The following is a 285,378-nucleotide window of genomic DNA, read 5'->3' as shown; positions in this document are numbered from 1 at the left end:
GTAAACGCTTGGTAATCCGCCCCCCATGGTTCCCAATGACAAGCCGCACTGTCAATGCCCATGCTGCGGATTTTTCCGCAGCGTTTATGCTGCGCTCAAAAATCCGCAGCATGTCCATTAATTTTGCCACTGACTTGCATTGAGACCAGGGGCGGAACTACCGACCGTGCAGCCGGTTCATTGAACGGGGGCCCCGAGGGAGAGGGGGCCCCTCCAGCCTCCAGCAGGGCCGCCATCAGGGCATGACTGCCCTGACTCCAGTATGGGGCCCGGCCGGTAGGGGCCCCCTCGGAGCCCCCCCTCTTGTGCGTCTCTCTCCTCATGGGGCCCCCGGCCCCATGCTAAGCGCCGGGTCCGGGACATCAGCGCTGCGCTGCTCTGCTGCGGCAGCGCCTTTATGATTCCCCTGACTTCCGGTCATGTGACCGCGCCGTCACATGACCGGAAGTCAGGAGAACCTGGTGTCAGCGATTTGGACGAGCGCCAGGATTCTGCAGGGATCGCATGGGGGTAAGTATAACAAGTTTTATTTATTTTTTTTAAATACAATTAACTAGGAGTGGGGGGGAAGGGGAATGGGAGATGCACATGGGGGGGAAGGGGAATGGGAGATGCACATATGGGGGGGGGGAAATGGGAGATGCACATATGGGGGGGGGAAATGGGAGATGCACATATGGGGGGGGGGAAATGGGAGATGCACATATGGGGGGGGGAAATGGGAGATGCACATATGGAGGGGGGGGGGAAATGGGAGATGCACATATGGGGGGGGATGGGAGATGCACATGGGGGTAGGGGGATGAGAGAGGTGCACATGGGGGGGAATGGGAGATGCACATGGGGGGAGGGGGATGAGAGGTGCACATGTGGGGGAGGGGGATGAGAGAGGTGCACATGTGGGGGAGGGGGATGAGAGAGGTGCACATGTGGGGGATGAGAGAGCTGCACATGGGGGGGGTGGTGAGAGCTGCACATGTGGGGGGATGAGAGATGCACATGGGGAGGGGGATGAGAGATGTGCACATGGGGGGGATGAGAGCTGCACATGGGGGAATTGGGAGAAAATGAGCTGCACATGGGGGAATTGGGAGTAGGGGGATAATGAGCTGCACATAATGAATGTGGGGTGGGGGAGAGTAAATGATGATGGGGTGGGGAGAGCACGGACATGATATAATGAATTGGGGCAGGGGGTGCATGTAAATAATGAATGCGGGGAGCAGGAAGTATAGAGTAGGGGGCGTTGCGGATGCAGGAGTGTAACTGGTAACAAATTGGTGGAAAGAGTAGAGGTTCTAATTAAATTATATATTAAGTGCCTATTTACAGTTAATGGAGGCACCGTGGTGGATTACAATTTATATTTGGAATGGTGGGTGGCATAATAACTATATATTAATGGTGGGTGCACGTCTGTATTCAGCTGCGTAATGTAGAAGTTGGGGAATGTGCTCTAGATAACTGTGTTATTTTATGCAGAGACGAGTCCTGGCTGGAAGACGTGATGGCGGTCTGTGCTGGATGAAGGAGAAAAGCGTAGCTGAAGGACTTCACCTAGAGACGTCACCAGTGAGTCAGTGTATTACATGTACACTTACACTATATACTATGTACCGGGCTCCTGTGTATAATGTCACTGGTGATCACTGTATTACCTGTACACTGACACTATATACAGAGCTCCTGTGTATAATGTCACTGGTGATCACTGTATTACCTGTACACTGACACTATATACAGAGCTCCTGTGTATAATGTCACTGGTGATCACTAGATTACCTGGACACTTAAATTATACATACCATGTATAGAGCTCCCGTGTATAATGACACTTATGGTAATATTAGTAATGTGGTGGTAATATGTGGTCTGGTCATGGTGTGGCAGTTTTTCTTCCTTCTGTGTGGTATTATTCGGTCACTATGTTGTGGTAATATGTGGTCTGGTCATGGTGTGGCGGTATTCCCTGTATGTGGTATTATTGGTCATTTAAAAAAAAATGTATATGACACATTCCCTTAAAGAAAACGAAATAAAAATATATCTAAAAAGAGTATTGGATGTTTTAAGAAAATTTTAATAGGTTAGAGTAGGGCCCGGCCAGAAGAGTCTACCTTATCGTGGTGGCGGCTTTAAAAATCTTTTGGCCAAAACAAAGCTGCTGGCTATGTATGTGCCGCCGTCACATGGCCGAACGTCAGGAGAACCTGGTGGCAGCGACGTGGACGAGTGCCAGGATTCTGCAGGGATCGCATGGGGGTAAGTATAACAAGTTTTATTTTTTTTAAATACAATTAATTAACTAGGAACGGGGGGGATGAGATGCACGGGGGGGATGAGAGATGCACATGGGGGGGGGGTGAGAGATGCACATGGGGGGGGGTGAGAGATGCACATGGGGGGGGATGAGAGATGCACATGGGGGGGATGAGAGATGCACATGGGGGGCGATGAAAGATGCACATGGGGGGCGATGAAAGATGCACATGGGGGGGGATGAGAGATGCACATGGGGGGGTTATGTTTACATAACTTTGTTGCCTTATGAAGGGCAGGGGGGGGCCCCAAAAATTTCTTGCACAGGGGCCCACTACAGTCTGTGTCCGCCCCTGATTGAGACGCACATAATCCGTGTCTGTACATTTGTACTCACGGATTATATGCGCTTCAATGTGCGGATGGTACCCAGTTCTGGAGGAGAGGAGACTCTCATCCAGACCTGGATAACATTGTACCTGTAAAAAAAAGAATAAAATAAAAAATAAAGATTATACTTACCGTCCGACGGCCCCCGGTCACCTTCCCTGTGCTTGCCAGCAGACTGAAGGACCTTCGGTGACGTCACAGTCATGTGACCGCAGGCCCTTCAGTGCAGTGTCCCGCGATATCCCGGCAGCCAGGAACGAGCGCAGCTACACACCCCGGGCCATCGGAAGGTAAGTATATAGGTTTATTTTTTTATTTTTAAACATTCTTTCAGTCACACTATATAAATCCATGCCGTTTGCATGGATTTATATAGTGTGACCTAGTTGTCAAGCACTTTCCAAGTGATGCTAAAATCGCCTGGAAAGCGCTTGTCAATCCACATGTGGAAACGCATGTGAATAACGCTTCAAATCCGTATGTATTTGGCAGGCAAAACGCATGCACAATCTGCATGTACAATCTGCATGCGTTTTTTCTGCCAGGGAGATGCAGAAATGCTGCAGAAATTTTCTGCTTCATTTCCACATCGTGGGCACATAGCCTAAGTGGCAAATTTTTTTTTTCTCGAAATTTGTAAAAAAAAAATTTTTTTTTTTTGCGTTTGGCACCATTTTCTGAGACTCATAACGTCTTAAATTTTCGGGAATTGGGGCTGGGTGATGGCTTATTTTTATGTCCTTTACTGATACCATTTTGGGGTACATAGGATGTTTTGATCGCATTTTATTGCAATATTGCGGCTGTCAAAAAAAAAAAGTCTGGCATGTCGATTTTTTTTTCTCATTATGCCATTTACCGAATAGATTATTTTATATATTGATCTGACTTTTACGAATGCAGCAATACTAAATATGTGTATTTTTTAAAAATTGCTTTATTGTTAACCCTTTGACGACAACCGCAGTATCTATATGGCACATGTCGGAAGCGGGTGTATGGAGCAGGATCACACAGCGAGCCCACCCCATACCCGGCATGTGATGGCTGTATATTACAGCCAAGACCTGCCCATAACAATCGCGCAATTGTTAAATGCCGCTGTCAATCTCTGACAGCAGCATTTAACATGCCCACATGTGCGCGTATCATTGACTCCGCCCATTGTGATGGTGGGTCGCCGATGGGTTGTCATGACAGCCAGGGGTCAGCTGATAACCTGTCTGCCTGTGTTTACAGAGCTGCATTGAAATACTGCCTACGGCCAGGCTTCAGAGGAGACCTTAATTTCTGCTATATGCAGCAATACTGTGGCATCGCTGTATACAGCACAAGCGACGGGACGATCACAGCTACATGTCCCCTATGGGGACTTACAAGAATAGTAAAAAAAAAAAAATCTGAAAAAACAAGAAACCTAAAAGTTCAAATAACCCACCTTTTCCCCCATTGAAAATAAAGATCGCCATCGATGCATTCGGAAAAGTCAGATTTATCAAAATATAACAACAATTAACCTGATTGGTAAACTCCATAAAAAGAAAAAAATTCAAGAATTCCAAAATTATGTTTTTTTTGGTCGCTGCAGTTCCCCAAAAAATGCTGTAACAAGCGATCAAAAAGTCACATCTATCCCAAAATGGTATTATTAAAAAACGTCGCCTCGCCCCACAATCAATAAGTCATCACACCACACAGCTCCATCGGCCGAAAAATAAAACTGTTACAGGTCTCGGAATATGGCAACACAACCCCCAAAATTTTTTTCTTGCAAACTTCTAATTATATTTTCATCACTAAAATAATAAAAAAAACTGGACATGTTGGGTATCGCCGTAATCTTATTGATGAGGAGAATCATATTGCGAGGTCATTTTTACCACAAAATGTACACCATAAAAATAATTCCTAAAAAACAATGTCAGAATTCTTTTTATTTTCACAATTTCACCGCACCGTACACTATGTGGTAAAATTAATGGTGTCATTCAAAAGTACAACTCATCCTGTAATAAAAACAAGCCCTCATATGTCTATGTGGACAGAAAAATAAAAGAGTTCTGGCTCTGGTAAGAAGAGGAGGCAAAAATGGAAATTGGCTGCGGCGTGAAGGAGTTAGCCCGTTCATGACCTATGACGTATAGGTACATCATAGGTCATGTATCTCCTTTGATGCGGGCTCCGGCGCTGGGCTCCCATTTTTTCCGGCACATCACAGCTGATCTGATCAGCTCTCATGTGCCCCTCTGACAGCGACATTTAACATGATCGAGCTAGGAGCGTGTCACAAACCCCGCCCATCGGCACCCCTGTCACATGATCGCGAGGCGCCGATTGGTTGGCATGACAACCGGGGGTCTGCAGAAGACCCCCGTAGTTGTCATTGCTGATTTGCTATGGATGCTAGCATGAGCACTGCTACGTATGTATAGCAAAAATCACTGTCTCCTATGAATACCAGCTACAGGCAGACCCGCGGCTGTCATGGCAACCCATTGTTGCCCCACGATCACATGATGGACGCGCCAAAGGGCTCGTGGAATAACGTGCCCCCCTGCCAATGCACGTTAAATATTGCAGTCGGTGCGGCAAAGCAGAAATGGAAATATTGATGCTTCATTTTTTAACTATATGTATTAATTTTATATTTTCATTGGTCTTTTACAGGCTCCACAGTACTAAATATGCTTATCTTTATTTTTAACTGGGGAATACCAGGGTAATTGGAATTTTAAAGGGAACCTGTCATTAGATTCATGCTGCCTAATCATGAGCAGCATGAATTAGAGCCTACTGCACAATTGTAGCCAGGTATGTCATTCTCTAAAATGCTGGGGTTTTTAAGAGAAATCATAGTTTGAAAAGCCGACCGGCACTATAGGGAGAGATCCGACTAATCCAATGTCCTCTCCAGCCGGATTCTCCCTGCACCGCTCGAGTTGATTGACAGGTATGTGTCCAAAGAGGCAGACCTGTCAATCAACACACTAGTCAGGTATCTCCATATAATCCTTGTATGGCTTCTCAAACTATATTTTCTCTGAAACATTGAAGCAGATAAGAGAAAATATACCATGGTGCAATTCTGCAGCCAGACTCTGATTCATGCTGCCTGTGGTTTGGGCGGCATAAATCAACTACCAGGTCCCCTTTAAGGTTTTTTTAATTTGTTTTTTATTCCCCGGCCTCTCCTCTCTGTCAATCCCTTCACTGGCTCCCCATTACTCAGAGACTCAAGTTCAAGACCCTAACATTGACATACAAAGCCATCCACAATCTGTCTCCTCCATACATCTGTGACCTAGTCTCCCAGTACTTACCTGCACGCAACCTCCAATCCTCACAAGATCTCCTTCCTTACTCCCCTCTTATCTCCTCCTCCCATAATCGCATACAAGATTTTTCCTGTGCATCCCCCCTACTCTGGATCTCTGTACCCCAACACATCAGACTCTCGCCTACCATGGAAACCTTCAAAAGGAACCTGAAGACCCACCTCTTCAGACAAGTCTACAACCTGCAGTAACCCTCGCTCCACCAAACCGCTGCACAACCAGCTCTACCCTCACCTACTGTATCCTCACCCATCCCTTGTAGATTGTGAGCCCTCGCGGGCAGGGTCCTCGCTCCTCCTGTACCAGTCGCTGACTCGTTTTGTTCAAGATTATTGTAAGTGTATTTGCTATGTATACCCCTTTTCACATGTAAAGCGCCATGGAATAAATGGCACTATAATAATAAATAATAACATTACACTTTATTTTTTAGTCTTCTTATGGGATTTGAACCTGTGATTGCTTGATAGCTACTATATAGTCTCCTACTTCAGTTTCACAGTGAATATAGGACTAATCATCTCCCATGAAGTTCCATCTATGGCAGGTGTACCAAGTGTGCAACAACTTGATTCTTCAACTGGCACCCCACGATCACATCGCAGCATATGGGCTCTCGAACTGGTGTGCCACCAGGATGGCACAACTTAAATACTGCTGTTAATAATTGACAGTGGCATTAAAGGAGTTAAAAATTAGTGATTGGCGCTAGCTCCAGTCACTGTTGTTAGAGGCACATGCCAACTGCATAACACAGCTGGCACCTGATATGTGTTGGGTAGGGTCAGCTGATGAGGCTCCTCCACACACCCCAACATGCTCCATGGGGGAGTTATTCTATATATCATGACGTGTGAAGGGGTCAATGACTAGACAATTTTTTTGTTTTAGCCTCTCCATATTTCAGAAGCTATAACTTTATTTTTATTTTTTTTCCCTGTCATGACTGTTGTGAAATCTTGTTTTATATAGGAGAAATTTTATTTTTTAGCGCTGTTGAAGTTTACATGTACTGTAAACTGTAATTTATGTTATTATTTTTTTTTGTTACTTAAAAAATAACCGCTGTTTTAATTTTTATTTCAGAATTTTGATAATAACTGATCTATTTTGACAGAGAAAAAAGCAGATTTCTTTGATAAGATACATTACAAAGTTGGTTATTCTCACGTGTACTATTGATTTATGACATAAAAATTAAAACGACGGTTACACTTTAATAAATCCAATAGATATGTCACCATTCATTAAATGGATTGTCCACTACTATTAATAACTTGACAATCTATTTTAATGTTGAAAAGAAGTATCTTTGTAATTACCTTGCGTTGCTGTTACTGCCTGTGAGCGGAGCTATGGCTAGCCGCCCACAGGCATCTTGTGACCCCCTGCTGATGTCACATCAACTGAGGCGTGACATCAGTGAAGTGATGTTGTCCCCGCGGTGGATGGTGTACTGTAGGCGGCGTTACCCCGCACGTCACACCCAGCATCCACCGCACGCTTTCCCAATGAATGAGGAGAGGGAGAGCGCGCTGTGGATGCTGGCTGTGACGCGTCGGGTAAACCCGCCCACAGCCCAGCATCCACTGTGGAACGCAGCAGTGAGTCACCCCCGGCTACATCCGGAGCTTGATGTGACATCAGCGGATGTCAGAGCCGGCTGTAGCCTGATGCCTGTGAGAGGCCAGTGAAAGCGCCGCTCACAGGCAGTAACAGCAACGCAAGGTATTTACAGATACTTCTTTTCAACATAAAAATAGATTGGCCAATTATTAATAGTAGTGGACAACCCCTTTAAGTCCTGGCAAACTCCTTAACATGTCGATCTCAACTATGGGCAAGCTGTAGGTCTCAAAATGGGGAGCTTTGGCTTTGAGGGCATGGATTGTTCTTTGGGAGCCATGTTAGTTTTCTGGTACATGTATTTTTTCATTGACAGAGAAGAGTTTTGATTTTTGCAGGATGAATTGAAGTTTTTATTTGTTCTACAAGAGACAAAGCCACCACGAGAGATGTCTGGCAACAGCTCTCACATAGAACACAAAAATTCATGTCAGAGCAAGCGCTTCTGTGTAAGTCGGGCAAGATAGCTTTTGGTCGATCGATTGGCTGAACCATTGTCTAACAACTGTCTAAAGTGTATGTGGGGATCAAGTTTGCACTTCCTAAAAGCTAGAGAGCCTTTATTACTGCAAAATACAAAATACACCAGCTTTAGATATAATCAGTGAAGCTATATAGCAAGTTGTATGACTATGCTACAGGTCCTACATGACCAATATTTTATAAGCCTTGTATAGAGTGTCATGCCCCTAGATTCGAACCCTTGAGCATGTTCTTTGTCGTCAGCTTCTCTGTCCCCCGAGCTACAGCAGATACACTGTTTCTCCAGGTGTTTAGTTTCTGTTATCCTTGCTTCAGTCATTTTAGGGTAACAGGTGTTTTCATTTACTCATTTGTCTACCCTATCACCTTTCGAGTGCGGATTTATATTCTTTCCCCCTGCTGGTATTTCCTGCTGGTGATAGTCTCATTGTATGTCCAGTCATACTGCTTTAGTTTGAGCCAGTCAGTGAAAGACCAGCTTGAGTTTATCTCTTTGCTCCACCTATCTTCTGTTTCTTTTTAGGAAGTAGGCTGCATATTCTCTATCAGTACGTACTTAATCCTTTATTTTGTATTTCATGGTTTGTTTTACTCACTCTGGAATCTCTTTCTATTTGAGTACACTTCCCTTCTATAGGTAATTTTCACTCTGCTCTGCCCTCTGGTTCTTTAGGAGGAACGTGAAGCAGTCAACGGCATTTCAGGCAGCATAGGTTTGAGTTGCCATCATCTAGTCTGTGGTTAGGGTTATCTCTGTTCACGCAGTAACCACTAGGGACTGTGGGATCAGGATGTTTAGTCTGTACAGGAACCATCAGGGTCAGTTGCAGTTTTTAGTGAGTTACCTATTTTCCTGAGTGAGTTGCTACACTATCATAAAATAGAGATGAAACTTCTAATATATGTAACATAATAGAAACAAACTGTTATTATCAGTGTTGTGGTTCCTGTCGTAAATGGAAGCCATTAGGCGGAGAAGGATCTGTTGCATCATCGATGACCTATGGATCCATGGATTGCACACAGTGCTGTTCCTCTTGTCAAAAATGTTGCCATTTGCTGTGGAGAAGCTGATGTAAACATAGCCTTAGGCTAAGTGCCCACGTTGCGGAACTGAAGTATATTTTTTATGCTTCTCCCTGGAGGGAAAATCGCATGCGGATATTACATGCGGTTTTCCCGCCAGGTAGAAGCGTTTGTGAGGCGTCTTTGCAGCGTCTTTGCATGCATTTCCGCATGCGGGTTATCAAGCACTTCTGATGCTTAAATCACTTGGAAAAGTGCTTGACAACTTGTTCATACTATGTAAATCCATGCAACCGGCATGGATTTATATAGTGTGACCAAGTAATAGTTAAAAAAAAGAATCAGAATGGTAAAAAATAAAAAAATAAAGTTTATACTCACCTACCGATGCATTCTCTGCCCCCTCTTGAGTGGCTCACGCTGTTGTGTGCAGGACCTGTGGTGATGTCATTGAGTCATGTGATGGGTCACATGACTCAATGACGTGGCAGGTCCTTCAGACAACAGCGCGACGGAGGGAAAACATCAGAAGATAAGTATAAACTTTATTTTATTCTTTTTTTTACAGGTTCTTTGGTACCCAGGTCTGGATGAGAGTCTCCTCTCCTCCAGACTTGGGTACCATCCGCACATTGATTCCGCATGCGGAAACGCGAAATTAATGAACATGCTGCGGATTTTTGACCGCAGCATATACGCTGCGGAAAAATCCGCAGCATGGGCATTGACATTGCGGAATGCCATTGGGGACCATGGGGTGCGGATATACATGCGTTTTACAACCGTTTACGCTGCGGAAATTCCGCAGCTTGTAATACGCAATCTGGGCACGCAGCCTTAAAGTATGGCATGAGGTGAAAAGTGTGCTAGCAAATATTTTCAATTTTAACAGCGTTGTATTTATTTTCGAGCTATCTTGTGTTGGAGATGTGCCAGCCTGGCACATAAGACACAATTGTTTCACATTGAATAGTCTGATGTCACTATTAATCAATAAAAATACTTACCAGGATATATTTAGCTTTCAGAAGTTAAATGTGAAATCTCATTGTTGTTTGAATGTAAAAGAATGTTTCATTATACAGGTTGTACAATCGAGACTCTGTTAGGAACTTCCATGGTAGATTCTGTAAAATAAAAAAATACCAGAAAAAACTAGAACAGAATGCTGCACTACTTTTACTAGTAAAATAATGGAAACTTGATGGACCCCATTAAAGTAAATGTGGTTTGTCTGGAACCGTTGTTGTCCAACATGTGATGCATCCAGGATGGGTCTAAAAGGGCATGTTGTCCAGGTCCCGATGCAGCAAATGATGCCACTACTACTTATTTGACTGTATGGTGGACATTTTTATTCTGCTATGTTATGCTAGGGACTTTTTTGAACCCCTTTAAAGTGTGTGGGTGTAGAAACACAATAAAGTATGCAATTATTAAAAAAAATAAATGTATAGGTGTGAGGAATATTCAAGATGTAATCCCATGTCAATCATTGTGCCCTGTTTGGCGGGGGATTATAGAGGTCTACAATGTACAGCTGTAATCGGACACTTCTGCAGCTAAAGAAGAAGGGAGGGAGCTGAGGGACAGTGAGTGACAAAACCCCCACCTTCTGCTGTGGAGCTGCCACAGGAAGACCCCCTGTGGACCCGAGCCATGTGGCATGTCCCCTTGTGTCAGACAAGTATAATTCATCACCGAGTTATGGGAATACGATACATCCAAGTAATACACCAAATAGATTTTTGGAATCGCACGAACATGAGGAATGTCACCCTGGCTTCCAGCACAGTCTAGCGCATAGGGATAGGGAGATACATGGCACAGCCTTTCGGAAGCCCCTAGGGCCACTGTGTTTGTTTTCCATGCGTAGCAGGGGCCCGGCTGGATCCGATGACACCAGAACCGGCTCCCTAGGACCGTCCATTAAGAAAGTATAGCCCATTTTAGTTTTTGGAATTTTTAGCTGAGAGAGACCAGGGGTGGCGATTTAGATCCAGCCAGGGGGCAGGAGGGGGAGTGACCCAGAGGGGTTAAGAGCTCCAGCAACTATAGCCCAGTGTCTTTTTCCCTGGGAGGTCGCGACGACACATCATGTGGGAGAAGTCATGCAACAAAGGGGACCACCAGCCTCCCATGTGGCAGTCCCTCCCCCGCAAGCCAGGCCTTCCATCTGACTGTTATTTGACTCTCAATAACTGCTTATATCTTTTGTACCATTACTATTGTGTTTGCATCTCTCACCATTATGTATGTATAACCCTTATGTATATAGTGTATTGTCTAGTGTGTCCTTAAGGCAATTAAATATATAATTTAACCTTGGGCTGCTCTTTTATCTCGATCCACGAACACTCACGTCCATTGTTAGTTCCAACGAACATGCTACCGGGCTGGTTTCTGGCCCGATATAATCCCCCTGTCCTAGTGGGAATTATATCTACTAGAAACTGGTGACAGCTCTACCAGGTCGACAAGGTTGTGCTTCACTGGGGCTAGTGAAGGGACCTCTTAGCCTGTCAGGGGTGTGAGCGAGTGTGGTGCCATGACTGTGACTGAGTGGGCCACCTTTTCTCACTCCCGGTGCCTTCCTGTACCCGTGTGGACAGGGGGTGTCTGTGTAGAAAGGTAGCAATCTGACCTTACGCGTCCTCGAGGGGGTGCGGAACGTCACGTTGGTGCAAAGGGCAGATCCGTATCACGTGATCCGTCTGACGTAATTGTGACGTCAGGCGGGTGGCGAGGTGTGGATCTGTCACAAGTGGTGGCAGCGGTGGGATTCTGCGGGATCTCTCTGCTGCCATTCTTCACAAGTAGGTTTAAATAATAAAGGGCTCATAATTTCTGAATATTACGGCTCTAGCCAATGGGGCTCTGTGCTCTGTGCCTGTAGCTAAAAGGATGCTGTGTCTCCAAACCCCCCTCCTTGTTAAACAAGTTATAGTTTGTCGTGAATACTTTATTATTTGCATAAGTGTGCCCTAACAACCTGCAAAATGAAAATGAAATAAACGCAACATTTCCTTTTTTTGTAGTTTAACTGAAGTTCCTAAGACTAAAAATCATTTGTATGACTTTGAAGTAGCACTTTCTAAACTTTTTATGATTTGGTGGATTGCAGAATAATCTGCTACATAAATTTCGGTGAAAGAAAATTAGTTCAATTAATCTGAATTGGATTGCTTTGGTAGAAGCAACACATGGATTTCTGAAAGTTCCATTCAGATAAATGGGACAGTAACAGAAATTTCTGCGACAAAATGTGCAGCGTGCGAATCCACCTTTAGTGTATGTGCACGTTTAGGATTTGCAGCAGAAAATTCTGCTCCAAATCTTGATGTGTTGCCAAGGAAAACACTACATAAAATAAAAATTTTTGTTACGTTATTTTTAAATGCTTTTTTTATTCAGATTTTCCCCACTCATTAGTATGGGTGAAATCTGTAGCAAAAATGCTAAAAGAATTGAAATTCTGCAGATTTAATTTTGCAAGTAAAAAATAAGCAGTGTGTGTGTAAGACTTCAGGAATCTAATTCACTTTGCTGGTTCTGGATAATCCTTCAGGTTTTGTGACAAAAATGCCAGGTTTTTGCATTTAAAAAATTATAGCAAAAAGAGTTTTTCTTAATCTTTACAAATCCATTAGGAAACAAAGTGAAATCATTCTGAGGGGGAAAATAAAACTAGAATAATGTGGATTCATAAGTGTGAACAATTGGGTATGTGATTGTGCTGATAATTAGAAAATCACATTTAAACTCATGTAAAACGTTTAACCTCTACCAAGGGCAAAATCTTTGAGTTTTTTTAAAAAGATGCCTGGAGTATCTCAGTAAGAATGACCTCATGATCCAGCATCAACATGGGTTTATGAGGGATCAGTCCTGTTAGACTCTGATCTATCTTCTATGAGGAGATAAGTTCCAGACTGGACCAGAGAAACACTGTTGATATCCTCTGCCTAGACTTTTCAAAGCAGTAGTTATCCTTGGCAGGAGAAGATAAAAGGAGGAAAAAGAACAGAGAGCTCTGCCTGAGCATAGTAATTAATTGTAACACTGGAGAGGTGACGTGTAAGTAATGAACTCACCTAAAATGGTTGTGCTGGACAGGCACAACACTGGCAGAAAATTTAGAGGAGGACTGGAGTTTCTCCTATGGTATGCTGCTAATTCAATGCCATGGTAGTGTGCTTTTCCCGGCCCTGAAGCTACTCCACGTGGAGGTATACAAGGAAAGAAGAACTTGGGATGGCGCTTCCGTTTAAATGTGGAGATCAGACAGTCCATATATCCATATTAAATTTATTGGTTTTAAAAACAGATTTTACTGTCAAACCACATTTACCATAAAAAAAACTTTTTTAAGAACACAACGTGTTTCAACTTCTATGAGTCTTCATCTGGGAACATTTGATACAGTGGTACCTAAAATGTTGGTGTAGAAAAGAAGAATGAATTTGTAGCACTCATCCGTGTATAAAAATTCAGCAGACTTTATTTCAAAAATATAAAACTACGGCGTAGAAGACTTCAATTATGAACAACAGCCATTTCTTACCAAGCAGGTACGGTGTCCCCAGGTCTCATGCTGTAATTTTATATTTTTGTAATAAAGTCTGCTGAATTTTTATGAACGGGTGAGTGCCTCAATTTCATTCTACCTTTCTACATATATATCTTTGTACTTTTATAGTTGCTGAGCAGCATTCAAGTGTATGGGGAAATTATTTTCTTGAGTGCCAATTTTAATGCTTCAATACTGACATAAAAGTTTGGCACATAAAATGAGAGAAATGGAACTGGGGGAAAATATGTGTAACTGTGTAAACAACTGACACAGTGATAGAAAACAGAGGGTGGTTATTAATGGAACACACTCGGAATGGGTCACAGTAAACAGTGCTGTACCACAGGGGTCAGTATTGGGCCCTCTTATAGAATTTTTATATTTGCAGATTATGCTACACTTTGAAACTTAATCAACACAGAGGAGGATAATGTAATATTGGGATTTATCTAAGACTAGATGGTGGCCCGATTCTAACGCATCGGGTATTCTAGAATAGGTATGCGGCCGACCGGGCGCAAGCAGCAGAGCGGTGTTTACATTTGGCGCCAAAATCGCTGATTGGTCGAGGCCGGCAACCGCGACCAATCAGCAAAGCGGTGTTAAAATTTGGCGCCTATATCACAGATTGGTCACGGCCGGCGGTCGCGACTAATCAGCAGAGCGGGGTTTAAATTTGGCGCCAATAATGCTGATTGGTCGCGACCAGCGAACGCGACCCATCAGCAGAGCGGCATTTAAATTTGGCGCCAATAATGGTGATTGGTCACGGCCGCGACCAATCAGCAGAGCGGTGTTTAAATTTGTCGCCAATAATGCTGGTTATTCGTGACCGGTAACCACGACCAATGAGCAGAGCGGTGTTTAAATATGGCGCCAATATCGCTGATTGGTCGCGGCCGGCCACAGCGACCAATCAGCGAAGCGGTGTTTAAATTTGGCGCCAATATCGCTGATTGGTCACGGCCGGTGGTTGCGACTAATCAGCAGAGCGAGGTTTAAATTTGGCGCCAATACTGCTGATTGGTTGCGGCCGGCGACCGTGACCAATCAGCAGAGCGTTGTTTAAATTTGGCACCAAAATTGCTGATTGGTCGCGGCCGGCCACCGCGACCAATCAGCAGAGCGGGGTTTACATTTGGAGCCAAAATCGCTGATTAGTCACGCGACCAATCAGCAGAGCGGGGTTTAAATTTTGCGCCAATACTGCTGATTGATCGCGGCCGGCGACCGCGACCAATTAGCAGAGCATTGTTTAAATTTGGCGCCAATCTCGCTGATTGGTCGCGTCTGCTGTCCGCGACCAATCAGCAGAGCGTTGTTTAAATTTGGCGCCAATCTCGCTGATTGGTCGCGGCTGGCGGTAGCGACCAATCAGCAGAGCGGTGTTTCAATTTGCCACCAAAATCGCTGATTGGTCGGGGCCGGCGGCCGCAACCAATCAGCGTTGTATTAGTGAGGACCGGGGAGCAGTGCTGCCTGTGCGGGTACTTCCGCTGCGAGCAGCTGGGAGATGAGTGGCTGCTCGCAGCAGAAGCATCCCGACCGGCGGCGCCGCTCCTCGGTCCTCCGTTCACATTTGCCGTCGGGAGATCATAGCGCTGTTTAAATTAGGCGCCAATCTCGCTGATTGGTCGCGGTTGGCTGACGGCCGCAACCAATCAGCAGAGCGTTGTTTAAATTTGGCGCCAATCTCGCTGATTGGTCGCGGCTGGCGGCCGCGACCAATCAATAAGGTGTTGTTTAAATTTTGCGCTAATCTCGCTGATTGGTCGCGGTCGGCTGTCATCCGCGACCAATCAGCAGAGCGTTGTTTAAATTTGGCGCCAATCTCGCTGATTGGTCGCGTCTGGCGTCCGCGACCAATCAGCAGAGCGTTGTTTAAATTTGGCGCCAATCTCGCTGATTGGTCGCGGCTGGAGTCCGCGACCAATCAGCAGAGCGTTGTTTAAATTTGGCGCCAATCTCGCTGATTGGTCGCGTCTGGCGTCCGCCACCAATCAGCAGAGCGTTGTTTAAATTTGGCACCAAGCTTGCTGATTGGTCGCGGCTGGCGTCCACGACCAATCAGCACAGCAGTGTTTAAATGTGGCGGCAAGATCGGTGATTGGTCGCGGCCGCTATTTAAATGTGGCGCCCAAATCGATGATTGGTCGCGGGCAGCGGCCTCGACCAGTCAGCAGAGTGGTGTTTAACTTTAGCGCCAAGATCACTGATTGGTCGCGGGCGGAGAGCGCGACCAATCAGCGAATCGTATTGGTGAGGACCGGGGAGTGGAATCGTATTGGTGAGGATCGGGGAGCGCCGCTGCCTGTGCGGATACTTCCGCTGCGAGAACCCGGGACATGAGCGACTGCTCGCAGCAGAAGTATCCGGATCCGCAGCGCCGCTCCCCGGTCCTCCCTTGACACGCTAGCCGCTGATGTCCCCACAGTATCCGCATGGTGTTACAAAGGTCCGGACATTTGTGTTAAAAATCGCTGATTGGTCGCTGGCGCTGCCCGCGACCAATCACTGATTTGGGCGCCAAATTTAAATAGCGTCCGCGACCAATCAGTACAGCGGTGTTTAAATGTGGAGCCAAGATCGGTGATTGGTCGCGGCCGATATTTAAATTTGGCGCCCAAATCGGTGATTGGTCGTGGGCAGCATCTGCGACCAATCAGCGCAGTAGTGTTTAACTTTTGCGGCAAGATCAGTGATTGGTCGCGGGCCAAGACCGCGACCAATCACCCATTTGTGCGGCACATTTAAATAGCGTCCGCGACCAATCAGCACAGCGGTGTTTAAATGTGGCGCCAAGATCAGTGATTGGTCGCGGCCGATATTTAAATGTGGCGGCCAAATCGGTGATTGGTCGCGGGCAGCGCCAGCGACCAATCAGCGATTTTTAACACAAATGTCCGGACCTTTGTAACACCATGCGGATACTGTGTGGACATCACCGGCTAGGGTGTCGAGGGAGGACCGGGGAGCGGCGCTGCAGGTCGGGATACTTCTGCTGCGAGCGCCCGCTCATGTCCCGGGTTCTCGCAGCGGAAGTATCCGCACAGGCAGCGCCGCTGACATCCATGCGCCTAGGGTGTGAAAGGAGGACCGGGGAGCGGCGCTGCCTGTGTGGCTACTTCCGCTGCGAGAACCCGGGATATGAGCGGGCGCTCGCAGCAGAAGTATCCCCGGTCCTCCCTTCCGCATGGAGGTCAGCGGCGCCGGCGGTCGGGGTCCTTCCGCTGCTACCGGCCGGGAGATGAGCGCCTCGCGCCGCTCATCTCCCGGCTGTATCTCCGTCCCGCAGATGGGTCCGGCGGTCGAGGTCCTTCTGCTGGTACCGGCCGGGAGATGAGCCCCTCGAGCCGGTCATCTCCCGGCTGCATCGCCACTGAGCTCCGTCCCGCAGATGAGCCGCTAACGGCCGCCATCTTTTTTTCAGAAATCCCACGGCGCTGATTGGCCGCTGCCGGACCAATGAGCGACGCGGGATTTCCAGGACAGACAGACAGACAGAAAGACAGACAGACAGACGGGATAAGACGATTATATATATAGATGGAGGCTTCAGCTGAGAAATGGCAATTGAAGTTTAAAGGGATTATCTTGTACTGTGCTTATTTTTTTGCTTTGAGGCTAAGATCTTACAGACAAGTAGTTACTAACTACTTGACTATTCTACCTGGCGCTGATCTGTGTGCTTTGGATTGTTGCCATCAGTGGGACGGCTGGTGTTTCAGCCGGTTGGACGATTTCACTACCATGCATAGTCGGCCTTCCTTGGAATCTTTTGTTGTCCACCCATGTGTCCACCCATATCAACTTGGAGTGTCCACTTATTGGGATCCTTGATGTTCACCAACCACGTTCGGTTAGTCGTGTTGAATGTTCTTGTTCAACATCTCGGCCTGGTGTGGGCTTGTGTGGGTCCGCTATGTCCTGGATTCGATGCTTTCTTGGGTCTGGCTGAGTGTAGGCTGCATGTGGCTTTGCGTCTTTGCCCATTTGTGCGCCTGGTACGTTTCGGGTTGTTGCCATTGGTGGGACGGCTGGTGTTTCAGCCGGTTGGACATCTTCACTACTATGCATAGTCGGCCTTCCTTGGAATCTTTTGTTGTCCACCCATATCAACTTGGAGTGTCCAATTATTGGGATCCTTGATGACCACCATCCACGTCTGGTTATTTGTGTTGAGTGTTCTTGTTCAACATATCAGCCTGGTGTGGGCTTGTGTGGGTCCGCTGTGTCTTGGATTCAGTGCTTTCTTGGGTCTGGCTGGGTGTGGACTGCGTGTAGCTTCGCGTCTTTGCCCATTTGTGTGCCTGGTGCATCTCGGGTTGTAGAAATCAGTGGGACGGCTGGTGTTTCAGCCGGTTGGACGTCTTCACTACCATACATAGTCAGCCTTTCTTGGAATCTTTTGTTGTCCACCCATGTGTCCACCTATGTCAACTTGGAGTGTTCACTTATTGGGATCCTTGATTCCACCATCCAAGCCCGGTTATTTGTGTTGAGTGTTCTTGTTTAACATCTCAGCCTGGTGTGGGCTTGTTTGGGTTCGCTGTGTCCTGGATTTGGTGCTTCCTTGGGTGTGGCTGGGTGTGGGCTGCGTGTGGTTTCATGTCTTTGCCCATTTATGTTCCTGGTGCATTTCGGGTTGTAGAAATCAGTGGGACGGCTGATGTTTCAGCCGGTGGGACGTCTTCACTACCATGCATAGTCGGCCTTCCTTGGAATCTTTTATTGTCCACCCATGTCAACTTAGAGTGTTCACTTATTGGGATCCTTGATGTCCACCATCCACGCCTGGTTATTTGTGTTGAGTGTTCTTGTTTAACATCTCAGCCTGGTGTGGGCTTGTTTGGGTTCGCTGTGTCCTGGATTTGGTGCTTCCTTGGGTGTGGCTGGGTGTGGGCTGCGTGTGGTTTCAAGTCTTTACCCATTTATGTTCCTGGTGCATTTCGGGTTGTAGAAATCAGTGGGACGGCTGGTGTTTCAGCCGGTGGGACGTCTTCACTACCATGCATAGTCGGCCTTCCTTGGAATCTTTTATTGTCCACCCCTGTCAACTTGGAGTGTTCACTTATTGGGATCCATGATGTCCACCATCCACGTCCGGTTATTTGTGTTGAGTGTTCTTGTTCAACATCTCAGCCTGGTGTGGGCTTGTGTGGGCCCGCTGTGTCCTGGATTCGGTGCGTCTTTGGGTCTGGCTGGGTGTGGGCTGTGTGTGGCTTCACGTCTTTGCCCATTTGTATGCCTGGTGCATTTCAGGTTGTTGCCATCGGTGGGACGGATGGTGTTTCACACGGTTGGACATCTTCACTACCATGCATAATCGGCCTTCCTTGGAATCTTTTGTTGTCCAGCCATGTCAACTTGGGTGTCCACTTATTGGGATCCTTGATATCCACCATCCACGTCCAGTTATTCGTGTTGAGTATATATGTTCAACATCTTGGCCTGGTGTGGGCTTGTGTGGGTCCGCTGTGTCCTGAATTTGGTGCTTCTTTGGGTCTGGCTGGGTGTGGGCTGCATGTGGCTTCATGTCTTTGCCCATTTATGTTCCTGGTGAGTTTTGGTTGTAGAAATCCGTGGGACGGCTGATGTTTCAGCCGGTTAGACATCTTCACTACCATGCATAGTTGGCCTTCCTTGTAATCTTTTGTTGTCCACCCATGTGTCCACCCATGTCAACTTGGATTGTCCACTTATTGGGATCCTTTATGTTCACCATCAACATCCAGTTATTCGTGTTGAGTGTTCTTGTTCAACATCTCTGCCTGGTGTGGGCTTGTGTGGGTCCACTGTGTCTTGGATTCGGTGCTTCCTTGGGTCTGGCTGGGTGTGGGATGCGTGTGGCTTCGCATCCTTGCCCATTTGTATGCCTGGTGCGTTTCGGGTTGTTTCCATCGGTGGGACGGCTGGTGTTTCAGCAGGTTGGATGTCTTCACTACCATGCAGTCAGCCTTTCTAGGCATCTTTTGTTGTCCACCCATGTGTCCACCCATGTCAACTTGAAGTGTCCGCTTATTGGGATCCTTGATGTCCACCATCCACGTCCGGTTATTCGTGTTGAGTGTATTTGTTCAACATCTCGGCCTGGTGTGGGCTTGTGTGGGTCCGCTGTGTCCTGGATCTGTCCCTGGCAGTCCATGTTTGCTCTGACCTGGTGCCGATCTGTGCCAGGTCAGAGCAGACATGGACTGCTCCTGCCGGGGATTCTGATGCTTCATTTGACCTCATGTCAACTGAGCAGCTCTGTCAATGGGGCGTCACTGCCGACATCATGCTGATTGACAGACAGCTCACCATAGTTAGGCTATGTGCCCACAATGCAGAAATGCTCCAGATTTTTCCTGAGCGTTTCTGCATCTCCCTGGCAGAAAAAACGCATGCGGATTTTACATGCGTTTTTTCTGCCAGGTAGAAGCGTAAGTGAAGCGTTTTTAACATGCGATTTCGCATGCGGGTTGTCAAGTGCTTTTCCAAGCGATTTTAGCATCACTTGGAAAAGTACTTGACAACTTGGTCACACTATATAAATCCATGCAACCAGCATGGATTTATATAGTGTGACCAAGTTACGATGCTGCAAATGCAGCATCAATAGTAAAAAAAAGCAAAAAAAAACATTATACTCACCTTCAGATGGCCCCCGGTCTCCTTAGCGATGTGTCCGGTATCTTCGGCGGCTCCCGGTGCGCTAAAAAGGACCGTCCATGACGTCATTTAGTCATGTGATGGTCACACGACCATCGCCTGACCGCTGACGTCAGCGGCTGCGTGACCGTCACATGACTAAATCACGTCACTGAAGGTCCTTGCAGACCACCACCGGAAGCCAAGGAGACAGCAGAACCGCTCAGAGGAGACCAGGGGGCGCCAGAAAGGTGAGTATAAGGTTTTTTTTTATTTTAATTCTTTTTTAACTACAGGTACTATGGTATCCGGGTCTGGAGGAGAGTCTCTTCTTCTCCAGACCCGGGTACCATCCGCACATTTAACCGCATGATATCCGCATGTGCACGTGTAGTCATGCGGATGTCAATGCGGTCCAATGCAAGTCAATGGCAGCTAAAACGCCGCGATTCCTCAAAAGAAATGGTAGTGCTGTGGATTTTTCCGCAATGATAATCCGCAGCGGAAATTTCTGCAGCATGTGGATTATCATTGGGGAACATTTCAGACCTTCTACCAAGCGTTTTTTAAGCGTTTCCGCAGCGGCAATTCCTCCGCAGAAACGCTTAAAAATCGCCTAGTGGGCACACAGCCTTAGACAACACAGAGCTGGCTGTCAATCAGCATGACATTGGCATAGACACCCCTACAACAGACCAGAGCGGAAAGCAAAGTTTATGATAACCGCTTTAATGTAGATAAATACTGTATAAGGTCGTGCACTTGGGCAGAGGAAATTAAGTGTATAATTTGTAAGGTGGCTAATGGTCTTGTAATCGATGGGAGGTATGTATCCCAGAGATGGCAGGTCTCTGGGAGGTAACCCAGCGCGTTTTCTCTAGTGCACGCATGCACTAAGAGGATTAATTGGTGCAGCTGGGAGTCGGGGTATGGGCTGCTAGGAGAGATGGGCAGGTCCAGCAAACCACATACCTCACCTCTGGGTGTGGTTAACAGCCTATAAAATGAAGGCTGTTTGTTTGGCAAATGGTCTGTGTTTGGAGGGAGACGGCCTCTAGTGTGTTTCCAGATGGAGCTGTGTGCTGTGTGCTGTGTGCTGTGTGCTGTGTGCTGTGTGCTGTGTGCTGTGTGCTGTGTGCTGTGTGCTGTACGCTCACCATCCTGTGTGACCACAGGTGTGGTGTACCAGAGACTTTGATCAAAGTACTGTTCTCCATTGTTGTGTCTGCACTAAACGCTGTTTACTTGCACTTTTTAGGGTATGTGCACACGATGCAGAAATGCTCAGGATTTTTTCCTGAGCGTTTCTGCATCTCTCTGGCAGGAAAAAACGCATGCGGATTGTACATGCGGTTTCCTGCCAGGGACATGCGGATGTGAAGCGTTCTTCACTTTCATTTCCGCATGCGGGTTGACAAGCGCTTCCCAAGCGATTTTAGCATCACTTGGAAAGTGCTTGTCAACTTTACACTATATAAATCCATGCAACCGGCATGGATTTATATAGTGTGTAAAAATGTCAAAAAATAAAAAATAAATCTATACTTTACCCTCTGATGGCCCCCGGTGTCCTGCTTCATCGGTCCCGGCTGCCGGCAGTGAAGACTGTAGGACCTTCCGACGTCAGCGTCACGTGACCCGTCACATGACTCTGACGTCAGCGAAGGTCCTTCATTCAACCGCGAAGTGCGCGGGAAGCCGGCAGGACGCAGCGCGGGCCGTCAGAAGGTGAGAATAATATGTATTTTTTATTTTATTCTTTTTTTTTTTAATGGTACCTGGGTCTGGAGGAGAGTCCTCTCCTCCACACCCGGGTACCATCCGCACATTAGACCGCATGAAAAGCGCATCAACATATACAGTGATGCGGATTCCATGCGGTCTAATGCAAGTCAATGGCGGCAAAAGAGCAGCGTTTCCGCAAAATTAATTGACATGCTGCGGATTTTTGACCGCAGCGTTTACGCTGCAGAAAAATCCGCATCATGGGCACAGCACATACGGATTTCCATTGGGGAACATTGCTGCCCTTCTACCATGCGTTTTTCATGCGTTTCCGCGGCGTTTACGCAACTGCAAAAACGCCGCGGAAATGCATGAAAAACGCATCGTGTGAACTCAGCCTTACTTTTGCTGGTTTATGAAGTGAATAAACTGCTGTGGACATTTAAAGGAACATGCCTCTCAACGCACCTGAGTGAGTACAATCCCTACAAATTATATAGAAAATAGTTTTACCATCACTGAAAGACTTTGGTGTAAGGGTGGACAGCAAACTCAGCTTTAGTTACAAGTGATAGGTAGCTGCTGCCAAGGCAAATAAAATGATGGGATTAAAAGAGGCCTCGATGCTCATGACAAAAACACAGTTTTGCCTCTATAAAAGTCGTTAGTGCAACCAGACTTAGAATACTGTGTACAATATTGGTGTACAGTGTATAATAAGGACGTAGCTGAACTAGAGTGGGTGCAGAGAAGAACGACCAAGGTTATTAAGGGAATGGGTTGTCTGCAATACCAAGGCAGATTATCAAATTTAGGGTTATTCAGTTTGGAAAAACGAAGTCTTAGAGGTGACCTTATTACAATGTACAAAAATCTTTCGACTGGTCTTTTTATAACTAGGCATGCAACGGTGACAAGGGGGCATCCTCTACGTCTAGTAAAAAAGATTTAATCATCACAAACAAAGATTCATTTCTGTAAGAGCAGTGAGACTATGAAACTCTCTGTAACATGATGTTTTTATTGTGAATGGACTAAAAATGTTCAAGGAGGGTCTGGATGCCTTTTTTTGAAAGACATATTACAGGCTATGGGTACAAGATTCTGTGATGGGACATTCATCCAGGAAACTAGTCTTATTGGCATATGTGGAGTTGGAAATTCATTTTTCCTGTAAGGCTATGTGCGCACGTTAAGGCTTTAAACCAGAAATTTCTGCAGCGTTTCTGCATCTCCTTGGCAGGAAAAAACGCTGCAAAAGAACTGTGTTTTGACACTTTTTTTATGCGTTTTATGAAGTATTTTTTAATGCATTTTTACATTTTGTTTTTGTACATCAGTGAATGCTTTTTGGAGCTAAATACAATTATTTCAAAAAAGAAACGTGGGACATTGCTTTAACCCTTGGATTACCGTCAGAACTGGGGTGAGTATATTGGTTAATTTAAGAATGTGTCTGTTGTATTTCAAATATAGTGTTTGCTCTTTGTCTGTGTTTATTTAACTCTTTACTTTTAATTAGGTTTGGTATTGAAAGGGTCTGACACCTTGTCATCACCAACCAAAAGAGCTAGGTGTCAGCTAATCCCATATACCCTAGCTTCATTAGCATTTCCATTCATGTAATTTCTGGGGCAGCTGAGAGCTGCTATTTTTAGCCTAGGAAGGTGCCATTAGGCAAACATGGTCCCTGGCTATTAACAACTCACAGCTGTTTCATTGGCCGCTACGTCCCCACAAACAGCAACAAGCAGCGCGTTGGACGCAGCGTATTTTTGCTGCGTCCAAAACGCTGTGTTCTAATGCCACACTTTTGTCAATACTTGCGGATCTACCACATATAATGACACTTCAATCTGTCAAAATCTGCAGCGGAGACTAGCGTGTCCGCTACAGAAATTGACATGCTTCGGGTGAGTTTAGGTAGGTTGCACGATCAGGAGCCGCTGCAGGTTTGAAGCTGTGTTTATACAGAGTCAAACCTGCAGCGTCCAGATGTTACAGCATAGTGGATGGGATCTCTAAAAATCCCATGTTCACTATGCGTGCATCTGAACCTGCGAATCACCCACGGACACTGAAATGCGGCGCGTCTTTCAGGACCGCAGCATGTAAAATTCTCTGGCAGAGCTAGTCTCCGCAACAGAAATTTGACCACTAGAATGTATAGAATGCAGTAAATCCGCATGGTTCAGTGAACACGCATGTATTTACCTGCATTAAATAGAATGCAACATTTTGAATGCAGCAAAAAAATATGCGTCCAAAGCGCTGCTAAGTGTGAATCATGGGCAAAGAGCATAAAATTTAAAATGGCATGGGCTCCCGCTTCATTTTCATAACCAGCAGAGGGAACCGACCGCTGGGGGCAGATATTAGTAGCTGGCAAAGGGGCCATTAGCCAAAAAATGTTCCCTGGCTATTAATAACAGCACACAGATGTTTGCTTAGCTTTTACTGGCTAGATTACAGGGGAACCCCAGAAAAAAATTGACGTAGGGTCCCCCTATAAAAATCTAACCAGAAAAGGCTAAACTAGACAGCTGTGGGCTGACATTAATAGCCAGGGAAGGGGCCATGGATACTAGCCCTTCCGCAGCTAATATCACCCCTCAGCAGTCCCAGAAATGGTGCATCCATAAGATGTGCCAAATATGCTGCTTAGCCTCCACGCTTCCCACTGCTGTGTAGCGATGGGGTTGGGGTTCATGTCAGCCTTGTATTGGCGGCTGACGTGAAGCCCCCATTATTAACCCCGTAGTAAAGTTTTCGCCACTTTTTCAATAGACACTGCCAGAAAAAAAGTATCTTATTGAAATAAAATGACACACTGTTTTAATTTTTTATTACACGCCCAGTTTGGAATCTCTTGATCTTCTGTGTGTGTGGAAAAAAAACAAAAAACCCTCACCTGTCCGCCATCACGACGTAATCCAGATTGTCCCTCGGTGATCCGGGTCACTTCTACAGCAGTGACATCAGCAATCACTGATGTCATTGCTGTAGAAGACAGCAATGTATACATTGACAGGAGTGTAAACTCACTCCTGTCAGTGCACATTGCGCTGCTGCAGAAGTGAGGTCACTTGGGTTCATCAACTGAAGATAAGCTGTTCAGCCCCGGTGACCTCAGCATCAGTGGTACATGGGAACATTCTTGAGAATGTTCCCACGCAGCACTGGTTCTGTACAGTGAGGTCCTGGAGCTCTCAGCTGATCTTTAGCTGAGAGCTCACGTGACCTCAGGTCCTGGCAGCACAACGATGTACACTGCGTCAGTGTACTGCCAGCCGCCAAGGGATCAGGACGCCGGGGGACATCGCGAGGAAACCGAGAGACGCTGGACAGGTGAGGACAGGTTTTTTTTTTTTTTTTTTTTTTTTTTTACTTTTACACAGGAAGCAGCCCTAGCTCGGCTGAGGACACTGCTATTAGCTGGAGGGGCAGTAAGATGATGGGAGAAGTAGTCTTCCCCAGCCGACCCGGGTACCGTTGTATGTGCGTTTTTGCAGCGTATTTGACCCATTGACTAGTCAAATACGCAACAAAGAACCGCAGCAAATCTGCAAATATATTTATACCTGCGGGTTTGCTGTGGGTCAATTAAAGTCAATGGGTGGGAAACGCTGCAGAAGCGCTACATACAATGGACCTGCTGTGTATTTAAATGCAATGACAATCCTGAGCGGAAAATTCTGCATCATGTGCACAGCATGTCAGGATTGTCATTGCATTAGCTGGCAGACACATTACATAGCGTTTTTGATGCATTTCCGAGAGGAAAAAACTCAGCGAAAATGCATAAACGCTACGTGTGCACTTAACCTTATATAGGGCAAATAGCCTCTTGAGGTTTTTGTCTTCCACTGAATCAATATGTTGGTTATAGGTTGAAATCAAAGGCCTTCTGTCTACCTTTGACCTTAAATCCTATGAAGTAGTCAATACACAGCTGCCATCATTTATTGTGTGGGATGTACTTATGAGTGGTTCCAAAAATCAATCAATTTTGCAACAAAGCTTCAGACCTCTCTAAACAGCTGAAGATGAAAGTGAATTTCTTCTTTCGGCATAATGATGACTCAAAGTCAGTGTCTCCCAAATCCCATCCTCACTGCCCCTCACAGGGCAATACTAAGGAGATCCTGAAAACATGACCTGTGGGGGGCCGTGAGGATGGGGTTTGGGAAACACTGCTCTAAGTATACCTTCAAATAAAAAAATAAAAAAAAATTACTTCTCCAGAGAAATAGTAAAGTTTTGGAATGGTCCAGCCAAAAACCACATCTAAACCTCATTGAAAATCTGTAGGTTGACCTTAAGAGGGTGCTGTTCACAGGAGATGCCCAGTAATCTGACAGATTTGGAGCACTACTGCAAGGAGAGGGCAAAGATTGCCAATTCTAGAAGTGCCACGCTGATAGACACCTAGCCAAAAAGACTGAATGCTATCATAAATTCATCAGGGAGTATCAACAATTTATGGGTGTGCATATTTATGCAACCACATTATTTTAGTTTTTTCTTTTTCAACCTAAAAAGATTTCCTTTTAGTTAAGTTGAATTGTACAGGTTATGGGTGACATTAAAGGTGGAAAGTTCTGAAATGATTCTTCTTGGTTTGATTTTTTTACATGGAAAAAACCTGACTCTCTATATCCACTGTATGGATGCTGTATTTATGATATACAGTATATATACAGGGTGGGCCATTTATATGGATACACCTAAATTTAAATGGGAATGGTTGGTGGTATCAACTTCCTGTTTGTGGCACATTAGTATATGGGAGGGTGAAAACTTTTCCAGATGGGTGGTGACCATGATGCATTTAAACCAAAGTTTAGCCAATTCGTATATAATGGAAATCACATATGTATACAAAGTGAAAAATCTAATAAAAAAACAAAAAAAGATTTAACATTTACAAAAAATCTGAAAGAGAAATTAATTTATCAATAATGAAACATTATTTCCCTACTCATATTGAGGTTCCAAGTTGGAAATCCAAAAATGCCTCTCGTGTATCTTTATATCTTAATGATAACAAATATAATCTCAGATTTAATTTGGTATTTCATTCTTAAGAGATTTCTTTTTTGGATTTGCATCTGAGTGGCACTTGCACATTTTTTTTCTTACATCATGGTATTTATTTTTTTAATCTATATTCAAATAAAGTTTTACATTTTACAAGCAGCTGAAACAAACTTTTTAAAATGTCTCTAGTATATGCAGTCCCATTCTGCAGTACATAGCTTCTCTCAGCCCCGCTACACACAGCTCCATTTGCAGTACATCACTCATCAACTCCTCTGTATACAGTCCCATCCTGCAATACATCACTCTTCTCAGCCCTTCTATATACAGTCTCATCCTGCAGTACATTAAACCTTTCTTATACAGGGCCAACTCATGCAACCCACCTTTTTTCTCAGCCCCAATACACTGAGCCTCTTCCTGCAGTGCATCAATCATCTCTATGCAGCTCCATCCTGCAGTATGTCACTCATCTCAACCTCCTCCTTATACAGCCCCATCCTGAACATATCGCTCTTCTTAGCCCCTGTATGTACAGTCGCCCCATCCTGAACATATCGCTCTTCTTAGCCCCCATATGTACAGTCCCACGCTGTTAAATATCACTCTTCTCAGCCCCATCCTGAAGTACATCATTCCTCTCAGTCCCACTATTTGCCGCCCCCTCCTGCAGTACATCACTCCTCTCAGCACCTTTATATGTAACACTCTCCTGAGGTACATGACAGCTATCAGCACCTTTATACTTAGCCTCCTCCTGTAGTCAAATAAAAAAAAAAAAAAAGGCCCACACACCTTTAGCATTAAATTATATTACACTATTAATTATATTAAATTATACAAATACATACACTATATATCAGTACACTGCCATAAATATATGCATGAACTCTACTATTGCTGGAAACATTAAAAATGTAGGGTACTTACTTAACTTAGTTAATTTAATACTGAAGGTGTGCGGGCCTTTTTTTTTCTGTTTCGTAGTATACATTGAAGGGAGGGTGGCCCCTTCCAGGGTTTATCACCGCTATTTACACCATCCTTTCAAGACTAAGTTTTAATTGCGAGCTGTGCCTGGTTTTCTTTCAGTACCACAGTCCAGATGATTGATTTGGCACATGGAGAGGTAGGTCATTAGTGTTTAAGGACCCTCTATATTAAAGGTAAACCTTGACAGAATTGGATGGCTTTTTCACTCTTTGATCAAAAAACTTTAACTAAGTACCTTACATTTGTAATGTTTACAGCCAGGGTCATAACTGTAATAGGTGTAGTGGTTGCAATTGACGCGCCCCCTGGGTCGTGGGGTACTCGGTGCCGGGCCGGTCGTTGCTTGGGGAGATGTCACAGTGGTGGTGACCCGGACCGTGACCCAGGGTGGTCATTCAAATGGGGGAATTATTTACAGGGCATTTATAGTTTTTATATATAGTGTTCGTGACGCCACCTGTGGTATGCGGCTATGTGGAGCCGCCGCTGCTGTGCAGAACCTCTGGAGCTGGTGTTAGTGCAGCCGGGTTGGTTCAGCTCTCCACAGGTAGAGCTTCGCTCCAGGGCAGTGTAGATGTTGTAATGAAGTAGATGATGCTGGGCGTTGTAGTGCAGGGGTGATGGTGCAGCTAATAATCACAGACAGTGGGTGCAGTCCTCAAGGTCTTTACTCACGGTTGTTGCAGTCCAAGTTACAGGTACTAGTGTAACTTCCCTCGTCGTGCTGCTCTTACTCAGAGAGGGGTTCAGTCCACCCTCAGATATCTCCGGAGTACTTAGCGGGACCCCCTTCTGTATGTTCTCTCTCTGGCCATCTCCCTGCACCTCATACCAAGTGTCCCAATCTGGTACCCGTGGGCCTTGTCGGGCAATGTCTGTTCCGTCCCCTGGGTCCTATATAGCTACCTTCTTGGTGAGACTGATATGGACTGTTGGCTGCAGGACTTGAAATACTGCAGCCTCCGGTTTCTAGTTGAGTCATAAAGTCCTCCGCTAGTTGAGGGACCGGTCCACTTTGTGTGGCCTGACTCCTCCACCTCCTGGTAGATTCAGGCGTACGGGTGGCCTCCAGCACTGCCCGTACCCCTGGGGTCCCTTCCTCGTTCCTGGAGCCCTTCCTCCTCCTCCTCTCCTTTTCCTTCAGTCCTGGGCCTCTCCTCAGGCCCTCTTCCTGAGCAGAGCTCCTATAGAGCTCCTGCTCCTAACTCCTCTCACTGTAGACTGTTCTCTCTCACTGCTACTACTTTTCCACTCAAACAAGATGGCTTCTGTATTTATACTTTCCTCCATGTGCTCCCCTAAGCTACTTCCTCCACCCACACCCACTACATAGCTCCTCCCCTCAGCTAGGGACCAGGGACTGTGCTCTCCCTTAGGAGCAATCTCGCCCTGCCCTCACTGCTGGTATGTGTTGGATGCAAGTGTTAGGGTCCCGAGCTGTACTCCTTCCTTACCTGAGAGTGAGATGCAGTACCTCTGTGGCGACCGAACCCCAGGGGCGCCACACAATCACACTCGGACCCTGGAGCTTACGTGGCCTGAAAGGTCTCTTTGGCCTATATGAAAAGACCATTGCTAATAAAGATCTGTGATAGTTGGGGGTCTTGTTGGAGGTTTGCATTGGGGCCCACAAGCTTTAAGTTACACCACCGTTTACAGCATTTTTGAAGTTAATGTATTCACTAATCGCAGTGTGCGGATACATCGTGTATATGCAGCGGGTGAAATAAGTATTGAACATGTCGTCAATTTTCTAAGTAAATATATTTCTAAAGGTGCTACTGACATCAAATTCTCACCAGATGTCGATAATAACCCACCCAATCCACACAGGCAATGAAATCAAACCATAGATATCCATAAGTTATGTATAAAAATGATAAATGACACCGGGAAAAAGTATTGAGCACACGAAGAAAGAAGTTAAAAAAGCCATGGAACGTTATGACACCAGCTTAATTATATCAATAATTAGAAAGCAATCCTGCCACTTAGTGAAAAATAATATCACCTGGTTCAACTGATGGCCTATAAAAAGGTGTCTCTTTACCAAGGTGCCACACAAGAAACCTCTCATGATGAGTAAAATGAGGGAGCTGTCTCAAGACTTTCACAACCTTATTGTTGTAAAGCATACTAATGGCATTGGTTACAGAAGAATTTCTAAACTAGTGAAAGTTCCAGTGAGCACTGTTGGGGCCATAATCCAGAAATGTAAAGAACATAATTTCACCATAGACTGGCCGTGACCAGGTGCTCCCTGCAAAATTTCAGACAGAGGAGTAAAAAGAATTATCAGAAGAGTTTCCTAGAGCCAAGGATCACCTGTGGAGACCTGGAATCAGCAGGTATTGTTGTTTCAAAGAAAATTATAAGTAATGCACTCAACCTCCATGGCCTGTATGATCGCTCACCACTAGTGTTGAGCGATACCTTCCGATATCAGGAAATATTGGATCGGGCCGATACCCAAAAAGTATCGGATATTGCCGATTCCGATACCGGAAACCAATGCAAGTCAATGGGACACAAATATCGGAATGAAAATAAACCCTTTCTTTCCTTGTAGGTTAATTCTACATGAAGGAAAACAACGAAGAATAATGTAGAATGTATTGGGGGAGGTGGTTGCCCAAATCGATGGGAACAGTGCTCACAGTGAAACATGAAAAGCCGGCAATTCAGCAGTGGCATATACCGGTACCCGACAATTTAGAACAGAAAGAATAGAGCTTCACACATAGATTAGATAGATAGAAACATGTCAGTCACATATATAAGAAGTACAGTGACAGTGTTGGTTACTGTACTTGTCATTTAGTGTTAAAATAAAGGATTTATTAAAAAAAAAAAATTGGCGTGGGGTTCCCCGTAATTTTAGTCTCTAGCGGAGGTTAAGCAGACGGCTGGGGCAGATGTTTGAAGCCTGGGAAGGGGGTAATACCCACGGAGCTTCCCAGACTACTAATATCAGCCCCCAGCTGAATACCTAGCCTTTACTAGCTATTAAAATGGGGGACCCCCCCAAAAAATGATGTGGGGTCCCCCCTATTTTAATAGCTAGCAAAGGCTAGGCAGACAGCTGGGGGCTGATATTAATAGCCCAGGAAGGGTGCCATGAATATTGGCCCCCTCCCAGGCTAGAAACACCAGCCGCCCCAGAAATTTTTTTTGGGGGGGTCCCCATTTTAATAGCTAGTAAAGGCTAGGTATTCAGCTGGGGGCTGATATTAGTAGCCTGGGAAGCTCCGTGGGTATTACCCCGTTCCCAGGCTTCAAACATCTGCCCCAGCCGTCTGCTTAACCTCCGCTAGAGACTAAAATTACGGGGAACCCCACGCCAATTTTTTTTTTAATAAATCCTTTATTTTAACACTAAATGACAAGTACAGTAACCAACACTGTCACTGTACTTCTTATATATGTGACTGACATGTTTCTATCTATGTGTGAAGCTCTATTCTTTCTGTTCTAAATTGTCGGGTACCGGTATATGCCGCTGATGAATTGCCGGCTTTTCATGTTTCACTGTGAGCACTGTTCCCATCGATTTGGGCAACCACTGTAATGCCACAACCACCATGGCTGTGGCATTAACGTTTTTAAAAAAATATTAATTCCAGCTATTCCATTTAATTGTAATGTAAGGGAGATAATGTAATGTCAGCGCTTGAGCAGGAGAATTCTCCCACGCTGGGATGGCATTCTGATGACAGGCTGGATCGCAGCTGAGAGCTGCCATCCAGCTTGTCATCCTTCAGAGACACTGCAGAGCGCAGACATTATGTGAACTTCCGATTCCGGTATTCGATATTGTAAAAGTATCGAAACTCAGTATCGGAACTCCGATACCGCGAATATCGGTCAATACCCGATATTACAGTATCGGAATGCTCAACACTAGTCACCACACAAGACTCCATTGCTGAACAAAAAGCCTGTTCAAACTCGTTTAAAGTTTGCTCAACTACCTTTAGACAATCCTGTGAAATACTGGGAGAATATAGTCTGGTCAGATGAGACCAAAATTGAACTCTTTGGATGCCAAAAGGAACTGCATATCACCCCAAAAACACCATAACAGTGAAGTTTGGAGGTGGGAATATCATGGTGTGTGGCATTTCTCATTATTACACATAACTTAATTTAGGGACATCTATGGTATGATTTCTTTGCCGGTGTGGATTGGATGAGTTGTTACCGACATCTGGTGAGAATTTCATGTCAATAGCAATATATTTACTTAGAAAATTAGTGACGTGTTCAATACTTATTTCACCCACTGTATATTCTACTGTATTACATTGCTCCTCCCACCTCCTGGATAAACAGCTTCATTCTGCAGCACATTGCTCCTCAGTGTGAGTAGATCAAACTCCACTCCCTCTCCTTATCTGCACGGGACCCCAGATAGATAGATAGATATAGATATTAGGTAATCAGGAGCTCCGTGTACAGCAGCAGAGGTAGATGGGACAGCTTTCCTCACTCATTCATGCTTGATTCCCCCAACTCCACCTGGGACAGAGCAGTGATCACACATGCACAATCCATCTTCTTATGCACCGCTGAAAATCCAAGAGAGGACTCACGGATCAGTCATGTATAATCCTAGAACTTCAGCACTATCCATATTTTAATGACCGCATCGACATTATATATAATGGACAATGCAGTTATTATTTATTATTATAGCTCCATATATTCCATGGTGCTTTACATGTGAAGAGGGGTATACATGGCAAAAACAATTACAATAATCTTGAAAAAAAACAAGTCAGTGACTGGTACAGGAGGAAAGAAGACCCTGCCCGAGAGAGCTCACAATCTACAAGCTCAGCTGAAAACCACATGGGTCGTGTATGCAATGTCACTAGAGTAATATCACAGACCACATTAGACAGGTACAGAATTTTTAATATAAGTATATTAAAAGTTTTTTTTAACATTGCTGAGGTTTAGCTTAGAGAAAAATAAAACCTAATTCTAGAACAACCTCTTTAAGATGCAAAATATGTCCTTCAGAACTTAATAGGCTTGCTATCCTAAATCACAGCCAGCACATGTATGGGGACAATAGGTGTGTGGGAGGCTGTAATCTTAAATTTACTGGCTGGATCGAAGAAAAATTGAATAATAAAAAGGTACCATTTTGAATTTCACCCCTGCCTATGATCTGTGCTGTCAAATGAGTTGCATAAGGGGATAATGGGACTTTTTTAAGTTCTCCCTGTTAGCTAAACTTTCTAGATTGACCCTGATGCTCAGTATTGCTGTATAATATCGTCCCAACTGCTGCTCCTTTGTCTTAACATGTACTACATAGAGACAAGAGAACAGTAATCCCTCATGTCTGTTCCGCTCATGCCCGTACTGACTGGCGTGAGCGTGGTTAGTGATCCCATTGGACCATGAACCGAGGAGTGCCTGGAGGGGCGTGACTAAGTATCAACTCGGTCCGACCAAGGTCGCACTGCAGCTCAGTCGACTCCATGAAGCAGGGAGGAATCGAGCAGAGGGACCAGGTGCTACTCCAGGTCAGAACCCAGTCACAGCTGTTGACCCACACCGGGGAATGCAGGCATGGCTGGTATGCAGACAGGTGGGTCCTGGCAGGCACGGCTGGTATGCAGACAGGTGGGTCCTGGCAGGCACGGCTGGTATGCAGACAGGTGGGTCCTGGCAGGCACGGCTGGTATGCAGACAGGCGGGTCCTGGCAGGCACGGCTGGTATGCAGACAGGCGGGTACTGGCAGGCACGGCTGGTATGCAGACAGGCGGGTACTGGCAGGTATGAACGCAGGCTGGATATGGACCAGTACAGATTGGGATACAGGAACAGAGCCGCGGGTGCGGTGTACTAACAGAGCAGAACCGCAGGCGCGGAGGACAAGCGGGGCAGAGCAGAGCAAAACCGCAGGTGCGGTGGACAAGCAGAGCGGAGTGAAACCGCAGGTGCGGTGGACAAGCAGAGCGGAGCGAAACCGCAGGTGCGGTGGACAAGCAAAGCAGAAGGTGCAGGCAGACAGGACAGGGCTCTGTTCACATGGAACAGACTGGAAAATACAGGAATATAGTTAGAACACAGGAGGTAGATACGGAGGCAGGGAAACTGGGCAAGCAGAACCAGATACACACAAGGTACTTACAATGAAGTAGCGAGTGGACACAAAACTCACAAACAGAAGTACAGAGACAAGTTGGAGTTAGGTGCAGGTTCAGACACTGCAGGAAATTGGAAGGTTTGGACGTAGAGGCAAACAGGTAATGGGCTAGGACACAGTTCAGACAGGAACTTAACCAGGAACAAGATACAGGAACGAGCCTGGGAACTCAGCCCCCAGGGAGGCAGAAACAGACAAGATACAGGACAGGACCTGGCAACTCAGTTGCACAGAACACACTGAATGAAAGTGTTGCTCAGGCACCCCCTACTGGGTGGAGGAGGTTTAAGTATCCAGTGACTCACAGCAATAGGCTGGGGAGGCATTAGGAGTGCGCACACAGTAACTATAAGAATCAGGCAGTAACCGCGCCGCCACCCTAAGCAATCAGACAAGAGACACAGCAGGTACTGGAGCAAAGTGTGCAGCCTGGACTGATGGGTAAGATGGCAGTCTTGCATGGTGGGAGGTGGTAAGCCATGCCAGCACGCCGCCAGGGATGTTACAATGTCCCTGTGTGCTGTGCATGGGAGACATCATGGTAGATCATCTCAACCCACTAGCTCAGACAACTGAATATCAGAGAGAAAGCCTGTAGAGGGGAAAACTTGTGAAAAATACAAAACACAAGTTCTATGATGGCCAGAAAGTGTTATACCTCAAGTAAACACATATGCAAGATTGTTCTGTAAAGTTACCTGAAACAACAAACACTTTAACATCTCTTGATCAATTTCATGACGTATGATATTAAGTGAAAGTAATTGGTTCAAAACAAGTGAATATAATGTAATTTTACTCATTTACCATGATCTATAAAAATGAAGTATCACCTAAATATCGTCATTAATGTTTGTTACTTTTTTCCTTACAGACTGTCAGAAATTTCAATGAGATCGCCGTATATATTTGTTCAGTGTAGCGCCTTCAGTTCATTTATGTGCCTTTGTCTAAAATATAACTCAAATATCTTCATTTATTATTTAAAGAGTGAGGACAAATGTATAAGATGAACTACTGTGTTGTAGCCTCTCTAAGAACAGATCCGCTCTCCCTTACTACTGGTATAGCTCCAGATTGTATAGAGCTTGAGAACTGTTCTGGTAATGGCAGCATATTAGGGAACCTTTGTGTAGCACCGGCGTCACTGCCTCCTGCTGGGCAGAGACGCCGTCCTCCTCACCACCGCGGTCCAGGTCTGGTGTCCTCCCGCTCCCCCTGCTGCTGTGGCGCGCACTGCACGCAGCTTCCTGTAAGAGGGAGGGAGCGCACGTGCGCGCTGTCCAGTAGAGTCCCCAGCCAATGGCTGAAGGACTGCCCCTATATTAGGCACCACCTCCAATATGGAGGTGCCTGTGCAATGGTTGTTGTTCTGTGTGCTAACACTTGCTTCAGCCCTCAGGTCCCGCTGCCTGTCAGTCCTGCCTGCCAGTTACCTGCCGTGCTCACCAGCCTGCTTACCTGGAAGAACCTGCCTGTTACCTGTTGTGCCAGCCTGCTTACCAGGAGCACCTGCCTGTTACCTGTTGTGCCCGCCAGCCTGCATTCCTGGAGCACCCATCTGGCTATCTGCCGAACCCGCCTGCTTATCTACCCGGTCCACCCGGCAGCCTTCCTGCCGTGCTCGTCAGTTCCTGCCATCTGACCCATGGGAGTCACCTGATCTCACTCAAGGTTGGTCCCAGAGTGGCACCTGGTCCCCCTGCTTGGTTCCTGCCTGGTTCACGGAGTCAATTGAGCCGCCGTGCGACCTTGGTCAGGCCGAGTAGGTACTTAGTCATGCCCTTCTGGCCCCTCCTTGCACAGAGGTTCCACCACCCGGACCCATAACAGTTTGCACAGGCCATGGAACCCAGTGGCCCCCAGGCTCCTTTGCTTTCTGACCTGTACCAGGAGGTCTCACGTCAGAGGTCCCAACAGGAGACTATCTTGTCCTATCTGCGGACTGTCAACTCCCGCCTGGACACGCTGTCCACCCCGTCTGTGTTCGTCTCCAGCCGGCGGCACCTCCGGCGGCACCTCAACCCACTGGCGCTCTGGACCCCGGCTCTCTGCGCCCCCACATTTTGGTGGTGACCCCGTCTTATGTTGGGGCTTACTGAACCAGTGCACACTGCACTTTGAACTCCTGGCACATCAGTTCCCCTCCGACCAGGCCAAGGTGGCGTTCATCATGTCTCACCTCACCGGGGAGGCCTTGGCATGGCTTAACCCTCTGTGGGAAAGAGGGGACCCCCTGGTGTCCGATCTTCTGGCCTTCCTCGCTGCCTTCCGGAAGGTCTTTGAGCCTGGACAAAAATCTTCTACTGCCTCCTCACATCTCCGCCTCGGCCAAGAGAGTCTCACCGTGGGCCAGTATGCCATACGTTTCCGAACCCTCGCATCTAAGCTTCCCTGCAACAACAAGGCCCTGGTGTCCACCTTCTGGGAGGGTCTTTCCAGATGTATCAAGGAAGAGCTAGCCGGTCGTGACATTCCTACCACCCTGGATGATCTGGTGTCTGTAGCTACCCGGATTGACATCCGTTTTTCAGAACGTGCTAAGGAGACTACCAGAGAAGACTTCCGCGTCTCGCTCCCGTATTTCAAAGCCAATCCTCGCAACCAGCAGCACCTCGGTCATGTTCCTCAGAGCCTATGCAAATTGACCAAGCCAAGATGGTCAAGTCTCGCCTGGAGACGTGCCAAGCTGAGGGGAGTTGCTTCTACTGTGGCAGTAAAGAGCATCTGATCTGTTCCTGCCCGGTGAAGTCCGGAAACTCCAGTGTCTTGGTCCACTCGGAGAGGTCATCCTAGGCAAGAGTAAATCCTCTCCGTCCTTGACTCTATCTGATTCTATTTCCAGTGGCGAGACCCGCTTCTTTGAGACTGCCCACCTGGATTCCGGAGCATCTGGGAACCTCATTTCACAGACTGTAGTGGAGCGGTATCAGATTCCTACCATACGTGTGGCTGAACTGTTGGCGGTCGCCTCTGTGGATGGGAGGCTTCTTCCAGAGAACATCCTGCTCGTCACAGAGCCTGTAACCCTTCAGGTGGGAATGCTGCACTCGGAGAAGATCTCCTTTCATGTGCTGTCCGGTCTCTCACTCCCTCCTGCTTGGTCTACCCTGGTTACAAAGACATGAGCCTGTCCTGAATTGGAGATCTGGTTCCGGTCCGTCCAGCTCGACCTCCGTCTACTCCGACTAATCTACCTGGTCTGCCGGCAACTTACTGGTCCAATGCAGACGTCTTTGACAAAAAGGAGGCAGAGACACTACCACCTCATAGGCCGTATGATTGCCCCATCGACCTGGTACCTGGTGCTTCTCCACCCCGCGGGCGAATCTACGCCTTGTCGCTGGCCGAGACTCGGGCCATGTCTGAGTACATTGAAGAAAATCTTGCTAGAGGATTCATCCAGAAATCTACCTCCCCGGCTGGAACAGGATTCTTCTTCGTGAAGAAGATGGCTCACTACATCCCTGTATCGATTACAGAGGCCTTAACCAGATTACCATAAAAAATAAGTACCCCCTGCCGCTCATCTCTCAGCTGTTCGACTGCCTTAAAGGCGCGAAGATCTTCACCAAGCTCAAACTTCGTGGGGCGTACAATTTTTGGTCCGGATCCACCAGGGACGGTCACTATGAATACTGTGTGATGCCTTTGGTCTCTGTAATGCTCCAGCCGTCTTCCAGGATCTGGTTAACGACATCTTCCATGATCTCCTGTATTCTTGCATGGTGGTGTACCTGGACGACATCTTGGTCTTCTCTCCGGATCTGCTCACACACCGGAGGGATGTTCGTCAGGTTCTGCTTGGGCTCCGGCAGAATCGCCTATACGCAAAATTTGAGAAATGCCTCTTCGAGCAGTCCTCCCTTCCATTCCTGGGCTATATTTCTGAGACTGGTCTGCGGATGGACCCCCCCCCAGAAGGTCTCTGCCATCTTAAAGTGGCTCCGACCGGAGGGGTTGAAGGCGGATTCAGCGATTCCTGGGCTTCGCAAATTACCGCCTCTTCATCCCTCATTTCTCCTCCCGGGCCGCTCCCATCTCCGCGCTCACTCGTATGGGAGCAAATCCAAGGGAATGGACTTCCGAAGCAGAGGAGGCCTTTGTCTCCCTAAAACAAGCTTTCTCCTCCACTCCTGTGCTGCACGGTGTGGATTGCAACAAGCAGTTCTTCCTGGAGGCTGATGCATCTTCCGCCGAAGCGGTGCTCACCCAGAAATCTCCGTCCAGGAGAATGGTAACCTGCAGCTTCTTCTCCAAGCTCTTCTCCTCGTCCGAGCACAACTACTCCATTGGAGATCTTGAGCTGCTAGCCATCAAATTGGCGCTGGAGGAGTGGCGCTACTTGCTGGAGGGGGCTCTGCACCCGGTGGTCATCTACACTCATCACAAAAACCTTGCCTATCTGCAGAACGCCCAAAGACTTAATCTGCGTCAGGCCAGGTGGTCTTTATTCTTTGCCCGATTCTGCTTCACTCTACATTAAAGCTGATGCCTTGTCCCGCTAGTTTCTGTCCACCAACCAAGAGGAGGAACCGCTGCATATCATCGACCCCCCCCCCCTCCAAAGTGATGACTGTGGCTCCGTTTGATCTGTCTCAGCTTCCACCCGGTAAGACATTTTGTAGCGGTTCCGGATCGCAAGAAGATTCTACTCTGGGGCCACTCATCCAAACTTGCCGATCATGCTGGCCAGAGGAAGACCTTTCTGCTCATCGCCCGACATTACTGGTGGCCTTCCCTATGCAAGGATGTGGCAGATTTCGTCACGGCTTGTTCCTCCTGTGCCCATAACAAGGTTCCCAGGCACCTTCCAGCCGGCCGTCTTCTTCCTCTTCCCGTGCCTTCCGCTCCGTGGCAACACATTGCAATGGACTCCATTACGGATCTTCTTGTCTCAGCCGGTTGCACTGTCATTTGGGTGGTCGCCGACCTCTTTTCTACAATGGCCCACTTCATCCCTCTGCTTGGTCTCCCGTCTGCATCTGTGCTGGCTAAGGACTTTATTCATCACATCTTCCGTCTCCATGGCCTACCCCTCCACATTGTGTCTGATCGCAGGGTTCACTTCGCGCTTCTGGAGAGCTATGTGTAAGCTGCTGGATGTCTCCTTGGATTTCTCCTCCGCCTATCATCCTCAGTCCAATGGTCAAGTGGAATGTATCAAACAGGTCCTTACCAGCTTTCTTCGGCACTTTGTCAACGCTCACCATGACGATTGGGTTGAGCTCCTGCCCTGAGCCGAATTCTCCTAGAATAACCATGAGAGCGAGTCTTCTTCTAAATCCACCGTTCTTTGTGGTCTACGGTCAACACCCCCAGATTCTGTTTCCCGTCTCCTCTTCTATGGACAATCCTGCTGCGGAGTCTCTGGTCAGCGAATTTTCTGCTATTTGAGAATACTCCAGATCCGCACTTCTTCAGTCCTCTGAGCGGATGAAGAAACATGCTGATAAGAGATGTCTGGATCCGCCTCAATTCCGTCCAGGAGACAAGGTCTTGCTTTCCTCCAAATATGTTTGTCTCAAGATACCTTCCTATAAGTTGGGTCCGGTGTTCATCGGTCCGTTCGAGGTTCTGAACCAAATCAATCCCGTGGCCTACAAGCTGAAACTCCCGGTCACCTTACGGATTCCCACCTCCTTTCATGTATCCCTCCTCAAACCTGTTGTCCTTAATTCTTTCTCTGACGATCCATGTACCGCTCCAGCTCCAGTTTCCGCTGAGGACGTCTTTGAGGTAGAAAACATTTTGGCCACCAAGAGGGTAAGAGGAAAGACCTTCTTTCTTGTGGATTGGAAGGGGTTTGGTCCTGAGGAGAGTGTCAGGACTTTGAATATTTTTGATGCCATTTTTGCCCTCTTTCAAGATGGTGTCTTTTGTCTCATGTGCCCCTTGTCTTCCTGCTTTATAACTCCACCCCAGCCTCTAGTCAGTGCTAGAGTATTCTGCCTGTGACCTGTTCCTGGTGGTTTCCTAGTTTCCTGCTCTCCCCTGCAAACCTGTGTGGATCTCCTGTTAGCTGCTCTCAGAGATTCTGCTGCATTCACTTGTTACCAGCATTCCTCCTTTTCCTGGCTGCTCCTGCTGCTTCCTCTGAGCCTCAGTCCTCACCTGCATTTTGCTAACAAGTAAGCTGGTTTCTGCTCTGACTCACCTTCATTAGATAGTGCAGCACAGACTCGTGCTCTGCAATTATCAGGGACTTCCTACCCAGGCCTCCCTGGATTATCTGATATATATTGTATGGACTTCCTTGCATCTTCAGGTAGTCCTCGGGTTATGACAGTCTCGAGTTGCGTCGTTTCGTGGTTACGACGCTTTATACGACGCTCATTCCTAGGTGTTACAAGGAGATCTTGGAGGAGAAGAAGATGGTCTCCTTCCAAACTAACCTGCAGCAGTACTTCAAGAAGGTAGAGAGGCCTGCAACAGATACTGTACCCTCTACCTCAGCTGTCCCTCTTGACTCAGCTGCCCCTCTTGACTCAGCTGCCCCAGTATCTCCAGCACCTTCTGCAGCTTCCTCCCAATAAGTAAGCCTGTTCTCTTTGGAATTGTTATCTTTGTTTATTATAGTACTGTATACTGTTTATTACTGTTACAGCAGTACAGTATTTTATTAAATGTACTGTACTGCACAATATTTTACTGTACCTATGTTTATTGATAATTATGTAGGGTACTGTGTTAGGATAGGTGTTTGGATAGGCTAAGTGTTTGCAGTACTGTACTATTATTATGGTAAAGTACTGTATGAACCTATGATCCGACTTGCGTCGAAATTCGGTTTACGACGCCGCGCAAGAACGGATCAACGTCGTAAGTCGAGGACTACCTATATATGTGTATATGTATATGTGTATATATATATATATATATATATATGTGTGTATGGACTTGATAAAGACTGACTTGTTTTCTAGCATCCTCTAGTGTGAACTGTACTTTACAGACTGCTCTGCTGATTGCTTTTTCCCCTGAGTGTTTATGGCCTGAGTTTTAGTCTGCACTTGTTTGAAACACCGTGTGTTTATAATATAAATTTTTGACACCTATAAACTGTGTTCTGTAGTATCTTTGTTCCACGCAAAGAGACTCCTGTGGTATCCATTATAATTATTACAGAGAGATCTTGGGAACCCTGGGAGAACATTCATGCCCCTCATCTTCTTACAAAAAATTATTGCGGGCCTTAAGAGGGGGCGTAAAGGGGGGGTACTGTAGCACCGGTGTCTCTGCCTCCTGCTGGGCAGAGACGCCGTCCCCCTCACTGCCGCGGTCCAGGTCTGGCGTCCTCCCGCTCCCCTGCTGCTGTGGCGCACACTGCGTGCAGCTTCCCAGGCTCTGTGCTTGGAGCGCGCACGCGCGCTCCTTCCCTCTTTAAAGGGGCCGCGCGCGCCATCCAATAGAGTCCCCGGCCAATGGCCGGAGGACTGCCCCTATGTTAGGCATCTCCTCCAATATGGAGGTGCCTGTGCAATGGTTGTTCCGTGTGCTAACACTTGCTTCAGCCCTCAGGTCCCACTGCCTGTCAGTTCTGCCCGCCAGTTACCTGCCGTGCCCACCAGCCTGCTTACCTGGAAGCACCTGCATGTTACCTGTTGTGCCCACCAGCCTGCTTACCTGGAAGCACCTGCCTGTTACCTGTTGTGCCCGCCAGCCTGCATTCCCGGAGCACCCATCTGGCTATCTGCCGAACCCACCTGCTTATCTACCCGGTCCACCCGTCAGCCTTCCTGCCGTGCTCGTCCGCTGTACTGATCAGTTCCTGCCATCTGACCCGTGGGAGTCACCTGCTCTCACACAAGGTTGGTCCCAGAGTGGCACCTGGTCCCCCTGCTCAGTCCCTCCCTGGTTCACTGAGTCGATTGAGCCGCCGTGCGACCTTGGTCAGGCCGAGTAGGTGCTTAGTCACGCCCCTCTGGCCCCTCCTTGCACCGAAGCACAGAGGTTCCACCACCCAGACCCGTAACACTTTGTAAATGATAATGAACAGTCATTTTGAGTCCAGGTAAGATTTTAGCATTTAAAGCTATTGCAACGAAGTAAATATGTAAAAAAAAAAAAAACATTAACACTAGGTGGCAATACAGTATAAGCTGAAATAAAGAGCAAAACAATTTAAAACCAAACAGAAAATAGTTTATTAACAAGGACATGTTAGTTGAAGAAGTGGATAACCTGCTAAGCTGCTGCAAGGAGGAAAATATTCGACCTTCATTCTTTTTATTAAATAAACCAAACGACAACAGAAAGACAAGTAACCTGTACATTTGTGTTGCTTTCTCATCCTCTTCCTGGATTGTATCCGCAGTGTCCTTTAAACCAGTTGTGGGTATTTTTTTTCATAATGTTTCACTGAATTTAAAAATGTACATGCACATACAATTATGAAATTTTGAAAACTTCAGTGCAACATTAACAACCTGTATTTACCACTTTGGGTTCTGGGAAACCTTGCTGTTCCTATGTTTGAGTTTGAATCTATTAGATGCTCTCAATGTGGTCAGTAACTGGGTAATTACCCATGCCGCTCATCCCCAAGAGTGTCCCCAGCAGTAGTTGCACAGAGGGCCCACACACACAGAGCCAAAACAAATACCCTGAAATAAAGACTATTTAAAATGTAATTTTTAATTAGAACTATTAAAGGAATAAAGTGTAAAAATTGTCAGTATGTGTTACAGAACACTCAAGTATAATGACTAGTGATGAGCGAGCGCGCTTGTTTTAACCCTTTCATCGAGCGCGCTCGGGTGATTTCCGAGTATCTTCGGCGTGCTCGTATATTAAGTTAGAGTCCCTGCGTCTGCATGATTTATGACTGTTTGCCTGTGAAATCCTCACATGTGTTGAGGCTATCTCTGCATGTGTTGAGGCTGACTAACAGCTATAAATCATGCAGACGCAGGGACTCTAACTTAATATATGAGCATGCCGAAGATACTCGGTAAGTACCCGAGCGCACTCAGCAAAAGGGTTAAACGAGCACGCTCGCTCATCACTAATAATGACCATTACTCTCATTTCCACTTTACATCTTTGTGATAAAAAGAAAGTCCCATTAATAATCTCCCTTTTCTGGTACCAGGATAGCTTGGTGCAGTCACAACTACACTATTCTAAATAACTGTATTCAACATACACATCTGACTACATTATAGCCTTGATCCCCTGATGACGCCAGTCTGGTGAAACATGTTGGGGAGGCTTAGTATTGCATTTTAAAAGCATTTAGTTAGATGTGTATGGTGAATATAGTTATTTAGGATACTGTAGTTGCGACTGCACCAAGCTATCCTGATGCAAGGATAGTGCAGTGGGCAGTGGTGAGCGGACGAGGGAGTTTAAAGTGTTAAATAACTGTTTGGGGTTGTGGGATAAGGAAGAAATGAGGGTTGGAAAAAAGTCCTGTTTAGTTGAGGCGAGGGCCAACTTGAATTTGAAAGTTACTTGTTTGAATGCGGTGAAGTTGTCTAGCCAGTGCGTTTTCTTTCAGCACTGTTCTGAAACTCTGAACACTTGCAGAAACTTTTTAGTAAGATTGTTGTGCCAGGGTTGTCTATTGATTCTGCACACTACCATGCACGAGAGGGGTTACCGTGTCAATAGCTGATGTGAGTGTGGCACTGTTTGTGAGTAAAGATATGAAGGACAGTAATAGAATAGAAGAGTCAAGGAATGTGTGAATGTTGAAGTGTGCAAGGTTTCTTCGGGGGTGTGCTAGTTGTTGGGCATGGGGGGCAGGCGAGGAGGACAGCCATGAGAAAGTGAGTAGTTCGTGGTCAAATAGGAGGAGAGGTGATGTTGAAGGTTAGATAGGGAGCGGAAGTGGGGGACCATTGAGTAAGACCAAAGGCTGAAGTGAGCAACAATAGCGTTTGCAGGCTGCCGACTAGCGGGTGTCATTGGGATGGAGAAATCATCCATGATGGTGGAATGTCAGCAGAAAGAAAGTGTAGAAGCCAGGTGGAGAAGTGATCATTAAAAGGCAGTGGATGTGTGACATGCAGAAGTAGTGCTGTTGCTTTAAAAGCATTCAGCAACTATTAGAAGTAACACAAGCACAGGAGACAGCAAGTGTTGTGCTCAAGAAGCATCCAGCAACTAGAGGGGTGAACACAGTCACAGGAGAAAGGGAGTGTTTTAGAAGAGCCCCAGGGGGATTGTGGGGAAGTTGTTTACTGTCTGTCCGGAGCCGAAGAGGAAGGTGGCGTATGATCTGTATCTCACAGAAGGCAAGGGAACAGAATTCAGGTCAGGAGGGAAGCTAAACAAAGGTCAGTTAGACTCCCGGAGCTAACAGTGTGTAGTATTATCGACCAGGAAGATAAGGACTGGAAGGAAGCCTGTCCTACAGATTATCTCCCTCATCACACCCCTTCCCCTCCATCTCCATGCAGGATAATGAATGCTGTGTATTATTGAGTCCTTGTGAAGGAAAAGCCTGTGGTTGTGTATGCATTAAAACTGTGCTGTACTGTGATACCGTATAATAGATTGTGTACTGCTGTGCTGCAAAGGAGATTGTACTGTTATTACTGGAGCCTGTTGCTCAAAGAGACATTTACATTACACTGGCCATGCCTCATTAAATGTTACTGTTCTACCTTTTATGAAGACCCTTGTCAGATGTGTCTGGTCAGCAACTGAATCTATCATGTGCCTGAGAGAAAAACTTAGGCGGCATACATGTAACAGATGGACCTGGGGGTCAGTAAATGAAGGACACTTGGAGGTTGGAGGGAGAGGACATATGGACAGAGTGCCCTTCAAAAGAAGGGTAGAGTTGGATTGCATTGAATGTGCGGCTGTTAGAAAGGAGAAGACGCACTCCTACTATGTATATTGCCAGGGTGAGGAGTGTGCGTGAAATGAAGGTCACTGTAACACAGCTCAGTTGGTGAGGCCATGTCAGAGGATGTCAGCCATGTTTCGGTGAGACCCAGGAAGGATAGACTGCGAGAGGTTAAGAGACTGTGAATAAAGTGAAGCTTAGTGCAGATGTAACAGGCATTCCAAAGTGCTTCAGAGAAAGGGAGCAGCAGAATGGGGGTCAGGGAATGGGTTTTGTTAGTGAGATTATCGTAGCTTCTAGTAGGTGGGGGGACATCAGCTGTGGAGGTCCAGGATTGGGAGATATATCGCCAGCAGTAGGAGTCACCTTGTAAATATTGTGTCTCCTTACAGTCTGATACTGTCAGCACTTACTGGATTCGGGGTATAGGGACACACCCCATTGTCAATAAATGTATACATTTCCAGGAGGAATAATAGAAACAGTACAATGCATTCTTAAAACTGTAAGACTTTTTGTCTCCGTTATATCTAATATTACTTCTGAGTTTAGTGAATGCAATGTTTTATTTATACAGTTTGCTGATCTATGTGGTTTTATTCTGGATGTCCTTAGTGTTACCTCTGAGTGTAAGCGGAACAATATCATCTTTTTTGTGCAGTGTGTGGTACCCACTTACTGTTTCCTTTTGCATCTTTAAAACCAAAACTTCATTTTTATGTTTTTCTCCTTTCTTTGCAATAATAATTCCCAAATCTCTTGGCACATCATTTTGGTCTGTGGCTTTTATGTAAATCATGTCTCAATCAGTATGAAATATTTACATATATTTTCTTTTTCTTGTACTGTAAGAAAAATGTTGCTTTCTTCCATTGCATCGTAAATTCTGCACATTTATTGTGCCTGTTTCATCAAAATATAACCTAAAAGCATAAGCTTGTATTCCAGTGCTTCATATTATTTGCTGTCTGGTTTTTGGAGCACATACCTTGCTCTGTCAAAGTGCATAGGGCAGGGCGGAGCCCGCTCGGTGAATTCATCATAAGGAACGCCACCGTGTCTTACGCCACAATTGTTATTCCAGTTCCTGTCTGGAGTAGCATCTCTGGCAAGGTGCATAGAGGTTCATGCCACTTAATGAATTTGGTGCATCTTACCCCACCACAACCCTTCATTGATATTGGCATTTACCACGCCTGTCTTAATGAATTGGCCCCCTAATGCCCTGCACTTTAGGACATTTTTACAGGGGTGAGACCAAATTTTTTGTAAATGACGTAATTTACAATTTTGCTATCAAAAGGAGATAAGTTTATTGAAATGACAGAGACCATTTAGGGCCTGTGCATACGTTGCATTTCTGTCGCTTTTTTTTTCTGCGCAGATTTGTCACAAAACCTGAAGGATTTCCTAGTGCCAGTAAAGTGAATAAGAATCCTGAAGTCTCATGCACACATTGCTTATTTTTGGATGCAGATTTTGGTTCAGATTTAAGTCATTTTGGAAACTAGACCCCCCCCCAGGGAACTTATCTAGATGTGTGGGGAGCACCTTGAACCCCCAGGTGCTTCACAGAAGTTTATAACATTGAGCCGTAAAAATTTAAATTTTCACATTTTTCCAACAAAAATGTTTTTCAGTCACTAATTTTGCATTTTTATAAGGGTAACAGGAGAAATTGCACCATGCAACTTGTTGTGCAATTTCTCCTGAGCACGCCCCATATGGTGGGAAAACCACTGTTTGGGCGCACGGCAGCGTTCGGAAGGGAAGGAGCGCCATTTGACTTGAATAATGAGCGGACACCATGTCGCGTTTGGGGAGCCCTTGATGTGCCTAAATAGTGGAAACCCCCCACAAGTGACACCATTTTGGAAACTACACCCCTCAAGGATTTTATCAAGGGGTATAGTGAACATTTTGAACCCAGAGGTACAACACTGAATTTGATAACATTAGGACATCATATTGTATAAGTTGTCATTAGTCCTGAGCGCAAGTGCTCACTACTTGAATTTGCATCGGGTACTCGGGTATGCACCAAGTATCGCGGGTGCTCGAGTGACATGCTCGTGTCCCCACCCACATGTTTCACGGTTATTAGACACCCAAAAGAAAACATGTGGGGATCGCTCTTGCATGGCAGACAATCCCCCGCTAGTTTTTTTTTTGGCAGTCTAACAGCTGCAAAACATACAGTACAGACCAAAAGTTTGGGCACACCTTCTCATTTAAAGATTTTTCTGTATTTTCATGACTATGAAAATTGTACATTCAGACTGAAGGCATCAAAACTATGAATTAACACATGTGGAATTATATACTTAACAAAAAAGTGTGAAACAACTGGAAATATGTCTTATATTCTTCAAAGTAGCCACCTTTTGCTTTGATGACTGCTTTGCACACTCTTGGCATTCTCTTGATGAGCACTGCATATATTTATAGCTGTTACCGGGGTACGGTGTCTAATTGCGGTGTGTATGTGACTGTGATAATGGCAAATAACGCTAATATTATATACAATGACCTATTTTATTAGCCAGTATAAAGATCAAATAAGATCTGTTAATTATTATACTTACCTTCACGGACTGGCATTATACAACAGGGTTAATAGATATCTACAAATGGGTATCTGTACGTTTTCATCTATAATCCAATCGGTGACAAGCAGATAATTTAAGTGTCCCACGTGGTTCAAATAATTTGGGATTCTATATAAACATAATATGGGGATTAAATCATCTGACTAATAATTTATAAGGGACAACAGTCAGGAATCCCATTTTGATTGATATGATAATTCTACACCTAGCCTTAATACAGATCAAGCATAACTGTAATCCAATATACATCCCTAAGTGAATGTATGTGGATTTAATGTTTTTAAAATTATATATATATATATATATATATATATATATATATATATTTGAATTTTAATTACACATTCTTTTTTTCTCTCCCTTCCCTTGTTAATCTACAGTCTACTGGTGGTGTACACCTGTGTGTAATCATTTCCAATGAGATTTGATGATATAAATATTGGACATTGTATCACATCATGCAAAGAAAATTTACTTAAATTGGGAGTACTTTTATATTGAGGGGTTTCCAGGGTAATGATAGTGAACATTATATTGTTCATTTAGGTCACCTTTTTCTTTGGAGTTGACAGTAGCAGACACAACAAAAATGATGTATGTAGTCCAAAGGATGAGGTCTAAATAAATGAATAAGATATGTTTTGCCTCTATCTATCCTCAAGGCGATCTGCAGCCAGGGACGAGTGCACCCTCCAAATCTAAATTTGTGTTCTACATGAAAGATAAATTCCCTTTACTATGGCAATGGCTAGTGTGATTGGGACTGTGCAGTGACAATGGCTGCTTTAATAAATATTAATGGATCCAGAATGCGTCAGTCATAGGCTCAGATTATTTATCAGAGTTCAGCCATTCAATGTTACTTTCATGTATACATTCCAGTTTTCCTACATAGAAAATACACAAGAGACTATGTCTACATGTGGCTTTTCATTTCTATATTGAATTCAGTTTGACTTGTCATTAATAAAATGTTATGTGTTTGATCATTACGATTTACATTGGTCTAAAATTCGAATGTTATTCTGGATTTTATCTTGACTATTAAAAAGTTACAAAAGTATTGACTCATCTTTTTGAGAAATTGGCGAATTTAGTGAATAATGCATCAAATGTGTTCAGGTGACAGGATGTTTTCTTGCAGTGGTTATATATTAATATTTTATACTGGTACTGAATTCTACTTTCATAATAATAAGTACTTTCAGCCTGTAAAAACTATGACAAATACAGAACAGTTTAAGTTAACTTTTGACGTGCTTTCATCCAATATATTGTTGACGTGTAGAGAAAATTTATGACTTTACTTTCCTTTTACCAGAATGACTGCAAAATCGCATGAAATACCACATGAGGATGGGGGAGGCAATAATATACGGCATCTCAATGGTAAATTGAGTTTCCTGCTCAGATTTGCAGTATTTTACATTGTTTCGCCATCTAGTCAACTCACTTATCTATAGAACACAATGGGCAAATCGATTTACCAATGTTACTCATTAATTCACCAAAAGAGAATTATATCACCAATATATCTCAACAAGATGCACATCAGGCAAAGATTTACCTCACTTCCAAGAGCCTGAACTTTATTTCATACAAAATCCTGTCCTTTATCAGATGTGTATATGTCCCTGTGTTTTATTTAGCTCAAACAGGATACAGCTGCTTCTAAAGGGTTCTTCTGTAAAAGGTGGACATATCTGCTTGTAAAGGGTTCATCTGCAAAAGAATAAATCAACTGCCAGTAAAGGGTTAAAGGAATTGTCAGGGCTAAAATGAAAAGTCTGCAGTCACTCAATGTTACCATATAGAAAAATATCCAGCTTCATCAAATTTGCAAAAATTTATTTAGAAAAATGCATTAAAAACAGCATGGTCTTTGCATCCAGAGCAACGCATTTCGAACGCATACAGCATTCTTAATCAGAGCTCTGTTATAAGTGGTCCTTTGGAATCCGTGCTTTCAACACGCCAGGAGCCTGGGTAAGCTGGTAACTACCTCACGTTACTCTGTGACTGCAGACTGCCGAATCATAAGTGTTCAATCTGTTTGGAGGATTGGAGTGAATCTGTGTCTTCAGTGCTCCTTTGTATGTTGAAGTACAGGCGGTGCAGCGTAATGCTGGAAGATGTCCTAGCAAGCAATGAGACCAGGGCGCTCCGACCGGTAGCGTCCCTGGTAACCACGCGGCTGTGAGGGTAAGCGGCGTGTGACGTTAGTGCTGTGGAGTACGGAGTCCTGTCGTGTCCAAATAGAAAAAACAAATGCATTTCGGGGAATCACAGTTCCCCTTCCTCTGCTTCTAAAGGGTTATTCTGTAAGAGGTGGACATAGCTGCTTGTAAAGGGTTCATCTGCAAAAGAATAAATCAACTGCCAGTAAAGGGTTAAAGAAATTGTCAGGGCTAAAATGAAAGGTTTGCAGTCACTCTCTGACTGCAGACTGCAAAATTGTAACAGTGTTCGATCAGCACACTGTCTTAATTCCTCACATGACTGCATGTATATTTGCATACTTGCCGAATAATCTTATCTCAATTCTCTTCTATTGAGGGACGTGCAGGAGTCTACGCTGCACAGGACCATAAGCATACATATTGAACACATGCACACTGTCATGTTTCAGCAGTCTGCAGTCACATAGCGTGGCCCAGACTGAATGTAGTTTATTTCAGCTGACATGAAACAATTTTACAAATTTGTATATTTTGGGCAGTAAACATTTTTGTTGTAAAATTTTTCAACATTTTTAGCCCAATGCGCAAAGACTATATGGCGTGAAAACATGCGATGTCTTTTAACAAACTGTCCAAAAAAATTGCCATTTTTTTTAGGATGATCTACAGGTTTGTTGTTATATTTAGCATAACCAACAAGAAGGACATATTGGAGAGGGAGGCTTGTACGTGGAGGGGAAGAAACCGCTAAGTAAGAGTAAATACCTCAGTATACCTATAAGTAATCTCCAAGATAACACGAAAGGGATTTTAATCATAAAAATATATACTTTATTGAGAAAAATTCATATAGTGCACAATATTAGTCAAATATAAATAGTAGAGAAGAGGTATGGGGGGGGGGGGACAACTAAAGAGAGGAGCAGGGTAAGGTGAAAAAAACCCTGCAAAGAGACTTACATCCCATATACAGCATTCAATAAATAGCAGATGTAAGTATATGCTGCCGACCAGAAAATGGATTAAATGAAACATCCTAACATAGGCCAAACCCAATAATGTTTAATCAAAAGCCATCCAGGGCAAAACTATCGATGAAATAGGGTAGTATAACATATGGTACCTCTCCCTGTATGAAGTGTATAATCCAGTGTTGGAGATTTGAGAGCATAACAATGGACATAGGCTCAATTACTGCGCTCTATAAATGAATTGATACAGCTGAAAGTTATCTGCGCAGTAAGAGCCCCTGCATAATCAATTCGAGGTAAATAACAAATTTCTGTTACCTTGGGTCATGCTGGTAAGGTCTGAAGCAGCATTGGAAGGAGTGCTGGGGATGTGTGGCAGCCTTGACGCGCGTTTCACCAGGAAGTGGCTTCGTTGTTATATTTAGCCAATGAAAGGTATGGTTCCCAGCTGCCGTACAGTATAGCTATGTGGACAGGCAAGAGAGGTGTGTGGCTGTCTATTGGCAGTAGCTGTGGTAGCAACAGCTTTGTATAGTATATCCTGGGCAAGCAATGAGATGTTCAGCTGTTTAGGGTCAGCACTGGCAACCCCGGCAGGAGCAGCACAGTATAGAGCATGATGTGCAGGAACGCAATGCAAATTTGTATGGGCATTGGCACTGGCAGCAGCACAACAGTATAGAACCTAATAAACTGAAGGTAGATGTCACTGTTAATCTAATCACTGGCATCAATCATAGGTGACTGAAAATCCTCACTGATCCATGCCTAATTTATTTGACAAATGTAAGGTTTTACACTCAGAGGACAAACTTGTCCATTTGGGAGTTACAAAGCCAACTACCAGGATGAATACCCTCTGTCAGTGCACTAGAGGTTGGACAAGATAATCCACTTACGGAAAACTGGGCTAGCTTTTGCCACTGGTCAATTCTGCTGACTATGAAGTCCATGGGGTTAGGGCTCAAGGTATCTACAAGATCAAGGACATTAATAGGTACAACTGAACCTGGTTGTTCAGGCAGTGCATCTGTTTGCTGACGTGCGTCAGGTTGGAAAAGTGGCTGATAAAACTTCAGCTACCTCTTGTAGTGGTAGCTCTGGTACAGGTGGGGGAGCTTTGACTCAGACATGCGGTAAGAAGCAAGTGCTCATCAAAAGCTTCCATGAGCGGGGAACACGGGTATTCCTGGAAATTTGTTAAATTTGACTTCCTTTCAGAAATTTTTTTTTGCAGAGCATGGCTATGCATTTTTGGCCAGGGGAAAGTCATGAGAACTATCCCAAAAATTTGTAAATACATTTTTGCAGTAAATTGAGACATTTAACTGTGCATGTCTGTTTTGCCACACCTGTTTGAATTCTCAAACTGGAGACACATACATGGACACTGATATTACTTGCAGGCTGTTGTTGAATTATCCATTTTGTCCAGCATGTGAACCCTGCCACCAGTGCCTAGTATTTGTCTTTGATGTCATATTTTTGAATGAATTAAAAATTATTCTTGTGTCCAAAATGTATGCTAAGCCTAAAGTTGGCAAGGTCAACGGACTTGGAAACGCAATAGAAAAATAACTAATACTTGTGTTAAAAATGTGTTAGCCGCTAACAGCAGCACCACAAGCACTGCTTGCAACATACGTTGCAGCAGTAGTACTACTAAACATAGGTCATACATGGCTTCATTTGCCTCTGGCAAGCATATTAGTGGGAGGAAGCGGAGGGTGTAATGGAGTATATGTCCTACATTCATCTTATTCACAACAGGGTTATGTAGCCTCTGACAGCGACACCATCAACTGAAGTCAGCGTTTTGCTCAGTCCACCTGCTCCACAGCAATAACACTTAAGGTGTATAGCAGAATTTCCAATATCAATGACACCTGTTTTTTTTCTGACCCATACCCCCCTAAACTACAGCTTCCTGGGGACTAAGGAACATATTCACCAGAACAACTTCTTCCAGTTGATTTTTTGGAAGAGATGAACAGTCAGTCAGCCTTTGTTATTAGAAGAAGTGCCAAAAAAGATGGAGAACACCATTCTAACATCAAGCTGCAATCCGTGCAGGCTCTGTAACTCGTGGTGGTAACTACACTGTCAGGGGTAGTTGCATTCTGAGCAGCGGCAATTATAAGGCGCTGGCCATTTTCCACACTAAGGCACCTGTCAGCCGAATCGGGGATGAAGATGATGATGATTCTCTGGTGGAAAAATCATCATGATGATAATTCTCTGGGAACTAGAAAGGGGTGATGGAGAGGTGAGATCATCAGATGAGGAGATTGCTGGCATCAGCGATACACAGCGCAGTTGACTTGCGTCAAAAAGATCCTCTGTGGCCAAATTAGATTTTTCTGCTGTCAGCTCTGGAGCAGGTGATGCCTGACATGCTGTTGAGGCTTTACAGTACCTGAAAGGTCTGGTCAGGGTGATGGCGAGTCATATGTGTGGAAATTTTGTGCATGTGAGTCCTTTTGCACGTTGCCGCTAGACAATTCTATGGCACTCTGCAAGAGCAAAACAAGCCATGGATATTTTGGCTCATTTAGATTAGGATCTACAATTCTCCATCAGCACATGAAGCAACATCACCTACTCATTTGGCAAAGTCAAGTCAGCCAGCAATCAGAGCATGCCTCAAGTTGACCTCCCCCTTCTCACCACGATTTGTCAGCCAAGCTGCACCTTTCGGTAGCACCTGGTCAGTGTCATCATCATTATCATTTTTCTCTATTGCGTGCCACACATAAAGTACCCCTTCTCCATCGCAATGACAAATATCCTTCGCTAACTGTGTGTAGAGGAAACAAGTGAAGACTCTCATGATTCTGATGGTTTACCAACTAAACTCACACCTTGTCAAATTGTTGGTGGTGCAATCGCTACCTTACCAGCTTGTGGGTTCTCTTGCCGTTCAAGAGATGATCAATTGATCATTTCAACAAATGTCACACATATACTTGTTTTTTTTTAAATTTTATTTGATGTCCTTTTTAGTGAATTGCTTTTAATGCTTAATGTATGTTCTCCCCGTGTTTGTGTGGGTTTCCTCTGGGTTCTTCAGTTTCCTCCCACACTCCAAAGACCTACTGAGAGGGAATGTAGACTGTGAGCCCCAATGGGGACAGTGATGATAATGTCTTTAAATTGTCTGAATTGTAAAGCGCTGCAGAATATGTTGGCGCTATATAAATAAAAAGATTATTATATTATTATTAATTTTAGTGTAGGGAATCGCTAGACAATGAAAACCCTTGACATAAAATGCAAGCTTGCGTATTTTAGCCAAAATACCAACCATTATCTCGTACTTTCATCTTTTGCATGATGCAGAAAATCTCAGCCTGCCTGATCTAATAGTAGGGGGGTGACCAATAGTTGTAAGCCAGCATGGTGCACTACATATATGTGACTGGTACCCTATACAAGCCTTATCTGTGTGCATTTAGAATACTACAACCCCTGGCAAAAATTATGGAATCCCCGGGCTTGGAGGATGTTCATTCAGTTGTTTAATGTTTTTGAAAAAAAGCAGATCACAGACATGGCACAAAACTAAAGTCATTTCAAATGGCAGCTTTATGGCTTTAAGAAACACTAAAAGAAATCAAGATAAAAAATGTGGTACTCAGTAAGGGTAATTTTTTTTCAGACCAAGCTGAGGGAAAAAATTATGGAATCACTCAATTCTGAGGAAAAAATTATGGAATCATGAAAAACAAACACACAAAAGAACACTCCAATACATCACTAGTATTTTGTTGCACCACCTCTGGCTTTAATAACAACTTGCAGTTTCTGAGGCATGGACTTAATGAGTGACAAACAGTACTCTTCATCAATCTGGCTCCAACTTTCTCTGATTGCTGTTGCCAGATCAGCTTTGCAGGTTGGAGCCTTGTCATGGACCATTTTCTTCAACTTCCATCAAAGATTTTCAATTGGATTGAGATCCGGATTATTTGCAGGCCATGACATTGACCTTATGTGTCTTTTTTTCAAGGAATGTTTTCACAGTTTTTGCTCTATGGCAGGATTCATTATCATCTTGAAAAATGATGTCATCATCAACTTTCAATTGATGGGATAAGAAAACTGTCCAAAATATCAATGTAAACTTGGGCATTTATTGAAGATGTAATGACAGCCATCTCCTCAGTGCCTTTACCTGACATGCTGCCCCATATCATCAATGACTGTGGAAATGTGCATGTTCTCTTCATGCAGTCATCTTTATAAATCTCATTGGAACGGTACCAAACAAAGTTCCAGCCTCATCACCTTGCCCAATGCAGATTCGGGATTCATCACTGAATATGACTTTCATCCAGTCATCCACAGTCCACAACTGCTTTTCCTTAGCCCATTGTAACCTTGTTTTTTTCTGTTTAGGTGTTAATAATGGCTTTGGTTTAGCTTTTCTGTATGTAAATCCCATTTCCTTTAGGTGGTTTCTTACAGTTCGGTCACAGACATTGACTCCAGTTTCCTCCCATTCATTCCTCATTTGTTTTGTTGTGCATTTCCTGTTTTGGAGACATATTGCTTTAAGTTTACGGTCTTGACGCTTTGATGTCTTCCTTGGTCTACCAGTATGTTTGCCTTTAACAACCTTCCCATGTTTGTATTTGGTCCAGATTTTAGACACAGCTGACGGGTGAACAACCAACATCTTTTGCAACATTGCGTGATGATTTACCTTCTTTTAAGAGTTTGATAATCCTCTCCTTTGTTTCAATTGACATCTCTCATGTTGGAGCCATGATTCATGTCAGTCTACTTGGTGCAACAGCTCTCCAAGGTGTGATCACTCCTTTTTAGATGCAGATCTAATTTGATGCAGTTGTTAGTTTTGGAAATGAAAAGTTACAGGGTGATTCCATAGTTTTTTCCTCAGAATTGAGTGATTCCATAATTTTTTCCCTCTGCTTGGTCTGATAAAAATTACCCTTACTGAGTACCACATTTTTTTTCTTGAATTCTTTTAGTGTTTCTTAAAGCCATAAAGTTGCCATTTGAAATGACTTTAGTTTTGTGCATGTCTGTGATCTGCTTTTTTTTCAACAAAATTAAACAACTAAATGAACATCCTACAAGCATGGTGATTCCATAATTTTTGCCGGGGGTTGTAAGCAACTACCCCCCCATGATTTGTAGATGTGTGCGTGGTTTATCAGTATTTTGCACCTGTGGTCCTGCCTTATATCATTGGTTTTCATGTTCTTAATTTTCAATATTGTTTTACTTATTATTAAATGAATCACTCAAAGTATTAATGTTGCATCATTTATTACATTTACATTGAGCCCTATTGGTTTTGTCTGGAGTGTTTTGGCAATGAACAAGAAGGGAAAATCCGCAGCATTTTTACAGTGGAGTCAAGGATGCAAATAAAATAATTAGTAGTTCTTAAAGGGAACCTGTCACCATAAAAATACAGTCCAGTCTGCAGGCATCATGTTCTAGAGCAGAAAGTTGAGTAGATTGATATATAGTTTTGTGAGAAAAGATTCAGTATAAATGATGTTTTCATCATTTAAACCTCTTTTCTTTCTGGGATTTTGGGTCCAGTGGGCGGTCCTGTGGGCGGTCCTATCAGTGACTGACAGCTTATTATGCATAAGTGTGCATACAGAGATGACTGTCAATCACTGATATGACCACACACTGGACCCAAAATCCCAGAAAGAGCAGAGGTATGAATGATGAAATCATAGGTTATACTGAATCTTTTTTCACAAAACTATATATCAATCTACTCGGCTCTCCCTGCTCTATAATATGATGCCTTCAGATTGGACTGCATTTTCATGGTGACAGGTTCCCTTTAAGCGAAAAAATACATAGAAACATAGAAAACAGCAAAAACAAGATATCAAAAGATTTTGAACATATCAAAACGGCTATAAACAAGACAAATAATCAAAATACAAAAAATACAAATAGTATATCAATAAGGTACAGAACAACAAATATACATTATGCTCAGCTTCGAAGGGTCTAAAGAGTAGAGGAAGGCCTGGGCACAGATAGCTTGTGCTGTAGCTTTGAAGTAAGGGCTTCATTGTGCCCTGTCACTATGATAAAACAGTCCAATCTGCAGGCACCATGTGATGGAGCAGGGGGAGCTGAGCGAGCAGAGTGATATATAGTTTTGTAGAAAAAAAAGATTCAGTATAGCTTGTGTTTTAATCATTTACACCTCTGCTCTTTCTGGGGTTTTCGGTCCAGTGGGCAGTCCTATCAGTGACTTACAGATGTCTCTGTATAAGTGTGCATACAGTGATAGCTGTCAGTCACTTATAGGACCGCCCACTGGACCGAAAACCCCAGAAAGAGCAGAGGTCTAAATGATTAATACAAATACTGAATCTTTTCTCACAAATCTACATATCAAATCTACAGTTTCCCCTGTTCTATAACATGGTGCCTGCAGATTGGACTGCATTTTCATGGTGACAGTTTCTCTTTAATGCAGTGCCAGACAGTGCATGACCGAATCTGAACCCCAGAAACTGTTTAGAATAGGACATGTTCTGAGTTTAATGGAATAAACAAACAAGACCCACATGTGAACAGTGGCATTAAACAACGTAGGTGCATATGCTGTTTTTTATTTAAGGAACAGCAAATGGGTGATAAAACTAATGTGTGATTGTGCCCTAAGTGTTTACCTCAACCAGATAGCAGGTTTCACAGCTACAATGCTCAGCACTGCTGTATAATGTCTGTCTGTGCGCTATACAGAGAGAAGAGAGCAGTAACCCATAATGTCTGTGTGTGCTGTGAATATGGGACATTATAGCAGCTAGCATCACCCACTAGCTCCAAGACAACTGAATATTAGAAATACAGCTTGCAGACGGGAAAACGGTTGAAGAATGACGCATACAGGTCACCTGACAGTTTCTTCTGAAAAGTTACCTGAAATGACAGGTTTACTTCAACCTTCTGCATCTGGCGTTCAATCTGAGCTCTGTTGTTCTTTTTCTAAACCTACATACTTCTGAAGATGCTTTGTGTTCTTGATGATCTCTGTCCTTTGTCTAAACAGTGGTCTGGTTTTATCATTCTCCACAGGTCCAGAGCCAAGCACTTTGGAATGTCCCTATCCTGAATTATCTTTGTGTGTCTAATTAAATAGTTGAAATCAGGGATGAATTCTACAGTGACATGTTGACTTCAAGCATGTAATTATACTGTATGTACCAATATAATCCAGAACAAGGAACTTTTGAAATGATTAACTCTTAAGGAACCTAGATTGAAATGTAGATGCAGAAAGTTAAGCCTACTCTCAGGAAGAAGTCTGGATTCTAGTTGTACAACTTGGGCTCCACCAGATGACATCATGGAGGTTAATAGAGTATAATGCATTTTTATTAGCCCTTATTTTTGTTAATGTACTATATATATATTTTATGTATTGTCTCTTGTATGTAGCTGTTGATTAAATATTTTGATATGTAGTATATCTTTTGATAAATTGTATATTTTGCCGTTTCTATATGCTTTTTCTGCTTCGCTTAATGGGAATCTGTCATAAGAAAATTGCCCATTATTTAAGCCAAGTTTTTATGTTAAGTGTATTTTTAAAAATTTTTTTTGAAATGTTTTATTCCCAATATGTATTAAAAAAAAATTGAAATCTTGCATACTGGCCACTGAGGCTATTCCAGACTCGTACTTCCTGTTCTATTCCAGACTCGTACTTCCTGTTCTATTCCAGACTCGTACTTCCTACTCTTCTATTGTAAAGGAAGTAGGAGGAGTTCAGCTGTGATATTAATTGTTATGAATGGTAGATCCTGTGCTATTAGCTGTGTATAGAGGTGTTACCAAGCACTGTAATCCTGTGTGTGATGATAAAGAGACGGCTAAAGAGTCTTCTAGAAAGAACCTTAGGTGTGAGTCTAAAATAGCTTTAGTGGCCAGTTGAAAATTGAAAACTGTCATATTTTTTAATACAGATTGTGTAAACAAATTGGTAAAAATACAAAAATGTAATTTAAATAATAGGTCATTTTCTGATGAGGCATTACCTTTAAAGAAGCACTCCCATCTTTATTTTTTATATTAAATGTGTGTATATATGCATGTAATATAGTGTGACTATATTAGTATACTACCCACCGCTACTCTCTCCAGTGTTCAGTGCTGATCTGCTTCGCTTCTCAGTGATTCTCTGGGTCACGCTGCACTCTGTATGACCCAAAAGTGGTTTACAATGTAAGTCTATGGAGTGTCAGAACGACGCTCAGAGCAAGACTCCATAGACTTACATTGTAAAAGACACTTCCGGCTCACACAAAGTATAAAGTGAGCTGGAAAGTTGGAACTGCGGTGACGTCACTGAGAAGCAGAGTTGCGCTGGATCCAGGAGATCCAGGTAGGTGACTATATTAATACACTCACAGTACATTACATGCACACATGTAATAAAAAATAATATAATCTAGATGGGAGTGCTTCTTTAAGTAAACTGTTATTTTATGTATGTGAACCAATTTATTCTTGTATTTTTGAATCCACAGTAAAACACTGTGACGTGTAAACATACCCTAATAGTTATAAATTCATGGATTGAGGATAAACTGATTATTAGATATATTTACCTTGCTAGAGAGCAACTTATATTTACCTTGCAAGAGAGCAACTTTTTGTGAATTTGTTAAAATAAAAGGTAACTTTATTTAGCGTAACTTTTCACTACAATAAGGCAAAAACAAAGTACATGAGTTGCATTCATCTGGTTGATAGTGACACATGTAATATAACAGCTGTGTAAATAAATGAAACATTCAGTCTAACAGATACAAAATGTTTTAAAACAGTGATCGGAGAAGTGCATTTATTTACAAGACATTATAGACGCATCCAGCAACTTTCGGCGTGGCAGCATTCTGCATGCAGAGTTCTTCAGCTGCACCTGTCATTAGTCATTCTCATTATACACCATAGTAATACACAGTAGAGCACTGAAAAACAATGTTTTAATATGCTTTTAATAGAAGTAAGAAATTAAGGAAAATTTGGCAGTTGTGGCCAAAAATAATTTGATAATATCCTTTACATTCTATTGTGAAAGATTGTTACAAGTTTACAATATGGGGTGTCCAAGTCTGTGTACTTAAGCCTTCATCAGCTATCTGAAAGAAAGAAATGATAAGGTTAAAGACATGTATGTCCATTATTGTAAAATAGTAATCAAATGCCAACTACTGCAATATAGAACTTGCTAAAATGAAATTTTACAAAGCTTGCATTTGGCAAACCTGTCTGTTCAAAGGGAATGTGTCGTCAGAAATTGATCTATTGTTTAAATGGTTGTTCCACAACTTTTTTTTTTATTGTTGAGCTTTCCTTAGGATAGATCATCAATAATAGATTGGTGAGGGTTCAATAACCCCCAGCGGTCATTGCACATTTAATGGGGCTGTGCTGTTTAGCTGATTGCTGGCTGTACTGTGTGTTGGACCTTCATCGATCTGAAATTGGATACAATTTTTTTTGTTTAAAAAAAAAAAAAAATTCCTAACATCTTCAATTTGCCACATCTCAGTAGTCAACTCATTATCATCACAGACCGGATTACACATATTACATGTATAGATAACATAGGATTCTCCATTTACAATAGGTATTTTTATAGCTCCTCCCAAAACTGTATATCAGACAATTAAACAGATTAGTAATAAAAAAATGTCTCAGTACCTGGTTTTAATTAGTCAAATATATAGTTGACACATTCCCTTTTAAGAAGGTTGTCTCCTACTTTAAACATTATTAATGGGCGTAGGATGGTGTAAAAAATAAAATTTATATTCACCTCCCACCAGTGTCGGTCCTTTGCACTAGATACTGTGTCCCACACCAATCTTTTGTCATCTGAACAAGAAGAAACCTCTTTCTTAATGTTTGGTGGAAATATCAAGGCTGCAACCGATCATTGGCCACAGATTGGCTGCAGCTATCATATGATCCCTCCTCCAGATGTTGATGTCTGGAGACTTGTGGGGACACAATACCTAGTGTGGTGAAATGGCACTGGTGCAGAAGATAATTTTATTTTGTTACACCACCCTGGTGTCTTCACTATGCATTTTAAAAACAGTAGAATTTTCAGGTCTTCTTTCTTAGGAATCACTGAGACTCTACCTTTGAAGCTGCTTTAAGGTCTTATTCACACAAATTTTGCTTTTTAATGTTTTTAAATGCTGATAAAAACCTATGAATTGTCTGTATTTTTAATACTGTATTTTCCATGTGCTTTGAGGGTGCTTTTTGTAGCAATTGAAGGCCTTTCTTCAAACAATCTTTTTTGTATATTTTTTTCCTAGTACAAAAACTTCATGAATTTTACACATTTTTCTTTCCAGTTTTTAAAAGTGCCTTTGGTGTTGCATTTTAATTCATTAGGGCATGATCACACAGAAGTTTTTTTTATTCTGTGTTTTTTTTTCCAGATGATTAGAAAAACTATGGGCCTAATTCCTTATTAGATTTTTGCCATTTTTTTGTGTCAATAACTATCTATAAGTATTATAACTACTAGTAATTGTTTTATTTTCAACAAAAAAAATTGCTCCTTTTAAAACTTGTCTTTTCTTGTTTAGTTAATTTTCTGATTTTTACATCAATATTTCTTTTACAGATGTTTTAGATTCATTTATAAAAGTTGCAAAATTTCTGCGTAAATATCCTCTGTTTCCACCCCCCCCCCAACTGTGTGAATTTTTTGGATGCCAAAAATTTCTACACAAAATTGGCAACATTTTGCAGAACATGCTCTAAAAAGGTGTAAAAGAAGTTAAAGGCAAAAGTAACTCTCTCTATCACCCACTCACACTGCCTCTATTACCGTCCCCTGGTGACAATTCATTTCAAGGGAAAGATACTTCAATGTTAGAAGCAGTGATTGTGACAGCGGCGGTGACTGAAGGTGTGGTCACTTCTCAATCACTTTTACTGTACCAGGATATCATCAGGGTATGGCGGGGACAGTAGCTGCTGTGCTAAGTGACCACAGCGCCGCCCCCTGATGAGCGCCTTTTTCAGTAGGTATGATAAACGCTGCTGCAGAAAAGCGAGTGCAGCCCCAGCCTCCTGTGACATTCTGGTTAAGACTCCTCTCAAACGATACATCAGAGAAAGTAAAGTAAAAAAAAAACACATATAGGAAACAGCAGGATGAGGAAAAGTGTAGGGAATTTACTAATAACATAAATTACCCAAGTGGTTAGGGCTTAAGAAATGTGCTTTGTAGGCATTGCACCACCCCTTTAAAGTCTTTCCTGGTATTTCTATATTGTATGGGCACCATGCTCTTTCCTAAAGTATCCAGTCTACACTACATTTGCATTGGTTGAACTGTATGCTCCATTGTATTATACCTTTGTTAATAATATATAACCCAAATATATGCTAAAAGAAATGATCGTGCCATATAAATAGTACTAATGGGAAATAAGGCTTCTCATTCTTCTTGGTAAATTAAAATGGTGAACTGGCTGATTCATTAAAAGGAGATTATACAGTTGAAACATAATTTTAGGGTACCAGACAAAGGGAGCCTGATGTCAATAAATAGTCAAACAGAATAGCACTATCAGGCACGGTATAGACAGAGAGTCTGGATTCCTGCCCTGTTGTACACTAATCTAAATAAGAAGCTTAAATTGCCCAATGCATTAAATGTAATGATACCCAACATCCTGTAAATGTAGACAGGCTGCAAAGTCAAGACCCATCAATTTTGCCATTTTTCATCAATTAATTTTTAACACAGTAGTAGACACGACAAACAAGAATAAGACAGTGAAGGTACAGGATCAATATCTACTGAAACATTTTATGTAATGCATTTACTCTTTGCTGATTGTATAGAGAAATACCAGTATTTTACCAATAAAGCTATTTAAAGTGGTTGTCCGGTCTAAATCGATAAGTCTGCCGTCACTCTGAGTGACTGAAGACTTAGGAATCCCCCCAGCGTATGCACTGTGCCCTGCGGGAATTCGCCGGTTTCTGAGCTGGGATCAGCGGGTACATATGCGTTATGCATAATCCGGACATGAGCCTGTCTAGTGGGCGCAGCCTTGCTCCATACACTTGTATAGAACAAGGCTGGGGCCCGAATAGTGACATGGCTATCCAGTGGGTGTGGCCTCGCTCAATACAAGTGTATGGAGCAAGGCTGTGCCTACTAGTCGGATTCTGCCCGGCAGTATGCATAACGCATACATACCCGCCGGTCCCGGCTCGGAAACCGGTGAATCCTCGCAGTGCACAGTGCCTGCGCTGGGGTTATTCATAGGTCTGCAGTCACACACCGAACACACACCGAACAACCCCTTTAAGGTGAACGTGTGCAAGTCTTTGCCTTGCAGTCTCTGTTAATATCCAATATTTAGACATATTGAAGTTGGTCATACACATAATATAGCAGTTGGCAGAGTGACAGCCATCTTTCTCGACTCCCCACACACAAGAGCACTTGGCCACTACCAGATTGTCTCTGAAAATAAAAGGATCAAGTGTTGAAATGCTAACCGTCTGACCCATAATCTGTAGGGAGAGAGTTAGGAGACCCCCATGCACATCAGATTCTTGGCTGATCCCACCAAACTATCAGATGATTAAACTCTATCCTTCTTTTCTTGCACTTGGACATAAAATAAGATACCCTAGTAGCCTAAGCATAGATACATTTATATGAAAAAGTTTGGGCACCCCTATTAATTTTAAGCTAATGTTTTCTTAAAATTGGTGTTTTTGCAACAGCTATTTCAGTTTGATATATGTAATAACTGTTGGACACAGTAATGTTTCTGCCTTGAAATGAGGTTTATTGTACTAACAGAAAATGTGCAATCTGCATTCAAACAAAATTTGACAGGTGCATAAGTATGGGCACCCTTATCATTTTCTTGTTTTAAATACTCCTACCTACTTTTTACTGACTTACTAAAGCACTTTTTTTGGTTTTGTAACCTCATTGAGCTTTGAACTTCATAGCCAGGTGTATGCAATCAAGAGAAAAGCTACTTAAAGTGGCCACTTGCAAGTTGTTCTCCTGTTTGAATCTCCTCTGAAGAGTGGCATCATGGGCTCCTCAAAACAGCTGTCAAATGATCTGAAAACAAAGATTATTCAACATAGTTGTTCAGGGGAAGGATACAAAAAGCTGTCTCAGAGATTTAACCTGTCAGTTTCCACTGTGAGCAACATAGTAAGGAAATGGAAGAACACAGGGACAGTTCTTGTTAAGGCCAGAAGTGGCAGGCCAAGAAAAATATCAGAAAGGCAGAGAAGAAGAATGGTGAGATCAGTCAAGGACAATCCTCAGACCCCCTCCAGAGAGCTGCAACATCAACTTGCTGCAGATGGTGTCACTGTGCATCGGTCAACTATACAATGCACTTTGCACAAGGAGAAGCTGTATGGGAGAGTGATGCGAAAGAAGCCGTTTCTGCAAGCACGCCACAAACAGAGTTGGCTGAGGTATGCAAAAGCACATTTGGAGAAGCCAATTTCTTTTTGGAAGAAGGTCCTGTGGACTGATGAAACCAAGATTGAGTTGTTTGGTCATACAAAAAGGCGTTATGCATGGCGGCAAAAAAACACAGCATACCAAGAAAAACACTTGCTACCCACAGTAAAATTTGGTGGAGGTTCCATCATGCTTTGGGGCTGTGTGGCCAATGCCGGCACCGGGAATCTTGTTAAAGTTGAGGGACGCATGGATTCCACTCAGTATCAGCAGATTCTTGACAATAATGATCAAGAATCAGTGATAAAGTTGAAGTTACGCAGGGGATGGATCTTTAAGCAAGACAATGATCCAAAACACCACTCCAAATCTACTCAGGCATTCATGCAAAGGAACAATTACAATGTTCTGGAATGGCCATCCCAGTCCCCAGACCTGAATATCATTGAACATCTGTGGGATCATTTAAAGAGGGCTGTCCATGCTCGGCGACCATCAAACTTAACTGAACTGGAATTGTTTTGTAAAGAGGAATGGTCAAAAATACGTTCATCCAGGATCCAGGAAATCATTAAAAGCTACAGGAAGCGACTAGAGGCTGTTATTTTTGCAAAAGGAGGATCTACTAAATATTAATGTCACTTTTCTGGTGAGGTGCCCATACTTATGCACCTGTCAAATTTTGTTTGAATGCAGATTGCACATTTTCTGTTAGCACAATAAACCTCATTTCAAAGCAGAAACATTACTGTGTCCAACAGTTATTACATATATCAAACTGAAATAGCTGTTGCAAAAACACCAATTTTTAGAAAACATTAAGCTTAAGATTAATAGGGGTGCCCAAACTTTTTCATATAACTGTAGATGTTTAAAATTGTCAAAATTATTTACATGCATTAATGAGATTGGAATTTAGATCTTCTGGAATATTTCTAGAATGTATAGGATGCAATTAAAAGGGGTTCAATACTTTCAGCGGAGCTCAGTTAGCTAATTGCTACAATTGCAAAAAACTTGCAATGTTTTTGCTAGTACTTCTACCATTTCTTCCCCTTTAATAATATCTCTAAAATCACATCAAAGGAGTTCCTATAGATTTGGAATTACATATTTTCAGGAATTTCCATTAATAGTTGATACTATGCACCAATCAGAAGACCAAGTGGGTTGTTGGACTCTCTACAGAGCTATAACCACTTCAACATGGCAGTTCCTTTTGATAAACATTGAATGGTACATGGTCCTCTGTTCTGATCATTGCTGATGGTCCTAAGGATAACCTATTCACTAATTACACATTATTAGCCTGTCCTAAGTATAGATCTACAATGAAAATTCTTTAATTACCCGTGAAATTACTTTTATCAAAGTGCTGGTCAATTGTGGAAGCAACAGAAGCAAAGTGGGCAAGTTCTAAACACAAGTGCAGAAATTTTGCTTCCCCTTGCAAACTTGTCTTTTGATACTGCTACTAATAGAACCAATCCTGATATCACCACTATATAAGAGTATATATAAGGGGATTTCTCTGTGTGCAATTGTCTAATATAATCTTTAGGGTATACTGTACTCACATGAGAGTATCAGATCAATTATGCTAATTGATAAAACTGAGATCAGAGTTTGACCAGTGTCAGCTTAGTGTGAGAGAATCATAGCACAGATGAGAAGATGGAGAACAAAATTTCTCCATCTTCTACATTGTATTAGTTTGCTGAAATCAGACTGCACTCAGTTGTCATCCGAGTGCATTCCGATGATTTCCATGCACCCGTAGACTTGAATGTATGAGTGCGATCCGATTTGCGCTGCAAATCGCAGCATGCTGCACTTTCTTCATCATGCCGAATTGGCATGAAAAAAAACCTGAATGCAGCAGGAATATGTATCTGGTTCTCTCTGAAGCTGCTTAGTCCACTTCTGGGTGTATCAGTTTAGTCAGCAGTGTCTAATTTCATGAGGCAATGAAGAAAGGTGGCGCACCCGAGTACTGTGTCCACACAGCTGATTCCTTTACGGTCAGTGTGCAGTGACTGCAGTTGGGGCTCAGGCAGCACTTGCTCTGGCTGTCAGAGTCAAGGAAATGCTCAGTATGCAAATCGACAAGAGTATAACGGTGCACCAACCTCTTGGCCACGCCAAGGGTACACCAAAGCTTCCTCATTTACAAATGGGATATAGTGTGTTTTCAAACTAATTACAACAATAAAATACCATATTTTTCGAACTATAAGACGCACTTTTTTCCTCCAAAATTTTGGAGGATAGTGGGGGGTGCGTCTTATAGTCCGAATGTAATTTATGTTGCTGTGGCTGTGGATGGGGGAGGGGAGCAACAGCGGTGGAGGTGCAGGTCACAATGGCAGCAGCCGCCTGCTGCGGATAACACTGTGCACGCTACTAAAGAGAATGAATATTCACTGCTCCCTACTCCTGTGGGCGTGGGGAGCAGTGAATATTCATTTTAAGGGCTCTTTCACTCGTTAGTATTTCCGGTACGTGTGGTGACAGTTTCCACACGTACTGGAGACACTGACACACGTAATAAGCATCCAGCGCCTTTTTGGACAAATGATCCCAGGAAATCCAAGGTTTGTTAAAACATCCGTTTTTTTTCTTCATATTAAAAACAGGTAACAAGACGGTCAGGCAATTGGGATACACTCATGATTGCAAACAAGGCATAGAAACTATGCCTATGTTTCTATGCCTTGTTTGCAATCATGAGTGTATCCCAATTGCCTGACCGTCTTGTTACCTGTTTTTAATATTAAGAAATAAACGGATGTTTTAAGAAACCTTGGATTTCCTGGGATAATTCGTCAAAAAAGGCGCTGGATGCTTATTATTTTGTGCATATTGAATTTCACCCAGTGGATCCGTGCAGCCCGGAGGACGCGGTAACCAAAGGAGAAAGTGAGCTGACAATCTCATGTTATATATACTGACACACGTAGACCCATTCAAATCTATGGGTCTGCGCACACATCAGTGTGTTTCCACAGACCATGTGTCCGTGTGCTCCATACGTAGACATGTCAGTTTTTGGCAGGCAGCACGGATCACACGGACCCATTCAAGTCAATGGGTCAGTGTAAACACGTGCCGCACACGGATGCCATCCGTGTGACATGTACCGGCGCTTGGCAATCAGCGGTACAGTTAGCGCTGTTCCCAAGCGCCGGGTGCTGAATGCTGCCCTCATCATAGTACCCTTCTGGCGCTGCGATCAGCACCAGCAGGGAATAATGATGAGAGTTGTAATGTCTGCTCCTGGTGTCTTCACCTGTAAAAATAAGAATAAAATAAAAAAATCCTCATCCTCCTAAGCATCCCATGCTGTAATCCATGCGACCGCTCAGCAGAGTAGCCGGGGAGAATGACTCCCGCAGCAATTGGGCCCCGGACCTCCGCTGATCTCAGTGAGTGACAGCACACCATTCGCTGAGCGCAGCTCTGGGGCCGCTCGCTGCACAGTTGCACATGGACACACGGACACTGATATCTCCATTATGGGTTTTTCCGTTACCGGAAATATCTGGACGTGTGAAACTGGCCTAACAGCGGGCACACATGTTTACCGAGCAGCTGCAGGAAGTTGACGGCAGCAGCTACAGTTTGTCCACTATTAAAGAAAATGAATATTCACTGCTCCACACGCCCATAGTCCCGGTGTGGGGAGCAGTGAATATTCCGGCAGGTGACCTCAGCGTGTGAGGGTGCATGGCAGTTATGTCATGCACTGCTTACACGCCGAAATCAGCTGCTGGCATCAGAACAGGACGCAGCGCTTGAGCAGAGGGGAGTAGAACCCTTTATTTTTTTTACATATCCAGCGTTATGGATGTCATATACACCAGGATGGGGGGACCATGGATACTAGGATGGAGATGAGGGGGTCATGTATACCAGGATGGGGGATCATGCATACCAGAATGTAGATGGGGGGTCATGCATACCAGGATGTGGATGAGAGGGCCATGTATACCAGGATGGGGATGAGTAGGCTGAGCATACCAGGATGGGGATGAAGGGGCAATGCATACCAGGATGGGGATGAGGGGGTCATGTATACCAGGATGGGGATGAGGGGGTCATGTATACCAGGATGCGGGGGCCATGTATACCAGAATGGGTATGGGGAGCCATGTATAGCAAGATGGAGATGGGGGGGGGGGTCATGCATACCAGGATGGGGATGAGGGGGCCATGCATACCAGGATGAGGATGAGGGGGCCATGCATACATGCATACCAGGATGAGGATGAGGGGGCCATGTATACCAGGATGAGGATGAGGGGGCCATGAATACCAGGATGAGGATGACTGGGCCATGCATACCAGGATGGGGATGAGGGGGTCATGTATACCAGGATGGGGATGAGGGGGCCAATCACCAATCATACCAGGATGAGGATGACGGGGCCATGCATACCAGAAAGGGGATGGGGGGTCATGTATACCAGGATGGGCAGGGGCATGTATACCAGAATGGGTATGAGGGGCCATGTATACCAGGATGGGGATGATGGGGCCATGTATACCAGGATGGGGATGAGGGGCAATGTATACCAGGATGGGGATGAGAGGGTCATGTATACCAGGATGGGGATAAGGGGGAGAGGCATACCAGGATGGGGATGAGGGGGACATGCATACCAGGATGGGGATGAGGGGGCCATGTATACCAGGATGGGGATGAGTGGGTCATGTATACCAGGATGAGGGGACAATGTATACCAGGATGGGGATGAGGGGGCCATGTATACCAGGATGGGGATGAGGGGGACATGTATACCAGGATGGGGATGGGGGAGCCATGTATACCAGGATGAGGATGAGGGGGCCATGTATACCAGGATGAGGATGAGGGGGCCATGTATACGAGGATGGGGATGAGAAAACCATGTATATCTGGATTAGAATGGGGGCCATGTTTACGAGGATGGGGGGCCATGTTTACGAGGATGGGGGGACCATGTATACCAGAATGGGGGACCATGTATACAAGGATGGAGGGCCATATATATTTATGGCGGGGCACATTTAACTTTTCAGACGTGCTGGATTCATTAAGAGACATGAGCCTCTACACGACACAGGTGACTCTGACTCCAACAAGTCCCCTTGTTCATGCTAGTTTTTAAAATATCGGGGCCATAAAGCTTTATTCTTTGTATAATTAAAAGGGGTATTCCCATCTCCAAGATCCTATCCCAATATGTAGTAGGTGTAATGATAATATTAGAAAAAAACTCCAGTTAGAAATGTAATACTGTTCTTCTGATTCGCTATGTCACTTACCCCATGTGCAGGGCATTGCAATAGTTTAGGTATTCATGTTTATGACCACTAACAGTTAACTAACTGTCATTTTATGAGTGGTCGTAACCATGGATACCTAAGCTACTACAGAAAGCTGTCAATCAGTGATGTGGGTGGGGTTACACAGAGCTCAACATTCAGAGAACTGTTACATCTTCAGCAGAGAAAAGAGGGATGTTATCAAAACTGCATCAAGGAGCCCAGCAAGTCATGCATCGTTGGAATCAGGGTCTCTGCCCATACATAATGTTGCTCTCAGGTGAATTTAGTGACATTCATATTAATAGAACTTTTTTTAATATCATAATCTACAAATATATGTCAGATTTTTTTTGCATTCTAAAAAAATTATAAATAACATACCCTGAACAAAAAGTATCCTCTGCTTAAAACTCCTCCTGGTCCCTGCACCCCTGCATATATATATATATATATATATATATATATATATATATATATATATATATATACAGTGGTGGCCAAAAGTATTGGCACCCCTGCAATTCTGTCAGATAATACTCAGTTTCTTCCTGAAAATGATTGCAATCACAAATTCTTTGCTTGCAAGGAAAAAACACAAAAGAGAATGAAGCAAAAATCAAATCATTGATCATTTCACACAAAACTCCAAAAATGGGCCAGACAAAAGTATTGGCACCCTCAGCCTAATACTTGGTTGCACAACCTTTAGCCAAAATAACTGCGAACAACCGCTTCCGGTAACCATCAATGAGTTTCTTACAATGCTCTGCTGGAATTGTAGACCATTCTTCTTTGGCAAACTGCTCCAGGTCCCTGATATTTGAAGGGTGCCTTCTCCAAACTGCCATTTTGAGATCTCTCCACAGGTGTTCTATGGGACTCAGGTCTGGACTCATTTCTAGCCACCTTAGAAGTCTCCAGTGCTTTCTCTCAAACCATTTTATAGTGCTTTTGGAAGTGTGTTTTGGGTCATTGTCCTGCTGGAAGACCCATGACCTCTGAGGGAGACCCAGCTTTCTCACACTGGGCCCTACATTATGCTGCAAAATTTGTTGGTAGTCTTCAGACTTCATAATGCCATGCAGACGGTCAAGCAGTCCAGTGCCAGAGGCAGCAAAGCAACCCCAAAACATCAGGGAACCTCCGCCATGTTTGACTGTAGGGACCGTGTTCTTTTCTTTGAATGCCTCTTTTTTTTTCCTGTACACTCTATGTTGATGCTTTTTCCCAAAAAGCTCTACTTTTGTCTCATCTGACCAGAGAACATTCTTCCAAAACGTTTTAGGCTTTCTCAGGTAAGTTTTGGCAAACTCCAGCCTGGCTTTTTTATGTCTCGAGGTAAGAAGTGGGGTCTTCCTGGGTATCCTACCATACAGTCCCTTTTCATTCAGACGCCAACGGATAGTACAGGTTGACACTGTTGTACCCTCGGACTGCAGGACAGCTTGAACTTGTTTGGATGTTAGTCGAGGTTCTTTATCCACCATCCGCACAATCTTGCGTTGAAATCTCTCGTCAATTTTTCTTTTCCGTCCACATCTGGGGAGGTTAGCCACAGTGCCATGGGCTTTAAACTTCTTGATGACACTGCGCACGGATGACACAGGAACATTCAGGTCTTTGGAGATGGACTTGTAGCCTTGAGATTGCTCATGCTTCCTCACAATTTGGTTTCTCAAGTCCTCAGACAGTTCTTTGGTCTTCTTTCTTTTCTCCATGCTCAATGTGGTACACACAAGGACACAGGACAGAGGTTGAGTCAACTTTAATCCATGTTAACTGGCTGCAAGTGTGATTTAGTTATTGCCAACACCTGTTAGGTGCCACAGGTAAGTTACAGGTGCTGTTAATTACACGAATTAGAGAAGCATCACATGATTTTTCAAACAGTGCCAGTACTTTTGTCCACCACCTTTTTTGGGTTTGGTGTGGAATTATATCCAATTTGGCTTTAGGACAGTTCTTTTTGTGTTTTTTCATTGAAGACAAATTAAATGAAGATAATAATACCAAAGAATTTGTGATTGCAATAATTTTCAGGAAGAAACTGAGTATTATCTGACAGAATGGCAGGGGTGCCAATACTTTTGGCCACCACTGTGTGTGTGTGTATATGTATGTGTATATATATATATATATATATATATATATATATATATATATCAGGATGAGGGGTGGCATATATACCAGAATGGGGGATATTAGAACAGAATTGGGGGTACATTACCCCTATAACAGTGTCAGCAGCAGACCCCCTCCCCCATTACAGTGCATCATGACCACATTTTTTGCTTTAGTTTTTTTCTATTTTCCTTCTCTAAAACCTGGCTGCGTCTTATGGTCCAGTGCATCTTATACTCTGAAAAATACGGTATATACTGCGAATGTGAACTTTATAGGGGCTAAGTCCCCGATATAAGTTTTTTTTTTTAGTTTCCTATGACAGATTCCCTTAATGTATTCTTTACATCGTGTATGTACAGAACTTATGTAATAACCAGGTATGTATTTTTTTTATTTTTGAAGCTGATCATTTTGCTTTGTGAAATGCTCTAAATGCAGGAAGTCAAGAAATAATATACATATATTTAGATCCATATACCTCTTAGCGGAAACCTGCTGATCTCCTTCCATTACGTGGCTGGAAAAGAAAAACAAATTACATAATGAGTTCTACAGATTATCAAGTTTTCTTTTTAATTAGGCAGGTAATATACCCATGATCTAGCTTTTCTTAATGAGCAATTTATATTTTTAGAACCTTACGCCACCGGCCATTACATGGTGTAGGAAAGAGATGAGCTTATTGTATGTGGTCAGGAAAAGGTGTTTTGGATCTTACAGGGTTACACTAGGGTGTTTGGGGCACACTATTAACCTAGAGAAGTGCAAAGGGGCATTAGGGTTTGGGGCATACAGATTTTCCATTACAATACACCTTCATGCTTGCCCAAGCAAAGCATTCATGTTAATGGGGGACCTGACATCTACCTTATAGCAATCATAAGGATTAGGATGTAGGTATATAGTATGTGGCCCACCGTGGTAAGTTACTACACTCGGTCCTCAACACCATTCTGGAGCTAGGGTGTCTCACATCTTTTATTTAGTAATATCTGTAGCCATATTGTCACTTCTAGTTTTAAAGTAAAAAAAAAAAGCCATAAACCTTCAGATATGGGGTTGCGTTCTACAGCCATGTGGCCACCACACTGAAAGCCCGGCTACCGGAAGGAAATGAACTTTATTCCTCCTGACAGCCTCAGGGGTGGCTTCAGTCACCGCTCAGTTAATAGTGAACGGCTGCTGTAACCACACCCCGGCTCTGACTGACAGCCGGCTCTATAGTGCATCTGTACACAGCAGACAGTCAGTGCCGGTGAGTGATTACAGCTGCCGCTCAGTGTGACGCCACAGCTTATGACGAGCTGCGGTGTACCTTATTCCAGAAATCTTACTCCAGTCCCCGACTGGAATAAGATTTATGACGGGGCACATGTAACTTTTTAGACGTGCTGGATTCATTAAGAGACATGAGCCTCTACACGACTCGGGTGACTCTGACTCCAACAAGTCCCCTTGTTCATGCCAGTTTTAAAATATCGGGGCCATAAAGCTTTATGGTTTGTATAATTAAAGGGGTATTCTCATCTCCAAGATCCTATCCCAATATGTAGTAGGTGTAATGATTATAATATTAGAAAAAACCTCCAGTTAGAAATGTAATATAGTTCTTCTGATTCTCTATGTCACTTACCCCATGTGCAGGGCATTGCATTAGTTTAGGTATTCATGTTTATGACCACTAACAGTTAATTAACTGTCACTTTATGAGTGGTCATAACCATGGATACCTAAGCTACTACAGAAAGCTGTCAATCAGTGATGTGGGTGGGGTTACACAGAGCTCAACATTCAGAGAACTGTTACATCTTCAGCAGAGAAAAGAGGGATGTTATCAAAACTGCATCAAGGAGCCCAGCAAGTGATGCATCGTTGGAATCAGGGTCTCTGCCCATACATAATGTTGCCCTCAGGTGAATTTAGTGACAGATTCATATTAATAGAACTTTTTTTTAATATCATAATCTACAAATATTTGTCAGATTTTTTTTTGCATTCTAAAAAAATTATAAATAACATACCCTGAACAAAAAGTATCCTCTGCTTAAAACTCCTCCTGGTCCCTGCACCTCTTCCTGGAATTAAAAAGCAAAAATCGCAATAAATGAAATGCACATATTTCTGTACACTTTAAAGGTATCAGGTTGTATTTGATTTATTTCCATGCATATGAGCTGTCAGATCCCTTGGTATACTGTGCAATTCATAAATTCAATGGGCAGGAAAAACAGTCATGTGTTATTTGTATTGCCAATACTATAGAACCTGAGAAGATACAAAAGCATCATTTAGATGCATGGAAACACAATGCACATGAGCAACACAAACCCATGATTATGGCAACTATAATAGACATGATATCAAATATTGAAAGGATAATATTTGTATTCGGTCGTATTTCTGTTTTTGGAATATATAGACACATATGCAGGTTTAAAGGGGGTGTTCTTAAATTGCTTTAATTCGTTAGACAGCATGAAAATAAGCAAGTGTGCAATTGACTTGCTTTTTCTATCTGCTGTCATTCTCCTGCAATGAGAGATTTTATCTTTAAGGCTATGTTCACATGTCCAGTAATCATCCATTAGAACGGATCCAACAGCAATCCCTGCAGAAACAACTTTTTAGTCTGTTTTAAAAAAACGGATCTCTGCTGGATCCGTTTTTTTTTAACATTGAAGTCTATGGAAAACGGATCCGTTAATTAGCCATCCGTTATTCTTTCATTTGTAAAGGATCCATTTTTTGCTTACTGGATCCTGGATCCATTACAAATGGGAGAAAATGGATGGCTAATTCATGGATCCATTTTCCATAGAAAGATCAGTTTTTTAAAGATAGACTAAGAGGCTGTGTCTGCACAGCTTTTTTGCCAATGCATTGCCGCTGGATCCATTCTGAAGGATAATTACTGGACATGTGAAATAGCCATATGATGTTTCCATGGAGCCCAGCGGGAGTTCCATTCCAGGAGAAGGGTTAACTCTTAACATCCCAGTCAAATCTCTCAAGTCCATTGATATACAGCAGTCAGCTGCTTACCTCCCTCCACACCCTCTCATTTTCTGAAGAGATACAGTTATAAATCATCAGCCCCTCAGCTGTCACAGCAGGTCTCCTACTAATGGCTCTCACTGTGCTGACCTGTGTGCTTGTTGAAATGTTATTTGTATATGTAAATCTAGTGATAACAGTGTAGACTCAGAAAAAAAAATCACTGATTGCAAAATGTGTTATAGCAGAACTTGTGCTGAGCTTTATAGTACTACTAATACTACACTTCTATTCACCAGAGCTATCACTCAAGAAGGAGAACCCACCCTGCTATCAACCTAGATGTAAAGAAACTGTAAGGAGAAGCACAGCTCTGAAATGCTCAAAAGACAACTTGAGAATACCCCTTTACCTGAATATGTGAAGTAGCCATGGATATAGGATGTCTGTCAGTTTAAAAGGGTTGTCTGTGATTTTAACATTGATGATCTATCCTTAGGATAGGTCATCAATGACTAATTGTTTGGGGCGTGACACCCGGCAACCCCGCTGATCAACCGAGCGGCTGAAACTAAGGATAACATCAATGTTAAAGTCCCGGACAACCCCTTTAACAATCCCAATCCTGGCTCAGTTACAGTCAATGTTACCTCAAGCAAAAGAAATGGAGGGAAATCAATCCTTCCAGATCCTTTGTTGGCACATATTAAACAGCTATATATGTTCAATATTAGTGTACATACTATACAATATGCAAAGAACTTTTTGTGAAGTAAAAGGTCTTTTAGTTATACTTATACACAGCACTGTCATTAGTATTCAAGATAAGATATCCAGGTTTACACGCTATGGCTATAATGGAGTACAACCTACTGTTTTTTTCTCTGTAGACTTATATTTGGAGCCTGAGAAAAAAAGTAAAAAAAAATAATTGCATTTTAAAGAAGCACTCCTCCCCCCATCAAAGTTTTTATCCTCTTAGTATATTGCAGTCATCATATTATATAACACTGTACTTACAATTGCTCACTTTGTCCTTCTACCCAGCTAATTCCTCTCTTTTCCATTAGGTCTATGACATCACATGATTAATAACTGACTAGCTAAATCCTTCTAAGCTCTATGTGGAAATAGGAAGTCTCTTTTCCCTGCATGACTCATGAGTCACAGCAAAAGTCCCTGGCAGAGGGGAGGAGGAGCAGCTGGGTTAGTAGATGAAGAGAGGAATGATAAATGCAGGGACAAGAGACTTCCTGTCGCTACATAGAGAAAAGATAAGAATTATCTGGGTAGAAAGGCAAAATGAGCAATTGTCAGTACACAGTGTATGATGATTGCAATATATTAAGATGGTAAAAACGTTGATGTGAGGAGGAGGAGTGCTTCTTTAAGTGCAGAATCAAAGCTTTTCAGTAGATAAAAAAACAAAAAACAAATTAAAAATGCTGCTTCAAATTTGCACTGAAAATGCATCAAATAAAAGGAAAAATGCAATAGTTAGAGAAGATTGTTATTGTGTATTTTGTTACAGAAAATGTGGCTTAAGGGCAGCAGAAAAAAAGCGGCAAATAAAGCAGCATTAACACTACGTGTGAACATGGTCTTGGCATGCTGCAATGTGATGTGTGAGCCTAGCCTGAAGACTCATGCAAGTTAAAGAAATGTTTTCATTATGCTGTTGAAATCGGCAAATTCCCTTTCTTACACCTATCTTTTTTTACACTTTTTTTGTGTTGTTGAAAACACATTGTCTAGGTGTTAACTAGAAGTGAATTGGAATCAATATATATCATGTAAGAAGGCTATTAAGGGGTTGCTTTGCTGATTAAGTACACTCAACAGTTTAGACAACTCACATACAAACTTTCCTTTAGGATCTGTTCACATGTCCGTTCATCCGTTCCATTTATCTGTCCCATCCACAACAGACAACAGATAAACAGAATTAGCGTCCTGTGCCCCTTTTAATTTCTACAAGGTCCGGCCCATCTAGTTTTCATTAGGTGTCAGTTTTCAGAAATTCCTGTATACATAACTTTTTCTTCCATTCTAAAAATAAACAATTGGAAACCATTTCAATTAATGGAGCCCCTCTGCTCTTCTTTGAAGTAGAAATGCAGCGGAAAGTATAAACAGACATGTGAACATAGCCCTACTGTGGTCATTCATGTGAGGTAGGTTTGGGACTGGGGTGCCATGTTCTTGTGATTACCGGGAATTCCAGTGGTCCCACCAATCTAAAGTTCAACACCTTAGACTATAGGGGAGAGCGGATATCATCAAGATTAGTGTTTCCTACATGAATCTTGAACCAAAGCCACAAAAATAGCAAGTGTAGGGCAGCACCTAAACACAAATTAATTAATATGTATGTTAAGGTTGCAAGTATCCCAATCCTCCATAAGATCCAAAAGTGAAGAGAGCAATAACAGCATTCACGGTAGCAAAAAAGTATTTTCTTTATTAATACTTCAGGGAGATAGCAACGTTTCGACCTGTGAAGATAGATCTCTCTATCTTTTAGGGTCAAAACTTTGCTGTTTCACTGTAGTATGTGACGTATTAACAAAGTAGATACTTTTTGCTACCACCAAATTTATTTAGATGGGCATCTTAGTAGAATAAAGCCCAGTTGATACCATTTCTGTCTCGGTGTACATCGTAGTACATAATGGTTGTCTTATCAGAAAATGACTTCCATTTGCACTTGGATACATCAGATTTACAATATAAATTGCAGATGGGTATTCTCAGTCAATCTAAAGTAAAAAAGTATGACCATGACTTCCTTATCGGACAGATGAGAATACTAGACACTTAAAAGGTTCAAGGTGTCACTGTGACACAAGACAAATAATGGCAAACAATGTAAAAAAGCAAAAAAAAAAAAATCATGTTACATACTTCAGATTTGAATCTCTTCATCCTCCTGTCATGAAGCTGAGGAACGAGTTGCAGCAAAGGATGCAGGACAGACGACTGAGAGGACATTAAGACAGACAAATGAGCAACAATGGACACCTGGATGCACAGGATGTCTTCATCACCATTACGTGGACAGACGCTAAACAAAAACACTCAACATGTCCCTTTATACCAGAAAACTCAAAAACCAGATGAAAGCTTGTGTTACCTACTTTTCTGGCATTCCTAGACAAAATAATAATTGGATAAAGATAGTATTAGTCATTAACCAGTCATGATGCTGCTTTCATGATAATCTGCATGCAGAGGTGTAACTTCAAGGTTCCAATGCTACAGCTCGTAAAAGTCTCCCAATATAATACTTGTGACTTTTTATATGGTAGAGGCACCTTCGGGTCTCCTTAGGCAACATGGCCAGGGGGCAGCTGATACCCCCTATAGCTATGCCCATGATTACATAGTAGTTTCATTTATAGTGAACCTACATGAGTATATTATGCATTTGTATACTTAATTGTAATGGTTGGAGAATATGGTGCTGATTTTGCAGTGAAGATCAGAAGCTTAAAAGAGGACCTATGAGGTGAGTTATATGAGGTAAAATTATAAAACCTCTCTCAAATGTACAGTACTGTGCAAAAGTTTTAGGCATGTGTGGAAAAATTCCTGAAAAATAATACTTTCAATAATAGAAGTTTACTTTTATCAATAAACAAAAGAAAATCAAATTGATCTGATTTAAATCAGTTTTTTAATAAATCATTTAAATCAATGTTTGGTGTGACCGCCCTTTGCCTTCAAAATAGCATCAATTCTTCTAAGCACACTTGCACAAATTCAGGGATCTTGCAGGATTCTAGTCAGTTGTATGAATAACCAATAATAACAATAAAAGATAATGATCATCATTTTTATATATAGGTTGAAACAGAGTTCTAAACAGAAAAAGAAACAGCTGTGTAGGAAGCTTAAGACCAGGCGAGTAACAGCCAAGCTTGCATACATAGTTGAGGTTATGTAAGACATCATATAATTGGCCATGCACCTTTGCCAGACCAAGAACAGCAACAAGACACACGGTATTTATACTGCATCAGCAAGGTCTCTTACAGGGATTTCAAAGAAGACTCTGATTTCAAGATGTGCGGTTCAAGCAATTTAAAAGATGCGCCAAGAAATGGGCAATGTTGAGGACTGTACATGGAGTGGTCGGCCAAGGAAACTTTGTGCCTTGATGATGTCCAGCAGTGCCATCAGCTCAGAACTGGCAGCAGCTAGTGGGACCCAGCTACACTCGTCTAATGTTCGAAGAAGTCTAGCCACAAGGGCTCTTCATGGAAGAGTTGCGGCCAAAGAACCATACATTTGACATGGAAGAAAGGTCAAGTGACTCAACTATGTACAAAAACATAGAAACGGATGTGCAGAAATATGGCAGCAGATACTTTGGAATGATGTCATGTCTTAATCTCATTAAGAACGATCTTCAACATAAAGAGGAACAAGGAGTCCTGGAAACGGCCGTCTTCCGACAGGTGCTCCACACACTCTCCCACAATAAATTTTAATGTAGTGATATAAAGAATTGCCTTTTTACAGACCGGTGAGTGCTACCACTTTTTCTCTTATGCATATGGACTATTGATGACTTGTTTAATTATGGTAAGCATCTGGTCAAGCTGGGGCTAGGTGTTCTTTTCGATCCTTTGTGACTTTGTGATGAGGTACAGGGGTGCCGGTGTTTTACTCTGCTATTTCAACAACATTAGACAGTGTGTGTTAGAAATGGCCTATCTTGCATGAAGTTATACAGTTGAGCCTATAATAAATAAAGATGCTCTTCTAGATCTCCAAAGCAACTTTCCTCTTTTCCCATTTGTGCATATTATCCATATTTTCCAAAACTATACTTATAATACCTCTATCTATCTATCTCTCTATCTATCTATCTATCTATCTATCTATCTATCTATCTATCTATCTATCTATCTATATTGTTGTGCTCAAAAGTTTACATACCCTGGTAGAATTTTTCCTTTCTTGTCCTTGTTTCAGAGAATATGATTGATATGATTGATAACAAAAAACTTTTTCTCAACTCATGGTTATTGGTTGGGTGAAGCCATTTATTGTCAAACTACTGTTTTCTCTTTTAAATCTTAAAGACAACCAAAAACATCCAAATGACCCTGATCAAAAGTTCACATACCCAGGTGATTTTGGCCTGATAACATGCACATGTAATCAGTATGTGTGCATAAAAGCTGAGTGAGTTTCTGTGATCCAGACACTCTTGCATCTTTCATCCAGTCACTGACGTTTCTGGATTGTGAGTCAGAGGGAAAGCAAAAGAATTGTCAACGGATCTATGGGAAAAGGTAGTTGAACTGTATAACACAGGAAAGGGATATAAAAAAAATATCCAAGGAATTGATAATGCCAGTCAGCAGCGTTCAAACTGTGATTAACAAATGGAAAATCAGGGGCTCTGTAAAAACCAAACCACGGTCAGGTAGACCAACAAAAATTTCGGCCACAACTGCCAGGAAAATTGTTCGAGATGCAAAGAAAAACCCACAAATTACATCAGCTGAAATTCAGGACTTTCTGAAAACTAGCGGTGTGACAGTTTCAAGATGCACAATAAGGAGGCACTTGAAAAAAAATGGGCTGCATGGTCGAGTCGCCAGAAGAAAGCCATTACTGCGCAAATGCCAAAAAGTATCTAGCCTACAATACGCCAAACAGCACAGAGACAAGCCTCAAAACTTCTGGAACAAGATAATTTGGAGTGATGAGACCTAAATTGAACTTTGGCCACAACCATAAACGTTACATTTGGAGAGAGGTCAACAAGGCCTATGATGAAAGGAAAACCATTCCTACAGTAAAGCATGGAGGTGGATCGCCGATGTTTTGGGGATGTGTGAGCTACAAAGGCTCAGGAAACTTGGTAAAAGTTGAAGGAAAGATGAATGCAGCACGTTATCACAAATACTGGAGGCAAATTTGCGCTCATTAGCCCTGAAGTTGCGCATGGGACATACTTGGATGTTCCAACATGACAATGATCCAAAACACAAGGCCAAGTCGACCTGGCATTAGTTACAGCAGAACAAAGTGAAGGTTCTGGAGTGGCCATCTCAGTCTCCTGACCTCAATATCATTGAGCCACTCTGGGGAGATCTCAAGCGCGCAGTTCATGCTAGACAGCCCAGGAATTTACAGGAACTGGAGGCTTTTTGCCAAGAAGAATGGGCAGCTTTACCATCTGAGAAAATAAAGAACCTCATCCACAACTACCACAAAAGACATCAAGCTGTCATTGATGTTAGAGGGGGCAATACACGATATTAAGAACTGGGGTATGTGAACTTTTGATCAGGGTCATTTGGATGTTTTGGTTGTCATTAAGATCTAAAAAGAGAAAACACAGTAGTTTGACAACAAATGGCTTCACCCAACCAATAACCATGAGTGGAGAAAAAGTTTTTTTGTTATCACTCATATTCTCTGAAACAAGGCCAAGAAAGGAAAAATTCTGCTGGGGTATGTAAACTTTTGAGCACAACTGTATACGCATATATATACATTTTTCAATGTATTATAATATTACATTACACTACATTTTTTGCAGTAACTAAGAAGAGCAATTAATCAGACAGATATCAAAATAATTCAAATGCATTACAGTGAATTTTTACTAATGAGTACGATCCTGTAGTTAGAAATACTCTATATTAAAGACCAGAGTTCATAAGACACTTTTGAAAATTGGAAACAAGAGACCTGCAAATTAAGCTCTTGTGAAGTGTTGAGCAAAATATAATAAAAAAAGCATATTTCATAATAAAAATCTTAAATGCTTTTTAGCAAAAGCATTTGCTAATAATAAAGCACAGTCCTATGGTAATTACAGAACGTCAGTTCAGCAAACCAGATATTCATGTGAATAGAGACTATATATTTTTTCTCTACATAAATATTTATTTTTCCCAGTAAGCTTTGTCACATTGTTAGCGCTGCTCCACACATACAGAAATTCTACAAATGGTTGTAACTTTAGGCAGTATTAATATTTAGCATTGTTTGCACCCAGCAGGTATCCACGAGAACAAATACTAACAAAGATGCCTTCAGATATCTGCAAACAGCAGTGTGTTACACAGATAAAATGTGAAGGAAAGAATACAGCTGTGTAATAAGGAAAGCAAGCTTTGAGTTAGTGATAAAATTCCAGGTTTCTTCCTTTTCGCAGTAGCTTATTTCCCCACAGATCCGCTGCGCTTTACCTTATTTTCTTTTCTTCCAGCACAACCATCAGTAGACATTTTCGATGCACCATTATTGGAGTAGTAGCAAAGATGCATTAGCATACATATTATTTGTTGGACAACCCTCCCTTATCAAAAGAGGAGAACTTTAGTCCGAAGTTGCCCCCACTATATCTGGCTTTTATATGACTTGTATCCTACATTTTCATCAGTTTCTTCTGCAGGCTCCATCTCTGCCTTTAATGCAGGCTCAAGAGCTGAGCCCGCATTTTTCCCTGCACATGACAGCTGATCTGACCACTCACGGTTGTTAAGTTAAATGTCACTGTCAGTCTCTGACAGCGGCATTTAACACGCGCAGAGCGAAAGCGCGTCACAAGACCCGCCCATCGGAGCCCTTGTCACGTGATCGCAGAGCGTCGATGGATTGTAATGACAGCCAGGGGTCTGCAGAAGACCCCTGTGTCTGTCATTGTAAATGTCATATGAACAGCAGCCTGTGGCCTGCGTACATAGGAGATCATGATTTTTGCTACACATAGCATAGCTGGAGCCCTGCTATATGTAGCACAGACGATCAGGTGATCGCAGCTTTAAGTCTCCTAAGGGGACTATTAAAGCAAGTAAAAAGTAAAAAAGTTTTTTACAAATATTAAAAAAATAAAAAAACACAAAAGTTCAAATCCCCCCCTTTTACATCATTCAAAATAAAACAATAAAAAACAATTACAAATATTTGGTATCGCTGCATTCAGAAATCAAAATGTAAAATAAATTAATCAGATCGGTAAACAAGAAAAAAAACTACCGTATATTCCGGCGTATAAGATGACTTTTGAAGACTGAAAAATCTTCTGTCTAGTCTGGGGTCGTCTTATATGCCGGTAATGTTTTTGAACTTTCAGAAATTGACATGCGGGGATACTCTGGGGGTGTTAATAAGCTGCCGTGGCCGTATCCCTGCCATGTGGGAGTTAATATAAGGTGGAGGGAGTTAAAATACGGCGGCGGTAGGTCCCGACAGTCAGCGCTTCTGTGCTGAAACTGACACATCGCTGCGCTGTGTCTTCTCAGGCCTAGGACACAGCGCAGCGTATTCCCAGCAGCGGAGACAGACAGAACCTAGCGAACTTTTCTGACACATCGCAGTGTCTTCCCAGCTCCGGACACAGCGCAGGGCTTCTGTGCCGACAGCTTTCACTTGTCACAGAAGCGCTGCGCTGTGTCCGGAGCTGGGAAGTTTTAAACAATCACACAGCCCCATACTGCTTCCCCGCAGCCTCCCACCCCGCAGCCTCCGCTCCCCTCGCCACCTCCCATCCCGATCGTAAGTTAGGACCGGGCAGGGAGCGCAGCACCAAGGAGCGGGGAGCGAAGGACGCGGGCGGGGAAGCCGGCAGTGAAAAGACTTCACCGCCGGCTTTCCCGTTCTGTGCTGTGCTTTCCCGCCAGTTATTTCAAATGAACAGCTGAGGTATCAGGTGATGCCGATCAGCTGTTCATTTGAAGTCGCCGCGGTGCCCTCAGAGGGTTCATGTGAGTTCATGCTTGACTGCATTGCATGAACTCACATGAACTTTCCCACGGTCTCACAGGTCAGCCTCACCTCCCAGACCCGTCATGATTGGTGTGTGCAGGTGTCTGTGCGTGTGTCTGCGAGTGTGTGTGGGGTGTCTGTGCGATGTCTGCGGGTGTGTGCGGTGTCTGTGAGATGTCTGCGGGTGTGTGCGGTGTCTGTGAGATGTCTGCGAGTGTGTGCGGGTGTGCGCGGTGTCTGTGCGATGTGTCTGTGCGATGTCTGCGAGTGTGTGCGGGTGTGCGCGGTGTCTGTGCGATGTCTGGGTGTGTGTGCGGTGTCTGTGCGATGTGTGCGGTGTCTGTGCGATGTCTGCGGGTGTGCGCGGTGTCTGTGCGATGTGTGCGGGTGTGTGCGTGCAGGCAGACATAGGCCGATGTGACACTACTACTCCCATCGGCCTATGTCTGTCCCCCGTCCACTCCTGCCAGCTGGATCAGCTCGATGGGAGCAGTAGTTCCCATCAGCCTGATCCTGCTATATAAATTGCCCTACTGTGTCCCCAATAAATGTTAAATACATGTCATTGGTGGCCAGTGGTTACCTACAATAAATTAGTTCATACATTACCTGTCCCCGCCGATCGCCATCTAAAATAAAGTAAAAAATAAAAAACTACACCTATACTCACCTAGACACCTAATTCCCCGAAGCCATCGACGTGTTCCCGGCAGCGTGAGCTTACAGCAGCCATGCACAGCTGTCACCATCTCCAGATGTGACAGCTGTGCATGGGAGATCAGCGCAGGAACGTGGACAGGTAACTATTTTTTTTTTAGTAAACTAAGAATTAAATAAAATGGTGTGGTTTATTTCAAATAAATTATTTTTTTCTTGGTGTAGTGTGTTTTTTCTTTTTTACACTTTGTAGGTTAGTAATGGGGGTGTCTTATAGACGCCCATCATTACTAACCTGGGCTTCATGGCAGCTGGCGCTGACATGAACCCCAGCCCTATTACCCCCTGCCACCGCACTAGGGCAGCGTGGAAGAGCGAGGCTAAGTGCCAGAATTGGCGCATCCTATGGATGCGCCATTTCTGGGGCGGCTGACGGCTGGTGTTTCTAGCCTGGGAGGGGGCCAATATTCATGGCACCCTTCCTGGGCTATTAATATCAGCCCCCAGCTGTCTGCCTAGCCTTTGCTAGCTATTAAAATAGGGGGGACCCCACGTCATTTTTTTGGGGGGGTCCCCCATTTTAATAGCTAGTAAAGGCTAGGTATTCAGCTGGGGGCTGATATTAGTAGTCTGGGAAGCTCCGTGGGTATTACCCCCTTCCCAGGCTTCAAACATCTGCCCCAGCTGTCTGCTTAACCTCCGCTAGAGACTAAAATTAAGGGGAACCCCACGCCAATTTTTTTTAAAATAAATCCTTTATTTTAACACTAAATGACAAGTACAGTAATCAACACTGTCACTGTACTTCATATATATGTGACTGACATGTTTCTATCTATCTAATCTATGTATGATTCTCTATTCCTTCTATTCTAAATTGTCGGGTACAGATGCTGAATTGCCGGCCGGCTTTTTTAAAGAGACGGTGCATGAAAACACTATTATTTTTTTAAATAAATCCTTTACACTAAATGACAAGTACAGTAAGCAACACTATCACTGTACTTCATATATATGTGACTGACATGTTTCTATCTATCTAATCTATGTGTGAAGCTCTATTCTTTCTGTTGTAAATTGTCGGGTACCGGTGTATGCCGCTGATGAAAATGGATGATAGTAATGTTGTTGTTGTATGCCTTATGTTTATGAGTGACAGTTTTCCTGCTATATACCTGCATGTCATAAGAATTTAAATTAAAAAAGGACCATGTTAAATTCAAATCTGTTTTTTTTTAATTTTTACCGGTGTTTGGTATGCGTTGGAAAAGGGGTAGTCTTATACGGTGAATATATCCTAAACTCTATATTTTAACAGGAAAGTAGGGGGGTCGTCTTATACACCAGGTCGTCTTATACGCCGGAATATACGGTAAATGCCAGAATTACGTTTTTGCAATAACAGGCAATCAAAACATCATTATCTACCCCAAAATGGTATCAATAAAAATGTCAGCTCGACAAGCAAAAAAATAAGCCCTCACCCAGGCCCAGATCATGAAAAATGGAGACGCTATGGGTCTTGAAAAATGGCGACTTTTTTTTTCATGCAAATTTTGGACTTTTTTTTTCACTACTTAAATAAAAAATAACCTATGCATGTTTGGTATCTTTGTATCCGTACTGACCTGGAGAATCATAATGGCAGGTCAGTTGTAGCATTTAATGAACATGGTAAATAAAAAACCCCAAAAACTTTTTTTTTTTTTTTGACGCACTTGAATTTTTTTTCCCGTTTTCCAGTACACTATATTGTAAAATCAACGGTGTCATTCGAAAGTACAATGTGTCCTGCAACAAAACAAGCCCTCACACGGCCATATTGACGGAAAAATAAAAAAAAGTTATGGCTCTGGGAAGAAGGGGAGCAAAAAACGAAAATGAATATATTTATCAGACCATAGTGTAGTGTGGTCTATCTCAGCTGTGAGGCAGCTGTAAGATCAATACACTTTGCTCTCCTCTTGCTGAACAGCCTGTATTGCTGTCCAGCTGATTATAGTTTTAATTAGGTATATTAGATGTTACAGACCAGCCAACAGGCTGAACACAGCACCTTGTATAAATCTTCCCCTCTGACTCAATTCTTGGCATTAATAATTATTAATACTGACTTTAGTACAATACTCATTATTATTATTCCTCATACCTGACTCAGATTAATACCTCTCTTCCTGATGGCTTGACTCCTTAGATTGCTAAATGGAGTCACTTGTGCCAATACTGTTCATGGAAGCCATAACACACACAGAGAAGGAAATCCTGCTCCACTATCTTTCTGTATGACACCCTTAGAAGCAGCAGCATGGATCACATTATACAAAAAAAACTGTGCAGAGTAGCTGTGAATCCAGCACTGGGGTAAGATAAAACACTTAATAGCTGTAGTTTTCTGCATCAGCTTACTTCTCCCCCTCCTCTTCCCTCTCTATATATGTCTATGGACTGCATGTAATCAGATCCCTCAGTGAACTGAAAGTCTGTCTTGTCCATAAGGATTTGAGGAGAGGATTCTCTTTTTCGTTAATAACATTTATTATGTGTTTGTACTATTGACCTATGCAAAGTTTGTTAAAAAAGCAGAGCCATCTTTTTTTCTATGTATAAAAAGACATTTTTTTCAGCGCAGAAAGCTGCAATAAATAGGGCTCTAGGTTTAAGCTTATACATGGGTTCCAGTTTGTTACATGCTGCAAATGTCAAAATCGAGTACATGACCAAGGGGATGTCTAATATCAGGCTGCTTTACGAGGTAGCTGTGCACAAGAGGAGGTTGGAATAGGAAAGTGTGAAGTCTGCTGGAGCTATTACCTTCACAGATATATAAAATTGAGTTTAGCATACCGTTAACTCATTTTCCTTAGTTTATGAAAAAACTAAAAGGATGTAGTAAACTGCATTAGACAAATGTTTGCTCTATCCACATGAAAGATGAAAAGATGAAAGATGAAAAGTGAGTAAATAGCTGTTTCATCACCTATTTTTTTTTATCCTTTTCTTTCAGTTTATTCTTAAAGTATCACTATATCACAGAGATCTGCAACTGCGGTAAGGTAGTTGGTATATAGCATCCACATGAACACCGAAATTAGAGGTTGATCTTAGAGCCTTATTTGTTCTCTATTGTTTCAGGTTTTTTAAATTAAAATTAGAAGTGACAATTCTAGACCTTATTAGAGGTCATTCAAATGTTGCCGACTCTATAGGGCGGTTCACAAGACCAATATTTTTTTTGCAGTCCGCGAAAAATCTAGGAGATGTCTGATACTGATCCGAGTGTCTAAGTGTATAAGGTAAGCATTAAGTCTTTGTTTCATGGATGGCAATGGTTAAAGCTGGCTAAATACATAAGATCTGTCAGCTGACGCTCGCTCTTCAGCCAACTAGCCCTTCTGACTTCGCCATACACATGCACACTCGCTGGTTTCTGTGCAGACAGATGGGAGAAAGCCTCTCCTAGACACCCCAGATGACCGCTTAAGAACGAAAGGATTGGGCAGGTTGAAATCCAGGTGCTCAATCCTTCTGTCTCCTCACATCTGCAGTCAAGGAAGAGGTCCTAATACACATTAGATGGTCCCGCCGAAATTAGAAGATTTGGCCAGTATTAATCCAGTGAACATAACCATCTTAAATCTGAAGATATCCCTGCTGAGTAATCCTGCATGCCATTAGGGGTCTTCAGGGCACTCACTGTACAGCTTTTATTTAACACAGTATAGGATGTGAATCTGATGTGAGCTATAGTTTGGAGGTATTTTTCCCCAAAACTGCAACTTACCGTGATGTCTGAGTTTCCTGAGTCATGACTCTTAGAATAATGAAATAAGAACTGTGCAGAAAAGAAATTAAGATGCTATTTTACTTCACAAAAAGTTCACTGGATAAGGACATCTTCAAAATTTTAGTGCAGTTTAGCAAAACTCACCCTTTTAGAGTCATCTTTTTCCTCTAATCCCTGCAAAAGAGAAGCAATAATTCAATCTAAACAAAAAAAAATGGCCCATTTGTCATAAACCCTTTTAAATATATTTCCTAAACCAACCAGTATTTATCAGGAGGGTACAAAATCCCAAAATACATTTGTTTTTACAAATATTTTTTTAATGTTGCAATAAGACATGGGGGAAAGCGTATCCTTTATACAGTACAGACCAAAAGTTTGGACACACCTTCTCATTTAAAGATTTTTCTGTATTTTCATGACTTTGAATATTGTACATTCACACTGAAGGCATCAAAACTATGAATTAACACATGTGGAATCATATAGTTAACAAAAAAGTGTGCTTTGATGACTACTTTGCACACTCTTGGCATTCTCTCGATGAGCTTCAAGAGGTAGTCACCGGAAATGGTTTTCACTTCACAGGTGTGCTCTGTCAGGTTTAATAAGTGGGATTTCTTGCCTTATAAATGGGGTTGGGACCATCAGTTGTGTTGTGCAGAAGTCTCGTGGATAACAGTAGATAGTCCTACTGAATAGACTGTTAGAATTTGTATTATGGCAAGAAAAAAGCAGCTTAGTAAAGAAAAACGAGTGGCCATCATTACTTTAAGAAATGAAGGTCAGTCAGGCGAAAAAATTGGGCACACTTTGAATGTGTCCCCAAGTGCAGTTGCAAAAATCATCAAGCGCTACAAAGAAACTGGCTCACATGAGGACCGCCCCAGGAAAGGAAGACCAAAAGTCACCTCTGCTTCTGAGGATAAGTTTATCTGAGTCACCAGCCTCAGAAATCGCAGGTTAACAGCAGCTCAGATTAGAGACCAGGTCAATGCCACGCAGAGTTCTAGCTGCAGACACATCTCTACAACAACTGTTAAGAGGAGACTTTGTGCAGCAGAGCTTCATAGTAAAATAGCTGCTAGGAAACCCCTGCTAAGGACAGGCAACAAGCAGAAGAGACTTGTTTAGGCTAAAGAACACAAGGAATGGATATTAGACCAGTGGAAATCTGTGCTTTGGTCTTATGAGTTCAAATTTGAGATCTTAAGTTCCAACCACCGTGTCTTTGTGCGACGCAGAAAAGGTGAATGGATGGACTCTACATGCCTGGTTCCCACCGTGAAGCATGGAGGAGGAGGTGTGATGGTGTGGGGGTGCTTTGCTGGTGACACTGTTGGGGATTTATTCAAAATTGAAGGCATACTGAACCAGCATGGCTACCACAGCATCTTGCAGCGGCATGCTATTCCATCTGGTTTACGTTTAGTTGGACCATCATTTATTTTTCAACAGGACAATGACCCCAAACACACCTCCAGGCTGTGTAAGGGCTATTTGACCAAGAGGGAGAGTGATGGGGTGCTACGCCAGATGACCTGGCCTCCACAGTCACCAGACCTGAACTCAATCGAGATGGTTTGGAGTGAGCTGGACAGCAGAGTGAAGGAAAAGGGCCAAGAAGTGCTAAGCATCTCTGGGAACTTCTTCAAGATTGTTTCCGGTGACTACCTCTTGAAGCTCATCAAGAGAATGCCAAGAGTGTGCAAAGCAGTCATCAAAGCAAAAGGTGGCTACTTTGAAGAACCTAGAATATAAAACATATTTTCAGTTGTTTCACACTTTTTTGTTAAGTATATAATTCCACATGTGTTAATTCATAGTTTTGATGCCTTCAGTGTGAATATACAATTTTCAAAGTCATGAAAATACAGAAAAATCTTTAAATGAGAAGGTGTGTCCAAACTTTTGGTCTGTACTGTACATCTTGTGATCTAAGTACACATTAAAGTCTTAAAGGGGTTGTTCCAACTGATTGATTAGATGATTGCTACAGGTTCAACTCTTGAAACTCTTGGCCCGAGCTCTAATTAGTTATCGGATATACCATATAAACACAGTATGGCCAAATATAAAATTCATAAGGGGCACTTCAACAACGGTGGAACCTACAAACAGACCCCAGAGTGCATAAATTCTATAAAAATACACATGATTTACTTTATTACAATTAAAATCATGAATATATGAATAAAATGAAAGTAACCAGATTGAGAAAACATTAACGATACACAAAGTTTACCTTATAATTAAGGATTTCCTACCTAAAATGCTTACAGACAGTACAAGTTCCTATGATGGTATATAGGAAATATTGAAAAGAGAATAATATCGAAAGATATAGGGGCAAATAAAAATGAAGGAGTGAGCTGACGAATTGACCCGACACCGCAATTTGTGTTTTACCCTGCTTCTTCAGGGGAAAATACAACAAGCGTTTCACCCGGCTTCTTCAAAAGATACCCGCGCCCCCAACATATGGGATTCATGACAATCTGTGTGCAATGCTGCAGAAAATGTTTCTGCTATATATCAGCAAAAAATAAAATGAGTTCTTATAGGGTGTCCCTTCCATCTTTGCTGATGAAGCCATTCTTTGATGCCTCTCTTCGTTCGAGCTAAAGGAGGAGGTCACCAGCTAGAGATCCCTTTATGTCAGGCATATGCCCTAATAGGAAACTTCATCAATTATATTCGTAGGGTGTGATCTAAGGTCACTGTGATACCAGACAATAGATAGATAACCTAAAATAATTTGAAAGTTGTCCTAATGACTTTCAGGATGTCACAAAAGACACATCAATATACTGTATATTAAGGGACTTTTACAACTCCTATTCATTGCAATGGCAGATGACCACACATGTGCAGCCATCTCCTATTGATGTATGGCACCAGCATTGTTAAGTGCTCGTTCACAAGACCGTATTTTCAGTCCAAGTCGTATGAAAAAAATGGCCCTCACTCAGACCAATGTTATTCAAAGGGGTAAATCTACAGTGGGTACAGAAAGTATTCAGACCCCTTTAAATGTTTCACTCTTTGTTTCATTGCAGCCATTTGGTAAATTCTAAAAAGTTCATTTTTTTCACATTAAAGTACACTCTGCACCACATCTTGACTGAAAAAAAACAGAAATGTAGAAATTTTTGCAAATTTATTAAAAAAGAAAAACTGAAATATCACATGGTCGTAAGTATTCAGACCCTTTGCTCAGACACTCATATTTAAATCACATGCTGTCCGTTTCCTTGTGATCCTCCTTGAGATGGTTCTACTCCTTCATTGGAGTCCAGCTGTGTTTAATTAAACTGATAGGACTTGATTTGAAAAGGCACACATCTGTCTATATAAGACCTCACAGCTCACAGTGCATGTCAGACCAAATGAGAATCATGCGCTCAAAGGAACTGCACAAGGAGCTCAGAGACAGAATTGTGGCAAGGCACAGATCTGGCCAAGGTTACAAAAGAATTTCTGCAGTACTCAAGGTTCCTAAGAGCACAGTGGCCTCCATAATCCTTAAAGGGAAGAAGTTTGGGACCACCAGAAGTCTTCCTAGACCTGGCCGTCTAGCCAAACTGAGCAATCGTGGGAGAAGAGCCTTGGTGAGAGAGGTAAAGAAGAACCCCAAGATCACTGTGGCTGATCTCCAGAGATGCAGTAGGGAGATGGGAGAAAGTTCCACAAAGTCAACTATCACTGCAGCCCTCCACCAGTCGGGCCTTTATGGCTGAGTGGCCCGACGGAAGCCTCTCCTCAGTGCAAGACATATGAAAGCCCGCATAGGGTTTGCTAAAAAACACATGAAGGACACCCAGACTATGAGAAAGAAGATTCTCTGGTCTGATGAGATGAAGATAGAACTTTTTGGTGATAATTCTAAGTGGTATGTGTGGAGATTACCAGGCACTCATCACCTGCCCAATACAATCCCAACAGTGAAACATGGTGGTGGCAGCATCATGCTATGGGGGTGTTTTTCAGCTGCAGGGACAGGACGACTGGTTGCAATTGAAGGAAACATGAATGCGGCCAAGTACAGAGATATCCTGGATGAATGAAAACCTCTTCCAGAGTGCTCTGGATCTCAGACTTGGCCGGAGGTTCACCTTCCAACAAGACAATGACCCTAAGCACACAGCTAAAATAACAAAGGAGTGGCTTCAGAACAACTCAGTGACCATTCGTGACTGGCCCAGCCAATGCCCTGACCTAAACCCAATTGAGCATCTCTGGAGAGACCTGAAAATGGCAGTCCACCAACGTTCACCATCCAACCTGACGGAACTGGAGAGGATCTGCAAGGAAGAATGGCAGAGGATGCCCAAATCCAGGTGTGAAAAACTTGTTGCATCATTCCCAAGAAGACTCATGGCTGTTGTGAGGAGCTGCCCACTTACCAGTGGCGTACCGCCAATGGCGGCAGACCACGCGACTGCTATGGGGCCCGTGAGCCCGGGGGGCCCCATAGCAGTCCAGGGGTGGACATACCGCCGCCGGTGCAGCTGCGCCGGGTGCCATCACCATGCAGCTGCACCAAGGAGCCCACAAGGTGCAGCTACTCCCTGCACGCGGCGGTCAGGGAGCGATCCCTGCAGCTCCGCTGCTGTCAGGAGGAGAATAGCAGCGGAGCTGGAAGGTTCGTCCTCTGCTTCCTCCCTGATCCAGGCGCGTGTAGCTTGATGAGCACGTCATCATGTTGCGCGCGCCTGGGTCAGGAAGAAAGCGACCAGCAACCAGGAGGATGCTGCTGCAGGGGAGCGAGCTGAGGTAAGTTGTTTTTTTTTGTTGTTTTTTTTTTACTGAAATGCTGGGGAGGGGAGGTGGGGGGAGAGCAATGGTAGGATGGTGGGGCTGGGGAGAGGAATGATGGGGCTGGGAAGAGCAATAATGGGGCTGATGGGACTGGGGAGAGCTATGATGGGGCTGGGGAGAGAAATATTGGGGCTGGGGAGAGGGCTGATGGGGCTGGGGAGAGGAATAATGGGGTTGATGGGGCTGGGGAGAGCAATAATGGAGCTGATGGGGCTGGGGAGAGGAATAATGGGGTTGATGGTGCTGGGGAGAGCAATAATGGGGCTGATGGGGCTGGGAAGAGGAATGATGGGGCTTGGGATAGGAATAATGGGACTAATGCGGCTGGGAAGAGCAATAATGGGGCTGGGGAGAGAAATGATGGCACTGGGGAGAGGAATAATGGGGTTGATGGAGCTGGGGAGAGGAATAATGGGATGGTGGGGCTAGGGAAAGCAATGAAGGGGCTGGGGAGAGGTATGATGGGGCTGGGGAGAGCAATGATGGGGATGGTGGGGCTGGGGAGAGCAATGATGGGATGGTGGGGCTGGGATGAGCAATAATGGGGCTGATGGGGCTGGGGAGAGGAATAATGGAGTTGATGGGGCTGGGGAGAGGAATGATGGGGCTGATGGGGCTGGGGAGAGGAATAATGGGGCTGGGAAGAGCAATAATGGGGCTGATGGGGCTGGGAAGAGCAATAATGGGGCTGATGGGGCTGGGGAAAGGAATGATGGGTCTGGGAAGAGCAATAATGGGGCTGATAGAGCTGGGGAGAGCAATGGTGGGGAAGGGGAGAGCAATGACGTGTTTCTGGGAGAGAGCAATGATGGAGGTGCTGGAACAGAGCAATGGGGGGGCTGGGAGAGAGCAATGATGTGGGGCTGGGAGAGAGCAATGATGGAGGTGCTGGGACAGAGTAATGATGGGGGTGCTAAGAGGAAATGATAGGAGTGCTGGGAGAGCGCAATGATGGGGGTGCTGGGACAGAGCAATTATGGGAGTTTCGCTTTGCTTGTACTGTAAAGCCTTGTATATTTTCCGTGTGCACATAGCCTTACAGTTAATTGGGGAGGGTCACAGAGAATGGCTGGTGCAGATTATAGTTAATGGGGGGCACAGTGCTGCTTATCACTTTATATTTTGATTACTAAGTGGCTAATAGTATATTAATGGGGGGTTTACATATCTGTAGTCGAGGACGCAGAGCGGGGGAGACACATGTATGCATACAATATGTGACCTTGCTATTTTCTAGGCTGGAGATCATCGTGACAAGACGAGTCGTGGCTGGGAGATGTCGACATGAAGGTCTGACAAGATGGAGAAGAAGCAGCAGAAACCGGCTCTGATCAGATGAGACGTTAGCGGTAAGTGCCTGGATGTAAATATTATTCTGTATCTGCACTGTGTGACTTGGAGTGATAATGTTATCTGTAAAATCCCTTAGGCTGCATTCTCACATTTATGTGAAATGTCCGTGTGCTGCCAGATCTTTTTATCGGATGGTCCACGGACTCGTACAGTTTTATAGATCCATTCACACATCCATGAAAATCACGGATCTGAGAATGAGATCTGTGAGGGTCAGAGAATGTCCTGATCTGATCAGATTTTGAGGATCAGAATAGGACATGCTCAATGCTTCAGTAAAACAGGGCAGCACACCGACACTGCACACAGATGCAGGAATGTAGCCTTATTATGTATAGCACAGTCCCATAGTATATAGTGCACTCACTTATTATGTATAGTGCCATCCTTAGTTATATAGTTTCCTCTTTTATTATGTATAACACCCTCCCTTATTATGTACCATCCTCTCTAGCGGCTCACAGTTGGGGGATCATACTGTGTTGTGGTCAGCATACTTTACCCTGGGAGTTGAGGTGGGGTACAGTAGGGTCATTATACTGTGCATGTGGAGGAATTCACCATGGGGGTTTCATACGGTGTTTGGGGGCCCCTTTTATTGGCATCACACTTTATGGGGCAATGAAAGAGAGATCTAGGACTTCAGCAGGAGGAAAATTACTATGTAAAGGATGGAAAGTTGTGACATCTGATCTTTGGTGACCCTGACTATTCTTTACATTTTTTTTGGGGGGGGAGGGGGGCCCAGTTAGAGCTTCTGCTATGGGGCCCCATGATTCCTATGTACGCCCCTGCCACTTACTAACTTACTAAAGACTACGATACTTTTCCAGCAATGGACCACCATTTTTGTCAATATTATTATTGTGTATTATTAGTGATTTACTTGTTATGTTTTATATAGTTCTGCTTACTTGTCAGTGTGTAAGATTCACTTGTAAAATGTCCACCATTCCGCTAATCTAATCTTTATCTCAGGAGTCCATTGTTTCTACAGCCAATAATCTCATTAGGTGAGTGTAGATTGAGACACAGTGGAGCCGTCACCACAGGGGGTCTTACAGGCAGTCTCAGATGAAGGCCTCTAGAAAATTCTTCATTGCTTTTTAGCTAACAGTAAATGCTTAAGGGGGAGGGTGATCACTTCTGACCTGGGAGGGGACTGATCCCAGTGAAAGAAAGGAGAGTCATGTTTTAGTTAGAGTTGTGTGGAAGGATTAAAGGAAGAGGATGGAGACCGTGGACTTGGAAGGATGAATGGATAAACAGGTTACCATTATGGATTATGTCGTTTGGATTTACACTTTCTTAAAAGGACTGCTGCTACTGGATACCTGTGCTTTCATCGTTTTATCAGCCGTCTAGAGGATCATGGACTGTGGCTACAGACTATACTGGCTGGAGATACGAAATCTGTGGGCCAACCAAAAGTTGGGAAACAGTGAGTATGGCCTTATACAAAGCCAGTGGAACTACTGAGCCAGATTGGGAATTTGAGGACTGAGAGAACTGTATTTTGGCCATTTACCTGGAATTGCTTTATTACCATGGCTGTGATCAATAAAATATTGTTGCATCGTTAACCTGCCTAGGTGACTACTTACAACCCACAACCTGAGATCTTTACAGCTGTACTAGCTCAAAAGGGAGCCTCTACTCAATACTGAGCAAATGGTCTGAATACTTATGACCATGTGATATTTCAGTTTTTCTTTTTTAATAAATTTGCAAAAATTTCTACATGTCTGTTTTTTTCAGTCAAGATGGGGTGCAGAGTGTACTTTAATGAGAAAAAAAATGAACTTTTTAGAATTTACCAAATGGCTGCAATGAAACAAAGAGTGAAAAATTTAAAGGGGTCTGAATACTTTCCGTACCCACTATAATCTGCATGTGACAAAAAATAGCAGCGTGCACTAGTTTCTTCTGTAAATCGGATGATACTCACCCGTTCAAGTCTATGAGTGTGTAAAAAAATCAGATGCCATACAAGGACACAGTATAACATCAGATTTTTACGGATACATTGCAATTCTGTAACCTAGAAAACTGTAAATGGCCCTGTAAATTATTAACAACTCCTGTAAAAAAACTGGATTGCATGCAGATGACAAGTGAGAAAAAAAATCATGCCACTTTTCTGGAATAAACGCTGAACGATTTTTTATATGCTCATGTGAATCTACCCTTAAAACAAACCTGTCACCAGATTTTACTGATATGAGATATGGCCACCACCTTTCAGCCCTCATATACAGCATTCTATAATGCTGTATATAAGCCCCCAATCCAACCTGCAAGACAAGCAAAAGATGCTCACCTGCGTGGCGGTTCGGTCCCAGGGGCGTTGCTCATCTTGATCTTGTGCCTCTCTTCTTCTTTCGATGCCGTCCTCCTTCTGTGCTTCATGTGGATGACACGTCCTATGTCATCCACACAATGTCCCCGACATCGTGCTCCTGAGCAGGCATACTTCTCTGCCCTGACTGAGGCAGAGTAAAGTACTGCAGTGCACAGGCGTTGAGGGTCTTTGATCTTTCCCGGCACATGCGCACTGCAGTAGTTTGCACTGCCCTCGACAGCACAGAAAGAAGTACGGCTGCGGACACTGTGTGGATGACGTAGGACGTGTCATCCACACGAATGACAGAAGGAGGACGGCATAGCAAGAAGAAGGGAGCCACCGGATCAAGACGAGCGACACCCTTCGGACCTGACCGCCCCCCAGGTGGGTATAATAAAAGGTGTTTTTCTTTTGTTGAAGGCCGGATCAGGGGCTTATATGCAGCATTAGAGCATGCTGTATATCAGGGCGGAAAGGTGGTGGCCGTATCTCATATCGGTCAAACCTGGTGACAGGTTCCCTTTACGCGAATTGTACCCCTCTGACATTGATGGAATTCGTCATAACTTATGAGATATCAGGCGTCACATCCATGTACTAACAATTCATACTGAATATTACTGTCCAGTCTGTGCTCCACATTACATGAATGGTTATTATTATTATTATTATTAATAATAATGGTACATTAATCCTGTAAACTATATTAGAGCACAGTTTTAGCCACTTTTTAGTAATCATCACAATTCATGAAAAATTTTGCTTACCTGAGACTTCTGCAGAATTCCCATTGCCATAAAGCAAAGTTCTTCTAGAGCACTTGATACCTGCACATAAAAGACAGGAAGTTCCATCAACTCACAGCTTTATTTTTATACTGTAATAAATGGATAAGATAATTAATGTAAACTCACCGCGGGCTGGGAATCTGACAGGACTGCAGAACATGCATCATCTATCTGTAGACACAGGGAAATCACAAAAGAAAACTGAAACCTAGAACCTGCTGACAGTCAGCAGATCTGTACATAACAGTGTTAGGAAAATACACGCTTACATTATTTAACAGCTAAAGACATTACCTCTAAACATTATATGGACCAGTAATGCAGAATTACTATATACAGTATGTTATTTCTATACAGTAATGGATCTATCTGATTTCAGGTGGACTGTACTTATATAATACTCATGTATCAGAAGTAGTACTACTTTTGAAATAGTGAAGGTAAATGCCAAAATAAACCGTAGTGGATTCAATCAGTAATTCCCTATCTAATGGCAAAGGGATCACTTGTGTTATTGGGAATATGCCTTTAAAGGCTATGTACACATTCACACTAAATTCATTTTATTGTTCATTTTCTTCCAAATGTAAAATGAAGCAATTTTCTAAATAGTTTTTTTTACTAAAAATTTACAACAATTTTGCTGCTGCAGATTGTACGTACTTTACAATGGTTATAGAGAGTCCTCACCCTTTTGTTAAAATGCCAGTTTTTTTGTCATGTAATAATAAATCATACAAAAGAAGAATAATTTCAGAACTTTTTCCACCTTTAATGCCACTCATAATCTGTACAAATCCATTGAAAAATAAACTGAAATCTTTTTGGGTGGAAAAAAGGAAAATAAAGAGCAAAAATAATGTGGTTGCGTAATTATACACACCCTTAAACTAATATTTTATTGAAGTACTCTGAATTTATGACAGCATTCAGTCTTTTTGTTTAGTAGTCTATTAGCGTGGCACATCTAGACTTGGCAACATTTGTTCACTCTTCCTTGCAGTACCGTTTCAAATCTATCAGATTGTGTGATCATCTCCTGTGTACAGTGCCTTCTTCAGGTCTCTCCACAGATTTTCAATTAGAATCAGGTCTGAGCTCTGGCTGGGCCATTCCAAAACTTTGATCTTCTTGCAAAGTCGTGAGGCAGCACTCTACAGTAATCGCAGTTATCGTTGCTTTGTTTATCTGTGTATTTTTCTATTATATTACGATAAAGTAATTGTTGGGTTATAATTTGAGTTCCAAGGATGTCCAAAAAATTATTTCTAATCGCAAAAGGAACTTTTCAATATGTGATCAGTTTTATACTTACATAGTTACATAGGTTGAAAAAAGACCTAGGTTCATCAAGTTCAACCTTTCTCTACCAATTGTACATTTTGTCACTAATTTAACTATAACCCACAATGTTATGTACTGAGGAAATCCTCTAGCCCTTTTTTAAAAGCTGTTATAGAGTCGGCCATCACTACCTCTTGTGGTCGGCATTCCACAGTCTGACTGCTCTGACTGTAAAGAACCCTTCCTATTTAGCTGCCGGAATTGCCTTTCTTCCACCAATAATGTGTGCCCCCTGGTCCTTAGTATGGTCTTTGGAAGGAGTAAGTCATGTGCCGGTCCTTTGTACTGACCACACATACAGTGCTGGCCAAAAGTATTGGCACCCCTGCAATTCTGTCAGATAATACTCAGTTTCTTCCTGAAAATGATCGCAATCACAAATTCTTTGGTATTATTCTCTTCATTTAATTTGTCTTCAATGAAAAAAACACAAAAAGAATTGTCCTAAAGCCAAATTGGATATAATTCCACACCAAACCTAAAAAAGGGGGTGGACAAAAGTATTGGGACCCTTTGAAAAATCATGTGATGCTACTCTAATTCGTGTAATTAAGAGCACCTGTAACTTACCTGTGGCACCTAACAGGTGTTGGCAATAACTAAATCACACTTGCAGCCAGTTAACATGGATTAAAGTTGACTCAACCTCTGTCCTGAGTCCTTGTGTGTACCACATTGAGCATGGAGAAAAGAAAGAAGACCAAAGAACTGTCTGAGGACTTGAGAAACCAAATTGTGAGGAAGCATGAGCAATCTCAAGGCTACAAGTCCATCTCCAAAGACCTGAATGTTCCTGTGTCTTCCGTGCACAGCGTCATCAAGAAGTTTAATGCCCATGGCACTGTGGCTAACCTCCCTAGATGTGGACGGAAAAGAAAAATTGACGAGAGATTTCAACGCAAGATTGTGCGGATGGTGGATAAAGAACCTCGACTAACATCCAAACAAGTTCAAGCTGCCCTGCAGTCCGAGGGTACAACAGTGTCAACCCGTACTATCCCTCGGCGTCTGAATGAAAAGGGACTGTATGGTAGGATACCCAGGAAGACTTCACTTCTTACCCCGAGACATAAAAAAGCCAGGCTGGAGTTTGCCAAAACTTACTTGAGAAAGCCTAAAACGTTTTGGAAGAATGTTCTCTGGTCAGATGAGACAAAAGTAGAGCTTTTTGGGAAAAAGCATCAACAAAAAAAAAAAGAAGCATTCAAAGAAAAGAACACAGTCCCTACAGTCAAACATGGCAGAGGTTCCCTGATATTTTGGGGTTGCTTTGCTGCCTCTGGCACTGGACTGCTTGACCGTGTGCATGGCATTATGAAGTCTGAAGACTACCAACAAATTTTGCAGCATAATGTAGGGCCAAGTGTGAGAAAGCTGGGTCTCCCTCAGAGGTCATGGGTCTTCCTGGAGGACAATGACCCAAAACAAACTTCCAAAAGCACTATGAAATGGTTTGAGAGAAAGCACTGGAGACTTCTAAGGTGGCCAGCAATGAGTCCAGACCTGAATCCAATAGAACCGGGAGCAGTTTGCCAAAGAAGGACGGTCTACAATTCCAGCAGAGCATTGTAAGAAACTCATTGATGGTTACCGGAAGCGGTTGTTCGCAGTTATTTTGGCTAAAGGTTGTGCAACCAAGTATTAGGCTGAGGGTGCCAATACTTTTTGTCCGGCCCTGTTTTGGAGTTTTGTGTGAAATGATCAATGATTTGATTTTTGCTTCATTCTCTTTTGTGTTTTTTCCTTGCAAGCAAATTAAATGAAGAGAATAATACCAAAGAATTTGTGATTGCAATCATTTTCAGGAAGAAACTGAGTATTATCTGACAGAATTGCAGGGGTGCCAATACTTTTGGCCAGCACTGTATATTTATACATGTAAATGAGATCTCTGAGACGTCTTTTTTCTAGGCTAAACAAGCTCAACTTTTCTAATCTCTCATCATATGAGAGGCCTCCATCCCTTGTAATAATCTAGTTGCCGCCTTTGAACTGACTCTAACTTCTGAATATCCTTTTTAAAATGCGGAGCCCAAAACTGGATCCCATATTCTAGATGTGGCCTCACCAGTGATTTATAAAGGGGTAACAATTCGTTGGGATCATGGGATTTCATCTCTCTTTTTATACACTCTAAAATCTTCTTTACTTTTGCAGCTTGTATATTTAAGTGCTAAGTTTTCATGTATGCATGACATTTTTGTACTTTGTTATTAGAGCACATATACACCTTTCAATACCTTTTACTGTGTTTATTGGTCTACCTATGCCTTCTCATGGGTTTACAGTACAATGTGACCACCCCACTCGAAATTTTCCCTGTTTGATAGATTTTTAATTGACTTTGTGATTGTTTTATGGTATAATTAAGCACATGGTATGATCAGTAGTTGTGCACATTTTGTACCTTTTTTTTTACGCGTTCTCAATGTCTCTTACATACAAGTCTATGAAGTCTTACCAATAGTGTCTCAATCATTACCCACTTTAAAATAAAGAAGCTGCAGACCATATTATTTATCTCCTGAAGCTTTGGGTAGATACTGGCTCTCCTTGCAGAAATAGAATTGGTGTATGGAGCCTTATAGGCAATGAATGCTCCAGGCAATAAGCTCTCCACCAGAAGACTATGTGGGGCTCATTATTCGGTATGGAGGACTATGTGGGGCCCATTATTCTGTATGGAGGACTATGTGGGGCCATTACACTGTATGAAGGACTATGTGAGGCCCATTATTCTGTATGGAGGACTATGTGGGGCCCATTATTCTATATGGAAGACTATGTGGGGCCCATTATATTATACACTGGTTGGCCCGTGACTTTGTCCAAGTTTTTCATTTTGGCCCTCTGTGTGTTTGAGTTTGACATCCCTGTTTTTTACAAATCATTTCTATATTGCTAAATTCATATTCAATACTGTGATTATTCCAGAAGAACTACTCTTGGTTAGGAATTACTTTTAACAGGCCATACAAATAACAATGCAAACTACTCATTACAGGATTTTCATTCATTATATTTGAAGGAGTAAAGCAGAAAACAGCTTAAGGCTGTGTGCCCACGTAGCATTTTTCAAGCGTATATGCTGCGGAATTTCCGCAGCGTAAACGCTTGAAAAACGCATGTATATCCGCACCCCATGGTCCCCAATGGGATTCCGCAAGTTCTATGCACATGCTGCGGATTTTTCCGCAGCGTTTATGCCGCGTTCAAAAATCCGCAGCATGTCATTTAATTTTGCGTTTCCGCAAGCGGAATTGCCTTTGTCCAATGCATAAAAAACGCAAGGCAATTCCGCATGTGGAAAACGCGTGATAAACGCGCGAAAAATGCGCGATAAACGCGTGCGGAATTCCGCATGCGTTTTTCCGGGAGAGGACTTGCATTTATGCAGCAGAAATTTTCTGCTTCATAAATGCAACGTGGGCACATAGCCTAAATATTATGGCAAATGTGCAAGTGTAAAATGAAAAAACTTTATACCAGTGCATCCTAGGGAAGTCTCTAGAAAAAAGTACTATATAACTGGAATTATGCTTTTAGCACCAAGATTAAACTAGAAATGAACCTACCCCATTCCACAACTGCAACTCTTCTTCTGCTCTAAGCACGGGGGATGAAAATGGGGCACCTGTAAAACAAAATTAGTAAATTGCATGGAATATTTAAATGATTAGTGTACACATTATTGAATATTTTAAATTTGTAAAAGGTCAGTTTATTAGGCTGCGTGCACACGATGCGTTTTTCATGCGTTTATGCTGCGGAATTCGTACCCCATGGTCCCCAATGGCATTCCGCAATGTCAATGCACATGCTGCGGATTTTTCCGCAGCGTTTCTGCAGCGCTCATAAATCCGCAGCATGTTCATTAATTTTGCAGAAGCGCAGCGGAAGCGCCGCCATTGACTTGCATTGAGACGCATAGAATCCGTGTCTGTACATTTGTACAAGCGGATAATATGCATTTCAATGTGCGGATGGTACCCAGTTCTGGAGGAGAGAAGACTCTCATCCAGACCTGGGTACCATTGTACCTGTAAAAAAAAAGAATAAAATAAAAAATAAGGTTTATCTGTCCGGCGGCCCCTGCAGCGCTTCTCTTTCCAGGACCTGAGATGACGTCGCGGTCATGTGACCGCAGGCTGTCTCGCGAGATGCCGGCAAGCCAGGAAGGAACCAGGAAGGAGCGCGACAGCTCACGCGGCGGCATCGGAGGTAAGTATAGCTTTATTTTTTTATTTTTACGGTCACACTGTATAAATCCATGCCGTTTGCATGGATTTATACAGTGTGACATAGTTTTCAAGCACTTTCCAAGTGATGCTATCGCCTGGAAAGTGCTTGTCAGTTTGCATGCGGAAACACATGCGTTAACGCATGTGGATACGTATGTGAATCCGCATGTATTCTGCAGGAAAAACGCATGCACAATCTGCATGCGTTTTTTCTACCAGGGAGATGCAGAAAAGCTGCAAAAATTTTCTGCTTCATTTCTGCATCGTGGGCACATAGCCTTAAACATAGGAACAGAAAAAGGCTTGTGTTGGATTGTGTTGTACTACTGCATAAGTAAAGTTGTAGAAGTCAGTCTGTGAATAATAATCCAAAGATTCAGTTGAGATAGGTAAGTGCTGTACCTGCATGGTCAGTGTGACAGTGAAGCCATTGATCAGTTACAGCACAGCACCTTAACACTGCAATTGCAAACCAGGAGGGCACTTTAATACCGTGTCATAATTTTAGTATAAAATTAGTATATAATTCTAGTAAAAAGCAAATCCTAAAACCTAGGCTTGTGTGTCACAGGCTGGGAAGCCATTTAGAAAAAAAATACAAATCACAGACCTCTGGAATCCAGAAATATAAATTCAACTGTCTACCTCACAAAGTTTGTGTTGCTAAAATGTTATCTTATTTGCACACTCCTTAAGGCCCCGTCACACTAAGCGACGCTACAGCGATCCCGACAACGATACGACCTGTCAGGGATCGTTGCTGCGTCGCTGTGTGGTCGCTGGTGAGATGTCAAACAGTCAGATCTTCCCAACAACGCAGCAACGATGCGGCGACCCGTAACGATCTGTATAACGATGCACGCCTATGTGTTTCTGTGTCTGAGTCGTTAACAAGGTCGTTGGTAACGTGTCAAACACACCGATGCATGCTACCCAGCGGGGCCTCAACAATCAAAGAAATGTCCAGACCATTCCGACACGACCAGCGATCTCACAGCAGGGGCCTGGTCGCTGCTAAGTGTCAAACGTAGCGAGATCGCTACTGAGGTCGCTGTTGCGTCACAAAACTTGTGACTCAGCAGCGATCTCGCTAGTGATCTCGCTTAGTGTGACGGGGGCTTTAGTTGTAACAATCCGATATTAGACCCACACATGCCACCTGAATATAGCTCTTGGTTAAAATTGGTTATCCACTATTCCCTAGCCAGGTAGGATGAGGTCACTTGGACATTAATGAGGCACTGTTTACATTAAAGAGCTCAAAGAAGCTCAATACAGTTCTAGAAAGCCTCTGAGTGTTACACACCTATTTTCAGGGCAATTAGAGGGTTTGCTGTTTTGAGAACATTTGTGAATGATTGGCAAAACTGGAGAATTCAAATTTCCAACTATCCGATCATCTCTAAAAGTCATGTTTCAGATACTACTGTTTTACTATAGCAATATATTAATATTTTAGATAGGTCAAATGTGGTTACAGATTCCCTTTAAATACTGGGTTAGTAATACGGGTGTATGAGAGACACCTCTCCATTACTAACCTCAAGGGTTGATGGCAGCTGTGATTTTTGACAAATCACAGCTGTCATCAACCCCAAATGCCATTATGCCGATTTCCACCACTCCAGGGCAATAGGGAAGAGTCAGGTAAAGCACCATAATTGGCACATCTCATGTGATGTGCCAATTTTGGAGCGGCTGTGGGCTTGCCTTTTTAGGGTGGCAAGTACCCAATAATGAGGGACCTTCCCAGCTTAATAATATAAGCCTGCAGCTGTCTGCTTTACCTTGGCTAGTAATCAAAAATAGGAGGGATCATACATTATTTTTTTCATTATTTATTTAAAAGGTTAAATAAGACTAAACACCCTTTAGTGTCGCATGAAAGGCAGTAAAGAATGCAAGTTTATTATATGTAGGGGGATTGTGAAATTATATGTCTACAGGATATCTATCTATCACATATCTACCTACAGTATCTATCTAATCTATCTATCACATATCTATATATTTATTTATCCTATTTATCTATTTTATCTATCTATATCCATTCTCTATAAAAGGTTGCTTTATTAGTTTGTAAACTAGCTTTAAATTACATAGAGAATTACAGCAAACAACACCAACAACAACAACAGCAAACAAAAGCAACACCACTTTGCAAGATGATTTTCATAAAAAATTGCCTCACCTTGGGTGGGAGCTATTGGGGAGGACTTGGAAGCTGAGCCTGTTTCATACATTGTGTGAGCCGACTGTGTTATACAGTTAACACTCACCTTTGATTGCCAGGATTATAGATAGGTTTAATCCGAACAGATGCCGTAGTCAATATCAACTGCAGTATCTAAGCCGTCAGGCAGAGGAGTCTTACTTCTATATTTTACTGGCTTATATAGCTCCATTAATTCCACATCATCATCACTGTCCCCACTGAGGCTGACAATCTAGATTCCCTATCAGTAGGTCTTTGGAGTGTGGGAGGAAACCGGAGAACCTGGAGGAAACCCACACAAACACGGGGAGAACATACATACTCCTTGCAGATGTTGTCCTTGGTGGGATTTGAACCCAGGTCCCCAGTGTTTAATAAGTTAATGCTGAAAGGACAGTGTACCACAGTACATAACTATAACAATGTATGGTACCAGAGATTGAACACTCACAAGTTCAAATACCTGTTGAACACCTGCTGAACACATTTATAAATTCTTTTATTCCCATTCTCCCTTTTGTTGCTATTAAAATATCACATTATTTTCACGCACAGTAAGCACCTTAAAAAAAATGCCTGAGTTGCTGGATTTATTTCCAACAAAAAATGGAATTTAAAATGATAAATATAAATCACAAAATGGTAGCAATAAAACTAAGAACTTGCCCTAATATAGCACCATCAAAATAACATTGATAAAAATAAAAGCGCTCTGGGTGTCAGGATACGGTGACATAAATCAGATTTTTAAAAAGTTTGATTTATTTTTAAAATAGTAAAACTTATATTTAGTAAGACGGTGATTGCACTGACCCACAGACTAAAGTTACCATGTCATTTTTACCGCATCTTGCTGTCATCGTCCACCAATTATACTTTACAGCCATTATACTGTTAAACACAGCCCTTTTGGTGACATGTTAAGCCTCCGCTAGAGAGGTCAGCCATGATTTTAACTTCAGTTAGATAACCCTTCTTCACAAAGAAAGAAATAACTAAGAACAAGTCCACCTTCAAAACAGTAATTGACAGTAAATGCATTTTTCTTGTCTTTCCTTCCTGGTTAAACCTGTTAAAGCATAATACAGAGTTGACAACCAGTTATTAATTGATTGTCTGTAAAAATATGGGACTTTTGGTAAGTGTCGTATATCTTTTTTTTTTTTAATAAGCTTATACCTTTAATACAAGTATTGCAATTATCATCATTTCGTAGAAAATACTGCTGATGTCTCCATATCAGTATACTGAGCTATGGACGTATCCTGTATTACTTTTCAAGAATTTTGATTTTACAGTTTAAAATGTTTATTTGTCTATAATTTATGGAAGTTTTTTTTGATTTTTAAAGAAGAAAAAGGGGGATAGCAGAATATGTGTCAGAATACTGTTGTTAATGGGAATGTATCACCTCCATTTTTTTTAAATTAAATCAAGCCAGATAATTTTACCTACCTAGAGAGAACAATATTAAATAACAATATAGAAGATGGGTTTAGAAGTTTTTTTAAAGGCCCCCACTGTGCTAAATAAAATAAGAAAATACAGCATAATTACCCTCATAACCAGCAACACTCCTCCACCCTGAGCTCGAAGTCGTGAAGAAGTCAGTACAGCATCGAAACGCATAGTGGATAATAGTCTTCTAAGAACACCGCAGCAAGTGGCTTCTTTAAAGCAGCACAGCCAATTTTCAAACGTGTTTTTATCCTGTTTTGGTAATTTCCAAATGGCGGATTTCTCCACCAGGGATGCGGCAGCGGCAGCTGGCTATTTAAAACTTTACAGTGGTTGTGTCTTCACACAACTACCCGGCATCTAGTAGCCTGTATTGCACATACATCAGCCATGTATCCACCAGAAGGCAGGTTTCCCTGAAAACACTTCATACGGTGCACGCGTCAATGCTTAGCTATACAAGCCGTATCAGGCTGCGCATGCACAATGTGAAGCAGCTCATCTAATATATATAATTGCCTTATCCCGTCTGTCTGTCTGTCTGTCCTTCTGTCCAGGAAATCCCGCGTCGCTGATTGGTCCGGCCACGGCCAATCAGCGACGCGGGATTTCAGAAAAAAGATGGCGGCCGTTAGCGGCTCATCTGCCACACGGAGGTCAGCGCCGATGCAGCCGGGAGATGACCGGCGCCGCGACCAATCAGCAATATTGGCGCCAACTTTAAACACCGCTCTGCACAGAGGTCAGCGGTGATGCAGCCGAAGTACCCGGACCGGCTAGGGCCGCTGATCTCCCGACGGCAAGTGTGAAGGGAGGACCGGGGAGCGGCGCTGCCGGTCGGGATACTTCTGCTGCGAGCAGCCGGTCATCTCCCGGCTGCTCGCAGCGGAAGTACCCGCACAGGCAGCGCCGCTCCCCGGTCCTCACTAATACAATTCGCTGATTGGTCGCGGCCGCCGGCTCTAGATAATAAAAGAACAATAGATATAATAAGAATATCATAGTTTGTATAGTGATCTTATGATCATATAGACCATTAATATTTAAGTGCCCGAAATAAGATAATAGGTATTGTGCTGGCAACCCATAAATAAACTCAAACAGATAAGAGGGCTGAGTAGTCCATAAAGGTAAGTGTCCCTGATAATGCAGAGTAAATCCAGATAGTGCAGACTTGATCCAAATAGTAATAGCTAATCCAATCCCATGAGTGATCGTGTCCAAGATAATGAAGACGATAGGACTACTGTCCTAAAATGCATTAGACCTTTTTGTTGTCTATTCTTGCTGCCGCTATATTGGAAAGATGCTGCTGCACCCTGCGTCGTAGCTCCTGCGTGGTTTGGCCCACATATATCTTCGAGCACCCGCAAATCAAAGCATATATGATGTTACGGGACCGACAGTTGAACTATGTATATGATCGTACCCGTATTTAACTTACGAGTGGCTCACCTGAAATGACTGGTCGTGAGATGATCCTTCAAATTCTTTGATCTCTTAGCCACCAGACCGCTACTATGGGCATACAGGTTATAGAAATGTAAATATATACATACCTGTATGGCCCATGTTAGGGGTCTGATTGCAGAGAAAATAGTTTCATCTTTTTGGTTGTCAACAGGCTTGCCGTCCGGGGGACGCCAAGCAATGCCCGCCTGTCTGATTATTATTCCCCTAAATTGCCACCTATCAGCCTAGTTACCATTTTCCCTCCCTCCCCCGCACGTCACAAGGCCCTGTGACGTGCGCTTTCCTTCCTCACCTCCCAGCGCCTGCGCAAAGTGCGGCTCTTATAGACTGCGCTTTGTTTCCTCCCGGATGGGTTTGTATGAGCACAGTGCCGCAGTGCTCTATTGCGCAGGCGCCGGGAAGTCACTGTGACTTTCACTCCCGTGACTCCAGGCGCATAACAAGAAGGTTTTCTGCGGCACTGTGCTCATACAAACCCAGCTGGGAGGAAACAAAGCAGAGTCTATAAGAGCCGCGCTTTGTGCATGTGCCGGGAGGTGAGAAAGGAAAGCGTATGAGGTGACAGATTCCCTTTAATTGTTTTTAAATGGATGTTTTTCTGCATGTAATAAATCAATTTGTTTATTATGGTGTACCCTAGATTTGCATACTTTGTTTAGTCTTGTTTTGCTTTAATGTTCATATATAGTATGCACTAGGTAAATCCCATTATTATTGGGTGGTGCCCACTACTCTACTTTTGAGTTAGGCTGCTTGCCCACTATGCGTTTTTCAAGTGTTTTTGCCGTGGAATTTCCGCAGCGAAAATGCTTAAAAAATGCTTGGTAATACATGCCCCATGGTCCCCAATGATAATCCGCATGTGCTGTGCACATGCTGAGGAAATTTCCGCTGCGGATTATCATTGCGGAAAAATACGCAGCATGTCCATTAATTTTGCGAACACGCAGTGTAATTGCCGCCATTGACTTGCATTGAAACGCATAATATCCGTGTCAGTACATTTGTACACACGGATATTATACGTTTCTATGTGTGCGGGTTTGGAGAAGATGAGACTCTCCTCCAGACTCAGGTACCATAGAACCTGTTAAAAAAAGAATTTAAAATAAAAAATAAAGATTATACTTACCTTCCGATGTCCTCCCGGTGTTTTCTCCGCTCCGTCTGGTCTGCTGTTTGGGTCGTGGTGTTGTGAAGGACCTGCCATGATGTCATTGAGTCATGTGACCTGACACATGACTCAATGACGTCACCGCAGGTCCTTCACCCCAACGCGAGCTGCCCAAGGCACCGGACGGAGCGGAGAAAACACCGGGAGGACATCGGAAGGTGAGTATAATCTTTATTTTTTATTTTTACCATTTTTATTCTTTTTTTTTAACTAACTTGGTCACACTACTATAAATCCATGCCAGTTGCATGGATTTATATAGTGTGAACAAGTTGTCAAGCACTTTTCCAAGTGATGCTAAAATTGCTAAAATGCTAAAATTGGAAAAGCGCTTGATAACCGGCATGCTGAAATGCATGCAAAAACGCTTGACAAATGCTTCTACCTGGCAGGAAAAACGCATGTAAAATCCGCATGCGTTTTTCCTGCCAGGGAGAAGCGTAAAAAATATGCAGCATTTCTGCATCGTGGGCACATAGCCTTAAACTATTATTATACTATCTCCTATTAGGGTTTTATCCTATTGTGTGCTTCTCCCTTCACAGTCACTGTTTCCTCTAACCTCTTTTTTAACTTTAAAAAAATGCAAAAAAAACCAAAGTATTCCAATCGGATATGGACGATTCATAATTTGCAGTTTTTTGGAAGTTACTTTTCTGTTTTTGTCTTATGGTATTTGTTCACATTTTTTGCAAAAAAATCATCAGAGTGTTAGACATGTTTCATGAATTTTGTGCAAACTCAAAAATGTTCTTTATTTTGGCTTTTAACATCTTTTGCAAAATTTTAGTTCAAAAGTGCCTGCTAAAATGTTGCACATGTATGCAAAAATTTCAGATGTACATGTGATTACTCCAGGGGAGACTGGTATAAATTTGTGCAAATTTTTTCTTTTTAAAAAGTCACAATTGATAAATCTCAAGAAACTCCAAACCACCCCCACAATGATAAACATAAAAATAAACAGGCAAAAATAGGTTTTAAAAATGCTTAAGTTAAAAGAAGAATAAAGAGCAAATAAAAAACAAGACGTAAAACCACAAAAAAACTAAGGCTGTGATTCATGAAGGTGTTTTCGCCAGTTTTCTGGTGTCAAATATTTAAATGTCACAATTTTCGTGCAACTTGAAGTTCTGCAAAAATTCTACAACTTTAGTAGTTTTTACATCAGTCTTGGCTGGTTTTTCCAATATGTCAAGGCATGGGCTGGACAAGCCATGGTTAAAACTTACAATTTTATGCCACTTTATGGCAGATGTACTGGAGTAACATTTCTGGCGATGGTGCGCAACCATTGTAAGACGCACCTAATTTATTAGTGTCAGGTGCTTCTTAATGAGTTAAGCGTATCTCACACTAGACAAAAATTACACGCATATAATAAAGCATTAGGTCTGTTAATTCAGAACACCTTACGGCAATGACCTACACCCCTACTTGCCTCTTCTTTAAAAATAAACAATGAATATATATGTATAGTTACCAAAAGCACTCTAGTTTTCCTTCATTGTTTTCTTGGAGATTGTACTCCTTTAAAGAGCTGTTCCCAGTGTCAGCGGCGGCACAGCACAGCACAGCTCCATCGAATGTATAGTGACCGTGACCGGGTACTGCACATCTGCCACCTACTCAAATCAATACATAGTGGATGAGCAGTAGCCGGCCCTGGCTACTATTCCATTGATGGAGCTGTACTGTACAGCTCCGCTACTGAGCAGCTGCCGTTAACACTGGGAAAAGCTGATCAGTGGTGTTGCCGGGTGTCACACCCCAACAGATCAGACTTTGATGACCATGCTAAGGATAGGCCATCAATGTTAAAGTGCCAGACAACCCCTTTAAGGAAAAAAATGGGCCTCTTTCATGAAAACTTCTACAGACAAAAAAACAACATATTAGTCATAGTAAGGATGTAGCCAATAATTAAATGGGTATTCAAATTTCAGTTATTCTAAACAGTGAAGGAAATAATTATTTGATCCCCTGCTGTTTTTGTAAGTTTGCCCATTGACAAAGACATGAACAGTCTATAATTTTAAAGGTACGTATTGAAAAGTTGAATAAAGTGCCAATATATTTTGGATATCAATTCTGCATGGTTGCACGATCAGCTTGCTGTCATTTTATTTGAGTCTTCTCTCCATGTTATGCACTGAACACAGGTACTTGATTTGAAACAGTTACAGTACAATTATCAGACTATGTATTGCAATGATCTGTCTATCACGTGACACATGACCTGGCCAGATTTATGGTATATCCACTGGAAAAAACAAAAACAAACAAACAAAAAAAAAAAAAAATATATATATATATATATATATATATATACAGTACAGACCAAAAGTTTGGATACACCTTCTCATTTAAAGATTTTTCTGTATTTTCATGACTATGAAAATTGTACATTCACACTGAAGGCATCAAAACTATGAATTAACACATGTGGAATTATATACTTAACAAAAAAGTGTGAAACAACTGAAAATATGTCTTATATTCTAGGTTCTTGAAAGTAGCCACCTTCTGCTTTGATGACTGCTTTGCACACTCTTGGCATTCTCTTGATGAGCTTTAAGAGGTAGTCACCGGAAATGGTTTTCACTTCACAGGTGTGCCCTGTCAGGTTTAATAAGTGGGATTTCTTGCATTATACATGGGGTTGGGACCATCAGTTGTGTTGTGCAGAAGTCAGGTGGATACACAGCTGATAGTCCTACTGAACAGACTGTTAGAATTTGTATTATGACAAGAAAAAAGCAGCTAAGTAAAGAAAAACGAGTGGCCATCATTACTTTAAGAAATGAAGGTCAGTCAGTGCGAAAAATTGGGAAAACTTTGAAAGTGTCCCCAAGTGCAGTTGCAAAAACCATGAAGCGCTACAAAGAAACTGGCTCACATGAGGATCGCCCCAGGAAAGAAAGACCAAGAGTCACCTTTGCTTCTGAAGATAAGTTTATCCGAGTCACCAGCCTCAGAAATCGCAGGTTAACAGCAGCTCAGATTAGAGGCCAGGTCAATGCCACACAGAGTTCTAGTAGCAGACACATCTCTACAACAACTGTTAAGAGGAGTCTTTGTGCAGCAGGCCTTCATGGTAAAATAGCTGCTAGGAAACCACTGATAAGGACAGGCAACAAGCAGAAGAGACTTGTTTGGGCTAAAGAACACAAGGAATGGACATTAGACCAGTGGAAATCTGTGCTTTGGTCTGATGAGTCCAAATTTGAGATCTTTGGTTCCAACCACCTTGTCTTTGTGTGACGCAGAAAAGGTGAACGGATGGACTCTACATGCCTGGCTCCCACCGTGAAGCATAGAGGAGGAGGGGTGATGATGTGGGGGTGCTTTGCTGGTGACACTGTTGGGGATTTATTCAAAATTGAAGGCATACTGAACAAGCATGGCTACCACAGCATCTTGCAGCGGCATGCTATTCCATCCAGTTTACGTTTAGTTGGACCATCATTTATTTTTCAACAGGACAATGACCCCAAACACACCTCCAGGCTGTGCAAGGGCTATTTGACCAAGACGGAGAGTGATGGGGTGGTACGCCAGATGACCTGGCCTCCACAGTCACCAGACCTGAACCCAATGGAGATGGTTTGGGGTGAGCTGGACCGCAGAGTGAAGGCAAAAGGGCCAACAAGTGCTAAGCATCTCTGGGAACTCCTTCAAGATTTTTGGAAGACCATTTCCGGTGACTACCTCTTGAAGCTCATCAAGAGAATGCCAAGAGTGTGCAAAGCAGTCATCAAAGCAAAAGGTGGCTACTTTGAAGAACCTAGAATATAAGACATATTTTCAGTTGTTTCACACTTTTTTTGTTAAGTATATAATTCCACATGTGTTAATTCATAGTTTTGATGCCTTCAGTGTGAATGTACAATTTTCAAAGTCATGAAAATACAGAAAAATCTTTAAATGAGAAGGTGTGTCCAAACTTTTGGTCTGTACTGTATATATATATATATATATATATATATATATATATATATATACAGTCCTGCTCATCTGCTCATCATCATTGCCACCCATGAAGTTTAAGTACATAATGTGGAATATCTCCTGAAAAAAATTTAATCAAGTGAAACAGTTTTTTTCTATAGAGCACTCGTGCTAAATACTAAAGAGCAAATGATAAACAGAGGGAGGGAACAATAGAAAAACCCAAAGCTTGCTGTGCCACTGGTATTGGGACTCTTTACATTAATTTAGCATGGAAACACATTTTGACTCGCCTGTGTTTTAAATAACATAAGAGATTCACCTGTGATTAATTGTCAGCACCTATGTGACATGAATTAGCCAATGAATGACTTCAGCGTTTTAAAAAGCCACATGGTAGGCCCTGTTATTTTGTCACAATGGTGAAGACAAAGGAGCTGTCTGAGGACATCAGATCTACTATTACTAGCAAACAAAAGTCTTCCAAAGGGTATAAAGCCATCTCCAAAGATCATAGTATCCCAGTTTCAACAGTGCGAAATGTTATTAAGAAGTTTGCCAAGCATGCAACCGTCAAGAACCTCCCTGGATGTGGGGGAAAGAGGAAAATTGACAGGAGATGTCTTCAAAGGTTGGTGGAAAAAAACACCACGTCAAACATCCAAAGACCCGAAGGTCAACCTGGAACAGTCTGGGGTCATGGTTTCAACAAGTACCATATGCCGCACACTAAACCAATCAAAGCTTTATGGGCGAAGGCAAATGAAGAAACCATGGCTAAAGAAAAGACATAAGATTGAACGACTGATCTTTGCCAAAACCTTGACATACCACAATCCTTCTGGGAAAATGTTCTGTGGACAGATGAAAGAAAAATAGAGCTTTTTTGGCAATGCAAAGCAACAGTTTGTTTACAGACGCCGCAATAAAGCTTATAAAGAAAAGAACACCTTTGGAAGTGCATTGAGGTGAAGGGTACATTGCTGGAAAAGGAAGAAAAAAAAAAAAAAAAAAACTCTTTAAATCTCTTAGCTTGTGAGTGTGAACGAGCTGCGTGTGTCCGGAGCATAAGTGCGAACGAAAGTAAGTGTGTGACTTGTTTTTCAGTGACTTTGGATTCAGGGAGTTTGGAAGGGAGGACTTAGGACTGAATTTCTGACTGTATTTCATTCTTTCTTTACTTTACTTTTTGCTTAATTAATCCACCTGACCTACTTATCTGATTCCCCCGTCCATACTTGATACTTAACTGATCCCCCGCCGATATCTAATTGATACACTTGCACATCCCTAATTGATCCCTGTCCATACACCTATATATAAATAATTGTGTTTTGTACTTGTATATATATACTGACTGTATCCCCATATTTAGAATGACGTCCATTTTGGCCGGAGCCGTGCAGTGTACATCTTGCGCAATGTATGTATTCCGTGAGCAACCGCTCGAGGATCCATACTGCTGCGAAAGATGTGAGCATATCGTGCACTTGGAAGCCCAAATTCTGGATCTAAGTGCTCAGATAGCGGTACTGAGGAGCATCGACAACATGGAACGGAGTTTGCTGCTCACCGAGCAGACACTCAATGGGTCAATACTGGGGGTGGAGCATAGAGGGGAAGTGCAGGCTGAACAGGCAGGGAGCTGGATAACAGTTAGGAGGGATAGAGGGAAGAAGTATAGGAAGGCTGGTTCAGAACCGGCATTATTGGAGCACGACAGATCCTCTGACCGCCGGGGGAGTGTATGCTCCAGTAATGAGGGGGAGGGGGGAAGTGTAGGGCAGGCAAGACAGGTTCTGGTAGTGGGTGACTCTATTATTAGGGGGACAGACAGGGCAATCTGTCACAAAGACCGGGATCGCCGAACGGTGTGCTGCCTCCCTGGCGCTCGAGTCCGGCACATCGCGGATCGGGTTGACAGGTTACTGGGTGGGGCTGGCGAAGACCCAGCGGTCATGGTCCACATAGGCACCAATGACAAAGTGAGTGGTAGATGGAGGGTCCTAAAAAATGATTTCAGGGACCTAGGTAGGAAGCTTAGGGCAAGGACCTCCAAGGTAGTTTTCTCAGAAATACTACCAATCCCGCGAGCCACACAGGAGCGCCAACGGGAAGTTAGGGAGGTGAATAAGTGGCTAAAGAGTTGGTGTAAGGCAGAAGGGTTTGGGTTCATGGAGAACTGGGCCGAGTTCGCGGTCGGCTACAGGCTCTACCGTAGGGACGGGCTGCACCTCAATGGGGAGGGTGCAGCGGTGCTGGGGAAGAAGATGGCTAATAGGTTGGAGGAGTTTTTAAACTAGAGACGGGGGGGGGAAACCAAGGAAATAGGTGGGATGTGAGGCAAGCAAGGGGGAAGGGGAGAAGTGAATATAATGAGGGTGGAGAGGGGGGTGGGGATAGTACAGTTAGATCGTTAGAGAAGAATAGGATGCTAAATAACCCCAAAGTTTTATCTTGCATGCTGACCAACGCAAGAAGCCTGACCAATAAGGCGGATGAGCTGCGGGCGCTTATATCGGAGGAGAGGTATGACATCGTAGGTATAACAGAGACTTGGCTAGACGATAGCTACGACTGGGCGGTAAATTTATTAGATTATAGTTTATTTAGAAGGGACCGGAAACAGGGGAAAGGCGGAGGAGTCTGCTTATATGTAGTCATGTCTAAAACCCAGACTAAGGGAAGATATAGGAGAGGGAGAAGAGGGGGTCGAGTCCATGTGGGTAGAGATAGAGGGAACTAAAAATAATAATAAAATATTACTGGGGGTCTGCTATAAGCTACCAAATATAACAGAGGAGAATGAGAATCTGCTATTAGGACAAATAGACAAAGTAGCAAAACATAATGAAGTGATTGTAATGGGGGATTTCAACTACCCGGATATTGACTGGGAAACAGAAACCTGTAGATCTCAGAAAGGAAAAAGGTTCTTGACAAATATTAACGATAATTATCTCTCCCAACTAGTGCAGGAACCAACGAGAGGGAAGGCCGTGTTGGACTTAATATTGACTAATAGGCCCGATAGAATAACTGAGGTACAGATAGGGGGGCACCTAGGTAATAGCGACCATAATATTATCGACTTCAAAATGCCCTTCAGTAGGGTTATCAATAAGGGAACAACAAAAACATTAAACTTTAGGAGGGCGAAGTTTGATCAGCTGACAGAAAGCCTTCAACTTATTGACTGGGACAAAGTTCTTAATCAAAGGAATACGAATAGTAAGTGGGAAACCTTCAAAAGAATCCTGAATACTCAGTGCGAGAGGTATATACCGTATGGGAATAAAAGGGCCAGAAATAAGAGGAAACCAATATGGTTGAACAAGAACGTAAAAGGGGCGTTAAATAGCAAAAAAGAGGCATTCAAGAGATTAAAACAGGAAAACAGTAAGGAGGCACTAATGTGTTACAAGGAAAAAACGAGAACCTGTAAAAAACAAATAAAAATAGCGAAGGAGGAAAGAGAGAAACGTATTGCTAGGGAAAGTAGATCAAATCCCAAACTGTTCTTTACGTATATAAATAGTAAAAGGATTAAATCGGATAATATTGGACCGATAAAAAGTGAGGAAGGCAAAATCATAGAGAAAGATGAGGATAAAGCTAATCTATTAAATCATTTTTTTTCGACAACTTTCACAAAGGAAATCGAACTAACCGGAGAAATGAGAAGTGACAAACTTAATCCTCCACTAAGTATGACAAATCTAACCCAAGCTGGGGTACAGAAATGCCTCAGTAACATTAAAATAAACAAATCACCAGGACCTGATGGCATATACCCACGGGTACTAAGGGAACTAAGTTATGTGATAGACAGACCGTTATATCTTATATTTAAGGACTCTGTTGAGACTGGGTCTGTGCCACTTGATTGGCGACAGGCGAATGTAGTGCCAATATTCAAAAAGGGAGCGAAAAGTGACACCGGAAACTATCGGCCGGTGAGTCTGACGTCCGTTGTGGGCAAAATATTTGAAAGCTTCATTAAAGAGGCAATTACGGAGCATCTTGATGCTAATAATCTTTTAATCCCGAACCAACATGGATTCATGAGGAATCGCTCCTGCCAAACAAACCTGATTGACTTCTACGAGGAGGTTAGCTCTCGAGTAGATCAGGGGGAACCAGTGGATGTCGTGTATCTCGACTTCTCAAAAGCGTTCGATAGCGTGCCACATAATAGGTTGGTATACAAAATGAGAATGATGGGGCTGGGGGAAAATGTCTGCAAGTGGGTAGCTAACTGGCTAAAGGATAGAAGGCAGAGGGTGGTTATAAATGGAATATTCTCAGATTGGGTAAGCGTCACTAGTGGGGTACCACAGGGGTCTGTACTAGGCCCAATGTTATTTAATATCTTTATTAACGACATAGTCAACGGGATAAATAGTAAAATATCAATATTTGCAGATGACACAAAGTTATGTAAAACAATTAATACAAAAGAGGACAGTGCAGACCTACAGAGGGATTTGGATAAGCTGGGTAGGTGGAGCATTAAATGGCAAATGAGGTTTAACGAGGAGAAATGTAAGGTCATACATATGGGAAGGAAAAATGGAAGTCACCAGTACTCACTGAATGGGAAATCATTGGGGAATTCAGAGATGGAGAAGGACTTGGGCATCTTGATTGATAGCAAACTAAATTGGAGTGCCCAAAGTCAGGCCGCTGCTGTAAGGGCAAACAGGGTAATGGGATGTATCAGAAGAAGTATAGGTGCAAAGGATGAGAACATTGTTCTTCCACTGTACAAAGCACTGGTCAGACCACACTTGGAATACTGTGCTCAGTTATGGGCCCCAATATATAGAAAGGATATAAATGAGCTTGAAAAGGTACAAAGGAGGGCAACAAAATTAATAAAGGGAATGGAGGGACTGCAATACCCAGAGAGGTTGGCAAAACTAGAACTATTCAGCCTGGAAAAGAGAAGGTTGAGGGGGGACATAATAAATGTGTACAAATATGTTAGGGGACAGTATAGAGATCTTGCCCGGGATTTGTTCAAAAGGAGGGATATTACGGTAACAAGAGGGCACTCACTAAGACTGGAAGAGAAAAGGTTTCAGCACCAGCATAGGAAGGGGTTCTTTACGGTAAGAGCAGTGAGAATATGGAATTCACTGAGTGAGGAGACGGTAATGTCAGATTCACTACACCAGTTCAAGCGGGGACTGGATGCATTTCTAGATACCAGGCAGATTTCAGCATATACTTAAAAATAAAATAAAATAGTAGGTTGATAGAGGGATTTATTCTGACTGCTGGCTTCAGAGTCGGGAAGGAATTTTTCCTCAGGTGAAGATTGGCCAAATCATTTGGGGTTTTTGCCCTCCTCTGGATCAACTTTAGCAATTACAGAACTAACAGGTCGAACTTGATGGACGCAAGTCTTTATTCGGCTTTACAAACTATGTTACTATGTTACCTTACCCACAGTCAAGCATGGTGGAGGATCCATAATGCTGTGGCGTTGTTTTGCTGCATCCGGTACTGGAGGCCTTGACCGTATCACAGGAATCGTATCGTATCACCGGAATCATGAAATCAGAGAATTATCAAGAGATTTTAGAGTCAACTGTCCTACCCAGAAAATTTGGTTTGAGTCAAAGATCATGGGTCCTCCAGCAAGACAATGACCCAAAGCATACATCCAAAAGCACACAGGCATGGTTGAAAAAAAAATGGACTGTTTTAAAATGGCGAGCAATGAGTCCTGACCTCAATCCCATTGAAAATCTTTGGGGTGAGCTGAAATCTGCCATTGGGAAAAAGAACCCTGCAAACATTCAAGAGCTTGAACTAACTTCAAAGGAAGAGTAGGAGAAAATTCTAGATGAAACGTGCAAGAAGCTTATAGATGGCTACAAGAAACGTTTGGAGGCTGTCAGTAATGCCAAAGGATGTGCAACCAAGTATTAATTAGGGGTGCCTTCATGTTTTTTTCTTTGAAATTGCAACATGGAAGTTGAAAAACAATGTTTTATTTTTGTAATACTTTGAACCACTAATTAAAAAATCCTGAGGATATAACTTTGGTACATTTCCATTTATTTCTGAAAATATTGTACAGTCTGAAAAAAATGGTAGAGTGCCAATAATGGTGAGCAGCACTGTGTATATATATAACAAAAAACTTTTTTTCCACTCATGGATATTGGTTCGGTGAAGCCATTTATTGTCAAACTACTGTGTTTTTTTTTTTTTTAAATCTTAATGACAACCAAAAACATCCAAATGACCCTGATCAAAAGTTCACATACCCCAGTACTTAATACCGTGTATTGCCCCCTCTAACATCAATGACCGCTTGAAGTCTTTTGTGGTAGTTGTGGATGAGGTTCTTTAATTTCTCAGATGATAAAACTGCCCATTCTTCTTGGCAAAAAGCCTCCAGTTCCTGTAAATCCATGGGCTGTCTAGCATGAACTGCACGCTTGAGATCTCCCCAAAGTGGCTCAATGATATTGAGGTCAGGAGACTGAGATGGCCACTCCAGAACTTTCCGGGCTGATGAGTGCAAATTTGCCTCCAGTATTTGCTGATAACGTGCTGCATTCATCTTTCCTTCAACTTTTACCAAGTTTCCTGTGCCTTTGTAGCTCACACACCCCCAAAACATCAGCGATCCTCCTCCATGCTTTACTGTAGGAATGCTATTCCTTTTATCATAGACCTTGTTGACCTCTCTCCAAATGTAACGTTTATGGTTATGGCTAAAATGTTAAATTTTGGTTTCATCACTCCAAATTACCTTGTTCCAGAAGTTTTGAGGCTTGTCTCTGTGCTGTTTGGTGTATTGTAGGTAAAATATTTTGTGGAATTTGCACAGTAATGGCTTTCTTCTGGCGACTCGACCATGCAGCCCATTTTTCTTCAAGTGCCTCCTTATTGTGTATCTTGAAACAGCCACATCACTAGTTTTCAGAGAGTCCTGAATTTCAGCTGATGTTATTTGTGGGTTTTTCTTTGCATCCCGAACTATTGTTCCTGAATGAAGACGCTACATTGCAAATGATTCATACTTCATCCTGTACCTGACTATTGCTCACAATGACATAAGAACAAACTCCAGTGTCCCTAACCTGCACTAGAATCGTCTCATTGTCATGTGTAAACAAGGTGCAGTATTTTTTCTGTTTTATTAATTTTTTCATGAGAACCCGGATACTATTTTTATTTTGTCATGCTAGTATTGCAGCTTTATAATGACTTTACTATGACTGGCCTGTAATTATTCTAAACATGGCAACACATCTAGTAATGAGGGTTTTCCCATGTTTGCATTATTGCTAACATAAAACTCTATAAATCTGTCGTCTAATATACAATAAGTCTCAACAATATAATAGCATTAAATTAAAGAAAAGCAAAATCACTACTCTTGTACTTTACCTAAAATGGTTCTGGACTACAATTCTGTGTTATTATTTTACACACCTGATTTTAACTATTCCTACATTTCAAGGACATCCAGAAATCCAATTAGTAATATGAGCTCTTATCAATATTTAATATTCAGTTTTTAGTATATATGTAGAAAGATTTACTAAGCAGATGTACGTAATATAAAAACAATTTAAAATAAAATTTGCCAAATTTATTATGATGGCTTGAAACGTGGCTCATGGTGGTAGCTGTGGGTGAGGCACTCATCTGTGGCTCTCCGGAACATTACATGAAAGTGGGGGTCCTGGCTGGGTGTGTGGACTTGTGCTTTGAGGGCGCTACGCCCGTGCAGGCCGCATGCCACCGATGTTGCTGGGTGGCCAGGACCAGATGTTTCACAGTTCAATGAGGGAGACCACCATTCAAAAATAAACTCTTTACTGAACGGTATCTACATATGGGTTATATACAAGGAATAGCGGGTACAAAGTCTTATGGACGTTTCCTTTACAGTTAGAAAGCCCTGGAGTAAGCTACTGTGGAAAGTTTCTGAGTGGAACATGCCTCTATGTCTGCTGTTTCTCCCTACTTCACCACAACCTAGCTTTAACGCTACAGTCCTGATTAACAAGTCTCTTCTACTTGTTCAGAGGTTCTGCGTTCTGTTTCTTCCACTACTGGTGCCCTGGAACTCCCGTTCGGGACCCTTCTTTAGTCCCAGTCTCTCAGTCCTGTTTAGGTCCATTACCTTCCAGCGTTACAAGCCCAAGGTCCCGTGGCCAGGCTTCCTCTCCTAGGACCCGTCTCCAGATGGCCACTCTGTCTCTCTGTCACTTATGTTCAGGATATCTCTATCCCTCCTCCTTGATGTCCTCTCATTTAGGGTCACCCCCTAAATGCAGCACTGTTCACTTTGGACTTTCTTAGTTCTTAGCTCCAAACCCTATCTCACTTTCTATCAGGATGTTCTCCACTGTCTTCCCACAGTCCCTCCCATTCTAGGCTAGTCCCAACTGTCAACTCCAACTGTTCCTATAGTCAACTATATACCGTATTTTTGGACTATAAGACGCACCGGACCATAAGACGCACCTAGGTTTTAGAGGAGGAAAATAGAAAAAAAATGTAAGCAAAAAATGTGGTCACAATGTACTGTTAAGGGGGAGGGGCTCTGCTGCTAACACTGGTATATAGGTAATGTCCCCCAATTCTGTTAATATCCCCCATCCTGTTTTATATGCCCCTCCTTCCTATTATACGTGGCCCCCATCCCCATCCTAGTATGCATGGCACCCCTCATTCCCATCCTGGTATGCATGGCACCTTTCATCCCTATCCTTGTATGCATGACATCCCAAATCTTTATCCTGGTGTGCATGGCACCCCTCATCCTTATTCTGGTATGCATGACACACCTCATCCTTATCTTGGTATGCATGGCACCCCTCATTCTTATCCTGGTATGCATGGCACCCCTCATCCCTATCCTGGTATGCATGGCACCCCTCATCCTTATCCTGGTATGCATGGCATCCCTCATCCTTATCCTGGTATGCATGGCACCACTCATCCCTTTCCTGGTATGCATGGCACCCCTCATCCCTATCCTGGTATGCGTGGCACCCCTCATCCTTATCCTGGTATGCATGGCACAGCAATCCCCATCCTGCTAAGCATGGCCCCCTAATTCCCATCACGCTGCACATAAAAAAAATAAACACTTCTACTCACCTTTCTTCCCTGTGCTCCAGCGCTGCATCCTGCTCTGCTGCCAGCACTGATCTCACCATGTTTCACTCAGCAACGCAATGAGAATTTGAAATGACGCATCAAAATTTGCAACACACACTTTTGCAGAATTTTTAGTATCACTTTTAAACCATTTTGGTGACTAAAACTAACTTTACTAAGCATGTACTGTAGATAAGGCATGTATGTAATCTGCACCCAAAAAAATACTGCAAAAACAAGTCAAAAACGCCACGAAAATGCTGCATAAAAGCAGCAAAATGGGCTTTTGAACGCAGCATTGTTACTGCCAAGAGAGCAGATTTTTGTTGCAGAAAAAAACTGCAGCAAAAACACGGCATGTGAACTGTAAGAAAGTCCTTACTGAGTGCTGGAAGAGCTGAGAAGACACTGTAGACAATTCAAAGTTAGTTGACGAAAGTTTGTCAAGATGGCTGCTAGTCCAACATGGCTGTTCAGAATATCATGGCTGATCATTCTCTTACATGAACATAGCCTTACCCTTCTGGTCAAGTGATCCCTCCTCCCTTACTGCAGACTTGGACTAGAAGTCAATCAGCACTCTGGCAAGACAAAAGCGCTGCACAGAATTCCATTAAAGGAAATCTGTCAGCAGGTTTTTGCTACCTCATCTGAAAGCAACATGTAGCAAAAGAGAAGCTGAATCCAAAGATGTACCACTTATTTTACTGAATGCAGCCTTTCTGACACAATCAGAGCTTTTAGATTTAGAATGAAGCAGAGCTGAGAAAGCTAATCCCGCCCACACCAGGCTCTCCATGTACAACGTCTATAGACAGTGAACTGCTTATCACAGGGGGAAGGGGCGTTGTCGGACTAGTGTAGTCCAGCAATGTTAATCTCTTAGTGATACATCCTTCACAATTAATAAACAACAGCACACACTTTGACAAGTGACACATCCCTGAATTCTGTACCTCTATCTCCTGCTGTCTTCAGATTACATAGCAAAAACCGGCTGACAGATTCCCTTTAAGGGTTCGCTCACACTGCCATATAACATGGCCAAGTGCTATCTGATGTTATACTATGGGGCAGTGCAGATCTGCGATTATTTTCTCATGGTGAATTGGCATGAGAAAACAATTGCACCATGCTGCGAGTGGCTTCAAGACTTGGCTCGCATGCACCCATACAAGTCTATGGGTGCATGTGAAAGTCAATGGAGAAGATGGAGAAATTAAGTTCTTGTCTTCTCCACACCTGGGCTGCGATTCTTTCATGTGAGAGAATCAGAGCACAGTAAGATGATATTTGGATCAAACTCTAAGAGTTTGAGCCAAGTGTCATTAGCATAATCTGCCCGTTTCTCTCAAAAGTGTGAGCGTATATTAACACTGTATTTATTAAACCACATTGTGGACCACAGCCAGCAAAGGGCAGGGGCCAGCAGTCCTCTTCAGGGTATCTGCCAGGAGACACAGTCCAGATATGACTGAAGCGGGCTGTTCAGGCAGTGCATGGAAGATAGTGTATCCTAATATTGCATTAATTTTCACTCCCTTTAAGAAGCTGGAAAACATTTTCCCATTTTGCATTTATAGCGAGGCTATAGCATCGCTATCCAATAGTCATCCCTTTGATTGATGCTAACAATACACCACTTATCCCATAAACAATCGAGAATTCAACTTTCCATGCTTGCCAGCATGGCCAAGAACCCTGATGGTTCACTTTCTGCACTCCACGGCAACTGTTGGACCTCATGGTCAGAATTGTCGTCATTATTAATATCACTCTGAACGTCAGCCTCATCTCCCGCCTGTGCCTATTATATTATTAATGTTCCCATCCACAACCACCTGCTGCTGTTCCTTCACCTCCTCTAACCCCCTCCTCTACATACTGCTGCATTAACATTGACCTTGAGAGTCCCCAACAACTCTGTTAGTGATGAATTTTTACAAATTGCTGATCGTCGTTCATCCCCTATTGCATATTTATAAGAGTTTTTTCCAAGATAAACATGAGGGGGATGACACTGATGATGCTATTGTTATCTCCAAGAACAAATTTAGCAACCTTATCAAAGGTCTTCTATAGGTGATATGCATCTCTCATTAGGGGCAAGTGGTGGATTTAAAAGTAACCCCATGATGCAGTTTGCCTGCTGCATATAATCAGTCACCGCTTTATGCTGCTCACACAGATGCTCCAACATACGCAGTGTCGAATTCCAACAGGTTGAAACCTTGAAAATCAGGTGGTGCTCAAACAGTCCATTCTGTTTTTGTAAAGCCTTGAGGACATTTTCCACCACAAGAATGGTTGAAATGCCCAGACACTTTCCTGACTTTGGCCACCACCCTGGTCTAGTGGATATATTTCTTTAAGAAATTTAGCATGATTAAATTCAGGATGTATGCAATGTAGAAAATCTGAGTTATTTTGTCCAAACATTGCTGGTCATGACAATTCCCAGTTGCAATTGAAGGGGAGCCATACAATGTGAGATTTGCTGTTTGATGTATAGCAGCAACTCATTCACTGTATGGCTTTTGTCACACATGCTTACAAGCTGTAAAACTTCTTGGTAGCATTTTACCTTAGATGAACATAAAGACTTAGGGCAGGCTAGGATGAAACATAGTATCCTGTTGCTGTTGGAGATGGGGCTATGTCTTCTGAAGTTGTGGAGAAGGTGTAAGAGGATACAGATAACCATCGCCTGGTGGTAGAACCAGACATAGCCCCCAACTTTGGAGGCTTCACTGACTGTATTGTTAGTGGTGGTGCTCTTCTGCCACTCAAAACATTCATCCATTGGGCCATAATAGACATGTACATCCTTATTCACGGCTCCACGTGTCTATGATGCAGAGCACTTTCAGACTCAAAGACAAGTCAAGAGAACGTGAGAGCATATAGCGAGCAAACCTCTCTATGAGGAATAATGGCAGCTGGGTATATTTCTATCATCTAGCAAGGTTGAGCACACGCAATAATTTCTCCAAAGGTTGAGCACTCCACTAACTGGTATTGCAGCGACTTCAGCACCAGCAGCTTTACCAGGTAGTTGTTAACATGGCAAATAACCAAATGACAGGGAGCATACGTCTGTTTCCTTTACAAAATTAGGTATGGATATCTGTCGGTGCAACGAAGAAGGAAGAGAAGGCATACTATAAAACAGTAGTTGTGAATGACGATGTTGTTGATGACACCGACCAGGAACTACCTGAGGATGCAGTCCAGCTACCAGAAAGACGAGAGGAAAACTTGAGCCTTTCTCTCATTGCTGGCCTGCTTGCTATTCTCAAAGAAGCAGGTGATGTCTCTTTATGTACTGGTTTAAAGTCAGAGTTTCTAATCTATTCAAGCCTGGACGTCCACAGCTTATTTTCCTTTTGCTAATCCCTCAGACTGCCAAAAATTCATCAGTTGCAACCATAGAAAAGAACTACCACACCTGAAATAACATGGGACTCACCCCCCGCACGACCACAACAAGACTTTCAGGCAAAGTTAATTCTCCTTCACGAACAGCATGTGCAGCATTCCCTGGTCTCGGGCTGATTGCAAAAAAAATCTGATTTTGCCTTGGTAGAACTTTTATCTGCACAATGCCTCCGCTGTTCACCAGAGAGTTCGACACCCTCCTCCTCTTTTGACATCACCTCGTTGGCATCCTGATCCGGTTCCCAGGTCTCATCTACCGCACAGTTATCATTATCAGCGTTGGCAGCCTCATCATCATCCTGGACTTAGCTGGACAGTTGCTTCAGTGTGAAAAATGTCCTGATGTCCAATACCCCACTGCCTGCTTTCCACCTCTAGATTTGCTTTGTTTCAGCGTCACTACTACTGATAGTGTCTGCAGTTAGCTACTGCTACCACCCTGGCTGCCAGGGCCAAAACAGAGCTACGTGTTTGATTCCTGTTCTCCATCTTCTCTGGCCCAATGTCATCCGAGTACATAGACTGAATGTTCATTTCATCCAATAAATCAATAAGAAGGAGTTGTTGTGAAATGTCTTCCTTAGCCCCGGAGTACTATGGCTTAGGGGACTAAGGTAAACAGCTTCAGGTGTCATTGACAAAATTGAAAGTACCCATTATAAAAGATTAATTGTTGCAGCAGCAGATTAGGTAGACTGTCCAGAAAACTGACTCAAACCTAAAGTGTTGCTGTGACTGAAATGAGTGATGTGACATACAGGTGCATCTCACTAAATTAGAATATCATCAAAAAGTTAATTTATTTCAGTTTTTCAATACAAAAAGTGAAACTCATATATTATATAGAGTCATTACAAACAGAGTAATCTATTTCAAGTGTGTATTTCTGTTAATGTTGATGACTATGGTTTAAAGCTTTTGCTTTGATGACTGATTTGCGCACTCTAGGCATTCTCTTGGTGAGCTTCAAGAGATAGTCACCGGAAATGGTTTTCACTTTACAGGTGTGCCCTGTCAGGTTTAATAAGTGGGATTTCTTGCCTTATAAATGGGGTTGGGACCATCAGTTGTGTTGTGCAGAAGTCAGGTGGATACACAGCTGATAGTCCTACTGAATAGACTGTTAGAATTTGTATTATGACAAGAAAAAAGCAGTTAAGTAAAGAAAAACGAGTGGCCATCATTACGTTAAGAAATGAAGGTCAGTCAGTGCGAAAAATTGGGAAAACTTTGATAGTGTCCCCAAGTGCATTTGCAAAAACCATGAAGCGCTACAAAGAAACTGGCTCACCTGAGGACCGCCCCAAGAAAGGAAGACCAAGAGTCACCTCTGCTTCTGAGGATAAGTTTATCCGAGTCACCAGCTTCAGAAATCGCAGGTTAACAGCAGCTCAGATTAGAGACCAGGTCAATGCCACACAGCGTTCTAGCAGCAGACACATCTCTTCAACAACTGTTAAGAGGAGACTTTGTGCAGCAGGCCTTCATGGTAAAATAGCTGCTAGGAAACCACTGCTAAGGACAGGCAACAAGCAGAAGAGACTTGTTTGGGCTAAAGAACACAAGGAATGGACATTAGACCAGTGGAAATCTGTGCTTTGGTCTGATGAGTCCAAATTTGAGATCTTTGGTTCCAAACACCGTGTATTTGTGCGACGCAGAAAAGGTGAACGGATGGACTCTACATGCCTGGTTCCCTCTGTGGAGCATGGAGGAGGAGGTGTGATGGTGTGGGGGTGCTTTGCTGGTGACACTGTTGGGGATTTATTCAAAACTGAAGGCATACTGAACCAGCATGGCTACCACAGCATCTTGCAGCGGCATGCTATTCCATCCAGTTTGCGTTTAGTTGGACCATCATTTATTTTTCAACAGGACAATGATCCTAAACACACCTCCAGACTGTGTAAGGGCTATTTGACCAAGAAGGAGAGTGATGGTGTGCTACGCCAGATGACCTGGGCTCCACAGTCACCAGACCTGAACCCAATCGAGATGGTTTGGGGTGAGCTGGACCGCAGAGTGAAGGCAAAAGGGCCAACAAGTGCTAAGCATCTCTGGGAACGCCTTCAAGATTGTTGGAAGACCATTTCCGGTGACTATCTCTTGAAGCTCATCAAGAGAATGCCAAGAGTGTGCAAAGCAGTCATCAAAGCAAAAGGTGGCTACTTTGAAGAACCTAGAATATAACACACATTTTCAGTTGTTTCACACTTTTTTGTTAAGTAAATAATTTCACATGTGTTAATTTATAGTTTTGATGCCTTCAGTGTGAATGTACAATTTTCATAGTCATGAAAATACAGAAAAATCTTTAAATGAGAAGGTGTGTTCAAACTTTTGGTCTGTACTGTACCTATATGAATATGTATATACCTAGAGATGAGCAGATTAGATGAAGTTCGATTTTGCCTGTACAGGCATTTTTTTCCTGGGCAATTTGACTTACGGTTATTTTCCCTAAATTTAATGTCCCTTATTATGCTCTGGAGTCTCTCTAGACCCAGAGCATAATACGTGTATTATGTAAAAAATGAGTAGAAGAATTGTTATACTCACCTTCCACTCAACTCTTCTGTTCATTCGATACTCACCGCCACTCATCCGTTTCTCGACACATCTTTTGATCTCACCACCGCCCGCGATGGAGTCTTTGGTCCTTTCGCACCGTGCTGGACTTCTGTATACCATGGCACCCACGAGGGTTCTGTGTAGGCACCCGGGAGTAGTGTTGAGCCACCCCCGTAGTGTTCGGGTTCGGTTCGTCGAACACCGGGATGTTCGAGGAACTGTTCGTCGAACTGTTCGTCGAACACCTTAGAACACCGTCGAACACCATTAAAACCAATGGCAGGCAAACAAAAACACATAGAAACACATAGAAAACACCTGCAAAGGTGTCCAAAAGCTGACAAACTGCTCAGAAGACACTCTCTTTAAAAAAGCCGGCCGGCAAATTCAGCAGCGGCATACACCGGTACCCGACAATTTAGACAAGAAGGAATAGAGCATCACACATAGATTAGATAGATAGAAACATGTCAGTCACACATATAAGAAGCACAGTGACAGTGTTGGTTACTGCACTTGTCATTTAGTGTAAAAGATTTATTAAAAAAAATATTAGTGTTTTCATGCACTGTCTCTTTAAAAAAGCCGGCCGGCAATTCAGCATCTGTACCCGACAATTTAGAACAGAAAGAATAGAGCTTCACACATAGATTAGATAGATAGAAACATGTCAGTCACATATATAATAAGTACAGTGATAGTGTTGCTTACTGTACTTGTCATTTAGTGTAAAGGATTTATTTAAAAATATAATAGTGTTTTCATGCACTGTCTCTTTAAAAAAGCCGGCCGGCAATTCAGCAGCGGTACCCGACAATTTAGAACAGAAAGATAGAGCATCACACATAGATTAGATAGATAGAAACATGTCAGTCACATATATATGAAGTACAGTGATAGTGTTGGTTACTGTACTTGTCATTTAGTATTAAAATAAAGGATTTATTATTAAAAAAATTGGCGTGGGGTTCCCCTTAATTTTATGCTCTAGCGGAGGTTAAGCAGACGGCTGGGGCAGATGTTTGAAGCCTGGGAAGGGAGTAATACCCACGGAGCTTCCCAGGCTACTAATATCAGCCCCCAGCTGAATACATAGCCTTTACTAGCTATTAAAATGGGGGACCCCCCAAAAAAAATGATGTGGGGTCCCCCCTAATTTAATAGCTAGCAAAGGCTAGGCAGACAGCTGGGGGCTGATATTAATAGCCCAGGAAGGGAGCCATGAATATTGGCCCCCTCCCAGGCTAGAAACACCAGCCGTCAGCCGCCCCAGAAATGGCGCATTCATAGGATGCGCCAATTCTGGCACTTAGCCTCGCTCTTCCACGCTGCCCTGGTGCGGTGGCAGGGGGTAATAGGGTTGGGGTTGATGTCAGCTTATAATGCCAGCTGACATCAAGCCCAGGTTAGTAATGGAGAGGCGTCTATAAGACACCCCCATTACTAACCCCATAGTAAAAGTTAAAAAAAACACAAACACCCAGAATAAAGTCCTTTAATTGAAAGAAAGACACAATCCTTTATTGTTCTAAATTAAACCATACTTACCATCACGCCCATTCCAGCTGAAGCCAACGATCTCCTGCAATAAAAGAAAAATAATAAAGCAACCTCATCCTTACCTTTCCATGGTTCCCACGACAGCTTCAGCTCTGCTACATCGAGATGACAGGCTGGACCGCAGCAGAACGCTGCCATCCAGCCTCTCATCCCGCAGACACTGAGAAGCGCAGGCTTGCTTGCGCTGCTCAGCGTCTCTCTGTGACGACATCCAGATGAGCCGAGTTCATGTCCAATGAACTCGGCTCACCTCATGCACGTCACTGACAGCATGGGAAAATTCTCACGCTGAAGCGCTGATTGCAGGAGAATTTTCCCACGCTGTCAGTGACGTGCAGGAGGTGAGCTGAGTTCATTGGACATGAGCTCACCTCATGCACATCACTGACAGCGTGGGAGAATTCTCCTGCACTCAGCACTTCAGCGTGAGAATTTTCCCACGCTGTCAGTGACGTGCATGAGGTGAGCCGAGTTCATTGGACATGACCTCGGCTCATCTGGATGCCGTCACAGCGAGACAGTGAGGAGCGCAAGCATGCCTGCGCTTCTCAGTGTCTGCGGGATGACAGACTGGATGGCAGCGTTCTGCTGCGGTCCAGCCAGTCATCTCGATGTAGCAGAGCTGAAGCTGTCGTGGGAACCATGGAAAGGTAAGGATGAGGTTGGTTTATTATTTTTCTTTTATTGCAGGAGATCGTTGGCTTCAGCTGGAATGGGTGTGATGGTAAGTATGGTTTAATTTAGAACAATAAAGAATTGTGTCTTTATTTCAATTAAAGGACTTTATTCTGGGTGTTGTGTTTTTTTTAAATACTTTACTAGAAATTCATGGCGGTCATGTCTAATACTGGCGTGACCCCATGAATTTTGGGCTTGGGGCCAGCTGATAATACCAAGCTGGCCCTAACCCCTTTATTACCCAGTGAGCCACCGCACCAGGGCCCTGGATGAGTTGGGTACAGCGCCAGAAGATGGCGCTTCTATGAACGCGCCATTTTCCGGGGTGGCTGCGGACTGCAATTTGTAGCGGGGGGGGGCCCAGAAAGCTTGGGCCTCCCTGCGCTGCAGATTCCAGCCCCCAGCTGCCTAGTTGTACCTGGCTGGACACAAAAATAGGGCGAAGCCCCACGTACTTTTTTTTTAATTATTTCATGAAATTCATGAAATAATTAAGAAAAAAGGCCTTCCCTATATTGTTGTGTCCGGCCAGGTACAAATAGGCAGCTGGTGGTTGGGGGCAGCCCGTTCCTGCCTGCTGTACCTGGCTGGACACAAATATAGTGCGAAGCCCCACTTCAATTTTTTTTAATTATTTCATGAAATTCATGAAATAATTAAGAAAAAAAGGGCTTCCCTATATTGTTGTGTCCGGCCAGGTACAAATAGGCAGCTGGTGGATGGGGGCAGCCCGTTCCTGCCTGCTGTACCTGGCTGGACACAAATATAGTGCGAAGCCCCACTTAAATTTTTTTAAATTATTTCAGGAAATTCATGAAATAATTTAAAAAAAATTGACGTGGGGCTTCGCACTATATTTGTGTCCAGCCAGGTACAGCAGGCAGGAACGGGCTGCCCCCAACCACCAGCTGCCTATTTGTACCTGGCCGGACACAACAATATAGGGAAGCCCTTTTTTTCTTAATTATTTCATGAAATAATTTAAAGAAAATTGACGTGGGGCTTCGCCCTGTTTTTGTGTCCAGCCAGGTACAACTAGGCAGCTGGGGGCTGGAATCCGCAGCGCCGGGAGGCCCAAGCTTTCTGGGCCACCCCCGCTGCAAATTGCAGTCCGCAGCCACCCCGGAAAATGGCGCGTTCATAGAAGCGCCATCTTCTGGCGCTGTACCCAACTCATCCAGGGCCCTGATGCGGTGGCTCACTGGGTAATAAAGGGGTTAGGGCCAGCTTGGCATTATCAGCTGGCCCTAAGCCCGAAATTCATGGGGTCACGCCAATATTAGACATGACCACCATGAATTTCTAGTAAAGTATTTAAAAAAAACACAACACCCAGAAAAAAGTCCTTTAATTGAAATAAACACACAATTCTTTATTGTTCTAAATTAAACCATACTTACCATCACACCCATTCCAGCTGAAGCCAACGATCTCCTGAAATAAAAGAAAAATAATAAAGCAACATCATCCTTACCTTTCCATGGTTCCCATGACAGCTTCAGCTCTGCTACATCGAGATGACAGGCTGGACCGCAGCAGAACGCTGCCATCCAGCCTCTCATCCCGCAGACACTGAGAAGCGCAGGCTTGCTTGCGCTCCACAGTGTCTCTCTGTGAGGGCATCCAGATGAGCCGAGTTAATGTCCAATGAACTCGGCTCACCTCATGCACGTCACTGACAGCGTGGGAAAATTCTCCTGCACTCAGCGCTTCAGCGTGGGAGAATTCTCACGCTGAAGCGCTGAGTGCAGGAGAATTCTCCCACGCTGTCAGTGAAGTGCAGGAGGTGAGCTGAGTTCATTCGACATGAGCTCACCTTATGCACGTCACTGACAGCGTGGGAGAATTCTCCTGCACTCACCGCTTCAGCTTGAGAATTTTCCCACGCTGTCAGTGACGTGCATGAGGTGAGCCGAGTTCATTGGACATGAACTCGGCTCATCTGGATGTCGTCACAGAGAGACGCTGAGCAGCGCAAGCAAGCCTGCGCTTCTCAGTGTCTGCGGGATGAGAGGCTGGATGGCAGCGTTCTGCTGCGGTCCAGCCTGTCATCTCGATGTAGCAGAGCTGAAGCTGTCGTGGGAACCATGGAAAGGTAAGGATGAGGTTGCTTTATTCTTTTTCTTTTATTGCAGGAGATCGTTGGCTTCAGCTGGAATGGGCGTGACAGTAAGTATGGTTTAATTTAGAACAATAAAGGATTGTGTCTTTATTTCAATTAAAGGACTTTATTCTGGGTGTTTGTGTTTTTTTTAACTTTGACTATGGGGTTAGTAATGGGGGTGTCTTATAGACGCCTCTCCATTACTAACCTGGGCTTGATGTCAGCTGGCATTATAAGCTGACATCAACCCCAACCCTATTACCCCCTGCCACCGCACCAGGGCAGCGTGGAAGAGCGAGGCTAAGTGCCAGAATTGGCGCATCCTATGAATGCGCCATTTCTGGGGCGGCTGATGGCTGGTGTTTCTAGCCTGGGAGGGGGCCAATATTCATGGCTCCCTTCCTGGGCTATTAATATCAGCCCCCAGCTGTCTGCCTAGCCTTTGCTAGCTATTAAATTAGGGGGGACCCCACGTCATTTTTTTTGGGGTGTCCCCCATTTTAATAGCTAGTAAAGGCTATGTATTCAGCTGGGGGCTGATATTAGTAGCCTGGGAAGCTCCGTGGGTATTACCCCCTTCCCAGGCTTCAAACATCTGCCCCAGCCGTCTGCTTAACCTCCGCTAGAGCCTAAAATTAAGGGGAACCCCACGCCAATTTTTTTAATAATAAATCCTTTATTTTAATACTAAATGACAAGTACAGTAACCAACACTATCACTGTACTTCATATATATGTGACTGACATGTTTCTATCTATCTAATCTATGTGTGAAGCTCTATTCTGTCTGTTATAAATTGTCGGGTACCGCTGCTGAATTGCCGGCCGGCTTTTTTAAAGAGACAGTGCATGAAAACACTATTATTTTTTTTGATAAATCCTTTACGCTAAATGACAAGTACAGTAAGCAACACTGTCACTGTACTTCGTATATATGTGGCTGACATGTTTCTATCTATCTAATCTATGTGTGAAGCTCTATTCTGTCTGTTATAAATTGTTGGGTACAGATGCTGAATTGCCGGCCGGCTTTTTTAAAGAGACGGTGCATGAAAACACTATTATTTTTTTTGATAAATCCTTTACGCTAAATGACAAGTACAGTAAGCAGCACTTTCACTGTACTTCGTATATATGTGGCTGACATGTTTATATCTATCTAATCTATGTGTGAAGCTCTATTCTTTCGGTTCTAAATTGTCGGGTACCGGTGTATGCCGCTGCTGAATTGCCGGCTTTTCATGTTTCACTGTTGGCACTGTTCCCATCGATTTGGGCAATCACTGTAATGCCACAACCACCATGGCTGTGGCATTACAGTGAGTGGCAGACAATCCCTGCATGATTGGTGCTCTAAATAGCGCCAGACATGCAGGACACGCTTTTGGTGCACGAACAGTTATCGAACATAACCTCGAACAGCCGAATTTTTTGCAAATCGTTCGGGTTCGTCGAACAACTCGAACACCGCCCAAAACAGCTCGAATTTGAGATTGGCGAACAGTTCTAGTCGAACACCGCTCATCTCTACCCGGGAGTTCAACAACGTAATGACTTCATGACGCGTGCCTTGACCTCCCGCACACCTGTGCGGAACCATCATGGCTGCCATATCACATGGAAGTCCAGTACAGTTCAAGAGGCCCTAAGATTCCATAGCAAGCCGCAATGGATCAGAAGATGCAGCAAGGACCGGAGCGGTGGCAGTGAGTAGCAGAGGGGCCAGAGATGTGAGTGGTGAGGTGAGTATAATGTTTTTTTTTTTTTTTTTAACCTTTTCATGGCCCATTATAGTACAGAAAAATGGCGGCCAGTGGCAGCCATTTTGCTGAGTCTGCGTGGAAACGAATTACAAAAAATCTGCATTTTGGCAAGTGCAGGTTTTTGTAAAATTCAAGTAGAATTTGATTCCACCCTTAATTTATTCACTTATCTCTACATATACCTATTAGTTATTTAGAGCATAAAAAGTGCATGTGACGCGCCCCCTGGGACATATTCCTTTTTGAGGGGAATACCCGGCACCGGATCAGATGGGGGGTTGTAGTCTCCGAGCGGCTGTGACCCGGCCCCGTGCCCAGGGCGTCAAGCTCAGTGTTATGTGGCAGCTTTACAGATGTTACTAAAGTTCTTTTGTGTCGACTACGCCACCCGTTGTGATGCGGTCACTGTGGCCGCCGCTGCTGCAGGGTCCGCTGAGGCTGATGGTGGGTGCGCAGCTTGGTGAGATAACCCCCAACGGGAGGGGTATAGCCTCAGAGGGGACAGGCGCAGAGGATGGGGGTTGTGGTGGTGCGATGCAGCCGGCAATGAAGACAGACTCGGGTTGTGCAGTTAAGGGTGTTTACTTACTGCTGATGTTGTACTGGTCACTCCAGCTGCTAGTGACCACCCGAGCCGTGCTGCGTCCACCAGGTCCTGGATCCGGCCAACCCCCAAACAAGTCCAGAGCGTGGCCCTGAGCTCTCCCTCTGTCCTTTCTTCAGCCGTCCCCACCAGGGATTCACCTAAGTCCAGCTCCCTCGGGCCTTCTTTTGGGACACCCTTGGCCCTGGGTTCCCTGACCCTTCATGTGGTGTGCCTTCGGGGTGAATGTGGTGGGTGACCGTGACAGACACTGCCCACGGTCTCCGGTCTCTGGCTGGGGAATGTCTTTGCCCCCACCAGCTTGGGTTCCGGTACCCTCTTGCTGACTCCTCACCCGGTGCTCTAATTTGGGTTCTTGGGTCCCTTCAGTCTTCCCCCTCTGGGTCTTTCTCTGCTCCACTCTCTCTCTCTCCAGGGCTGCTGTTTCCTTCTCTCTCCTCTCCAACTGACTTGTTCTCAGCGTCTGACCCTGATCTAAGTTGGTGCCCTCCTTATATATCCCTCTATGTGTGAGCTCAGGTGACCAGCACCCAATGAGCTCCTATCACTACCCAGACTGCTCCCCCTATCTGCCCCTACACTACATGGGATGTACCACCCCCCTCCCACTCCAGCCAGGAACAGGCTCGGTTGTACCTGCACATTTCTAAGTGGGAGTACCGTCGGCCTGCTCCTCTGGAATGGGACGTATGTAGTGCATGCAGTCTATCTGAGCTCAGTTCCACACTCCTTCCTTACCCGGGAGTGGAATATCACACCTCTGGGTTGAGGTGCAATACCCCTGTAGCAGCCGAATCCTCAGGGTGCTACATTCCCCCCTGGTAAATCACAGCACGTCCTCGGGCTGTAAGACATAAAACACCAAAACATACAAAATTTTTATATGAACATATAAAACATATAAACATTATATATATATATAACTTTTTATATAAACATTCTCGTAGACTTCTCTTGTCTCTGGTTCCTCCTCCGGACACTGTGCAACGTGTGTCCGGGAAAAGTGCGACAGTCTCTTAGAAAAATCTGGTTTTCTTATAAAACCGGTAGGGGGCGCTTTAGGACGCGCAACTATATACAGGGATAGTTGAAAGTTGGCCGCTCTCAGTCCTCGGCCAGGTAGAGGGTAGGGAATGGCTGCTCACAGTCCTCAGCCTGTAGGATGAAGGGGTTAACGGGTAAACAGTTCCCTGGTCCCAACGGGGACTATTTTAGCAGCAACAGTTTCAGTTTCTATATACCCCGATTGGGTAACTATTTACAGCTCCTGCTCTGCCGCACTCAACGGCGTCTTCCTCCTGCTCTTTCTTGATATGATGTTTCTTCAGACCCGTCCGGGTCCTCTGGCTCCTCCTCTCCGTACCGCAACTCCTCCTCCGTCAAGCGGTGTACGTGGAGGGCGTAAGGTCCTTTGGCACACTTGTGCCGGGTGAAAGTGACTTCGTCTCCGACGTAGAGGTCACGGCCTTTGTGACCTTCCGGCAGGTGGGACTCGACGTCTCTGCGGGTCACAAAAACGTCACCGCGGTTGTTACGGTCCCGAATAAAGCCCCACCCATGCTGCGGGTTGAACTTTATCACTGTCCCGATGGTGCGGGGACAATGCGCTGCACGGGGGTTCCTCCTAGTCCGGCTCTTCTGCTCCGCGCTCTGGATTTGGGCCTGTTGTTCTCTGACCCGCCTCTCCTCCCGTTCTCTCTTAAACTCTGCCAGCTGTTGATGGCAACACTCTGTACGTTCAGCTGCGGCTGCCCGAGTTTCTCCGGTGAACCCCATCAAATCTTCTCCCGTGGGGTCCCACACGAATTGGGCTTCTGCTAGAGGAGGCGAGACCCGAGCCACGGGCTTCGGAGCCGGGATTAGGGGCTCACACAAGGGCCCTAGTCTTTGCTGCCGCTCCAGCTCAGGGTACCCTTCGGGCCAGATGAAGGGCCGCCCGTCCGGCCATGTGAGCTGGCCGAAGAGGTCCTCCCCCAGGTGTGGCACCCTAGGTATTGCGGGCGCGGGCGCGGTGGTGGTGGCGCCCGGGTTGCCCAGGCCTTGCGGCCAGGCCTGGGGCACCTGGAAGGTGAAGGGCACCGTTAGGACGGCGGCGCCCTGGGCTACCTGGCCTTGCGGCCAGGCCGGAGGCTCCGCGGAGGTAGGGGGCGCTGTTGGTGGTTCGGCGCCCGGGGGTACTAGGCCTTGCGACCAGGCTGGTGGTACTTCCTGCTTTGTCACGCTCCGGGTCGGGGCGCGTGACGTCACAGGGGTCGCTGCGGCGGCTTCCGGTCGGGGCCTAGTCCATGGCGGTGACCTGGCGGCTACGGGCACAGCAGGGGGACTTTCGGGCTCTGCGACGGGGAGCTGGGGCAGGTAAGCGGTGTCACGGCTTGGGGTATAGGCGTCCCCTTTACCTGCCTCCATGCGTTCGGCTCCCTCCTCGGCGCCGTCTCCGGCCTTGGGTCCTCCCGCGCCATCCTCAGAGGCGGTCTGCTTCCTCTTCCAGGGTAGCGTGCTCCGTTGACTGGTCTTTGCTTGCTGGGTCATCTCCCGGCCCCACTCCGCCAGTATCTCACGCTGTACCCGGGCCATCCTCCTTGCGAGGCCCTCCAGGGCAGTTTGTGCACACTCCCGGTCTCGGGGGAGCTGCGCTAGGATCTCCGCTAGACCTAGCGGGGTTGTGGACTCTAGCAGGCTCCTGACCATCGGGTCGGTGCTGCTCTGCTCTGCTTCCGGCAGGCTCCTGGCCAGCGGGCCGGTGCTGCTCTGCCCTCCTTCCTCGGTCTCTAGCAGACTCCTGGCCAGCGGGCCGGTGCTGTTCTGCTTTCTTTCCATCTCCGGGTGAGCTTCTCCGCTACTCCTTGTTAGACCTCTTGCCTCCGGGTGCGCTCGCTCCAGACTGCTCCAAGCGACACCCATCTTTTCTCTTCTCTTTCGTCTCCTCCCACTTAGAGGGCGGTCCCGGGGCAACTCGGTGACTGTCAGCTCCAGGGGGAGTTCTTTCACGCTGACAGACACCTCCAGCATCACAGTCTCTGTTGGTGGGGGCGGTTTCCACTTTTGGCGCCATTTTCTGTCCTGGCCCACGATGGGAGGTGGCCTCTTGCCCTCCTTTGGCACGCCCATAATGGCGTCCGCTGCTCTTCCAAGGCGGGAAATCTGCGGTTTTGGCGGGAAGCGTCGCCCAGTGGCGGGAAACTCTGCAGATGGCGGGAACAAGTTGGAAATGGCGGACAATCGGCGGGAAACGACTGGTGATGGAGTCCGATGGCGTGGACTCTCCGGAACCGGCGGGAGACTTCTTTCTGAGGTAAACTTGCACTTTTCTTCAGGCACGCAGTACCCGGGTGTTGCGGGCACGTAATCCTGCCGACTACGCCAAAGTTGACGCGCCCCCTGGGACATATTCCTTTTTGAGGGGAATACCCGGCACCGGATCAGATGGGGGGTTGTAGTCTCCGAGCGGCTGTGACCCGGCCCCGTGCCCAGGGCGTCAAGCTCAGTGTTATGTGGCAGCTTTACAGATGTTACTAAAGTTCTTTTGTGTCGACTACGCCACCCGTTGTGATGCGGTCACTGTGGCCGCCGCTGCTGCAGGGTCCGCTGAGGCTGATGGTGGGTGCGCAGCTTGGTGAGATAACCCCCAACGGGAGGGGTATAGCCTCAGAGGGGACAGGCGCAGAGGATGGGGGTTGTGGTGGTGCGATGCAGCCGGCAATGAAGACAGACTCGGGTTGTGCAGTTAAGGGTGTTTACTTACTGCTGATGTTGTACTGGTCACTCCAGCTGCTAGTGACCACCCGAGCCGTGCTGCGTCCACCAGGTCCTGGATCCGGCCAACCCCCAAACAAGTCCAGAGCGTGGCCCTGAGCTCTCCCTCTGTCCTTTCTTCAGCCGTCCCCACCAGGGATTCACCTAGGTCCAGCTCCCTCGGGCCTTCTTTTGGGACACCCTTGGCCCTGGGTTCCCTGACCCTTCATGTGGTGTGCCTTCGGGGTGAATGTGGTGGGTGACCGTGACAGACACTGCCCACGGTCTCCGGTCTCTGGCTGGGGAATGTCTTTGCCCCCACCAGCTTGGGTTCCGGTACCCTCTTGCTGACTCCTCACCCGGTGCTCTAATTTGGGTTCTTGGGTCCCTTCAGTCTTCCCCCTCTGGGTCTTTCTCTGCTCCACTCTCTCTCTCTCCAGGGCTGCTGTTTCCTTCTCTCTCCTCTCCAACTGACTTGTTCTCAGCGTCTGACCCTGATCTAAGTTGGTGCCCTCCTTATATATCCCTCTATGTGTGAGCTCAGGTGACCAGCACCCAATGAGCTCCTATCACTACCCAGACTGCTCCCCCTATCTGCCCCTACACTACATGGGATGTACCACCCCCCTCCCACTCCAGCCAGGAACAGGCTCGGTTGTACCTGCACATTTCTAAGTGGGAGTACCGTCGGCCTGCTCCTCTGGAATGGGACGTATGTAGTGCATGCAGTCTATCTGAGCTCAGTTCCACACTCCTTCCTTACCCGGGAGTGGAATATCACACCTCTGGGTTGAGGTGCAATACCCCTGTAGCAGCCGAATCCTCAGGGTGCTACACATGTATAAACTTTGGTGTATTTTAAGGCTCAGGATCAAATTACATGTCCAAAATCTCTGTGAATATAACCTATTTAAGTAGACATAGCTATAAAAAATGTCTAACACCAAAAATGTCTTGAAGCAGTCTTCTCTATTAAGTTCTGCACTCAGACCAAGGACATTCTCTGGTTTAAGAAAAGTCTAACGTTCATAGTAAACGCCTTATTCAACAGCTCATTACTAATCATTTCATAATTATTTAATTTTTGCATAAAGTTGTTTAATAAACAGTCTTTGCACCTTTTGAGGTAATTTCTCCATGGATCTGAGATTCATATAGTGTATGTATAGATAAATATAATGATATAATAAATGAAAACAGACACTTTAATTGAGTTACTAGCGTAACTGGAGAAGAACTGTACATCGTTACCTTCACCATTGCGTGGACAAACACTGCTGGCGAGATCTCAATTTATTTTATGACTTTAACTAATTCCCTGTGTGCGTACCTGAGGGAACCTTCAACACCATCATGCGCTGCACACTGCCAAACATAAGAGGATAATTATGTAAAGTAAAGCGGAGGTATAAATCCCGCACTGATACCCTTAATTAATTATTTGATTTAGTTACAGCTTATTGTCAAGATTATTTTAAGCATAATTACATAAGCGCATGCTGATTTTATTACTGCCTTGATTAACTGTGTTCCTGGAATCAACCAATTCCAGGTTCTACAAGCTAAGAGCAGAAAAATAAGATTCAACAACTAGTAATTCACATATTCAAACAATAGTTATGAAGGACATTCAATGCGCGACACTGGCCACACACATATCACTGCACGTTTAGTGTAAGTCCAATTAATGGCCATCAGTAGGCTATTTTTTAGACTTTTGACAATATTAATTGTACTTTTTAGTATTGCGAATATACACAAATCAGTCATAACATACAGGTGCATCTCACTAAATTAGAATATCATCAAAAAGTTAATTTATTTCCGTTCTTCAATACAAAAAGTGAAACTCATATTATATAGAGTCATTACAGAGTAATCTATTTCAAGTGTTTATTTCTGTTAATGTTGATGATTATGGCTTACAGCCAATGAAAACACAAAAGTCATTATCTCAGTAAATTAAAATAATTAACAAAAAAACACCTGCAAAGGCTTCCTAAGAGTTTAAAAAGGTCCCTTGGTCTGTTTCAGTAGGCTCCACAATCATTGGGAAGATTGCTGACTTGACAGATGTCCAGAAGGCAGTCATTGACACAATCCACAAGGTCCAAGAGTTCCAATTTTCATTTGGAAACCAAGGTCCCAGAGTCTGGAGGAAGAGTGGAGAGGCCACAATCCAAGCTGCTGGAGGTTTAGTGTGAAGTTTCCACAGTCAGTGATGGTTTGGGGAGCCATGTCATCGGCTGGTCTCCGTCTACCAGGAAATTTTAGAGCACATCGTGCTTCCCTCTGCTGACAAGCCTTTTGGAGATGGAAATTTCATTCTTCAGCAGGACTTGGCCCCTGTCCACACTGACAAAAGTACCAATACATGGTTTAAAAACAACAGTATCACTGTGCTTAATTGGCCAGCAAACTTGCCTGACGTTAACCCCATAGAGAATCTATGGGGTATTGTCAAGAGGAAGATGAGAGACACCATACCCAACAATGCAGACGAGCTGAAGGCTGCTATCAAAGCAACCTGGGCTTCCATAACACCTCAGCAGTGCCACAGGCCGATCGCCTCCATGCCACGCCGCATTAATGCAGTAATTGATGCAAAAGGAGCCCCGACCAAGTATTGAGTGCATTTACTGAACATACACTTCAGTAGGCCAACATTTCGGATTTTAAATACATTTTTCAAGCTGTTGTTATGAAGTATTCTAATTTACTGAGATAATGACTTTTGTGTTTTCATTGGCAGTAAGCCATAATCATCAACATTAATAGAAATAAACACTTGAAATAGATCCCTCTGTTTGTAATGACTCTATATATTATGAGTTTCACTTTTTGTAATGAAGAACTGAAATAAATTAACTTTTTGATGATATTCTAATTTTGTGAGATGCACCTGTAGAAACCATGTGCCGGATGAGGCATGGACTTCACAAGACCTCTAAATGTGTGCTGTGAAATCTGGCACCAAGAAATTAGCAGTTTGGCGAGCAAGTGAACTTCTTAAACTCTTTGTCATAACCACTCAAACCATTCCTGAACAATTTTCTGCTCTTTAGCAGTGGGAAAGGATGGGCTGGGGTTAGAATTCAGCCCTGGCATTTGAAAGCACACATGCCCATGCCAGCTCCGTTCCTTCCCCAGAATGGGGTCTGTAGACTCTCAATTACTTAAAATTTCACCGCCTGCAGGAAATCAAAATTTAATTCTACCTATAATTCCAATAACACCGCTATATAAGATGTAATAATACTAATATTGCAATATAACAGACAAATAACAGCAGCATATACAGTAGTGATGATACCGCCATGCTGGTTATTAAATAAGAACTCCCATCTATATTTTTTATTAAATGTGTGTATATATGCATGTAGTGTAGTGTGAGCTGTTCTGCTCCACTTCTCAGTGGTTTTACCGCAATTCCCATTAGCCAGCTAACTCTATGCATGACCCGGAAGTGGCTTTTACTCAATAAGTCTAAGGAGAATAAGGCTCCATTGACTTACATTGTAGAAGCCACTTCCGGAGAGTCGGCTAGTTGGAATTATGGAAACGTGACTGAGAAGTGGAGAAGAACGTCCCTGGATCCCAGAGAAAGTAGCAATAGGCGAGTATATTCATACACTCACACTACACACCATACACATATTTAATAACAAAAACATATAGGTGTGAGTGCTTCTTGAACTAAAACCTCTGTACTAGAACTGGTATTACCACCATACAGTGACCATATAATGGTAATATCAGTCCTAAACCAGTGCTCTGCAGACCATATACGGTTATAGCCGAAAGTGTCAGCACCTTTGAAATTGCTCCAGTAAATTGAGTATTTCTCCCAGAAAATTATTGTAAGTATACATGTTTTGTTATACCCATGTTGATTTCCTTTGTGTGTATTGGAGCAACACAAAAAAAACAGGGGAAAAAAAGGCAAATTGGGCATAATTTCACACAAAACCACAAAAGTGGGCCAAATATAATTGTTGGCACCTTTCCAAAATTGTGGCTAAACAACTTTGTTTCAAGCATGTGATTCTTGTTCAAACTCACCCGTGGCAAGTAACAGGTGTGGGCAATATGAAAATCACCCCTGAAACCATATAAAAAAGGGGAGAGGATGACTCAATCTTTGCATTGCGTGTCACACTAAGTATGGAGAATAGAAAGAGAAGAAGAGAACTGTTTGAGGACTTGAGAACCAAAATTATTGAAAAATATCAATCTCAAGGTTATAAGTTCATCTCCAGAGCTCTTTATGTTCCTTTGTCCATGGTGCGCAACATAATCAAGAACTTTACAACCCATGGTGCTGTAGAGAAAAAGTGCAAGATAGTCTGGATGGTGGATAACATCCCCAATCAAGTTCCAAAGAAATTCAAGCTGTCCTGCAGGCTCAGGGTGCATCAGTGTCAGTGTGAACTTTCCATCGACATTTGAATGAAATTAACCGGTATAGCAGGAGACTCAGGAGGACCCCAATGCTGACACAGAGACATAAAAGGTTTGCTAAAATGTATGTGAGTAACAAAATCCTTCCAGGAAAGCATCTTGTGCACAGATGAGACGAAGATAGAGCTTTTTGGTAAAATACATCATTCTACTGTTTACCGAAAATGTAATGAGACCTACAAAGAAAAGAACACAGCACCTAAAGTCAAACATAGTGGAGGTTCAAAGATGTTTTGGGGTTGTTTTGCAGTCTCTTACACTGTGTGTCATGACTGTGTGCAAGGCATCATGAAATCTGAAGATTACCAAAGGATTATGGGTCGCAGTGTAATGCCCAGTGTCAGAAAGCTGTGTTTGCGTCCAAGGTCATGGGTCTTCCAGCAGGACAATGACCTCAAACATACTTCAATAAGCACCCAGAAATGAATGGAAGCAAAGCATTGGAGAGTTCTGATGTAGTCAGCAATGAGTCCGGATCTAAATCCCATTGAACGCCTGTAAAGAGATCTTAAAATTGCTGTTGGGAGAAGGCACCGTTCAAATATGAGAGACCTGGAGCAGTTTGCAAAAGAAGAGTGGTCCAAAATTCCAGATGAGAGGTGTAAGAAGCTTGATGATGGTTATAGGAAGCGGTTGATTGCATCTCTTTATTTCAAAGGGTGTGCAATCAAATATTAAGCGAAGGGTACTAATAAATTTGTCCGGCCCATTTTTGGAGATTTGTGTGAAATTCTGTCCAATTTGCTTTTTGTTCTTAGTTTTTTGTGTTGTTCCAATACACTCAAAGTAAATAAACATGTGTATAACAAAACATGTGCAATTGCAATAATTTTCTGAGAGAAATACTTTCAATTTTTGAAAATATTTCAAGGGTGCCAACAATTTCGGCCATGACTGTATGTACTGAGCAGGTTCTCACCAGTATCGTTCTTGCTGACTATTGTCATTCATTTTTTCTTTTCTTTTTCATTCAGCACAAACTGTCATGACCTCTTCTTCCATCCTTAAAGGGAATCTGTCAGCAAGTTTTTGCTACCTCATCTGAGAGCAGCACGATGTCGGGACAGAGACCCAGAATCATACGATGTATCACTCAGTATTCTGGGTGCAGCAGTTTTGACACTGAGTTTTTAGATTTAGCATGAAACAGAGCTGAGAAAGCATTCCGAGCCCAAGCCAGGCTCTGTATGTACATTGTCTATAGACCCTGAGCTGCTTATCACAAAAGGGGGCGGAGTTGGACCAGGAGGCGTGTGCTGCTGTGTCTGAGTAATGATAATTTACAGACCGGTCTCTAATCTTCCCTTCATCTCTAAACTCCTGGAACGCTTGGTCCACTCCCATCTAATCCGCTATCTCTCAGATAACTCTCTTCTCGACCCTTTACAATCCGGTTTCCGCTCCTCAACTGAAACTGACTTTACTAAATTCTCTAATGATCTACTAACAGCTAAATCTAATGGTCACTACTCCCTTCTGTTTCTCCTTGATCTCTCTGCCGCCTTTGCCACTGTGGATCACTAGTTCCTCCTCACTATGCTCCCCTCTATAGGCCTCAAGGACACCGTTCTCTCCTGGTTTTTCTCCTATCTCTCTGACTGCTCCTTCCCGGTATCTTTTGCCGGCTCTTCTTCCTCTAACCTTCCCCTTACTATCAGGGTTCCACAAGGATCAGTCCTAGGTCCCTTGTATACTGCCCCTACTGGACAAACCATCATCAGATTTGATTTCCAGTATCATCTCTATGCTGATGACACCCAACTATACACCTCTTCGTCTGACATCACCCCCACTCTAATACAAAATACCAGTGATTGTCTGTCCACTGTCTCTAACATCATGTCCTCCCTCTATCTGAAACTGAATCTCTCCAAAACTGAACTCCTTGTTTTTCCTCCCTCTACTAACCTACCTATACCTGACTTTTCAATTTCCTTGGGTGGTGCCACCATAACTACCAAGCAACAAGCTCGCTGTCTTGGAGTCATATTTGACACAAAACTTTCCTGTATTCCCTATATCCGATCTCTCACTCGCTCATGTCACCTGCATCTTAAAAACATCTCCAGAATCCGACTTTTTCTCACCTTTGATACTGCAAAAACTCTTACTCACTCTCGTCTGGACTACTGCAACTCTCTTCTAATCGGTCTCCCTCTAAACAAACTATCTCCTCTCCAATCCAATCTGATGCAGCAGCCAGGGTCGTATTTCAGGCCGCTTCGACGACGCCTCTACCCTACACCAGTCATTGCACTGGTTACCCATTCACCACAGAATATAATGCAAACTCATCTCACCCACAAAGCTCTCCACAGTTCTGCACCGCCCTATAACTCATCCTTCATTTCTGTGTATCACCCCTCCTGTGCCCTCCGTTCTGCAACTGATCTAAGACTAACATCCTCCTTAATCCGAACCTCACACCTCCGTCTCCAAGACTTCTCTCGTGCCACGCCAGTTTTCTGGAATGCACTGCCCCAAACGATCCGACTAATATCTAGCCCCCATGTCTTCAAATGTGCATTAAAAACACATCTGTTTAGACAAGCCTATCACCTCAACTCACCAACCTATCTCTCCATGTCCCCTCCTAAATGTTAATCTTAATCTGCTCCTTCCTATTCATCTGTCTCCACATCCTCCATGCACTAAATAGCACACGGTAACTGCTCTTAGACAGTTACTGGCTGATGACCATGTTCTACCTATTGTGTCCCTTATTTCCATATACATTGTAAGCTTGCGAGCAGGGCCCTCAATCCTCGTGTAACTGTTGAAATGTGATACATTGTATTGTTTTTATTGTCTGTACATGTCCCTACTTAATTGTAAAGTGCTGCAGAATATGTTGGAGCTATATAAATAAAAATTATTATTATTATAATCTCCTGGTGCTAAAACAATCATTGCAAGCAAACAAAACCATGGGCTTCATAAGCGAGACATTGCTGAAATATGTGTTTTAAACCCTACTGCATGTTGTCTTCATATTACATAGCAAAAATCTGCTGACAGATTCCCTTTAACTTGTCCCTGCAAAATATAGAGAAATCTGTGGCTTACTGCTTTTCTACCCCCTACAGAAACCATATTGGACTATAACCAGTGCCGTAGAAAGTAATAATGCCCCCTCTGTAATAGTACCTTCCTTTTGTGCTCCACACAATAACAGTGCTTCCTCTGTGCCCCTACACAGTAATAATGTTCCCTCTTTACTTTCTCATAGTAATAATTCTTCCCTGTGTCTCCTTACAGTTATACAGAATCCTATAGAAATATTATCCCGCTGTACTTTCTTATAATAATAATTTGTCCTGTTCTTCCTTATAATAATAATCCCCCTTGACACTTTATAATAATTACCATGAACCTCCTTTTAATAATACAAACAGCCGATGCATTATTATAAAAAAAATAATGCCTCCTATGCTCTCCCTATAATGATAATGATTCCCCATTGTGCCTCCTTATAGTAATGCCCGCGAGCAGGGGTTTACATAAGACCCCTTTACAAAATTCCTATCACGGCACATAGGCGAAGTCACAGGTCATACCTCCAAACTTTTAAGACATGGAGAGGAATATGTATTGCCGAAGTTACACAGTTATTATGTGGCACCCCAGGGGTCTGGTTTCCACAGTAATGTAATGTTATGTCTGAGAGCAGGTGGGAGGTCCTTTGGTCAGGGATCCTGTGCATGCCACACCTCCTGCCCAGTCCTGGGAGGGGAAGAACTTCCCCTATATAAACCCGGGGCTGAGGCAGGGTTAGGAGTCAAGGAGAGTAGAGACGAGAAACAGTCATAGGAAGAAACAGCAGAAGCTCAGTGGGAGCAATACTACTACGAGTCAGGGGCTGGCAGCTGCAGAGCTCGCCCTGACTGAGAAGCTTTCTTACCGGACCCGGCGTCCGAGGCTGTGGGGACTAACTCTTACCCAGCAGCAGAAGCCGACCGGCAGGGGATTTCAGGTCCTCAGGCCCAGAAACCCGAAGGCAAGGTCACACGCGTGGGACCAGCACCGCCATCGTGGAGCGGAAGCCATTAGAAGGCCCCGAGTCACCGGCCATACGGGTGAGCACCACACGGCACACTCAGGGACGTGGGCTACTTATATCCGCTTCTAGCAAGGTAGCCAGAAGAGTACAGTCAGTTTGGGAGGCCTACAACTCCGCCTGGCCAGGGGAGATCCCATCTGCTCAAAGACTGACCAGGCCCCGTTCGCTAGCAAGTACTCCGGGAGGGTCTATCGTTGTTACCAGTAAAGACCCTGAATTACACCGCACCGTCTCTGAGTGGTTCCTGCTACCCCCATCTTCCACGTCGGCTGCCCTGAGGCCATACCCCTCCCGTTGGGGGTTATACTATCACGCTGCACAATTCTACACCGGCCTCAGCGGTCTGCCCTGCAGCGGCAGCTCCATAGCTGCAAATCAACGGGTGGCGTAGTCGACACTCAAATAACACCTATCAAGACTGCCACACACTGAGTTTGACACCCTGGGCACGGACCGGGTCACCGCCACAAGGACTACTACCCCTATCCAGATCCGGCTCCGGGTTTTCCCTCAACACGGCCCAGGGGGCGCGTCAACTTTGGCGTAGTCGGCAGGATTTCGTGCCCGCAACCACCGGGTACTGCGTGCCTGAAAAAGAGACTTTTAAAACTTACCATCCGTGAAGTTTTCCCGCCATCGGTGAAGATTCCCGCCATCCGGCGCCATTTTCAGCCTTCTTCCCGCCATTTGTGAAGATTCCCGCCATCCGGCGCCATCTTCAGCCTTCTTCCCGCCATCCGTGGAGTTTTCCCGCCGTTGGACGCCATCTTGAGGACGCCGCGCGGGAAGAAGAGGGGCGTGGACTCCGAAAAGCCCGCGAGAACTGAAGCCCCGCCTCACGTCCGGACGTTGCGTAAGGTCCTGGAAGGAGCCCAGCAGACGCCGACGTCACCGGAGCGCGACGGAAGGTCCTCAACCCTGACGATCCACTGCGGAGCCGCGGCCTACGGAAGAGGATCATCGCAAGGTAGGCCACGGTCCACTAGGGGGGAGAAGGATGTCGGATACGGAGGAGAGCTTCACCGCTTCAACCCCCGCCAGCGCCACCGCTGTCGCGGTCATGCCTTTCACCATGCCCTATATCCCGGGGGCAGCCTGGCTACCCCAGTACTCAGGGGAGTCACATACCCTGCAGGACTTTAGAGAAAGGCTGGATAGCCTCTTCCAGGTGTACCCCCTCACAGAAGAGCAAAAAGTGAGCATCCTGGTGGCCCAATTAACCGGAGCAGCCCGAAGGGAGGTAAAGTCCTGGACACCTGGGGGGAGGACTGTCGCAGGGATACTAACCCGGCTGAGGGACACCTTTGATACCCGCACCTCAGCCGAGATCAAGCTTAGATTCTACGGGTGCAAACAGCGGGCCCATGAGAGTATAAGGGACTATGCCCTGAACCTACAAGAGGCCCTGAGAGCCGTTAAGCAGACCGACCCTGACGGCGTGGGAGACGAGGACAGGCTGTTGACTGAACAATTTATAGAGGGTTTATATTGCAATGCCCACCGAACCCAGTTGCGGGCAATGGCCCTACAGGACCCTCATCTGGGATTTGCACAGTTCAAGGACAGAGCCATCCGGGTGCTCCGAGAACCGGCACCGGATGGCGTTGTGACCCACAGGCGCCCAGCTATCACTTACCACCAGGAGGCGGCGCCCTTGTCGGCAGGGCCTGTAGGGGCTGATGCGCAGGCTTTGAACAATGACCCGGCTCCAGACCTGCACCATCAGGTCCAAGAGCTAGCTAAAAGCGTTGCTGCGTTAACCCGAACTGTGCAGTCTTTACAGGCTTCCACTCCAGGGAAGATCCAGCTGGCATCCGGACCGGAGAACATCCCGTGGCGTCGACCAAGGAGGACCCCACCGGCCAGAGGAAGACCCAGTGACCGGTACAACGAGGACGGACGACCCATCTGCCGCCGCTGCAATCAACCCGGACATATGGCAAGGTACTGTCCTTTAAACTGGCACAACCTGGGGGTAGAGGGCCAACCCCCAGGAAAAAGATCACCAGGCCCATCGAACTGGCGCGACAAATATGTCGGAGGACGTCCAGTCTTGCCTGTGGTACTGGATGGCATCCCTATGAGTGCCCTACTGGACACCGGGTCACAGGTCACCACCATCCCGTACGTGCTCTTCAAGCAGTACTGGAATGACTCGGATATAACCCGCTACCCTGACGACGACTTGAGTATCATCGCCAGCAATGGTCAGCCCGTGCCACAGATCGGATTTAAAGAGGCGACCATTAAAATTGGTAGAGTCGAACTAGCAGCACAGGGACTGATTATTGTAGACATTGACAAACACGAGAGTCACCCAAAGATAACGCTAGGAACTAATGTAATTGAAAATTGTCTTGCAGAGGTGATTTTCCTTTTACAACAGGTTGCCAAGAACGCCAGTTCCGGCGAGCAGCGGGTGCTCCAGAAAGAGATCCGGGCACTGATGCGACGGCAACAGGTGGAACTCTCCGGCGGTGAGATTGGTAGCGTAAGAATGTGTGACCCTTTTCCTATTGCCATGCCCCCAAAAAGTGAAATGATGATTTGGTGCCGGGCAGCTATTGGTCTGAGAGGTAGGGATTACCAGGCAATGGTAGAACCAGTTTACTCGGACAGTAGGCCCACCATTTTGACAGCACGGGGGGTGGTTCATGTACGCCATGGGAGGGTGCCCGTTCGCATAATAAATATCGGGGAGAGGGAAGTGTACCTGCCCCGGTATGCCACGCTAGCCAAATTATATACCATTAACCAAAATTCTATACAATCTGTGGAACCCTTGCCTCCATCTCACCCGGAGGAATGTAATGGCTCTAAGAAAAACATGGAGGACTGGTGTCAGCAACTACATCTGGGTACTGACTCCACTCCCGCACACCAGAAACAAGGAGTCTATCGGGTGGTTCAAGAGTACGAGAGAGTGTTCAGTAAACACCCGTTAGACTTCGGGCGAGTCAAGGGGGTAGAACACCACATCCCCACGGGAGACCATCCTCCTATAAAAGAGAGGTATCGACCCGTACCCCCTGCCCACTACCAACACGCCAAGGGGATGCTTAGAGACATGAAGGAGGCTGGGGTGATCAGGGATAGCTGTAGCCCCTGGGCAGCTCCACTAGTCTTAGTCAAAAAGAAAGACAACACCATGAGGATGTGTGTAGATTACCGGAAAATCAACCGTATCACACACAAGGATGCGTACCCCTTACCAAGGATAGAGGAGTCATTGGCTGCTTTAAGATCTGCTAACTTCTTCTCTACCTTGGATCTCACTAGCGGGTACTGGCAGGTTCCTGTAGCAGAGGCGGACCGGGAGAAGACCGCATTCACCACCCCGATGGGACTTAGCGAGTTCACCTGCATGCCGTTCGGACTCTGCAACGCACCAGGAACCTTCCAACGACTAATGGAGTGTTGTCTGGGCCACAGAAACTTCGAGACGGTCCTGTTGTACCTGGACGATGTCATCGTATATTCCAAGACGTATGAGGACCACCTGAAACACCTGGCGGAAGTGTTCGAAGCTCTGGCGAGTTACGGCCTAAAGGTGAAACCCTCCAAGTGTCACCTCCTGAAACCAAAGGTGCAGTACCTGGGACACGTGGTGAGCGCTGACGGAGTGGCTCCCGACCCTGATAAGATCACTGCAATTAAGGAATGGCCAAGCCCCTCCAGCGTAAAAGAAGTGCGGCAGTTCCTCGGGTTGGTAGGCTACTACCGAAGGTTTATTCCCGGTTTCACCAAAAAGGCAGCACCTATGCAGGACCTCCTGATAGGCCAGTCCCGGAAGGCCAAGAACCAGAAGCCGCCCTTCAAATGGGAGGAGCTGGAAGAAGAGTCCTTCCGCCAGCTGAAGATGGCCCTCACGGGGGACGAAATCCTGGCGTACCCGGATTATAGCCAGCCCTTTATCCTCTACACCGACGCCAGTAACATCGGGCTAGGAGCCGTACTGTCCCAGATCCAGCAGGGGAAGGAACGAGTAATCGCCTACGCCAGCCGAAAGCTGCGACCCACCGAAAGGAACCCCGAGAATTACAGCTCATTTAAGCTGGAGTTCCTGGCCGTAGTATGGGCAGTCACCGAGCGCTTTAAGCATTACCTCGCTTCTTCCCGGTTCACCGTGTACACGGATAACAACCCGTTGACACACCTGGACACGGCAAGACTCGGTGCCCTGGAACAGAGGTGGATGGCCCGTCTGTCCAACTACGAGTTCACAATCAAATACCGGGCCGGACGCTCCAATACCAACGCGGACGCCCTGTCCAGGATGCCCAACCTGCCGGACGAAGGAGAAGATCCGGAGGGACTGGAAGAAGTTGAACTCCCTGCGTTCCACCGTCATGGGACTATCCAGTATTCCCACCGGGTAAGGAGTAAGCAGGCTGCTACGTTGAACCCCTTACCTCACTACAACTGGGCGGAAACGCAAGACAGCGACCCTGCCGTCCGACTGGTGAAGGAGATGCTGACTCGCCCGGAGGCTTGCCTTGAACCAGACGCTCCGGAGGAAGCCAAACAACTATGGGCAGAGAAGAGTCGACTGTTCCTTTACAAGGGGAAGTTGTGCCGCAGAATGGTTAACTCCCGGACACATGAACTACTCTGGCAAGTAGTGGTGCCACGAAGAGACGCAGCCATGGTGATGGAGGCATACCACGACGGAGCTGGACACTTCGGGTGGAAGAAGCTGGAGTTCCTGCTGCGCGAGCGATTCCACTGGGTAGGCATGAGGGGAACCATTGAGAAGTGGTGCAGAGACTGTGGCCCGTGCAACCTGAGAAGGAAGGACCGTGCCAGCCAGAAGACTCCCCTGCAGTCCATCGTCACCCGGCAACCGTTGGAACTGGTAGCCTTGGATCATGTAAAACTGACCCCAAGCAGAAATGGCTACGTCTACGCGTTAACCATCGTGGATCATTACTCCCGGTTCTTGGTTGTCGTCCCCGTCAAGGACTTAACGGCTCAAACAGCAGCTAGAGCCTTCCAGCAGCACTTCTGACGTCCACACGGGTACCCGGACCAAGTGCTGACGGACCAGGGACCTGCCTTTGAAGCGGAGGTCTTCCAGGAATTCTGCAATCTGTATGGCTGCCGGAAGATAAGGACGACACCCTACCATCCGCAAACTAATGGACTTTGTGAGAAAATGAACCAGGTGGTAATGGATCTTCTAAAAACATTGCCCCTGGAAGAACGCAGTCTGTGGCCTGAGAAGTTGCCCGATCTGGTGGACCTATACAACCACATCCCGGTAGGTTCCACCAACTGTACCCCGGCTTACCTAATGAGGGCAAGACCTGGTAAGTTACCTGTTGACCTGGAAATGGGAGTCCTGACACCCGAGGACACTTCACCAGAAGCAGACTGGGACACAGAGAGGCAGCAGCAGTACCGGAGAGTACAGGAGAGCGTGGAGCGAAGTCTCTGTCAGGCTAGGGAAAGACAAGAGAAAACTTACAACCAGTATGCTCCCGCTGTTCCCCTGGTACCCGGAGAGCAGGTCTTGAAGAGGAAGAGACGGCTCCACAAGTTGGACGACCAGTGGGAGAAGGACCCGTACACCGTACTGCCCTCAAGCCACGAGAACCCGAAGGTTTGTACCATCAGTAAAGACGGAGGGGAAACCACAGCCATTGTATCCCGGGACCACCTGAAGAAGTGTCCCGAACAACTGAGGAACCCTGAAGAGGAACAAGAAGACCATCGACCCGTAGAGGAAAGGGAAGATATGGTTAGTACTGTGCTCGGGGACTTCCCTCGGTCTTGGACTCAAGTCAATGGTGCAGTTGTGGTACCCGTACTCACCTTCCTCCAACCAGCATCCCAAGCACCTACGGAGCAACAGGTAGAGCTGGAAGAACAGCCGGTCCAGGAGGCAGAAGACCCCACACCAGCAGACCAGGAGGATCAACCCTCTGCTTGCAGTGAGCCTGCCATATCCCTAGTGAGCCAAAGAGCCGGTAGACAGCTGCCCAGTTTACCCTTGACAGCTCCTACACCCTGTAGTTCAGGGCTAGACAGTCATCTCCGTAGGTCCACTAGGGCCACTAGAGGCCAGTTACCCGCACGTTGGAGGATTTGAAGTGTATAAATTGTTTTATTTATGTTTACCTGTGTATTGTTGCTTGTGTATAATTTTGTGTTTCTAGTTATTTGTAGGAGTCCTTGGTGGATTTACCGGGAATCCCTTGTACATAGTTGGAGCGTAACCCAGGATGGACTAAAGACTGTTAAGGACTCGGGGCAGGACAAACCCCTACCTGGTTACGTCTCCCTGTTTTGGTGAAATGGACACCTTGCTTTTCTTCAAAGACTGCACCCGGTTACGGACATGCCGTGACCACCTTTATGTGTTTCTTCTTATTGTACTGTTATTGTTGTTATATCTTGTTATATTTTTCTAAAATATGTTTAGTCCCGGAGTACTAAATTTCACTAGGGGGGAATGTGGCACCCCAGGGGTCTGGTTTCCACAGTAATGTAATGTTATGTCTGAGAGCAGGTGGGAGGTCCTTTGGTCAGGGATCCTGTGCATGCCACACCTCCTGCCCAGTCTGGGGAGGGGAAGAACTTCCCCTATATAAACCCGGGGCTGAGGCAGGGTTAGGAGTCAAGGAGAGTAGAGACGAGAAACAGTCATAGGAAGAAACAGCAGAAGCTCAGTGGGAGCAATACTACTACGAGTCAGGGGCTGGCAGCTGCAGAGCTCGCCCTGACTGAGAAGCTTTCTTACCGGACCCGGCGTCCGAGGCTGTGGGGACTAACTCTTACCCAGCAGCAGAAGCCGACCGGCAGGGGATTTCAGGTCCTCAGGCCCAGAAACCCGAAGGCAAGGTCACACGCGTGGGACCAGCACCGCCATCGTGGAGCGGAAGCCATTAGAAGGCCCCGAGTCACCGGCCATACGGGTGAGCACCACACGGCACACTCAGGGACGTGGGCTACTTATATCCGCTTCTAGCAAGGTAGCCAGAAGAGTACAGTCAGTTTGGGAGGCCTACAACTCCGCCTGGCCAGGGGAGATCCCATCTGCTCAAAGACTGACCAGGCCCCGTTCGCTAGCAAGTACTCCGGGAGGGTCTATCGTTGTTACCAGTAAAGACCCTGAATTACACCGCACCGTCTCTGAGTGGTTCCTGCTACCCCCATCTTCCACGTCGGCTGCCCTGAGGCCATACCCCTCCCGTTGGGGGTTATACTATCACGCTGCACAATTCTACACCGGCCTCAGTGGTCTGCCCTGCAGCGGCAGCTCCATAGCTGCAAATCAACGGGTGGCGTAGTCGACACTCAAATAACACCTATCAAGACTGCCACACACTGAGTTTGACACCCTGGGCACGGACCGGGTCACCGCCACAAGGACTACTACCCCTATCCAGATCCGGCTCCGGGTTTTCCCTCAACACGGCCCAGGGGGCGCGTCAACTTCACAGTTACTGAAGCTCCTTATTGTTCTCACCCTTTATGGTACCCCCTTCCATGGTCCCCAAAGAGTATGGTTCCCACATTCTTCCACCTACACAGCATGATCACTCCACAAACCTCACACAATAAGATGGTCACCCCAGCCCCCAATACATTGTGACGGTCGCCACAGCCTCCACACATTATGATTGCCACCACTGATCCCCACGCAGTATAATGTTCACCATAGCTCCTTACACAGTATGATGGTCCCTCCACAGCATGATGGTATCCACAGCCCCCCACACAGAATGATGGTTCTCACACAGTCCTCCACACAGTGTAATGGTTACCCACACAGCATGATTGTCCCCCCTATAGCCAAATAAAGTATGATTAAGTCCCCCACTTAGTATAATGGTCCTTCTACAGCCCTGCACATAGTATGATGGTCCCCCATAGCCACAATACAGTATGATGGTCCTCCCACACATTTATAATCACCACTGCCTCCCACACATTATGATGGTCCCCCTACAGCATGATGGTCTCTACAGCTCTCCACAAAGTATGATGATTCCCCCATACAGGATGATGGTCCTACCAGAGTTCCAAACACAATACGATGGTCTCCACAGCCCCCTACACAGTATGATGGTTCGCCGACATAGGAAGATCGTCCCACCACAGCCCCCCACACAGTATGATAGTTTCACCACACAGTTTTATAGTTCCACCAAAGTATGATGGTCCCCCCACAGCATGATGGTCTTCACAGCCCTCCACAAAGTATGATGGTTCCATCACAGTCCCCTACACAGTATGATGGTCTTCACAGCCCGCACACAGTATTATGGTTCCTCCACATTGCCACACAGAGTATTTTGGTCCCCAAACGTAGTATGATGGTCACCCACATCTCCAATACATTGTGATGTTCCACACACAGACCCCCATATCATATCATGGCTCCCACAGCCCCAATACAGTGTGATTGTCATCCTACAGCCTTCCATATAGTATGGTGATCCCCCACAGCCCCCATATAGTATTATGGTCCCCCTCAAAATCCAAAGCCTTCTATACATGATGGTGGTCTCCCACATCTTCTATATAGTATGAGAGTTCCCTTCACATCCTCAATAAAGAATGATCTTCCCCCAGAACCGAACCACCATATAGTATGAGGGTTTCGGTCACAGCACCAATACAGTATGATGGTGTCCTACAGCCCTCATATATTATAGTGAACTCCTTTACAGCCCTTCATACAGTTTGATGGTCCCACACAGCCCCCATTTAAATGAAGGTCCTCCTACAGCCCACATATAGTATGAGGGTCCCCCTCACAGCCCCAATACAGTATGATGGTCCCCTCACAGCACCAATACAGCATGATGGTCCCCCTCATAGCCCGAAATAAAGTATGTTGGTCACCAACAGCCCCCATATAGTATAATGGTCCCATCACAGCCTGCATACTGTAAGATGATCCCCCTTGCAGCCTCAATTCTGTATTATGGCCCCCACAGTATTATGGGCACTACAGCTCACAAAAAACCTTTATACTCACCTAATACAGCCTCCATGTCCACTGCAGCTGCTGCTTCCTGTTTGATCGCGTCTTGCAGAAATTCTTCTATTCCCCATCTCAAATTAAAGGGGAGCTCCAGGCTAGGAAGAGAAGCCAGCAGTCATTCTATGTGACTGCAGACATCTTTTCAATTCATTATACCAGTGATAAGAGTGATAAAAGTTAAAGTCCCATAGAGGGACAAAGTAAAAAAAAAATTGTAAAAATATTTAAAAAAAATCATAAAGTAAGCAAAAAAATTATTAAACCATTAAAGAGGTTTATGCAAAAAAATACACATATTTGGTATCGTCTCATCATGAATGACCCTACCTATAAAACTGTCACACTATTTAACTCCTTCAGTGAAGTCCGTAAAAAAATAAACAAAAAACGTGGCAGAAACTATGCTTTTTCATCCTACAACCAGAAAAGGTGGAATAAAATGCAATCAAAGTGTTGAATGTAAATAAAAATGGTATTGCTGAAAACGTCATCTTGTCTCGCAAAAAACAAGATGCCATACAGCTCCGTCAGCGGAAAAATGAAAGTTATAGCTCTCAGAATATAGCGATGTAAAAACAATTATTTTTTCTATAAAATTGTTTTAATTGTGTAAAACATCCAAAAACGATATAAACGTCATAGCGCTATAATCACACTGACCAGATGAATAAAGCTGTCTTATCACTTTTATCGTATGGTGAATGGCATTAAAAAAATAAATAAAAAGTCCTGAATTGCTGTTTTTTGTTCATTCTGCATCACAAAAATCAGAATAGAAAGCGATCAAAAATGTTATGTGCCCGAAAATGGTACCAACAAAAATGTCAACTCATACCGCAAAAAACAATCCCTCACATGACTCAGTCGGCAGAAATATAGAAAAATTATAGCTCTCAAAACTTTATTTTGCAAAAAAAGCATCTTTCAGTATGTGACAGCAGACAAACATAAAAAAATGATATAAATCTGGTATCGCTGTAATCGAACCAACCCGAAGAACAAAGCCATCACTTATACTGCACGATGAACAGCGTAAAAAATAAATAATAGCAATTTCTGACTTGCTGTTGATTTGTTCATTCTGTCTCCCAAAGATCGCAGTAAGGCTTGTCTCATATTTATCCTGCGCTCTGTGCTGAGCGCTTGCACCGGAGTTTCCATGTAAATCTCTGAAATATGTGATTCAGATGGAACCCCCCACAGAAGATTTCCTATAATGAGGCTGAGGGAGACACTGTGGACTCTGTCTGAGCTATGACCTGCGGTGTCTGTTTTTTTAAGCGTACATAAAAGCAAGTTTGGCCACAGTTTTGTGCACCTCTGAAAAAAAGGACTCCCCTAAACAGAAGCCAGATAGAGTCCCGACCAACTCTGCTGCCTCATTATAGTGAATCGATCCATCGGGGTTTTTTTCTGAATCACATAATTCGGGGACTTAGATGGAAAACCAGATGTAAGTGCTCAGCGTAGAGCGCAGGATAAATGTGATCCAAAATGTTATGAAAAATGTACCCAATAAAAGCTTCAACTCAATCCACAAAAAAAGCAAGTCCCCACTCAGGTCCGTCATCTATTAACGGAAATATAGGGGGCTTCCACATAACCGGTAGTACAAAGGCTCTGGAAAAGCAATATGCTCCTCACCCCTCATAAGAAATGCAGTGAATTTTACACTCCCAAATTCAAATTCCCTCCTCCCTTCTGAGCCTCACAGTGTGCCAAAATCACATTTAGCGTCCACATGTTTGGCATTTCTGTAGAAATGAAAACCCGCTTACTTTATGAGTGCATGTCTCCAGAAGCACAAGCCGGACACAATGTACTGGTCACTACAATGTACTGGCTTCTACAATGTACTGGCCACTACACTGGTATATTTGAAATTTTCACTAGGCAACATCCACTGCTGCTTATTTCTGGAGAACACCCATGGAGTAAAAATTGTCACTACACCTGTCGATAATTTTCTAGAGGGGTGTCATTTCCAAAATGGGGCCACTTGAGAGGGGATTCTGCTCTTCTGCCACTAAAGGCTCTGTATATGGAGTCTGCATATGATGTATTGCCACGTTCAGCAGAAATTGTGGGACAAATTTTCTGGTTAAAAAGAAATTAAACACTATTTACCTGCAGATTAACCTTATATCTGTAGGTAAATAGCATTTCTGGACGTGAAAGTTTCCCTTTAATGTTTTTCTGTAGTCAAATCAATATTTTAATGACCTCTTTAATGAGTATTTCTGGTGCTGAGGTCTCAAAATATCTATGTCTTTACTTTGCAAATGGAAATAATCTTAATTATACATTTACTTTTATCTTCATCATGCCTAAGGCTACAACCTACTGAGCGTGTATATGACTTGACAGTGGCAATATGTCATTACCATGTTGATGCATTCACACCTTGCCCTCTATAAATGCGTGGGTTTGACAGTAAATACACAATATCTGGAATAAAATATCAATCCAATCAATTACATTTCCATAAAGTTACATCATAACTCAGTAATATATTTACATAAAGACTGAATATGTGCATATAAACTAAGGTATTACATCAAAATGGGCAATAATGAAGATATGTGAAAAAAGAAGCTCATCGCTTATTATAATGGCGGGGAGAATCACAAGTATTTCATATAGTGACAAGAAAACGCAGTAACTTTCTGATAGAACAGGTATCTCTATTCTGATTCTGAACATTGAAAGGTCAGAAATTTTATTTTCATTGCTTGTCTGCAGAATTTTCATGCATAGTGCAACTGAAAGCTGAAAAGCAGAAGCTGTAGAGATGTCTGTGGAGCAAAGGAGTGCCTGGGGTATGATAGAAAAAATAAGAAAAGCCCAATTAAAAATGAAGAAAGCCTCTGTTCTGATGAGGTCTGACGAGGAGTGGGGGACCAGCTGTATTGTTAGACCCTCTATAGTTAAGGAATTGCATATTATTTCTTAGGCTATTTATATATCGTGATATACAGATAAAACACAAGAAATCTTTGAAAGCCTGTAAAAAGTGATATTTATTAGCCCTGGGCATATCTAGTATATTCCTTATGTACATGTTTTTGCTTTATAAGGGACCTTAGAGATCTATAGAAAGATCCAGTTAATCATGTTCAGTTGTTCTCTATTGAAATAATTGGGACTGATGGACAAAGTGATTCATACAGTAAAGGTGCGTGCATGGCCTGTTTATGGAGACCATCACCAATCATGGACTGGATAGATCAGTGTTTTAGGACATGTCAAATATAGGAATTTATTGGGAATCTTTCAGTAGGATCAAACCCCCTAAGCTGTCTATATGGTTATGTAGGTCATAGGAAGTTGAATAAAATGTTTCCTTGATATCTGCAATCTGATTCTATTCCAGGGAAATCCACATTTTTATTTAAATGTAAATGTGCTGTTTGAAGCTATGGGCCAGACACTGATCTGAATGAGAATCTACTTCCAGAGCTTATTTTAACTAAAAGAAAGGGGGAGTTACTAATGTGATGTGTAATGGTCGCTCTCTGGTCTCCTGATCTCACTGGTGTGATTATAACTGACACATCTGCAGGTTCCTCTCAGCTTCAGCTTCCATTTCACAGACAATGCAATACAGCAGAGCTGTGAGAGCTGCAGCTGCTAACGTGTTTGTAAGAAGACAAAGTTCAGTTCTACTGTTCTGTGTTAGTTATATGTCTCACACTGGTAAATCTCCCTTTTTTTAAAAATAATCTTTAGAGACAGATTCTCATGCAGATCAATGTCCGACCCATTAACAGCTCATTTTAATATAAGAAAAGAGTGGATTTCTTGGGAAGATGACATCAGATTGCTGATCTCAATGGAATCATTTTATTCCGCTTCCAATGACCTGCATGCCCATATAGGTGGTTTAAGAGTGTTGACTCTACTGACAGATTCCCTTTAAAAAAAAACTTTATGGGAACACCTACGTAAAAATGATCAACACCTAACACAGCTATACTCTGTAGATGCACAGCTTCTTAGTAAGGGCCTGGGTGAGTTTTGCTCAATGTTAAGCCAATATCTTCAAGTTTGTCATATCATTTCAGAACAACAAGTTTCTTTGATAAAATGATTTATAAATACTATAAATCTCACCCTTTTGGGAGATTCATCCGAAGTGTACTGGGAATTAGCTGCACTGTGGTATCTTGATCTTCTTACAACCACAAGCCACACACATACATTTAATACCTTATAATGATTACTGCTTTCATACTCGGATTAGAAGGATTATTGCTCTTAAAATGTACCCATTATTTCCAGTTCAAAATAAGCTGTCCTTTGTGTGTACATGACATATAAAACTATTTGTTACCATTATATAGAGTGACTTGTGAAAGTATTCACCCCCCTCAGCTGTATATCTATTTTGTTATATTACAACCTGTGTTTAAATATTCAATTTGTGTGTGATGCATCAGCACTAAATAGCCTAAATTAGTGAAGTGAAGTGAGAAAAATGTAGACATAAATTAAATTTATGGGATCAAATAACTAGAAATTGGACTGTGCATATGTATTCACCCCTTTTGCTATAAAGCCCCTAAAAATTTCTGGTGTAAGCAATCAGCTTTATAAGTCACATGCTTAGTGAAAGGAAGTCCACCTGTGTGTAATCTATCACTTGTCTGTCAGTATATACACTTTACCTTTTCTGAAAGGCCACAGAGGCTGCAACACCATTAAGCAAGAGGCACCACTAACCAAACAACACCATGAAGACCAAGGAGATCTCCAAACATGTCAGGGACAAAGTTTTGTTGAGAACTCCAAGTCAAGGTTGGATTATAAAAAAATATCCCAATCTATAATGATCCCTCAGAGCACCAGCAAATCCATTCTCATCAAATGGAAAGCACATGGTACCACAACAAAACAGCAAAGAGAGGGCTGCCCACCAAAACTCTCCGCCTGGGCAAGGAGGGCATTAATCAGAGAGGCAGCACAGAGACCAAAGATAACCCTTAAGGAGCTGCAGAGTTCCCAAGAAGAGACTGGAGTATCTGTCCATATGACCACAATAAGCCATACACTTCAGAGGTGGCCTTTATGGAAGAGTGGGCAGAAATAAGTCTTTACTTACAAAAATTGTAAGTCTCGTTTTGAGTTTGTCAAAAGACATGAGGGAGACTCCCCAAATGTATGGAGGAAGGTGCTGTGGTCAGATGAGACCAAAATTGAACATCATGGCCATCAAGGTAAACGCTATGTCTGGTGCCAAACCAACACAGCTCATCACCCTAAGAACACCATCCCCACAGTGAAACATGGTGGTGGCAGCATCATGCAGTGGGGATGTTTTTTGACAGGGAAAATGGTCCAAGTCGAGGGGAAGATGGATGGTGCAAAATACAAGGATATTCTTGAGCAAAACTTGTTTCAGTCTGTCAGTGATTTGAGAATGGGACAGAGGTTCACCTTCTAACAAGACAATGACCCAAAGCATACTGCTAAAGCAACACTTGAGTGGTTTAAGGGGAAATGTGTATGTGTTTTGGAGTGGACTAGTCAAAGCCCAGACGTTAATCTAAATGAGAATCTGTGGTCAGACTTGAAGTTTGCTGTTCACCAGAGGAAACCCTCTAATTTGAAGGAGCTGGGGCAGTTTTGCTTTGAGGAATGGGTAAAAATTCCAGTGGCAAGATGTGGAAAGCTCGTAGATACTTATCCATAGCGACATGCAGCTATAATTGCTGCAAAAGGAGGCTCTACAAAGTAATGACTTTAGGGGGCGCGAATAGTTATGCACACTGAAGTTTTCAGTTATTTTGTCCTATTTGTTATTTGCTTCACAATACAAAGAAAACCAAATGTTCACAGATGTAGGCATGTTCATTACTTGAACTGCTGCAAACTCTCAAAAAAACGAGTTAAATTCCAGGTTGTGAGGTAGCAAATCATGAAAAATGCCAAGGGGGGTGAATACCTTCGCAAATCACTTGAGTTGTTTTCTGCATTTTTCAGCAGTTTTCTCTTCTGCAGGCTCTACAATTAATTTTCTGTTGTCTCTGAGCTAGTGCATGAAGACTAGCTGCTATGATGTCTCCCACACACTTCACACAGCGAGGGTTGCCACCAGGAATGTCGGGGCCCCATCCTGGCAAAATTTTCGGGCCCCCTTGAGACTCTGCCCACGTTCTACCCCAGGTCCACCTCCATCCCTCAAAATTTCTGCACGACGTCTTCACCAATCACATATTAACAGTTCCCATTAAACACCACATCACACACATAGCCAGCAGCTTTTGTTTTGGCCTAAAGACTTTTTAAGCTGCCACCACAACAAGGAGACTCTTTTGGCCGGGCCCTACTCTACTTTAACCTATTAAACATTTCTTATAATATACCTAAAAAAAATTGGGTATTTTTATTTAAGGAAATGTGTCACATACATTTTTTTAAATGACCAATAATACAACAAACAAGGGAAAAATACCACCACACCATGACCATACCACATACCGTATTACCACAACACAGTGACCGAATAATACCACATACAAGGTTAAATACCGTCGCACCATGACCAGACCACATATTACCACCACATACAGTGCATTGTGAAAGTATTTGGCACCCTTGAACTTTTCTACCTTTTGCCACATTTCTGGCTTCAAACATAAAGATATAAAATTCTAATTTTTTGGGGAAGAATCAACAACAAGCGGGACACAGTCATGAAGTGGAACGAAATTTATTGGATATTTTAAACTTTTTTACCAAATTAAAAACTGAAAAGTGAGGCGTGCAATATTATTCAGCCCCTTTACTTTCAGTGCAGCAAACTCACTCCAGAAGTTCAGTGAGGATCTCTGAATGATCCAATGTTGTGCTAAATGACTGGTAATGATAAATAGAATCCACCTGTGTGTAATCAAGTCTCCGTATAAATGCACCTGCTCTGTGATAGTCTCAGGGTTCTGTTTCAAGTGCAGAGAGCATCATGAAGACCAAGGAACACACCAGGTGGGTCCGAGATACTGTTGTGGCCAAGTTTAAAGCCGGATTTGGATACAAAAAGATTTCCCAAGTTTTAAACATCTCAAGGAGCACTGTGCCAGCGATCATATTGAAATGGAAGGAGTATCAGACCACTGCAAATCTACCAAGAACCGGCCGTCCCTCTAAACTTTCATCTCGAACAAGGAGAAGACTGATCAGAGATGCAGCCAAAAGGCTCATGATCACTCTGGATGAACTGTAGAGATCTACAGCTGAGGTGGGAGAGTCTGTCCATAGAACAACAATCAGTCGCACACTGCACAAATCTGGCCTTTATGGAAGAGTGGCAAGAAGAAAGCCATTTCTCAAAGATATCCATAAAAAGTCTCATTTGAAGTTTGCCACAAGCCACCTAGGAGAAACACCAAACATGTGGAATAAGGTGCTCTGGTCAGATGAAACCAAAATCGAACTTTTTAACCACAATGCAAAATGATAAGATTTGCGTAAAAGCAACACAGCTCATCACCCTCAAAACACCATCCCCAATGTCAAACATGGTGGTGGCAGCATCATGGTTTGGGCCTGCTTTTCTTCAGCAGGGACAGGGAAGATGGTTAAAATTGATGGGAAGATGGACGGAGCCAAATACAGGACCATTCTGGATGAAAACCTGTTGGAGTCAGCAAAAGACCTGAGACTGGGACGGAGATTTATCTTCCAACAAGACAATGATCCCAAACATAAAGCAAAATCTACAATGGAATGGTTCAAAAATGAACGTATCCAGGTGTTAGAATGGCCAAGTCAAAGTCCAGACCTGAATCCAATCGAGAATCTGTGGAAAGAGCTGAAAACTGCTGTTCACAAATGCCCTCCATCCAACCTCAATGAGCTTGAGCTGTTTTGCAAGGAAGAATGGGCAAGAATTTCAGCCTCTCAATGTGCAAAACTGATAGAGACATACCCCAAGCGACTTGCAGCTGTAATCGAAGCAAAATGTGGTGCTACACTGTATTAACTCAAGGGGGCCGAATAATATCGCACACCCCACTTTACAGTTTTTAATTTGTTAAAAAAGTTTAAAATATCCAATAAATTTCGTTCCACTTCACAATTGTGTCCCACTTGTTGTTGATTCTTCCCCAAAAAATTAGAATTTTATATCTTTATGTTTGAAGCCAGCAATGTGGCAAAAGGTAGAAAAGTTCAAGGGGGCCAAATACTTTCACAATGCACTGTAGTGACCGAATAATACCACATACAAGGGACAAATACCGCCACACCGTGACCAGATCACATATTACCACCACATAGTGATTGAATACTAGAATACTGATCATTAATAAAAAACAGAATACTAATATTGCCATAAGTGCCATTATACACAGGAGCTCTGTGCATAGTATGCAGTGTATAGTGTCAGTGTACAGGTAATACAGTGATCACCAGTGACATTATACACAGGAGCTCTGTATATAGTGTAAGTGTACAGGTAATACAGGGATCACCAGTGACATTATACACAGGAGCCTTGTATATAGTATGTAGTGTATAATGTCAGTGTACAGATTAAACACTGACTCACCGGTGACGTCTCTAGTTGAAGTCCTTCATCTTTTCTTTTCCTCTTCATCCAGCGCAGACCACCATCACTTCTTCCAGCCAGGACTTGTCTCTGCATAAAATAACAGTTATCTAGAGCACTGCTTGCAGAGCACATTCCACAATTTTCCCCAACTTCTACACTACACCAGATGAAAAAAACTAAGTGACATAGTGTCGCCCTGCACAGTAACAGGATCCCCCTTCACTGAAAACAGTATCCTCAAAAATAAAATGCATCACAACAGTAATAATATTTATAATTATCCCCTACAGTAATAATGTCCTACATCCTGACCCCATTGTCTCCATCCTGCTCCCAATGTCTCCATTTGTCTGCATTCTGCCCCCAATGTCTCCAGCCTGCCCATGTGTCTCCATCCTGCCCCCATGGTCTCCATCCTGCCCCCATGTGTCTCCATCCAGCCCCCACAAGTCTCCATTCTGCCCCCAATGTTTCCACTCCACCCCCAATGGTCTCCATCCTGCCCCCAATGTCTCCATTCTGCCCCCAATGTCTCCATCCTGCCCCCAATGTCTCTCCATCCTGCCCCCAATGTCTCTCCATCCTGCCCCCATTGTCTCCATCCTGCCCCAATGTCTTTCCATACTGCCCCCAATGTCTCCATTCTGCCCCCAATGTCTCCATCCTGCCCCAATATCTCCATTTGTCTCCATTCTTCCCCAATGTCTCCATCCTGCCCCATTGTCTCTATACTGCCCCCATTCTGCCATCAATGTCTCCATTGGGCCCCCAATGTCTCCATCCTGCCCCCAATGTCTCCATAAGGCCCCCCCATGTCTCTCCTTAAGGCCCCCATGTCTCTCCATAAGGCCCCAATGTCTCTCCATAAGGCCCCCATGTCTCTCTAGTGGTGGCGGCTTAAAAAGTCTTTTGGCCAAAAATAAAAAGTTTCTTCTTACCTTGCAGGGCTCCAGCGCCAAGCTCTCCCATCACCGGAAGCACTATCGCTGGCGCATGACAGTGACGTCATACGCCAGTGACATCAGCCGCCAGCCTGTGATTGGCTGGCGGCTTTTAACTATTGCCGTGCAGGGAGCTTCCCGCACGGCAATAGATTTAAAGAGAACATGCGTCCAAGGATACAGGTTCACAGTAAGTGAACCAGTAGAATCCTGCCACTGGGGCCTGGTGAGCAAAAGAACGGGGGCCCAACCGGCCCCCATTGCTCACTGGGCCCCATACGCCAGTAAGGGCAGTAATGCCCTGATGGCGGCTCTGCACACAGGTAAATGAGTGATTCCTGCTTTCCTGATGAAATGTAGCAAGTTTAGAAGCAGCATGGAGGAAGTGGTATGGCAGCACTGAATAGTTCAGCTATGTTTCCAACTCTCACTTTCTAGAATAAAGCAGCATCATCTGTCTGAGTCTGTCTCATTCTGCTACTCTCCATGGACTTAAAGGGAGTCTGTCAACCCAAACTGACAGCATGACCTAAGCATAACATTATAGCCCCTTTAAAAATTGCACTTTTAATGATTCATTCACTGCCTCCCCTTTGCAGAAACTGAAATGTAATCAAATATGCTAATTAGGGTGCCAAGAGGCTCATTGCACCATTTTGCCCACTGGTTTTGCATGCCTGCACCTACCTTATTAGTGATTGACAGCGCTGGCTTGCCTAGGACAGGCAAAGAAAGCTCAGGACAACCAGTGCTGTCAATCACCAGTGAAGGTTTTTTTTCCAGAACAAATGAAGAGATGAAAAGGCAGGGCCAGAAAACAATGTGGTACATAAGTAGAGAAAGAAGCATACTGTATTTTTATGATAAAGATATATTTTAAAGTATCTTATATTTGCTTGAACTATTGATTAATGTAAAGATTGTTGAAATGACACTGACCTGTTAATGGGAATCTGTCAGCATATGTCACTTATTAGGCTTCTTACTATAGTTTTAATTAAATCAGTGTTTTACCAGCAGATTCACTGCTGCCATGTAGTCTCTATATTCATGAGCTCTGGGTAACCCCACCCCCAACACTGATTGGCAGCTTTCTGCCTATGCACAGCATAGACATAAAGCTGCCAATCAGTGCTGTGGGCGGGGTTATACAAGGGCTCAGCATTTAGAGAACTGCTAGATCTGCAGCAGATAAAATAGGGATTTTATCGAATGACAGCAAGCAGCCCAGTAAGTGATACATTACTGGAATCAGGGTGTCGGCCCCTACATCATGCTGCTCTCAGATGGGACAAAAGCTGGTGACAGATTCCCTTTAGAACTGTATCTATATTCATATTTATCTCATAATGAATTTAAAGTACAAATAGGAACTGTAGCAGAAAGCAACTACTGTTCCCTCCAAATAAAAAAACAAACAAAACAAAACATGAAGCTACAAAATAGGAACTTTTGGCTCAGCCCATTTAAAAATATAAGACTTTGAAGCAAAGTTGGGTTGGGAACTCTCATTTAGGATTAAAACAAGGAAGCCTTACTGTGGAAAAAGGCAAAGGTGCATCCATGGGTACAGGTTCTTTGAACTGAAGAGCTGCATTATTAAACAAGGGGTTTTATAGTTTTCTGTGCCAGAACTCAACACTTTATTGCATTTTTGAAATTTCAGTAAAAAGTGGTCAAACCCTTTAAGCAGAATTATATTATCACATATAAAAGCATGCTAAATGTATCATCATCACACAATATTACATTGCAACTGGGTGAAGTAAGATATTGTTAGAAAGGTAATTAGATCACTCCAGGATCCAAGCTGACTTTTTAGTAGCCATAAAGGAATAAATCAAAAGAAACAAAAAGAAAAACCCACAAAAACATAAGATAGACATCAGTAACACAGTTTTAGACATACTGACCCCCTGTATCCCAGTATTATTAAATTTATAATACTGGTTTTATGATACTTGTTAAGCTGTATATTGCAGAATATTGCTACATGCAATGATCATGATGTCACCTAAGGTATTTAAGCAGTCTTAACCTCACAATAGAAATGCTGCGGGCCCTTAAGAGATTGCCCCCTTCCCCCCAAACAGCAGTCCCGACTATGACAAGCAACGTAGAAAGATCCCGCCACTCACGTGTATACGATCAATTCATTTATTCCACATGTAGGAAAAAACGTTTCAGCCCCTTGCAGGCTTTAGTCAATCATTATATCTATATTGTTACCCGACTATAACAAGGGCTTATTTTTGGAGTAGGGCTTATATTTCAAGCATACTCTAAAAATCCTGAAAAATCATACCAGAGCTTACTTTCGGGATAGGTTTTATTTCCTGGCAAACATGGTAGTAATGATATATGGCATTAGAATATGACCTATTTAAAAGGACCCAGTATATTACAATCTCTAATATTCATTGTTTTAACTTTAACGTATTTCTGGAGTTTTAATGGGTTAATGTCCAATGAGTGTTCAAACTCCAAGCAAGAAGAGATATTTTCAGCATCGGCGTCTCTGCCCTCTGCCAGGCAGAGACGCCGTCCCCCTTACCGCCGCGCTCCTGCTCCGGCGTCTTCCGGCCTTCCTGCTGCTGCTGCTGGTGCACGCAGCTTCCCAGGCACTGTACTTAGGGGCGCGCGCTCCCTCCCTCTTAAAGGGGCCGTGCGCGCCGTCCTAAAAAGTCCCCGGCCAATGGCTGGAGGACTTTCCCTATTTAAAGCACCTCCTCCAATATGGAGGTGCCCATGCAAGGTTGTTGCTCTGTGATACTTACTTTGCTTCAGCCCTCAGGTCCTCTGCAAGTCAGTCCTGTCCGCCAGTCTGATCTTCAGTCCAGTCCGCCAGTCTGACCACTCTCCAGCCCGACAGTCTGTCCTTCAGTCCAGTCCGCCTGTCTGTATATGGGCTCTGCCCACCTGCTTACCTGGAAGCACCTGCTTGTTACCTGCCATGCTCTGCCCGCCTGCTTGCCTGGAAGCACCTGCTTGTTACCTGCCGTGCCCGCCAGCCTGCTTGCCTGGAAGCACCTGCTTGTTACCTGCCGTGCCCGCCAGCCTGCTTTCTTGGAAGCACCTGCCTGTTACCTGCCGTGCCCGCTTGCCTGCTTACCTGGAAGCACCTGACTGTTACCTGTTGTGCCCGCCAGCTTGCCTACCCGGAGCACCTGTCTGGCATTCAGCCGAATCAGCTTGCCTGTCTACCCGGACCACCCGTCAGCCTGCCGGTCTGTTCCAGCCTTCTGACCCGTGGGAGTCACCTGCTCTCATACAAGGTCGGTTCCAGAGTGGCACCTGGTCCCACTGCTCGGTCCCTGCCTGGTTCACAGAGTCGACTGAGCCACCGTGCAACCTTGGTCAGGCCGAGTAGATACTTAGTCATGCCCCTCTGGTCCCTCCTTACACCGCAGCACAGAGGTTCCACCACCCGGATCCGTAACATTATTGATGACTACTCCAGATATACAGTCGCCTACCTGCTTCACAGTAAGGATGAAGTTCCACAGAAACTTGAAGAATATCTTGCCGTAGTGTTTAACAAATTTGGAAGAATGCCAAAAGCCCTGCGTGCAGAAAATGGGACTGAATATACAAGTGGTAAGGTGCAAACCATTTTGAAAAAGAATGGAATCGTGTTCCAAGACTACCATCCCATACAACCCAGAACAGAATGGCATTGCAGAGACATCAGCCGCCGGCCTGTGCTTGGCTGGCGGCTCTCAACTATTGCCGTGCATGAAGCTTCCCGCACGGCAATAGATTTAAAGAGAACGTGTGTCCAAGGATACAGGGTCACAGTAAGTGAACCAGTAGAATCCTGCCACTGGGGCCTGGTGAGCAGAAGAACGAGGGCCCAACTGGGCCCCATCTGCTCACTGGGTCCCATACGCCAGTAAGGGCAGTAATGCCCTGATGGCGGCTCTGCACACAGGTAAATGAGTGATTCCTGCTTTCCTGATGAAATGTAGCAAGTTTAGAAGCAGCATGGAGGAAGTGGTAAGGCAGCACTGAATAGTTCAGCTATGTTTCCCCTTTAAAAAATGCACTTTTAATGATTCATTCACTGCCTCCACTTTGCAAAAACTGAAATGTAATCAAATATGCTAATTAGGGTGCCAAGAGGCTCATTGCACCATTTTGCCCACTGGTTTTGCATGCCTGCACCTACCTTATTAGTGATTGACAGGCAAAGAAAACTCAGGCAAACCAGTGCTGTCAATCACCAGTGAAGGGTTTTTTCCAGAACAAATGAATATTGCTACATGCTCATGTACATGATCATGAAGTCACCTAAGGTATTTAAGCAGTCTTAACCTCACAATAGAAATGCTGGGGGCCCTTAAGAGACTGCCCCCTTCCCCCCAAACAGCAGTTCCGACTATAACAAGCAACGTAGAAAGATCCCGGCACTCACGTGTATGCGATCAATTCATTTATTCCACATGTAGGAAAAAACGTTTCAGCCCCTTGCAGGCTTTTGTCAATCTTTAAATCTATCTTGTTACCCGACTATAACAAGGGCTTATTTTTGGAGTAGGGCTTATATTTCAAGCATACTCTAAAAATCCTGAAAAATCATACCAGAGCTTACTTTCAGGATAGGTTTTATTTCCTGGGAAACATGGTAGTAATGATATATGGCATTAGAATATGATCTATTTAAAAGTACCCAGTATATTATAATCTCTAATATTCATTCCTTTAACTTTAACCTATTTCTGGAGTATTAATAGGTTAATGTCCAATGAGTGTTCAAACTCCAAGCAAGAAGAGATATTTTCTCACATTTATTGATGACTACTCCAGATATACAGTCGCCTACATGCTTCACAGTAAAGATGAAGTTCCACAGAAACTTGAAGAATATCTTGCAGAGAGAAAGAACCGCACTCTCTGTGAAAGTGGAAGAAGTATGTTGTTTGATGCGAATTTACCTACAAAGTATTGGGGAGAAGCCATCATGACAGCTTGCTATCTTCAAAAAAGACTGCCAGGTAAAGCCACAAATAAAACTCCATATGAGCTATGGAACTGTGAGAAGCCTAACCTGAAGCACCTAAGGATATTTGAAAGCAAAACGTTTGTGTATGTTCTTTGTGTATGCTCCCAAAGAAAAAGGTTCCAAGTGGGAATCACATGCAAAGCAAGGAGTCCTGGTGGGCTATAGTGAAACTCAAAAGGGATACAGAATCTTGCACCTAGAGACCAACACAGTAACAATCAGCAGAGACGTAGTGATTGATGAGAACTCAGTTTCGCTCAAATTCCATGAAGTTACACCAGTCATTCAAGCCAAGAAACAAGAACAAGAATCTCAATCACCAAACCCAGACACTGAAAAAGAAATCACTGAAGTCTGGATAAGCTCTGAAGCCAGCAAGAAAGAAACACAAGAACCAAGTCAACCTCCAGTCAGGAGATCAGAAAGACCAAACAAAGGTATCCCAGCTAGACGCCTTTCTTATATGGTCAGAACACTTCCTGAGCCAGAGTCATGGCAAGAGATGCAAAAACTGCCTGTCCACGAGAAGCAGAAGTGGATAAATGCCGCTAATGAAGAGATGGAGTCCCTTCACCAACTCCAGACATGGGAGCTTACGGAGCTACCACAAGGAAAAAGAGCTATCGGATGTAAGTGGGTCTTCAAAAACAAATATGACTTAGAAGGTAAAGTTCACCAGTTTAAAACAAGATGTTAGCTGATGGTATGACAAAACCATTGCCAATGGGACTAACAGGATAAGTAGTTGTTGAGTGGGGGTGTTGGAATATGTTTAGTGAAACAACTCCATTCCTGTGTATGTAAATGTTCTATTGCTAGGTTTGTGTATTGTCTATAAAGTTAAAAAAAAGAAAAAACTCCCAGAGGCTCACATGCAGAAAAGACCGTGTGACTGTGTTCAGTTTCCTGTGTCTGTGCATGAGAGGAGAAGCAGACTGCTGATGCTGCACAGAGACACTTAAGATATGTATATTCCTGATTCCACAAAGCCTATGATATCTGTACCTGTTTATAGCTAATTAAAGCTTTGTTCTGTTGTCAACACGCTTAGAGCGTATCCTGAATGATCCTCTGCCAACAGTATGTGCAGTGTGTGTGTGTGTATATATACGTGTGTATGACCAGTGTGTGTGAATATACAGTCCTGCTTATCGTTATTGGTACCCATGAAGTTTAAGTACACCACGTCAAACATCCAAAGACCTGAAGGCCAACCTGGAACAGTCTGAGGACATGGCTTCAACAAGTACCATATACTGCACACTAAACCAAGCAGAGCTTTAAGGGCGAAGGCCAAGGAAGAAACCATTGCTGAAGAAAAGACATAAAAAGGAACGACTGATATTTGCCAAAGAGCACCTTGACAAACCACAATCCTTCTGGGAAAATGTTCTGTGGACAGATGAAACAAAAATAGAGCTTTTCGGCAATACAAAGCAACAGTTTGTTTGCAGACGGCACAATAATGCTTATAAGGAAAAGAACACTTTACCAGCAGTTAAGCATGGTGGAGGATCCATAATGCTGTGGGGTTGCTTTGCTGCATCTGGTACTGGAGGCCTTGACTGTATCACAGGAATCATAAAATCAGAGAATTATCAAGCGATATTAGAGCAAAATGTCCTATCCAGTGTAAGAAAACTTGGTTTGAGTCGAAGATCATGTGTCCTCCAGCAAGACAATGACCCAAAGCACACAACCAAAAGTACACAGGAATGGTTGAAAAAGAAAAAAATGACTGTTTTAAAATGGCAAGCAATGAGTTCTGACCTTAATCCCATTGAAAATCTTTGGGGTGAGCTAAAATCTGCCATTGGGAAAAAGAACCCTGTAAACAATCAAGAGCTTGAACAAACTGCAAAGGAAGAGTGGGAAAAAATTCCAGCTGAGACGTGCAAGAAGCTTATAGATGGCTACAAGAAATGTTTGGAGGCTGTCAGCAATGGCAAAGGATGTGCAATCAAGTATTAATTAGGGGTGCCTTTATTGCTGCACTTGCTGTTTATTCTGTTTCTTCTTTGAAATTGCAACATGAAAGTTGAAAAACAATGTTTTATTGTATTACTTTGGACCACTAATTAAAAAATCCTGAGGATATAACTTTGGTATATTTCAATTTATTTCTGAAGATATTGTACAGTCTATGAAAAAATGAAGGGGTGCCAATAATGGTGAGCAGCACTTCATACATATGTATGTGCAGTGTGTATGTACATGTATATGTGCAGTGTGCGTGTATATGCATGTGTATGTGCAGTTTGTGTGAGAATGATGACATTATTATATTTGAATAAATGTTGATTTTTTGTTCAAGAATAAATATGGATTGTTGTTCATGGACAAAAAAATAAGACATTCCCTGAAAATAAACCCTAATCCATCTTTTGGTGTCAAAAATAATATAAGACCCTGTATTATTTTCGGAGAAACACGGTACTTGTTCAAACAGAGAAGAATCAGACCCAATCCCATAATGCTACCTTAAAGTGTACTCTATCAAATGATCAGGAGCAATATCCTTAATCTCATTATAATCCTACGCATCTAGTTCATAATATTGTAGGTATAGTCCCCCAATATTTGATATACTCCCCTGTGACATACGACACTATATGTGTGATCATAAGTATGACAGTGTGAGAATGTTAAAGGGGTCTTACTTGAAAAAACACTTTCCTTATTCCCTATAAGGGTTATAGATGTCATTGAGGGGGTCCCATGCTCGAGACTCTCCTCTTTGATCCACAACTACTCTCACTCTGGCTGAGTCAATCAAGACATCTATGGCCAAATATGCTCTAATGTGAGAAGGGCTGACTGTCGGGAGCAAACCCCTTTGATGGACTGTACTTTTGATAACCAATTCTAGTTAGGCATGACCCTTCCAAAGAATTAGCCACAATTAGCCAGTTGTCTGATCATTTCTGCTGTAGAGGAAAGAAAAATTGTAGAGCGTTTCACAAGCTTAATGCGACTCTACCCCCTAGAACCGTAGGACTGACAAGCGACTATTTATATCTCATGTAGAGACACTCTACCTGGTGCCCTCCATTTGCAGTTGCATGGGACGTGTAGTGGAAAGTCTAAGCTATGCCTTCTAAGAAAGACAAGAGGGGCGTGGTTCAGACTTATCAGTGCGCCCCCCATGCCATTGTGGTGGCCATGTTGGAAGCAGAAGGAAAGGAATGAGAAATTTATAGTCACTTTCAGTTCCTGGGTGGAGGGTCCCTTTAAGTATTTATCAAGAATGAGATCTGTTTTTTTGCTTTGGCCCCTCACTTTGGCAAAGAGAGTAAACCTCCATCTTGAATTTCTTGTGCCTTGCTCTTCAATGAAACCATTGAGCATGAGAGTGTAAGAATTCTGGGTGAGAAGAGAAACAGTGAGCAGGATATGACTTATTTATGAGTTCAGTCCACAATTGGAGTTGCTCACAAGTTTTTCCTTTAGTTTTCCATTGTGTCGTAGAGAAATACCAACTAAAATATTATTGGTTGGCCAGATCAAAAACTATATTAGAAATGCATCTCGTTTTTAATAAATGTACTGAATAATTCACCTGTTAATTGTTTTGTCTTGTGTAAATTTAAAAAGGCTATAGTTAAAGGGACATATCTACTAACTAGAGATGAGCGTTGTTCTACTCGAACTGTTCGCCAATCTCAAATTCGAGCTGTTTTGGGCGGTATTCGAGCCGTTCGGCGAACACGAACAATTTGAGAAAAATTCGGCTGTTCGAGGTTATGTTCGATAACTGTTCGTGCACCAAAATCATAACTGGATTTTTTCTCAGTAATGATGAAAATTAATATTAATACGCAGTTTGAGTGTACAGCGGGGTGGGGGGAGGGGCAGGGGATGGATCTCTGTAGGAACAATGAAGATCTCCATTTTTTTTTCTCTTTCCCGCATTTGCAGTGGGGAGGTGCAATCTGTCAGCCTATCAGCAGCGCACACACGGAGCGAAGTGCTTTTTTTCACACAAGCAAGGGCATGTGTCATTGGCAGTGTATGTCACATGTCCTTGCCCTATAAGACCAAGCCATTTTCCCCGTCGCCACCATTTTCTCACTGCTGCAGCTGCGTGTTAGACGGCACCGCTGTTGCTGTGTGCGCTATACCTTGTTAATTTCAAGCCAATTTTCGCACAAATCTACAGATAGCTTGGGAGTAGGGAATAGTTGTGATTGCAGTCCTTTTAAGGACTAGGTTACAGCATTTCCTACGACTTTTATCAGGCAGGTCTGTGCTCTTAAATAGATAGATTGTGGGAGTAAAGACTAATTGTAATTGGAGTCCTTTTCAGGACTAGGTTACATCAGTTCCTATCAGTTTTTGCCAGGCAGGTCTGTGCCAGTGCTGTGCAAGTTTTTTTCACAGCATTTGGCTGAATCTAGCAAAGCTAATCCTTTTTGGCCTATTGCAGAGTGTGTTAGTCAGTGGAGTAGCCTATCTGTGTTGCAAGATATACCACCTGTGTATAGAATACCAATTTTTTTACTGCACCTAGTGAAGTAAAATCTTTTGGGCATAGCATCATTCTATTAGTTCATCTATACTGACCTCCATCAGGTTGCAAATTGAATATAATTTTTTTCTGCATCTAGCTCTGAAAAAATATTGGGCTTCTAGCTGTGTGTGGGACTTGTTCTATTAATCCATCTATACAGACCTCCATTAGGTTGCAAACTGAATATATTTTTTTCTGCATCTACCTCTGAAAAAATATTGGGCTTCTAGCTGTGTGTGGGACTTGTTCTATTAATCCATCTATACAGACCTCCATCAGGTTGCAAACTGAATATATTTTTTTCTGCATCTACCTCTGAAAAAATATTGGGCTTCTAGCTGTGTGTGGGACTTGTTCTATTAATCCATCTATACAGACCTCCATCAGGTTGCAAACTGAATATATTTTTTTCTGCATCTACCTCTGAAAAAATATTGGGCTTCTAGCTGTGTGTGGGACTTGTTCTATTAATCCATCTATACAGACCTCCATCAGGTTGCAAACTGAATATATTTTTTTCTGCATCTACCTCTGAAAAAATATTGGGCTTCTAGCTGTGTGTGGGACTTGTTGTATTAGTCCATCTATACTGACCTCCATCAGGTTGCAAACTGAATATATTTTTTTCTGCATCTACCTCTGAAAAAATATTGGGCTTCTAGCTGTGTGTGGGACTTGTTCTATTAATCCATCTATACAGACCTCCATCAGGTTGCAAACTGAATATATTTTTTTCTGCATCTACCTCTGAAAAAATATTGGGCTTCTAGCTGTGTGTGGGACTTGTTCTATTAATCCATCTATACAGACCTCCATCAGGTTGCAAACTGAATATATTTTTTTCTGCATCTACCTCTGAAAAAATATTGGGCTTCTAGCTGTGTGTGGGACTTGTTGTATTAGTCCATCTATACTGACCTCCATCAGGTTGCAAACTGAATATATTTTTTTCTGCATCTACCTCTGAAAAAATATTGGGCTTCTAGCTGTGTGTGGGACTTGTTCTATTAATCCATCTATACAGACCTCCATCAGGTTGCAAATTGAATATAATTTTTTTCTGCATCTAACCCAGCTAATAGTTTTGGCCTAATACCACAGTTTGGCCACTCAGCTCTGCTCGGTTCCCATCCATTGTTTTTTTGTGCAAACAACTCCAGAGTTGTGAATTAGTTAACCACCAAAATGAGTGGAAAAAGGCCTGCTGCTGGTGGAAAGGGGAATAGGCGTGTTGGGAAGGGGAAAAAAGGTTGTGTCTGTGGGGTAGGTGTTAAAGCAACAGTAACATCTGCAGAAGAAAGACCATCTTCCAGCCAAACTAAAATGTCTACTTCTTTTAGCGGACAATGTGATAAGATCCCTTTCTTACGGCCACGCCAATCGCTACAAATTCCAGATGAGGCACAAAAACAGCAGGTGCTTCAACGGATATCAAGTGCTCCTTTAAGTGGGCTCTCCTCCACATCAACTTCAACATCACAAATACTCCAGTCCTCAAAGGTGTCACCCCAATCGCACTTGCTTCCTCACAGCTCCCAAATCTCTAGCTGCCCGTCTGAGTATGAGGTAGAACAGATGGTTGAGTCTGCAGAGCTGTTTACTCATACTATAGCCTGGGAATCAGAGGTCGACTCCAGCGCTTCTGTGAATCCAGACGAGGAAATGATCTGCACTGATGCCCAGAATCTTTATGAGTCGGATCCAGGACCAGACGCAGAAGGTTCTGACCATAATGTAGACCCTCATTCCCAAACTGTAACTCCTGTTGGTGGAGACAATGAGGAAGACGATGATAAGACTCAAATACCTGATTGGAGCGACAATTTTAGTTTTTTGTCAGGGCAGGAACAGGTTGGCTCTGAGGACGACGGGTGTGATAACGCACAGGGTGATGATGATGAGGTTGGAGATCCCACTTACTGTCAACCCACAGTCAGCCAAGAGATGAGGTCAGCAGAGGAGGTGGAGGAAGATGCTAGTGACGACGAGGTCAGGTTGCGCCTTCCTGGACAGAGACGTAGTACTGGAAGCACGTCAACAACTGCATCCTCAAACACAACTCTGCCTCTCACCACAAGTCGTGGTGGCTCTTCAGGTCGCATGGGTGCTAAGCCTTGCATAACCTGGGCATTTTTTCAGATCGATAAAGATGACCCAACTCGTGTTATCTGTAACATTTGTCAGCAAAAGCTAAGTAGAGGCCAAAAAATACATAGTTTGAGTACTTCATGCATGAACCGGCACATGGACATGAAGCATAAGTTGCAGTGGGAAGCTCAGTGTGCTACAATGCGGCCTAGCCGGCCGGGCCAACCACCGTCTGCCATATCTTGTGCATCCGCGGCCTCTTCATCCTCTGTGACTGGGGGGACAGCAGTCACACCTGTTTTGGGGCGCAGACCTGCCACCTCTTTACCCGCAACAGCCAGCGTGATTGGCAGGTCATCATTTTCTTTGGAGGTGGTAACACCAGCTGGTGTTGAGCGCTGTCCGACATCGATAGCACCACCTTTGGATCAAGGCAACCTAACATGTCCGCCTGCATCTTCCTCACAGACCGGCAGTTTGCCGGGGACACCCTTATCAACCCCGTCTAAGCACAATAGCCAGCCCTCGGTCCCTCAGATATGGACAAGTAAAAGACCATTTCCTCCTAGCCATGAGAAAGCTAAGAGGTTGAATTTCACCATCTGCAAGCTCTTGGCTACAGAAATGCTGCCTTTTCGCCTGGTGGACACAGAGGATTTTCGAGACCTTATGTCCGTCGCAGTGCCCCAGTACCAGATGCCCAGTCGGCACTACTTCTCAAAGAAAGGTGTGCCTGCGCTCCACCAGCATGTCGCACACAACATCACCGCTTCTTTGAGAAACTCTGTGTGTGACAGGGTGCATTTCACCACAGACACTTGGACGAGTAGGCATGGACAGGGGCGTTACATGTCGCTGACATGGGCACTGGGTAACTATGGTGACAGCAGGACAAGGGGCTAAATGCGATGTGCCTACCCGGTGGAATTCAACTCTGCACATGTTGCAGCGACTGTGGCAGCACCGACAAGCCCTGGTGCAATACGTTCTGACGTATAGCCTGGGCCAACGAGATTCAGAGGTGGGGCAAATCACGCTGGAGGAGTGGTCTCAGATCAGGGACCTATGCACCCTTCTGCACAGTTTTGAAATGGCGACGAAGATGTTTAGTGCTGACGATGCCATTATCAGCATGACTATTCCGGTGATTTACATGCTGGAGCACATGTTAAACAGAATTCGGAGTCAGGTGGTGGCACAAGAGGAGGTGGAGGAAGTAGAGGAGGAGGAGTTGTATGCGGAAGGGTTAACATCTGCAAGGTCCAGACGGTCGGCAGCACCAAGGCGGCAGGCATGTGAGGGTGGGGGAGATGGTTTTACCAGGGCGCATGGTAGCAGCCAAACTAGTGAGGAAGGTGCAGGAGCCCAGGAAGAAGTGGAGGACGAACTGATGGAAGACTCATCAGATGAGGTAGACCTTGATCACATTTCTGTTGTGCGAGGTTGGGGGGAGAGGACAGAGGAAGGAAGCATGATTGTTACCTCGCCACCAACACAACAGGGACTTGGTGCTCCTGGATGCGCAACACACATGAGTGCCTTCTTGCTGCACTACCTGCAACATGACCCTCGAATTGTGAGAATTAGAAATAATCCTGACTACTGGGTTGCCACACTGTTAGATCCCCGGTACAAAAGTAAATTTGCAGAAATTATTCCTGCCATAGAAAGGGATGCACGCATGTGTAGCACCCTGAGGACTCGGCTGCTACAGGGGTATTACACCTCAAGCCAGAGGTGTGGTATTCCACTCCCGGGTAAGGATGGAGTGTGGAACTGAGCTCAGTAGGCTGCATGCACTACATACATCCCATTTCCGGGGGACAGAACGACGGTACTCCCACCAGTTTATGTGCAGGTACGACAGCGTCTGTCCCTGGCTGGAGTGGGAGGGGGGGTGGAACATCCCAGTAGTGTAGGTGCAGATAGGGGGGAGTAGTCTGGGTAAAGATAGGAGCTCATTGGGTGCTGGTCACCTGAGCTCACACATAGAGGGAGTATATAAGGTGGGCACCATCTTAGAACAGGGTGAGTTCAGTCAGGCAAGAGGAGCAGAGCAGAGGAGCTCAGCCAGGAGGGCTGACAGGGAGCTGTGGCTCCGGCTGGGCCCAGCTCCAGAGCAGAGCCTGCAGAGAGAGAGAGAGGAGTCAGAATGACCCAGAGAGGAAACAAGAAAGAACCCCAAGACCCCAGAATACAGACAGAAGGGTGAAGGGTTGGCGGACCAGGGTACCGGAACCCAAGCTGGCAGAGGCCAAAGCACACCTTAGCCAGGAACCGGAGGTCGTGGTCAGGATCTGCCACGACCCTCACCAAATCCACTAGAAAGGCACACCAAGCATAGGGTCAGGGAACCCAGAAAAGGTGCAACCAACAAGAGACCCGAGGGAGCCGGACATAAGTGGATCCCTGGTGGGAACGGCCAGTAGAAAGGGAAAGTCAGAAAGGAGCTCAGGACCACGCTCCAGAATTGCCTGGGGGTTGGCCGAGTCCAGGACCTGGTGGACGCAGCACGGCTCGGGTGGTCACTCAAGGCCAGAGTGACCAAAAGAACATCAGTAAGTAAAAACCCTGAACTGCACCTCCCGTCTCAGAGTCTCCTTTCTACACCACAACAACCCCCATCATCCACACCTGCTGCCCTGAGGCCATACCCCTCCCGTTGGGGGTTATATCATCACTGCTGCACATACACCACCGGCCTCAGCGGACTGCTTTGCAGCGGCGGCTTCAAAGCCGCACTCAACGGGTGGCGTAGTCGACAATCAAAGTAACATCTACTGCCATAGACTGCCACGTAGTTTGACACCCTGGGCACGGACCGGGTCACCGCCACAAGGACTACTACCCCCATCGAGATCCGGCTCCGGGTATCCCCTACAGCACTAGCCCAGGGGGCGCGTCAACTTTGGCGTAGTCGGCAGGATAACGTGCCCGCAACCACCGGGTACTGCGTGCCTGAAGAAAAGTTCATATTTACCGTAAAAAGAAGTCTCCCGCCAATTCCGGAGGGTCCCCGCCATCGGACGCCATCTCGGATCGTTTCCCGCCATTTGCCCGCCATCTGCAGTCTTTTCCCGCCATCCACAGAGTTTCCCGCCACTGGGAGACGATTCCCGCCATTTTGAGAAGATTTCCCGCCTTGGAAGAGCAGACGCCATTATGGGCGTGCCAGAGGGTGGCAAGAGGCCACCTCCCATCGTGGGCCAGGTCAAGGAATGGCGCCAAAAGTGGAAACCGCCCCCACTAACAGAGACTGTGATGATAGAAGTGTCCATCAGCGTGAGGGAACTGCCCCTGGAACTGACAATCACAAAGTTGCCCCGGGACCACCCTCAATGTGGGCGGATACAGAACAAAAGAGCGAAGATGGGTGCAGCCTGGAGGAGTCTGGAGAGAGCACACCCGGAGATGAGAAGTCTGGAGAGGAGTCCGGAGAAGTCGCACCCGGAGATGGAGGGAGAGTCAGGCAGCACCGACCCTGTGGTCAGGAGCCTGTTGCAAGCGACAACCCCACTAGGCCTGGTGGAGATCCTGGCACAGCTCCCCCGAGACCGGGAGTGTGCGCAGACGGCGCTGGAGGGCCTCGCACGGAGGATGGCCCAGGTGCAGCGAGAAACGCTGGCGGAGTGGAGCAGAGAGATGGCCCAGCAGGCTGGAACCCGCCAGCGAAGCACGCCACCCGAGACGAGGAGACAGACCGTCTCTGAGGATGGTGCAGGAGGAGTGAAGGCCGGAGACGACGCCGAGGAGGGAGCTGGAGAGACGGAGGCAGGTAAAGGGGACGCTACTACCCCGAGCCGAGGAACCGCGTGCCTGCCCCAGCTTCCCGTCGCAGAGCCCGAAATTCCCCCTGCCGTGCCCGTCGCTGCACCGTCACCGCTCCAGACTAGGCCTCAAACAGAAGCCGCGGCCGCGACCCCGGTGACGTCACGCGCTTCAGTCCTGAGCGCGGCCAAGCAGGAAACACCACCGGCCTGGTCGCAGGGCCGAGTAACCCCGGGCGCCGCCGTTCTTACGGTGCCCTTGACTTTTAGGGTGCCCCAGGCCTGGTCGCAAGGCCTGGTCAATCCGGGCGCCACTTCCACCACCGCGCCCTCAACATCTACAGTGCCGCACCTGGGTGAAGACTTGTTTGCCCAGCACACTTGCCCGGATGGGCAGCCCTTTATATGGCCACCGGAGTATTACCAAATTGAGCCCCAAAAGGAAAGGCCCCTGTGTGAGCCCCTGATTCCGGCTCCGAAGCCCGTCAAGAGGACCCCGCTCTCGTTGGAGGAGACACAGTTTGAGTGGGACCCCACTGGAGGAGATCTCATCGGGTTCACTCAAGAAACCCGGGCGGCTGCAACTGAGCGTGCGGAGTGCTGCCGCCAGCAGTTGGAAGCCTTTGACCGAGAAAGAAGAGAGAGGCGGGTCCGCGAGCAGCGGCTGCAAATAAAAAGTGCAGAACAGAAGAGCCGGACCAGGAGGAACCCCCGTGCAGCCCACGGTCCCCGTGCCACCGGGACTGTAATTAAATTCCAGTTGCAGCACGGTTGGGGCTTCATTCGAGATCATCACACCCCCGGCGACGTCTTCGTGACCAGAAGAGATGTCGAGTCCCACCTACCGGAGGGACACAGAGGTCGTGACCTTTACCTGGGTGATGAGGTCACCTTTACCCGGCACCAGTGTGCCAGAGGACCCTATGCACTTCATGTACATCGCCTGACGGAAGAGGAGTTGCGGTGTGAGGAAGGTCAAGAGGACCCGGACGGGTCTGAAGCCTACCCTCAGGAAGGAGCAGGAGGGCATCGTCACCATTAAGAGGTGAACTGAAACTGTATATAGTTACCCGTAAGGGTATATGCCATGCTGCTAGTTTAAATATGTTCCCCGTTGGGACCAGTGAACTGTTCCAGTGTGTCCCTTCTTCCCACTGGCCGAGGACTGAGAGCGGCCATACCTCCCCTTGTATATAGTTGCGCTTTCTAAGGCGCCCCCTACTGGTTTTATGGGAAAACTGTTTTTCTTGACGAGACTGTTGCACTTTACCCGGTCACAAGTTGCACCGTGGCCGGAGGAACAAGAATGTTTATATGAAAAAGTTTTATGCTGATAATATATATATTGTTTTATATGTTTATGATGTTTTTAAAAAAAAAAATTGTATGTTTGTGGATGTTTTTATTCTTTTACAGCCCGAGGACGTGCTGTGATTTACCAGGGGGGAATGTAGCACCCTGAGGACTCGGCTGCTACAGGGGTATTACACCTCAAGCCAGAGGTGTGGTATTCCACTCCCGGGTAAGGATGGAGTGTGGAACTGAGCTCAGTAGGCTGCATGCACTACATACATCCCATTTCCGGGGGACAGAACGACGGTACTCCCACCAGTTTATGTGCAGGTACGACAGCGTCTGTCCCTGGCTGGAGTGGGAGGGGGGGTGGAACATCCCAGTAGTGTAGGGGCAGATAGGGGGAGTAGTCTGGGTAAAGATAGGAGCTCATTGGGTGCTGGTCACCTGAGCTCACACATAGAGGGAGTATATAAGGTGGGCACCATCTTAGAACAGGGTGAGTTCAGTCAGGCAAGAGGAGCAGAGCAGAGGAGCTCAGCCAGGAGGGCTGACAGGGAGCTGTGGCTCCGGCTGGGCCCAGCTCCAGAGCAGAGCCTGCAGAGAGAGAGAGAGGAGTCAGAAGGACCCAGAGAGGAAACAAGAAAGAACCCCAAGACCCCAGAATACAGACAGAAGGGTGAAGGGTTGGCGGACCAGGGTACCGGAACCCAAGCTGGCAGAGGCCAAAGCACACCTTAGCCAGGAACCGGAGGTCGTGGTCAGGATCTGCCACGACCCTCACCAAATCCACTAGAAAGGCACACCAAGCATAGGGTCAGGGAACCCAGAAAAGGTGCAACCAACAAGAGACCCGAGGGAGCCGAACATAAGTGGATCCCTGGTGGGAACGGCCAGTAGAAAGGGAAAGTCAGAAAGGAGCTCAGGACCACGCTCCAGAATTGCCTGGGGGTTGGCTGAGTCCAGGACCTGGTGGACGCAGCACGGCTCGGGTGGTCACTCAAGGCCAGAGTGACCAAAAGAACATCAGTAAGTAAAAACCCTGAACTGCACCTCCCGTCTCAGAGTCTCCTTTCTACACCACAACAACCCCCATCATCCACACCTGCTGCCCTGAGGCCATACCCCTCCCGTTGGGGGTTATATCATCACTGCTGCACATACACCACCGGCCTCAGCGGACTGCTTTGCAGCGGCGGCTTCAAAGCCGCACTCAACGGGTGGCGTAGTCGACAATCAAAGTAACATCTACTGCCATAGACTGCCACGTAGTTTGACACCCTGGGCACGGACCGGGTCACCGCCACAAGGACTGCTACCCCCATCGAGATCCGGCTCCGGGTATCCCCTACAGCACTGGCCCAGGGGGCGCGTCACATGCAGGAGTATCAGCAGAGACTGTTGCAGAATCTTACATGTGCTTTTCCACAAAATACCAGTGGTGCATGTAGTGAATCTCACAGTTCCAACTTGCCAACCGTGGGACCGTCAAGTGTTCAGCACTCAAACCGTAACAGAACCACAGTATCTGCTGGTAACATCAATTTTGCGGAATCATTTCACCACTTTTTTAGCCCATCCTTTGCAAGGCCACAGGAGACAAGAAGTCTGACACATAGTCAACGCCTAGAGACTATGGTACAGGAGTATCTCCAAGTAAACATTGAAGCCACGACTGTGTCACAGGACCCTTGCTCTTTTTGGGCTTCCAATCTAGATAAATGGCCGGAGCTAGCCACTTACGCCTTGGAGATCTTGTCATGCCCCGCAGCCAGCGTTCTGTCTGAACGTGTGTTCAGCGCTGCTGGTGGTGTGCTGACAGATAAGCGCACGCGGCTCTCCACTGATAATGTAGACAGACTCACGTTCATAAAGATGAACAAATCATGGATCCGAAACGACTTTTCTACCCTGTGTCATCCTGGGGAGAGTAAAAGCTTGATGATTGGTTAAAATCACCCTACCAACCGTTTTAAGCTTTCAAATTACTAATCATGTTTATCTGTATCTTGGCTGGAAAATAATTTGGGCTTTGTAGCAGTGTGCAGCACTGATCCTATTAGGCCATCTATACTAAAGCTTCACCAGATTTAAAATTAATAATAATTTTTAGCTGCATCTAGCCCGTAAAATAATTTTGGGGCTCCGAGATGCGCAAGACACATAAGTGCCTTCTTGCTGCACTACCTGCAGCATGACCCTCATATTGTCAGAATTCGAAGTAATCATGACTACTGGGTTGCCACACTCTTAGATCCCCCAAACTTTTCGATCAACCTTTTCATTTTAATAAAGACCAAAAAAATGGTCATTTTTGAAATTATAAGCATTAGCAGGTTGTTATAAACTGAAATCAAACAGTTTTCAACTCAAAACTTTATTCTAGGTGATGTCACATTTTCACATAGGACCCCTTGTTTGAAAGGAGCTTCTGAACTCTCTCGTCCATTGAATTTGTCAGGTTTTGGATGGTTTCTGCTTCAATTGTTTTGCATGAGGACAGAATACCCTCCCAGAGCTGTTGCTTAGATGTGAACTGCCTCCCGCCATCATAGACACTCCTTTTAATGATGCTCCAAAGGTTCTGAATGGGGTACAGGTCAGGGGAGCATGGGGGTCACACCATAAGTTTGTCCCCTTTTATGCCCATATCAGCCAGAGATGCAGATGTTTTATGTGCAGCATGAGATGGTGCATTATCATGCAGAAAAATGATCTTGCTGTGAAATACACGGTTCTTCTTCTTGAACCATGGCAGGAAGTGCTGTTTGAGAAAATCCACATACATTATGGAGTTCATCTTTAGCGCCTTCAGGGATCCTAAAGGGGCTGACAATCTCTCTCCCCATGATTCCAGCCCAAAACATTACTCCACCTCCTCCTTGTTGGCGCTGTAGCCGTGTTTGCGTGGGGTGTCCATCAACCAGCCATCCTCCACTCCATCCATCTGGACCATCGAGCGCTGCACGGCACTCATCCGTGAACAAAACAGTTTTGAAATCAGTCTTCATGTAATGTTTGGCCCACTGGAGCCATTTCTGCTTGTGTGAAGTGGATAGAGGAGGTCGACAGGATGGCGTATGCACAGCTGCAAACCTCTGAAGGACCCTGCATCTTGTTGTTCGGGGGACGTTGGAGGCACAAGCAGCTTCAAAAACTTGTCTGCTGCTATGACAAGGCTTTTTTGCCGCTGCTCTTTCAACCTGACGTAATTGCCTGTAGGAAAGAGTCCTCAATTTGCCCTTATCAGCACGCACACGTGTGTACTGTGAATCAGCTACATACTTCTTGATTGCCAAGACACTTCATCCTGATCATCGCACAATGTTGATTGTAGTCATGCCTTGACCTAAACACTCCACAATTTGTTGCTTCTCAGCAGCCGACACATCCTTTTTCTTTCCCATTTTGGCAGAAAATGTAGGCTGCTTAATAATGTGAGACAGCCTTCTTAAGTAGTCTTGCCTTTCATTGGACACACCTGCCAAACTAATTAGCACAGGTGTCTGCAATTGCTTACAGTGATATAAAGAGCCCTGACACACATCACCATCAATGAGTTTTACTGACAAACAAACAAATTCTTCCCTTATCACTCCTAAACACTTTTTGCATAATAATTTGGAACGCAGTGTACATGTGCTTTTCCACAAAACACCAGTGGTTCACGTAGTGAATCTTACAGTTCTAACTTGCCAACCGTGGTCTGTATGGAGTTGTTCAATAAAGGGCCCAAAATTAAGATAACATAGATGGGAGAGGTCTCTATGAATAGGAATTCCTAAGTATTTGATACCCTGTGAGGGCCAGGCAAAGGGAAAGTTGGACTGGATGGAATCCTATATGGATTTGGGGAGGGAGACATCGAGGGCCTCAGACTTCGCTGCATTGATTTTAAAATTTGACCATGTAACAAAGTGATCTATTTCAGCCATAACAGCATGGATGGATATATGTGATTGAGTGATATATACTAGGACATCATCAGCAAATAGAGAGCACTTGTACTCGGTGCCTCCCACCTCAATCCACCTAATATTGGGGTTATGGCGAATTGATGAGAGCAGGTGCTCCGTCACTAGGATGTATAAGAGAGGGGACAGAGGACATCCCTGCCTTGTCCCATTGGTGATTGTGAAAGGTGATGAAAATGTTCTGATGCACCCCCTGGGCCTTGGGACACCCGGAGCCGGACCATTTTTGGTGGATGCTGGTGGTTGTAGTCTTCGTGGCGGCGACCCGGTTCCGTGGCTCAGGGTGGTCAAACCAGTGGCGGAACTATTTATGTGGTTTTGATGTTTAAATGTCCGACTACGCCACCCGTGGATTGCGGTCAGAGTGAACCGCCGCTGCAGGGCAGACCGCTGAGGCTGGTGTTGTGGGTGCAGCAGAGCGTAGCATAACTCCCCACGGGAGGAGTATAGCCTCAGGGCAGTGTATGCGGAGGATGGGGGTGATGGTGCAGGGCAGCAGCAGTAACGACACGGAGTCAGTGATGCAGTCCAGGGCCTTTACTCACAGTTCTTATTATCCAGACCACGTCTGCAGGTAACGGCTGCCCACGTCGTACTGTGCTCACCAGGTGAGGGGCTCAGACAACTCCCAGATAACTTTGGAGCGCTTCACAGGACCCCCTTTGTGTGTCCTTTGTCTGGCCTTTCTTACCAACCCTTCTGTCCGGCTGCCTCGGGCCTCCTCTTGGTAAACTTGGCGCCAGTTTCCCTGACCCTATGTGGTGCCTTCCTAGCGGGTGTAGCGAGGGGCTGCGCCACATAAAATGTCACAGCCTCCGGTTTCTAGCTGAGGGTCGTTTCCTGCCTCCACTAGTTTCGGGGACCGGTCTCCCCCTTTGGCCTGACCCCTCCACGCAGGTGGATTCGGGCGTGCGGTGGCGACTCGCCCGTCCGCACCCCTGGGATCCCTTCATTCCTCGTTCCTGGAGCCTTCTCCGCTCCTCTTCCTTCCTTCTCCCTCTTCCAGGCCTGGGCCTCTGTTACTAGGCCCGCCTCCGGAGCAGAGCTCATGCAGAGCCCCTGCTCCCTGCCACTTCTGCTCAGACTTCTCTGCACTGAACTAAGATGGTGCCCACCTTTTATACTCCCTTCTCAATGCACCCAGGAACTGCTTCCTCCCTGCTCCTGCACTACAGGGTTCCCCTTCCTCAGTGTTCCCTCCCCCCACTCCAGCCAGGGACAGGGACTGTCGTGCCCATCTCAGGGGCATATTGGTCGCCCTGCCCCACGGCAATGTGGTGTAATGCATGCAGGTGTCGGGTCCTGATCCACACTCCATCCTTACCTGAGAGTGAGATATCACACCTCTGGGTGAGGTGCAATACCTCTGTAGCAACCGAGCCCTCAGGGTGCTACAGTTCCATTCATCTTCAGCCTAGGTGACGTATTGTGATACAGGGCCATGATTTTGGCTATAAAAGGGTCCCCTAGACCCCTACCCCAAGCTTTTTAAGAGAATCATATATGGCGTGCCAGGAGACTCTATGGAATGCTTTCTCAGCATCCAACGAGAGTATCTAATTACAAATTTTTAACTGCATCTAGCCCAGGAAATACTTTGTGCCTAGTAGCAGTGTCTGCTAGTCAGCGGATTATCTCGGCTGTTAAGCAAGCTACACCACCTGTAGTTTAGACACTTAATTTTTTCAAAGGAAATGCTTCGGGACCATGGGATACTCAGTGAAGAGCATCAGGAGGCACCCCAAGGCATAGGGGCTGGGACTGGCAGTAGGATGCCTTGCGGTGGACAGCCGAGCTCGATCCTTATAAAAGCTTTTTAACTGCAGCAGCTTTAGTGGACGCTACTGGAGCTGGAATTACGCGGCTGCTGGCATGAGACTTGCCCTCCAATAGATCCTTGTAAATGGATTTAAAGTGTATTCATTCAAATTAGAGAGACAATTTAAATTAAAAAGCTTAGAGCTGCCTCCACCACAGGGGGGCTCGCTCGACCCACCAGCGGACAGGCACCAGTATTGGGAGAGGGGGGCTGGCCATCAGGGTTCACCGCGGCTCTGGCACAAACCCGGCGACACGGAGGTGGCACGGGCAGGAGCGGACTGGCCGTGTCGGCTTCTCACTTTTTGGATTTTAGAAGGGCATGACATGCCTATATCTGTGTCTCCCCCTCCTTTTACTCCTCCACCTCTTTTATTTTCGCATGACTATATGTACTTGTCACTTTTCCATGTGTTAGTTATGTCTTCTGAGCAGTTTGTCAGCTTTTGGACACCTTTGAAGGTGTTTTCTATGTGTTTCTATGTGTTTTTGTTTGCCTGCCATTGGTTTTAACGGTGTTCGAAGGTGTTCGACGAACAGTTCGACGAACAGTTCGGCGAACACACGGGTGTTCGACGAACCGAACCGAACTCGAACACTACGGGGGTGGCTCAACACTACTACTAACAAACTATGTATAGCCTTGTAATACCTGATAATTAGTGATGAGCGAGCATACTCGCAAGTACTCGGTACTCGCCTGAGCATCTCAGTACTCGAGATGTTCGGAGCTCGCCGAGTACTTGCGAGATGCTCGGGCGGATGCTCGGGTCCCCTCCCTGCATGTTTGGGGCTCTTTAGAGCGCCAATCAACATGCAGGGATTGCCTGCCACTCATTGTAATGACGCAGCCATGGTGGTTGTGGCATTACAGTGATTGGCTGGCCGCACAGTGCCATCAGGTCTATATCAGACCTGGCGCCGCCGTACTCGTCACAGTCACTCCAGAATCAGGCAGAGTAGGGAGAGGTGCTGCTGAGCTAGGGAGAGATTTGCTTGTGTATTAGGTAGTGTAGGGAGAAAACACTTTCATTACACATATCCATCTTAACAAACAGTCCTTCTGAGGACTAATCCATCTGCAGAGATATCAGGCAGGCAGTGTATATAGGCAGGCAGTGTATATGGCAGACTGCAGTGCATATAGCACAAGAGGCTCCATTCCAGTTCTGCCTTCTGCTGCTGTTAGATATTTCTAGACAAAGGCCCAGGTCTCAGGGGCCAGGAATAATTTTTTTTGGATCTTAATCCTCATTATTTGCTTAAAAAGCAATCCAGAGAACACCATTTTCTGTGCCATTTGCTTGTTGTCACTGCAGAATACACCCAGGTCCTTTCCATATTACAGCGTTAAAAATCCAGCTATTTAAAACTGTGTTTTCTCCGTCACACGAATAACATATACGTTTTCAGAAAATACTGCCATTTTTGGCCTCCATTCAAATTTTTTTTCACTGTGTCAACGAAGTTTTTGACACTGGTTTGCTGTTCAAAATAGTTACCTACAGGCCAGGTATTTAAAACTGTGTTTTCTCTGTCACACGGATCACATATACATTTTCAGAAAATACTGCCATTTCTAACCTCCATTAAAAATTTGTTTCAGTGTGTCAGTGAAGCAATTGACACCAGATTGCTATTCAAAATAGTTACCTACAGGCCAGGTATTTAAAATTGTGGTTTCTCCATCACATGGATCACATATAAGTTCGCTCCAAATTCAGTCATTTGTAGTGAGCGTGGAAGAAATTGTCCTCCATTTAAAATGGGCAAGGCACGTGTCAAGGGATGGGGAACTGGACGTGATGGTGATGGTGCATGCAGAGGCCGAGGCCAAAGTCCGTGGGCAAGCTGAAATTGTGCCACAACAAACACCCACATCTTCTCGACCCGATCTTCCTGTCCCAATTCCTAGGGGACTGCAGCACACCACTATTGAACCCAGAGCAGTGTCAAAAGGTTGTTGGTTAGATAGCGGATAATGCTTCCAGTCACTTAGCCACCACCACCACCACCCTGTCTTCCACACGGTCAAGTCTCAGTAGCCGTGAGTCTGGACCGCATATTCCTCACCCTGATCCTCCTTCCTCCCACCATGCCGAGTGCCCGGAGACAAATAATCCCACACTTGGACACTCTGAAGAGCTGTTCACTTTTCCATTTATAGATTCGGGCCTCTTGTCTGGTCCACTTGAACCGGGGCAAGAGGAGATCGCATGTAGTGATGCCCAAATATTTGAGCAGCCACGGTCACACGAAAGCGACGGTGGGAAAGTGTCACAAGAGGTGGACGATTATGAGACACAATTGCCAGAAAGTCGTGAGGAGGACCAGGGTGGGGAAGTGGAAGACGAGGTGGTGGATGATATAGTAACTGACCCAACCTGGCAGGAGGACATGCAGATCGAGGACAGCAGCACAGGGGGAAGGAGGCAGAGCACCCCAACAGGCAGGAAGAAGCAGTGTGGTGGCCGCAGACAGAAGGCAAGCAACCGTTCCCCGTAACACCAACATGAAGGAAGTTGCCAGTACAACTGTTAGGTCTTCCTGAGTCTAGTTGTTTTCTAAAGACTCTGCCGATAACCCCAAAAAGGCCATTTGCACCACCTGCCAGGCCAGCATCAGCAGGGGTGGCAAAACTAGCAGCCTGACCACCACCAGCATGATCAGGCAAATGATAGCAAAGCACCCGACTTTGTGGGCTGAACCCCAGGGTCCAGGAACAGTGTCTCGGGTGGCACCATTGCTTCTTCCGCTGTTGTGCATGCAAGCCAATCCCCTGTCCATGGTGCATGCGAAGATACCTCCTGCATTGCACCTGTCGTTGCACACTCTCAAGTTGCAGCATCAGGAAGCACGGCCACGTCGTTGTCCCAGCGCAGCGTTCAGTTGTCCATACCCCAGTCCTTGGAACGCAAGCACAAATACGCAGCCAACGCCCCACAGGCCACACTACTAAATTCTCACATTTTACAACTGCTTGCGCTCGAAATGTTGCCTTTTAGGCTCGTGGAGACCGAAGCATTCCGCAACCTGATGACGGCGTCCGTCCCTCGGTACTCGATCCCCAGCCGCCACTATTTCTCTCCGGTGTGCCGTCCCTGCATTACACAAGCACGTGTCCCAAAACATTAGCCGTGCTCTCAACAACACAGTTACTGGGAAAGTCCACCTAACCACGCACACGTGGACAAGTGCTTGTGGGCAGGGACGGTACATCTCGCTGATGGCACACTGGGTTAACATAGTGGAAGCCGGGACCCAGTCGGACCTTGGGACGGAACACGTCCTCCCGATGCCAAGGATTGCATGCCCTAGGTCAATCAGGGTTGCCCCCACGGTCAACAGCTCCTGCACCTCTTCCTCCTCTTCAGCCTCCATCTCCAAAATGACCACATCAGTCACAAGCTGGAAGCACTGCAGCACTGCCTCGGCCAAGCGGCAACAGGCTGTGCTGAAGCTAATATGCTCAGGTGACAAACCACACAATGCTGAAGAGTTGTGGACAGCTCTGAAAGAGCAGGCAGGTCTGTGGCTCACACCGCATGGTCGTGTGTGACAATGGCCGGAACCTGGTGGCGGCTTTGAGGCGAGGCGAGCTCACACACGTACCATGCCTGGCCCATTTGCTTAACCTCGTGGTTCAGCGGTTTCTCAAATCCTACCCGGAGCTGCCGGATCTGCTTGTTAAAGTACGCCACCTGTGTGCCCATTTTAGAAAGTCACCTACAGCTTCCGCCACCCTTGCCGTGATTCAGCAGGATTTGTAGCTTCCGGCTCAAAGACTGTTGTGCGATGTCCCCACGCATTGGAACTCTACACTGCAGATGTTGGGAAGGATCTGTGAGCAGAAGAAGGCAGTTGTTGAGTACCAGCATCAACAAGTCCGTCGGTATTCATCTCAGACTCCACACATAAGACCTCAGGAGTGGACATGGATGTCAGACATATGTACCATCCTCCAAAACTTTGAGGACTCCACCAAGATAGTGAGCGGCAATGACGCCATGATTAGCATCACCATCCCGCTTCTCTGTCTTCTGAAATGCTCTCTGCTCATAATCAAAGAGGATGCATTGCAGGCGGAGCACGATGAGATGGAGCAAGGAACCATACAGGGTGATTACACACAGCCCAGCTTCATCTCATCCCAACGTGGATTGGGGGACAATGAGGAAGAGGAGGAGGAAGAACAGGAGCTAGTTTCATGCGCTATAGATGGTACTACCTGCACAGCTGTCATACTGTTCAGCGTGGATGGCCAGAGGACAGAGAGGGGGAGGAGGAGGAGAGCATGGTCAGTCATCCTCTTGGTGAGGACATGGAAGTCTTGCCTGTTAGTAGTCTGGCATGCATGGCTGAGTTTATGTTATGCTGCCTTTCCCATGACCCTCGCGTTCTCAAAATTTTGGGTGACAGTAATTACTGGTTGGTGACACTTCTAGACCCACGCTGCAAGGAGAACTTTATATCTCTTATTATTATTATAGGCGGACAGGTCTGCAAAAATGGGGCTGTACCAGAAGGCCCTTGTTGCGGAACTATTAAAAAAATTCCCATATGAAAACGTTGGTGGCAGAGGTCACACTTCGTTGGACAACCAAGGAGTACAGGCGAGAGAGACACAACTTCAATCCAGCAGAGGCAGTGGAACACTGTCAAAGTTCTGGGAGAATTTTCCCAGCACCTCCCATCGCACAAGCCCTGATGCGCGGGGTACTCTCACAAGGAGTGCAATGTTTGGGAAGATGCTGAGGGAGTACCTTGCAGACCGTACCAACGTCCTCCGTGATTCCTCTGAGCCTTATAATTATTGGGTATCCAAGCTGGATACGTGGAATGAACTGGCTTTCTATGCCTTGGAGGTCCTGGCCTGCCCTGCCGCCAGCGTTTTATCAGAGCGGGTTTTTAGTGCCGCTGGTAGAATTATAACTGATAAGCGCATCCGCCTGTCAGCTGAAAATGCTGACAGGCTGACTGTTATAAAAATGAACAACGGCTGGATTGGGCCAGACTTCTCAACACCACCGAATGATAGCAGCATTACATAAACTCAAATCCAGTGTCTTTTCTTGGGAGGTGTATTCCCATGCACCTTTTCACACCCAGACTTGGGTATACGCTTCCTGATTTTGGCTATTTGCTCTTGTTCTCCTCCTTCTCCTCATCCTCCACCACCATATCACCAGGGTGACCGTGGTCTGTGATGCAACACCCACATAATTTTTTGAAAGGGTGTTTATGATGCCCGTAAAATTTTTTTTTTATACATTATGTTCATGTATACCCCCAGGGGTAAATGTTTGTCAGCCCATACACTTGGTGCATGGGCATTACAAGTATAGGAGGCCCGCTCCTTTCTAATGGGAACATTTTTTTATGAGGCCCTCCTCCACGTCTCTTCCAAGGGGCATTGGAGTGCCTCCCAATTTTTGGCAACCCTTGCATTCACTGCATAGGCAAACACATTGGGAGACCCACTTCCGAATAATGGGAACATTTTTTTATGAGGCCCTCCTCCACGTCTCTTCCAAGGGGCATTGGAGTGCCTCCCAATTTTTTGCAGCCCTTGCATTCACTGCATAGGCAAACACAATGGGAGACCCACTTCCTAATAATGGGAACATTGTTTTCAGGAGGCCCTCTGACCTCCACGTCTCTTCCAAGGGGCATTGGAGTGCCTCCAAATTTTTGGCTACCCTTGCATTCACTGCATAGGCCAGCACTATGGGAGACCCACTTCCTAATAATGGGAACCTTGTTTTGAGGAGGCCCTCTGACCTTCATGTCTCTTCCAAGGGGCATTGAAGTGCCTCCAAATTTTTGGCAACCCTTGCATTCACTGCATAGGCCAGCACTATGGGAGACCCACTTCCTAATAATGGGAACATAACTTTGAGGAGGCCCTTTGACCTCCATGTCTCTTCCAAGTGGCATTGAAGTGCCTCCCAATTTTTGGCAGCCCTTGCATTCATTGCATAGGCAAACACAATGGGAGACCCACTTCCTAATAATGGGAACATTGTTTTCAGGAGGCCCTCCTCTAAGTCTCTTGAAAGGGGTGTTGGGGTGCGCCCAAATTTTCAAAGTGGTATTGGGGTGCATCCAAATTTTGGGCAGCCCTGTCACTCACTGCATACGCAATAACAGTATTGGAGACCCACTCTTTAGTAATGGGAGCAATAAAACATAGCCGGTTGATGGCTCTCTAAGAATAGTGAGGGCCGACTGCTGGCCCTTTAAGAATAATAAAGGCCGCCTGATGGCCCTATAAAAATAGGCTTTGTGACTTTCAGAGTCCCTTCTTCATAAATGAAACACGATGTGTCTGATGATATCTCACACACCACATGGCCAGATAAGGTTGCAAAATGTTAAAATGACATTTCCTGGTGAATGCATTTGTCACGGCTGAAAGCATTGCAAAAGTGAAAAAACGCATCAAAAATGCTGTGTGAACATAGCCTAAGGTGTGGAGGAGCATTTTTGTTTTCGGTTATTTATTTTGCTTTATATACAAGTCATTACCCTGGAAAGGATGTTCCTTAACATATTTCCCAGGAAAATACATTTTGGTTTCGCTTTGGTATGTTTTATGTCCGTAAAAGTGGCATAATACCTCTGACAACGTTGTTGACAGAAGTGACCTGGGAGTCAGAAATGCTTCCAGGGGTCTTCCCCATGCTGTCGCCATGTCATTTGAGCACTGTTCCCATCGATTTGGGCAATTGTTAGGCCCTCTGCAGACCGTCGGGGGGAGCCTCCTGAAAAATGCTTGAGTTTCCCATAGACTTACATTGGGCTCGTTGCTCGGGTCGAGCACCCGAGTATTCCAATGTGCTCGACCCGAGCATCGAGCACCCGAGCATTTTAGTGCTCGCTCATCACTACTCATAATATGTTAGTGCCATATACCCACCAGTTCAGCATTTCTAGAGCATTTGTAAAGATGAAAAGGTGCCTTTCCTTATGAAGTATTGCCAACTCCTATACATTATGTGACTAGTAACATATCTGTAATTTTTGATGTAGCTCTTTTTCATATCTTGATTTATGGAAAATGCTGTAGGAATCACAAATATTTATTGGTAAATGCAACCTGCTTTATTACTTTATAACCTCCTTGTCTTAGAAAACAGACTTTTGCTCTAAAGTGAGATCTATTCATTATATTTTTATTTGGGATCATCATAAAATCATATGAAGAAAAGATGAACGATCGGTCATGTTTGAACATTTTATTATATTGCTGCAAAGGAAATAATGTCTGAAGACGTTGTATTAAGTATGCTAAATAAATTCTATCAATATAAGGCTGAAGATGAAAACATTATGTAAGATGTCCAATCTTCGCTAGACTCTAACATCTGATATTTTATTAACTGTACTGTCTCCTTTCCAAAATAAAAAAAGTGAAATATTGCAGATACTGTATATAAAGATGCTGTTTCCATCTACATTCTGGGTGATGCTGTGAACACATGCCATCACTTGCTGCTGATAATTTAGCTTTTCACGTTCCAGCTCCCTATATGTAAAGTAACACACAGGCGCGGCTCCTATCAAACAATGGGGAGCAGCAGTGTGCGATCACAATCATGGGTCCCGTGGGGAAGGCACCAACTATACATTTAAGTATCAGTTGTTAAAGCTTGAAAGATTATAGAAACTAGACATAATTTGCATCTAATGAAATGTTTGCTCCATAGTTCGTCCAACATCATGTATATAATTCTGGAAGATTCAGTACTTCTGAAGTTAAAGCCAACCTCAACTTTTTTAGAAAATGTGATATAGAACTGATTTTGCCAGGCACAGTGATCTGTCCATGTCATTTATGCACTGGAAACATTTTATAACGGTATGTATTCGTATTACCTTCCTTTGACTGATTTGTCCTGTATACACAGCTCTCTCTTCCAAGCATGTAAGTAAAAACATTTAAAGGGAAACTGTCACCAGGTTTTTGCTACCTCATCTGAGAGTGGTGTAATGTAGGAAAATAAACTCTGATTCCAACGATGTATCACTTAGGTTACTGGGTGCAGCAGTTGTGATGCAATCAGAGTTTTTCCGAAGCAGCATTTAGCAGAGCTCAGAAAGCTAACCATGCCCACACCAGGCTCTCTATGTACATTGTCTATAGACACAGATCTGCTTATCACAGGAGGGGACGGAGTTGGACGACTTTGCACAAGGCAGCTAGTCAGGTCAAGGATAATGTCCTAGTGATAAAACCTTCATTGTAAGTAAACAACATAACACAGCCTGATAAGTGACACATCCTTGAATTCAGTGTTTTAACTCCTACCTCATGCTGTCCTCAGATTATGTAGCAAAAACCTGCTGACAGATTCCCTTTAAGTATTTTTTTTCCTTCTCTGACATTTATTACATATTTGTCAAGCAGCCACATTCAGTTTTTTGCTTGACTCTTTCCCAATCTTCTATAAGATTGCCCAATTTTTCCCTAACCCATAGACCTTATTTGACAGTGCCACAGGTTAGGGAACCATCTATTCTCCCAATAAGGAAAACCACTGCCCAGGATTGAGTGTAACCTTAAACTCTTCATCTGCTTCGCCATGCAATGATCCGGATGTCCAAACATTTATTACAGTTATGCCCGATCCTGGGCTTCCATTACTTTGCGTCTTAACAAAGCAATATACTGAACAACACATTTTGAACATCAGACTTCTATAAGAAGCCCATATTTGCTTTCTATATTGGGCATATTGCAAAGTCACATACACAGGACCTGTTGACTGTTCTTCTTAAACCTAGAAGTAATACAATAAAATATTTTCTTTTCTTTGTGTATTATGTATCATTTTGTAACCATGAACTTTAAACCTCTACATATTCATGTATCATCTAAATTGTCCAATGCTAATATAATATTGTCCTCTCAAGTTTAGCCCTTATTTCCTTGTAATGAATTTACTATGGTAATTCATATAAAAGGCAATTTAGTGCTTCTTAATTCAGTCCAGTATAACTCAATTGGGGAAATTACATTGAGACGAGTACAGTAGCATGACCTGGGCAATACTGCTCCATATTACTAGGAACTTTTACCATTAACCAATTATTCCAACATACCGAGATCAATAAAAACAAAAACTGATGCAGCAGAGAGAATTTTTTTTTAAATATACCGTAGAATTATTATAGCCGCAAAGCAGATCTGCTACATCGGAATTTCTAACAATTCACCTAAAGAGAAATAAATTTGTCTTGCAACTGCTACCAATATTGACACACATGGTACAAATAGTATAATTACATATATATGTGTATGTATATTTATATACATATATATGTCAGGACCATTTTTATTTATTTTAAGATAAAGCATAAACATATATCTAAATATAATTGTGTGTCAGTATGAATGAAATGACTAAAACATAAGTTTCTGTTAAATTCCGCCGCACATTATATATATAAATAAATAAAAATGTTATATATATATATATATATAAAATATATATTTAGATTTTTGTTAAAATATATTTTTATAAAATGTTATATATGTTATAATATATATACTATAAAATATATAACATTTTATGAAAATATATATTTTTAATATATATGTAATTTTTTTTTTTTTCTGCTCCAGTCCACATAGTGCTGGCCTCTAATAATCTCATTTTACCCAGCTGTCAGTTCCTACTTTCTCTGATGCATGGCATTTTAATGAGCAGTATTTGGAGAAAACCAAATTATGAGAACAGACAGGAAAGCGGAGTTCTCCATGTGTCGATTGAGAGGTCAGTAGGTTGCGCAATGTCAGGAAAGTCAGTGGGAAACATGCAGGGCACCTGACAGATGGCATGTTGACTCCAGTCTGACTAGTCAGACACTATGGGTTGACATTTAGCAGAGGGCATTACTGGGGGTGTTGGCAATCTGGCAACAAGTGACTTAACAAGAAGCAGTATAATATTATCTATGTAACTGATGATGATGAGAGGAGTCCAGTGAACCCCTTCAGATACTGTCTTATTCCATAATCTATGTAAAAGTATGTAAAATCCCAGTTTCAAACACCATCTATGAGCTGCCCAGCTCTACACTGCAGAAATACCTGATAAATACAGATATGAGCATGCTGAGAAATGTAGTTCCACTTGGCTTGGAGAATATCTAAACATACTAATTGAGGACATAGCAGTGCTGCTCTGCCACTACAAATAACGTGTCTGCTGTCAGAGCATCCTGAGATTTGTAGTGCCACAGCAGATGCACATGTCTCATTTACAGTTGTTACTCAAATTCTGGTCACTTCAAAACCCAAATGATAAACTCTATAAAGTTTGCTTGTCCTGTCTGGCACATGGTCAGATCTGCTGCATCAAAGCCCTTCATCCAGACTTCTGTGCCTACAAGTGTCAGCAAACTTCAGCAGGTTACATAGTGCAGGCTGGCAAGGGTACGCTGAGACTTGTAGTTCCACAGAAGATGTGGACTGTCTGTGATTTATATGGCAGACAATGCAATAATGAAATGCAGAACACTCTGTACCTCTAAGACATGAAGGCACTTGTTGCCAGGTGTGATCATTACCTTCACAGATGCTTGTCCAGGATATTAAGACGATGAGAAGGAGCAGCCCGCAGGTGGAATGCCCCCTGATGCTGTGCTGGTGGCACCTGGTCTGTGCTGTGTCTTCACTGACTTTCTGCATAGCCAGCTGCCTCTTACATGAGCTGGGGCTCAGCATGGCACAGGCTCCACTGACTTTGGATAGGACGCAGTGCTGACGATGATCCCACCAGCGGCTTCTTCTGGCGTGAGCTCCTGCGCTGCGCTGGAAGCCGTGCGCTTTTATAGTGTAGCCAGGTGGAAGAGCGCATCGCTGTGCGCACGGAGAGGAGCCGCGTCATCAGCGCAGCCCCCAGTGCATCACGTCACTGTCTATACTCCTGTCACTGCACAGATCATTACTGCTTCAGCTGAGATTAAACTGATCAACTTGATAGGAATTAAAAAGTTGACGTTTTTCTTGGTGCACTGTGCTCAGAGGTGTCCTGGAAATGTATAGTTATCACCATGATTTATCACCAGCCCCTAGTGCAAAAGTGTGATAAAGAGATCAATGCTACCCCGACCTCCAGCCATCAGCCCCAGGACTGAGTCATTAGGTGGACAGCTCCATGGTGCTGATCTAGTGCTGGATGTCAATCATTGTGAGACTGGCAGGTCAATCCAATCCATACTGACTTATCCACACACTAATGACACCTTATACTAGTTTATTGTGCAAACCCCTGTCTACAAGTCACTAAAGTCATTACAATTTATTTTTACATTTAATTTTTCACCTGATGAAACATTTTTTGTTAACCTGTTGCTATAACATTTTTTTTTTTTTTTTTTAGAAAAGGACAACATTTCAAGATGGATTGGAACCTAGAAATATATGTATAGATATATATCTATATATCTATATATACACTGCTCAAAAAAATAAAGGGAACACTTAAACAACTCCAAGTCAATAACACTTCTGTGAAGTCTACCTGTCCAGTTATGAAGCAACACTGATTGTGAATCAATTTCTCCTGCTGATGTGCAAATGGAACAGACAACTGGTAGAAGTGATAGGCAATTAGCAAGATACCCCCTATAAAGGAGTGGTTCTGCAGGTGGTGACCACAGACCATTTCTCTGTTCTCATCCTTTTTGGCTGTTGTTTTGGTCACTTTTTCATTTTGCCATTACTCTCACCCCTAGAGGTACAGTAGCATGAGGCGGTGTCTACAGTACAACCCACAGAAGTTGCTCATGTAGTGCAGCTCATCCAGGATGGCACATCAATGCGAGCTGTGGCAAGAAGAGTAGCTGTGTCTTTCAGCACAGTGTCCAGAGCATGGAGCTGATACCAGGAGATGTGGAGGGGGCCATAGGAGGGCAACAACCCAGCAGCAGCACCGTTAGCTCCTCCTTTGTGCAAGGAGGAAGAGGAGGAGCACTGCCAGAGCCCTGCAAAATGACCTCCAGCAGGCCACAAATGTGCATGTGTCTGCACAAACGGTTAGAAACCGACTCCATGAGGGTGGTATGAGGGCCCGACGTCCACAGATGGGGGATGTGCTCACAGCCCAACACCGTGCAGGACGCTTGGCATTTGCCACAGAACACCAGGATTGGCAAAGTCACCACTGTGCTCTTCACAGATGAAAGCAGGTTCACACTGAGCACATGTACAGACGTGACAGAGTCTGGAGACGGCTTGGAGAGCGATCTGCTACCTGCAACATCCTTCAGCATGACCGGTTTGACAGTGGGTCAGTAATGGTGTGGGGTGGTATTTCTTTGGAGGGCCGCACAGCCCTCCATGTGCTCGCCAGAGGTAGCCTGACTGCCATTAGGTATCGAGATCACATCCTCAGACCCTTTGTGAGACCATATGCTGGTGCGGTTGGCCCTGGGTTCCTCCTAATGCAGGACAATGCCAGACCTCATGTGGCTGGAGTGTGTCAGTGGTTCCTGCAAGATGAAGGCATTGAAGCTATGGACTGGCCCGCCCGTTCCCCAGACCTGAATCCGATTAAGCACATCTGGGACATCATGTCTTGCTCCATCCACCAATGTCACGTTGCACCACAGACTGTCCAGGAGTTGGCGGATGCTTTAGTCCAGGTCTGGGAGGAGATCCCACAGGAGACCATGACTCGCCCCCTGAGCCGTGGGGCACTTGGAGCCGGGCAATCGGGAAAACGGTGGGGGTAGTGGTGGTGACCCGGTTCCGTGGCTCAGGGTGGTCAGACCAATGGTAGTCTGCTATGTGCTGTTCATGTTGTCCGACTACGCCACCCGTGGATTGCGGTTATTATGAACCGCCGCTGCAAGGTAATCCCCTGAGGCTGATGGTGTACGCAGCTGAGGTTGTTTTACTCCCCACGGGAAGAGTGTAGCCCCAGGGTTGTGCAATGGATGATGGGGGTGATGGTGCAGGGAGTCCCAGTACCGGTAGTGCTGGAGAAGCGAGAAAGTACACAGACAACATACTGCAATCCAATGTCTCTTACTCACAGTTCATGTGCTCCGGGTCACTTCTGTACAGGTAGTGACCGCCCGAGCCATGCTGCGTCCACCAGGTGTGGGGCTCGGTCAACTCCCAGGCAGTTCAGAAGTCTGGCTCAGGACCCCCTTTTGTCCTCTCTCTGGCCTGCCTCACCAGTGACCCACTTTTGTCCAGCTGCCGCGGATCTGCGCGGGTAAACGTGGGCCCCGTTCCCCGCTGTCCTATATGGTGCCTTCCTAGCAGGTTTGATGAGGTGTCGCACCAATAAATGATCACGACCTCCGGTCTTTGGCTGAGGGTAGTTTCTCCTCCACCAACTTGGGATCCGGTACCCTTAATCTGCCTGACCCTTCACCCGGTATTCTCATGGGTTCTTAGGGTCCCTTCCACCTTCTTGTTCCTGAGCCCTTCTATTTCTCTATCTCTCCTCCTCCTTTTCTGTTCCTTCTTCTCCTGTTCCTTCTTCTCCTGTTCCTTCTTCTCCTGTTCCTTTCTCGGCCTTTTCTCTAGGCCCACTCCTGAGCAGAGCTCCTACAGAGCCTCTGCTCCCTGTCTTCTCCTCTGACTAAACAGACTCTGCTCTCACTCTCCCTCTTTTTGCACCTAAGATGTTGCCCACCTTTTATACTTCCCTCTAAAGCATGAGCCCAGGTGACCAGCAACCAATGAGCTCCTATCTACGCTCAGGAACCGTCACCTCCTGCTCCTACGTCACCGGGTTTTCCTCCCCCCTCCCCACTCCAGCCAGGGACATGGTCTGTCGTGCCTGCATTACTGTCTAATGGGAGCACCGTTGAACTGTCCCTCGGAAATGGGGTGTGTGTGCTGTATGCAGCTACCTGAGCCCTGGTCCATACTCCATCCTTACCTGGGAGTGGAATATCACACCTCTGGCAGAGGTGCAATACCCCTGTAGCGGCCGAACCCTCGGGGAGCTACAACCATCCGCAACCTTATCAGGAGCATGCCCAGGCATTGTAGGGAGGTCATACAGGCACGTGGAGGCCACACACAATACTGAGCCTCATTTTGACTTGTTTTAAGGACATTACATCAAAGTTGGATCAGCCTGTAGTGTGTTTTTCCACTTTAATTTTGGGGGTGACTCCAAATCCAGGCCTCCATTGTTTAATAAATTTGTGTGTGGCCTCCACTGGATCCTGGATGAGCTGCACTACCTGAGCAACTTCTGTGGGTTGTAAAGTCCGTCTTATGCTACCTCGAGTGTGAAAGCACCACCATCATTCAAAAGTGACCAAAACATCAGCCAGAAAGCATTGGTACTGAAATGTGCTCTGTGGTCTCCACCTGCAGATCGACTCCTTTATTGAGGGTGTCTTGATAATTGCCAATAATTTCCATCTATTTTCTATTCCATTTGCACAACAGCATGTGAAATTGATTGTCAATCAGTGTTGCTTCCTAAGTGGACAGTTTGATTTCACAGAAGTTTGATTCACTAGGAGTTATATTCTGTTGTTTAAGTGTTCCCTTTTTTTTTTTGAGCAATGTATATATATATAGATAGATAGATTTATGTCTATAGATATATACACCATATATATCGATAGATACACATAGATATATCTAAATGTATATAAATATATCTATATATAGCTATAGATTTATATATGTATATATATATACAGTACAGACCAAAAGTTTGGACACACCTTCTCATTTAAAGATTTTTCTGTATTTTCATGACTTTGAAAATTGTACATTCACACTGAAGGCATCAAAACTATGAATTAACACATGTGGAATTATATACTTAACAAAAATGTGTGAAACAACTGAAAATATGTCTTATATTCTAGGTTCTTCAAAGTAGCCACCTTTTGCTTTGATGACTGCTTTGCACACTCTTGGCATTCTCTTGATGAGCTTCAAGAGGTAGTCACCGGAAATGGTTTTCACCTCACAGGTGTGCCCTGTCAGGTTTAATAAGTGGGATTTCTTGCCTTATAAATGGGGTTGGGACCATCAGTTGTGTTGTGCAGAAGTCTGGTGGATACACAGCTGATAGTCCTACTGAATAGACTGTTAGAATTTGTATTATGGCAAGAAAAAAGCAGCTAAGTAAAGAACAACGAGTGGCCATCATTACTTTAAGAAATGAAGGTCAGTCAGTCCGAAAAATTGGGAAAACTTTGAAAGTGTCCCCAAGTGCAGTTGCAAAAACCACCAAGCGCTACAAAGAAACTGGCTCACATGAGGACTGCCGCAGGAAAGGAAGACCAAGAGTCACCTCTGCTTCTGAGGCTAAATTTATCCGAGTCACCAGCCTCAGAAATCGCAGGTTAACAGCAGCTCAGATTAGAGACCAGATCAATGCCACACAGAGTTCTAGCAGCAGACACATCTCTTCAACAACTATTAAGAGGAGACTTTGTGCAGCAGGCCTTCATGGTAAAATAGCTGCTAGGAAACCACTGTTAAGGACAGGCAACAAGCAGAAGAGACTTTTTGGGGCTAAAGAACACAAGGAATGGACATTAGACCAGTGGAAATCTGTGCTTTCGTCTGATGAGTCCAAATTTGAGATCTTTGTTTCCAACCACCGTGTCTTTGTGCGATGCAGAAAAGGTGAACGGATGGACTCTACATGCCTGGTTCCCACCGTGAAGCATGGAGGAGGAGGTGTGATGGTGTGGGGGTGCTTTGCTGGTGACACTATTGGGGATTTATTCAAAATTGAAGGCATACTGAACCAGCATAGCTACCACAGCATCTTGCAGCGGCATGCTATTCCATCCAGTTTGCTTTTAGTTGGACGATCATTCATTTTTCAACAGGACAATGACACCAAACACACCTCCAGGCTGTGTAAGGGCTATTTGACCAAGAAGGAGAGTGATGGGGGGCTACGCCAGATGACCTGGCCTCCACAGTCACCAGACCTGAACCCAATCGAGATGGTTTGGGGTGAGCTGGACCTCAGAGTGAAGGCAAAAGGGCCAACAAGGGCTAAGCATCTCTGGGAACTCCTTCAAGATTGTTGGAAGACCATTTCCGGTGACTACCTCTTGAAGCTCATCAAGAGAATGCCAAGAGTGTGCAAAGCAGTCATCAAAGCAAAAGGTGGCTACTTTGAAGAACCTAGAATATAAGACATATTTTCAGTTGTTTCTCACTTTTTTGTTAAGTATATAATTCCACATGTGTTAATTCATAGTTTTGATGCCTTCAGTGTGAATGTACAATTTTCATAGTCATGAAAATACAGAAAAATCTTGAAATGAGAAGGTGTGTCCAAACTTTTGGTCTGTACTGTATAAAGAGATAGATAGGCGTATATATCTATTTCTAATAGAAATGTGTGCCGCTATTTATTTAAGCCCCCTAAAATGCTCTAGAATTTGGATTAATTTCTTTTGGATGTGGTGTCAATCAGTTATCATACATGAAGGTCCTAAGGCTCAGGAATTATAGGGAATATATACTGTACGTAGTATATATAAGACTTATAAGGGATATAGTTTTTTTGAGGTGGGGGGTGTAAATTGGATTTTTTTCTTTATTTGAAGCTTTAGTTAGATACAGACATTCAGTAAATTATTGCCCTGTAGTGATATTTTTAACATTGCTCTTTGTCTTGTACGAACCAGAAATTTTGCTTAATGGAGATCTGGGAAACCTCTAAGACCTGTAATCTTACCACCATAATTAAAGGGAATCTGTCACTGGGTTTTTGCCACATAATTTGAGAGCAGTATAATATAGAGACAGAGTGCCTGATTCCAGTGATACATCACTTACTGGGCTTATTGCTGTAGCTTTGATAAAATCACTGTTTTATCAGCAGGAGATTATTACTAGAGGACTAGTAATCCTGCTGCCATGTAGTCCTCCGTATTCATTGCTCTCTATAGCCCCGCCCCCACCACTGATTGGCAGCTTTCTGTAAACACTATACATGGGCAGAAAGCTGCCAATCAGTGATGTGGGCGGGGTTATATAGAGCCCAGCGTTCAGAGTACAGGTAGATCTGCAGCAGATAAGACAGTGATTTTATCAAAAATATATCAAGCAACCCAGTAAGTGACACATCATTGGAATCAGGGTCTCTGCCCTTACATTATCCTGTTCTCAGATGAGGTAGCAAAAATCTTGTGACAAGTTACCTTTAACGCAGGAAACATATTATTTTGTAGCATCAGCACCAGTGTTTTCTAAATTATTAAATATGGGGGAAGCCCTGTAGTTCTTTTTCTTTTAGAGAAACCTCGTTCCAACATTACGCACACTTGTTGTGGGGGCGTCAGACTTGGAATCTTTGGACCCACCAGTGGAAATGATTGTTATACTGAATCTATACAGAACCTGTACATGTCCATGATTAATTACCTTGTAATCTCTGATGTCCAAGTTTTATTATCAATAAGGTCTAGCAACATATCTGTGAATTTAATAGAAAAAATGACTTACAAGGGGTTGTCTTCAAAGGGCTGTGTTCTGCTGAACCTTTGGAAACCCTTATGGGGTCAGAGTCTGATCCAGTTGGAGTTCGGTGGCAAATTCCATAATCCTGACTTCTCATGCTGAAACTCTACACTGGGAGCTCCTTAATTAGAGACTGGTGCAGATTGCGCTATTATTTGGAACATCAGACTTTCTGGGGGTTGAAGTGATTCTCTCAATACTATTTCTATATTTTGCTATTTATTACTGTATTGTTTTATCATTAATACATTTTGTGCCATGTTACAAATTGTATATGGTAAAGGAAGCTGAATGCATTGTCTTCGTTAGTAATAAATTCTAAATTAATATTCCATGAATTGCTATTAAAACATTTTAATATGGCACTAATAAAACTCCAGCATGCAACCAAAATTGCTGTATTTATTTCCTTCCCCCTGGCAACCCTCCACAAAACTTTGCATTTTTGTGAAAAATATTACACTAGGGATAAACATTTACATTGAAAAATGTAAAATTTTAAAATATATTTTTCATAATATTACAAATTTACTGAGCAAGGTAATGGTAGGAGAATTCCAAAAATTCTTTAGGACATAAAGGTCTATTGTTAGACCATGCTGATAATCCTTTCTGCTTTTTATCTAGTGGTAAAATGTCATTCTACACATAAATGTGAGTCATGGAACTTTTACAGGTCATGGAGCCTCATATAAAAATAATTAAATTAGGACCTATTGTGCTGGTTCATGCTATGGCCATCACTTTAAAAAAAGAGCCTAGCATTTGTTCACCCATCATGACTTGTTGAAGATACGATTTTGAGCTTGTTCCCAAAAAGAAAAAATTACCTATTGTTTAAATGAGAATTTTATGCTAAATTAATGTTTTTAAACTAATTTTTAGTACATATTTTTTCAACTTTCAATATCACTATATACAGGTGCTTCTCACAAAATTAAAATATCAGCAAAAAGTTAATTTATTTCAGTTCTTCAATACAAAAAGTGAAACTCGTATATTATATAGAGTCATTACAAACAGAGTGATCTATTTTAAGTGTTTATTTCTGTTAATGTTGATGATTATGGCTTACAGCCAATGAAAACACAGAAGTCATTATCTCAGTAAATTAGAATACTTCATAACAACAGCTTGAAAAATGTTTTTAAAATCCGAAATGTTGTCCTACTGAAATGTATGTTCAGTAAATGCACTCAATACTTGGTCGGGGCTCCTTTTGCATCAATTACTGCATCAATGTGGCGTGGCATGGAGGCGATCAGCCTGTGGCACTGCTGAGGTGTTATGGAAGCCCAGGTTGCTTTGATAGCAGCCTTCAGCTCGTCTGCATTGTTGGGTCTTGTGTTTCTCATCTTCCTCTTGACAATACCCCATAGATTCTCTATGGGGTTAAGGTCAGGCGAGTTGCTGGCCAATCAAGCACAGTGATACTGTTGTTTTGTAAACCAGGTATTGGTACTTTTGGCAGTGTGGACAGGGGCCAAGTCCTGCTGGAGAATGAAATTTCCATCTCCAAAAAGCTTGTCGTCAGAGGGAAGCATGAAGTGCTCTAACATTTCCTGGTAGACGGCTGCGCTGACTTTGATCTTGATAAAACCCAGTGGACCTACACAAGCAGATGACATGGCTCCCCAAACCATCACTGATTGTGGAAACTTCACACTAGACCTCAAGCAGCTTGGATTGTGGCCTCTCCACTCTTCCTCCAGACTCTGGGATCTTGATTTACAAATGAAATGCAAAATTTACTTACTCTGAAAACAACACCTTGGACCACTGAGCAACAGTCCAGGTCTTTTTCTCCTTGGCCCAGGTAAGACGCTTCTGACGTTGTCTATTGGTCATGAGTGGCTTGACACAAGGAATGCGACACTTGTAGCCCATGTCCTGGATACATCTGTGTGTGGTGGCTCTTGAAGCAATGACTCCAGCAGCAGTCCACTCCTTGTGAATCTCCCCCAAATTTTTGAATGATCTTTTCTTAACAATCCTTTCAAGGCTGTGGTTATCCCGGCTGCTTGTGCACCTTTTTCTACCATACTTTTTCCTTCCACTCAACTTTCCATTTATATGCTTGGATACAGCAATCTGTGAACAGCCAGCTTCTTTAACAATGACCTTTTGTGTCTTACCCTCCTTGTGGAGTGTGTCAATGACTGCCTTCTGAGCATCTGTCAAGTCAGCAGTCTTCCCCATGATTGTGGAGCCCACTGAAACAGACTAAGGAACCTTTTTAAATGCGTAGGAAGCCTTTACAGGTGTTTTTTGTTAATTATTCTAATTTACTGAGATAATGACTTTTGTGTTTTCATTGGCTGTAAGCCATAATCATCAACATTAACAGAAATAAACACTTGAAATAGATCACTCTGTTTGTAATGACTCTATATAATATGAGTTTCATTTTTTGTATTGAAGAACTGAATTAAATAAACTTTTTTATGATATTCTAATTTTGTGAGAAGCACCTGTATATAAAAAAAAATCATAAATCTTTCAATTTTCACACTAGCCGCAAAATCTAAATCTAGACCCATGCTGCCTATGCTGTATATATGACTTTTCAGCAGTTTCATTATCATTCCTGTCAGGATTACATTTAGAGGAAAAACCCCTATATACAGTTGATATCACAAGATCCACCATTCAAAGTAGGTGATGTCAGAACTCTTTTCCTCCCTTCCCCTCTTTTTCCCAGAGTAGAGTATTCCCAGTTTATACTGTTATACTAATAGGGTCTGAATCAGTGTTAATGTCCATGTAAAGAACAGGAGCGGGGAGTCTAATATTAGGCTTAGTGATCAGTGCAAAAATTGCATAAAAAACTATAGGTAATTTTCTGATGATATGTTTCCCTTTAAAGCACCACTCCAGCAGGTTTTTTTCAGCACTGGAGTGGCACTTTAAATGTAGGCACCATGCCCGGTCATATACTCAGCCTCCGGCGTCTTCACCGGTTTTTGGTGCCGCTGCGCTCCCACAGCGCCATCTTATGATAGTAGCTTCTGATTGGTCGAAAGTCATAAGCTATATCATAAGTTTTCAATGTAAGTCCATGAGAGCTAGAACGAGACTCTCATAGACTTGTATTGAGAAGTGACCTCTGCGCAGCTCCATGAAACACTGGCGGAGACCGACGGGAGCGGCGGCGAAAACAGATGAAAATGCCGGAAGGTGAATATTAAACAGGGGGCAGGAGACTAACATTTAAAGCACAACTCCAGCGGTGCAATGAAAAAAACAAAACACTGGAGTGGTGCTTTAAATGTGGAGAATGAGAGCTCTGTAGTTCACTACACATCTGAATAGAATAAATACAACTGACAATAAGAACTCATAATGCAGCTTCTAATCAACAATGTATTTTTTTGTGTAGTTAAAAATATGGGAATGATTTATACACCACATCCAATTAGAATTATAATTGACCCCAGATAAATAATTTATTTTACGCACTTATATAGCACCATTATTTTCCACAATCCTTTACAGACATCATCATCAGTATGTCTCTGGAGTGTGGGAGGAAACCGGAGAACCCGGAGTAAACCCACGCAAACACAGGGAGAACATACAAACTCCTTGCAGATGTTGTCCTTGGTGGGATTTGAACCCAGGACCCCAGTGCTGTAAGACTGCAGTGTTAACCACTGAGCCTCATGCTGGTTGCAGTGTATTGGTACCACATATAATATTACATCTGACAGACGAGCACAGCATCTTTTAAGAACTAACACCCTATTCTCACCCAACATTAAAAGGCCATCCAGCTAATTCATTAAACACATGTATGACATATTAGCTATTATACAACAAAATAAAATAAGAAACCTCATGACACACGTCAAGGGTTATGGTTGTTTTGTGAGTCACTATTTTGCTTTATTCATGTACTTTGCATGCTTCTCACCCTTCATTCTTCTTCTTCACTTAGTGCATCATTGCATGTTTCCATTTATTTATGTGTTTGTACATAATTGACCTTGCATATTACCTATAAACAATACCTTTATTTGTATTCATTTATTTTGTTAACCCATAGTTATTCTGTATTAAGTGTCATTATGGGTACCTGAGATCCACTGTACCTGGTGTGACAACACCTGCTGAGCATCCCTCTTCCTATGACATTGATATTGGCCACGTCACAGCTCTCTGTGTCTTTTGCTTTGGACAATGCTTAGCCAATCTTCTCTGTCTCTATTACAATAATGCTAGCTACGTCACAGCACTCAATGTTTTGGGGCCGCCCAGCACAATGGACAGTATGCTTGGATGCTTGATCTTGTGATTCAACATCATCATGGGTCTGCACTCCAATATTGTCAGTTGTGTCTGTCTACAGATACACACAGAATGTATATGCACTGTCATCTCTTCATGTGTTTGTGGATATCCATTGATCGGCAATTGTACGTCAATTATTTTTTAAGAAATGTGACAATCAGTCATTGGTCCAGATAAATTTAAATAGCATGAGTCTGTAACTATCAACAACCCCAGACAAAGCCATTGGCGAAACACGCATCATGTATGATGGGGGTTAAACCTTTTATATCACATGGCATTCTTTCCCCCTTTGCCACCCTCTTTACTACTGTGTGCACTGTTCCCATTACTCATTTATATATATATTTTTCTCATTTCCTCTTGCAATTGGACATGTATTTAAACAGATGCATAACAGTTTTCCATAACTTTATTGTATCTCCATTTATCTGATGTTTAGTGTTGTTTGGCTGGGAGTATTACTGTGATATATACTCTCTAGAGATGAGCGAACCAAATTGTAAAGTTCAGGGTTCGTACCGGACACCTAGTGTCCGGTGCTTAACTCCTTACACGGACTTCTCCAGGAAGTCCATTTTAGTGTTCTTAAGTTCCTGGCGAAGGATAGAGAGAGTCCTTTGGCAGCCCCTTAGCACTTACTGCCTCCTAGCACTTACTACAACCATTTTACAGCACCAAAGTTTGGGTCCCAATTGACTTTTATGGGGTTCAGGTATTGGTTAAAGTTTGGGTAGAGTTCTGGTACCTGAACCGAACTTTGGAATAAAGTTCGGTCTAACCCAACGAAGCCGAACTTCCACGGGTCTGCTCATCCCTAATACTCTCATGTACTAAACCAGAGATATTATAAAACATGGACAATGCATGAGGTGATGTACACAATTGATGTACACTAACTAGTTCATAGCGCGATTACTCCTGGACCCCCAGCTAGGATTACCAGTAATGCTTCTGACCTATGCCAACATTCTGACTAGCCATTTAGTGAACTAGCAGGGCAGGTTTGGCAGCTAAACAGGGTTCCTGGCATCCTGTAGCCCTGTGAAAGCCATTGTATATTATAAACTGCCCTTTTTAGATTGTATTTTTGTGTTCCCATTTTTTTCTTTTACCATTCTTCTGGATTTATGACTGGTTTGACTTTGGATTTCCTGATATCTGTTTTTCAGTATATTACTCTAAATTTCTCGGACTATGACCGGGTTGTCCCTGACTATGGTTGCGATTCTATCCTTATTTATTTTCTGGTTAACTTATGATCTTGCTTCTTTGTTTTTTTGCCTAAGTTTTCTCCATTGATCAGCAGCTACTCTACAGACCAAATATGAAGGGCCCCTGCAAGAAAGTCAGATAATTGGGTGAAAACCAGAGAATCTCTTAGACTCTGCTAAATTGAGTAGCCAGCGAAAATTGGTTCAGTACCCTACTCTGAAGGGACAGGATCTCACTCAAGTCCAAAACTCAGCTGCTACAGCTCCTCATGGACTACAGGAGCCTAAAGTCAGCCTCATTAATAGGTTTACTGTGAATGTTAAGGAATTTCTCATTTTACATGAAAGATGAAAATTGTATTTCAGGCTTCTTACATGACCCACCAGCTCTTAGCGGCAGAGTGGGGCCGGTGCGCTATGGGACCCATGAGCAGAGGAGAGCGCCCGCCTCCCCCCCCACTTGCTCAGGGCCCCGGCACAATACTTACCTCCCCCCGTGCTTCCGCAGCAAGTCCTGTTTCTTCCGCGGCTGCTGCACTTTGATGTCTCAGGTCAGAGGGTGAAATGACTTCTTTCCACCACGCCCTCTACTGAGCAGTCACTGCACAGAGTGGGAAAACGGCGACACGGCTGAGGAGTCCGGAGCAGCAGCAGGTGAGGAGAAGTGAGGTGAGTATTTTATTTTTTTTATGTATGGAGACATGGGGCATTATATGAGGGCTCCTGCATGGGGCATAATATGGGGCACCTGCATGGGGCATTATATGGGGGCCCAGGAGGCATGGGGCATTATATGGTGCATCTGCATGGGGCATTATATGGGACACCTGCATGGGGCATTAGATGGGGCAGCTGCATGGCGCATTATATGGGGCACCTGCATTCGCTATTAGATGGGGCACCTGCATGGGGTAGTATATGGGGGCCCAGGAGGCATGGGGCATTATATGAGGGCCCAGCCTGCATGAGGCATTATATGGGGGCCCAGCCTGCATGATGCATTATGTGGGGGCCCAGCCTGCATGGGGTATTATATGGGGGCCCCGGAGGCATGGGGCATTATATGGGGGCACAGCCTGCATGGGGCATTATATGGGGGCCAATATTCTGTATGGAGCATTATATGGGGGCCAGTATCCTGTATGGAGCATTATATGGGGTCCATTATTCTGTATGGAGCATTATATGGGGTCCATTATTCTGTATGGAGCAATATATGGGGCCCATAATACTGTATAGAGGACTTAGTGATGCCCATAATACTGTATGGAGGACTATATTGTCTGGTCTGCACTGTGCGTTGCGATGATTCGCTGGTTTCTGAGCTATTGTAGAATTTACAATAGATATCGGTCATGTAATGTAAGAAGTGAAATCTTTGGCCTTGTACTATATATATATTTCTCTGCGGTATCTGTGCATCATGAATCGTGGTATGTGTTAAAGGGGCCCACTGAGACTTTTTCGCCCCGGGCACACAAAAACCTGGAGTCTGCCCTGGTGGGCATCATCATCGCCTTATTGCAAGGTGACCCACAAACTTGGCTTCATTTTGGTTGACTCATTTTTTGCTGCATTGGATTTATCATATGAAGACATTTACTGGATTGCAGTGAGGGAGAGAAAAAAATTGCCCTTAAGTCAAGACTGAAGAAGCGGCAACAATTATTGTACAGAATTTAAGTGATGGACAACCGATTCCCCCAGCCTCTAATGTCAGTTTAATCTGGGTCGTTCTGACACCATTAAATATATAATGGTGGATCATTCTCTATCAATGTTTTTGTTCTGTAGATTAATAAAATAAGTAGTACCAAAAACTTTTTCTTTCAAACACTTCTTCATAATATGGACGTATTTCAACCTGGTGAGAGTAATGATTGATTTTTCCATGCTATATTTATATGGAGGAGAAATGTTAACTCTGAATAATAGTGTGGTGCCCAGCTTCGCTTGGTACCACAGATCCTAGAAGGGTGTATTGATGGAATCCTCTACAAGAGGCCCCCATAAACATTCACACATCTTCACCTTCCACCTCAGACCAGCAGAGGGAGCCCATTAGGGATATAAATAGGGAAGGTGGAGCTAGGCAGTCAGTTAGTCTGGAGAGCACAGAGAGTGAAAAGCTGTGTGTGTGGAGAAGCATGTGGGTTGCTGTTTAGGCAAGCTAGGCCTCCAGCTGAAGCCCAGTCTAGACTCAGGATCTCAAGTAAGTGAGCCCAAGGTATGCCGACGCCTGAAAGAGCGGTGAAGAGCAGCAAGCTGCCGTTAGTGTGTTTAGCCTAGTGAGGGCCCGAGCGTGGCCGAAGGCGAGTGGAAAATGAATAGCAGTGGGGGCAGAGGAGCTTACCCAGCTCACCCCGAAACATATACCGGACACCGGGTCCGAGCTTACCGGGATCTCTACGACCCAGTAAGGCATAACCGGAATCCCTGGAGAACTACAGGTCCCAGGTTCACCAGAGAGCTGATACGTAACAGAGCCAGGAGACACATAGACCCCGTAAGCTGGGAGCGTGCACTCCAAGAGAAGGCCCTACCACAACGTCAGCCGGTGCAGGACAGAGATAAAGTTAGGCCTAGCTTCAGGCAGGTCAGAAACTTACTACGCGGAGGCAAGAAACAGGAGGCCCTACACCCGCTCATTTGGGAGGATCCTGATATGCACCCTTCACCCTACAGTGCTCCGGGACGTGCCTGAATTTCCATCAGTAAAAGGTACTGAAGTGACTATCGTGTCTGTCCCTGTTCTTGCTTTGACCCTGCATCCCCCTCTCCGTATGCTGCCCTGAGGCCTAGCTCCACCTGTGGGGAGCTATACCATCGAGCTGCCTTATCACCGGCCTCAGTGGACTGCCGCAGCGCTGGTGATTCTCATCAGAAACCACAGGTGGCGTCTTGAACTTTCATAGAGTTAACCAATAATCCCCTTTTAAAAACTGACCCCAGGGTACGGGCCCGGGAGCCGACCACCGCGACATCCCCAAGGCCAGGCAAAGGCCCGGGTACCGAGTCGTCCCCATCCCCCTGGGTTAGTCAATAGTTTATAATCAAGTATTGGAAAGAAAAAGGTTTTTTGATGATTGCTAGTGGATAACAGCTCTGGAGAAAAGCTGTACAATGGTACTTCAGTATTGAGGTGTTCAATTACAGTCATGGCCCGAAAGTGTTGGCACCCTTAAAATTGTTCCAGAAAATGAAGTATTTCTCCCAGAAAATTATTGCAATTACACATGTTTTGTTATACACAATTTTATTTCCTTTGTGTGTATTGCAACAACACAAAAACAGAGAAAAAAATGGTAAATTGGACATGATTTCACACACAACCCCAAAAATTGGCCAGACAAAATTGTTGGCACCCTTAACTTAATATTTGGTTGCACACCCTTTGGAATAAATAACTGCAACCATCACTTCCTATAAACAGGAACAAGCTTCTTACATCTCTCAAGTGGAATTTTGGACCACTCTTCTTTTGCAAACTTCTTCAGGTTTCTCATGTTTAAAAGGTGCCTTCTCCCCACAGCAGTTTTAAAATGTCTCCACAGGTGTTCAATGGGATTTACTTCCCAACTCTTTACTGGCCACTTGGGGTCATTGTCCTGCTGGAAGACCCATGATCTAGGATATAAAATCAGCTTTCTGAAACTGGACAATACCTTGCGACCCAAAATATTTTGGTAATCTTCAGATTTCATGATGCTTTGCACACAGTCAAAGCACCCAGTGCCAGAGGCAGCAAAAAAAAACCAAAACATCTTTGAAGCTCCACCATATTTGACTGTAGGTGCTGTGTTCTTTTCTTTGTAGGCCTCATTCTGTTTTCGGTAAACATTAGAATGATGAGCTTTACCAAACAGTTCTATCTTGGTCTCATCTGGCCACAAGACTCTTTCTCAGAAGGTTTTTGGCTTACTCAAGTACATTTTAGCAAACTGCAGTCTAGTTTTTTTATGTCTCTGTGTCAGCAGTCGGGTACTCTTGGGTCTCCTGCGATAGTGTTTAATTTCATTCAAATGTTGACGGATAGTTGACGCTGACACTGATGCACCCTGAGCCCACAGGACAGCATGCATTTCTTTGGAACTTGATTGGGGCTGCTTATCCACTGTCTGGACTTTTCTGGGAGAATACTTAATTTTCTGGAACAATTTCAAGGGAGCCAACACTTTTGGCCATGACTGTATATGGTTTAGTTGTCATTTTACTGAGCTGAAGTTTGTTTTCTGCAGATTATCTTTCGAAGTGTCAGATTCTTTTACTGAGGAATCCATGTAAACTGTTCTTATCCTCTTTTATGTAAACCAATGGGCCAATTGGCAAAAGTTGGGTCTTTGCTTTAACAGAGGAGAATCTGGGAATCTTTTTGTTGACAGCTAGCCCTTCAGACTTCTCCATACTTATGTCTCCTGCCATAATTTGTCGGGGCAGTTGAGATGCCGTCATACACATAAGATGATAGGCTGATAATCCCACAATTATGGCATTCGGCAAACATTTATGTTATGTGTATGGAGGCTTTAAGTTACTTAAACCAATTCAGGTTACTGCTATTGATAATACACCTCTTATTTAATTTAATATCTCTGAATTCTATTTTGGCTTCATCTAAAGGATTACCTAAGTGTTTTTGTGTTTTTTTTCCAATGCATTTCCTATTTCAGATTCTGAAAAACTTCTTTGTCATAGGACCTACTATATGATTATACTATTCATCTGTTACCTGGCCAAGTACGTGGGTCTTAAAATGTCAGACCATGAAGAATTATATTGCAGATGGTCTTCATAAGAGATTCATTGCTCCCTCTATTTCCCTTATGTGGACTGATTTATTTTTATTTATATTAAGTTGGTTACCAATAGCCATGTATTGATTATCATAAATAAATAATATTTCTGTAAAAAAAATATCAGACACCTCTCATCCCTGATCTATGTAATCAATTGTTAGGGATTCATTGGTTTAGCAGACTTGATTTCAGGAGAGCTTTAAATACTTTAGAAGGGTATTAGGGTCATTTGGCTATGCCATTTGGATTAGGTAATTTTCATAGAGTTGATTGAATGTTTTGTTGTCTCTTTGAACAATATTTCGATTTTTTTTACTTGAATGTTCTTCTCTTGTGAGTCAGGTTCATATTGTCTCAGAGAAGTTGAGAAAGAATGATTTTCACACTAAAATTGAGAATTGAGTTTTTATATATATATGAGAGGAAAATTTTCTTGGTTATATGCTGTTTTTCTCGGTTATTGATTCTTCCAAAGTCTTGAAAGTTACAGTATGGGTACAAACTAAAACCTGTCATGCTTTCTTGGTTTTGCTGATAAAAATTGATTGCATGTATTTTTTTTTTTTTTTCAAAATAGCCAAACCTTTCATTGATGTAACCAAAAAAGCTGAAGATGTTTCTAACTGGAAACCTAAACCAGTTTAAGCTTTTTCACATTTTAAAGTGTTGAGCCTCAACCCTTTCTCCTCTTTAATGTAGAAGTAGATGAATCTGAAGTTGTTCCTGGAGCTTTTCTTTTAGAAAGCCCTCTACATTCACTCACACTCAGCTATTCCCATATGTTTACTTTTCTCAAAAATTGCTAGCTATGAAAGGGTTCTTTCATCTCAGTTCAGCAGCATATCGCTCATCTGAGTTCAGCAGCGTATCGCTCCCCTGCCTCCAGACTATAGGTTGGGTGGGTGCTCCAGCCTGCTTGACAGTATGGACCAGTGACAGTGTTATACCTATGTCCTAAATTGTGTGCTTACTATGCTTGTATATGAGGTAGCTTCACAATAGCAATTTTGATAGTAAATAAGTCTAGACGCATCTAGAAGTTAATGGAACAAAACAGAGAATTTTTCAATATCATTGTTGTCCACCATTTAGGTTTATATTCCAGCTTATGTCTGCCGGAACCAAATCGCCTTTAACTTGTTCTGCTGCTTAAATTCAGCTTCAATTTGTCCCAAAAAGCCTTAGAAATCTTCATTTGTGGATTTTATTACTGACCTTCCACCTTCTGAAGGTAAAACTGTCATTTGGATAGTTGTCGACCAATGCAGTCAACAATGCCACCTTATTCTATTATCTACATTACCTAATTCTGAAACTCTCTTCAAACTTTTTATTAGGAAAATTTAAAAATTCTATGGTGTCTATAAAAATATTTATTTCTGATCATGGTACTCAGTTTATTTGAAAGTTTTCGAAATCTTTCTGTGCCAGGTTAAATGTTGATTTGTCTTTCTTTTCTTTTCTTACTACCCTGTATCTAATAGTCGTTCTGAAGGGTCCTGATTACTTTTTGCACAGCTGATAAATAGGAATATTTCATAATCCGTTATCTAGTTGATCATTTTATTGCTGGATTAAAGCTTATATACTGTATTTATAAAATAAAAATTATATTATTGTCACATAAGAAATGCCAATACCCCCAAAATAAATGTAATAGTTGGGCTGATTTCCAAAACCACTTTAACTGGAAATAGAACAGTAATAAGGATGTGCCTTATTCCTGCAAACTACGTAAAATTAATTTCATCAAATCATTACAAAGAGAACAGTCACTGAATGTTTAATTATGGGTGTTGTGTTTCTGACCAGTTTGCTAATGTTTAGCCTCTTTTTCCTGTAAATCCTTTATCTGTCATGAACTGATATGTTAATCCATGTGTCACTAATGGCAGTGTCTTTCTTTTTCCATGTTATGATTCATATATATGTGGGATTGTGATTGCTGATGTCCCTTCTAAATACTTTTACTCATACCGAATGCTGGCTGGTATCATTCTGGCGTATTCTGTATAACTGCATATAATCTGAATAAATCACATTAGAGGCTGCATGCATGTACGCTGTATACAGTATGTATCACTTAGGTATCAGTCTTAGATTATTTCATTAGTAAAGTCTATTGTATGCATGTTTATGGTTATGTACTTGTTTGTGTTACGTACCTGTCTCTGATCTGTGCCTTGCTCCATCACCCCTGTCCCCTAAACTCTGTAGTGTTCCACATCAGGCTTTGCAGATGGCCCAGAGTGCTCTTATGTTATCATCTGCCTGGACCTAAATAAGGCCTACCAAGACATACACCTGTGTCTTGGTATTAAAAGTTCAGTATTTTTGAAACTCTGTAAACCTCTATCTGCTCAGCTGCTGTCTGTAGATTCCTAGGCATTTCCTACCTGTTTGCCTATGGTCTCCTGGACATCTCCCACCTGCAAACAGTTTCCAGCATCCCGCCTGCTTGTCTGAAGTCTCCTGGATTTCTCCTGCCTGCTTGCATGTGGTCTCCTGGATACCTCCCGCCTGCCAGCAGATTCCAGCACCCCACTTGCTTGCCTGTGGTCTCCTGGATGTCTACAGCTTGCCTGCGGTACCAAGCATCCAGTCTGCATGTGGTCTCCTGGTCATCCCATAACTGCCAGTGGTTTCTATCATGCTGCCTGCTCGCCAGTGGTCTCCTGGACGTCTCCCGCCAGCCTGTGGTCTCCAGCAACCTGCGTGCCTGTGGTCTCCTGGACATCTTCCACCTGCCAGCGGTGTCCAGCATCCCACCTGTCTGCAGTCTCCTGGACATCTTCCACCATCCAACGGTGTTCATCATCCCACCTGCTTGCTAGTGGTCTGCTAGACATCTCCCGCCTGTCTCCGGTTTCCAGCATTTTGCCTGTCTCCTGGACGTTTCCCGCCTGCCAGCAGTTTCCAGCATCCTGCCGGCTAGCCTATGGTTTCCAGCATTTCACTTCTCTACCTGCGGTTTCCAGTCCCTCAACTGTCCGTGTTCCGTGTGCCCCACCTAGCTACTGCACTGACTCCTGTGGCCCGTTTGTCCCCCCAGACCTTGGACTTGGATGATTCACCTCACCTGGTGAGCCTAACAGTTTGGTAACTATTGGAGCATATCACACAAAACTACCCAGAATAAACAAGATTCAGCCAATACATCAGCCTTCTATAGGCACTTAAAGTTTACAAAGGTTTTCATATTGATGGCCTATCCTTATTATAGCCCATCAATATTAGATTGGTTGGGATCTAACTGGTGACATTCATATATATAAGCTCATTAAGGTGGCAATGGCAGGCACTACATCACTTTTCTTGTTTACCAGACAGAGCTCTGAATATGCTGTAGTGGCTGTGCCTGGTATTGCAGCTCTCTGCGGAATTCAGTGGGCTGAGATACCTCAAACAATTAGGCAGAGGGCTCAAGAAGCACAAAACAGCCTTTTGAATCATGATAGGATAACAAAAAATAGCATTACTTTCAAAAACCTGCTGCACCAATCCCTTCTGTCACTACCTATGGCCAAATAATGGCTAAGTAGCACGGCATCCTATAGACTAAAATGTAAGCAGTCTCCTGTTATGTGCTGGTCACAAGCTCGTCTCAATCTGAAGCTCAACTCAGACCCATGCCTAACCACATGTAGTATCCACCAGTGTAGAATTCTCTCCAAAACCAACTCACTTTGGCTTTCCACAACCTAAAATCTCTTACAGCCCACACAGACTTGATGGAGTTGACTCCCACACCACCTCAAAACTATTAATACTCTCTGGCCTCATTGTCCAGTGTTATGCATTTCCACTGATAGCTCATTGTCTGGTTCATTTGGTGAAAATACTCAAACTTTATTACATGGCAATACACTGACACCCCCATCCTCAGGATCCCTGTAGAACTCCAAAAATACACTGGAAATGCTACCTCAAACACAGAGTCATCCACCATGACCTCCTGCCTACCTTCTCTGTCCTGACGGATGGGCAGCCCTGGATTTCACCAACAGTCACACAATAACCATTCCCAACACTCTCCAAATCATTCCTATTGTAACACCCCTTTAGGGCTACCACGGTACGCTGGGTGTTATGGGGGGTCTCACCTTTCTAGGGCGCAGTGCCTCCACCCGAATCTTGATTGGAGCTCTCACTGGGACTGCAGAAGGACTGTTATCTTCTGCCAGGGACTGATTCGGGAAGCCCCTGCCACAGCTCAGTACACACTTACCCGGAACAGGAGTAAAACTGTTTAACAGGTTTATTGCTATGCAACAGAAATGAGGTGGATTTAAAGAAATAACATACAATACAAGTAACGGTGCTCTGTAAAAGTCATATACATATCACAATCTAATTCTACCCCGACCCTGCAAATATAACGTAGCAGGTTTTCCCTTTTTTGTATTAACTCAGTCCAAACGTTGGGGCCCAGTTGCCGTGGATGTTGGCGCACAAATTATAACCGTTGGTGCACTTAGATGAATATTAATGTCAATAGTCTGGGTTGTAGTGTACTCACTGTAAATAGCGCTGGTAGAACCACAAGTCTCAGAAGGGCACTCACGGTGCGTCTCAAACGGTTGTATGTTTACCTGGACACCAGCTGGGGGCGGCAGGATTCAGCCCTTTATATGGTGGGAGTGCCGGCAGAACTCTCCGAGTCCTTGATGTCACTTGCTTCACAGGGTGACAAGGCCGCGCTCTCTCCAGCAGCGTGGGTATATCAGAGGAGACGGCAACACTCTGCAGCGTAGAGGAATACAAATGCACAGCGCTCCGTCTTTCACAGCATGGTGCCACGCTCTCTTTTCCCTGAACTTTTACTTTCACTTCCTGCCCAGCTCCCTTCCCCAAGTCCCTCCTCCTCCATGAAAATTGTACATTCACACTGAAGGCATGGTTTCATCAGTCCACAGGACCTTCTTCCAAAAAGAAATTGGCTTCTCCAAATGTGCTTTTGCATACCTCAGCCGACTCGGTTTGTGGCGTGCTTGCAGAAACGGCTTCTTTCGCATCACTCTCCCATACAGCTTCTCCTTGTGCAAAGTGCGTTGTATAGTTGACCGATGCACAGTGATACCATCTGCAGCAAGTTGATGCTGCAGCTCTCTGGAGGTGGTCTGAGGATTGTCCTTGATTGATCTCACCATTCTTCTTCTCTGCCTTTCTGATGTTTTTTCTTGGCCTGCCACTTCTGGCCTTAACAAGAACAGTCCCTGTGTTCTTCCATATCCTTACTATGTTCCTCACAGTGGAAACTGACAGGTTAAATCTCTGAGACAGCTTTATGTATCCTTCCCCTGAACAACTATGTTGAATAATTTTTGTTTTCAGATCATTTGACAGTTGTTTTGAGGAGCCCCTGATGCCACTCTTCAGAGGAGATTCAAACAGGAGAACAACTTGCAAGTGGCCACTTTAAGTAGCTTTTCTCATGATTGCATACACCTGGCTATGAAGTTCAAATCTCAATGAGGTTACAAAACCAAAAAAAGTGCTTTAGTAAGTCAGTAAAAAGTAGGTAGGAGTATTTAAAACAAGAAAATGATAAGGGTGCCCATACTTATGCACCTGTCAAAATTTTGTTTGAATGCAGATTGCACATTTTCTGTTAGTACAATAAACCTCATTTCAAGGCAGAAACATTACTGTGTCCAACAGTTATTACATATATCAAACTGAAATAGCTGTTGCAAAAACACCAATTTTTATAAAACATTAAGCTTAAGATTAATAGGGGTGCCCAAACTTTTTCATATGACTGTACCCTATGTAATAAATACAACTGTGAAAGTCTATGTGCCTCACATGTAGATAGTATCTGTAACGGGTCTGGGAGGTGGAACCTCTGTGCAACTATACAAGGGGGCAGTCCATGTAAGGAAGCGGGTGGCTCCCAGGGAAGACGGGCAGGTAGTCACGGCAAGTGACAGGGACAGTCTCTGGGTAGAGGGGCAGGTAGTCACGGCAAGTGACAGGGACAGTCTCTGGGTAAAAGGACGGGTACTCACGGCAAGTGACAGGGACAGTCTCTGGGTAGAGGGACAGCAGGCAGGTGGCTGGTGAGCGCTCCCAGGTGAGCGGGCGAGAGTCTCTGGACGGGCAGGTGGTCACGGCAAGTGACGGCAGAGCCTCCAGGTAGGCTAGCAGACAGGTAGCAGGTGAGCGCTCCCAGGTGAGCAGGCAAGAGTCTCTGGACAGGCAGGTGGTCACGGCAAGTGACGGCAGAGCCTCCAGGTAGGCTAGCCGACAGGCAGCAGATGAGCGCTCCCAGGTGAGCAGGCGAGAGTCTCTGGACTGGCAGGTGGTCACGGCAAGTGACGGCAGAGCCTCCAGGTAGGCTAGCAGGCAGGTAGCAGATGAGCGCTCCCAGGTGAGCGAGCAGGCTGGTCCGTAGACAGACTGACAGGTGTAGGAAAGCAGACCGTCGGACCGCAGGCTAGCAAGCAGGTAAACGGATATCAGGCAGGTATCAAACAGGAATCAGGCAGGTAACTGGCAGGTAACAAGCAGGAATCTGGCAGGTGACTGGCAGGTAACAAGCAGGAATCTGGCAGGTGACTGGCTGGTAACTGGTAACGGGACCTGAGGGCTGAAGCAGAGTGAAGGCTTTGCAACAACATTGCTCGGGCACCTCCATTTTGGAGGAGGTGCCTTAAATATGGGAGGTCCTCCGGCAATTGGCCCGGGGACTCCTTAGGACAGCGCGCGCAGTCCCTTTAAGAGAGGGGGAGCGCGCGCGCGCGCGCCCTAAGCACACTGCCGGGGAAGGAGCGCGTGCCGGAAGCAGCGGGGAGAGAAGCGCTGGAGGACGCCGCGCCAGGAGCGGGGAGGTGAGAGGGACGGCGTCTCTGCCTAGTACGGGGCAGAGACGCCGATGCTACAGTATCGGAATGCTCCCCACCACCTCTTCCCATTCTTCCGAGGATATAGTACCAATGTCACGCCCCCACCTCTCCTTAACATTTAAGGGTCTGTCCCACTGAAATTGCTGCATAAGTATCCCGTAAATTCTGGAAATCAATCCCTTCCCACCTCTATGGCATAATAATGTGTTAAACAGTAGATGATGTTGGATTTTACTTTGCACATGTCGCGGCTGTATAAACCATGCATGCCTCAATTGGAGATAAAAATAAAAACTAGTTTGTGGAATACAATATTCTTCTTTTATCTGTTGGAACGATTTAAATATTTCCCCCTCTAATATTTGCGCCACATTAGTTATTCCCAATTTTTCCCATATTCCAAATCCTTTCAGTTTATGGATCTCTGGAAGGCCCGCATTATGCCACAGCGGAGTAAACGGGGTAAAGCCTTTTATTCCCAACAACAATTTGATTTTCTGCCACGTTTTCCCCATAAGTGTTAGGGTCGGGAGGTGTCTCCTAGCATCCCACCCCGAGATTCCTGTTTCTAGAAAGGAGGTAATTGACAGATTGTGTGATAATAGACGTATCAGTTTATCTAGGTTCCCCTGGATTAACCAGAGCTGTTGCATTTGAGAAGCTAGAAAATATATCCATGGATTAGGTGCGGCTAGTCCCCCCTGATCTTTGGGCCTTTGAAGTGTATCCAAGCTGTTTCTGGCCACCCCTTTTTCCAGATCAATTCCAGAAACAGTGCCTGAAATTTATAAAATATTCTCATGGGGATCCAAACCGGTGAATTATGAAGGATATATAATAATTGGGGCATTAACACCATTTTAATTAAGTTAGTTCGACCTACCATTGATAGGGGAAGTTTGCTCCAAGTATTGGCCTTTTGTTGAAATTTAGTAAGCAGTTCAAGTAAATTTAAAGAAATATAGTCTCCGATAGATGCGGTCACTCTAACTCCGAGATATTTAAATTCTCGCACCACCTTCAAGCAAGTACTCCCTACCCTAGTATTCTGAGACAAACCATCAACCGGCATACGAACTGATTTGTCCCAATTAATCCGTAAGCCGGAATGATCTCCAAACTCCCTTATTAAATTCATAGCTGTCGTCAGAGATTGCTCCGTGTCACCCAAAAACAACAGAAGGTCGTCAGCATATAGGGCCACCCGCTCCTCCAGTGTTTTGTAGCGGAAACCCTGAATTTCACTGCTGGAACGAAGCTTAACAGCCAATGGCTCCACAGCCAGGGCGAACAGTAGGGGAGACAACGGGCAGCCTTGACGCATGCCCCTGCCCATTTCGATGCTACCAGAAAGACTACCATTAATTCTAATCCGAGCTAGCGGATTGTTATATAGAAGCCGTACCCAGGCCCGAAATCCAGTACCGAACCCCATTTTTCGCAAAACAGCCCATAAATACTCCCATTCGACACTATCAAAAGCCTTAGCGGCATCAAGTGATAGTACTGCCCTACCACCCGTATTTTGTGACTGCATTTGTAGATTAAGAAAAAGCCGACGCAAGTTAATTGCCGTCGACTTGGCCGGTATAAACCCAGTTTGGTCTTCTGCAACCAGATGTGTAATAACCGCCACCAATCTGGTAGCCAAGACCTTAGCTAAAATTTTAACATCTACCGAGAGTAAGGATATTGGCCTATATGATTCGGGTTTAGTGCATCCTTTCCAGGTTTTGGCAAAAGAACTATGTTAGCCTCCCTCATTGAAGTCGGCAAGGCCCCCCCTCCCTCGCTTCCTTAAACACTTCCAGTAACCTGGGAAGTAAACCCCCCCCAGCCTCCTTATAAATTTCCGTGGGGATCCCATCAGCACCAGGGGCTTTGTTATTTTGAAAATCTTTTAAAGCTTCCTGCATCTCCTCCAGGGTGATTGGTGCATCTAGTTGTTCTCTCTGGCTATCTGTTAGGCATGGTATTTGCATATCATGAAGGTATAGATCTATGTCCCTTTGCGCCTTAGTCAGTTTGAACGCATATAATTGTCTATAGAACTGAAAAAATTCTTCCATTATATCCTTTGAATCATTAATTACCACACCCTTAGTATCCCTGATAGCTGCAATCATAGGAGCCCCAGTTTGGGCCTTAGCTATAGTGGCCAGCAAGTGTCCTGCACTCTCTCCCTCCACATGAAACTGTTGTTTAAGAAAGAATCGTTTATGTTCTGCTTGTTTCAATATATGGTCATTTAGTGTAGCCTGTGCCCGAGTCCAGTGCTCCCTATTCTCTATGCTTGGGGACCCAACATACCTCTGTTCCAATATGTCTACTTCCCTCCGCAGCTCCTGAAGACGGGCCCTGTTTTTGGATTTGATCATGGAAATTTCCTTAATCAGGATCCCCCTTAAAAACGCCTTCATGGCTTCCCATACCGTATTTAAAGGAGCAGAGCCTATATTGTCTCTAAAGAAATGCTCCAATTTACCTGCTAAATCTAACTGTTCCCCGAATACGTCCAGCCAGTAGGGATTAAACCTCCACAGTGCCCTTCTGTTTATGATGCCAGGATCTATCCCCAGAACAACCAATAATGGAGAATGATCAGATAACAATCTTGTGCAGTATTCTACTTTAGTGACTAGAGGGACCAGATGACTATTTCCCAGAGCCAGGTCAATTCTGGACAGAGAGGAATAGGATGCTGAATAACACGAATACTGTTTAACATTAGGGAAACGAACCCGCCACACATCTACCAGACTGATTTCCTGCAGGACCCTTGCCAACGATGTCTCAAGAGCAGCACCTCCCCCCACATTACCCCTATACTTATCAAGCTCAGCGTGTAGATACATATTAAAATCCCCGATGACTAACAGGGGTATGGTAGCAAATTCCGTTATCCACGGGAATAGTTGTCGCAGAGTCTGTATAAAGAAAGGTGGAGGAATATATAGAGCAATTAGGCAAATTCTAAGTCCAGCCACTCTGCACACTAGACATACATACCTACCCTCTCTGTCACAAATACTTCTTTCACATTCAAAGGGTAAATTCGGATGAATCAATATACTAACCCCCCTAGAGTAAGTACTATGTGTAGAATGATAGGCCGGCCCCCTCCAAAGCTTGCTCAGTGCCGCAGCGGCCTCCGTATTGCAATGCGTCTCTTGCAGACAGATTATCGACTCCCGATATTCCTTAAGATATTTAAGTGCCGCAAATCTTTTGTTGTGATCTCCCATACCTCTAATATTCCAGGATACTACATTAATCTGCTTAACCATGTTTTAACGATTGAAGATGAACTGTCACATGCCCCCCTCTGTACCCACACGTGTGTCTGATCATCAAGATTATGGTATTGTAATAATACACAGTCTGCACCAATCAAAGTAAATTCTGTTCTTTTACCCCCCATCGCTACCTCATTTAACATCCCCCCCCTTGATCAAATGAATACCAACAGCCGTAACATGAAGAGTCTGGTGTTTAGCCTCATGCAGCCTAGTAGGCCTTAAGCGCACGAGGCGCTGCAGCATGAGTTGCATCAGAGACTCCCTCATTTTCCCCCCACACAACGTTCCCAGAACATTCAAACAGCAGAGTGTCTTAACCCTGCCTATACATTGTAGGTGAAACCAGCACCTCAACAACCATATAAGTATATTGGCCTGCCCGAGGTATATATGAGAGCCAGGTTATAAGCAGTATACAAAAACTGAAAAATAATAATCATAACATTTATAAACAGAGATTCATTAGCCAACAGCGGAGTATTATCCACTAGAATTCAAATTTCTTGAATTATTATATTATAATCTGTCAAGAATCTTCTCAAAATTGGGGTCAGCCCGCCCAGATTTGTCTCTCTTTTAAGTCCATCCACTTTGCAGCCTCCTTTGGTGAATCAAAGAAATGAGTTTCACCCAGTGCTGTGACCCGCAGCCGTGCAGTATATAGCATTGCATAGGGTACTTGAAGTGCTCTCAGTCTGCGCTTGATATCTTTAAATTGGGCTCCTTTGAACCTCCACAGAAAAATCAGGATAGAAGGACACTCTCGCCCCCTCTATACATAAGTCATTAGCAGACCGCGCCAATTGTAGGATTTTATCTCTGTCACGAAAATGCAGCATTTTGATTAGAACTGTACGCGGCATTGCCCCAGGCGGCGGAGGTCTGGTGGGGACCCTGTGTGCCCTCTCAATAGCGAACATTCTAGAGAATTTATCCTTTCCAAAGGATTGCAGCAGCCATTTCTCAAAAAAGTCCACCACCTCCCTGCCCTCCGCCTTCTCAGGCACACCCACAATACGCACGTTATTTCTTCTCAGACGATTTTCAAGATCATCCGCTTTATTGAGTAAATAGTTAATAGAGTCAGTAGCTGTTTTAAGCGTTTTAGTCATAGGAGACACAGTATCCTCCAAATCCCCCACTCTGCCTTCTGTTGCAGTGAGGCGCTCCCTCATTTTCTGCATGTCATGGCGTATATGAGATATGTCCACTTTCACAGACCCTATGTGTTCAGTAAGATCTGCCTTACTATGTGAGATGGCCAGCAGCACGTCTTTTAAAGTAGGCTCATCATCCTTGGCCAGTGAGTCAGCACCACAGGTAACCTGAGCCTCTCTGCTGGGGGGAGTTGTTGTTTTAGCAGCCTGCACATTCCTCTCATGTGTCTCCCCCGCTGCCCTCTCCACATCCCCTTCAGTTACCGTGCTCTTCAATGTCTGCACATTCCGGTCGGGTGTAAGCTCCTCAGCTCCTCCGCCATGCGCATATTTGGAGAGCCTGTTCACCACCTCCATGCGCTTCTCCCGCTGTCTTGGAGTTTCAGCTCCCGCCTCAGAGGCCACGGCTCCATTTTGGCCCTCGTGCTGTGATGAGCCAGCCGCCTGCCTCTGCTTGCTATCTCGCCGGGTCATCCCGTTCTGCACCACCGACTGCTCCCCCGCACTCCTGAGACCCCAGGCCACCTGGTGAGATCTTTTAGAAGCAATGATTCCCTCGGGCAGGAAGGATTATAGGACAGGGTTATAGGAGCTCTTCTGCCTCACGTCTTCTCACATGCCCGGCCAGGCCACGCCCCCCTAGAATTTGTATTATGGCAAGAAAAAAGCAGCTAAGTAAAGAAAAATGAGTGGCCATCATTACTTTAAGAAATGAAGGTCAGTCAGTCCGAAAAATTGGGAAAACTTTGAAAGTGTCCCCAAGTGCATTTGCAAAAACCATCAAGCGCTACAAAGAAACTGGCTCACATGAGGACCGCCCCAGGAAAGGAAGACCAAGAGTCAGCTCTGCTACTGAGGATAAGTTTATCCGAGTCACCAGCCTCAGAAATCGCAGGTTAACAGCAGCTCAGATTAGAGACCAGGTCAATGCCACACAGAGTTCTAGCAGCAGATACATCTCTACAACAACTGTTAAGAGGAGACTTAGTGCAGCAGGCCTTCATGGTAAAATAGCTGCTAGGAAACCACTGCTAAGGACAGGCAACAAGCATAAGAGACTTGTTTGGGCTAAAGAACACAAGGATGGACATTAGACCAGTGGAAATCTGTGCTTTGGTCTGATGAGTCCAAATTTGAGATCTTTGGTTCCAACCACCCAGTCTTTGTGCGACGCAGAAAAGGTGAACGGATGGATTCTACATGCCTGATTCCCACCGTGAAGCATGGAGGAGGAGGTGTGATGGTGTGGGGGTGCTTTGCTGGTGACGCTGTTGGGGATTTATTAAAAATTGAAGGCATACTGAACCAGCATGGCTACCACAGCATCTTGCAGCGGCATGCTATTCCATCCGGTTTGCGTTTAGTTGGACCATTATTTATTTTTCAACAGGACAATGACCCCAAACACACCTCCAGGCTGTGTAAAGGCTATTTAACCAAGAAGGAGAGTGATGGGGTGCTACGCCAGATGACCTGGCCTCCACAGTCACCAGACCTGAACCTAATCGAAATGGTTTGGGGTGAGCTGGACCGCAGAGTGAAGGCAAAGGGGCCAACAAGTGCTAAGCATCTGTGGAAACTCCTTCAAGATTGTTGGAAGACCATTTCCGGTGACTACCTCTTGAAGCTCATCAAGAGAATGCCAAGAGTGTGCCAAGCAGTCATCAAAGCAAAAGGTGGCTACTTTGAAGAATCTAGAATATAAGACATATTTTCTGTTGTTTCACACTTTTTTGTTACGTATATAATTCCACATATGTTAATTCATAGTTTTCATGCCTTCAGTGTGAATGTACAATTTTTATAGTCATGAAAATACAGAAAAATCTTTAAATGAGAAGGTGTGTCCAAACTTTTGGTCTGTACTGTATATGTATGTATATATATATATATATATATATGTATGTATATAATATATATATATATATAATATGTATATAATATATATATTGTAAGGTTGCAGCCGGACAGGTCGTGGACGGGAGGTAATTGTCCCCTAGGCACCAAGCCTTGGTGATATAGGACTCTGAAAAGCAGGCTCCAGCACACATAGTGCTGAGAGGTGTTTAATAGGCCACCATTATAGGCTCGGGTTTTTACGAGCAGCAGAAAGAGCTGGGGGGGATCAGCCTATGGTAGATGAACTTATTGAAAGGCTAGGACCCGCTCAGTACATCACCACCCTGGAGCTCACCAAAGAATACTAGCAAATTCCCCAATCCAAAGAGGCCAAGCAGAAGACGGCCTTCTCCTCGCCAGATGGATGTTATCAATACGTCAGGATGCCGTTTGGGTTGCAGGGAGCTCCGGCCTCCTTCCAGATTGCCATGGACTGGATCTTAGCACCCCACAAAAAGTATTCAGCGGCCTACCTAGATGACATCATCATATTCAGCCAGGACTGGGAAAGTCATCTTGGCAAAGTTCAAGCCATACTTGACGCCCTAAGGAAGGCGGGCTTTACCATCAACCCGAAGAAGTATGCTATGGGGATGGAGGAAGCCAAGTATCTGGGCTACGTGGTTGGCAGAGGGGAAATAAAGCCACAAATAAATAAGGTCGAGGCGATCCTGAACTGGCCACAGCCCCTCTCGAAGAAGCAGATCACGGCATTTCTAGGCATCGTGGGCTACTATCAAATATTTGTCCCTTAATTTGCCCTGATAGCAGCCCCGCTGATGGACCTTCTGAAAGGGACGAAGTCGGCTATGGCTAAGTGGTCCCCAGAAGCTGAGGCGTCCTTCCAGGAACTAAAACTAGCCCTCTGTAAACAGCTAGTCTTGGTGGCGCCCAACTTCTCTAAAGAGTTTGTGGTCCAGACAGACGCATCGGATGACGGGCTGAGAGCAGTCTTGTCCCAGGAGATTAATGGAGAGGAACACCCTGTAATGTACCTCAGTTGGAAGCTGTCCACATGTGAGAAGAACTACTCCATAGTGGAAAAAGAATGTTTAGTCATCAAGTGGGCGTTGGACACTCTGAGGTATTACCTGCTGGGTAGAAGGTTCAATTTAGTGTCTGACCATGCCCCACTGAGGTTGATGAGAGAAAAGAAGGGGAACAATGTCCGGGTAACTAGGTGGTTCCTAGCCCTACAAGATTTTAGTTTCCAGGTGGAGCATGCATAGGCCTGAGAAACAAAATGAGAATGCTGATGCCCTGTCAAAGGTCTATTGTATGTTGGCCGTAGGTGCCAAGCCCCCCGGCTTTGGGCACGGGGGGGTATGTAAGGTTGTAGCCAGACAGATCGTGGACGGGAGGTATGTGTCCCCAAGGTACCAAGCCTTGGTGATGTAGGACTCGAAAAACAGGCTCCAGCACACATAGTACTGAGAGGTGTTTAATGGGCCCGAATTATAGGGTCGGGTTTTACGAGAAATTGAAAGAGCTGGGAGGGGATCAGCTGCTCACTTACCTCCAATCCAGGTCTTGGAAGGCCTGATTTAAGACAGCTGCGCCTGTCTCAGTCTGTCTGTGTGTTATGCAAGGTGAGCAGGGCCTTGCAAGTGCTGCTCAGACTTGCTGAAGTCCAGGAAAAGCACTTCATTTAAACGGCTGAGGCTGTGCTGTATATGGACTTGTTATTTTGAGTATTTTTCTGTTATATCTTTTTATGTCGGAAAAGGCTGTTTTGTGCTTGCTTCATGAATGGTTTATGCTGTCAAAATAAACCAGCCTGGACACTCTGACGAAAATGCTTCGTGTGCCTACCTCAACCGCAGCAGAATGAGTACAAAACCCTACAATATATATATATATATATATATATATATATATATATATATATACAGTGGCAATATACTGTATATATACAGTGGCATGTAAATGTTTTGGCACCCCTGGTCAAAATTACTGTTATTGTGAACACTTAAGTAAGTTGAAGATGAAATGATATCTAAATGGCCCAACGTTAAAGATAACACATTTCCTTTGTATTTTAGGCAAATATATATATATATATATATATATATATATATATATATATAGTCTTTTTTTTTCATTTTAAGAATTACAAAAAGAAAAATGGGCTGATGCAAAAGTTTGGGCAGCCTTGTAGATTTGTGTTCTCTGATATCTCTGACCAGGTCTCAGACCTTAATTAGCCTATTAGGGTTATGGCTTGTTCACTATCATCGTTAGGAAAGGCCAGGTGATGCAAATTCCCCAACTTTATAAAAACCAGCATCCTCTAACCTTGTGCCAAAAACCAGCAGCCATGGGTTCTTCTAAGAAGCTGCCTAACACTCTGAAAATGAAAATGGTGGAGGCCCACAAAGCAGAAGAAGGCTATAAGAAGATAGTGTGGCGCCCCTGAGGGTTCGGTCGCCACCGAGGTACTGTATCTAATCCAGAGGTGTGGTATCTCACTCTCAGGTAAGGAAGAAGTACAGCCCGGCACCCTAACACCTGCATCCAACACTACTCTACTCCAGACCAGCAGGAGGGGCAAGATGCGTCGCACTTCCTGCTGAGCCTGGCTGGAGTGGGGGGAACCAAAGTAGGGGGAACCATGTAGTGGGTGTGGGTGGAGGAGGAAGATCAGGGGACCACTTGTTGTTAGGAGTAGTATAAAGAGGGAAGCCATCTTGGGTGTGTACAGAGTTCAGCCGGTCAGTCAGAGGAGGACAGTGAGAAGAAGCAGGAGCTCTGCAGGTGTTAGAACCCTCCTGTTTGTTTTTTTCTATCTTGTGTTTTGCAGTCACGTGACCATCTGCCTTTATATTCCAGCTCCGCCCTTCTGGCTATGCTGGACTTCAGTGTTTGACTGTTTCTCTAGCCTGGTGCTTCGGTGCCTTTCTCTGTCAAGTTCGCTTGCTCCTCTGGGACCTCTAGTACATTTTGTCAGTTTGTCTTTTTGTGTTCTGCAACAACTTCTGTTTAGGAGGTGTCCCATTTTTGCCCCAGTCCTTAGTTCTTTTATGGACCCCTCCCTTAATTCTATAGGTCTTCGTTCAGACTAGCCGAGGACTAAGGCGGGTCTGTTCACTAGGAACAGGCAGCCCGCTACATCATAGGGATTCAGCTTAGTCTTACTGTAGGGACAGCTTTCACCTTTCTTTTCTTAGTTCATGTTGCAGATCATAACAGCAAGAGCTCTGCTCAGGAGGAGGGCCTGAGGAGAGGCCCAGAACTGACTGAGGAGGAGAGGAGCAGGGGAAAGGCTCCAGGAATGTAGAAGGGACCCCAGGGGTATGGGAATTGCTGGAGGCCACCCGTACGCCTGAATCTACTAGGAGGTGGCGGGGTCAGGTCGCACAGAGGGGACCGGTCCCTAAACTAGCAGAGTTCTTTAAGCCTCAACTAGGAAACCGGAGGCTGCAGTATTTCAGGTACTGCAGCCACAATCCACATCTGTCTCACCAAGAAGGTGGCCATAGAGGACCCAGGGGACAGAGAAGACGTCACCCGGCAAGGCCCGTGGTCACTGGATTGGGACACTAGGTGTGAGGTGCAGGGAGACGGCCAGAAGGAACACACAGAAGGGGGTCCCTCTATGTACTCTGGAGGTACCGGAGTAAGCACAGGACGACGTGGAAGGTTACCCTGGTCCTGGTAACGTGGAGTCTGAAAATCGTGAGTAAAACACTGAAGACTGCACCCCATCGTCTCTGTCAGTTATCGCTGCTGCGCCATCACTCCCTGCACTACACTGCATCACGAGTGCTACTTCATAACAACAACATCTACACTGCCCTGGAGCTAAGCTCTACCTGTGGAGAGCTAAACCAACTCTGCTGCATTCACACCAGCTCCAGAGGACATGCTCCGCGGCGGTGGCTCCACATAGCCGCATACCACAGGTGGTGTCACGAACTGTATATAAAAACTGTAAATCCCCTGTAAATATCCCCTTTTATTGACCGCCCTGGGTCACGGACCGGGTCATCGCCACTATGACATCTCCCCTAGCAACGATCGGCCCGTCACCGAGTACCCCACAGCCCAGGAGGCGCGTCAATAGCAAAGTGTTTTCATGTTGCCCTTTCCTCAGTTTGAAATGTAATTAAAAAATGTCAGTTAACAGCAACAGTGGAGGTCAAGATAAGGTCTGGAAGACCAAGCAAAATTTCAGTGAGAGCTGCTTGTAGGATTGCTAGAGAGGCAAATCAGAATCCCCGCTTGACTGCAAAAGACCTTCAGAAAGATTTAGCAGACTCTGGAGTTGTGGTACATTGTTCTACTGTTCAGAGACACTTGCACAAATATGGCCTTCATGGAAGAGTCATCAGAAGAAAAGTTCTCCTGCATCTTCACCATAAAATCCAGTGTCAGAAGTATGCAAAAGGACATCTAAACAAGCCTGATGCATTTTGGAAACAAGTCCTGTGGACCGATGAGGTTAAGATAGAACTCTTAGACCACAATGATCAAAGCTATGTGTGGAGAAAAAAGTGCACAGAATTTCAGAAAAAGAACAACTCGCCAATCATTAAGCATGAAGTTGGATCAATCATGCTTTGGGGTTGTGTTTCAGCCAATGGCACAGGGAACATTTCACGGGTAGAGGGAAGAATGGATTCAATGAAATTTCAACAAATTTTTGATGCAAACATCATCTTTAAAATAGCTGAATTTGAAAAGAGGATGGCTTCTGCAAATGGATAATGATCCTAAACACACTTCAAAATCAACAATAGACTACCTCAAAAGGCACAAGCTGAAGGTTTTACAATGACACAGTGCCCTGATCTGAACATCATTGATAATCTGTGGCTAGACCTCAAAATAGCAGTTCATGCAAGATGACCCAGGAATCTCAGAACTGGAAAAAATTTCCAAAGAAGAATGGATGAAATTACCTCAAACAAGTATTGAAAGACTCTTGGCTGGCTACAAAAAGCATTTACAAGCTGTGATATTTTGTAAAGGAGGTGCTACTGGGTACTAATCAAGCAGGGTGCACAAACTTTTACATCAGCCCATTTTCCTTTTTGTCATTTTTAAAATGTACAGCATGAAAAAAAAAAAATATATATATTTATATACACTGCTCAACAAAATAAAGGGAACACTCAAATAACACATCCTACATCTGAATGAATGAAATATTCTCATTGAATACTTTGTTCTGTACAAAGTTGAATGTGCTGACAACAAAATCACACAAAAATCATCAATGGAAATCAAATTTATTAACCAATGGAGGCCTGGATTTGGAGTCACCCCCAAAATTAAAGTGGAAAAACACACTACAGGCTGATCCAACTTTGATGTAATGTTCTTAAAACAAGTCAAAATGAGGCTCAGTATTGTATGTGGTCTCCACGTGCCTGTATGACCTCCCTACAATGCCTGGGCATGCTCCTGATGAGGTTGCGGATGGTCTCCTGTGGGATCTCCTCCCAGACCTGGACTAAAGCATCCGCCAACTCCTGGGCAGTCTGTTGGTGGATGGAGCGAGACATGATGTTCCAGATGTGCTCAATCGGATTCTGGTCTGGGGAACGAGCGGAACGGTCCATAGCTTCAATGCCTTCATCTAGCAGGAACTACTGACACACTCCAGCCACATGGCATTGTCCTGCATTAGGAGGAACCCAGGGCCAACCGCACAAGCATACGATCTCACAAGGGGTCTGAGGATCTCATCTCGGTACCTAATGGCAGTCAGGCTACCTCTGGCGAGCACATGGAGGGCTGTGCGGCCCTCCAAAAAAATGCCACCCCACACCATTACTGACCCACTGCCAAACCGGTCATGCTGAAGGATGTTGCAGGCAGCAGATCGCTCTCCACGGTGTCTCCAGAGTCTGTCACGTCTGTCTCATGTGCTCAGTGTGAACCTGCTTTCATCTGTGAAGAGCCCAGGGCGACAGTGGTGACTTTGCCAATCCTGGTGTTCTGTGGCAAATGCCAAGCGTCCTGCACGGTGTTGGGCTGTGAGAACAACCCCCATCTCTGGACGTCAGGCCCTCATACCACCCTCATGGAGTCGGTTTCTAACCGTTTGTGCAGACACATGCACATTTGTGGCCTGCAGGAGGTCATTTTGCAGGGCTCTGGCAGTGCTCCTCCTGTTCCTCCTTGCACAAAGGCGGAGGTAGCTGTCCTGCTGCAGGGTTGTTGCCCTCCTACGGCCCCCTCCACGTCTCCTGGTGTACTGACCTATCTCCTGTTAGCGCCTCCAGCCTCAGGATACTACGCTGACAGACACAACAAACCTTATTGCCACAGCTCGCATTGATGTGCCATCCTGGATGAGCTGCACTACCTGAGCATCTTCGGTGGGTTGTAGAGTCCGTCTCATGCTACCACGAGTGTGAAAGCACAACCAATATTCAAAAGTGACCAAAACATCAGCCACAAAGCATTGGTACTGAGATGTGGTCTGTGGTCTCCACCTGCGGAACCACTCCTTTATTGAGGGTGTCTTGATAATTGCCAATAATTTCCATCTATTGTCTATTCCAACAGCATGTGAAATTGATTGTCAATCAGTGTTGCTTCCTAAGTGGACAGTTTGATTTCATAGAAGTTTGATCTACTTGGAGTTATATTCTGTTGTTTAAGTGTTCCCTTTATTTTTTGAGCAGTGTAGATATACAGTATATATATATATATATATATATATATATATATATATATATACAGTACAGACCAAAAGTTTGGACACACCTCATTTAAAGATTTTTCTGTATTTTCTTGACTATGGAAATTGTACATTCACACTGAAGGCATCAAAACTATGAATTAACACATGTTGAATTATATACGTAACAAAAAAGTGTAAAACAACTGAAAATATGTCTTATATTCTAGGTTCTTCAAAGTAGCCACCTTTTGCTTTGATGACTGCTTTGCACACTCTTGGCATTCTCTTGATGAGCTTCAAGAGGTAGTCACCGGAAATGGTCTTCCAACAATCTTGAAGGAGCTCCCAGAGATGCTTAGCACATGTTGGCCCTTTTGCCTTCACTCTGCAGTCCTGCTCACCAAAAACCATCTCGATTGGGTTCAGGTCTGGTGACTGTGGAGGCCAGGTCATCTGGCGTAGCACCCCATCACTCTCCCTCTTGATCAAATAGCCCTTACACAGCCTGGAGGTGTGTTTGGGGTCATTGTCCTGTTGAAAAATAAATGATGGTCCAACTAAACGCAAACTGGATAGAATAGCATGCCGCTGCAAGATGCTGTGGTAGCAATCCCCAACAGTGTCACCAGCAAAGCACCCCCACACCATCACACCTCCTCCTTCGTGCTTCACGGTGGGAACCAGGCATGTAGAGTCCATCCGTTCACCTTTTCTGCATCGCACAAAGACACGGTGGTTGAAACCAAAGATCTCAAATTTGGACTCATCAGACCAAAGCACAGATTTCCACTGGTCAAATGTCCATTCCTTGTGTTCTTTAGCCCAAACAAGTCTCTTCTGCTTGTTGCCTGTCCTTAGCAGTGGTTTCCTAGCAACTATTTTACCATGAAGGCCTGCTGCACAAAGTCTCCTCTTAACAGTTGTTGAAGAGATGTGTCTGCTGTTAGAACTCTGTGTGGCATTGACCTGGTCTCTGATCTGAGCTGCTGTTAACCTGCGATTTCTGAGGCTGGTGACTCAGATAAACTTATCCTCAGAAGCAGAGGTGACTCTTGGTCTTCCATTCCTGGGGCGGTCCTCATGTGAGCCAGTTTCTTTGTAGCGCTTGATGGTTTTTGCAACTGCACTTGGGGACACTTTCAAAGTTTTCCCAATTTTTCGGACTGACTGACCTTCATTTCTTAAAGTAATGATGGCCACTCGTTTTTCTTTACTTAGCTGCTTTTTTCTTGCCATAATACAAATTCTAACAGTCTATTCAGTATGACTATCAGCTGTGTATCCTCCAGACTTCTGCACAACACAACTGATGGTTCCAACCCCATTTATAAGGCAAGAAATCCCACTTATTTCCGGTGACTACCTCTTGAAGCTCATCAAGAGAATGCCAAGAGTGTGCAAAGCAGTCATCAAAGCAAAAGGTGGCTAATTTGAAGAACCTAGAATATAAGACATATTTTCAGTTGTTTCACACTTTTTTGTTAAGTATATAATTCCACATGTGTTAATTCATAGTTTTGATGCCTTCAGTGTGAAAGTACAATTTTCATAGTTATGAAAATACAGAAAAATCTTTAAATGAGAAGGTGTGTCCAAACTTTTGGTCTGTACTGTATATATATATATATATATATATATATATATATATATATATATTGCCTAAAATACAAAGGAAATGTGTCATCTTTAACTTTAGTCCTTTTAGAGATCATATAATCTTCAACTTGCTTAACTGTTCACAATAACAGTAATTTTAACCAGGGGTGCCCAAACTTTTACGTGCTACTGTATATATATATATATGTGTGTGTGTATGTACTTTCAACCTGATATGTTTCAGATACCGATCTGATATTGATGACCTATTCAAATATCAAAATCCCTGAAAAACCCTTGAAAGACATTTTCAGGGATATTCAGTTGATATCCTATCCTTATAATATGCCATTAATGTAAGATCTGTGGTTATCTGGTCCCTGGAACACTGGGGGAGGGCAATTGGCACTCATAGTTGGCACTCACTGGAGCATTGCAGCCCCTCACTCCTAGAGCAATATCCGCATAAGTGTGGCTGTGCCTGGTGCTTACAAGTTGGGTTTCTACCGGCAACTGGTACTGGTTACAATTTGTCACCAGTAAGAATAATTGATAGCATTTTTCTGTATGCTTAGGGTCTGTTCATATAATGTTATCAGGATACATTTTTTGTTGTAAATTTTCAAAATTGTGTCAAAAGGCAGCAATGTAATGAGGTTGTTAGGTTTGGGTCAGGAGACCTGTAGCTAGTCCAGATATCACAGTCCATACTCAGACTGTGAAAGTCGGACATGTGCGACCAACGTAAGGAAAAATGTATTTACTCCGTTTCCAGGAGTATTTATTTTTGCATAACGCAGATACTAAATAATTTCTTATCAGTAAAATATATTGTTCTTCAAAGGGATACTGTAGAAACATCCACGTATACTTTACTACAGGGAACCCGTTATCTGAAAAGCATTTGCCCAAACACAGAATCAACAAATACAAATTATTCCAAAATGTTTCATTCAAGATTTAGATTTTCTCCAAATGTGGTCTGGTCTAAAAGGCAGAATATAGCTGTAAGAGACAATATTGTCTCTATATATCCTTTTTTAATAAAGTTAATGTTATCTGCAGCTTTCCTTCAGCTATTAGAAGTTTCTGTTTTGATAAGAAGTACAAAAGATTTATCAACTTAATTAGTAAAGAATTATAATGATGGCATAAGGATGGCATAACCGACTATTTGTGTAGATGGCACCATTACATTCTGAACTGCTAACTGTACAGGGTACCCAAGAACAGTTCACAAGGGTATAATGTAATTTATATCTTCATTTTGTAACTCAGTGTCTTATTATTACTCCAGGGGTAGCAAAGACAATGTTTGCACAACGGCCTGGATTTTAGCACCTCTGAGGCAGAAAATATTCCTTATGTTACAAAGTATCGCAGACAGAAAAATAATAAAAACAAGAAAGATAAAATAATAATAATAATAATAATTAGAGGTGAGTGAATATATGCGAGCGGAGTTAAATTCTACTTGAAAAACTATAAAAATCCACATTTGGCAAAATGGCGGCCCAGGTTGCCATTTTGCTGAACCTTAAAATGTCATCAAAAGGTTAAAAAGTAAAAAATATATATGTATATTACTTATATTACATTATACTTATAACACTTATATTACTTATAATACATTATACTTATAATACATTAACATTCAGCTCTCCAGCCCCTCTTTGCATCTTCTTATTAATGCTGCGAGCGATAGGCTGGAACTTCTGTCTATCATGGCTCTTAAACTGCGCATTTCATGACATCATGATGTGGTGACCTTACCGGCTCTTACAAACAACCCTCGAGGGCTTAATCAGAGGCAGAAGTCTTGGCCTAGCATGAGGAGGCCAACTGATTCAGCGCTCATGGTGGTGATGTAAGGAAGTGGAGGTGCTGCCAACACCCTCCTTGAAGATACAATGTTGGTACATAATGCATTGTATAGTTTTAAATGTCTCTCTGTCTAGTAAGTTGCATGGAGTTACTTAGACATAGTAGAGTTGATAGTTGGAACTAATCCAGAATGGGAGTTGCTGCGTGAGGATACAGGAGACAGCTTCTTGGTAGTGACTCAGATAGGGCCTAGCAACCAGTAGTGTACCCATTGCAGACCTACATGCTAATGGGTGTTGTGCGCGAAGAGGGAGGACCTCAGATAATACGTCCTAAGGAAAAACATGGAGAGACATTTGACAGATAGTAACCCAGGCCAGAGAGGCTGTTTAAACAGTACAGAACTTTGCCCAGGGGTGGGCAAAAGGCCCACTTAAAGTGGATTGAAAGCAGCGGGAACTGTATCAGAAACACGCTAGTGAACAATTGTCTACATTGAAAGGAAGCAGTAGTCATCATATTGGGACACAATTTCTCCTATGGAGAACAGTGGACATTCAGGATACTATTGAGGAGTCGTACCGATGTATCTCAAGCCGTGGGGTCCTCATTATTCAGTTGGCAGCTGAGAGTAGCTGTGAGGGGCCGTAGCATTACACCTCTACCCATGTGGCCCTCACAGAGAAAGATGGAGCTTCTCATAAGAGTTTGCTGGACTGTCATGAGATGTAGGATTGTGAAGTGCAAGAAAAGAGAAGTGTCATTAAATGTAACCGAGAAGGTCCCATGCCTGCTTAATGAAAGTGAAACATTTGTGAAGCATTGTACCTATTATCTGATGTCCTGTACATAGTTCATAACAAGTTCCTGCTCAGTAAATAAAAAAGTTTATTTTTGGACTCTAGTTTACCTCACTCATCTCTGTAACATCTGGTCCTGGCCTGCCAAGTACAACAGCAGCATGCGGCCTGCAGAGGCGAATCGCATAGGTAACAAGAGCACACACACCTAGCCAGGACCCCTATTTTCATGTAGTGTGACAGGGCGTGGAAGACGAGTATCTCGCCCATGGCTGCTGCTCTCGCCAACGTTACAGTTATATGAAGGATTGGACGAGTGACAGTGAGGAGCGGAAGGACTGGAGAGGTGAGCGGTAAGGTGACTGTAAGGATTCTTTCTTTCTTTTTTACATCTTAAGTTTATTATGATTTTGGTTCCAGAAAGACCCTAGAGGATAGTAATGGATATTAAAATCTCTTAAGTATAACTTCTACAGGAATCAAAGAATCCGCCCGAACAGCTGAATTCAGATTTTGCCTGATCCGCTCATCTCTAATAATAATGTTTTTAACTTATGCCAAAGCCAAACAGACTTTCTATGTCCCATGCAGAAAATTACTGCAACAGGGATAAGTTTACAAATATCAGACATGCAAAAATCACTCCCTATAGTCTGGACAAACAAACATGTTCTTCACTGATAATTTATCTTATTAAAAGCGGTTGTCTCACGACAGACATTTATTGCCTACCTTTAGGATAACGCCCCAAAATGTCTACAAGATATGGGGTTTACCTCTGGGGTCTGAACCTATTTCCAGAATAAATACCCTAGAATAACACATTTCCTAATACATTATGAAGGCATAAACAATTTACTGGTGGTCAACTATCTAGAAAGTCAAAAGTAGAAGAAGAATAATGATAATAGGATCCGGTATAATAGATTACATGCCTCGCTTGACAGATGACCCTCTGTTGTGTTTGTCTGCTCAGTCCAGTTTCCTGACATAGGATCTGTATTGTGCTTAATGACTTATTATCAACTAAACAAGTTACCATAGCCCTGGTGCCAATGTGTATCCATCCAATGGGAGATTGATAGAAATTAACTCTTATTGTTCTGGCTTCCCCAAAAAAGGCAGGGAAAAAAAACTTTAATTTTTGTATATGTTGTTTTTTAACTATTTTCTGTTTCTTGTAGAGTTTTTCCAAATCAATTAAATTTCCAAAATGTATTTATTAAGATTTCTCTCATCACAAGTTGTAAATGTAATAAAGAAAAATGAAATAATAAAGTAACATTATCTTATGCATTGTTTAACCAATTATGAAAAACAAAACAACAAATCAAGGTCTATGGGGAAGATGCCACATATTAACAGCTGCAATAAAACCCCCACACATGTTGGGAAAATATATGGCAGTATGTGAGTTGTAATTTATATTTTACTGTTGATTTCTGGTTTGCAGAGCAAAAAATGCAACTGTAAACAAAAGAAGTTTCCAAAAAATTGTTGAGTGTAGAGGTACCTTAAAGGGAATCTGTCACCCCCTGGGATGTATGAAACCTACTAATATGGGCATACAGGTGATGGAAATGTTAAACTAGTCCTACCTGTATGCCTCATATTAGTCATCTTGTTGTATATACATGTATACAGTGAAGGAAATAATTATTTGATCCCTTGCTGTTTTTGTAAGTTTGCCCACTGACAAAGACATGAACAGTCTGTAATTTTAAGGGTAGGTTAATTTTAACATTCAGAGATAGAATATAAAAAAAAAATCAAGAAAATCACATTGTATAAATTAGATAAATTTATTTGCATTTTGCAGTGACAAATACCATAAGTATTTGATCCCCTACAAACCATTATGAGTTCTGGCTACTACAGACCAATTAGACGCTCCTAATCAACTCGTTACCTGCATTAAAGACAGTTGTCTTACATAGTCACCTGTATAAAAGACCCCTGTCCACAGACTCAATCAGTCAGACTCTAACCTCTACAACATGGCCAAGACCAAAGAGCTTTCTAAGGATGTCAGAGACCTGCACAAAGCTTGAATGGGCTACAAAACCATAAGTAAGACGCTGGGTGAGAAGGAGACAACTGTTGGTGCAATAGTAAGAAAATGGAAGAAATACAAAATGACTGTCAATCAACATTGATCTGGGGCACCATGCAAAATCTCACCTCATGGTGTATCCTTCATCATGAGGAAGGTGAGAGAACAGCCTAAAACTATACGGGGGGAACTTGTTAATGATCTCAAGGCAGCTAGGACCACAGTCACCAAGAAAACCATTGGTAACACATTACGCCTTAAAGGTTTAAAATCCTGCAGTATTCACAAGGTCCCCCTGCTCAAGAAGGCACATGTGCAGGCCCGTCTGAAGTTTGCCAATGAACACCTGGATGATTCTGTGAGTTATTGGGAGAAGGTGCTGTGGTCAGATGAGACAAAAATTTAGCTCTTTGGCATTAACTCAAATCGCCGTGTTTGGAGGAAGAGAAATGCTGCCTATGACTCAAAGAACACCGACCCCACTGTCAAGTATGGAGGTGGAAACATTATGTTTTGGGAGTGTTTCTCTGCTAAGGGCACAGGACTACTTCACCGCATCAATGGGAGAATGGATGGAGCCATGTACCGTAAAATCCTGAGTGACAACCTCATTCCCTCCGCCAGGAGATTAAAAATGGGTCGTGGCTGGGTCTTCCAGCAAGACAATCACCCAAAACATACAGCCAAAGCAACAAAGGAGTGGCTCAAAAAGAAGCACATTAAGGTCATGGAGTGGCCTAGCCAGTCTCCAGACCTTAATCCCATAGAAAACTTATGGAGGGAGTTGAAGCTCCGAGTTGCCAAATGACAGCCTCAAAATATTAATGATTTAGAGATGATCTGCAAAGAGGAGTGGACCAAAATTCCTCCTGACATGTGCGCAAACCTCATCATCAACTACAAAAAACGTCTGACTGCTATGCTTGCCAACAAGGGTTTTGCCACCAAGTATTAAGTGTTGTTTGCCAGAGGGATCAAATACTTATTTCTAACTGCAATATGCAAAAAAATGTATCTAATTTATACAATGTGATTTTCTTGATTTTTTTGGGATATTCTATCTCTCAATGTTAAAATTAACCTACCCTTAAAATTATAGACTGTTCATATCTTTGTCAGTGGGCAAACTTACAAAAACAGAAAGGGATCAAATAATTATTTCCTTCACTGTATCTATACACATATACACATGGTTCCTAGTGATGACTATGCAAGGAGGAAGTGGGGAGAGAACATTATTGTTGGAGCGGACGCCGCAGTGACTCACCGGTGCCTGGGCAGAAGATCCCTGAATATACTGCCCATTGAAGTGAGGAAGAGGTATGTATTGTGGACGAAATGCAGGGCGCAGGCAAGGGATTGTAAGGGGGAAGTACTTTCAGAACAAGGGATCCGGAACTGCCCGTGCCGTGCCTCTGGTTGCAGGGGGAAGACCGACTGCGAGCACAGGAGTCAGATGACCGGGATGCTGGGGGCGTGTCCAGAGCCAGAGCTCAGGGGTCAGGTGACCGGGGAGCTGGGGGTGTGTCTAGGAAGAGGGAGAAAAAGGAGGTTTGCGCAGAAAAGCAGAGAGTTGACAGGGGGTCAAGCCCGACTTGAGGGAGAAGAGACGCAGGGTCCGTGGAGCCGAGCAAGTGAGGTGCAGTGTTAAGGACTAGGGGCTCAGCGGGTCAAACCGGAGACCGCCCGCTGCCGCCAGAAGACGTGGAGCCAAGCAAGTGAGGTGCAGTGTTATGGACTAGGGGCTCAGCGGGTCAAACCGGAGACCGCCCGCTGCCGCCAGAAGACGGAGCATTGTTCATTAGCATGAAGATATAAAATAAGATTTCTCAACAACAAGACCATTAATATGAGGCATACAGGTAAGACTTCTTTAACATTGCTATCACCTATATGTCCATATTAGTAGGTTTTAGACATCCCAGGGGCGCTAACAGATTCCCTTTAACAGTCATTGTATTTAGGTGACTTATTTATGTCTGTACAGCAATAGAGAATTATTTTATAGCTATAAAAAATTATGGAAAAAAGTATAAACATCCTAATTATTACCCTGTGATCTGAGGATTCATTGTCACAGTTGTAAAATGTATGTGATTAGAAATTAGCTCCAACAGTTGAATGTTTAGCTGCAAGAATCTTTTTCACAGATCGGTAAATAGCAGTAATGAGAACAAACTAAAGTTCTCATCACATCTACCCGATGTGTCTATGCTGTTCAGCGGGAGGACAGCAGAGGATGGCATAGCCCTTCTCCCCACATCCACTGGAAGCATGAGGCTCATTCTTTGCAGGTGTCTCACTCGCAATTTTCTACATCTCTAAAATGTTATCCCCTGGTCAGTCCAATATGTGAAAATAATTCTGTAAAACATACAGTCCATATTTGCAAGTTTCACCTTTCTAAAATCTGATAAACAGGACAATCTAGTCATAAATTAAAGTTGACCAGCATGTCCCATCTTCTTTTATTAAGGCTACCTGGTACACGTGAGACAATTACATGAACATTTTATTTTTTTCATTTCTGTTTGCTTCTAATCATTCTGTTTTTGCACCGGCTCCCTTGTGAGCTTCTGCTTACATACTGTATATAGCAGTCCGTATGAACAAGCATTGTCTCTGGTGAGATAGAAGGTGAATTTCATATCTAAAAGGAGTTGTATAAAATTAGATTAATTGGAAAACATAACCATAGTGTCTCTTCAAGTAATATAGGCTGTATGTGAGCTCTGTGTGTATACAGGATGCTGTTGTCTTCATTAGTTCATATATCAGCACAGCTCGAATACTTTACTCAATACTTCTACATTCTTTTGTTCTGCCTATTTTCTTGGGCCGCTCTTAAAATTTACATGCTTTCTCCCCACTCCAAACTTTGATGATCTGTGTACACCCAGAAAGAGCATTCAGCACTGAGCCATCGCTCTGAGGGATTTATAATATTTTTGCTAATACGCAGCTAGATAAAGGAACATTAGATGTTCTGCAGCAGCAAGATCATAGAACCTTTTTATTGAAGAAAGTTGCTTAATTTTGCATTTAGGAAGGAAATGAACATTAAAAAAATGGGAGTACAACGGTGTACATAGTCATTAAAGGGGATATCCAGGTTTGGCATGAAAGTCTGCAGTCACTCTTTGTCAAACTTGGACAGCCACTGTAAGGTGCCTATAGACATTAGACTTTAGTTGATAAAAATGAACAATATGAAGAAAAATGAACATTCTCCAGCTAAAATTTAAGAAATGACTATATTAGCCTTACAATCAGAGGTCATCATCTTCTGTAACGAAGTTGGCCATGTTTGATTTTTTTTATTGGGCAATAGTTGGCTGAATATTTTTTAGTTCAATGAACGAACTTTAATTAACCACTATTTCCATTTTCTAATAATTGTGCCAACAGTTGTTGCCTTCTCACCAAGCTGCTTGCCTATTGTCCGTTAGCCTGTCTCAGTTTTGTGCAGGTCTACAATTTTGTCCCTGGTGTCCTTAGACAGCTCTTTGGTCTTGACCATGGTGGGGAGGTTGGAGTGTGATTGATTGAGTGTAGAGACTGGTGTCTTTTATACAGGTAACGAGTTCAAGTATGTGCAATTAAACAGGTAATGAGTGCAGAGTAGGCGAACTTTTTAAAGAAAAACTAACAGGTCTGTGAGAGCAAGAATTCTTGCTGGTTGGTAGGTGATCAAATACTTATTTAATGCAATAAAATGCAAATTAAAAGGCAATTTAATTATTTAAAAATCATACAATGTGATTTTCTACGATAGAAATTACAGACCTCTCCATTCTTTTTAGGTGGGAAAACTTGCAAAATTGACCGTGTATCAAATACTTATTTTCCCCACTCTATATGGCCAATGGTCCTCAGACTTCAAACTAGTTTTATTTAATGTGTGTGGCCACATATACTATGGTCAATAAAAAGTAAATAATTAGTCATTTAGCCTATATTTAGTCAGACAGCCCAAGTGTAACGATCGCTTCAGGACATAATGTTCTGCATGTCATAATTAATACACAATAAAAATCTAAAGTTAAAGGGGTTTTCCCACCAATAAGGTGCATTTTAATAGATCTTGGAATAAAAATAAGTTCCACAAGGGATGTTTTGCCTCACAAAAAGAATCAGCTGCGATCCTCTGCTGTAATGCCTGTATACTCTTTTGCTTCCACCCCTGCCCAGGAGATGTGATATGACACAGACACAGCCATTACACAGTACATTGCAGGGGCAAATTTATAAGATTATCTCGGCACAGGAACATTTTTTAAACACATCCAATTGTGGAACTTATTATTATTCAAAGATATATAGATTAAAATGTTTATTAAAATCAACTTTGTTCGTGGAAAAAACCCTTTAAGGAAGCTAATTTGCTTCCCCCCACCTCCTCCTTTACGTACTGGTCAAGATATTTCCTCTGACAGATCACCCTCATCTTATTATGCTAAGCTGAATAACTAATTTTGAGTTCCATAAGACAAAAATGTCATGACCTTTCTAGATAAGTAACGATGACCAAATCAAGGTGCAGCTCCATTACGAAAGCTCACTATATGTGTCATTTCACAGACACTAATGAGGTTCAGGATACAAAGGATACATCTTAGAATACAGAGGTGCATTGTTGCATACTTTCCGGAAACTGTCACTTGTCTAATTAAATGTTTTATATAATGATATATGTGGGCTTACAATTATACTTGCTGATTATTGGAAATGTTAAACATTTGGTCCTTCAGAATAATTTCTGTGTTCAAAACATTGACAAACTCTTTTATTGAATATTAAATAGGTTGATGCGTAAATCACATCTCACTGTTTAAATTTACATGACCCTTTAAATATTCTTCCTGCTTCTTTACTGATTTTCAGATGTTTTATGGCTTTTTTTCATTTATATACATGTCTAATCTTGAATTCTGCTAATTACCCTTAGAAAGAGACACTATTTTATTCTTACCCAGCTGTCATACTTGATATCGAAAAGCTTATCCAGTGGCTTATGAGCTGAAATATAAAATGTCTAAGAGGATTTCAAAATATCACAGGTTTTTAATAGCATTGGTCTTCTCAAGAGAACCTTTTGAGCCCCTTTATGCATCAGAGTCTGGGTGCAACTCCAACCCTGGTACCAACTATAGTTACGCCTCAGAACTTAGCTCTATATTTGAAACTGTGCACTTAATTCACTCCTCTATGGTAACCAGAAAATCCCTTTTTGTTAGAACGATTTTGTGAGATTTTAATGTATCCTTTCACTGGAAACCCTAAAAATTAACTTTACTTTGGTACAACATATCCACACATGTTCAAAATTGTTGGTACTCTCTTGTTAGGCTATGTGCCCACGATGCAGAAATGAAGCAGAAAATTTCTGCAGCATTTCTGCATCTCCCTGGCAGAAAAAACGCATGCGGATTGTACATGCGTTTTTCTGGCGTAATACATGCGGATTCACATGCGTTTCTGCATGCGGATTGACAAGCGCTTTCAAAGCGATTTTAGCATCACTTTGAAAGTGCTTGACAACTAGGTCACACTATATAAATCCATGCAACCGGCATGGATTTATATAGTGTGACCCGAGAGAATGGTTAAAAAGAAAAAAATAAACCTTGATACTTACCTTCCGATGGCCCGGCGTGTGTAGCTGCACTCCTTCCTGGCTGCCAGCTGATCGCGGGACACTGCACTGAAAGTCCTGCAGTCACATGACTGTGATGTCAGCGCAGGTCCTTCAGTCTGCTGGCAAGCACAGGGAAGGAGACCGGGGGCCGTCGGAAGGTGAATATAATCTTTATTTTTTATTTTATTCTTTTTTTTACAGTTTCTATGGTACCTGCGTGTGGAGGAGAGTCTTCTCTTCTCCACACTCGGGTACCATCCGCACATTAGAACGCGCCAATTACGCAAGTACAGATGCACTGTTGCGGAATTGGCGCATTCTAATGCAAGTCAATGGCGGCAAAAACGCAGCGCTTCCGCAAAATTAATGGACATGCTGCGGATTTTTGAGCGCAGCATAAACGCTGCGGAAAAATCCGCAGCATGGGCATTGAAAGTGCGGAATTGCATAGGGGACCATGGCAGGAGGCTTACCATGCGTTTCCCAAGCATTTACGCTGCGGAAAATTCCGCAGCAAAAACGCTTGAAAAACGCATCGTGGGCACACAGCCTTAAAGTAAGAAAAACTCAAAATAGTCACTAAAATAACTTGAAACTGAAAACCAGACATTGCTTTTGCATTGTGGTTTAACAGAAAAATAATAAAAAAAAACTAATGAAAATGGTCTTTACAAAATTAATGGTACAGCTAGTAAAGTCTGAAAATAATTTGATCATGAGGACATGTTAAACCAAAGGGAGCAATTAGCATCACAGGTGTCTACAAACCTGTAATCTGTCCGGCTACCTATATGAAGGGTCAAAGTAGTCAGTGTGCTGTTTGTTATCATGTTATGTAATACACTTAACATGGGCTAAGGAAATCTAAGGAGAGAGTTGTCTCAGGAGATTAGAAAGAAAATTATAGCCAAGCATGTTAAAGGTAAACGTTGTGAAGCCATCTTTAAACAGCTTGATGTTCTTGTTATTACAGTGGCTGCAAGCGGAAAATTGATGGTAAATTGAAAAGACAGATAACACGAATGGAAGCCAAAGAGTCCAGAACAACTTTTATGAAGTAAACGAGCTGTGATGTCATGCCCTGCTGGTAAGGTGGGGAGACTAAAGGATGTGGCTGTAAAGATTGGGAAGTCCTAATCAGAGTAGTAATTGGCTGCCTCGGGGAAGCTGTGGACGTGGGTTGCTAGCAATAAAGTGAGAGAGTCTTGTTGAAGAAAGCAATATGGCAAAAAGGGTTTGGCCTACAGGTTTACTATGTGGGATATTGCCTAAATGGTGTCAGGTAAACCTAAAGTCTACCATCAGCAACAAGCTAAACATGAATAGCTGAAATTCTGATACAAGTAAAGTGCCACACACCTGTTATATATACAGAGCCAAAAAGAAAAAGAGAGGAGTGCAATAAAGGCACTGGTAAAAGGAATACACTACACAAGCTTTATTTAAAACAGTATAAATAGGACCAGACATTTTAGAACAATTAGAAAGTGTACATAAACTCCATAATATTCAAAAGGCTGCACCCTGATAAGTGTCCCGCCAAAGACTCCCTTCCCTCCAACACATATCCAGGAATTAGAAGCCTGCAACCTCCTAAAGATAACACCCCTTTAATGCGCCTCCGTGGGAGGGTGTTCGGTAGTTCTCACCTCAATATAGCACAGTGCCTCCACCCAAATCTTGCTGGGAGCTTTGCAATAGGTCTGAATGTTAATGATGACACTTCCCCTTTAAGTGACGACACACTCCTAACTAATAACACCTAATAATGGCTGCAGCAATGCCAGTAACACAGTCCAATGATGGGGTCCAGTGGCTGCGGTTGTTATTGCGCTTTTCAGAAGCCGTTGGTGCACTCTCTCAGCAACAGTTCTCTTATTAACTCAACAGTTGAACCACAAGTCCTATAATAGCAACGCATTCCTTGATGTAGCAGGTTTGGGGTCACACAGGGATCCAGCTTGGGGTTGCAAGGTCTGGACTCCTTAGACACAATGGATGGATTGTAAACTCGTTCCCTTATTTAAGCCAGGCAGCGATTGACATCTCCTGGTAACCTGGCTGGTCCATCAGACTATCACATGTCTGTAATGGAGGATTGCATACTTTGCTCCCCCTGCTGGTAGCTCCACCCTTCATCTCCAAACTGCACAGCCAATCAGTTCCTTTCTCTGCTGCTCCTCCTCCCCTATGATGCAGAGAAGAGCAATGTCTTCTGGGAGTTGTAATCCAAGGCAGTGAAGCAAGAGAATCATTAATGTCTGCTGCTGTGAATGTCTGTGTAATTCCAGCAACTACAGTCTCTGTACACATAGGTCTCACTACAGGTGTTACATAAACATGTATACGTAAAAGGGTTGTGTCCATTACTTGGACAATCCCTTTTCATTTGCTAAATTCCCCAGTGTAAAATAAAAACAGTCAATACTCACCAACGGTGCCAGTGGGTTTCCATTAATGATGGTGCCGGGTTTCCCAGGACTATCATGAAATTGTTAAGCCACATAAGCCCTGTGAGAGCTGCTCTCTGCTCTCTCTCGTTGCGTCCGAAGCTAGTGAGAGTGAAGCGGCCACTGAATGACTGCAAGGCTTATGGGGCACAACAGGGTCAGGTGTCGCTAGAACGGCACATTGGTGAGTATAGGCTGATTTTCTTTTATACGGGGGAATATAGAGACAACCAGCAGACACACAGCCCCCCTAAAAAATAACTTTTGTTTAATTTAAGACAAGGGTCCTTGTAGGGACATTAGGGATACCGACGTTGAGCGGGGGCGCCACGAAGTACAAATTAGGGTGCCAACCTCCGCTGTCAGGTAGGGACAGGATTTAGGGACATAACAGGGACAGCTTTAATTTGTATTCCCTCCCGGTCGGTGTATTACCTGATTCTATATGTCCTATCATTTAGAGTATTATTGTTGTTTGTCTATGGACTTTTAGGTCCTTTTTAGAGATTATTAATAAAAGTTATTTTTTAGGGGGGCTGTGTGTCTGCTGGTTGTCTCTATTTATTAGGCCCCTCATGTGATATTTTGTCTAGGTGTTTAATACGGGGGAATATAGCAAATGAGAAGAGAATAGGTTGTCTGCGTTATGGACATACCCTTTAATTATATAGCAAAAAAGATCATAAAAGTATACCCAAAGCATAGTAGTAAGAGCAAGTGAATGCAAAAATAAAGTACTTCCAGAGCTAGGTATAGCCATGGCATAGATCAATGGGGACACAGCACCCAACACAGCATCATCTAATGAGCTTTATATAGTCTGTGTATGTATGTAGCTTGCAATGAGCATCAACCAAACTCTCAAAAGTAGTGCTGGTGCGGCGATGAAACACAGAGACGTGTGGTGCAGTTCAGGGTCTTTACTGATGGTATAAAGCAGACCCTCCCGGGAGTACTGGTTAGCAGTAGAGGCCTGGTCAGTCTGTGAGCAAGCAGGATCTCCCCCTGGCCAGGTGGAGTTGTAGGCCTCCCCGTCTATCTGCACTCTTTCCTGGCTACCTTGCTCTATGCGGGTAGAAGTAGCCCACGTCCCTGAGTATACCGTGTGGTGCTCACCCGTATGGCCGGTGACTTGGGGCCTTCTGTTAGCCTCCGCTCCACGACGGTGGTGCTGGTCCCTTGCTTGTGACCGTGCCTCCGGGCTTCTATGGCCAGAGGACCTGGAATCCCCTGCCGGTTGGATTCTGCTGCTGGACCTGGATGTCCCCATAGCCTCGGACTCCGTGTCCGGGTTTAGGGTCTTCAGCCAAGGCGAGCTATCTAGCTTCCAGCCTCTGGCTCTCACTCCTGCTCCTACAGAGCTCCTGCTGTATCTTTCCCTCTCCAAGCTCTGACTGACCTAATCCCGCCCCAGACCCAGTTTATAAGGGCAGATTCCTCCCCTCCCAGGTCTGGGCGGGCAGTGTTGCATGCTTAGGGCTCCTGACCAGAGAAACCTCCCACTTGCTCTCAGACATAATATTTCTATTACTGTGGCAACCAGACCCCTGGGGTGCCACACTACCATTTCTGGCCTCCATTAAAAAATTTTTTTAGTGTGTTAGTGAAGCAATTGACACCAGATTGCTGTCTGTTCAAAATAGTTACCTACAGGCCAGGTATTTAAAACAGTTTTTTCTCCGTCACACGGCTCACATATACGTTGTCAGAAAATACTGCCATTTCTGACCTCCATTAAAAATTTCTTTCAGTGTGTCAGTGAAGCAATTCACAGCAGTTTGCTGGTCAAACTACTTACCTACAGGCCAGGTATTTAAAACTCTGTTTTCTTCGTCACACGGATCACATATAAATTCGCTCCAAACTCAGTCATTTGTAGTGAGCGTGGAAGATACTGTCCTCCATTTAAAATTGGCAAGGCACGTGGCAAAGGATGGAAACTGGACGTGATGGTAATGATGCATGCAGAGGCCGAGCACAAGTCCATGGGCAAGCCGAAATTGTGCCACAACAAACACCCACATCTTCTCGCCTGACCTACCTGTCCCAATTTCTAGGGGACCGCAGCACACCACTATTGAACCCAGAGCAGTGTCAAAAAGTTGTTGGTTGGATAGCGGATAATGCTTTCAGTCACCACCACCACCACCCTGTCTTCCACACGGTCAAGTCTCAGTAGCCGTGAGTCTGGACCGCATATTCCTCACCCTGATCCTCCTTCCTCCCACCATGCCGAGTACCCAGAGACAACTGATCCCACACTTGGACACTCTGAAGAGCTGTTCACTTTTCCATTTATAGATTCGGGCTTCTTGTCTGGTCCACTTGAAGCGGGGCAAGAGGAGATTGTGTGTAGCGATGCCCAAATATTTGAGCAGCCACGGTCACACGAAGGCGACGGTGGGAAAGTCACAAGAGGTGGACGATGATGAGACACAATTGCCGGAAAGTCAGGAGGAGGACCAGGGAGCGGAAGTGGAAGACGAGGTGGTGGATGATATAGTAACTGACCCAACCTGGCAGGAGGACATGCAGAGCGAGGACAGCAGCACACAGGGGGAGGGAGGCAGAGCACCCCAACGGGCAGAAAGAAGCAGTGTGGTGGCCGCAGACAGAAGGCAGGCAACCGTTCCCCGTAACACCAACACAAAGGAAGTTGCCAGTACAACTGCTAGGTCTTCCCGAGTCTGGTTGTTTTTTAAAGACTCTGCCGATAACCCCAAAAAGGCCATTTGCAACACCTGCCAGGCCAGCATCAGCAGGGATGGCAAATAGACCAGCCTGATCACCACCAGCATGATCAGGCAAATGGCAGCAAAGCACCCGATTTTGTGGGCCGAAACCCAGGGTCCAGGAACAGGGTCTGCGGGTGGCACCATTGCTTCTTCCGCTGTTGTGCATGCAAGCCAATCCCCTGTCCATGGTGCATGCGAAGATGCCTCCTGCCCTGCACCTGTCGTTGCACATTCTCAAGTAGCAGCATCAGGAAGCATGTCCATGTCCTTGTCCCAGCGCAGCGTTCAGTTGTCCATACCCCAGTCCTGGGAACGAAAGCGCAAATATGCAGCCAACGCCCCACAGGCCACAAAACTAAATTCTCACATTTCACGACTGCTTGCACTTGAAATCTTGCCTTTTAGGCTCGTGGAGACGGAAGTTACTCGCCCCCTGGGCCGTGGAGCACCCAGAACCGGGCTTCTATGCGATGCTGGGGGTAGTAGTGGCAACCTGATCCCGTGGCTCAGGGTGGTCAGACCAAATTGTGGCAGTCTATTTATCAGTGTTTTGAATGTCCGACTACGCCACCCGTGGATTGCCGTCAGGGATGACCGCCGCTGCAAGGCAGACCACTGAGGCTGATGTTGGTGTGCAGCACAGGGGTAGGACAACTCCCCACGGGAAGAGTGTAGCCTCAGGGCAGTGTAGGTGAATGCTGGGGGTGATAGTGCAGGCCGCAATAGTAAGAGTTCAGAGTCCGCTTCAAACAGTCCAGGGTCTTTATTGCAGATGTTATTACTGACCCAACAGGAGTACCGGTTAGGAGTGGGCCTGGGTATCTGAGAGCATTCGGGCGAGCCCCACTGGTCAGGGTGAGTGTGCAGACCTACCGTTCTCTCTATGCTCTTTCTGACTATCCCCCTCTTCGTGGTGTAATAGCCCACGTCCCTGAGCTGGCCGTGTACTTTGCCTGTATGGCTTGCGACTCGGGCCTTAGGTACCTTTTTCTTTCTCCTGCTGTACTGGTCCCTCTGTGTGGTGGAGCCTCCAGGCTTATTAGGCCAAGGGACCTGAAATCCCTCGCGGATTGGTTCTCTGCTGCTGGGCTTGCAACCCTGACAGCGTCGGACCCCAATGTCCGGTGGTGATTCTCTCAGCCAGGACCGGCTCTCGTCGCCTCTGTCCCTGGCTCGCAGTCTCTCCTTTGCCTCACGGACTCCTCAGCTGCTGCTGACCTGTCCCTTCCTCTAAGGAACCCTTCGGGTCACTTCAGAAGTGGGTTCTGGTCTCTCTAACCCTGCCCCAGTTCCAACTTTTATAGGGGCAGCCTGCTCCCTGTACTGGCCTGGGACAGGAGGTGCTGCATGCTAATGGTCCCTGACCAGGGAACCTCCCTCCTGCTCTCAGACACAGCCTTTAATATTTGTGGCATCCAGGCCTGGGGTGACACATTCCCCCCTAGTAAAATTTAGTACTCCGGGACTAAACAGGAAACACAAATACAGGGTATAAACAATAACATAACATATATACAAGTATATTTTGTCCTTAAGGTCGCGGCGCTTCCGTGACCGGGTGTCCATATCACCCAACTAGGTGAAGTTCTCCACAGTGTGGGGACCTGTCCCTATAAACCCCAAGTTCCTGGCCTTAGTCGTGGCGACAAGGCCGAGCTAACTACTTTAGACCACAAGGAGGCCACGCCGGACAGGTTTTTCTTCTGTGGCCATCTTCGCAAGAGGGCACCAAGTGCAACTATCTACAAGACAGTTCCGGCCATTCAGTGTCCATGACCTGTCAGTCCATTGAACTAGAAAAACTGGAGAAAACACTATTAGTTATCAGGTAACAAACATAAAACATTAAATATTTACAGGTAAATGTAGACTTTGCACTTAGATCTTCCAGCGAGCTGGTACTTGACCCCTAGAGCTCCGGGTTGACCTACGTAACCCACTGTCTGGTGGTGGTCTAACCTGGCTTTCCCCACTATCATTTAGGGTACAGCTACTAGCTGGGTTCACAGGCAGGCATGGCAGTCTCACTGTCAGCAGAGGGTTGACTCTCCTGGGCTGCTGGCATGGGTTCTTCTGCCTCCGGGGCTGCTTGTTCCTCTTGTTTTTCCTGCTCTCCTGTAGGCTCCTGCTGGGTAGGTTGAAGGAAGTGTAGGACGGGTACCACTATGGCATCGTTTATCCGAGTCCAGGACCGGGGGAACTCTCCGAGAACGGTGCTGACCATTTCTTCCTTGTCCTCTGCAGGTTCAAGGTCATCGTCATCTTCTCTTGGACTCTGCAGTTGCTCGGGGCACCGTTTTAGGTGGTCTCTGGAGACAGTGCTAGTGGTTTCTCCTCCATCCTTGGTAATTACACACACCTTCGGGTTGTCGTGGTTGGACGGCAGTACTGTGTACGGGTCGCTCTCCCACTGGTCATCTAGCTTGTGAAGCCTTCTCTTCCGCTTCAGGACCTGCTCACCAGGTTCCAGGGGACCAGCAGGGGCGTGTTGGTTGAAGAGCCTCTCTTGTTTTTCTCTCGCTTGAGCCAGACTCCTCTCCACACTCTCCTGTACCTTCTTGTACTGTAGCCGCCGTTCCGTATCCCAGTCCGCATCTGGGGAGGTGTCCTCGGGTGTCAGGACTCCCATCTCCAGGTCCATAGGCAGCTTACCTGGTCTTGCTCGCATCAGGTAAGCCGGGGTGCAGTTGGTAGCATTCACTGGGATATGGTTGTACAAGTCTATCAGGTCTGGCAGCTTCTCCGGCCACAGGCTGCGTTCTTCCAGGGGCAACGTCTTGAGGAGATCAATGACGATATTATTCATTTTCTCACACAGCCCATTGGTTTGCAGGTGGTATGGCATTGTCCGAATCTTCCTACAGCCATAGAGGTTGCAGAACTCCTGGAAGACTTCCGCCTCAAACGCTGGACCTTGATCTGTCAAGACCTGTTCCGGATACCCGTGTGGACGGCAAAAGTGTTGTTGGAAGGCTCTGGCCGCCGTTTGGGCTGTCAAGTCTTTAACCGGGACCACCACCAAGAACCGGGAGTAATGGTCCACAATCGTGAGGGCATAGATGTAGCCAGACCGGCTTGGAGCCAACTTCACATGGTCCAGAGCTACCAGCTCAAGAGGCTCCCTGGTGACGATGGGCCTCAAGGGTGTTTTCTGGCTGGTACGGTCGTTCCTTCTGAGGTGACATGGGCCGCAGTCCCTGCACCACTTCTCTATGGCCCCTCTCATACCGATCCAGTAGAACCGCTCTCTCAGTAGGAACTCCAGTTTCTTCCACAGGAAGTGTCCCGCTCTGTCATGGTAGGCCTCCAGGACCATTGCTGCATTCCGTCTCGGGACCACTACCTGCCAGGTCAGCTCGTGCGTCCGGTGGTTGACAAGCCTTCTGCACAGCTTACCCTCGTAGAGGAATAGCCTGCTTTACTCCTTCCATAACTGCTTGGCTTCCTCTGGAGTGTCCGGGCCAGAGCTAGCGTCTGCCTGGGTTAACAGGTCTTTCACCAGGCGAACTGCAGGGTCCCTATCTTGCATTTCAGCCCAGCCGTGGTGGAGTAAGGGGTTGAACATGACGGTGGTTAGGTCTTTGTCTCTTACCCGGTGAGAATACTGAGTGGCCCCATACTGGTGGAACGCAGGGAGCTCTACTTCCTCCAGCTCTTCCGAGTCTTCTTCTCCTTCGGGTAGGTGGGGCATTCTTGATAGAGCGTCTGCGTTGGCGTTGGTTCTGCCTGGCCGGTATTTCATTGTGAAGTCATAATTTGATAGCCGGGCCATCCACCGCTGTTCTAGGGCACCAAGCCTTGCATTGTCCAGGTGTGTCAATGGGTTGTTGTCCGTGTACACTGTGAACTTTGCAGAGGCCAGGCAATGTTTAAACTGTTCTGTGACGGCCCACACCACTGCCAAGAATTCTAGCTTGAAGGAGCTGTAATACTCCGGGTTCCTTTCAGTGGGCCTCAGCTTCCGGCTGGCGTACGCGATCACCCTTTCTCTGCCCTGTTGGTTTTGGGACAGTACGGCTCCTAGCCCCACATTACTGGCGTCTGTGTGGAGGGTAAAAGGCTGGCCATAATCGGGGTAGGCCAGGATCTCATCCCCCGTGAGGGCCATCTTCAACTGGCGGAAGGACTCCTCTTCAGGCTTGTCCCACTTGAAGGGTGGCTTGTGACTTCTGGATTTAGACTGACCTATCAGGAGGTCCTGCATTGGAGCTGCCATCTTAGTGAACCTGGGGATGCACCTTCGGTAGTAGCCTACCACCCCGAGGAATTGCCTCACTTCTTTGATGTTTGAGGGCCTTGGCCAGCTCTTGATTACAGTGACCTTGTCGGGGTCGGGGGCTACTCCTTTGCACTCACCACATGCCCCAGGTACTGTACCTTCGGCTTTAACAGATGGCACTTGAAGGGTTTCAGTTTCATGCCATAGCCTGCCAGGGCTTCGAATACCTCGGCCAGGTGCTTTAGATGGTCCTCGTAAGTCTTTGAATAGACAATCACGTCGTCCAGGTAAAGTAGGACCGTCTCGAAGTTTCGGTGCCCTAGACAGCATTCCATCAGCCTCTGGAAGGTCCCGGGTGCATTGCAGAGCCCGAATGGCATACAGTTGAATTCACTCAATCCCATCGGGGTGGTGAAGGCGGTCTTCTCCTTGTCAGCCTCTGCCATAGGGACCTGCCAGTACCCGCTAGTAAGATCCAAAGTAGAGAAGAAGTTAGCTGATTTTAGTGCGGCTAAAGACTCCTCTATCCTAGGTAACGGGTACGCGTCTTTATGGGTGATACGATTGATTTGTCTATAGTCCATGCACATTCTCATGGTAACGTCTTTCTTTTTTACCAGAACCAAGGGGGCTGCCCAGGGGCTACAGCTGTCTCTAATGACCCCGGCTTCTTTCATTTCTCTCAGCATGCCCTTTGTGTTCTGATAGTGTGCAGGGGGTACAGGTCTGTATCTCTCTTTTATTGGTGGGCGGTTCCCCGTGGGGATGTGGTGTTCTACCCCTTTCACCCTGCCGAAGTCTAGCGGGTGCTTACTAAAGATTCTCTCGTACTCCTGAACCACCCGGTAGACTCCTTGTTTTTGGTGCGAGGGAGTGGAGTCAGCACCCACGTGGAGTTTCTGGCACCAGTCCTCCTTGTGTTTCTGGGAGCCATTATCCTCCACCGGTGGAGATGGAGGCAAGGGTTCCACGACTCTGAGAGCATTGTGTTCGACAGCAAACAGTTTGGCTAATGTAGCGTACCGGGGCAAGTGTACTTCCCTTTCCCCAATGTTTAAGATCCTGACGGGCACCCTTCCATGGCGGACATCAACCACCTCCCGGGCTGTCAAAATGGTGGGCCTGCTGTCTGAGTACACGGGTTCTACCATGGCTTGTTAGTCTCTCCCTCTTAACCCGATTGCAGTCCAACACCAGATCATCATTTCACTTTTGGGAGGCATGGCAATGGGGAACGGGTCGCTCATTCTCACGCTACCGATCTCACCACCAGACAGTTCTACCTGTTGCCGTCTCATCAGGGCTCTTATCTCTTTCTGGAGGACTCTCTGTTGGCTGGAGCTCGCATTCATCGCCACCTGCTGCAAAATTACAATCACTTCTGAAAGACAATTTTCAATCACGTTAGTACCCAAGGTTATTTTAGGGTGACTTTCTCGACAGTCAATGTCCACAATGATCACTCCCTGTGCCGGCAGTTCAACTTTACCAATCTTAATGGTCATCTCTCTGAACCCCTCCTGCGGCACGGGCTGGCCATTGCTGGCGATGATGCTCAAGTCACTGTCTGGATAGCGGGTTATGTTAGTGTCACTCCAGTACTGCTTGAAAAGTACATAGGGGATGGTAGTCACTTGGGACCCGGTGTCCAGCAATGCACTCATGGGGATACCGTCCAGCACTACGGGTAAAACCGGGCGTCCCCCTACGTACTTATCACGCCAATTAAACGGGCCTGGTGACCTTATGCCTGGGGGTTGGCCCTCTGCCCTGGGTCGGACCCATTTAAAGTACAGTACCTGGCTACGTGTCCCGGCTGGCTGCAACGGCGGCAAATCGGCTGTCCATCCTCAGTGTAACGATCGGCGGGCCTCCCTCTGAACGACGGGATCCTCCTCCGTCGACGCCACGGGACATCCTCCGGACTGGAAGCCAGCTTGATTGGTCCTGACAGGTCAATCTGTAACGACTGTACTGTCCTGGTTAATGCAGCAACACTCTTTGTCAGTTCTTGGACCTGATGGTGCAGGTTTGCAGGCGAGGATGGGTTTAGGGCCTGCGCATCAGCCCCCACAAGGTCTGCAGGGTAGGGCGCTGCCTCCTGGTGGTACGTGATGGCAGGGCGCCGGGAAACTGCAGCGCCACCTGGTGCGGTTTCTCGGAGCACCCGGATGGCCCTATCTTTGAACTGTGCAAAAGTCAAATCGGGGTTCTGTAGGGCCATGAGGCGCAGCTGCGTTCTGTGGGCGCTGGACAGCAGACCTTCTATGAACTGATCAGTCAACAGTTTATCGGTATCCTGCACGCTGCCAGGGTCAGCTTGTTTGATTGCTCCCAGAGCTTCTTGCAGGTTCAAGGCATAGTCTCTGATACTATCTTGGGCTCGCTGCTTACAGTCATAGAACCGCATTTTGATCTCTGCTGAGGTATGGGTGTCAAAGGTACCCCGCAGCCGGGTCAGAATGTCTTTTACAGTCCATTTCTCCTCATCTGACCATGATTTCACTTCCTGTTGGGCTGCACCTGTTAGCTGCCCCGTCAGAATGCTTACTTTCTGTTCTTCTGTCAGGGGATAAACTTTAAATAAACTGTGCAGTCTTTCCTTAAAGTCAGTTAATGTATGGGATTCCCCTGAGTATTGGGGCAGCCAGGCCGCTCCGGGGATGTAGGGCATGGAGAACGGCATCACCGCTGCTGCAGCCACCCTAGTGGTCGAAGGTCCCTCCGCGTTCGACATCTTCCTCCCCCCTAGTTAACCGTGGCCTACCTTCCACCGATCCTCTTCTGTATGCTCTGGGCGAGGACCTTGCGTCGCTCGGTGATGTCGTCGACGTCCGCTGGATCTCCTTCCAGGACCTTGCGCAGCGTCTCAGCGTAGGGCGTGGCTTCAGGTCTCGCACGGTTTTGACGTCCACACCCCTCTTCTTCCCGCGCGGCGTCCCGAAGATGACGCCCGATGGCGTGAAACGGCTCCAAATGGCGGGAAATGGCCCCGAATGGCGGGAAACTTCACTCAGGTAAGTATAAAGTCTTTTTCAGGCACGCAATACCCGTTTGTGGCGGGTTGGTCACAATCCTGCCGACTACGCCAAAGCTGACTCGCCCCCTGGGCCGTGCGGCACCCGGAACCGGGCTTCTATGCGATACTGGGGGTAGTAGTGGCAACCCGATCCCGTGGCTCAGGGTGGTCAGACCAAATTGTGGTAGTCTATTTATCAGTGTTTTGAATGTCCGACTATGCCACCCGTGGATTGCGGTCAGGGATGACCGCCGCTGAAAGGCAGACCACTGAGGCTGATGTTGGTGTGCAGCACAGGGGTAGGACAACTCCCCACGGGAAGAGTGTAGCCTCAGGGCAGTGTAGGTGAATGCTGGGGGTGATAGTGCAGGCCGCAATAGTAAGAGTTCAGAGTCCGCTTCAAACAGTCCAGGGTCTCTATTGCAGATGTTATTACTGACCCAACAGGAGTACCGGTTAGGAGTGGGCCTGGGTATCTGAGAGCATTCGGGCGAGCCCCACTGGTCAGGGTGAGTGTGTAGGCCTACCGTTCTCTCTATGCTCTTTCTGACTATCCCCCTCTTCGTGGTGTAATAGCCCACGTCCCTGAGCTGGCCGTGTACTTTGCCTGTATGGCTTGCGACTCGGGCCTTAGGTACCTTTTGCTTTCTCCTGCTGTACTGGTCCCTCTGTGTGGTGGAGCCTCCAGGCTTCTTAGGCCAAGGGACCTGAAATCCCTCGCGGATTGGTTTTCTGCTGCTGGGCTTGCAACCCTGACAGCCTCAGACCCCAATGTCCGGTGGTGATTCTCTCAGCCAGGACCGGCTCTCGTCGCCGCTGTCCCTGGCTCGCAGTCTCTCCTCTGCCTCATGGACTCCTCAGCTGCTGCTGACCTGTCCCTTCCTCTAAGGAACCCTTCGGGTCACTTCAGAAGTGGGTTCTGGTCTCTCTAACCCTGCCCCAGTTCCAACTTTTATAGGGGCAGCCTGCTCCCTGTACTGGCCTGGGACAGGAGGTGCTGCATGCTAATGGTCCCTGACTAGGGAACCTCCCTCCTGCTCTCAGACACAGCCTTTAATATTTGTGGCATCCAGGCCTGGGGTGACGCAGAAGCATTCCGCAACTGATGGCGACGGCCATCCCTCGGTACTCGGTCCCCAGCCGCCACTATTTCTCCCGATGTGCCGTCCCCACATTACACAAGCACGTGTCCCAAAACATTAGCCGTGCTCTCAACAACGCAGTTACCGGTAAAGTCCACCTAACCACGAACACGTGGACAAGTGCTTGTGGGCAGGGATGGTACATCTCGCTGACGGCACACTGGGTTAACATAGTGGAAGCCGGGACCCAGTCGGACCTTGGGACGGAACATGTCCTCCCGACGCCAAGGATTGCGGGCCCTAGGTCAATCAGGGTTGCCCCCACGGTCTACAGCTCCTACACCTCATCCTCCTCAGCCTCCTCCTCCTCTTCAGCCTCCATCTCTGAAATGACCACATCAGTCACAAGCTGGAAGCACTGCAGCACGCCTCAGCCAAGCAACAACAGGCTGTGCTGAAGCTAATATGCTTAGGTGAAAAACCACACAATGCTGAAGAGTTGTGGACAGCTCTGAAAGAGCAGGCAGATCTGTGGCTCACACCGCTGAACCTACAGCCAGGCATGGTCGTGTGTGACAATGGCAGGAATCTGGTGGCGGCTCTGAGGAGAGGCGAGCTCACACACGTACCATGCCTGGCCCATGTGCTTAACCTCGTGGTTCAGCGGTTTCTCAAATCCTACCCGGAGCTGCCGGATCTGCTTGTTAAAGTGCGCCACCTGTGTGCCCATTTTAGAAAGTCAGCTACAGCTTCCACCACCCTTGCCATGTTTCAGCAGCGTTTGCAGCTTCCGGCTCACAGACTGGTGTGTGATGTCCCCACGTGTTGGAACTCTACACTGCAGATGTTGGGAAGGATTTGTGAGCAGAAGAGGGCAGTTGTTGAGTACCAGCATCAACAAGGCCGTCAGTATGCAGTTCAGACTCCACACATAGGACCTCAGGAGTGGACATGGATGTCAGACATATGTACCATCCTCCAAAACTTTGAGGACTCCACCAAGATGGTGAGCGGCAATGACCCCATAATTAGCGTCACCATCCCACTTCTCTGTCTTCTGAAACGCTCTCTGCTCAAAATCAAAGAGGATGCATTGCAGGCGGAGCACAATGAGATGGAGCAAGGAACCATACAGGGTGATTACACACAGCCAAGCCTCATCTCATCCCAATGTGGATTGGGTGACAATGAGGAAGAGGAGGAGGAAGAGGAGGAAGGACAGGAGCTAGTTTCATGCACTATAGACGGTACTACCTGCACAGCTGTCATACCGTCTGTTCAGCGTGGATGGCCAGAGGACAGAGAGGAAGAGGAGGAGGAGGAGAGCATGGTCAGTCATCCTCTTGGTGAGGACATGGAAGTCTTGCCTGTTAGTAGTCTTGCACACATGGCCGAGTTTATGTTACGCTGCCTTTCTCATGACCCTCGCGTTCTCAAAATTTGGGGTGACAGTCATTACTGGTTGGTGACACTTCTAGACCCATGCTACAAGGAGAACTTTATATCTCTTATTCCTGAGGCGAACAGGTCTACAAAAATGGGGCTGTACCAGAAGGCCCTTGTTGCGGAACTATTAAAAAAATTCCCATCTGAAAATGCTGGCGGCAGAGGTCACACTTCGTTGGACAACCAAGGAGTACAGGCGAGAGAGACACAACTTCAATCCAGCAGAGGCAGGGGAACACTGTCAAAGTTCTGGAAGAGTTTTCTCAGACCTTCCCATCGGACAGACCCTGAGGCGCGGGGTACTCTCAAAAGGACTGCAAAGTTTGGGAAGATGCTGAGGGAGTACCTTGCCGACCATACCGACGTCCTCCGTGATTCCGTTGTGCCTTATAATTATTGGGTATCCAAGCTGGATACGTGGAATGAACTGGCTCTCTATGCCTTGGAGGTCCTGGCTTGCTCTGCCACCAGGGTTTTATCAGAGAGGGTTTTTTAGTGCCGCTGGTGGAATTATAACTGATAAGCGCATCCGCCTGTCAACTGAAAATGCTGACAGGCTGACTCTTATAAAAATGAACAAGGGCTGGATTGGGCCAGATTTCTCAACACCACCGAATGATAGCAGCGTAACATAAACTCCAATCCAGTGTCTTTTCTTGGGAGGAGTATTCCCATGCACCTTTTCACACCAACACATGGGTATACGCTTCCTGATTTTGGCTATTTGCTCTTGTCCCCCTTCTTCTCCTCATCCTCGACCACCATATCACCAGGGTGACCGTGGTCTGTGATGCAACACCCACCTAATTTTTTTAAAGGGTGTTTATGATGCCCGTAAAAAATTTTTTTTATACAGTATGTTCATGTAAACCCCCCAGGGGTAAATGTTTGTCAGCCCATACACTTAGTGCATGGGCATTACAAGTATAGGAGGCCCGCTCCTTTCTAATGGGAACATTTTTATTATGAGGCCCTCCTCCACGTCTCTTCCAAGGGGCATTGAAGTGCCTCCAAATATTTGGCAGCCCTTGCATTCACTGCATAGGCCAACACTATGGGAGACTCTCTCCTTTCTAATGGGAATTTGTCATTACTGTGGCCCTGCTCTGTGTGTCTTTAAATTCTTAGTTGGGTTTTTACTAAAATTGGTCAGCCGTTGGACTCTCTGCATACCCTATAACAGTAAAGTAGACCCTCTCCTTTCTAATGGGAACATGTCGTACCTTGTTACTGTGGCCCTGCTCCATGTGTCTTTAAATTCTTAGTGGTGTTTTTACTAAAATTGGTCAGCCGTTGGACTCTCTGCATACCCTATAACAGTAAAGTAGACCCTCTCCTTTCTAATGGGAACATGTCGTACCTTGTTACTGTGGCCCTGCTCTATGTGTCTTTAAATTATTAGTGGGGTTTTTCCTAAAATTGTCAGCCGTTGGACTCACTGCATACCCTATAACTGTATAGCAGACCCTCTCCTTTCTAATGGGAACATGTCGCACCTTGTTACTGTGGCCCTGCTCCATGTGTCTTTAAATTCTTAGTTCAATGTATTCGACCCCAAGGCTGTAGGTCTAGTGGGGGGAGAAACAAAAAACATGCGCAGATCTAAGTGTAGATTTGTATATATATATGGGAACAGAAGAAAAATTAACTGCTCACCTTTAGCAGATCTTGTACCAAGGCTTATCGACCAATTCTGATCTAATGTGGATAGCTGGTCCCACCGGTATGCAGCTTCTATCCGGATTAAACGGATCTCCCAGCTGGAGTCTGTAAGAGTAAGGTTCAGAGTGTGTATCCGGCTGATTGAGCGCTCCCAGGGTCACAAGGAATGATTATCCAAAAAAGGATTTTTTTTTTTTTTCTTCAAGAAGATTTATTCAAGTTCATAAATAAAACTGATATATAAAACAACGCGTTTCGGCTATTAAAATGAAAGATGTATAGCCTTCCTCAGGTCTAATGTAAGAGAGTCAATAGTGGTGGTTATATAGTCACTACGAAAACCTACCTAATGAAATAATTATCCTAATCACATGTAAATTGGTTTTAATTGGAATACCCAAATTCCATTCTATAGAGACTCAGCTTTCTCAGAGTTAGATTTTTCCAACATTTCCCTCTGATTGTAAAATAAACAAATTATATAAAATATATTGATTGTCAAACAGCTAAACTTGTCATAATAAAATTTTGGTGGAGAAGGTATTATACTTTCTCCTTCTTTTTCTTTCCTTTCCTTTTCCCTTTCTTTCCCTTTAAAAGGAGAAAATAAGTGCATTGGTAGAAAACTCTATTCATAAACCCAAATATAAAAAGAGTTTCATTCAATAGATATATTAATAAAGGATCTATTCATAAATCCAGATATAAGGGGAGTTTCATTCACATTAATATGTATGCTAGAGGTAGTAAAACGGAATGCAGAGAGAGGGGGAAAAAAAACGCATCAAAAAACACATCAAAAACACACCAAAAAACGCATCAAAAAAAAAAAAAAAAAAAAAGCTGATAGGAGTGGTTATTATTATTCATAGTGAATGAAACATTAGTTGTGGAGGTATCTCCGTGAACTCTATACATTCTCCAATTTATCATTGAGGCCATCAGGATACAAACAACATAGTCTATATATCCAGAAATCAAGAAGCTGATATTTGTAATAGGAATAATTCAATTGAGAGTATTAATGATATTGCAAATAACGACAACAGTTTTTTTGATTTGAATGACCTTACAACGCATAGCACAGATAATTCCCCATGCACATTTGTCACTGTGCTTCCAGCACCCGCTCTGTCACCAACTTCTTTAAGTTCCCATATCTCTTTTTTAGAGATTGGCCCGATACGCTCACCCCCTTTAGTCGAAACGATTGTCCCTGCAATCCTAGGACACTCAGATTTTGCACCCTCCGTGACATCGCCGGAAGAAGTGATTCCGTGTTCCCAACCCCAGATCACGAGATACTTCGCTCCAGCGATCACCCTCCCAAAGAAAAGAAAAGGAGGTCCAGAGGGACTAGAGCAGGTAGAAGCACCCAAAAAAATAGGGATAAATACAAAAAGCCTTGTCAATCTACAAACACTGTTGACATAGGATCGCAGACTGTAGGAACAATTTGTAAACCCCTAACAAAAGAACATAATAGGATCTTCAACTTATCTAAATACCCTTTGGATGAGGTTGAGCAAAAAGTCCTTACTAAGGGTCTTAATTTTTGCCCAAGTCAAGAAACGAATCACTTTGATCTCTTTGTTGACCTGAATAAGTTTGTGAGACGTGTTACTCTTACAAGGTACTTTGAATTGAAAAAGAAAAATGCAGAGAAACCCATTACAAAAACAACATCAGATTTGACAATACCCCCTGATAATAGTACGGAACTGGATAAAAATATACATCTGGAGATTAAAACCCATTCAAATTTTAATCCAGTACACCATAGGGGTAGTTATATAGAAACCTTCCTAGCACTAGTTAATGAAGATTTTCGTACCCTAGATTCAAAAAAATTTTCTAAAAATCAACTAATAATAAGAAATAGGGACACTATAAATAAAAAAAGTGCATTCCAAATGCGGAGACCAAATATTACTAAAAGAGAGAGAACAGCAATTACTAAATTAAAAAACAATGGGGATATTATTATCAGGGAAGCAGATAAAGGAGGGGGCGTGGTAGTCCAAGATAGGGAGACATATATCAAGGAAGCATATAATATTTTATCAGATGCCAAATATTATGAAAAGCTAGAGGTGGATCCCTCAAAAGATTTCACAAGGGAATACCATGACCTGATCAATTATGCCTACACAGCAGGTATCCTTACAAAAAAAGAAATAACTTTTTTAAGCAATAAAGAACCATCAATGGCATTCTTTGATCATTTGCCGAAAATTCACAAGAATTGCAATAATCCTCCTGGACGACCTATCATTTCAGGAATTAATTCCCTTATTAGTCCACTATCCCACTTTATAGATCTGTACCTTCAGCAACATGTAAAATCTCTCGCTTCCTATTTAAAAGATTCTACTCAACTTATTTTTGAATTGAATACACTACAATGGGAAGATAATTATCTCATGATTACAATGGATGTTAATGCACTTCATTCAAATATTGGTCATGATTTAGGTATAAATGCAGTGAAATTCTTTTTACAGCAGGATAAGGATATGCCACAAGGTCAGGTAGATTTCCTTTTGAGAGGCTTAAATTTTATCCTCAAACAAAATCTTTTTGAATTTGAGGGACACCTCTATTTACAGAAGCTTGGTACAGCGATGGGGACTCGGGTAGCCCCAAGGTTTGCTAATTTATTCATGGGGATATTCGAGTCCCAGTCGCCCCTATGTTCCCCTAAATATAGCAACAATATAGTACTATACAAGCGCTATATAGATGACCTATTCGTGATGTGGAGGGGCAGTAAAGAGGATGCTCAGTCTTTAGTCAATGAATTGAATGAGAACACCTGGGGTATTACTTTTTCTTCTAGTATCGAATCAAAAAAAGCAGTTTTTCTTGATTTAGAAATTACACATGAAGAACAGAAAATAATAACGAAAACTCATTTCAAATCTGTTGATGTGAATGGCTACTGTGAAAGTGCCCATTACCTCAAATGGAAAAATAACATCCCTTTCAGTCAATTCCATCGAATTAGAAAAAATAATACTAAGGATTCGGATTACATCCGACAATCGGATATACTCAAAAAGAGATTTAAAGAGAAAAAGTACCCCAAGCAAATTATCGATGAGGCATACCGTATAAATTTGATTAAAACCCAAACTGACTGTTTGGGTAACAAGGATCAATTGCCCCATAAGGAATCCAGGGATAGTGACACTAAGAATATGAATAAATGGAAACATAATTTTATTACCTCTTACAATAAGGGGAACCAATTGATTAGGAACATTTTGCAAAAGCATTGGCATATCTTGAAACAAGATCCTCTCCTACGAGATATATTGCCAAAAAAAACAGGCATTACATTTAGGAGAGGAAAAACTGTAAGAAACCTCCTTGCACCCAGTCGTTTAAAAAAACTAAAACCAGGAAGCCAACCAGTGTTCTCTCAATCTAAAAACATCTGTCCCTCGATTAGTACAAATAGATTCACACAGAATGGCACCTATAGGTGCTCTCAGAAAAAATGTCAGTGCTGTCATATAATAACTCATGGGTCCCATTCCATTACATCGAATAGCACAGGAGAGACTTTTAATATCAAGGATCACCTGACCTGTACTAGTGACTATGTAATCTGCGTTATTACATGTGATTGCGGTCTCCAGTACGTGGGTAGGACCACACAAATGGTGAGATCTCGACTCAATGCCCACAGATATAACGCCAAAAATGGCTTATTAACACACAGCCTCTCCAGACATCTTCTTACTACCCACAATAAAAAATTCAAAGTGAGACTTACACCGGTGGAGCAGATCCCAGCTGATATTCCTGACAGGATCCAACAACTTAACAAGAAGGAGGCCTTCTGGATATATAGACTACGTTGTTTGTATCCTGATGGCCTCAATGATAAATTGTAGAATGTATAGAGTTCACGGAGATACCTCCACAACTAATGTTTCATTCACTATGAATAATAATAACCACTCCTATCAGCCTTTTTTTTTTTTGATTAGTTTTTTGATGCGTTTTTTGATGCATTTTTTGATGCGTTTTTTGGTGCGTTTTTTGATGCTTTTTTTTTTTTTTTCCTCTCTCTGCATTCCGTTTTACTACCTCTAGCATACATATTAATGTGAATGAAACTCCCCTTATATCTGGATTTATGAATAGATCCTTTATTAATATACCTATTGAATGAAACTCTTTTTATATTTGGGTTTATGAATAGAGTTTTCTACCAATGCACTTATTTTCTCCTTTTAAAGGGAAAGAAAGGGAAAAGGAAAGGAAAGAAATAGAAGGAGAAAGTATAATACCTTCTCCACCAAAATTTTATTATGACAAGTTTAGCTGTTTTACAATCAATATATTTTATATAATTTGTTTATTTTACAATCAGAGGGAAATGTTGGAAAAATCTAACTCTGAGAAAGCTGAGTCTCTATAGAATGGAATTTGGGTATTCCAATTAAAACCAATTTACATGTGATTAGGATAATTATTTCATTAGGTAGGTTTTTGTAGTGACTATATGACCACCACTATTGACTCTCTTACATTAGACCTGAGGAAGGCTATACATCTTTCATTTTAATAGCCAAAACGCGTTGTTTTATATATCAGTTTTATATATTTATGAACTTGAATAAATCTTTTTGAAGAAAAAAAAAAAAATCCTTTTTTGGATAATCATTCCTTGTGACCCTGGGAGCGCTCAATCAGCCGGATACACACTCTGAACTTTAAATTCTTAGTGGTGCTTTTACTAAAATTGGTCAGCCGTTGGACTCACTGCATACCCTATAACTGTATAGCAGACCCTCTCCTTTCTAATGGGAACATGTCGTACCTTGTTACTGTGGCCCTGCTCTGTGTGTCTTTAAATTCTTAGTGGGGTTTTCCCTAAAATTGTCAGCCGTTGGACTCACTGCATACCCTATAACTGTATAGCAGACCCTCTCCTTTCTAATGGGAACATTTCGTACTTGTTACTGTGGCCCTGCTCCATGTGTCTTTAAATTCTTATTGGGGTTTTTCCTAAAATTGTCAGCCGTTGGACTCACTGCATACCCTATAACTGTATAGCAGACCCTCTCCTTTCTAATGGGAACATGTCGTACCTTGTTACTGTGGCCCTGTTCTATGTGTCTTTAAATTCTTAATGGGGTTTTTCCCAAATTTTGGCAGCCCTTGCAGTCACAGCATGGGCATTACCACTATAGGAGACCCGCTCCTTTATAATGGGAACATTTTTTTAACTGAGACCCTCCTCTATGTCTCTTCAAAGGGGTATTGGGTTGCGTCCAAATTTTTGACAGCCCTTGCAGTCACTGGATACGCAATAACAGTATAGGAGACCCACTTGTTAATAATGGGAACAACAAAGCATAGCCGGCTGATGGCTCTCTAACAGTAGCTAGGCCCGACTGCTGGCCTTTTAAGAATAGTAAGGGCCGCCTGATGTCCCTATAAAAATAGGCTTTATGACTTTCAGCGTCCCTCCATCATAAAAAAAACAGGATGTGTCTGATGATGTGTCACACACCACATTGCCAGATAAGGTTGTAAAATGTTAAAATGACATTTCCCGGTGAATGCATTTGTCTTAAAAAAAAAACATAAAAAAAAACAACAATAGGATCTTTCTTTAGTATAAAAAACAGCGTCACCAATTTAACAACAATGTAATCACATTGTTCAGCTCATGCACGTCCTCCTCCATCTCCGAAATGACCACATCAGTCACAAGCTGACAGCAATGCAGCACTGCCTTGGCCAAGCAGCAACAGGCTGTGCTGAAGATAACATGCTAAATGCTTAATTGACAAACCGTCTAGCGCTGCAGAGTTGTTGAAAGCTGTATCACAGCAGCATGATCTGTGGCTCTCACCGCTGAACATACAGCCAGGCATGGACGTGTATGACAATGGGCGGAATCTGGTGACGGAGAAATGACAGCTGGGGTAGATACGGTTTCCCTCTATGCCAGTCCTTTCACCGAGCTAAAGAATATGGCTGTGGTGAAATACAACTCCCACTTAGAAGCTGTTTCAGATTGAAAAACATTGTGCCCACCAGAGGATTTGATTCTGAGGGATAACCTTTCTCACCCGCTCAAGAGCCCCATAGCAGCTGCAAAGTTAGCGCTATCATGAACTCTCCTGAGGTAGAAGCCAAGGCACACCAGAGGATTGTCTGGTGGGACCGTCCAGCCCTGCCAAGAAGCAGTCCTGGCTAAGAAAAGTGTGTGGAAAGGTTCCCGGACACTCTATGGCAGCTTTTTTACTGAGGAGGAAACACATGCAAACACAGGGAGAACATACAAAGTCCTTGCAGATGTTGTCCTTGCTGGGATTTGAACCCAGGATCCCAGCACTGCAAGGCTTCAGTGCTAACCACTGATCCAATGTGCTGCCGTTCATCTTCTAATATCTAACAGGTTGGAGAAACTTGCACCTACTACCACTCTATCTTCAGCTCCTTTGTGAGAAAATGTATTTGGGCAGCCACTCAGTCTACGAAATAAAATTCCTGAGAAGGAAATTGGGGATGGCTTTGCTCATGGTACTGGGGGCAGTGCTAATACCATGGCAACGTACCATAGTTTGCTGGAAATATTCCAGGCTGGTAGGAGGCAAGCAAATTCCCACAGAAAAGTACCAGCAGTAATGTTCAGGGACCCGCGCTTGTAGAAGACACAGACAACACCGGGAGAAATAGTGACGGCTGGGGACCAAGTATGGACATGAGGCATGAGGCATGTGGTTGTAAAAAGCTTCCGCCTCCACGAGCCTAAAAGGCCACATTTCAAGTGAAAGCTGCTTTACAGGACTTCCTGTGAGAAATGACATGCAGGGTAGATAGGGTTTCCTTCTATGCCAGTCCTTCCACCGAGCTAAATACAACTGTCAGCAAAAAAAGTTGTGGACTGGCTCCGTACCGTCCCTGGCCACATTCACCTGTCCACGTGTTTGTGGTTAGGCAGTCCTTCCCAGTAAGTTCACTGGGGAGGGCACGGGTAATGTTGTGGGACCCGTGCTTGTGGAAGGCAGAGGCGATACCGTGAAATATAGTGGCGGCTGGGGACCGAGTATGGACACCCGGCCGCCGCCGGCATGAGGTTGTGAAAAGCTTCCACCTCCATGAGTTTAAAAGGCCATATTTCAAGTGCAAAAAGCTGCCCAGAAATCTGGCAGTTTAATGTTGCGGCCTGTGGGTTGGGTGGGTGGCTGGCTGCATACTTGCACTTGCATTCCATGAAACAGAAAACTAAGCAGATGGCCTCTATCATCATCATGGCCTCACCTCGGCACTATGAACTCTCCTGAAGAAGAAGCCAGGGTCCCCCGGAGGAGTCTCCGGTTCTCTGGTGGGCCCGTCCAACCCTGTCGAAAAGCAGCCCTGGCTAAGAAAAGTGTGGGGGAAGGTTCCCAGACACCTTATGGCTGCTTTTTTAATGTGGATCGGCCATGCTTCTGCATGTTATTTCTCAAAACGCATTACAGATCAGGCCATTGTCCAACTCTGTATTCAAGAAATTAAATGCGCAAAGAAAGATGTGTGTGTGTCAAAGCACCAACGACAAGGGCGAGTTGATGTTGGACGGGCTGCCATTGCTTCTGCAACAACCTGCATTACAGGACTTCCTGTGAGAAATGACATGCAGGGTAGATAGGGTTTCCCTCTATGCCAGTCCTTTCACCGAGCGAAATACAACTGTCAACAAAAAGAGTTATGGACTTGCTCCTTACCGTCCCTGGCCACATTCACCTGTCCACGTGTTTGTGGTTAGGCGGTCCTTCCCAGTAAGTGCACTGGGGAGGGCACGGGTAATGTTGTGGGACCCGTGTTTGTGGAAGGCGGAGGCGATACCGGGAAATATAGTGGCGGCTGGGGACCGAGTATGGAAACCCGGCTGCCGCCGGCATGAGGTTGTGAAAAGCTTCCGCTTCCACGAGCCTAAAAGGCCACATTTCAAGTGCAAACAGCCGTCAAAAATTTGGCAGAATAGTATTGCAGCCTGTGGATGGGTGAGTGGCTGGCTGCCTGCATACTTGCGCTTACATTCCATGGAATGGGGTAGGGACAACTGAACGCTGCAGTGGGACAAGTACGTGGATGGTGATTGTTTCAAGTCTGCAGCGACAGGTTCATGGCGGGAGGCATATTCGCATGCGCCAAGGATCATTTATGATGGGCACACTTTTAGGCAGTGACCTGGGAGTCAGGGATGCTTCCAGGGATCTTCCCCATGCTGTTCCCATGACTTTTCAGCACTGTATGCATGTGTCTGATGATGTGTCACACACCACATGGCCAGATAAGGTTGTAAAATGTTAAAATGAAATTTCCTGGTGAATGCATTTGTCTTGGTTGAAATTAATACAAAAGTGCAAAAACGCATCACAAACGCTATGTGTGAACATAGCCCAAGGTGTGGAGGAGTATTTTTGTTTTTGGTTATTTATTTTGCCTTATATACAAGTCATTACCCTGGAAAGGATGTTCCTTAACATATTTCCAAGGTTTCGTTTTTGTATGTTTTATTGTGAGTCCGTAAAAGTGGTGTAATACTCTGACAACGTTGTTGACAGCAGTGATCTGGGAGTCAGGGATGCTTCCAGGGGTCTTCCCCATGCTGTCCCCATGTCATTTGAGCACTGTTCCCATCGATTTGGACAATTTTTAGGCCCTCTGCAGACCGCCTGGGGGGAGCCGCCTGAAAAATGCTCGAGTTTCCCATAGACTTACATTGGGCTCGTTGCTCGGGTCGAGCACCCGAGTATTCCAATTTGCTCGACCCGAGCAACGAGTACCCGAGCATTTTAGTGCTCACTCATCACTATTTAAGTATAATAACTGGTGTTTTTCTTATTTAATCTTCTGCACTTTCTGGTGTTTTCGGTCCAGTGGGCGTCCTATTAGTGACTGACAGCTTTATTTGTATAGTTGTGCATACAGAGATAACTGTCAGTCACTGATAGGACTGCCCACTATACCAAAAATCACAGAAAGAGCATAAGTGTAAATGATTAAGACAGGTTATACCCAATCTTTACTTACAGAACTATATACCAATCTGCTCATCTCCTTCTGCTCTCATTCCTGCAGACTGCACTGCTTTTTCATGGTGACATTTTTCCTTTGAGACTTTGCTGTGAGACTATGCAACACTACAGTGTCCATTTTAGGACATGATCAGATATCAAAATCAAACATCAGAATGATGTCAGTTTGAGGCTAAATACCCTGTCTGACAAGTGATCCTGACAAGTGATTTTGACAAGTGATTCTGACAAGAATCAAAGTCACTTGTCAGGATCACCTGTCTGAATCACTTGTCAGAATCACTTGTCAAAATCACTTGTCAGAATCACTTGTCAAAATCACTTGTCAAGATCACTTGTCACAATCACTTGTCACAATCACTTGTCAAAATCATTTGTCAGAATCACTTGTCAGAATCACTTGTCAGGATCACTTGTCAGAATCACTTGTCAGGATCACTTGTCAGGATCTCTTGTCAGGATCACTTGTCAGAATCATTTGTCAGAATCACTTGTCAGGATCACTTGTCAGAATCATTTGTGAGAATCACTTGTCAGAATCACTTGTCAGAATCATTAGTCAGAATCACTTGTCAGAATCACTTGTCAGGATCACTTCTCAGACAGGGTATTTAGCCTCAAACTGACATCATTCTGATGTTTGATTTTGATATCTGATCATGTCCTAAAATGGACACTGTACAACGCAGTGCTAGTTGTGAAAGAGAAGAGAGACAAGATTGAGAAGAATATTCAAATTGTCTGGCGCTTTGTCAGTTTGTTAGTTTCTCTGCAACTTTAAAAGGAATCATCAGAAACTTTTACTCCCTAAACAATTACAATTATTGTGTAGCCCTTTTTAACAAATAAGCCAGTGGGATCTCTTCATGACCCCAAAGTGCTGCTCAAGCAGTGAGAAATCGCTTTTGAAGTTGTATCTGGATGTGACAATGTATTTCGCTTGCTCTGGTACAAGCCGCTGATCTTTGAATAAGCCAGGGTAGGATGCTGACATTGTGAGGACATAACGGAATATGGTCTTATGGTCATATCTGGTTATCTTTTAAAGGGATACAATCATATTAATGATTTTGGGGCTGGAGTATTACCTCCTGACAGGTTCCCTTTAAGAAGTTGTATGTCATCTGAGAGGTAAAATAGGCATACTGTGCTTTATAACGTGACACTAAGTGAAAAAAACTTTGTGTATTACTTCATATTTGCCTTCTTAAATGGTGGGAAAATGTCTTGTTTTTGAAGGGGAACAGCATATAATGCCAGCCTTCAAACATTAGGCTTTATTCCTATCATGAGTCTTTATTTATTTGTTTTTTAATTATGGAAAACATGCTGCAGTTTTACCATGGATAAAAAAACACACGGCGACCCACAATGTCAAATGCAACGTTAATCTCAAAACTTTTCTTTAATGAAAAATGCAGGTACATAAAACAATAAGGATCCAACCTAATGGTCAACCACCACTTAATAGCGGAGTTCATTCATTAGTCGCAGTGTGCGGACACATCGTTTATGTATATGTGTGTATTTTGGCCACACAGCGTATTTGTTCACATTAATTTAATATTAAGGTGTGCGAGCTCTATTCTTTGATTTTTATGTATTTCGTTTTTATAGGTAAAAATCTAAATGAATGGATAAATAGATATAGACAAATCCTATTTCGTTAACATTCCACAAAAACTTATATATGTGTATGACATGTGTACAAATAGACTCTGAGAAGAATAATGTAAATCAGAAACAATCAATGTGGCATGAAGTAAAAGAAAAAAATTGTTTTCTGTGCACAGATCTGCAAATTATTTTGTTTGGGTAGGTGAGTTCATTATCGTCATGTTTTGTTTTATAAGACTGGCAAATGTTCTATTCAGCAACCCTTGAGAATGCTGCCATTTGACGCAGTGAAACGTGGTAACTCCCACATGTCACTGACAACACTCCTTTCATCATTAGTTTTATCTGCACACAGCAGTAACAAGTAGATTGGCATATTTTTGCTCAGAATAAAGAAATGTTTTCTTCCTTTATGTCACATTGTTATAGCATAAGTTTGTTCCTGATTCATTTTTTGTACTCGTGTCACTATGCAATTTATTGTGGCATGTTTATTGAACTGGATTTTTTTGCCCGCATATATTTATACATGTGATTGTCTATAGAACAAACAAACTAAGAAGGGATCATACCTTGTACAGGAAGGAGGGCATGTGAGATCAGCAGATCCTAGAAAAGCACAGTTTGTACAGCAGAGTCGTTTTCCATCTCCACAGTCACTGGATAAGTTTCTCTTCTGAAGAATGTAAGCTTTTATGGTCAGCGGCGTCCTCTTTCTCTCTCCTGTAGAATGTAAGCTCTTATGATCAGCAGGGTCCTCTTCTCTCTCCTGTAGAGCATAAGTTCTTATAGTCAGCAGAGTCCTCTTCTTCTCTCTCCTGTAGAGTATAAGTTCTTATGGTCAGCAGAGTCCTCTTCTTCTCTCTCTTGTAGAGTATAAGTTCTTATAGTCAGCAGAGTCCTCTTCTTCTCTCTCCTGTAGAGTATAAGTTCTTATGGTCAGCAGAGTCCTCTTCTTCTCTCTCTTGTAGATTATACGTTCTTATGGTCAGCAGAGTCCTCTTCTTCTCGCTCCTGAAGAGTGTAAGCTGTTATGGTCAGCAGGGTTCTCTTGCTATCTCCTCTCCTATGTGTATTTTTCAAGCAATTACAAGCTTTCCAGTATTAAGATTTCTGAGAATTTATTAATCTAATTTATGAGGAAACTTCAGCAAAGGTGTCAAATTCGAAATTCAAAAGATCCACTGATTTCTAATACAAATTTTTTAGACCTTTAGCAATGTGGCATGGCTCTTAGGAATTGCTGGGGGATGTCTTTAGGCTACTCTACGTTATTATCATGTGAGCCATAAGGCGAATTTAAAAAATAAATGGAATATGTTACGGATCCGGGTGGTGGAACCTCTGTGCTGTGATACAAGGGGGGACCAGAGGGGCTTAACTAAGTGCCTACCCGGGTCGACCTTGGCCACATGGTGGCTTAGTCGACTCCGTGAACCAAGGAGGGACCGGGAAGGTGACCTTGTGTGAGAGCAGGCGACTCCCACGGGACTTATGGCTGAAGCCGACAGGCACAGCAGATGAGGCTGGTAGACAGGCAGGTGATGCGGGTAGGCAAGCAGGCGGGCACGGCAGATAGACAGGCAGGCGGGCACGGCTGATAGACAGGCAGGCGGGCACGGCTGATAGACAGGCAGGCGGGCACGGCTGATAGACAGGCTGGTGGGCACTTGAACCTGAGGGCTGAGGAGAGTGTTAGCACACAAACAACAAACTTGCACAGGCACCTCCATTTTGGAGGAGGTGCCCTATATAGGAGCAGTCCTCCGGTCATTGGCCGGGGACTCTTTAGGACGGCGCACGGCCCTTTTAAGAGGGAAGCAACGCACGTGTGCACGCCCTAAGTACAGTGCCCGGGGAACTGTACGTGGTGCGCGCACCCCGGGCAGATGCAGCAGGGGAGCCGGAGGACGCCGGACCGGGACCGCGGCAGTGAGGGGATCGGCGTCTGGCCATCAGACCTCTGCTATGGGTCATACAGGTATGTATAGATTTACTTTTCTATACCCTGTATGGCCATAGTAGAGGTGTGATATCACCCAGGGGGGTGACAGATTCCCTTTAAGCTCTGGAGTCTCTCCAGAACTCAAAGCATAATAAACGTAAGATGTAAAAAATAAAGAACCGCTTATACTCATCTAACCGTTCACCTCTCTGGTCCTCTTATTTCTCAATAACCCTTTTCCTGTCCTGACCGCATCTTCAGATCGCTCACACTGAAATCCCCAGGTTTTTAACTTTGGACCGGGACTTCTGGCTTTGATGTAACTTTGGAGGGTTCTATATATGTGTGTGTGGCGCCCCTGAGGGTTCAGTCGCCACAGGGGTACTGCACCTCAGATAGAGGTTTGGTATCTCCTCTTCCAGGTAAGGATGGAGCATCTCACAGGACCCCACTTCAACACTCAACACTACACCACTCCTGTCCTGTAGGGGGCCTAAATGCACGAGCGTGCTGCCCCGGTCCATAATAGAGGAGATGGGGGGGGGGACCAAAGATAGGGGGAACCATGTAGTGGGTGAGGGTGGAGGACACACTTTTGGAAGCACTTATTGATTGATATATAATCTACGGCCATCTTAAGTTCAAGGTCTTTTGATTGTGGTCTTCTGTCAGGGTCCAGCAAGTGTCTGCAGCTGGCTGAAGATACACTTTCCTTGTACTCTGGCCTTGAGTCGAGCAGTGGGTCAGAGTTAACCTCAGTCTCTACCTGGTCAAGCTCCTGTCCTAAGAATGCCTTGGTGGGGAGCAGAGGAGATAGGCTCTACAGGGAAAAGGATCCCAGGGGATACGGACGGAGCAGAGTCACCACCTGTACGCTTTATTCTGGCCTAGCCAGAAGGATTCCTGCTGCAAGAGGGGTGACCGGCCCCCGATATCTGACTTTGTCACTTCACGTCTCAGTCAGAAAAGCCCGGAGGCTTAGTGGATCCCAGGGGGATACGGACGGAGCGGAGTCGCCACCTGTATCTCTTAAACTGCGTTTATCCAGTGGGACCCGGCCTTACACCAGGTTCATTCCACACACAGTCAGGAGAAGGCTCAGTGGGAGAACTTACCAAGGAGAGGAACACACACCAGCGGGGTCTCGACAGGTGCTCCTGATCTACCTGGAAAGTGCTGAACCCCCTTCCCGGTGGCCGCAGTATGCCGTGGGTAGCAGAGAGAAACTTTGTGGCTGAAAGTTCATCTGAAAGTGAGTAAAGACCCGGATGACTTCATTCACCGCCTCCGCTTGTTTATTCCTGCGCGGCACTGCACCCACCATACCTCCACACAGATTTCACCAAACACTGCCCTGAGGCCTACTCCGCCTGTGGGGAGTAGCACAACACCGGCCTCAGAGGACTGTAGCAGTGCTGGTGGCCTTCACCGGAAACCACAAGTGACGTAGTTGAACAGCAACCACTCATCAAGTAGCCCATTATTTTAATGTGACAGCCCTGGGCACGGAACGGGTCGAGGCCACGACTGCATCCCCGCAACATCTACACTGACCCAGCTCCGAGTAACCCCCACATCCCAGGGAGGGCTAGCGCGTCACACATGTGCACAAGGACACAGTTCTCACCATGATTCATGACACCATGATCTTTCGGGTACTTGTGCTGAATCCTCCAGAACCCACATATGTCATGCAAGGTGAGGAAAAGACTAAGTGCAACACGAAGGGAAGAGGAGAAGGAAGCCGAAACACTAGGGAAAGGGTGATTGGAGACCACTAGTCAGATCAAATAATACCCTGCCTACCCTATTGTCCCTATATAGGTTCCACACCTATCGCCGAGCAGGAACCTAAGCCCTGAATATCCCTAGAGCTTGGCCCTAGATAGGGAGGGGACGGGGTGAGCACTAGTCAGGCCCCACTACAAACTTAAGACAACAAGGTAGACAAACAAAGGGGATACACTTAGCTTGAGCAGACACCAGAGACATCACCCCAACTGTCCTCCAAGGGCACCAAAGAAGAAACTAGCCAACAGCAAGTGTTCCAAGCCTGCACAAAGGTACATAGAACTATCACCGGCAACTCTCTGGAGAAACTGAGACTTTTTAACTACCCAGCAAGGGTGTGTCAATCAGCAGCAGAATGTGGAGGTCGCATTTGGGTCCTAAAGGAAGAAGGATATAACTGTACTACAATGATGAGGGAATCAGGAAGGTGTCTGTAATGCCAAGTGCAGTGACCTTCTACAGCCGGCTCCAGAGCGACTGTCTGTCACACCTGACACACCTGTGACCACATGATGTTAGAACCCTCCTGTTAGTTCTTTTTCTATTTTGTTGGTCACATGACTTTCTGCCTATATAATCCAGCTCTGCCCTTCTGGCCTTGCTGGACTTCAGTGTTTCATTTACTCTTAAGCTAGCCAGGTGCCTTGTACCCAACTCTGTAGTTTGCTTGGTCCTTGGACCACTAGTATTTTTGTTTGTTTGTCTTTGCTTTGCTACAATTTCTGCTAGGAGGTGTCCATCTATATCCCAGTCCTTAGTTCCTGTAGGGACCCCTCCCTTATATCTATAGGTCTGCGTTCAGACTATCTGAGGACGAAGGCGGGTCTGTTCACAAGGAACAGGTCGCCCGCTGCAACGTAGGGAATCAGCTTAGTCTTATTGTAGGGACAGTTTTCCTATCTTTCCTTAGTGCTTGTAGCAGTTCATAACAGTAAGTCCAGCCCAAAACAAAAAAAAAAAAAAACACTCTAAGGAAAGAAATCCAGATATCAGCATGGAGTCGGTTCAGGAGTTGGCTCAACGCCTACAGGGACTGTCTTTGGAGGTGGCCGAGCTCCAGCAACACGTGAGTAGCTGTCCTGGAGCACATTTTGTGGAACCGAAGGTAGGACTGCCAGATTTTTTTTATGGTAAACAGCGAGATTTTTTTTCCTTTAAAAACGCTTGCTTATTATATTTTCGTTTAAGACCCAGATCCTCTGGGAATGAATCACAGCGCATTGGGTTTATAATGTCACTATTGTGCACAGAACCACAGGAATGGGCCTTTTCTCTGCAACCTAATGATCCGTGTTTTAGATCAGTGGAAGATTTTTTTTCTGCTATGGGGTTGTTGTATGACGATCCTGATCGAGTCTCATCTGCTGAAACTGAATTAAGACGTTTGAAGCAGGGATCAGGTGATGTGGAAAATTATTGTACATACTTCAGAAAAATTTAAATTAGAATCCAAACTTTTGTCATCTCCTATTTCTGTGGTTGCTGTTGATGGCTCTCCTTTGAAATGTATTACTCACAAGGTTTTTAAGCTTCCCCTCACCATTAATGGTATTCACCAAGAGAATTTGGATTTGGCGGTATTAAATAATTTTCCTTCTCCAGTGGTTTTGGGGTTCCCTTGGTTAAAATTGCACAATCCTGTACTGGACTGGTCTACCCATGAAATTAAGTCTTGGAGTCCTAAGTGTCATGATAAATGTTGTAACGGTCGCATTGCTGCTGTGGAAAAAGGGGAATTACCTGTACCTATTCAGGATTTTTGGAAGGTTTTTTCTGAGGAGGAGTCGCAAGTTTTGCCTCCTCATAGGGACTATGATTGTGACGCGCCCCCTGGGCCATATTCTTTAGGGGGAATATCCGGAGCCGGATCAGATGGGAGTTGTAGTCTTCCGAGTGGCTGTGACCCGGTCCGTGCCCAGGGTGTCAAACTCAGTTGTATGTGGCAGTCCTACAGATGTTAATAAGTTCTTAATGTCGACTACACCACCCGTTGTATTGCGGTCACTATGGCCGCCGCTGCAGCAGGGTCCGCTGAGGCTGATGGTGTAGGTGCAGCTTTTGATGGTATAACCCCCAACGGGTGGGGTATAGCCTCAGGGGGTCAGGTGCAGAGGATGGGGGTTGTGGTGGTGCAGCATAGATGTTAAAGGAAGACAGAGTCGGGTTATGCAGTTAAGGGTATTTACTCACTGCTGATGTTCCGGTCACTCCAGCTTCAAGTGACCTCCCGAGCCGTGCTGCATCCACCAGGTCCTGGATCCAGCCAACCCCCAAGCGAGTCCGGAGCGTGACCCTGAGCTCTCCTTCTGTCCTTTCTCTGGCCGTCCCCACTAGTGATCCACCCAGGTCCGGCTCCCTCGGGCCTTCTGTTGGGAGACCCTTGGCCTTGGGTTCCCTGACCCTCCACGTGGTATGCTTTCGGGGTGGATGTGGTGGGTGGCCGTGGCAGACGCTGCCCACGGCCTCCGGTCTCTGGCTGGGGTGTGTTTTTGCCCCCACCAGCTTGGGTTCCGGTACCCTGATGCCGACTCTTCACCCGTGGATTGGATTTGGGGTCTCAGAGTCCTCTCTTCTGTTTCCCCCTCTGGGTCTCTCTTGCTTTCTCCTCTCTCTCTCTCTGGGGCTGCTCTGCTCCTCTGCTTCTTACTTCTCTGCAAAGGCTGACAGACTGACTGACCTCTCACAGACTGACCGACCTCTCACAGACTGACCCTGATCTTAGATGGTGCCCACCTTATATACTCCCTCTATGTGTGAGCTCAGGTGACCAGCACCCAATGAGCTCCTATCTTTACCCAGGCTGCTCCCCCTATCTGCCCCTACACTACTTGGGATGTACCACCCCCCTCCCACTCCAGCCAGGAACAGACTCGGTCGTACCTGCACATTTCCAAGTGGGAGTACCGTCGGCCTGTTCCTCGGAAATGGGATGTATGTAGTGCATGCAGCCTACCGAGCTCAGTTCCACACTCCATCCTTACCCGGGAGTGGAATATCACACCTCTGGGTTGAGGTGCAATACCCCTGTAGCAGCCGAATCCTCAGGGTGCTACAATTGCACCATTGAGTTTGTCCCTGGAGCTACTCTTCCCAAGAGTCGCTTATTTAATCTGACTATCCCTGAGAGAAAGGCCCTGAGGGTTCGGCCGCTACAGGGGTATTGCACCTCTGCCAGAGGTGTGATATTCCACTCCCGGGTAAGGATGGAGTAGGGACCAGGACTCAGTTAGCTGCATGCATCACACACACCCCATTTCCGGGGGACAGCTCAACGGTGCTCCCATTTATATAGTAATGCAGGCACGACAGACTATGTCCCTGGCTGGAGGGGGGAGGGGGGAGGAAAACCCAGTGATGTAGGAGCAGAAGGGGAAGGTTTCTGAGCGTAGGTAGGAGCTCATTGGTTGCTGGTCACCCGAGCTCACACTCTGGGGGAAGGTATATAAGGTGGGCACCATCTTAGTTCTAGTTAGTCAGTTCAGTCAGTGGAGTGAGAGAGGGAGTTCAGCCAGAGAGGGCTGACAGGGAGCTGTGGCTCAGTCTGGGCCCAGCTCCACGAGGCAGGCCTAGGGTGAAGGTCGCAGCCAGAAGAAAGGAACAGAAACAGAAAGGAATAGAAAAGGAAGAGAAGTACCCAAAGTGTAGGAGGGCTCAGAGACAAGAAGGCAGAAGGGACCCTAAGGACCAACGTGAAATCGGATGACGGGTCAGGCAAGAAAAGGGTACCGGATCCCAAATTGGTGGAGGAGAAACTACCCTCAGCCAAGAACCGGAAGATCATCACTTGGTGCGACCCCCTGCTAAACCTTGCTAGGAAGGCACCATATAGGATAGCGGGAAATGGGGCCCACGTTTACCCGCATAGATCCGCGACAGCTGGACAAAAGCTTGGTCACTGGTGGGGCACGAGCCAGAGGAAGGATAGAAGGGAGTCCTGTGCCATACTCCTGAACTGCCTGGGGGTTGACCGAGCCCCTCTCCTGGTGGACGCAGCACGGCTCGGGCAGTCACTACCGGTACCGAAGTGGTTTGGAGTATACGAACTGTGAGTAAAAGACCCTGGACTGCAACACGTTGTCTTTGTGCTTTTTACTTCGCCAGCACTAATGGTACTGGGACGCCCTGCATTACAATCCCCACCATCCACGCTCACTGCCCTGGGGCTGCACTCTTCCCGTGGGGAGTTACACTACCTCAGCTGCACACACCATCAGCCTCAGCGGTCTGCCTCGCAGCGGCGGTACACCCTGACCGCAATCCACGGGTGGCGTAGTCGGACATTACTTAAAACATATAAAAGACTGCCACTGCTCTGACCACCCTGACCCACGGGACCGGGTCGCCACTACTACTCCCAGCGTTGCCCTGAAGCCCGGTCCCGAGTGCCCCACGGCCCAGGAGGCGAGTGAAATACATACAGACAAGCTTGGCCGCCAGTCACATTAGACCTTCTAAGTCTCCTGTGGCTGTTGGATTTTTTTTTGTAAAAAAAAAGGACGGCGGTTTACGTCCATGTCTGGACTTTCGCGAAATTAATAAAATTACCGTACGCAATTCCTACCCACTGCCATTAATTCCTGACTTGTTCAACCAGTTAGTGGGGGCCAAGTGGTTCTCTAAAATTGATCTCTGGGGGGCATACAATTTGTTACGAATGAAGGAAGGTGATGAATGGAAAACTGCTTTTAACACTCCTGTGGGTGATTTTGACAATCCGGTTATGCCTTTTGGTCTTACCAATGCATCAGCGTTTTTTCAGAACCTTATTAATGACATCCTAAGACCGTTGATCGGTAAGAATGTGGTGGTGTATTTGGATGACATTTTGATTTATTCGCCGGATCTGGAGTCTCATTGGCAGAGCATACGTGAGGTATTGCAGTTGTTAAGTGACAATTCACTTTTTGCTAAGCTGGAGAAATGTGAGTTCGCTGTGCAGAGAATTCATTTTTTTGGCTACATTATCTCCAGCGAGGGCTTTGAGATGGACCCGGTGAAGGTTCAGGCGGTGCAGGAATGGCCTAGGCCTATTGGTTTGAAATCGATACAGAGATTTTTGGGTTTTGCCAATTATTACAGAAAATTCATTAAGAATTTTTCTATAATTGTTAAGCCGCTGACCGATCTCACCAGGAAAGGTGCGAATACGGTTCTGTGGACTACGGACATTGAAGCTTTTGTGTATCTCAAGGAGAAGTTCAGTTCTGCCCCCATCCTTATGCAGCCTGATGAGACCAAGCCTTTTTTGGTCGAGGTTGATGCTTCTTCGGTGGGGGTCGGTGCTGTTTTGTCTCAGGAAAACAAGGATGGAGTACATCCCTGTGCTTTTTTTTCAAAAAAATTTTCTGAGACCGAACTTAATTACGATGTTGGTAATTGGGAATTGTTGGCTATTAAACTCGCATTTGAACATTGGCGTCATCTCTTGGAAGGTGCTAAATTTCCCATTCAAGTTTTCACTGATCATAAGAATCTGATTTATCTTGATGCTGCCAAGCGCTTGAATGCCCATCAGGCTAGATGGGCACTTTTTTTTTTCGCGGTTTAATTTTCTGTTACTTCCATCCCGGGTACCAAGAATGTAAAAGCTGATGCTTTATCTCGCAGCTTTTCTCCCATGGTTGGTACCGAGGAGGAGGAGAGCATTTTACAAGAAGGTGTTGTGATAGCAGCATTGGACTCGGTTTTGGAAGATGGGATTCTGAAAGCCCAGGAGGATGCCCCGTCTATCACTCCCCATGGGAGGTTGTTTGTGCCTAGGAACTTTAGGAGAGATTTGTTTGTGGAGTGTCATGAGTCTCGGTTGGCAGGTCATCCAGGAATTTCTGAGACTAAGAGACTTGTAGGTCGCAGTTTTTGGTGGCCTGGGTGGCAGAAGGAAGTCATTAAGTGGGTGCATCAATGTACTGTGTGTGTGCTAGATCTAAGTCTTCACATGCTCCTGCTGCGGGGTTGTTTTGCCCTCTGGAGGTTCCTAGTGCACCTTGGACGCATCTTGCTATGGATTTTATTACTGACCTTCCTGCCTCTGAGGGTTTCACTGTCATCTGGGTGGTCGTGGACCGTTTTAGCAAGATGTGTTACTTGGTTCCTTTCATCAAACTGCCCTGCGCTAAGACACTCGCTAAGGCTTTTGTTAAGGAAATTGTCAGACTCCATGGCGTTCCTACCGAGATTGTTTCCGATAGGGGACCTCAGTTCGTGGCTCGTTTTTGGCGTGCCTTTTGTGACAGGTTGGGAGTTCATTTGTCATTTTCATCTGGATATCATCCTGAGTCTAATGGACAGACAGAAAGAAAGAACCAGGATGTTGAACAGTTTTTGCGTTGTTTTGTGGCTGACAATCAAGAGGGGTGGTCTGAGTTTCTGCCACTTGCTGAATTTGCTCTTAACAACTATACATCCTCTTCTGCTGGGTGTTCTCCTGTTTTTTGTTGTACTGGGAGACATCCGTCGTTTGGGTCATTCTCCAAATTGGTATCGGCTGTGCCAGAGGAGGAGAATTTTTCCGGTGATTTGGAGAGAGTTTGGACTGATGTACATTGTAACCTTCAAGAGGCTAACAAAAAATCTAAGAGGTACTTTGACAGGAAACGTCAAGAGGTTTTGTTTACGGTTGGTGACATGGTTTGGTTGTCCTCTAAGAATCTGCGGTTGAGGATTCCTTCTAAGAAATTGGGCCCGAAATTTGTAGGGCCGTTTAAGGTA

General features: G+C 44.5%; 1 protein-coding gene across 5 annotated transcripts; it reads right to left on the bottom strand.

The window, feature by feature from the left end:
• Positions 1-59,798: 59,798 nt before the first annotated feature.
• Positions 59,799-198,996, bottom strand: NMU (neuromedin U). Of its 5 annotated transcripts, none has more exons than XM_073645466.1 (10): positions 198,694-198,992; positions 102,134-102,192; positions 97,341-97,385; positions 97,194-97,253; positions 88,053-88,082; positions 87,906-87,980; positions 77,636-77,710; positions 73,759-73,812; positions 72,216-72,254; positions 59,799-59,960 (listed from the first exon to the last, which is right to left on the bottom strand). In XM_073645466.1, exons 1-9 carry the CDS (start codon positions 198,848-198,850, stop codon positions 72,219-72,221), a joined length of 591 nt encoding a protein of 196 aa, XP_073501567.1. In that variant the 5' UTR covers positions 198,851-198,992; the 3' UTR covers positions 59,799-59,960; positions 72,216-72,218. The 5 variants fall into 5 exon arrangements, with proteins under 5 accessions (XP_073501567.1, XP_073501568.1, XP_073501570.1 ...); XM_073645467.1 differs by having other exon boundaries at positions 87,906-87,956; positions 198,694-198,990; XM_073645469.1 differs by lacking the exon at positions 77,636-77,710 and having other exon boundaries at positions 198,694-198,996.
• Positions 198,997-285,378: the final 86,382 nt, after the last annotated feature.

The sequence above is a fragment of the Phyllobates terribilis genome, unplaced genomic scaffold, assembly GCF_046119375.1.
Source record: "Phyllobates terribilis strain yellow unplaced genomic scaffold, ASM4611937v1 Scaffold_1__5_contigs__length_1240528914, whole genome shotgun sequence".
Lineage (NCBI taxonomy): Eukaryota > Metazoa > Chordata > Amphibia > Anura > Dendrobatidae > Phyllobates > Phyllobates terribilis.
The sequence above is the reverse complement of the archived record's forward strand: the minus strand, read 5'-3'. Positions and strand labels throughout refer to the sequence as shown.

Coding starts and splice junctions, on each gene's coding strand:
- NMU (XM_073645466.1), bottom strand. CDS start 198,850: ATGCTGAGCCCCAGCTCATGTAAGAGGCAGCTGGCTATGCAGAAAGTC. Junction 97,386..102,133: donor AGTTGCAGTTGTGGAATGGG/GTAGGTTCATTT, acceptor CTGTGTCTACAG/ATAGATGATGCATGTTCTGC. Junction 72,255..73,758: donor GAGGATACTTTTTGTTCAGG/GTATGTTATTTA, acceptor TTTCTTTTCCAG/CCACGTAATGGAAGGAGATC.